The 243,793-nt window shown below is 39.4% G+C and overlaps 1 protein-coding gene and 1 long non-coding RNA gene across 2 annotated transcripts; both read left to right on the forward strand.

The window, feature by feature from the left end:
- The first annotated feature begins 23,928 nt into the window (after positions 1-23,928).
- LOC134217321 (uncharacterized) lies at positions 23,929-25,077 on the forward strand. Its single transcript, XR_009980993.1, has 3 exons — positions 23,929-24,188; positions 24,253-24,430; positions 24,494-25,077. It is a non-coding gene; the product is annotated as an uncharacterized LOC134217321 (long non-coding RNA).
- Positions 25,078-83,655: 58,578 nt separating this feature from the next.
- LOC134217322 (paired box pox-neuro protein-like) lies at positions 83,656-240,152 on the forward strand. Its single transcript, XM_062696071.1, has 7 exons — positions 83,656-84,145; positions 138,938-139,015; positions 197,671-197,811; positions 197,905-197,984; positions 236,690-236,882; positions 238,805-239,427; positions 239,491-240,152. The coding sequence occupies exons 2-7, from the start codon at positions 139,003-139,005 to the stop codon at positions 239,791-239,793; spliced, it is 1,353 nt and encodes a 450-aa protein (XP_062552055.1). The 5' UTR covers positions 83,656-84,145; positions 138,938-139,002; the 3' UTR covers positions 239,794-240,152.
- Positions 240,153-243,793: the final 3,641 nt, after the last annotated feature.

Genomic DNA, 243,793 nt, shown 5'->3' on the forward strand with positions numbered 1-243,793 from the left:
GTCATTGCAACATAAATTACCATAGATCTTATTTCTCTTTTTAGGACGACGAATACAACCAAAAGACAGACACACTGACGAACGCAGGTCATCAAATTTCTTTTCAGGTGTTAACAATAACAAAAAAAAAAAAACAACCAGATATAAAATCAACTCAAATAGATATCTAAACATAGTCGCAAGAAAAGACGAACCCTCTCAAACCATTCAAATCATGTTATCTTCATTATCATTAACATTTTTTATGGTCATGTATGTCAAGACACAGGATTTACAGATTTTACATTTGAATGACCAACCGATTTTAACACTAAACACAAACCCTTGTAGAATTCAAGTAGGAAATTTCAGAATAATTCATGAAATAGACCTAAAAGATTTAGAGAAAACAGTTCATTTATTGACAGATGTTGTTTACAACAAAATTAATAATCCCTTTCTAACATAGTTAAAAAATAAAATAAAATCATTACATTCTAACTACAATCAGATTAGGCCAGGCAATCATCGTTACGCTAGGAGCATCGACATCATAGGATCTGTATGGAAATGGATTGGCGGAAGTCCAGATGCGCAAGACCTCCACATTATAAATAACACTATGAACACGCTAATAGAGAACAACAACATCCAATACCGAGTAAATCAACAGCTAGGACAAAGAATCAAAACCCTTACAAACGAGGTGAGAAAACTTATAGAAGACAAGCAAACCAATGAACTCATAATAGATGAAATCGATACCCTCACGACAATCATCAATATTGAAACTATCAATAAAATTCTGGAAGAGATTCAAGAGGCAATAACATTATCCAAAGTTTCGGTTACCAGCAATAAAATGCTCTCCACTAGAGAAATCTACATGATCAAGAGAATACTAGAAGACCAAGGAGTAGTCATCAACCTGCCAGACGAAGCTATTACATACGTCACACCTAAAATAGCAGCCAACGACGAAACACTGTTATACATTCTTCTTGTGCCAGAACTACAAAAAGAAGAGGCAAAGGTTATTCAACTCTTCTCCTGAATAACAACAATTCAACTATAAACAATTATCCAAAATACCTCGTGAAAAACAAGGACGTACTATACACAACAACACAGCCAAATGAATACGTACAAAAGGACTCGTTTATAACCAGGTTTACCGATGAATGCATCCTTCCGATCATAATGGGGACATCTAGCCACTGTACAACCCGGCCGGAATACTCAACCGCAGCTGATTTCATAGCAGACAATTTACTGCTCATAAACAACGCAAGAGGACAAGAAATGGCATCGAGTTGCGGCCCAGACAACAGATCGTTGCATGGCAACTTCCTCATAACTTTTCAAACTGCAGCGTAACGTTCATCAACGAAACATTCACTGCAAACGAAACCACAACGAAAGCATCCCTTATGTACGGTGCTACATACAACATAAAAATAAATCGATCACTACTGGAAAACGACCTCGAATCTCTAGACACGAGGACTCTGATCAACAGGAAACATATTCAACATGTTTACTTACAACAAGCACAGCACGATATCTGGAATTGGAGCATTCTGGGTGGAATAACAATCTCCACCCTAATAACCATAACCCTAGTTCTGTTTGCTCTTATATATTTTAGCCACATCGTTCAAGGACTTGCTTCCAAATTTTCACGGAGAAAGAAGCCTAAGAATCCCACAAAGGAAACGGAAGCACCAGTCCCGAAGGTTTTGGACGCGTGAGGACACGCTTTTTACCCCGGAGGAGTTACACATGAGCCAGCCTGCAGTACCGCACCATCAGCACTTTGGGTGGCATCGACCCAATCATGCCACCGCCAACGTCAGCAGAACTGATCCATTGGACTTCGACCCATAGCGATGCGCCGAGTCAGCAGTTAACATTATTAAATATCACCGATCGACCAGCGATACGGTTCAATTAGTTAGTGCAAGTAGTAGAGAGTGGTTCGTTCTAGAATAATAATCATTTAGTATATTTATGTTAAAATAATAATTAGTGAATAAAAGTTTTTTTTAAGAGACCCCGAGGTCTAAACACTTTATTATATATGCTCTTTCCGTCTACCGTTCTCGGAAAAGGGGGTTTTCCTCGTGTAATCTAGCCTTTCACATTTTTTTTCCAAATGGAACTCGTTTTCGTACCACTGCTCGAGCCGAACTGGATGATGGTTGCATAACTGACAACAAATGACATTGTTGTTTAAATGTTGGTTACTAGTCTTACTAACTATACAGTACCCATGAAAGACAAAATTATTTCAGCGCGGTATTCTATGTTACCAACTATTATCATATTTAAAAAAGCAGAATCATCATACAGAGTGTAGTTACTTGCCTGTCATAGACAATATTCACACTTTGGTATGATTAGCAGATTGAAGTGCAATAATTCTGTAATTTGAATACTGTATTGTGGTTGTATTGTCCTTTTTGTCATTGATATAAGAACAATACTATCTCTAACATCCTTTGTTATTTTTTTAAATATTATTTATAGAATAGGTTTTAGGTTATAGTTGATTGAGGTTGCAAATTGCATATTTGATGATAATTTATTTGGATGTAATCAGGAGGAAATTCACGGTATATATGTAAGCATATTAGTGAAATATTGAACGTAAAAATCAATAAATTTGAAACTGCTATAACTTTCGATTCCCTAGATGAAGTATTTTGAAATTTTCATAACAGACGCCTGGATATTGTATCTTTCGATAGGCGAGCTCAGAATGGATGGACATTTTTTTTCGTTAATAACCGTCACAGGCACGCCGTGGTAAGCTTACAGTATGAGGTCATTAACCGTATCATAATTGATCTTAGAAATTGCCAGAGAACAAATGATCAATATGCGAGAGGATCATATAGAAAGCTATTAGATTCCATAAATTTCGAAGGGTATTTAACCCTAGTCCGTAGCTAAGAAAGGGGATAGTCCGTCATGATAGTCCGTCGTAATAGTCCGTCGAGATACCGTCATAGTTAAGGAGTCATAATGTCCAAATCAAACGTTATTAGTCAGTCACTACAGTCTGTAGTAAAGTCATCCAGTGCAAATCAAAAACCTTGTCCGTCATCCCTGAAGTTAAGTGATCAGTAAAACGAACGTAAAACAAGATAAGTCGTGTACAACTTATTCCGTCCAATAAACGTTAATTGTTGTGTTAAGTTAATCCGCGTATACAGTCCACAACCATTGCAATGAAGAAAGAACAATGCCCGACAGAATCCGACCAGCAGAAACGCTCTTATGTGCGATAACATAAAATGGTCCTACGGAGCCGGATTCGATCGTGTCGGTATGTCGTTCGTCGCCGTTGGTACAATTTCCGTAGTATTCGTTTGCTAATTTTGTGACCATAAAATGGACCTCCTTACAAGAAGAAGGATCGTCGGTTTCGAGCCACAGAAAAGTCGTCGTCGCGTGTGAAATTGCAAAAAATTGTTATCAGACATGAACAATAGTGTTGAGTTAGCGTCGTTTTCGCTAGATTTAGCCGTTTTCATCAGTTGTGTTGCGATGAACGATTCGTACATCACATACCATCGAGTTTCGCCATTGCACCAATAATCAACTATTAGTGTGTGTGAAGAAAAATGCGGCGAAATTATACACGCGCAAAAAACATCAGCGTCATGAACTGATGGTGTACGCTGGAATGCGGTCCGAAAATGAGAAGAATGCAGATGCAGATCTAAATTATCCGTTGTGAAATTTGTGTTAGACAATTTGTGCAGTTGTTTAGATGTTTGGATCCCCTCCAAACGTTCCGATTACCATGTGCAAAGAAAAATCACTTCATGTTCCGTACGACTCTGTATCTACATACCCTATGTGATAAACCATCCGTCATTGGTAACCGCGACAACCTCCAAGCGAGTTGAACCATGCCCCATTGGTAACCGGGCGAAAAAGACTATCAAACAGAGTGGTGTGCGTGCGAAAGAGAAATTTGCGGATTGTTGTTTGTTCCCGCATCAGTCAAGTACGTCCAAACAATCACAGCAATCATTTTTTTGCCTTTTTGCTTTCGGAATTGCTGACCAACAAGTAAAATGGAGAGTTTCGCCATCCCGTTCGATAAAGTGGCCGGCGGTAAGTTTGATATTGTGACAGCCGTCGTGAAAATGTGCAGGAGGTGAAGTTATCAGAAGCTCCATCAGCAAAAGAACACCAGCTGCTGGAGGCGTTTCTGGAACCATTGGTCGAATAGAAACGGCGCATACAGGTAGACTGCAAAAAGAAAACCAAAATCCATTCGAAATAGCCCATGCACTCGAGCAAGTACAGCAAGGAATCAACTTGTGCTTGTTGAAACTCCATACAATCAACCAATTGTTGCCATCGAATACTGCCATCAACTGGCCAGAAAAAGCACCCGAATCCGGAAAAGTACAGACAGTTAAGCAGCTACTGTACATCGCAGAAATCCGTCAAGATAATCCAGGAACAGCACCATCGAAAGGAAAGGTGATTCCCCCAGAATGCTACTATTGTGGAGACAGGCATTTCATCTACCACTGCAGACAGTACCAGTATTTGCCACCGATGAAGCGTTTGGAGTTTGCAGAAGAGCAGCAGTTATGTTTCAACTGTTTTCATCACCGTCATGACACGGAATACTGTCCGAAATCGCCAAGATGTTTGTACTGTAACGGAAAACATCATTCGGAGCTACATTCCGCGTTGACTGCATAGAAAGTTATTTTGTTTGAAGACTGTCGGCAATGAAGAGCCGTGAATTTTCTGTGTTTTATTATTGAACTTGAAATAAACATTATCATTTTGTTGTTTGATTTCGAACTACCTGTAGAGTTCAAAAGCATAGTTCATGAATACATCCCTGGTTTAAGTAAGAGAGTAGAATATGAGAGAGGGAGAGAGCCTAACATTGGAGACGAGGAGAGCGAAAGCATAGGGGGCAGAAGGTTGTGAGTTGTAACCGCGTGCGGATGTCGAATAAAGTCGGTGTGTTATAAATCTAGTAAAAGTGAGTTTTATTCATACATAATCCGGAACGTTGTACTCGTCCCTGTGAATCCTACAAATTGGCGCAGTCGGTAGGATCAGCGAAGGTGAGTTCTACTTAGAATTTTGTTTCCGCTTAGAGTTGTGAGGTGATCGTGGAAAAAATATGGCGGTTTGTGCAACAAAATGATGTTGAAGAAAATGGAATAAGAAGTACGGATTTGAAAATGAGGTTTCAATCATTGGTTGGGAAAATGGTGGAAAACTGAAAAGCAAGCAAGATATTACGAAGAATAAGTACAGTACTGTGTGTGATAACCATAACAATCGATTATTGCCGTGCAAAGAATGAGAGAAAATGTCAGTATTTAGAATACATTTGTTGCTGATTTCTGCGACACAAAAGAAAAAACGCAGTCAGAAAGGAAGGCCTAGAAGACAAGTGAAACTCTATTTGATGCGCTTAAGTGTGAAGGTGATAGCTAGTCCAGTATGATGATTGCTAAAGAGTTATATGGGCAAATGAAAACAACTATAGTGTGGTGGTATCCAGTGCTACGAAGAACGCTGAAGAAAAGAATAATGAAATATCTACACGCGAGACTATTCGAAGCGCACTACTGGTTCAATGATGATCATTTCACAAGCGAAAAAGGTTAAAAAAATAATAAAAGAAACTGCCAGACCAGCTACGAATGCTGCAGGGTAGAAGTTAAAAAAGAAGAAGAGCTGATTCGAATTGTGAGTGCTTCAAAAGCGTGAAGTTGAGTGCTAGGCCATTGATGATGATAGTCAGTGAAGAGCATGTGAATGATTGCAGGAAGTTTTGCTAGTGCTTAAGAACAACAATGCAAGGTTGAATGAAGGCAAATGTGTCATAGGAGTCGAACAGTTAGAGATTCTGGGTTTCAAAGTTAGCGCGGCTGGGATCAGTCCTTCAGATGACAAAATCAGTGCGATTAAAAATTTCCGTCAACCTGAGACTAGAGAAGAAGTGAGGAGTTTTTTGGGGCTCGTGAACTTCGTTGCCCATTTTATTCCAAACATGTCAACAAGGTCCGAGCCATTGCGGGAATTCGTACGTGGGGATGTACTAGAGTTCGGTCAAAATCAACAGGACGCTTTCGATGATCTGAGGACGGAACTTTCTTCCAATGTTCGAAAGCTAGGATTCTATGACCCGAAGGATGTCACGGAGCTCTACGTTGATGCGTCATCAGTTGGACTTGGATCTGTATTGGTCCAAAGAGACAAGTCGAATGTTCCGAGGATCATCTCGTTTGCTTCAAAAGGATTAACCGCAACAGAGAGAGTTTATCCTCAAACCCAGAGAGAAGCGTTGGCAGTTGTCTGGGCGGTGGAGAAATTTTACCTTTATTTGTTTGGCCTACAGTTCACCATCTTCACAGATCACAAGACTTTGGAGTATATCTACGGTGGAAAGTACAGAGATGGCAGAAGAGCTTGCTCTAGAGCAGAAGGATGGGCCTTGCGGCTACAGCCGTACAATTTCAAAATGAAACACATTCCTGGATTCGACAACATCTCGGACGTTTTGTCTAGACTGTGTACCCAAACAGACGCAGCTTTCGACGAAGAATCGGAACACTTCTTATTAACAGTTGGAGACGGACCTATTGCGATTACCCTGGAAGAAATAAAGAAAGAGACAGAAAACGATAAAATACTGCAGTCTGTGATAAAATCTCTGGATTCTGGAGACTGGCCTCTCGACTTAGTTCGATACCAAGCATTCAGCAAAGAGCTGGGTCTACGAGAAGGTATTGTTGTTCGCGACGAAAGAATTGTTCTACCGGTTACATTGAGACGAAGAGCTTTAGAAATCGAACACAGAGGACATCCTGGAGTAGTTTCGATGCGAAGGCGCCTACGGGAACGAGTCTGGTGGCCGTGCATGGATAACGATGTCGGCAGCATGGTTCAAGAGTGCGCAGGATGTGCAGCCGTTAGCAAGCAACATCCGCCGGAACCCATGTTGCGAAAAGAGATTCCGGACAGGGCGTGGCAAGAGGTCGCTATTGACTTTTCTCAGCCAAAGATTGCGCAACATTTCTGGTCCTTGTGGATTACTACAGTCGGTACCTCAAAGTAGTAGAAATGAAGACAACAACAGCAGGAAAAACTATCGAAGCTTTGGAAGCGATCTTCAATGAACAGACGTATCCCGAAACAATCAGAAGTGACAATGGACCACCATTTGCAGGGGAAGAGTTTGCTAGTTATTGTCGGAATAAAAACATTCGGTTGGTTCGAACGATCCCATACTGGCCTCAGATGAATGGCTTGGTCGAGAGACAAAACCAGGGCATACTTAGAGCTCTAAGGATAGCAAAGGCAACTAATAGCGATTGGCGTAAGGCGATAAAGGATTATGTGTACATGTACAACACAAGTCCTCACTCGATTACCGATAAAGCCCCTATGGAACTGATGACTGGACGACCGGTAAAGATTTGTTGCCAAGCTTCAGAACCAATGCGCACTGGAGCCGAGATGAAAACCTTCGAGAAAAGGATGCCATCAAGAAGCTGCAAGGGAAAATTTATGCTGATGGAAGACGACATGCAAAGCAGTCAGACATCAATGTTGGTGATCACGTGATGTTAAGGAACTATGAGACAAGTAAATTGGAACCAAAATTTCGACTGGAAAAATTTACAGTCATAAAGAAAAATGGAGCCGATGTTGTTGTTGGTAATGAGGATGGAGTGATGTATCGACGATCCGTTACTCATTTGCGGAAATGGCCTTCAACAACCAACGATGCTGCAGAGTCGGACTTATCCGCTGCGGCTAAATCACCAGGAGACGTGGAGGAAACGAGCTTGGAACTCAATGGTGAAAAGTTTTCGGACAAGGATAATGGGGAAACATCCAAGCGACCAGCCCGTACCAAAAAACTTCCAGAAAGGTTCAGATGATTGACTTGTTGCTTCAACTTTTTTTTTTTGGACGCGGTAAGGGATGTAGAGTTCAAAAGCATAGTTCATGAATACATCCCTGGTTTAAGTAAGAGAGTAGAATATGAGAGAGGGAGAGAGCCTAACATTGGAGACGAGGAGAGCGAAAGCATAGAGGGCAGAAGGTTGTGAGTTGTAACCGCGTGCGGATGTCGAATAAAGTCGGTGTGTTATAAATCTAATAGAAGTGAGTTTTATTCATACATAATCCGGAACGTTGTACTCGTCCCTGTGAATCCTACACTACCTATATTGTGTGTGTTCCTAGGAAATAATTCTGCCATCAATCCAATCCAATTTGAACATTTGTGTGGGATGAACAATTCGGACGCCATCCAAACAAGGGCAAGTTCTACAAGTTCAACTGCAGCAGTACAAGTCATGAATCCCGCCCGTGAAGTATTTGTCCAGATTTGCATAATGCCCCAGTTCTTGTGCGATTGGGCAATTTGGATTTGCCCATCAAGAGAAAACACTTCATAGTCGTGAATCATCAGTAATGGAAAGATCTAGAGGTTTGGCGGTTCCAGCAACAAGGCTACGTCACGTCCTCCCGGAGCATCGGCTCCGGGACACAGTTAAGTATTCATGTTTCAATTATCCGTTTTGTTTACCGCCACAATCTCATACACTGCATACCGTCTTTTTGCAGTGCTCGCTGTGTAAAAGGACTTTGACGGAGCTGGAATTGTCGTGTTGCATCGGTTTACAATCGTCATCAGTGTCCAACCGTATACATCGGATAGCACTTTACCGATCCATTCGGTTCGTGCGGTCAGTCCAATTGTCGTATTCAACTAGCCAGCGGAGATCCAGTGCAGCTTCAATTCAGTGAATCCAGAAGATTGAGCAGGAATCTTGAATGCGTCCAGTACATTCAAGTTCAGTGAGCTTCAAGTGTGTTGGCCGCCCATGGGTCATCATATCTTTGTCCATCGCCAGCGGTTAAAGGTCCGTTGGTGCCTCATGAGCATCTGCCATCAGTCCAGCGAACAGAGTCGCTGGAGCATGAGGATAAACGTCTGAAGCACGATACACGTCATCAGTGGTTCACTCGACTAGAGTGGACATAGCACATTACAGCCGATTGTAATTGTGCATCCAGCCAGCTTGCTAACGTAGTAAGCTCCCCATTTTTGTGCGCTCGCATTGATGGGGTTTGGATCTGCCCGACAAGGGAGATCATTGCACAACGGTGAAGATTCTGTCGATTCAGCTAGTGCCTCGAGGAGGTCGTCAAAGACTAGCTGAACATTCCGAAGAAGCACATTTGCAGTATCGTGCGACCAGTTAATAGGGTTACTGAATTGTACAGTCAGAAGTCAAGCATCAAAGGATCAAGCAAGTCATCGGCTCATTTAGCACCCGCTCCGGGACACAGATAAGTATCGCTGTTCCAATCTACAACCTGTGATATTTTGAAAGTTAACCTCGTTGATATTGTCAGATATATATTCACTCGGTGACGTTGACGCAACTGGAACAGCTACCAGGAAACTGCAAACCGCAGCTAGGAGATACTCGGTTCAGCAAATAGGAGTTTGTTGGAGATTATCATTCAAAGCATTCAAGGGAGCTGTTTTGTCATCAGGAGTTGTCAGTTCAAAGTAAACGAAACAGAATCAGCATCATCTGCAGCAGCAATACCAAGTGATAGGCACCAGCAACGCCAGGAGCGTCGAGATACCGCAATAGTTAAGGAGTCATAATGTCCAAATCAAACGTTATTAGTCAGTCACTACAGTCTGTAGTAAAGTAATAGAGTGCAAATCAAGAACCTTGTCCGTCATCTGTGAAGTTAAGTGATCAGTAAAACGAACGTTAAACAAGATAAGTCGTGTACAAGTTATTCCGTCCAATAAACATTAATTGTTCCGTTAAGTTAATCCGTGTATACAGTCCACAACCATTGCGATGAAGAAAGAACAATGCCCGACAGAATCCGACCAGCAGAAACGCTCTTATGTGCGACAGCAAAGAATATACAGAAGATGGGCGTAACCGTTTAAGTTATCCGGATTTTTGAAGTGAGTGAATAATTCGTAGCTTACTTTTTTTTTTAAGATCCGGTTCACCAGATCAGCAATTTATCTAATTGTTTGTAAGAAAATGATAAAATAAAAGTTTGTTGTAGGTTCTCTACACATAATATATATGCTTGTGAGTGAGAGAAGGGTGAAATTATTGAAAGTTTAGATCAACAGTGTAGTCCTGAACGAGCATTGTAGTTTTTCTTACGTTTCTTTTGTCAGATCCGTATGAAAGATCCGGATCATTAGACTGAATGACCCGGATCTGATCAGTTCAACGATGTGATCCGTTTTGCCCATCTCTTATTTGAAGTGCACATAGATTTACGATTTTGGATTACATGAGTATGATGAGTATGACAGGTATCTGAAATTATTCTTAAACATTATTTTACCGTGTCTAGCCTTCAATTTTTCGTAGACCTCTAGTTTTTATTTCTGCTAGCCAATAGCGTAAATATGTGTGATCATGACATATTGGTACGTTTTGTCCGTTTGGTCTTTTGTTGCACAGCTCTTCATATACTGTGCTGGCATTGAAATGTAATATTCGATAGGCATTGATTGAATATTGATTAACCGCAATGCATATTATGTACAAGAAAAAGTTTTGAAATCAAAAAAATACACAATTATCAAAAGTTGATCAATCAGTTTTGATTGCAATTGTAATACATCCGCCATAACGCATTCTTGTCCGAAGTACCCCCTGGGGTCAGCGAAGGTACCCTCCGGGGGGGTACATGTACCCCTGGTTGAGAACCGCTGTTTTAGAACAATGCTTGTTTGTTTTAATATTTTAGTACAATAATTTTTTTTCCTAAAATGTGATGGTACCCTATTGCAAAAAACTAAAAATAAAGCTTAAATAATAAGCTTAGACTTTGCTGAATACACTTTGTAAGATGCTGGGTCATTAGGCCGAATGGTATTAGGCCCAACGGTCATTAGGCCGAATGGCCATTAGGCTGAATCAGCTGTGGGGAGTGAGAAGTGCAGAAGTAAAAAGGAAGGAAGAAGAAGGAATAAAGAAGAAGGAAGAGGAAGAAGGAAGAAGAAAAGAGAAAAAAGAAAGAAGAAAGAAGAAAGAAGAAAAAAGAAAGAAGAAAGAAGAAAGAAGAAAGAAGAAAGAAGAAAGAAGAAAGAAGAAAGAAGAAAGAAGAAAGAAGAAAGAAGAAAGAAGAAGAAGAAAGAAGAAAGAAGAAAGAAGAAGAAGAAAGAAGAAAGAAGAAAGAAGAAAGAAGAAAGAAGAAAGAAGAAAGAAGAAAGAAGAAAGAAGAAAGAAGAAAGAAGAAAGAAGAAAGAAGAAAGAAGAAAGAAGAAAGAAGAAAGAAGAAAGAAGAAAGAAGAAAGAAGAAAGAAGAAAGAAGAAAGAAGAAAGAAGAAAGAAGAAAGAAGAAAGAAGAAAGAAGAAAGAAGAAAGAAGAAAGAAGAGAGAAGAAAAAGGATAAAAAAGATAAAGCAAGAAGGAAGAAGGAAAAAGGAAGAAGAGAGATTGAAGCAAGAGAAGGAATAAGGAAAAAGAAAGAAAGAAGAAAGTGGGAGAAAGAAGGGAGAAGGAAGATGAAATAAGGGAGAAGGAAAAAGAAAAAGTAAGATGGAAGAAGGGATAAGAAAGAAGGAAGAAGAAATAAAGAAGAAGAAAGAAGGAAAAAAGAATAATTAAGAAGGAAGAAGGAAAAATAAATGAAAACAGTAAGAAGAAGGGAGACGAAAGAAAAAAGAAGACAGAAGGGAGAAGAATAATATAGAAGAAAAAGTAAGAAGAATGAAGAAGAAATACTTAGTATACGAGAGAGGAAAAAAGAAAGAAATTAGAACGAAGAAGAAAGAAGAAACAGCGAAGAACAAAGATGGGAGAAGAATTAAGGAAGAAGTAAGAACAAAGAAGAAAGAAAAAAGATGGAAAAACTTCTCATTTCTCACGTTTTGCTTCTTACTTCTCATTCGGCCTAATGGCTATTTGGCCTAATGACCGTTCGGCCTAATGACCATTCGGCCTAATGACCTTCGGCCTTCGTCCTTATGGCCTGACAACGTTCCTAAAATATCATCTTCAAGGTGAAATAATTTTTTCCTCCTAATTTCCCGGCGTGACCCACCGTGCATTGGTGTAGGTGCTTCGAGAGGAGTACATAGTTGAAAAGTCGACGTCTGGAACAGTTTTCATTGGAGATCCTATTAACCTTCCTAGTGGATTGGGTTCCATTTCGACCCAAGCACACCTAAAACAACGCTGTAACCATGTAACGCTATGAAATGAATATCTGAAAAATTCTAACTTTTCCTTATTTTCGAAAACTAAGATTCCCTGAGAAAATCAGCTTCCAGCGACATCTAAGAAGGGTGCTACCAAAAAAGTGACACATTGTGCATTGGGGTCCATTTTGACGATCACAAAAACACAAAATTTAAACGGATTTTCGACCTTGGCACCAAACGAAAGCTTTAGGTTCCCAGAATAAGACTATGATTCATCCAAATTTACCTCTCTAGTCCCCGGGGAACCAGTATTGAGCTTCCCAATATGGCATCTAATTTTCGATTTTCGTGTTTGAAACATAAAATTGCTTGCGAATATGTGCTCTGCCTCTGATGATCCCAACTGTATTTACTATCTTGTATACGCCATTTCTTGGCAATTTTATCCCTTAAGCGGTCATCGAAAAGCCCTCTGGAAGATCCGGAACATCCGTAAAATTGCCCAATTTTTTCGTAACCATCCATTCTGGCAGTTTGTCCCAGAGCTTCGCGATTGTTCCGTAATAATCTAGTCAAAATTTTCTGTGACCTACAAATTAGAGTTTCCATTTCCCGGCCATTTTCGTTGTCCCGGAATTCGGGATAAACTTGTTCGAAAATCCCGGGACTTTTTGATGTTTCCTTAGAAAACTTATTTTTTGGTTTGAAAACGATTTTATGCAATGTTCAGGAGTAAAATTCATATTTTAGAGAGGCCAGATACAGATTTCAAATTGGAGCTCAATTCAATTCTAATTTGAATCGACTCTTTCGAAAAAAAAACTACTTCAAGAAGCAAATAATATTCGCGTTTTTATCGGAAGGCAGAGTACGCTTTTGGAATATATGATCGCCGAGTCCGAGAAGAAGAGAACGCTGGCGGTTGAAGTCGGCTTGACTGTTTGCATTGTTTTGAATATGCATTGGGTTTAGACATTTGCTGGGATTGCGTTCAATACGCTAGTTGATGAAAGATCCACAGTAGAATCGTACTGGGCCCATAACCTATTGGAGATATGGGAACCGCCTCACAAAGAAAACACAATACTAGAGTATCCTCCAACCCATGGCAGGCTACTAATTGATACTTTTGCCAAGTGCTGCAACTTTTCCTAATCTTGAACAGATCGTCGGAGATGGGTAGGAAGCAGGCGCCAAATAGATGTAACTGATCTTGTACTGTAGATACTCGTCGTTTAATTAATAGAGAGCTGTTGCTACTGCTAATATAGGTGGTATAGGTAACTATCTCCGATATTTTCATGTCTGTTCCTCTCTTACTAATTTAATAATAAGATGATATCGATTGTGCATCACAAAGAACCTTGGCTCCGTATACATGCCTGAGCCTACCAAATAAACGAACTTGGAAAAAAATCATGTCTGATGGGAGGTTTTTATGATATGAGTTTATCACCTAAGTTGGGTTTCGCGTTCAAAACAAATAACTTTTGTAAGAAGAAAAATTACACTGTTTGCGAACCGGAAATGAAATAGTATTTTTTTGTCCCGGGTATCCCGGGATTTTCGGGATTTCAAAAACAATATCCCGGGAATCAGGAAATCCCAAATTTTCCTAAATCCCGGGATTTTTTGTCCCGGGATGGAAACTCTACTACAAATGCTTCAGAAACGGTCTTTCAGAAGATCCGGAACATCCGTAAAAGTGGCCAATTCCAAAACTTCATCACAGAGCTTCGCGATTGTTTCGTAATAATTTATCCTGGCAAATTATGGATGCAATCAATAGTAAAAATCTTTTGTTACCTCCAAATCCCACAGAAACGGTCCTCCAGAAGACCCGGAGCATCCGTAAAAGCGGCCAATTCCAAAAGTTCGCCCCAGAGCTTCGCGATTTATTCGTAACCACACATCCTGGTTACGAACTGTGGGTGCAATCAATAGTGAAACTGTAACCTCTAAATGCTTCAGAAACGGTTCTCCGGGAGATACGGTACATCCGTAAAAGTGGCCAATTCCAAATTTTTATCTCAAAGCTTCGCGATTCTTTTGTAACCATCCATTCTGGCAAATTCTGGGTGAAATCAATATTGAAAGTCTTCTGTGACCTCCAAATGTCCAGAAACGGTCCTTCGGAACATCCGGAACATCCGTAAAAATGGCCAATTTCAAAAGTTCGCCCCAGAGCTTCGCGATTTATTCGTAACCACACATCCTGGCAAACTGTGGGTGCAATCAATAGTGAAAAGTCTTCTGTGACCTCCAAATGCTTCAGAAACGGTCTTACGGAAGATCCGGTATATCCGTAAAAGTGGCCAATTCCAAAACTTTATCTGAAAGCATCGCTATTTTTTAGTAATCACCCATATTGGCGAATTGTGGATGCAATCAATAGTGACCCCTAATACTCCCGTAATGGTCCTCCGGAAGATTCTGAACTTCCGTAAAAGTGGCCATTTCCAAAAGGGAATCACGGAGAAACTTCCGGATGAATTCCCAGAAGAACTTCCGCGGAATTTTCGGAGAAACTTCCTTACGAACTTCTGGATAAATTCCCGGTGGAACTTCCGGATGAACTTTTGGAGGAATTCACGGAGGAACTACCAGAAGAATTATCGGAGGAATACCTTGAGAAACTTCCCGAGGAATTACTTGATGAACTTTTGGAGGAATTTGCGTAGGAACTTAGACATCTTGAACATATCGAAGAAGACTTCGGCTTCAAGGATTAGATCAACTTTATTATTTCGATAGAATGACGGATCTGGCAGTTGAATTCCTGGTTAAATGTTTCACAATGCGGTGTGGAAGGAGGTAGAAGGCAAGACAATGGCGACCATTGGCAAAACGAAAAGTTCAACTTTCATTAAGTACTCGAAGATACGACAACTGATTTCCGAAACAAATTTGTGTTGTGAGACTCAGCAGATGCTTGTCTGACACCAGCGATTGGAAGCTGAATTCGCTTGCGTTGAGCTTTAACAAGCTAGGAGAACGATTCAGTCGAGAAACAACATTTGCTGCCGAAGTTCAGGAGTGCTCTGGCTGCATTCTTGGTTCCGTTGACGTCGACTACGATGATGATGGCTGTGGCAAGTAAGACGCGCTGATTTCCATGACCACGAAGCTGGTGTGATTTTCAAGCATTGCTGACATTGATGCGAATAGATGTTCAATGTGTAATTGATAAGTGTCTTCTTCAGGATGAAGCGTAAGGGTAGATTTGGCATTGGCCGGAATAGAACTATAAGGCAGAGTTGAATGTGAAGATCACCCCTTCATTTGCGACAGATGCTTGAAGATGAACACACTAAGTCTAGAGAATACTGCGCGTTGATAAAGAGTGTTATTTCGAGTATGCTATATAATTTCTTCGATAAACAGGACTTACTCCGTGACTGCTTTTTGTTGGTTGAATTGATTTCTTCACTGAGTAGGATGACGGATGCAATTCTGAGGTTTTGCTGATGGTTTGTAGTACGTGAGTATCCGATGTATGAAACCTGCAAGTTCCTTGAACGAGATGCTGTTGAATGTTGACGAGTGTTTCTCCCAACCGCTTCTGGAGGTGGGATCAAGTCGGTTCCTCCATCCGAATAAGCAGTACATCCCAGAACTCAGTTCTTTCCTCAAGTCCTTATCTTCACTTGTTTTTTATTCTTGTTTCGAATTTTGAATGTAGATTAGATGCGGATTCACGTTTAACTGAAAGAAATTCGAACAGAGTGAACAATTTTGGACACATTTTGTTTATAAACACCCATTGTGCATTGAGGAAACTTTATCCACGTGCCCTTTACTTATATTACTAAGCCACTTTGAGGCGTCAGCCATGCGTTCACACTCGAGTGGCTACAATGTCCTTATCGATTATCTTGAGTCAACTCCTGTTTTGTTTTCAAATTTACCTGAAGCAGAGGTAAATTATCCTTTTCCAACCGAAAGGTATAGTAAAGCAGAAGAAAAGAAAACATCCTGAATGAATGATCCGACCTCAATCTACTTATTTTTTTTTTGCTTGAAGGCAGGTGCTTTTTTGCTTTAATTACTTTGGTGTTAAAAATGTTCCCACACAAAATAAATGGATCAGCCCATTTTCCAAAATTGAAATAATCCTTTCTGTTATCAAGATCACTCTCACCACAGGAAAAGCGACAAAAATGAAAATCTCATTATGAGCGGTGTACGCACAACCTCCCCGGAAAAATCCCCGCTCCCTGGATCCCATTCCAAAACTCGTTACAATAATTTTTTCGACCAACTTTTCACTTTTCATCGCTTCATTGTGTCCGCGTTTCAATTTGCGCTATCAGTTTCCCATGGCAGCATCATTCTGCGCATTGACACCTTCCAACACAAACGACCGACGCCTGCCGTCGTCGCCGCCGCCGAAATCCTTCATCCCAGCCAGCCAGTCAGTCATTCAGTTATTCAGGGCACAGAATAGGCGAACCGGAATTGAATGCTTGCCTCGCCTCGGTGGTTCCGTCGAGGATTAATACCGACCCCGTCCCAGCTCGTGTAGCTTCCAGCATGAATCGTCTATATCTGGGTTCAGCATGGAGTGACGGTGCTGCCGCAATCACAGTGAAAATGTGCACGAAGAAGAGGTCCACGGAAGGTTTTCATTTCCAACCATAATAGAATTCAATTATATTTCCACATTCAATTCATTTCGGTTGCGTGTTATCTCGTGGCGAGCAGGATTTCCAATTAAACCGACTCCGATGAATGACTTCGGATGCTTGCCAAGGGGTGATTCAATGGAATAGCACGCATTGCCAAGCTATTTTAGTAATTAACAAACGCTATTCATGGGGCTGTGTTTGGAAGGACCATCTGATAATATAGTCAGCAAGGTTATTTGGATTTTTGGTGAAGGAAAATTTTGATTCCCGAGATTACAGTAATTGCAGTCGAGTTCTGGAGAAACAATCAGTTTGACCGCGGTGAGTTCAAACAATGATGGAGCTTTGCTAAAAAACAACAAACAATTCCATAAATAATTTCTGGATAATTTGAACGCAAAAAATTCAAATTTTCTGAGATTGTACACATCAAGTGTTTTAAATGTCGCATCGATCATCCCCTCGTCCATAAATGTGTGAAAAAGATTCTGCGCTCATTTCCAGCTTTACGGGATTTCCCTTTTCTGAAATGGGTTTCCCTCTCATCGGCTGTGCTTTCGCATGAAATGCCGCCTGGCATGTTACTCCCACTTGCCATGCGATGTCGACTGTCACCCACCGGCCTATATTATCGGAAGTTGGTACCCATGGTTATAGGCGTTGTTAACGAAACTGAAACACAAACGGTTGTAATCGCATTTGACGTCACCGGTACCCCATGTCCCAGTCGGTAGTTGGTAGAGTGGCGGGTAAGTGTTCTGCTCGGAGCGGAAGAAGCGATTACACTCTATTAATTCAATGTAACACCACTTTACCAATATGCTCTTATAGCAAGTCGGAACTAGGGATTTATCATTCCCCCTCTATTGTGGATGACTGCTGTTCTTACTGATTTGAACGCTGCATTTCAAGAGGGTGATCAAAGTTACACCACAAAGCTGTTAATTTGGATTTCATATTTAGGGTAACAATTGCTTGTTGATATTGAAAGTTTATCTACCGCCTTTTGAGATGGAATCTCGGTTCGACGAGAGGGCGCTTTTGTAGGTTGTTTGTAGGTGTTGAAATTACCATGGGATGGAGAAATTCGCTTGTTGCAAAGGGACGATGTCTAGAAGTCAAAAAGGCATGTTTCAGAAGGATGTGTTGGATTCAGAGGATGAGGGGGACGAATTGACCATAATGCTTGAACGGTTCAGGATATGCTTGGCATAGCACAAATTGGTAATTGCTTCCTCTTGGAACGTTTCCATGGGATAGTGACTTTTGGAATGGGATTATCTCGTCAACGTGAATGACATGGGAATGTAATGATGTAATCTTCAAATCATTGGGACATTGAGATATTTAGTCGTTGCTAGTCTGAATAAAACACATCGCTATCCGTTTACATTTTAGCCTTTCCTCAGAGTCTAATCAACGAATAACGTCAGAGGTATCAAAAGTATATTTTCTATGTCGTGTGTAACAGAGGCGTGGATACATTAAAACATGTGAAAAATTCAGCATAAAACCCGGAAATAACATACACCTATTTAAATTTTTGGAAGTATGGTGGCTTTCTTTAGCCTAACAAAGTTAAATCACGCTGAAGGTGGCAGAGTTCAGTTACAGGTCTAGGAAATGTTTGTGTAGAACTTCTCTGGGCATACATTTGTGCTAGCCTTATTATATTTTTTAAATTTATTACCAGACTAAAGTGGCCTGTGCAGTACACAAAAGTCTTCTCCATTCTATTCGATCGGAGCGTTTTGCGGAGTCCAAAGTACGTACGATTTCCTGCCATGATGCGTCTCCGGATTTTTCTGCTGTTTTGAGTTTTTTGAGTGCTCATGGAATACTAATCAACAATATTAGCATTATTCAAAATAATGTTTGAAATGAGTAAAAAATTAGTACCTAATTATAATTTTTTTAATGGAAATTTTCAAATCTTGTTGTTGATTATTAACAAATGGATGTGGTTGGTAACGGGGACATTAACGTTTGCTTGGATGGAAATTGCAGTTCAGTGTCGAGAAGCAGTTATTACGGAGAAAAAGAAAAATTTGGATGGCTCCGCGGAAATAACGCGCAGAGGTAAATCCCCGCATAGAACAAATCATACATAGTGTGCGATGACTTGATTTCAAATATCAACATTATTCAACTGTCATAGCGCATAAAAATTGAATCTGCAATGGCTTAGCGTTTATGGCAGCTAACCATCAATGAAACCTATCAATGTCATGCCAGATTTTAAAGAACGTTAGCGTATAGTTTCATGTCATCAAACTTTCATGTGTCCGTGATTATTGGTTTTACATAGATCTGCGCAAACCTTCTATCTCGCAGGGGGCGTTGAGTCAGGTCTATTGTGTCACCCACCTAACCCCAGGATTTGAGATAGTGCGATTTGAGCACGCTCGCTTGGTAGGGTATATTTGATTAAATATGCAGATTTTCATGGACGTTCAACAGGCCTCATTGTCAAACCCCATCACATTCTAAAGGCAATCCCCACAACTCGCAGTGGCCAGGGTACGGGTTGTCAATCCCTTGGACATAATCCCTATATTATACATATTATTTAGATCAACATTTGAAAAGGGTGTGATAGCCAAAATTTATTCCTTCCGATTCTTCGTCTGCATTATATATGTAACTATATATGTAGACGAGGATTCAGAAGGAATAAGTGTTGGCTTTTACGCCCTTTTCAAATGTTGGTCTAGATTTATCATAGACTAAGTGTTTTCCAATTGTTCATTCTCCACCGAATGATTAGGGACGATTTAGATATAGAAATGTCATAAATATTAATATAAACAAAACAATTTAGCGTTAGCTTCCTTTGATCATTAACCAGGAAAATATTCATTGCAAGCGCTTTGAATTTTCCAGGTTTCCAAATTTTTCTTGCAATGCGTAATATTGCTAAACCATCCATATACTTGTTTCTGGAGGAATCAACTAGAGTCATTTTAATGCATTGATTAAAACCAAATAAACTTACTCAAACTGATTAAATAAATTGACTCAAACAAATATATTATGCTTTGAGCGGTTTGCAGCCGAGATTTGATACAAAACGCTTAATTCAAAGCATGTCTTAACATTATGTTTTGAATGTAGGATTTAAAATATAAAATAATATAATTTATTCTTGAACAATTTGATTATATATATATATATATTAGGGTGGTTCAAAAATCGATTTTGCTCCACAGTGCTCATCTGATTCTTCACCATGTTCTGAGTGTCCTCTGAAAATTTGAGCTCATTTGGATTAAAACTGATTTAGCACAAGCCGTTTCAAGTTTGCATGCAAATTAATCAATTAATCGTTCAAATAATTAGTAATCGAATTTAATCTATACCGTGGTTTTCTGGCGCTAATTGCATAATTCATCAACAGGCAACATTGCTGCTCGTGGCGCGAAAGATAGCACACACAAATTCAGGCTACTATGTTGTACTGCACATTTCAGTGATGCCCTCAAAGAAGTTCAACGATCATGACTCAAGATTCGCAACCTGTCTTAAAATCGATTACTAATTATTGGGACGATTAATCAACATGCGGTTTTCGTTGGGTGAAAGCTGTTGAGTATCCCTTTTAGCTATGTAGGTTTTCTTTTAACATGCGCTTGATGGGGAAGCGTCATTAACAGTATAATGAAAAAATAAATTTCCCCATACTAATTTGCATGCAAACTTGAAACGGCTTGTGCTAAATCAGTTTTAATCCAAATGAGCTCAAATTTTCAGAGGACACTCAGAACATGGTAAAGAATCAGATGAGCACTGTGGAGCAAAATCGAATTTTTGAACCACCCTAATATATATATATATATATATATATATATATATATATATATATATATATATATATATATATATATATATATATATATATATATATATATATTCTGATACCTTGACGGTTCGTTCACGCAAACCAACGTCACTAGCTGAAAGATGAAGATGATTCCGATAGATGATTGTCATGGTAGTTAGCCTGAACGGAGAAAAAAGGCTTAGAATCTGTGAGAAAAGGCTATGGCTTATAAGCCGGAATCACGGTTTACGCGAGAATAATTCCATTGCACAATACTAAATTTAATTTCTAGAAATATCTTCAAACCTTTGAAAACAGCTACTTGTGTTGTGACCTTTGCAGAATACTTACCCCCAATTGCTAACAGATATACTGCATGCTAATCTGCGGACGGTTTCACTCGGACTTTGTGGATGTGAGGTCCTTCCGACGGCCGAATATTGGCTCAGATCACTATATTGTAGTTGTAAAATTTGAGTGTAACTATACAGCGTCAGTAATTAATTGAGTAGGGGAAGAGGTGGTAAAATGAACAGTTGGCTATATTTAGATTAAAACACTATTTAGACGTATGATAACCATGCACAAGTTTTCCTCGAAATAAAACAAGGTACTTACTTGATACTTGGTGGGCTACAGCTCTTCGATGAACCTACGCCGAATGGAGTATCCTTCTCCCCTGGACTCGATCCTGGGCCAATCGCTTCCAGTCGCCCTGAACATTGAGCGCCCTCAGGTCCTCTTCAACTGCAGAAAGCCATCGTGTACGCGGCCTTCCACGAAGCCTGCGGCCTCTTTCGGGTTCTCTACTAAATATTATCTTCGCTTGACGTTCTTCCGGCATACGAACAACGTGACCAGCCCATCGTAGTCTGCCATGTTGTATAAGCTTAATAATATCCAGCCCTTTATACACCTGGTACAATTCGTGATTCATGCGACGCCGCCAGATGCCGTTCTCCTGTTTACCGCCGAGTATTGTCCGCAGCACCTTACGCTCAAACACCTGAGAGCTCTCCGATCAGCCTCTTTTAACGTCCATGTCTCATGGCCGTATAAAGCCACCGGAAGAATCAGAGTAGTAGACAGCGCGAGTTTTGTTTTGGTTTGCAGACTACGGGACTTAAGCTGGTTACGAAGTCCGTAATAAGCCCCATTTGCAGCTGCAATACGCCTTTTCGCCTCGCGGGTAACATCATTATCGCACGTCACTAATGTTCCAAGATACACAAATTCTTCTACCACTTCAAACTTTTCACCATCCAGCACTATTTCGCTATCACCCCCACTAATGAACCCACGTTGATTGCCAGCGACCATATACTTCGTTTTTCTGGAATTGATCGTAAGTCCAATCCTCGCTGTCTCTCTCTTAAAAGGCACAAAAGCGTCTTCCACAGCACGGCGATCAATCCCGATAATATCGATATCGTCCGCAAATCCCAGGAGCATATGCGATTTTATGATAATGGTACCGCTTCTTTGTACACCAGTTTCCTAATCGCTCCCTCGAGCGCTATATTGAACAGTAGATTCGAAAGTGCATCACCCTGCTTTAATCCATCTAAGGTAACAAATGACGTCGATATTTCATCCGCAACCCTTACACTTGATCTCGATCCATCCAACGTTATACGAATCAGCCGTATCAGTTTCGCCGGAAAACCATGTTCAAGCATAATTTGCCATAATTCATTCCGTTTCACTGGATCGTACGCCGCCTTGAAAACAATAAACAGATGATGTGTCTGCAAGTTGTACTCCCGGAATTTTTCAAAGATTTGTCTCAGGGTAAACATTTGATCCGTCGTTGATCGGCCCTCACGAAAACCTGCTTGGTATTCGCCGACGAAGGACTCTTCAAGCGGTCTCAATCTGTTGAACAGAATACGGGACATAATTTTGTATGTCGAATTAAGGAGGGTTATTCCTCGGTAATTGGCGCACTCCAGTCTGTGCCCTTTTTTAAAGAGAGGGCAAAAGAGGCCGTAGACGAGCTCGGTGGTCTAGTGGATACCGCTTCTGCCTTATGAGCAGAAGGTCGTGGGTTCAATTCCAGGCTCGCCCCTTTCCTACTTTGTATTTCTATCTTAGCTCTTTCCGTGTTTCACGTTCTACCAAAACGATTCCTACTGTTATAACCTTCTACACAATCCCAAAAGAGGCACCTATGAGAGGTCGTAGAGTTCTTTGCATCTTACTCAAGTAGGTGTCCAACAAACTATTCTTCCCCTTTCTCAGCATTCGCGAGGACGTGGCCAGGACAGATCTCGACTATTGGAAGATGCATTGCTCCCATCTTAGAGATATTGATTAGTCCCAAATCAATATCTGTGGTAACGGATGAAAGTGATGCAACTCTCATACAATAGTCTTGCCTTGTACCACCTACGAATTTGTGCGAAATGCTCAATGCTAATGCTAAAGGGCAAATGAGGCCGTCCAACCAGCTAGCAGGCATTTCCTCGTCTTCCCATATTTTCGACATAACATGGTGCAGAACTTCATAAAGCTGCTCACTGCCATGTTTGAGAAGTTCAGCCGGGAGCTGGTCCTTCCCCGCAGCCTTATTGTTTTTCAGCTCTTTAACAGCTTTTTTAGCCTCATCTAGTGTAGGTGACTCCACAGCTTGTCCATCGTCGCTAATATTTATTCTGCTCTGCTGCTAAAACAAGGTACCTGAGCTAATATTTTGGTTTTAGGACTTATAGCTTTTACTATCCAAAGCATCAAACGTGTCCTTAAAAACTGGGTCTGATGTAATTTTGAACCATTTTCCCGTAAGCTTTAATTCTTAATAAATTAATCATAACATTGATTCAAACTACTGCGGCAAATAGGTCAACCTTCACAGAAATGTTGCAGGAGTAAAAAGTAAATATTTTGGTTTGCATCGTTATAGAAGAGTTATTTATCACATGGCATGTATGCAGGTAAAATGAACACTTGAATCAAAATCATAAATAAATTTATGATAAAAGTCTTACAATGTGAAGCAGAAGTTCAAGAAACAAACCATATCAAATAATCAAGATAAAACTTTGAATATCTAAACTTAAATTCAAAATAAGTGATATTTCAAAAAAATTCTTCTTTTTATTATTATTTTGATAATTAAGAGTTTTCAAAAGATATACCAGAATTTTTTAAAGGCTGTCGTAGCACATGAATATTAAATGTTTTAAAAGCATTTTAGAAGCGATGTTCATTCTACCCGCACTATACTTGTACATACACAGAGAAAAATAAAGTTGGGATTCCAACATTTTCTAGCTTTTATTTTAAAAATATGCGAAAATTGGTATTTTTAAGAGCTGAAACTTTTAAGTTAAATGATTTATTAATTGATTTGAAAGTTTTTCTTCAGTGTAAAATTTTTATTTTCACAGTCGAAGCACTCAGAATAAAATTTGTAAAATAATCAAACAAAGCACAACATTTCACATTTTTGGCAGCACTGCCAGAAAGAAACAATGTTATTGGCAGCCCACGGCTTTCTGTCAGTGGCAGTTTAAAAAAAGAGAAAAGCTCCAGCATTACCACCATGGTAATTGATTTTTTTTTCATAATTTATTGCTAATATTTTAGCGAAAACTTTGTTTCATACCCAGGAAGGAATTAATACATTATTGCTCTTGTCGGTGGGCACGTAAAAAATATTCGACAGCCGTGAATACGGTCACCAGACGCGCGTTTCAGATCTGCGTGTGTTGTGCGGAACCTGGCCCTTTAGTGCTTTACCGCCATATAAACGTATCATCAGTCTTCTTCGTACCAACCTATTCACAAGTAAGTAATAGAAGATCTTTTTGGGGTTTTTCTATTCTCAATAAATTCATCATTTATATACAGTGATTCCGAAGTCGGTGAGATTGGGGAATCTGTATCCTGCTGCTGATTCGTTACGCCCCAGACAGACGGCGACAGAGCCTTGTGTCACTGGAAGGAAAGTCCAAATCATTCCCGCTTGCCTACGATACGATACGATGATGAACAGCAAGTATCTGGAACCGCGATTCTTGCGCAATCAGATGACACCGAGAACCAGGTTGAGGATGTTCAAGCTTCAAGGCCCACAACATGAGCAATAAGCTATGAGCTGACACTTTCGTGGCACCCTCATCGTAGTCCAGCAAAGAAAATCAAATCATATATGCTGTATATATAAATAAAAGGAAATAAAATGAAAAGTTGATGAATTTTGGTTACATAAAATTTCATTTTGACGTGTTTGGTTTAAATTAAAGGGAAAAACTACTTGTTGTATTGAGAGCGCACACCACTTGTTGTATTGAAAGCTCACTAGTTAACTCAAATGTAAAACACACATTTAATTTTGAGAGGAAAATGTTGTTTTGAAAAGTTTGGTTTAGTTGAAGTTATTACCGAAGTGACAATTTTTGCATTGGTAGATTTAACAATCTTATACTTTCTACTGAAAATAATCAACTGGTTTTCTTAATTTAACCGACGTTTCTTTTAATTTCACCAACGATTTTTTGTGTGTACGGAATTTCGATGTTTTTTATTTCGCAGATAAACTTTATAAAACAAGGTATATTACAATCAATTGTTCAGTGCAATAAGGATATGAGTTATATTGTTGGACTAAGTGGTAAAACTAGCAAATTATCCTCGTTCTATGATAGAACTCAACGCAATGTGATCCTTAACGTGTTCATTTCACCACTTAAGGCCTGTCCACGTTAGCTCTCGTCCAAACTCATGAAATGGCGACAAATCACATGCACATTATCCAAGTGTCCGAAATTTAACGTGGACAGGCTTTATTCCCCTAAATAAATAATCAAAACAACGAAACAACGGACACGAATAGGAACATCTTACGTGATGAACTTATTGTAAATATAAAAAATCACGATAATAAAGATTAAAAAAAATATATAGGAACATCTTCTTCTTCTTCTTCATTGGCCTTACATCATCCACTGGGACATTGCCGCCTCGCAGCTTAGTGTTCATTAAGCACTTCCACAGTTATTAACTTCGAGGTTTCTAAGCCAAGTTACCATTTCTGCATTCGTATATCATGAGGCTAACACGATGATACTTTTATGCCCAAGGAAGTCGAGATTATTTCCAACCCGAAAAAGGTTTAGACCGGCACTGGGTATCGAACCCAGCCACCCTCAGCATGGTCTTGCTTTGTAGCCGTGCCTCTTACCACAGGGCTAAGGAGGGCCCCTACGAATAGGATCATGGAACGTTTTAACCCTAGCCCAGCAGGGTAAATAGGCACAACTTGCCAATGAGGTACGCCGCATGAAGCTTGAGATCCTGGGACTGAGTGAAGTCCGTTGGCCAAACTTTGGAGAACACAGAACGCTGTCGGGACAAGTTCTGCTAGACTCTGGTTTACGAGGTGAACAAGCTCCCCTGCATCGCGGAGTTGGCTTCCTACTAAGTGCTCAGGCACACTTTGCGCTTATGAAGTGGGATCCTATAAGTGAAAGGATAATCGTTGCCAGATGTAGAACACGGGTCCGAAACCTTACTATAATCCAATGTTATGTGCCAACTGATTGCTGCCGATCTGCAAGACAAAGATAACTTCTACAGTCAACTCAATGCCGTCGTAGATAGAATTCCGAAGAGTGATATCAAGATCTGTTTGCGCGACTTCAATGCGAAGATCGGATCCGGCAACTCGAACCATGAGCGTATTATGGGATGCCATGGTCTGGGAGAATGAGCGAAAACGGAGAGTTGTTCGCAGAGTTTTTGTGGTTATAACGACATGGTAATCGGGGGATCGCTCTTCTCTCATCGATTGGTTCACAAGGTCACGTGGGTCAAATCGACCACATCTGCATCAGCCGAAAATGGAAAAGGAGCCTTCTTGATGTACGGAATAAACGCAGTGTCGTTATCGCGTCTGATCATCACCTCCTCATCGACGAAATATGCCTACGCATTGTGCGGATTCGTCGGCAAGAGGAGAGAGTCGGACGACGGTTCAACACACCCTACTGGAAGATGCCACGGTGAAACGGTCCTTCGTTCCGGAAGGTGGCAGCGTGGAAGACCAATAGACCGCCTTCAAGAATGCCCTCATCGCCACCAGCGAGAACAATCTGGGCGAACTGCGCACCCAGAGAAAACAATGGATCACCGATGAGAACTGGAGGAAGATAGAGGAGCGAAGAGAAGCCAAAGCCACGATAGAGCGATCAAAAACCAGAGGAGCCAAAGTCTTAGCCCGTCAACTATACGCGGCTCTTGAGAAGGAAGTAAAACGCTCATGTCGACGGGACAAGTGAGCGTGGGCAGACTCTCTGGCCGGCGAAGGAGAGAGAGCCGCAGCAACCGGGGGCATTAGCCACCTCTACGATATCTCACGACGAAGCGGGGCAAAAATGAATGCAATGATGCCTGTGAAAGACGCGAATGATCAGTTATTGACCGACCCAACTGACCAGCAGAAACGTTGGTTCGAGCACTTCGAACAATTTTTTCAAGTGCCAGCCAGGCCACCACCATCTCGGCATGATCCTAGGATTCGACATATGACACGCGTCAATACCGAAGCTCCATCACTGCTAGAGATTCAAACAGCCATCCAAAGCATGAAATCGAATAATGCATCCAATAAATTTCCATGACATCCGCTCAACTACTGCATCTTTTATTTCGTAATATCTGGGACACCGCAACTTTCCCGGTCGACTGGATGCAAGGTATCTTAGTGAAGGTACCCAAAAGGGTGACCTGACTGTATGCGATAACTGGCGAGGCATTATTTTGCTGTGTACCGTTCTCAAAGTTCTATGCAAAGTTATCCTAGCCCGGATTCAGGAGAAGATCGATGCGACTCTCCAGCGGCAGCAGGCCGGATTCCGTGCCGGAAGATCCTGTATGGACCATATTGTCGCGCTCCGTATCATCATTCTGGAGCAGGTCAACAAATTCCAAGAGTCCCTTTACTTGGTATTCATTGACTACAAAAAAGCTTTCAACGGTCTCAATCACGAGAATTTGTGAGGTGCCCTGAGACGCATAGGGGTTCATCGGCCTCATCGAGGCACAGTACGAGGCCTTTTCGTGTAGAGTGCTGCACAATGGGGTCTTATCCGACCCTATCCGGGTCGTAGCTAGTGTGAGGCAAGGATGTATTCTATCACCGTTACTGTTCCTCATCGCAATCAACGAGATTCTGGTGGATGCAATTGACCGTGAACTAAAACGCGGGCTGTTATGGCAGCCTATAACCATGGAGCCTAAACGACTTCGAGGCAGACCCAGAGGCTCATGGCGGCGAAGCCTCAATAAAGAAATAAAAGAAGTCGACCGAAATCTAACTTGGCAACAGGTTAAAGCGATAGCTGGACATCGCTCAGGATGGAGATCTTTCAAGTCGACCCTTTGCAACACCGGAGGTGTACAGGACCCATAAGTAAGTAGGTATAACCGACCAAATGTCTGAAACGAAAGAAGGGATCATATCCTCTCTTGCCTTCTGCCGATCAAAAATATCCTTTGAAAGAAGGTATGATATCTTCTCTTGCCGTAAATGTCTGAATTAAAGGCGGACAATGTATTCTATAATTTTGTGATTGAGTGAAGGGAAGTTGTGAAATTTTGACGCTTAAATGCTTCAACATTCGTTGGACACTTTTGCTTCGTGCGCACTTCGTATTATAACCTGTTCATCATATTTTATTCGTATTTTATTCTATATTATACCTATAATATTTCAAGAAAAATATATGAACTACTATTATTATCGACATTTAACTATCTACACCATCTTCAAACGATTTGAATGCACCTTCAGATTTTCAATGATGGAGTTAAGAGACTAGTCATTATAAGCACATTAAATTCGATTTACATGCAAAACCAACCCATTTAATAAAAAAAATACCATCATACAGAGCCCCCATTCGTGTATTCGAGAAATTGATTTAATTACAGTTGAAACCAGCCGCAGTAAAAGAAATAGTCAATTATGCTCGAAGTTATCTATTACTCGGATTAGGGGTATGCGATCGACATATGTTGATAAAGTAATGTAAATTGCAAATGATAAATCATCACCCAAATAGCGTAAGACAGATTTTGATCCAGCTCAGTATGAGAACATTGTAAAATCTGTACAAGACTTTGGCATTCACAAATTTGGAATTTTTAATACAATCGTTGTATTAAAAGCTTACAATTATTAATACCTATATAACAAGTTTTTTTTGCATAAGAATCTTGCAGAATCTGTATATGCCAAGATTTCATATAGTATTGAAAGATTTGTTTTTTTTTGTGTAAACATTTTGAACATGATCTCATTTTAATTTGCTATATTGTGGTCTATCTCAAGCACAAATAATTTTGATCAAAAATAGATCCCGTATTGAATCCCGGTTCAGCGTATTGAAGAATATACAGCGTTTGTTATGGGGAAAACATTTCACGCAGCATGATTGCAATTTTCAATGAAGGCTGTGTATCGTTTTATAGTTTTTTTATATAGTTTTTTTTAATTGATAGTAAAAACGTAGTGAAAGAAACTCATCAAATTGATCCATTATTGTGTTATCAATCTGAGCCAGATAAAAGCACTTTTCGAAGACAGATATGGTGGGCTGAAGTACGGGAAATCTCGAGCACCTCATTTGTGAATGCCAGACTTTTGCGGTGGGGAAAGATTTGCTTTTCACCATTTCAACCCATTTTTTTGTCACGAAAACACGTATAAACTCAAGAACAATCGGGAACAAGAAGGCGAGCAAGGTGAATCGATCAGGTGTTGGACGATTTGCGGACCCTTCGCAGACTGCGTGGTTGGCGACGTGCAGCAATGGACCGAACTGAATGGAGAAGACTTTTATGCACTGCACAGGCCACTCCGGCCTTGGTCTGATAATAAATAAATAAATAAAATCAAGAACAATCTCGGAATTATTGAAAATATTTCGCCAATTATTTTCATTCCAGAAAACTTTATTTATCACTGGCTGTCTGGTTACCACGGTAGAAAAGCTTCTACGAATATATTACAATCGCAGTTTCATAGTCGATTTTTTTTTAGTTTCGGGACATCTGAAACGAAAATGTTTAAATTACCCATACCCTTAATTCGAATACCTCAACCGTTCACTGGATTTCGCTTCCAACTACAAAGTGTAGTCTGACAGCACGCACAGCTCTTGTCTGGGGTACCCTCGTCTTTCAATGCCCTTCTCGGGTCTAAATGGCATAAACTCACTTATAATTTGCTTCAGCATCGTTTTGCACTCGAAGATGTTCAATTATATGCTAATTATCATCCCACGAAAACAGACGAGTTTTTGCTCAAATACTCGGTAGAAGGGATTTAGTCGGTGGACATCCATCCATGCAAAGGATTCGAGCGTAATTGGGATAGCCCGAAGCAATCGTTTGTTTTAACGCTCTTCATATATGTTACCCTTTGCCAATGTTTTTGCGGATGCAATTTTTGTCCGGGCTTAGAAAATCGCTCGCAGGCACAGGTTCTTTTCTGATGCCTGATGCGCTTCCTTTTAGACGCGATTAAGCGTAATCAGAGCCGAGTTCTACGCGCAAACTGGCAGACGACGACGTCAACGATGATCATCAAGCGATCGAAGACGTTGAGGGAGGCGAACGACACACAGCTCCCAGCAATCAAATGCGGCGACCCTTAGACGTGCCTTGCACAGACCCTTCAATTTCAAGCCTGTGCGTTTCAAATTATGCTTGAATGTTCTCCTGGCAGTCAGTGGCCGGCGAACGAGTGCGGAGTGAAGCAAATATAATCAAGGTCTTCCGTGGCAGGCTATGGGCGGTTTTGTTGGCACGTAGGTTTGCAAAATTCCATTTAATTTTCATGCAGCAAATTGTTGGATTGAAGGATTTGTCGGGGATCTAAAATGCGAAGCATTAGGTAGTTTATGACCGGAGGGCTTGGAAGAATTAGAATAAGTGCATTAGAAATAAAATCTCTATTGCATTGAAAAAAGCCGTGAAAGATGTTGGTCTTTTAAATAAGTTTCATATCAATGTTAATAAACATTATGAATTGTTGTTAATTCGGATTTTGGTATACACTCCTGGAAATTGTAACACCATTGCTAATTTTCATACAAAATGGTCATGTTTAAGGATCAAAATCTCAATTTCTAGCAATTAGATTAAGGACGTATTTTATATCCCAGCCTAAAGTGTATTTATATGCATGTTTACCGAAAAGGCACGTTTCAGTTGGAAATAATTATAAAGTCACCATCAATATTGGGTTTCATACACGTGGAGTGGCTTCAAAATTATTTCCAACTAAAACGTGGCTTTTCATTAAACATGCATACAAATAACAATCATTATTTGAAAATTCAGGTCATTTTAGGCTGGGATGCAAAATATGTCCTTAGCTAGAAATTTAGATTTTGATCTTCAAACATGACCATTTTGTATGAAAATCAAAGATAATGCTAAGATTTTATACCAAATCGAATTTTGGGATCTGTAGTTATAACCAAAATACTAATTTCCTGCTCAACCCTTTTGAACGAACGAGAAAGGCATCATTTCCGCTGTTTATTAATTAGTTTTTTTTAAATTCCAAACATTGAACGGTGTTTTTTAACTGTCTAAGACGAATTAAGTACTCTCCATTTAATTCCACCAGTTAATTTTCGTTATCTTTGCAGATACGTATTTCGACCACAACTGTGTGGTCGAAATACGTATCTGCAAAGATAACGAAAATTAACTGGTGGAATTAAATGGAGAGTACTTAATTCGTCTTAGACGGTTGAATACATTCCACTAAAAGAGCTAATATATTTTTCTGGGTGTTTTTTTTTTGTTTTGCGATAATATTTTTCAAATTGAGCTTCTCCTGTTCAAGATATTCCCATGTTCTAGCCATATCGATGAAGTTGCATTCCAATTGTGGAAATAGATGGAATAATACTAATCCATAGACACGTATTTTTAATATTAATGTTTGTTTACCAATTTAAAAAAAATTAGGTTGTTTTTTTTTCTAAATCCCTTAGACAAGGATCTCCCACTTAGAAAACATTAGCATAAAAGTAATCGCGAGTAATCATCCTGCATGGAATCACCTCTTAAAACGACCGCATGTTTAGAAAACGCAATGCTTTGGTCCTTGATTTAAGGGAGTCTATAGCAGAAAAGAAGTGGCGTGCATGAAATCTGACAATCAAGTCGTTGGGGAGTATACAATAAAATGCAACTACAGGCTGGATAAAATAAATGAAAGCATATGTTCAATCATAATACATAATACAAAGGGTAGAGGCTTATCGATTTTTATAAAATAAATTCATTTAATAAAATCATTCTCAAATCTCAATTATCAAGCGCCCAGTATGCAATTCGTAAGAAAAACATCGTGCTTGAGTTTTTCATGTAATACTTACCTGATACTTGATGTTTTTGTATTTTTTCTCTGAAATTTAGCATATACATGCTTTGTGATTAAAAAACAGAATTTGCATCAATGGTTTGCCATTTTTCCTCTAGCCTAACTTTTAGCAAGGGCCTAAGCAAAAACACCTTGAACACATAATGCTAATATCGAACATAAGTCTTCCGCTAAATGATCCTACCAAAAAATAGTAAGGTTGAAAGAATTGGATTTGATTTTTTTCTAAGTAAAGTATTTTTCAGAACCTCATACCATGAAAATGGCCAACCACTACTCCATTACTAGCATTTGTCAATAAATATCAATTACTCCGTAAAATATGATTCTAAGTTGAATGGAATCGAAAAACATTTGAAAACGAATGAAAATTTTAAAAATTGGTATATTTCAGTTTATAACCGCTGTATGGCATTTTGGAAAAATAAATAACTGTACACCTTTTCCATTGGAAGTTTTGCGTACTTTCATAAAATCGAGTCGATAAATACTTAAAAAATTATTTCGACCATTTTTGAAAAACCAACATGTTTTAAAATATATAACTTTTTTGTCTATCATTTTTCCATTATAGCCCTAGTGCAAAAAAAAACATATAATATTATTATCTGCTACAACATATAAAAAAAAACCCAGATTAATCCACCTAGCGGTGATGGTGCCTTTCTCGACCTTCGTAAAATGTGTTTGCTGGAAAGTAGATGAGCTAGTAGCTAGGAGTAAAAAGAAAAACTTCTTTGTCCGTTATATGAAAATTGGATTATTTTAAGCAAAGATATTGTAGATCCAGTTGAAATCGCGAGATCTCGTTTCGGTTTTCAACTTGATCTACAATATGCTAATAAGAATTTCTACAATTTTTTTCCTTTTCCAATCTTTTGATGTACATACCCTGTTTTATTTTACCCAGTTATATATTTTAAGGATATCACATTTGGATGTTTTTATAACATAAAGCATTTTGGCCATATTTTTGTGCCCATAGTCCGATCTTCCAAATTTTCAATAGAAAACAATACGACAGGATCCCGCGTCGAATGGAATTTGTTGCAAGTAAATCCGTAGGGTAAGTACCAAAAATGAGCTAAACTTTTCGCACTTTTGGTGCGCACTGCACACACATACATACATCCACAGAGACATCCTCTCAGTTCGTCGAGCTGAGTCGATTGGTATATAACAGTATGGGTCTCCAGGCCTTCTGTAAAGTTTGGTTTTGGAGCGAACATACCGTGCAAATTCATATTTCGGACGCACACAAACTTCGGACATCCAAATTTTATGGAAGATTTTTTGAAATATTCCACAGAAATGTTTCAACTTTCTCGTCCGGAAGGCTACATGTTTGGAAGTAATTTTGTAATATTTGAGGCACAGTTAGCCATGTTGTTTTGACGCAACTGTTTATTTGAAAGGCAAACAGAATAAATTAACGAGAAAAATAAACATTTGCATTTAATATTCTGTGGAAATTAGCTGTCCAACGTGTTCGAAATATGAAACGTTGCGTGAGTGTGTCCGAGGTTTGGTTTTAAAAGTAGTCGAAGAATTCTAGTTTTAGTGCATTTTATAGACTGCGACGAACGAATATTAACTTGAGAATCGAATGCTTCGGATTAAACTGTACTTGGATGGACATGGTTAGTAGCTTGTGATTAAATTCTTAATTTGTCTAGAAAAGTTCTTAAGTGTCCGAATTATGAATTTGCACGGTATAGCCTTTTCGTATACTTGTAGACAAAAGGCAAAAATGGTGTTTCGGCCATAACTTCCGATCCCATATTTCGATCTGGCCAATGTTCAATAAGACACATTGGGACAGGATTATGCGTCGAATGCAACTTGTTGCGAGCAAATACTCTGAAGATAAATGCCTAAAAATGAGTGACATTCTTTACGCGATTTTTTCGTAAAAGTTTGCATTTTAGCCATAGCTGGCCAATTTTCAATAGGAAACAATGGGGCAGGAATCTGCGTCGAATGCAACTTGTTGCGTGTAAATTGATCAAGGTTAGGTGTCCGAAAAATAGGTGACATTTTTTTTGTGATTTTTCCATTAAATACTTAGTATACGAGAAAGGCAAAAAAAGTAGTTTGACAGTAATTTCCGAGCCCATAGTGCGACCTGGCCAATTTTCAATAGGAAACAATAGGACAGGATTCTGCAGCGAATGCAACTTGTTGCGAGCAAATCGGTTGAGGATAAGTGCCCGAAAAATGAGTGACATTTTTACTCGATTTGTTTGTATGAATTTGTATTTTGGCCATAACTTCCGATCCCATAGTCCGACCTGGCCAATTTCAAATAAGAAATAATGGGACAGGATTCTGCGTCGAATGCAACTTGTTGCGAGTAAATCGGTTGAGGAAAAGTGCCCGAAAAATGAGTGACATATTTTACTCGATTTTTTCGTATGAATTTGTATTTTGGCCATAACTTTCGATCCCATAGTCCGATCTGGCCAATTTCAAATAGGAAACAATGGGACAGGATTCTGCAGCGAATGCAACTTGTTGCGAGCAAATCGGTTGAAGATAAGTGCCTGAAAAATGAGTGACTTTTTCTACGCGATTTTTTCGTATGAATTTGTATTTTGGCCATAACTTTCGATCCCATAGTCCGATCTGGCCAATTCCAAATAGGAAACAATGGGACAGGATTCTGCGTCGAATGCAACTTGTTGCGAGCAAATCGGTTAAGGATAAGTGCCCGAAAAATGAGTGACATTTTTTGAGTAGTTTTGCGCACACACACACACATACACACACACACACACACACACACACACACACACACACACACACACACACACACACACACACACACACACACACACACACAGACATCACCTCGATTCGTCGAACTGAGTCGATTGGTATATAGCACTATGGGTCTCCGGGCCTTCTATAAAAAGTTTGTTTTTGGAGCGATCATATAGCCTTTACCGTATACTTAGTATACGAGAAAGGCAAAAAAAGTAGTTTGACCATAACTTCCGATCCCATAGTCCGACCTGGCCAATTTTCAAAAGGAAACAATGGGACAGGATTCTGCAGCGAATGCAACTTGTTGCGAGCAAATCGGTTAAGGATAAGTGCCCGAAAAATGAGTGACATATTTTACTCTATTTTTTTGTATGAATTTGTATTTTGGCCATAACTCCCGATCCCATCATCCGATCTGGCCAATTTCAAATAGGAAACAATGGGACAGGATTCTGCGTCGAATGCAACTTGTTGCGAGTGAATCGGTTGAGGATAATTGCCCGAAAAATGAGTGACATTTTTTACGCGATTTTTTCGTATGAATTTGTATTTTGGCCATAACTTCCGATCCCATAGTCCGATCTGGCCAATTTCAAATAGGAAATAATAGTACAAGATTCTGCGTCGAATGCAATTTGTTGCGAGCGAATCAGTTGATGATAAGTGCCCGAAAAATGAGTGACTTTTTTTACGCGATTTTTTCGTATGAATTTGTATTTTGGCCATAACTTTCGATCCCATAGTCCGATCTGGCCAATTTCAAATAGGAAACAATGGGACAGGATTCTGCAGCGAATGCAACTTGTTGCGAGCAAATCGGTTGAAGATAAGTGCCTGAAAAATGAGTGACTTTTTCTACGCGATTTTTTTGTATGAATTTGTATTTTGGCCATAACTTTCGATCCCATAGTCCGATCTGGCCAATTCCAAATAGGAAACAATGGGACAGGATTCTGCGTCGAATGCAACTTGTTGCGAGCAAATCGGTTAAGGATAAGTGCCCGAAAAATGAGTGACATTTTTTTGAGTAGTTTTGCGCACACACACACACACATACACACACACATACACACACACACACACACACACACACACAGACATCACCTCAATTCGTCGAACTGAGTCGATTGGTATATAACACTATGGGTCTCCGGGCCTTCTATAAAAAGTTTCTTTTGGAGCGATCATATAGCCTTTACCGTATACTTAGTATACGAGAAAGGCAAAAATGAGAAAATCGTCTTTGAGCATCGATTTTTATGTTTCATTTTCAATGATTGAAATTTTTTTCCACAGTGTGTATTTTTTCCACCTAGCCCCCCAATGATTATATTGTTGAAGACACCAGAACGATCCAAAAAGCCGTTTTCAAGTTATATTTTTTTTTGAAAGTGTTCAAGGTGTTAGGCCTAGCTTGTCAAAAGTTAGACTAGAGTCAAAATGGTAAACCAATTACGCAATTTTTTTTTGTTAAATATCTTGGCTGTGTATATGCACCGCACATGTTTCGAAATGGACAAATTGATATGAAATTTGCCAAAAAGAATCCACGTGTCTTGGAGGGGCTCGAACCCTCAACCTCCTACTCTCTAGATAGGCGTGATAACTCCTACACATCAACATGTGTGCTGCTCATGAATATAATGGGGAGTTTTTTGTGAGTGTGTGAAGATTGTACAAATCAAGCATCCGAAAGATATTCAATTTGCAAAAAAAAGAGCTAATCGCGGTGAAGGTTGGTACTCGGATTCTGATGGCTTTTCCGCAAACGTGACCTTTAAGTGGCGTTGTTGTGTAGGGGTTATCACGCCTATCTAGAGAGTAGGAGGTTGAGGGTTCGAGCCCCTCCAAGACACGTGGATGGTTTTCGTACGGCCGAGTTGCCGAATAATATGCAATTAATTATGCAAATTATGTTTTTTGATCACAAAGCATGTATATGCGAAATTTCAGGGATATCAAAAAATGCAAAATTAAAATCACGAAAGAAATCATGATTTCACAGAGAATTGTTCATTCCTTCTCCACTGGACTCGATCCTGGGCCAACCGCTTCCAATCACCCTGAACATTGAGCGCTCTCAGGCTTCATCTGCAAAAAGTCATCGTGTACGCGGCTTTCCATGAAGCCTATGGCCTATTTATATTCCAGGTTCTCTTCTGAATATTATCTTCATTCGATGCCTCCGGCATACGAACAACGGGTCCAGCCCACAGTAGTCTGCCGTGTGTATAAGCTTAACAATATACAGCACTTAATACACCTGCTATATCTCGTGATTCATGCGACACCGCCAGATACCGTTCTCCTGTTTACAACTGAGTATTTCCCGGAGCACCTTACACTCAAACTTCTCGACAACTCTCCGCCCGAGCAGCACACATGTTGCGCATAAGTTTCTGTGACCCATATGCAACCAAATTTAATCACATTTGAGTTGCTGCAACCAAATTGGTTTGGAGTGTTTTGCTAGGGCGATCAGTCTCCTTTAACGTCCATGTTTCATGGTCGTATAAAGCCACCGGAAGAATCAGAGTAGTATACAGCGCGTATTTTGTCTACGTTTGCAGACTATGGGACTAAAGCTGGTTTTCGAAGTCCATAATAAGCCTAATTCGCAGCTGCAATACGTCTTTTCACCTAGCGGGAACATCATTATCATCACTAATGTTCTAAGATACACAAATTCTGCTACCACTTCAAATTTTTCACAATCCATCGCCATTTCACTACCATCACTAATGAACCCACGTTGATTGCCAGCAACCATGTACTTAGTTTTGCTGGTATTGATCGTGAGTCCAATCCTTGCTGTTTCACCGTAATCAATTCGATAATACTAATAAAGAACTAAGCACTAATACTAATAAAGTTTTGAACTGAATTCAATATTTTGGGGCTATTTACGGACTTACCCTCCATCATAATATATTCATGGTATTTCCATATTAATTTTTCACTTATCAAAACTAGCAATTACTAAGGAATTGCTGGAAAAACGCAGTAAACTGCGTTTTTCATAGGCCAATATTTGTATGTTCATCGAGCGCATATTAACGTTCGAATGTTCGGATCAAACACATACACACTCACTTGATTTTTCACTTGATCTTTCCCCACAGTTTCCTTGATTTTATCACTCCTACAACATATTCACTAACTGAGTTTCACATTTTTCTTCAATCTTGACTACCAATTAATTCACTTCACGTCCAAAAACTGTCGAAAACTGCTTTCCAAAAATTGAAGTGAGAGACAAATTTGACGACCGTATTGTGAATGCAATAAAATGCGGAAGACTCAATTTCACTAGCGCAATAAGTGAAATGGTGAGTACAAAATCTACGCGATGCAACTTCATTCAATCCAACAAATAGGGGAACTGCTCCGATCTCAATCTCACTGTACATATATCCATCTCATCGCTAAACAAAGAAATACGGCACGAAATTCGTCGCTTCTTTTTGTCAACATGCGTGCTCATTGCTGAGAAAAATCACAAAAATAATAAACAAACCAAATTCATTTCCATTTCTCTGTTTTTGATGGGATGGAAATAGGAGCTATGAGATGAAGTGGCGAACGGCTCCCCTACAACGTAGCCAGCCAACACGGAAACAAAGATGTGCATATACATGAAAATAATCCTCTCTTTACCGTTGCCAGATTTATTTAATGCAAAACAATCATTGCTGTTTGTCGGATTGAACAAAAAACCAAAAATAAATATTTAAACATGTTTTGTAAGCTTCTATTACATTCTAAGTGGCGTATAAAAAATTTAAACCGGTAAATACCCATATATTTGATACACCGTGAACATGTGTTATGATATAAAATAAACAATTCGTCAAGTCTGGCAACATTATGCATCACCTGGCATATTTTTAACACCCAATTCCACCCACCCCAGTTGTAAACAAAATTTATTTATCGCTGCTGCACTTTTCCGTACTAATTGCAACACTATTAAACAAGTGATACAGTCATTAATTTTCAAAACATTGTAATGGAGTCTTGAGCCTTAAAAGGCATAAACCCATAATCATGTATTAAAAATCATGAAAATCATGAACTGACAAGTTCATGAAATCATGATTATAATTCATGATTCCAGGAATATTATTCATGATACTGTGCAATCCCCACCAGTCGGCAAAATGCATAACCGGTTATGCTTTTAACACTCTGTTCCTAAGAAGCAACAACGTATGAGAAGTAGCACGCCGGACTCTCGATCAATGAACACGAGTTCGAGCTCTGTTATATTTTTTTTTAATATTTCGATTTCAACAACCGAATCGTAACGCATTGGATTCATTTCATTTATTTAGTCTACATCTAAACAGATAACACTGAATCAACAATTTGACGCCACAATACACGGTTCGAGGCTGCATCTCTCCATCCTCGAATACGCCCCACGCTCGCCAAGTCGTTTTGCACCTGGTCTGCCCATCTCGCTCGCTGCGCTCCACGTCGTCTCGTCCCTGCCGGATCGGAAGCGAACACCATCTTTGCAGGGTTGCTGTCCGGCATTCTTGCAACATGTGCTGCCCATCGTAGCCTTCCGGCTTTAGCTACCTTCTGTATACTGGGTTCGCCGTAGAGCTGGGCACCGTCTTCTTTCACACCACCAAAGATGGTCCTAAGCACTTGTCTCTCGAATACTCGAATACACGAATACTGGGGTGACATTGCGCATCTCGAATCGAATCACTCGATTCGTAAGTTTTTGGATTCGTTTCGAAAAAATTGCGGCATTATCTATTTCGTTCGACTTCATTCAATCGCAGTACAAGATTTTGAATGGTGCTGTACTAGTTCAATCGAGTATGTTCTGTCAAACGAAATGTAAACAGAGAGAATAAGAGATAGCTGTCTCCGTGTTTAGTATGTCGCCCGCTGGAGAGACAACCATCAGCGCATGGCGAATGTGAGTAAACAGAGAGAATAAGAGTAATTTCATCTGCGTGTAGCATGTTGCCTGTTGGAAAGGCATCCTTCAGGACATAAATTGGTAGTTAATTTAAAAACAAGCAAATTGTGCTCAATGACTTTAAAAAGCAATATTATTTATTGATTAAATTATTATTGATTAAAACATTATGCCGATACGACATATTTTGTAAATTGAGATATTGTTACGACATAAATTATAAGTTTTATGTTTATTCGAGTGTATGCCTCAGATCCAATTTTGAGCTAAATAATTTAAAGCTAGAGAAGGATTCGATAATAAATTACTTTGATGTTTCCATGTATTTTAGTTAATGCGCGTTTTTTTATTTAACTCATCTACTTTTACGCAGATTTTCCTCATAGATTTTTCACGCGATTTATCGAAATCGTCAAAAAATACGTGAAAACTTCAAAAACCCGATTTTAGTTGAAGTCGTTTTTACGCGGATTTCGGGATAATTAGAGATTGCATAATGTCTGGAAACTATAAAAGTAGGTATACTAATGACATTCTTTTCCTCAAGAGACAAAAATAAAACATTTATTCTCTTCCCGTAGAGAAATAATAACAAATATAATTAAAAACTTTCAGCAAGAAATAACTCTCGAACAACATTCGAAAGCTATAAAGGTGACGAGTGTTTTTCATTCGACTTGAGTCGTTTTTCAGTGTGCTAACGAGTTTCCATAATGCCAAAACATCTCGTTATTCTTGTACCTCCTCGAGCATACTCGAACGATGAGTCGTTTTCGAGATCGAATCGAAACCCGTAATGCCAAACATGTTCGGCTCGATAGAATTACGTTCGAATCGAGATGCACAATGCCACCCCTGCTTGCAAGTCCTCCTCGAGCATTGTCCATGTTTCATGTCCGTAGAGGACTACCGGTCTTATTAACGTCTTGTACATGACACATTTGGTGCGGTGGCGAATCTTTTTTGACCGCGGTTTCTTCTGGAGCCCGTAGTAGGCCCGACTTCCACAGATGATGCGCCTTCGTATTTCACGACTGACATTGTTATCAGCCGTTAGCAAGGATCCGAGGTAGACGAATTCCTCGACCACCTCGAAGGTATCCCCGTCTATCGTAACACTGCTTCCCAGGCGGGCCATGTCGCGCTCGGTTCCGCCCACAAGCATGTACTTTGTCTTTGACGCATTCACCACCAGTCCAACTTTTGTTGCTTCACGTTTCAGGCGGGTGTACAGTTCTGCCACCTTTGCAAATGCTCGGCCGACAATGTCTATGTCATCTGCGAAACAAATAAATTGAATGGATCTGTTGAAAATCGTACCCCGGCTCTCCGCATGACACCTTCTAGCGCAATGTTGAACAACAGGCACGAAAGACCATCACCTTGTCTTAGTCCCCGACGCGATTCGAACGAACTGGAGTGTTCGCCCGAAATCTTCACATAGTTTTACACACCATCCACCGTTGCTTTGATCAGTCTGGTAAGCTTCCCAGGGAAGCTGTTCTCGTCCATAATTTTCCATAGCTCTAGCGGTCTATACTGTCGTATGTCGCCTTGAAATCAACGAACAGATTATGCGTTGGGACCTGATATTCACGACATTTTTGAAGGATTTGCCGTACAGTAAAGATCTGGTCCGTTGTCGAGCGGCCGTCAACGAAGCTGGCTTGATAACTTCCCACGAACTCATTCACTAATGGTGACAGACGACGGAAGATGATCTGGGATATCACCTTGTAGGCGGCATTAAGGATGGTGATCGCTCGAAAGTTCTCACACTCCAGCTTGTCGCCTTTCTTGTAGATGGGGCATATAACCCCTTCCTTCTACTCCTCCCGTAGCTGTTCAGTTTCCCAGATTCTGACTATCAACTTGTGCTGGCAAGCGGCTAGCTTTTCTGGCCCATCTTGATGAGCTCAGCTCCGATACCATCTTTACCAGCTGATTTATTGGTCTTTAGCTGTTGGATGGCATCCTTAACTTCCCTCAAGGTGGGGGCTGGTTGGCTTCCATCGTCCGCTGAACTGACGTAGTCATCTCCTCCGCTGCCTTGACTTTCACTGCCTGTACTCTCGGCGCCATTCAAATGTTCCTCGTAGTGCTGCTTCCACCTTTTGATCACCACACGTTCGTCCGTCAAGATGCTCCCATCCTTATCCCTGCACATTTCGGCTCGCGGCACGAAGCCTTTGCGGGATGCGTTGAGCTTCTAGTAGAACTTGCGTGTTTCTTGAGAACGGCACAGCTGTTCCATCTCCTCGCACTCCGCTTCTTCCAGGCAGCGTTTCTTCTCCTGAAAAAGGCGAATCTGCTGTCTCCGCTTCCGTCTATAACGTTCCGCGTTCAGCCGGGTACCTTGCTGTAGCGCGACCGCCCGCGCTGCGTCCTTCTCCTCCAGAATCTGTCTGCACTCTTCGTCGAACCAATCGCATTGGATGCGTTAGGCGAAAAAATCATGAAATTATGTATTACTAGCAGACCTGACGAACTTCATTTCGCCTAAAATTGATTAGTTCTCAAGTTAAGCAGAAATTTCATGGGAGCCCCCATTTCCAAAGCGGGGAGGGGTCTCGAACCATCTTAAGAACCTTCCCCGGCCCCAAAAACCTCTGCATACAAATTTTCACGCCGATCGGTTCAGTAGTTTCCGAGTCTATAAGGTTCAGACAGAAATTCATTTTTATGTATATAGAAGAAGAAGATATTCAGACACGTAAAAAAATTAATGTTGTTTATTATTAATACTTCTAATACTTTTTTGCCAAAGCATGCGCTTAATGACATGTATAAGAAAAAACTTATAGGTACATCGCATTAGTCACATACATTCGGAAACTTATACTTTTCATTAACTTATGAATGTTATTAGCTTTTTGATATGGGATTATTCATTAGGTGGCATAATGAAGAGTATAAGTATTTTCGAATTGTTTTTTACATGTTATGGCCAAGGTTTATTTTTTACGTGTAGTGTTTTTTCATAACATGAAATCGCAATGGATTCCCGAAATCATGAATTATCTTCTCGTTTCGGTGAACGGAACTCTGCTTCAATCCATCTAAGATAACAAATGATGTGGATATTTCATCCGCAACCCTTACACTTGATTTTGATGCGAAAGTTATACGAATCAGCCGTATCAGTTTTGCCGGAAAACCATGGTCTAGCATAAATTACCATAATTCATTTCGTGTCACTGAATCGTGCGCCGCTTTGAAATCAATAAACAAATCTAGGAACTTTTTTCAAATGGGCCTAATGGATTCTTACCTTGATTTTCGAAATGGCGATTGTGCTCTGAATTCAAACTTTTTTGCACAACTTTTGTACCCAACAGAAAGATCAGTCTAAGCTAAGCAACTTATGTACCCAACAGAAAGAATAGATTGCCATCTATCATGTAGTAATGTTAATTGAACGAAATATGGATAATAGAGAGAGCATGCGTCGTTTCCAATTTGAAGGTCAAATATAGTTACATACGCTTATTTGAAAGTTCCTAGAAATGATGTTTCTGCAAGTTGTACTCCCGGAATTCATCAAAAATTTGTCAAGAACAGTAGGTAGGTATAATTAGGGTATGTCGCTTCGACCGCTTCGTCGTCGTCTCGTGGGTAATAATCTAAACAGCCAGATATAACCGTTTCCTTGATCTTTGTTAAGTAAATTTAATTGTTTTTGTTTGTAAATCTCTAAGCTTTCCTTACGGTTCTACCCACACACCATATTTAAAGTTAGCGAGCAATGTTTTTCTTCAGTCGATAACAAAAACACTGCGTATCTGTATGATACACAAAATTTAATTAGTGGAAGTAAAAGGAAGAAAATAGTCGTTTAACCGTGTAATAATTTCCCCTAAGACGCTCGCAAATAATTAATCAGGAAATTTCTCGTTTTCCCATATTTTCGACATAATATGCCGCAGAACTGCATGAAGCTGCTAACCACCATGATTGAGAAGTTCAGCCGGGAGCTGGTTTTTCCCCTGCTTCGGTTTTATCTGTCAGCAAATTCCCTTCTTGGTCGTTGCACGTGACGAGAGATGGCGCTGTCTCTTCCGCATGCCATCGACAGTCTCATAAAACCTACGCATATCATTCTGCTCCATTCTTTCCTGCATCGGCGAGCTTCCGGCGGTACTCAACCGATACTACTGCAATACGTATAGCATAATTTCACAATTAGAATGCCGGAAAAACATTCTAAAGCAATTGGGAGGCAAATTATTGTTTATACTTGAAAGAATGGGTAGTAGCCTTGCGAGCAAAGGCGTAGGATTGCCAATCCGAAGATGGCGAGTTTGATTCTCGGTCCGGTCTGGGATATTTTCGGGTTAAAAAGATTCTCGACCCCTTGGGCATGGGGGCCATGCACAAAGTACGGCACGCTCTGATGATTTGCGTGACGTACTTTGTGGATCATCCCATAGTGTATCCATTGTACTTGCCACACAAGATACATACACATGCAACGGCGGGCATAGAAAAGCTTTCAATTGATAACTGAGGAAATGCTAATAGAATAGCAAGTTGAAAAGCATGCCAAGTTCCAGTTGGAATGTGAAGCCATTGAAGAAGAAAAAAACATGATGGAATATCCATTCCCCTGTACGAGAAACTCCACTTCGTTGTTTTTAACAATGGAAAATCCCGCAAAAATGAGGATTTAATGATTATGAATCAAACGGATTAGACGAATCATGTACACTGTAGGGTGTCAATGGAATGTATGAAAAAAAAAATTGTCATCGAATTTCAAAAAACGAAATTGCTCACAAGTTTCATTACCCTAAAATATGACCCATGTAAAGTTTAAAAATTTTTACCCATGAGAACAAGTTACATAAAATCAAAATTTAGTTAGCAAGATTTTGAGCACCCCTAAATCATGTCCGATGGAGCTCAAATTTTGCATAAGAGCATGTTTTAGGGCTTAGGAAATGTTTGCGTAACGTCCGCAAGATTTTTTTTCAAAGTCCCAAAACAGTCGATTTTTTTCAAAAAAATTATTCTCAAAGTTTCATTCATTTTGAGTCCTTTGCCATCAAAAAACAAAAAAATAATTTCTCCCTTGTGAGAAAAAAAAGTTTCGATTAATTTTGAGCACCCCTAAATTATGTCCGATTTAGCTCAAATTTTTCATAGGGGGATATTTTTGGCTGCAAATACGTTTGCGGATCGTCCGGTGTTAAAATTCGATGAAAAGTCCCAAAATTGTTCTAAGAAAAAAATTGTTTTTCTATTTTTTTTTGAAATAACAGCAGATCTCGCCGTTTCATGCGTTTTTAAGTCATTTAGCATCGAAAACAAAAATTGATTTTCGTCTTTTCCTTTGGTCCCCCCTTGGGAAAATGTTCATGGGTAAAAATTTCAAAACTTTGATAAATCATGTCCGATTGATCAAATTTTGGGGTAATGAAACTTGTGAGCAATGGCGTTTTTTTAAAAATCGAAAATGTCTCGCTTAACTTTTGAAAAGGACCTAAGTAACATTTTTTTCATGAACTAATTTGAGTACTGCAATCAAAAGCTTTCATATTGCGCTACTTAAATTAATTCACGAAAAAAATGTTACTTAGGTCCTTTTGAAAAGTTAAGCGAGATATCTCGCTTAATATCTCGCTTATCTTACCAGCGAGATATCTCGCTTAACTTTTCAAAAGGACCTAAGTAACATTTTTTCATGAATTAATTTGAATAGCGCAATCAACAGAACAACATGAAAGCTTTTGATTGCAGTACTCAAATTAATTCATGAAAAAAATGTTACTTAGGTCCTTTTGAAAAGTTAAGCGAGATATGCCCTTTGCATTGATTTAAACGCTTAGGTCGAATTAAATTTACAGAAAATGTTTACAACTATGCGATTTAGCATGATAAACTAAAGCGCAATGCTTTCCTTTCAAATCGCAAACAAGTTTTCTCGTCTGTGATATTTCGATGATTCATATTTGAGAATGCATTTTACCTGTTTTACCTGTGTTACCTGTGTTACCAAGCATGTTGTGTGATTTTACTGAAATATGTTATTTTGTCTTATGTCACCATGCTCTTTTTGAGATTTAGATTTTGTTTCCCACCACGTGATAGCTCGAAGAAATCTATATAGGACATAATTTTTATTAACTATTTATGCGAATCATATCAGATGAACGAAATAGCTTCTACATACCGAGAAATTGTACGTCCACAAATGTAAGATCGAAACCACTATCGATCGAATCAACCTTTTGACAAAAGTGCATAGATTTACGATGTGCATATCAGATGCATATCCCCCTCGCATATTGGCATGCTGATCCAATTTCGTATTTGAGTGCTGCTCCTCTGGCTGCCGGCGTTGTTGGCGACTTGTGGTGCGTGTCAAGCGATGTTTGATGTTGTTATTTTGTTGTGGCTAAACGCAAAAGTGGTAATCACGACTGCCGCCCGTAGGGAAGATCCCGGGTACCTACTGAAGATGCAGGAAACAGGTTGAAATGAATGCATTTGGAAACATTTGGATAAAAACGTTTTTCAATTGCACTTGCTTACGGGAGGCCTGTGCCATATCCGGGTGTAACGGGCGCGAGTAGACTTCATGTCGCGCGTTGGCGTTTGAACGATCGCGATAAACGCTTGCGATCGCCTAAAGCTATGCTGGAGCGCAGTCACGCATCGAGCTTTTTAAGCACGTGTGGTTCAACCGGTTCTCTCGTTTGCGGTTAAGAAGAGTGTTGTGTGTGTTTAAGTACAAATAATTTACTGTGACGTGTGGGACCGTTCAAGTTTACCTGCATAAAGTTCAAAGGAAAACGAACTCAGGTGACGGTTGAAGTGCCAGGTGAAATTCATTACCCGGTCCTAATGACAGGACATTAGGAAAATTGTCCGCTGGAGACAAAAGCCGAAACATATAGCAAATATACCATGAAGCAAGATTAAGTTGATTTGCCATTGAGAGGGAACGAGGGAAGAAAACGAGCAGATGAAAATATGAAAGCCTATATGCGCAATCGACGAGACTGAAAAAGTCAAGCATTAGGGGCTCGAAGGTAGAAACAAGTCACTTCTTTTTGGGTTAGGGGTCGTACACATATTACGTAAGCACTTATGGGGGAGGGGGGTCAGTTGATATCTTACGCGCCATTTAAATACAAAATCTTTTGTATGGAAAAAAATCTTACATGGGGAGGGGGTCGAAAAACCCAGAAAAATTGCTTACGTAATAAGTGTACGGCCCCGTACATTAAGATAATTGCTACGTTGTAATATTAACCTGTGTGCTTCCACGGCCAGAGGCTGCTTGATGGGTTTGATCCTGAATCGAGCCAACACTTGCACTTTTTCTCAGCATTAAGGCTTCAGTGAGGCAACACCACCGCACCGGTCGCATCAATCCGTCACGAGAAAAAATGATGTGTCAGTCCGTTTCGGCTTCCTTCTGATTGAGCGCTCATCATTGCTACCTTCTCCATCCGTTTCGGCTTCTTTTACCATGCAGGCTGTTGGGTGGCTTAGAAGGAAGACACTCCTAAAATGACGGCAAAACATGTCAAAATAGTCGAATTATAAATTTATCGCGGCGAATAATCGTGGCAGAAAACTGTGTCTAATTGGAATATATATTCCGGGTGTTTTTTTAGCCTTTGCGATTTGGTATATCCAAACTTCCTAATGGTGAACGGAAGTGGGTAGGTAAGACTATCAAAGCGCTGCGTTAGGAAAGCTGCGTTGCAAGCAGGTGTAAATGGATTGTAGGATTCGATAGATTTTTGTTGTTGAAAAATTTTCGCTGCGGTACTGATGTGATTAAATCAAATGGAATGAATATGATTTTTTATTGTGGGAGATTTTAGGTAAATCGAAAACAAAATAAAAAGTCGTTTGCAAGGAAAAAGGAAAAGTAAACTTGAGCTTAAGTGGTCGTAGCTTAAGGGGGCTTCTATTTTTAAATTTCTAATATTCAACAATTTGTTTTTTTTCATTGAAAATGTTTTAATCGAGTTCTAAAAACCGATATTATGTAAAGTGTAAGCATCCCAAAATATGCCACTTTTTCAAATTTAAACCCAATACGGGTACCTCTAGTTCGTCCATGTTTCGACATTATCTGAAGATAAAAAAATCCAAATCACAAAGTATCGGACATTTTTAAAGAGTTTTTTTTACAAATGGTATTTAAATTTTTGTACTTAATTTGGATACCTACCTGGATACCTGGTTGGCTACAGCGTCGATACACCTATGCCTGGCGTATTGTAGAGCTCCATAATCGTCGGTCTTGGACGATGTTCCTCCAGTTTCCCCGAACGTTTAGGGTCCCGTTCGTGGCCTTCCACGAAGTCGCCGGCCTCTATCTGGTTCTCTGTTGAATATTGTTTTCGCTTTTCTTTCTTCCGACATTCGCACTAAGTGACCAGTCCACTGAAGTCTGCCGTAGTTCATACGATTCACAATATTTTCTTCTTTGTATACTTGATACAGCTCATGATTCATGCGACTGCGGCACACACCATTTTCTAGTTTCCCTCCGAGTATTTTACGCAGCACTTTTCGCTCGAAAAAGCTCTGCGGTCCGCCTATTTTAACGTCCATAAAGGGCTTCATGTCCATAGAGGGCCGCTAGTAGAATCAGAGTTTTGTATAGAGCAAATTTCGTTTCCGTATGCATGTTGTGGGACCTAAGCTGGTAATCCGTAAAAGGGCAGCAATACGTCTTTTCACTTTACGGGAAACGTCATCGTCACATGTCACAAGCGTTCCAAGGTAAAAAAATCTTCAAAAACTTCAAACACATCCCCATCAAGCACTACCTCAGCTCCAACATCACTAGGTCTTCCTCTATCTCTATCTGCCACCATGTACTTTGTCTTGGTAGAGTTAATGGTTAAGCCTATCCTCGCCGTCTCCCTCTTAAGTGGGACAAAGGCTCCACTACTGCTCTGCGAACGATTCCAATGAGGTCAATGTCGTCCGCAAAGCCGCAAAGTGTGATGATAGTGCCGTTTCTCTGCACGCCAGATCTCCTAATAGCGCATCACCCTGCTTCAATCCGTCTAAGGTCACAAACGAGGTTGACACTTCATCTGTAATCCGAATACTTGATTTCGAGCCATCCAGCGTTGCACATATCAGTTTAATCAGTTTCGCCGGAAAACCATGTTCAAACATTATCTGCCACAGTTCATTTCTTTTCACTGAATCGAACGCTGCTTTGAAATCAATGAACAGATGGTGAGTCTGCAAGTTGTAATCCCAGAATTTATCAAGGATCATCCTCAAGTGGTCCCATTCTGGTAAACAGGATACGCGACAGGATTTTGTACGCCGATTTCAGAAGGGTGATTCCTCTGTAATTGGCACAAGAAGTCTGTGCCCTTTCTTATAGATTGGGCATACGAGGCCATCCAACCAGCCGGCAGGCAGTTCTTCATCTTCCCATATTTTCTGGATAATGTGGTGGATTGATTGATGCAGCTGCTCATTTCCGTGTTTGAGAAGCTCGACCGGGATCTCCTCTTCCCAGCAGCTTTACTGTTTTTCAGCTCATTTAGAGCCTTCTTCACTTCGTCCAGCGTTGGTGGTTCCACAGCTTGACCGTCGCCGACTATGTCCATCCTGCTTCTTAATACACCTTCATTTTCACCGTTCAACAATTCTTCGAAGTGTTCCTTTCCATTTTTCGTTGTTTGTTTTAATAATATTCCTTGATTGGATTGAGGCTAAGATAACCTATAATAATTTTCTTTCTAAATGAGCGCTTGAAAATTATTTCAGTAAACACTCCAGGAGATCTCAAATAATTCTTCAGGGATCCTACATTATTCTTCTTTTTCTTATTAGCATTATATCCCACACTGGGACATTGCCGCCTCGCTGCTTAGTGTGCATAATTGCATTCTTCATAGTTCATGAAGAGGTAACTCCTCAGAATCCTAGGGGAGGGGTACTGCATTTAGTTTTTTATCAAAGTATAAAATGCCGTACACATTTATCAACGTGCGAAAACAAATGCTCACACGTCCAATTGCATGGAAATTAGCAAAAGCGCAATTCAAAACATCATTCTTTGTTACAACTCTAGAAGAATTTTTTTTGCAGTTGAGGCTTAATTGGCAATATGGATTTTCTAGAATTCATAGATTAAGATTTTTTCGGAATTTGGGAATTGGTTCTCCCAGTAGATACAGAATTCGTAAAATTATCGATACCCCTAAAAAGAAATCGAGAAAAAAGAATATCTAGAGGGGGACGTAATTCCTTAAAATCTTTGTAGGTGGAATCTTCTTCTTCATGTAAATATAAAAGAAAGTTATCATTTGTACGACCGCGCATCACTCAAAAAAAGACAATTTAATTTCAATTTTTGCTAATTTATATTTGTATTTGTTTTGTATGTATCCAAACCTTGTATTGAAATCTTACAATTGCCCTTATGACCTTATCTCGAATCCTAAGATCCATCCTTCCTTGAATATTGTAAATCTAACCTCGAGTCACGTGAGGAAAAAACCGTGGTTCCGAACCATAAAGGAAAAAGATAAAATACTCGCCAGGCCCATGAAATTTTGGAAAATTCCTTCTCCAAGAAATCTGTTTTGTTTCATCCACAGGAGTTCCTATGTCAAATTGAGTTCAACATATTTTTTTGGCGTTCTATGTCCCAATAAGTGTAAACAAAGTAACTTCCGATTTCGACGATTCATGTCTTAAACATTCCCCGGTTCTCCGCATTTATCCAAATTTTCGTTATGAACGATGAATAATTTCTGTGAAGATATCGATTCCTTTTGTGAGTATACACTCTCGTGCTTTTTCGAAGACACACTTCAATCTGGTGCAGGTGAATTTGTGTCTGGATGGTCTTATAAAACCTCCAAGTTCTAAAAAACATGTTTATGAATCACTAGCAGAAACAACAAACTTCGTTTCGCTCAAAATCAATTTGTTCTCTATTTTTTTACATTTACAATAATGCATTTACAAGACGATTAATAAAACGATGCTCCAGAAGGGGAAACGAGCACAACCGCATTAGTTTATTGCCTGATTTTCTCAAAATTGCACGCGGCGTATCCTTCAGGAAAGGTACCGCCGCGCCGCGCTTCCTGCACCCCGTTTACTTGATTCTTATGGGTTAATAGCATTGCGGCGTAAGTATCGCTTAGCGCTTATTTCAGTCACAGCGATTGCTTTTCCGGCATACTTCAATTCTATTGCCGGCATAAGCAAATTTCCACTCAATTATTCAGCATCATATGACACAATCCACGCACTTCTACGCCAAGGGAACAAAATTTCAAACTGAAAATTAGGATCGAATATCACGAAAACATACATATTGAATAACAGGACAAACATTTTTTCACCTGGAAAATAATTTGGGAACATTGTTTAATAGCCAATCAAAGTATCAGACTTTTAGTATGAAAAAAAAAAATGACTCCCTAATAAATTGTTTACAAATGTGCCCCATGGCACCTATTTGGGTGCAAATGTATTGATGAATACGTAATTAAATAAAGTTTCTAATGACCTTTTTGTGTGCACATTGCATTGCTTTTTTTTTTTTTTTTTTTTGCTTTCTGCTTCACAACTGCTCGGCTGAGACACATTGCATTGCTTCAAAAATATTAGATTTCATGAGATATTTGAACTTTAAAAACAGTGACATTGAAATGGTGTCGCGTTACGAAAATAGTCGTATAATTGATACTATACAAAAAGTACAAACATTGGAAAAGTAATATTTCGGATTCTCTTAGTACTCGTCAAAAGCTTTCTTTTCGTGTATTAAGATCCAAAATCGATTCAATGTGCTTTTGAAATAAGGGATTAAAAGCTTTCGGTTTATTGCTACAGTATCACAATGGCTTAGAAATTGAGAAAAAGTTTCTTTTAAGTATATTAGGGCTTGTATATGAATAGCGTAACAAAATTGGGGTTGTAACGGGGTGTGTTATGTGGTTGGTAACTGGTCCAGTCCATACTACAAAAATTGAGTTTCCATACAAAATTTTGGTGTTGCGTAGTACTCGTTCGGGTTGTCCATTAATAAGTCACGTGAAACTTGATTATTTTTTTTATTCGAATAGATTGTGAGGCTTTTTCAAACCTATCTCTCAGCGCTCGATGCACTCATTTGAGTAAACGTAACGAACAGTACCTTCTACCATGTCACGGACCGTCAAACTTGTTTTTTTTTCAATCGTTCGTTTATTTGATAGGCTCGTTTACGTAAAGCGTTACGGAGCCGCAATTATGTTTCTCAATACAAATTTTATCTTGATTCTTAAACATATTTTTAGCTTCGAGGAGCCAAAAGACTCGTGTTTTGCCTTTCTCGTATACAAAGTATACGTAAAGGCTATAGGAACACTAAAAAACCGAACTTTTGATAGAAGGCCCGGGGACCCATAGTGTTATATACCAATCGACTCAGTTCGACGAATTGAGGTGATGTCTGTATGTGTGTATGTATGTGTGTGTGTGTGTGTACAAAAATGTGAGACACACTTTTTGGTACTTAGCATTATCCAATTTGGTCGCAACAAGTTCCATTCGACGTAGAATTCAATCCCATTGTTTGCTATTGAAAATTAGATCCATCGGACATTGCGTTCCGAAGTTACGGCGAAAAAGCTGTTTTCACGTGCTTAAAAAAAGCAAAACGCCCTACCTCGGATTCGAACTCGTGATCTCTGGGGTGGGAAGCGCATACTATACCACAGCACCATCAATACTCTTAACTTGTGAGAAGATACATGCAAATATAAATCATCGAATTGGCGATATGTTTATTGCCTCTATATAGCATTAGAGTTTATCCTGCTAGGGTAAATGTTCCTATACTGGAAATATTAATGAATTGAGAAAAGAAAATATTTGTTTTTATCGTTTGTTGATTGAAACTATACAGTTTCAGCTTAGCTTAGACTGACTGTACATATCAATGGTTGCTACTCCGTGATTGATCAGAACTGGTGCAAATTGCACTACGATCCAAGTGAATAGTGGTTTGGATTTACCAACTATTCTCGAAGTGCACGTTTCGTGATTGAAAATAAACAGTTTCATTACATTAACTAATAGATAAAATATTGATTTTAAAATAAGATTTATTTCACCTAACCAATTTTTCAAAATAGCTTCGTAAAAGTTGCTTCACCATTGATGTGAGGAAGTCAATTTTGTTATGAAAAATTATATTGGTGTGATGGCATAATTACGGTATACCGCAACGAAAGGAAACATATGTGTATAATAATGGGAAATATATAATAAGAACCCACTACCTACACTCAAGGTACGGGTGCCCTATGGAAATTACAAATATCCGTTATCCGATATCCGTTCAGTAATTGAAAACCCTCTCCTATGTTAAACGTCATACATAACTTTTCTCATGTCTTATTGCTAATGCGCTAAGTCATGCGCTAAGAAAAACACAAATACCCTATATCACATACTCATGTATAGAAATTTCAAAATGCATCGTGCTTTGTTCAACGCTCTCCCGTACGAATGCGGGTGAAAAAAGGAATGGCAATGTGCCGTCGCACAGTGGCGGGCCACCATATAAATGTCAGACTAAAAGAATTTTTCGAATTTAATTTGCCCATACACATTTGTTTAGGAGATGCTTTACAGCATCAACTTTTTAACACCAAGTTACCAAAAATTAAATTAACAAGCTACAATCAACAAATTAAGGAATTAGCTCATTCACAATATGTGTGAGCTTCGCGAAAAAAACGAATCTTTCTTTGTACGGGTTTCCGCCACTGCGCATCGGTCGGCATCGCATCGTAGCCTCAGCAACACAAGCTTTGTTTTCAGCTTGCATCAGGCATCGCATTGTACACAGCCCGTACAGCGCGTACAGCAAGCCGTGCTTCTGTTCTATTTATAGCACTGATAGAAGTAAATACCTATAGGAGGCAAGAAAGCACATAGGTAGTAGACCAATGAGAATACATAGAAGGTGAGGAAGAAGACCAAATACAAGTGTATTAGTGGATGATGGAAAATGTAAACAGCAAATGGTGACGTACATATTTGCACGGCTTCTTATGAGAGCTCGTTCGAATGTAGTAGTGAAATCTTTTTCGCCATACACGAAAGGCACGCACACATTATATGGACTTCCATACCTTAGTATTTATTTTCATTGGTAGTAGACCATTTTGACGTCTGGCGGTCGTCACAAGAACCACGAAAAAAGTGCTGTTGGCGCCGAAGTGCTTGAGCAGCATAGGGGGGTGTATGTTTCTAGCGTTGTCTGCTTGTGAATTGAATGAATAATTTCAGGAAACATTCGCAAAGTGATAGAAAATGTTATGATGGAATAAAATTTGATTTTAAATTTTTTAAATGATTTCGAATTGAAACAATCGATTTAACAACTATATAATATAATAACATAATTATTATGATTTGCTTTTTGCAGATTCCAAAAAAAGAATTCGAGAACGTTTTTGTGATAGAGTATGCTGTGGGAGATTTGGAGAAAAACTCCCACAGCTTCTACCATACCACAAAAACGTTCTCGAATTCGTCTTTTGGAATTAGCAAAAAAGCACATCATAATAATTATGATATTATATGATATTGAAAATTGCTTTATTGTCTTTGTACATAATTGCATATTTGTACCATCTTCATTTTTAATTAATTTTCCAGTCCATGAATTGTCATTAAAAGCTTTTAAATATATCATTGATTACACAATGGATTATTTTTATTCATACGGCGTAAGGCAGGGCGAATATTTTTCTGAATTTTGTCTACCCCTTGAATGTATCAATTTATCAATTTGAAAGAAATACAGTAAAAAGTATTGGTAATTCAACGACATGTGGTCGGGGCTTAGCCAAATCGCACCAAGCGGCTTTTTGACTGACTTGTGGTACTTCGTTCGCAAAAATAAAACGAACATCATACAATATCAATTTTTATGTATATTTGTTGTAGGATATCCATACGATTTGTTATCAATTAAATCTGCTAATCGAAAATTTGAGTAGAAAAATGGGTTACCCCGGCCATGTGAAAACACAAATATTCCCAACAAGTGAATATTCATTATTATCGATTAAATTAGATAAATTCTACAAGCGACAAATTTATTCGCATTATAAATAACAGTTAGTTTGATTGAATATTGCACTTTTTCGCATGTCCCAAATATGTGCATGAAAATTCATTTAAAATTACAAAACACCTTTATCTGAGGAATTATTTACGAAAACTTATTTCTCGTAGGGCTTGTAGACCAAAAGTGTCATAATACAAACGATTAAGTTCGAACAGAGCTGCAAGTCTTTATAATAAACGCACAAAATGAAAATATGCACATTCCAATACTCGATCCAATTGTATGATCTTATTGATTGGGTGACAGAAGCCTAAGCTGGATTCTGACTTCAAACTGGGAAGCACTCGAATGTTTGCCAACTGGAAACATTTTTTGTTCTATATCCCGGGATTTTTTTGTAATACTAAAATAAAACGTCACTGCATTCGCTTCAGTCGCTTGCCGTTGGATGAATATTGCAGAAGGACGCAACACGCAACACGCCCCATTGGCCCATCTCCCCGGCAAGGGCGAAGGGCGTCAATTTTAAAATGATTGTTAAAATGTTAAAATACATTTAAGCCGAAAATAGATTTTTCGGATTTGAAATTTAATTTTCTTTTAGATTGGCAACATGAAAGTCTAATTACTTCGATTAAAAGACATGTGTAGATATGTAGTCTAACATATAGGTAAATACTTCGGCTACCTGTTAGTGGTGCTGGATTGCGTGGGAGTGCTCTCACCTCTCAGATTTGACGAATCGATGTTTTTAACTTTGTTTACAATCGCAGAGAAGTCGTTTCAAAAATTTGGTATTGAGTTTTAGAAAATAAAAATTGTTTATAAATATGTTTTTGAAAAAAAATGAGAACCGAATGAGCGTCGAACACAAACTCTCTGAGTGAGAGCCTAGAATGCTACCCCTCAGCTATCCTTACTTCTTGGATGAGTGGTGATCGAAGTATAACAGGTTATATGCAATTTGCACTTATCATCGGCTTGTGCATTCGTGCGGCAACGCACCTGGAGCTGTGTTTTTAGGTTCCGTGGCATATTTAAATCATCTGACGTTGAAAAACATATACGATTGAGTTTACGTCATGTGCTTTTGTGTCAATTCATTCAAATATGTCGCCTAATATTCATAATGTTTTGGTGTGCAGGGAAGCAACTTCAGAATCAATTTCAACATTTATTTTGAATCCTCTGTAATGCATTCTTCCTGGCGTTTCAGCAAATAATTCATATTGGCACAGTATATGTAAACATGGCTGGTCTAACAATTAGTTTGTAAATAAAACAATTTATTTTAGTAAATGGTTTTGATTTTCTAAAACTACTTACTATATTCGTACCTTTTCGCTTGTATACCTTCGGTGTGGTTTTTGATAGTTAATTAATTCATGCTATACATAAGTCCTAAATCTTGGACTTCGCTAGTCTAATTGGAACCCCATTCATAGTATCAACACATCTGTTTGAAGATTTCAAATAGCACTCGGATTATGTGGGAGAAGCTGAGTTTCGGAAGGATTTGAAGAAAAAAATTTTTTTTGGCAGGTCAATGGAAAATGTGTCCAAACTTTTCTACAATCCAAGCATGTTTTGGATCATGTAGTAATCTAAGTTCGATCATTTAGTTTGTCGATTACTCATACCAGAAGTTAAATTTTAAAACGTGTTTTATGGTGGACTTCTGGTGCGGATATTTTTCGACATTTAACCTCTGGAATGAGTTATTGACAAACTACTAAATTATCGAACCTATATTACTAAATGATCGAAAACATCCTTGCTATAATCCATAACAAATTACTCTAAGGCAATCAACGATTTTTGATTTCCTGATAGAATAATATCAGGTATGCAATCAGTATGATATAAAGTATTAGACCAGCTCTGTCACGAGTAATCTATCAGATTTTGTACAGGGATAGTTTACCTGTACAGAGTGATCTGATAAATAATTTCATTATAATATATACAAAATCAAATTAATATGAATCAATTTTAATAAAACCTTCGGTTAATCACTCCGAAATGCTCTCCATATAAAGAAAAGCAACCGTAGTAGAATTCTCTTTAGATTTTATTAAGTCGGATCAAATTCGTAAATCTTAGTTGAAAAGTGGTTGAATGTCAATGACAAAAACGGAACTGCTCATCAGCAAAAAATGAATTCTTATCTATATGAAGAATCATACTATTCAAAACAATAATTTTAAAAAGGCTATCTTATTGATTGGCTGCCAGAAGCCTAAACTGGATTCTGACTTCAAAACAAGAAACACTCGGAAGTTTGTCAAATGACCAATATTATGGATCATATGTCCAAAACTATGGATCATATTACCGAAGTTATGGATCATAATCACGATAAAAATTGTACAAAATTGTATTTTTATGGATTAAAATGTAGCAGGAATGATATTGTTTTTCTTGATCATATTTGAAGGTACATACTTATTTTCCAATTATTTGGTTTATTTTTTTGCTTAGTTATGGATCTTAAAATTAATCTTTATGGATACGCCCAGGGAATAAATTTTTTTGGAATGCACACCAAATTTATTTATAGTCGTCCAGCAAACTGAATTGCTGGAATTGCTTCAGTAAATTTCCTGTTACTGAAACTTCAGCTAAGTTGGTTTTGTTAGCTGAAAATCCAGCAATTCTTCGACATTTCTGAACATCCAGCAATGTATATGTCAAATACTTATTCGTTCATTTCAGTTGCCATGTTGCGACAGCGGAACCGAGGAATGAAGTGGTAATTTGCGGTTTGGAGATGATAACAGCAGTTTGCAGCTTATACATATTTATTCAAAGCTTATTGAATGTGGGGAGCTTATGTTTTACCATATTTTCAATAAAAACTATTGGCAAACACAAACATAAGATTTTGCTGAAAAACCAGTAAAATTTTAGCCGCGATAAAATTGCTGGAAACCAGCAATAGTTCTGTCAAAACGCATTGCTGTCTTGATTGCTGTAAATACAGCAAAACATTTTGCTGAATTTATTGCTGGTTGAACAGCACAAAAAAAATCAGCAAAATATTGCTGGTTTCCAGCGAAAAAAAATTAGTGTGTGCGCCTGCGAAACAAGCGACAAAAGAGAACCAACGACAAAGCTTTGTTTTTGTCGGAGATAATAATGACAAAGATTCGAAAAAAATTGTCAGCAACAAAAAAGAAAACAATCTTGTTGCTAACTTTTCATCCCGTTATTTTGCATCATTTCTAGTGAAAATTTCGGTTTGATGCTATCATAGTTTCTGCTTTTTTGGAAATATTCGAGAATCGAACAATAATTACAAAATTAGCAGCGTATTTTCGGAGATATCAGAGCATGCAAGGCAAATGATTCTTGTCATATTGTGTTCGGGTTCTGATAAAGGTTTGTCGCTAGGTGCGTTTGTCAGTGACAAACTCTGTTGATGACAAAGAGTATATTGTTAGGCGTTGCTCGAATATTGATTCCCTGGATACGCCTGAATTATTTTTTGGATTTAAGGTAGCGTTTTATGGAACATTCAGATGTTTATGGATCGTTTTTCATTTTTTTTTGTGGATCGTTTTTCATTTTTTTTATGGATCGTTTTTGTGCATTTAACGGTACAAAGTAAAGCTGCCATACACAAATGTGAAAAATAAGCCCTTTTTAGTGTTATATAAGACTTTTTTAATATGTTTGTCAACCCTTTTGAACGAGCGAGAAAGGCATCATCACCGGTAGGTGGATTAATCAGGGGTTTATGGATCGTTTTGTGCATTTAACGGTACAAAGTAAAGCTGCCATACACAAATGTGAAAAATAAGCCCTTTTTAGTGTTATATAAGACTTTTTTAATATGTTTCTCAACCCTTTTGAACGAGCGAGAAAGGCATCATCACCGCTAGATGGATTAATCAGGGTTTTTTTCTGCATTTTATTTGATGATTTTCACTATTTTTAGTTAATTTTCCTTTTGTTCGCACTCACAAGCTCGGCAATTTGTTTTTCTTTGACCGAGATCATCACAGTCGAGTACTCGGTCCGTAAAATTTTGCTAATATCAAAGCTGAAAAAAATGTTTGTTTATGACAGCACTCAAACAAGCTGCCGTAAACAGACCTGAATGACCTGACCTGAATGAATACGAGACAATTATTTTACACCAGGATATAAAAATTATTTCATAATTGAGTAATATTTCCCTGAGTAGTGTTCATAAGAACGTAAAGATTTAAAATACATATAAGTAGAGCACTCCGGGCACGACGCATACGCTCTTGTAATCAACATTGGTTGAGGCATGAGATGTAAACCAATCTCTTCGGAAATAAGTAAAAAAATGAAAACCGACCACGTTCATGCCATTATCACCTATTAAAATGGTTAACGTAGAAAAAAGGCAATATAGAACTTTTCAGGGTAAAAAACTCACTTCTAGGGGGATCGATCGTCTAACCACGTACTCAAAACCGATTCGAATCATACTTGGGTGTGACTAATATAAAAATAGGAAAACCCATTACCATTTATTTCGTTTTAAAAACTAGATATGTGATATGAATGGAATTGGTTCAATTCTAAATTTGTGCCGGTTAGTCCCTCAAACCTTAATAACCGAAACTCCAGATCGTGACCACCAACTCGAACTACATTCAACGTTAGATAATGTGACTATATCCTGCGTCGAATACAACATGTCGCAGCGAAATCTGCTGAAATTATGTATTCTATCAACGATAAACACGTTTGCGTTACGCGACGCCATTTGGAGAACACTGTTTGTCGATCAGCGTAACGCAGCGGTGTTGAGATCAATTCAGTAATTTTCTTTATAATTTCCGTTTTGTTCCACGATTTTAATTCACAGCCTCATTTCTGTTGATGTATACGAGATATGCTTGGAATAAATCGAGACTCCAAACCGTATACCAAAGCTAAAAACGCACTTGCATTTCAAAATGCGAAAAGTGCAATTTAGCGATGGTGTCGCGTAACGAAATGCCACGCGTTATATTTATCATATTCATGATGATGATGATGATACTACCATCTATTGTAGCAAGGCACCTGCCGATAGCACTGGCCATATCTGACAAACGATTTAATCATGATTATACTACTGTTCGTATTTCATCAGACTCCTGTATGAAGGGCCAAAAATGGGTGGGGTGGTTCCATAAGCAGAGACACTTATGCGAATCCACGGGATGAATAGAGAATCTCCTTCCAGAAGAAAGTTCGTACATACAATAATATAATCTAGCCCTCGTTTCCCAGATTGACCCAATAGATGGGGAGAAGAGCCCGCCCTTTATCCACGAGATGTTAACAATAGGAAGTTGGCGATTCCACTCTTCCTATCCAAATCGCTTCAATCGGGTGCCCTGATGGTTTTTTTTATATAATCATATAGTTTCAAATAGATGTAATGTAAATTGATAATATATGCAATGGAATTTTCTCACCAAAAATCGAAATCTTTTCTTCATCACCAGTATGTTTTGAAATCAATTGTTGCTCGGAGATGGAAAACCGTCCGTCGAAGAATATTCTGGTTAAAATCAGGGAAACGAACCCATTTAATTTGATTAATTGGTTGAATAACATAATTTTTGAATCCTGAAAAGATGATATGAGAAGATGGAAGGCAGTATCAAATATAATAACATGAGTGTTTTTGTTTAAAATCAAATATGTAAATATTATACACAATGAGGCTTAAAATGAATAATAGGAATAAGCATTTCAGTGATTGTGATAGATATAGGTAGAAATGATATGAAATAAATTCTCCATTATAAGATGCTCAAACTGCGGCCCATGTAATTTGATGTGGTGTAGATTATTGTCATTGTTTAAATTTTACTGAATATAATGTTTATGTATCATATCAAACCATTATGCATCATGCACACTTAGTGTTGTATCTCGAATTCTGAAAATCTTTGATCGAATTGAAATCTTTTTTTTTTTCAAGTTCGTTTATTTGGTAGGCTCAGGCGTGTATAACACTTTACGGAGCCATGGTTCTTTGTGATATATACAATCAATATCATTTAATTTTTCAGTTAGTAAGAGAGGGGTAGAAGCCAGCGTACACGTGGTGACTCGAGGAAATCGTATTATGATTGGGTGACAACTGTTTATGATAGAGTAACGGTACTAAAAGTGGAGGTATTAGCAGACCCACATTTTTTTGTTTTTATTTTAAATCGATAATTATGAGAAATTCAAAGTTTTAATACCTTAGCCAATGGATATACTAATAAATTTGTTAACAAAAATGAGATTGGTGTAATTTAACATCAACAACTACCAAATATCGCTTGCACCACTAATGGGTACACTGTTCTCTTAGTAGTAGTAAAAATTAATTTTGGTTCCCATAGTGATGCTATCCATTGATTTCCTATGAGACTCGCCACTATTGGTACAGTTGCACCACTATATGTGCAAGGGAGTCAATTTTGTTAAGGGAAATCATTGTTTCCAATAGTTTTTCAGGCAAAATCTTGGAATAAGTTGTATTTGACAGGATATTTAAAGCACGACGCATCAACTGAAACCATCGTGAAGTGTAATTCTGGAAAATCTCATTAAAACCCCACTACCTCCACTATTGGTGCTACCTCCACTAAGGGTACGGCTTCCCTATTTGTTATTCATATTTTAATGTTTATGACATTTGTTATTCATATTTTTGACCTGACTAATTCAGAAGAAATTCAGCAACAAAAGTATAAATATTCTCACCTTAGTCAGTTACCATCCACTATTAAGATCTTACCATGGCCGGAGCTCAACTTATCTTTTACGGTAAATCCGAAACATCTCGGCGAGCATCTCTTCTCCTCTTTTGCGTTTGTTTCTCGCCAGCCCAAGATTAGGATCCAAACATTCGAGCGCATGTGTAATACTGTCTTTGGTGATGCTGGCACTACTGATTAATCTCGGAGAACCCTGGTTTCCTGCTCCGAACGCCGTTGTAACTTCCGCCTTGCCACGGAGGTGTCCCTTAACATGCTAGCCCGACTTCAGACCGTGGCGAAAACTCTCTACATAGATTTCAGATCTTCTCGCCCACGACCATCCAGATCACTGTGGCAATCGGAATTTGATCGAAGGCATGCCGTAGTACCAAATGCTTCCAACCATCCTGTTACCGTAACATTCTTCATAATGTTTTGGCAAGCGGAATTCATCCATCGCTAAACAACCAATTTTGAGCGAATCCAAAAAAAAACAGGAACGCGAAAAAAAAAATGATGCGGAAATAATGTCAAAACCGGTCTCCCGCGCGTTATATTTATCATATTCAAGGCGAAAAATCTTAAAATGAAATTATATCAGAAAGGAAATTTAGTGAGCCTAATTTTACACCTGTTTAATCATGTGTCTCCCAAGCTAATTTTCGAATGCAGACCTAATTTCTCGCTGAAAGTCGGCTCCTCATGGTGTCGCGTTACGCTGGAATGTGTCATATTCTCTTATTCTTTCTCGGAACGGTAGAAAATGCAACGTAAACAAAAATATGAACGTGCCAAGACAACGTGATGCCAATGATGATTGTTTCTTCAAGTCGAGTCAAGTACGAGACACTGAAGACAACCTGTTGAGGTCGAAATACGTATCTGTCAAGGTACAATTAAGTGGTGGAATTAAATGAGATTGTACAAACTCGTCTTATGACAAGTGACAAGAGAAAAGATTGTTGTTTTTAAAAAATGAATAAATCTTTAATTGTTTAGTTCTTTTCGAACTTTTGTCCTTTTCGACCCTTTGTCCCGTTCGACGTTTTGTCTTTCGACCTTTTGTCCTTTCGACTTTTTGTTTTTTTTCCTTTTGTTCTTAACCCAGATTATTTTGCTTTTTTCTGCTGAGAAACTTACAATGATGAACCGTTTTCTACCATCATCGAAATAACTCTTGGCAACTGTGAAAAACTTATTTAAAAATCAAGTCGTTTTCGGCCGTTGCAGTCTTGTAAAGCAGCAAAAACAGTAAATTAATGATTTTGTGTGTGTTACTTCTACGTGAAGTTAAACGATTTACAATGATATGGAAATGCTAATATCATCTTCCAAACTTAGACGTACATGTTCATGATAGAATTAGAGGCGAAAGTATAGAATTGATAGTTCTCCACTGGCCAGTGGAGAAATATCAGCTTCCACACTGATATTCTTCCCTCCCACTTCATACGGGAGCTTGGCAGAAGGAAGGTCGTGCGATATGTGCCATCACAAATATTGCCCTCCGCTCGCTTTCAAATCGACTTCTATAAAAACATTCTTCATGCCTGCCGTATCCTAACGGAACTATCAATTCTATACTTTCGCCTCTAATGCTATCATGAACATGTACGTCCAAGTTTGGAAGACGATATTAGCATTTCCATATCATAGCAAAAACAGGTTTACTTCTGCATCCGACGGTTTCGGTAATTTATTTTACCTTTTTCAAGGATTCTAAAAATGTTTGCAATTAGTTTTAATTTAACAGTTTGTTTTTAGCCCATCCCTAGTTTTACTCACTGAAGCTTGTTTCGTTGTTAGAATGGTAGTGTTACACACTAATGTAGTCCATTCAATAGAAAAATGGCGCCCGCTTCGGCTACAAACAGTTGAAAATTTTAAATAATGTTAACAAATATTAACCATTCTACTCACTACATAGGTTACAGTTATTTTGCGCGGCACTGTATCGTGGGTGGCTTTTTTTTGCTATAAACCCTAAAGCCTAAATTACCGAAACCGTCGGATGCAGAAGTAAACCTGTTTTTGCTGCTTTACAAGACTGCAACGGCCGAAAACGACTTGATTTTCAAATCTACCATCATCGTTCGGTTTTATGATCAAACCAATGCGTCATTGAATAATACCGAAACAAATTATTATCCTAGCCTTTCGTGAAATCCACAATGTGCAATTCAAAAGTGCTAGTCCTTGACTTCCAAGATCGCGATCTCCAACCTTTGTCCAAAGAGACGCTGCGTAGTGATGTAGTGATATCAATCATATGTAAAGCAAACAGGATAGGATTTTCCAGAAAGGATCTCGGCAAAAGTACTTACAAAAGTAATTGACCAGTAAAACACGTTAGTTTGGTACACAATAGGGGGATTCACTTAACGGCGTAGTTTGCTGTGTATCTGTTTATAGAAATGTTTCATAGGCGATTTGAAATATGTCCCTTGTGATTGATTGTGAAACATTTCTATAATCAGATACGCAGCAACCTACGCCGTCAAGTGAATCCCCTTAATATTTTGTAAGGCCGTGCCTTTATCCTTCGTATCTTAGTAGAGAAAGCACCTGTCTAATGGAAGTGGTAACTTCCAATATATTTTTCGATTTTCACTATTTGTTGTGCATATGCATTTTCACAGATTATTAAACAACGCTGCACAGTAGGCCTGGCCGCTTTTATGTTTGAACTACATTTCAAGACAAAATTTCCAAAACGACTTATCTGCTTTTGTAAACAAAGATTCAAACGACGATTTGACGAATCTGATAGCTCTCCACCTCAAATCAAAACCACCAATAGGGGGCTGAAGGTTTCCGCTACCTGCTGATGGTGTTGATTTGCGAGAGCTATCAGATTCGTCAAATCGTCGTTTGAATCTTTGTTTACAAAAGCAGATAAGTCGTTTTGAAAATTTTGTCTTGATTTACGATGTGCTTCAAACGTAAATAAAGACAAGAAAAGTGATAGACGTAGTCGAGTCTATCACTTTCCAGAATTCTTTCACACACCGGCTGTGTATGTTATGCATATGCACGTCGAGTTTTCATACAAGAAACACCTTGTTTTTTTCTTGATTTATACTGCGAGGGTCTTCAACGACTCCTTGGGCTTATTTTTTTATTGAAAGAGTTTTCTTTCAATTTTGTACAATATACCTATAAGAAAATAGAGATGACAATCTGGAGATACATTTTTAGTAAATAAAAATTCATTGAGTCACACGCCATAGTGTGCAACCATGCGTCTCCACTCCAGGCTCATGTGATTAGATGGTATTTGTATGGAGAATCAATGACTTTTTAGAAAATTGTGTTTTCAGAACGGCCTGAGTCCGGCATCTCCAATATTTTTATACGTTTCAGAATTAATTAATAATAGTAAACCTAAAGTAGATAGTAAACCTAAAATCTTGCCTTAAAAAATAGTGATAATTTGATTGTACCCATTATAAAAATATAAACATGGACAGAAAATAGTTTCGAATATTCAACGACATGTAAAATTGCAACTAATCCCAACAAACGAATCAACATCCAGTATTCAATTAAATTTGACTGAATTTCCCTAACAAGCATCGGTTAAATTTATTTCGGTTTAACAGAACAGTAAGATCGATTGAATAATGCGTTTATTTGCATGCTACAAATATGTGCATGAAAATATATTTAAAATCACAACATATTTTTATCGGTGTGGGTAAGTTCCTGCGTGTTCTTCTCACTCCCAAGGATAGTACAAAGTAAAAGTCTTAATTTATGCGGCACACACAGATTTATTGCTGCGCACCTCACTTTAAGAATAAAACAGATGATTTTGACATCTTCGATTCCCACATCCTCATACACCGCACAGTGCATTCACATGAAAGCAATGGTAAACATTTAGCGAATACGCCTAGGTAAAAATACCACCTTACATGAATACCCCAATTATCATTTTCACTACAATATTCACATTTACTCGCTTATTACATTTAATGCTTAGGTTGAAAAACGTTTTTGTAAAGTTACAATCAAGTGGTGGAATTGAATGGAATATTCTTATGACAGTGATTTTATAAATTCAATTTTTTTTAATTTAAAGCATGGAGAGCTTTCGAATAATGGATAACTTCGGGATGCTGATATCAATTCATATGCACGATCTGATTATTTGGAGGCTTAGATGGTGCCGAATCCATTTGAAATGATTCTGTTGTAAGAGAGAATCACATTTTGTTCAACTAATTCATCGTCTCACACTAGGATGGAAGAAATTGCATAAAAAATAAGATAAAGAAGGAGGAGAAGTAAAAGAATGAGGTAAACAAAAAGACAGCCGTCTTTGACCAGATGTTGCACAGATTGAACACTTATAACATCCAGCATTAGACAACGGACAGGGCATTCACAACAAAATACCAGTACTAGGACAGGAATCGAACCCATACTCCACAGCACGCAAATGCGCCTAGACGAATGACGCTGCTCACCGCACGATTGTAAAGCCCATTAGAAAAAAAAATGAAAAAAAGAAGTAGAAGAAGAAGCGAAGGCCATAGAAAACCTGAGAAAATAATGAGCTTCTAGTACAACTTTGTACGAGAAAAGCAAAACAGAAAAAAATTACCTAGATAGTTTTAAATCGATATTTAGGTACATATAGATAGAAGTGTTATTTTTGTCTACGTATGACCATTTCAACATAAGTTTGAGTTTAAAATTGTGAATCAATTACGCTTTAAATAAAAGAGATCAAAATCGGTGTGACAAGCGGACCACCAACAGTTTCACACTTGATCAGTCATTTGTTTGTTTGCTTTCGATTATACAGCTAACCTGAAAGAAAGGGAAAAAGATAGAACTGCTTACCATGCAGACTGGGACAGCTATCGTTACGGATGAAGCGAAACGGCACCACTGTACGGTTCCGATGCTCGAGGGCGGAGCATGGAAGCAGTCTCACACCAATAATGCTGTGCCTATGCCGAGCCATAACATAGTAAAGTGAGAAATACCTCCGATGCGGACCAACCTCAGAGAGCGAGAGCGAAGGATGCATGTTTTTGGTGACGCGGACACGGACAACGCCGCGGCGAAGGATGAGCAGCAGGAATGCATAACCAGCACGCGACACGGCTTAGCTATTTTCTCCTTCTGCCCTTGGTCTACGAGGCGTTTGAAAGCGTTGCGTTTTCCGGAAGTGAGTCACGGGGCACATGGTTAGTAGGTTTACCGTGGAAAACTGTAGAAGGGGCATGGATGAGTGAAGATAATGAAATAGGTTCTTGTCTTCATAAATGTTCTAACTTGTTGCAATAAATTAATCTATGTACAACGTGTGCCAGATCAGTTGTAATGAATTAAAAATAAAACCTCATGCGAAGAAACAAATATAACATGAAATAAAGACAGCTTTTGAGTGTAAGATATATTACTTTCAGTCAGGGGTTTTTGGATATAAAAAGTATCGTGTTGTCCAATTCTATCAAAATCCAATAAAATGTACTGTTTGAATTAGATTAAATTAATGTTCTATCGAAAATCATCATCTTTTTCTCGCAATAATTTCCTAAAATCTCTTGACAAATTTTGAACCTTTCTGCCTTCTCGTACACATAAACATAAAACCTTGTAAGCTTAACTGTAGCCACACGACCTTTTCCGTTGATGATAGGTACTTGATAGGGCTACCCTACTGGTTAAGAAGACCAAGATGGAGAGACCCGTGGCCCAACGTTTGCCATTGTCCCTTGTAGAATCGTTAAATTAATGAGGAAGGGGCTTCGGATCCGTAGCTCCAGGGAGAAAAAGACGACTGCGCGTCGTTTGCTCCGTTTCCACGTCGGACGGGTGGCGTACAGAAGAACATAGGAAATTGATTGTTCGGATGTCAGGAAGAGATAAGGGCAGTTTCCTATGGCATATATAGCTACAACAAGTTCGAAAAGAATTATTCGTGAAAGGTGATGCATATCGCCGGAGGAGGGTGGGCTATAAATGGCAGGAAGACGTATATAATAGCTTCATTTGCGATGGCATGACACTGTGGAAAAGCGTACCGATAAAACCATTCTGCGACAAGTGGTGTAAGGGTGGAGGAAGGGCTGGTCTATGAGCAGTGGTATGGGTGACTATATTTTCTAACATATTAGTTCATTGGATTATTTTCTATTGAAAATCAATAACGTTTTATTCGATTGCAATTCTTCCTTTTCTACTTAAAGTGTAGTAGGTCAACAGCTTCATATTACCAGATGCTAGATTATTGAAGTTCCAATTAAAATTTTGTCACTATCAAGCTGGATAATTTCTTTATCAAGCTAGGAACTCGCCACTTGGAATGTTAGGGTCTCGTTATTACATTATTATTACATCTTCTCAGAAAGTCCAATGTGAACAAGAACCCGTGCGATTTATTCGATAGAACGCACTTTTCAAGTATCAAAACTGAATCATATCACATCTGAATTGACCTTTCTTTTCCGTCAGCCGTCGTTTTTTGTCTCATTCACTTCTTTGACATATTTAGAATTAATTTTCACAAAGAACCCATATTTTTGAAGGCTCTAACCATTTAAAAATCGAAAACTAAAACTGAAAAATGTGCTGCACGTGTAAACTGGCCTGAAGAATTGGCTTGGTGTTGGTCAACATTGGGAGAATGTTGGAACAAACTTGAGAAACAGCACCTTCCGTTTTATATATTTTCAATTTTAAATAGGGTTAGAGGCGTCAAAAAATATGGATTCTTGGAAAAAGTTGACCTTTAATAAATAAAAGAATAGATTGATTGAAAAAAAAACTTTGAACAAAAACACCGGCCCATATTGAAAATTTTGTGAAATACTCAAGTGGCTACTTGAATAACTTCAAACTTTTGAACTTTTGCATATTCTTTTCCGCTTCTAGCTGCACAAAGTCATGCAACGGTAGCAGATTTAGAATTTGATCTAACGATTTAACTCCGCTAGCAATGATGGTTCTCCGTAGTTGCATGTCCGAAAGATTGTGAAACTATTGAGAACTTGAGCTACAGGTCCTAAGCCCTGGTAAAGGAGGAAGGTTGCGATGGCTGTTATTCATGGCCATCGTGTAAAGCAAAAATGGATAAACCCCAATGCCAAGGTGTCATGCGACCCGTGCCGAGGGCTGAATGGTTGAGGGGGTTCTAAACATGCTCAACCGCGAACGGAGCCTGGGGTGCACCAGGGCGAACACCCCAGTAAGCAGCCCTTACTGCACTACGGCGGGGCACTGGTGCAGCGGACATTTATTTCCCTAGCTACTCGTGGGACCAAAAATGAGTACAAATTCTACAAACAACCCTCAAGGTGACGACTGCCTCTCTCAGTCGTGTGAGAGCTCTGAGTCTGAGTCAGCTTGGCCTTACCGAAGACCAGCTACTCAGTAGTTCGCAGGAGAAGATGGAAATATCCTGCCCCTCAACGCCTATCTCCCGGAGCAGCACATGTTTCGACAAAGCTGATCCAGATCTACAACCCCCCTCATCGACCGACTCCAACCTGCTGGACATGGAAGATAACGAAGATGATGGTATAAGGATCGTCATCAACCCCCAAAATTCTTTAGCAAGTAGCAAAGGATCCGAAGATAACAAGGGTTCTACGGAAGCCAAGGGTGCTCCGAGAAAGAAAATCCCCACACTCACACGCTCGCAGAGGAAGCAGCTTAGAACTCTCCGGGAGAAGGGAAAAGACCGGAATGAGGCCTTGTCCATAATCCTGAATAAGGAGAGCGAGCCCACTTCCTCAAAACGCTCGAGAAACGACCTAGACAAATCCGCCACAGAGGACCCCAAACAAAAAGGGTAAAGCACCATCTGGATCCGAGAGAGCGCGCCCAACAGTCCTCAAACCGCGCGCCTCAGAAAAACGTGTCTGGACAACAAAACCCACCCATGAGGAAAACAGCTGGTATCAGCTACAGTGATATGGCCAAAAGCGTGAAGGTCGGGATAATACCCAAAGACTTTCCCACCGTCCAACTCACTACAGCCCAGCTAGACCTTCTACAAGAAACACTCCTGCTCAGAGTAGTTCAACAGCGAAACGAGCCAATAAAACCCAAATTCAACAACCTCATCTACAAGTCCGGTTACATGGTTCTAATCTGTAAGGATCAAGAGACTGCTGAGTGGTTAAAGAGAATATCCCCATCCATGAAACCCTGGGAAGGTGCAGAGCTGATGGCAATGGACGAAGTGGCGATTCCACGTCCAGAGATGATCCGAGCATTCTTCCCACAAAGCTCCAGCTATGATGACGACCGAATAAAGGCTCTCATAGAAAGCCAAAATGACATCACAACAACTAATTGGCGTATTGTGAAACGATCCATTCTGAAAGATATTCATGTTGAATGGATCTTCACAGTAGAGGGTGCGTCGATGGAAAAGTTGAAGAAGTCCAAATACACCCTCAACTACCGATTTGGTGAAATCCAACTAAGGAAGATTACAGATCAACCGACTGCCGCTACCGCCAATCCGACTGGAAGGCCGACCCAAGAGCAATCTGAGGAGGCCTCTTGTTCGAGCGAGGTTCGGCTAACTGGAAGGCCGACCCAAGAGAAATCTGAGGAAGCCTCCGGTTCGGGCGAGGTTAGTAAATCTCACCCCAAAAGCACCATAAAGGCTAGTCTGTCCGCCTCTAAAGGAAAAGCTCGAAGCTTACATGCGACCCCTGCTCTTGTGGTACCAAACCAAAGGTATCTAAACAGGGCAAAGGGGTGCAAAAAGCGACAGTTTGACCACAGAGGCGAAACTGGCGGGCCAGGTTGCTACAGGGAAGAGAGAAAACCTAAACTGTAATATCAAACGACATCCTGATGATCCGCAACATCCAAAGCCGGACAGTCGTCGTCTGGAAAAAAGCGGGAACCCAGGAAATGGCGACTAAAGTTCTGCAAGTGAACTTCCACCATGCTGAGAGCGCCACGGGTGTGCTCTGTCGGAGGTTCACCAAAGAGAATTTAACCGTGGCCCTCATTCAAGAGCCATGGGTCAATAAATCCAGAATACAAGGTATTTCACAACACTCATGTAAGTTGGTATATGATGACAGCCAGCTTTCTCCTAGAGCGGCTATTTTATTACATAACAACTGTAAATACTTTCCTATTTCAGAATTCATAAAAAGGGACATCGTAGCGGTCAGGATGGAGGTACCTTCCGCCAGAGGGAGTAGAGAGATCTTGGTGGTCTCGGCATACTTCCCAGGTGACGTGGACGAAATCCCTCCTCCAGAAATAGCTGCGCTCGTAGCCTACAGCCACCGACACAACATCCCTCCGTCATAGGGTGTGACGCAAATGCACATCACACCGTATGGTGAAGTACAAATATAAACACCAGAGGTGATTACCTGTTACGGTTTCTCTCTTTCAAAGACATTGGGATTTGTTATGGTGGTGACAAGTCCACGTTTGAATGCTCCATTCGTCAGGAAGTTTTGGACTTGACTCTATGTAGTCGGTCTATCTCTGATAAAATAAAAACTGGCATGTTTCTGAAGAAATATCAATGTCAGACCATAAACACATCATCTTCGAATGGGAAGGGGTCTAACGATGGAAAAAACGTTTAAAGATCCTAAGAAAACTGATTGGGAATCCTACTCAGCTATCCTACGATCCGAAGAGTACATCATAGAAAGTCACATCAAGTCCATAACACAATTGGAAGATGCGTCCAAATCCATTAAAAACAAAATCCTTAACGCCTACCAAGAGAGCTGTCCAACTAAATCAACTAGTTCGAGTAGAGACGTTCCATGGTGGAATAAAACTCTTGAGAAGCTTAGGAAAACTGCGCGTAGGAAGTTCAACCGTGCTAAGCGAACCGGCGATTGGAGCCTATACAGAAAGGCCCTGACGAACTACAACAAAGAAATAAGGTCAGCCAAACGGAAATCGTGGATTCTAATGTGTGAAAGCATAGAGAATACACCCGTAGTGGCCAGACTCAAAAACTCTTTCAAAAGACCACTCCAATGGTGTGGGTAGCCTCCGAAAGACGGATGGTTCGCTCACTGTAGAGCCTAGCAATACACTGAGCGAATTGTTAAAGATCCACTTCCTGATTCAATCCCTGAGTCGAGCATCGGCGACCAAGGCACTGGAATTGTTGTCTCAGATCCACAAGAGATCCAATCATTGGTTTCTGGATCTAAAAAGACGCAATAAAGGTTGCAAAGGAAGCTTTCACTCGGGCCAGGGGTTGAGAGGGCTGTGAGATCTTTCGAGCCATTTAAGTCTCCTGGCATGGATGGAATTTTTCCAGCGTTGATCCAAAAGAGGAGAAACCACTGGTTCCACCCTTTGGTTGAGATTTTTAAGGCGAGTCTGATTTTGGGGCACATACCTAACGATTGGCGTCAAATCCGGGCTGTCTTCATTCCGAAGGCAGGCAAGAGAGATAAAACCAACCCCAAAGCATTCAGGCCGATAAGTTTATCCTCTGTAATGCTCAAAATTATGGAAAAGGTACTATGCGAGTACATAAATTACAAATTTATGAAAGCAATGCCTTTGTCAAAAAACCAATTCGCTTATCAAAGTGGAAAATCTACGATCTCGGCACTACATACGGTAGTTCAAAAAATCGAAAAGACACTTAATGCAAAAGAAATAGCTCTTGTAGCATTTCTTGATATTGAGGGCGCATTCGATAACGCTTCTTATTCGTCTATAGGGTCAGCAATGTTGAGGAGAAAATTCGACCCATGCATTGTTACCTGGGTACATGCTATGCTAGCTAATCGGAAAATCTCCTCTGAGCTTAGCAGTTCATACATCACTGTTAAAGCAACAAGGGGGTGTCCGCAAGGCGGAGTGCTTTCTCCTTTGTTGTGGTCACTGGTGGTGGATGAGCTTCTAGACAGCTTAGAGAGAAGAGGCTTCGAAGTGGTTGGATATGCTGATGACGTTGTCATTATTGTACGAGGCAAATTCGAAAGTGTTATAGTGGAAAGAATGCAATCTGCCCTAAATCACACTTTTTCCTGGTGTCAAAAGTATCAACTAGGCATAAATCCTACAGATTCTTCCATTATCCCTTTCACCAAACGGAGAAAGGTACAACTGAAACCCTTTTCTTGAATCAAACACAATTAGTTTATTCAAGTGAAGTAAAATATCTAGGTGTCATACTCGACGCAAAGCTTAATTGGAACTCTCATCTCCAATCAGTTGTGCAGAAAGGTCTCAATACACTTTGGGTTTGTTCAAAAACCCTTGGTAAAAATGGGGCCTAAAACCAAGTATGATCATGTGGATATATAAAACCATTGTCCGTCCCAGGACAACTTACGCTTCCCTTGTCTGGTGGCCTAAAACTAATGAGGCTGCTGCAAGGGCTAAGCTCAACAAAATCCAACGCACCGCTTGCATAGCCATCACTGGTGCAGTTCGTAGTACACCCACTTTGGCCCTAGACGCAATGCTTCACCTGCCCCGGTTAGATCAATTCATAAAGCTGGAAGCGGAAAAAAGTGCTCTAAGGTTAAAGAGAACAAAAACACTGCTGTCAGGGAGACCTTACGGGTCACCTCAGCATATTAAATGAATTTGCCATAAATCCCGCAATAGGAATTTGTAGTGACTGGATGGAAACGGTAGCCAATTATGACTTATCTTACGATGTGTTCATTCCTTCCCGCCAGGAGTGGGAAGGAGATGGACCCAGCGTTCCAACAGGCTCTATAAATTTCTTCACAGATGGTTCGAAAATGAATAATCTTACAGGATCCGGAATCTATGGCCCCACAACAAAAATTTCTGTCCACTTAGGACAGTGGCCCACAGTATTTCAGGCGGAAATATATGCAATATTAGAATGCGTGTTATTATGCCTGAGGAGAAAGTATAGATTTGCAAAAATATGTATTTTCTCTGACAGCCAAGCGGCACTTAAGTCGCTTAATAACTACACTTGTAACTCAAAGCTAGTGTGGGAATGCATTCTGGCTTTGAAAAACTTATCCATACGCAATCGAGTCTACCTATATTGGATCCCAGGACATACGGGTCTAGAGGGAAACGAGATTGCTGATGAGCTAGCCAGGAATGGATCTAATGAAAGGTTCATTGGCCCTGAGCCCTTCTGCGGGATCTCAGACTGCTCTGTAAAAATGGAACTGAACAAATATATGGTCAGTCAAATCACATCAAACTGAATGCACTTCCCCATACGAGCCAATCCAAAAGGCTCGTAACGATTAACCCAAGAAAACCCAACAACTATTAGGTCTCAACAAAGGGATCTCAACATCTACACCGGTCTAATAACTGGACACTGCCCCTGCAGATACCATCTACAAAAGATCGGAGCAATCCAAACCTCAAATTGCCGCTTCTGTGACGAGGAGAGAGAAACATCAGAACACATCCTCTGCTATTGCAGTGCACTCACCCAACGTAGGTTCAAAGTTCTCAGCAAGCCCTTTTAGGGCCTGCTGACATATGGATCTTATCCCCCAAGGACGTGGTTGGCTTCATAAAGCTAGTCTCGCCAGAATAGGGGAGTCACATACTGTAACTCAGGATCTCTATTCATCAATAATAGATGGTCTTGAGTTCAGTCGATACCAAGGTATCTCAGTGACAAACATGTTACTGAGATAACTTGCGTATTTCACAGTAAAAGGGTATATCACAATAGTCCTAAAATCTGGACGCAGTGATCTTCACCCGACAAAAAAAAAAAAAAAAAACGGTTTTGAAGGAGTGTTACGCATTGCTCCCGTTATAGCAATGGACACTAACCTTTGCAGTTTTGTCAGCTTCTTCTGTGCAGTAGCCTCTTTTGTTTTTGGCCACCATACAAGAGCAGCATATGTCAGTATAGGTCGAATAATGGAAGTATAGATCCAATTAACTATTTTTGGTCTTAAGTTCCATTTTCTTCCAATTTTGGAGCATATCCTGAAGGCACTGGTTGCCTTTCCGATCGTACACTCAATATGAGCATTCCATTTCAGTTTGGAATCCAGAATGACTCCCAGGTATTTGGGTAAATTTTAGAGCCCATTGCATTCTCTCTGAAATAATATTGTCAAATTTCCCCCCTCACTAATAAAATGGAACCCTGGCTAATAAAATGGAACCCTACTTCTTCTTCACTGGCATTACATCCCCCACTGGGACATTGCCGCCTCGCAGCTTAGTGTTCAATTAGCACTTCCACAGTTATTAACTGCGAGGTTTCTAAGCCAAGGTACCATTTCTGCATTCGTATATCATGAGGCTAACACGATGATACTTTTATGCCCAAGGAAGTCGAGACAATTTTCAATCCGAAAATTGTCTAGACCGGCACCGGGAATCGAACCCAGCCACCCTCAGCATGGTCTTGAACCCTAATAAACTTCAAATACATCATGCAAATTGTGCAAAACGACATTTTCGGTCAAATGACCCCTTTCTGCCAAAAAACTAAATCGGCTAAACTGCATTTTCGGTTATATGTTTCTTTCAACCGTTTGTCACTTTCGTCCAAATGACATTTTCGGTCTAATAACCGTTTCGGCCAAACGTCCAATTTGGCCAAATGGAATTCGGCTGAACGACTTTCCGCCTAACGTAGGGGAAAAGTGGGTAAAACCGACACCTTCATATATCATATCACCCATATCATACAACCATACTTTGGCTCTTCATGCATCAGTCCATGAGGTCTCACGACAATATTTCTTGATAGAATTTGATTTATGATGAAAACACGAACAGTCCATCTTCCAGACCAAACAACTGGGGTGCGAGTAAGATCGACACCACATAAGGGTAAAACCGACACATCAAGTCGTTATGGAATCGAACATTAGAACAATTCTAAATGATGTTACAACATGATTGAAAATGTTTAACAACACTCATTTTGATATTTGTGTATGAAATTCATGGTTAGGGGTCACTCATAAACGATGGTTGAACTAAATTTTATATATTCAAAATCATCACCACATATAATATTCTATTTAGTTTCTTTAGTGGGTCAGGTGAAAAATATATAGAGTATAAGAATGTTAGTAATAAATTTACTAACTACTGTAAATATTGACCTACATTTAAATTTAACTTATTTTAAAAAGTTGTTTATAACGGCGATTTAAAATAAATACGTATGGTGCAGTTATGACAAGAAATGAAAATTACTAGTTCCGTAGGTGACAAGCTACATGTTTACAGGGGGAAAATGGATCACGAAAGAACATCACTTGAGAACGGATTGAACATATCTAAGAGCAGAATAAGCCTAAAAATACGGTTCTTCTTTGAGCGCTATTGTTATCCGACCTGTAGGTTTTCCTTGATGACTTAATATTACCCCCTAGACCTATTGTCACGTTCAATGATGATATGGTATGTAATCAGTCTATGATTAAGTTATATTCCCCGGCGCCTCGTTTTCCAATACTTGAATTATATTATGCGAATGATGAGTCTAATAAAACAGAGGTATTTCGTGATTCGATGGCAGGTGTCGAATTTACCCCAACTGATAACATAATAATGATGAGATACATGTGGATGTTTATAATTAAAAAAGTTAACTATTTTTCCACAACATACACAAAATGATGTTCAATTATGGATCAGAGATGGATTAAATACTGAAAATAATTATCGCAAAAGCTTATACACCGATGCCAAAATTTTACATAACTCATCTCCTCAATGGTGATCAATGCTAATTAAATGTTTATTATGACTCTTACACGTCTCCACCAGTTACAAAATGACAAGAAATACAAGAAATTAAACGTTTATTCAAAGTGTGTCGAAATTCTGTCCGATAATCACTTGAAATCAGAGATTTGAAGTGGTGTCAGTTTTACCCGCAGTGTCGGTTTTACCCATAATTCCCCTATTTCATATTCGGCCATGCGGAATTTGGCCAAATGGCATTTGGCAGGATGAGTTTCCGTGAAACAACCCTTCCCGGGAAGAAGTCACGAACAAAATAACAAAACAAGACAAAATTTTCAAAACGACTTATCTGCTTTTGTAAACAAAGATTCAAAAGACGATTTGACGAATCTGATAGCTCTCCCACGCAAGCCAACACCACCAATAGGTGACGGGAAATGTCATTTCGATGTCATGAGACTAATTTGCTAATAACTTTTTTCACAAGTCATTTATATTTTTGTTCTACATGTAAACATGTAGCCCTCAAAGGACCCGAAAACTTTTTCTAACAGGTAATTTCTCTAAACATGATATTGGCGACGTGAGAGCCGAATTAGTGTTAAATGACATTAATGTCATGACATTCCGTGACATTTTTTTAATCTCGCTCTGATGGCTCACACTTTGTATTTAGAACAATGATCTGTTCGACAAAGTTCTAGGACTCTTTAAATACTCCATGTCAATCAAAAAATCCGAACTGTAAATGACTTTTAGGAAAAGTTATTAGAAAATTAGTACTAGAATTGCCATGACATTTTTTTGACATTTCCCATCACTGGGTAGGCGAAGGTTTCCGCTACCTGTTGATGGTGCTGGTTTGCGTGGGAGAGCTATCAGATTCGTCAAATCATCGTTTGAATCTTTGTTTACAAAGCAGATAAGTCGTTTTGAAAATTTTGTCTTGAAAACATGATATAAGGGATAAAAGAACAGGCAACAATATCAAAAATTTGCACTGAAATATTAACTGTCTAAGACATCTTCAGTGTCTCGTACTTGATTCGACGAGCCACTGAAGACGGCCTCACGGTTGAGGTCGAAACACGCATTTGCAAAGATAACAAAACGAAGTGGAATTTAATGGAAAGTACTAAACTCGTCTTAGACAGTTGAAGACATTCCACCAAAAGAGCTTAAATAATTTTCCACTGAAATATTATTTAAAAATCAAGATATGATATGGATATAAGAACAAACTAATGGCACATGATGTTGATCACTTCTTACAAATCTTGATCTCCTTATGATATTTTAGTGCTTAATATATTATCGTCATATTATCGTCTTATCTTTTATCTTTTATCTCTTTTATAAATTGTGCTAACTATGCAACATTTTATGTTATTCTGCTTTATCTTAAAATCCGGTAAAATGTGAGTGGTCATAATAGATCATTGTTTTTGGACGAGGAATCAGAATATGTATATATCAAAATCTCATTTTGGTCAAAAACGTAACATATGCAGTTTCTCAAACAAATGGTTCATTTTCTATTCATATATTTACCTAAATGTGTTTTTTTTCTTGTGTACTACTGGCGGTATACACTAACAATGATAATATGAAATTTGTGATGATCAAATAGGAAATGCGACAAAATCGAAAAAAAAAAATATAAAAAATAATTTCAATTTTTGAATTCGTTTCACAAATGATCAATTTATGCCTTGGAAAGGCAAAACGCGTGAACGGTACCCGTTACTTCATGTCGAAAAGACTTACAAAATCCGTGACAGGCACTCAGAAATGATTCATAATAAACTATAGGTGTCGGAATTATGTTCATAAAAATCATTGTTGTTTGCGGTATTGTTTACGACTCATTACGAGAATAAATAGAATTACTTAAAATTTCAACAATTTTCGTGGTGACAAAATCGGATAAAAAAACATGATACAATCGGGTTTAGACAAGATCGGGTGAAGACAAAATCGGAAAGCGATAAAATCGGATCAACACTATTTTCAGTTTTATTCGGATTTCAGAATTTTATTTAGAACATAATTAGGAGTTCTGCAAATTTCGGAGAATTCCTCTTGGACTTCCAAATAGTTCTTCGAGGAATTCTACAGAATAATTTTGGGAATCCATCCTTCAATTTCCCTGAGAATTACTCGTAAGTTCCACAAGAATGTTTTTTCATGATGCGCTTAAAAATATTTATCTTTTAGTCCATCATAGAAAACCTTTCCTTTCCTGTTGCATTTGGGTGCTAAAATGAAAAACCAGCATTAGAACAGTAGTTACATGACCATATTTAGCTCAATTAGCTTGGGTGAGTGTTCAAATAGTGTATTCTCCGTGTCACACAATAAATGAAATAATTTGATGGCCATGACATCAAATTTTCCAAAGGCGGGTTTATCTATCGCTTTATGGTCTGTCGAGCATACAATGAGGCATAATAACATGGAATATGTTTGTTTCCTGCAGCAGCATGATCTTTTGGCAAGATTTATTATGTGAAGTAAATAAAATTGTACCATTTCGGTACGGATTTATCATATCAAAACCCATTTTTCGTCATTGCAAAAAATAGTGTTTGCAACTGGTTGCAAAACACGATTTTTTCAGCACTCGTAGTATTTATCCAACTCGGCAAGCCTCGTTGAATAAACGTACAACTCGTGCTGAAAAAATCATCTTTTTGCAACTAGTTGCACAAACTACTATTTTGCAATTCCTGATCATAATATCTGGTTTACAGTTCGTCTTTGAGTGATAAAACGGCCTACTTTTCCATACCAACGAAATGGGTGCTTTAATGAACATTATGCAACTCAAATGGGTTGCATAATATTCATTACAGCACTCATTTGGGTGCTATAATGAAAAACCAACATCAGAACAGTAGTTATATGACTATATTTTGCTGAATGAGCTTGGGTAAGTGTTCAAATAGTGTATTCTCTGCGTCGCGCAATAATTGAAATAGTTTGATGGACATGACATCAAAAATTTCCAAAGGCAAGCACATCTATCGCTTCACGGCTTATCAAACTATGCAATGTGGCACGGTAACATGGAATCTGATTGTTCTCTGCAGCAATATAATTTATTGGCAAGAATGATCATGTGTAGAAAACCAGACTGTAAATTTTTAATACAAATTTATCAAATTAAACTCCATTTTCGTCATTGCAAAAAATAGCGTAGTGCAACTCGTTGCAAAACTCGATTTTTTCAGCACTCGTAGTATTTATCCAACTCGGCAAGCCTCGTTGAATAAACGTACAACTCGTGCTGAAAAAATCATCTTTTTGCAACTAGTTGCACAAACTTCTATTAAAAACCCGCAGGCCTGTCGGACACAAGATTTATATGTAACATAGCTTGACGTAAGTGCCGTATGGATGTCTTTTACTTCTTATTATTATATATAAAAATAAATTGATCTGTGTTCCGCATAACTAAGAAACGGCTGGATAGATTTTCATCAAAATTGAAAAAAAAATGAAAAATTAAAATAGGAATTTGTATGTGAATTTTAAAAAGGTGGATCATAACACACGTTCTCGCCTACTGTGACTACGTCTGCCAGGTCATCTAGCTCATGATTATCATAACACTTATGCCAGACCTATGATTTATCCAAATACGAAAATTTCAAAATGATTATTGAATCGACTAAGTCGAGTCAAGTATGAGATATTGAAGACGGCCTCACAGTTGAGGTCGAAATACGTTTCTGCGAAGATTGTATAACAATTCCCCGAAAATCAATTCCCTGAATGCAATTTCCCCGAATGTAACAATTTCCCGAATGTAACATTTCCCCGAATGGAACAATTCCCCGAAAATAAAATACCTCTTGCAAACACATCTTTGCAATCGACTGTATGCGTCCGAAAAAAGCAGCGTTCAAAGATACGTTCAAGAGTGTCTTATTGGAAATTATCAGCTGAATAGCCTTTGGTAGTATTTGATCCTCCAAGATATGTTGTTGAATTATAAATATATCAGAGTACAGTGTTTTCTAAGGTTGTTTTTTTCCCTAAAATAGTATCAAACTGCAATTCCATAAATATTTTTCCTTTCTTCGGAATCAAACTCCTGTCCTGTATATACCTTCTTTAAAGATATAAGGCAATGGTGGATGTGAATCCTTGTAAGCAAAAATAACACGTTTGCCCAGAATGAGGCAATGGTGAATGTGATTCCTTTTTTAAAAAGAATGCATCTGCATGAAATAATCCAATGGTAAATGTGTCCCTTCTTGAGTAAATATTTCACCAGATAATGAATGTTATCATTGGTTCTTTAATAATATGTATCTGCCCTGAATATAATAATGGGGGATGTGATCCATTCTTTAAAAGAAGGCATTTTTACGAAGTAAGGAAATGGTAGATGTGGTCCTTCAAAAATAGGCTCGAAATAATGCAAAGATAAATAAATTGAGATTGATAATAAGGACTAATCTTATCTCTTATTTTGAGGCAGGCAAATTTGACAAGAATAAGGAAAACATATATGCGCAATATGTATTGAATGTATTATATTTCCCCGAAAAACATTTTTCTGAATTTATTTTCTCAATACAGCATTAGGTGGTCTGTAACTTTCGCGGTATGACTGTTGATGGATTATATCTTTTTCAGAATAACCTTCGGCAGACTGCCGTTTTTCAGAATGTTATATTAAACAAATTGCCATTTTCTTAGATAGATGTGATATATAATTGCTTCATATCAATCATTTATTATACCTGGCAAGCGTGCTACTTGCTTAGTAAACGAATTATCTCCTCTCTTTGCTTTATTGCGGACACAATTTCTGTCTCGAGAGGCCTTATACCGGATAGACGAGTTTATTTAGAGAAGGCACTATCTCCTCTATTCTCATTACACCAGACAGACAAGATCATTTGAAGAAGGCGTTGTCTTATTCTTTCACTTTGTTCCAGACAAACGAGTTTATTTAAAGAAGGGGCTATCTATTCTCTTTGCTTTATACCGGGCAAATGTGTTCATTTGAGGAAGATATTATCACTTCATTTTCCCTAATACCGGGCGATGCTATCTTCTAGAGAAGGCATTATCTCCTACCGTCATCTTATACCGGACAGACGAGTTCATTTTAAGATGCGTTCATCATACCGAGCAAACTTATTAATTTAAAGAAAGCATAATCTGCTCACTTCGACTTATACAGACCAAATGCGTTCATTCAAAGAAAGCATTGCCTTCTTTCAGCGCATTGTCTTCATCTTCAATGGCTCTACAGCTACATTTATATCTGAAAAAATGGGCTGTTTTTCAACTTAGTGTTCTATTATTATTTCCACAGTTATTGAAAGCTTTCCCGTACCTGCCAGTTGCATGAATGTCTTGTGTAGCAAGTACAATGGATACACTGTGCACAAGTAGCCGAAAATGCTTCCCACCCTGAAGCATCTTAGGCCGAACCGAGAATCGAACTCGCAACCTCCGGATCAACAATCATACGTCTTTGATCGCATGGCTTACTCAATACCCATCTCCTTATACCGCATTAAAAAAGAAGGGAGATGCATTCGGGGGAATGTTACATACGGGGAATTGTTATTCGAGGAATTGTCGTACAATCATTTGCGAAGATTACAAAACGTTGAAGACATTCCACTAAAAAAACCTAAATAATGTTTATCAACAAAAAAATTATAATGTAATATTTACTCATTATGCAGACTGGTATGGTAGCACAACTCGGAGGAACCAATGCACAATGGGAACAAAATTGTTCAAAACACGAATAAATTCAATATCTCGGTTCGGTAGGTAGGGGCGGGATACAAATCGTAAAACTCTCTATTAAACTATTAAAATTATTATTATTAATTAAATATTTAAATAAATATTTGAAATAAAATAAGCTTTTAAGATACATCGCAAACTTGACTGGAAGTGAAGATGTATAAATTTATGGAGTAATATTCGACTCCACATTGAACAAAAATGTCGTTGGTTATATCCCTTCTTCGGTAAGTGTTCTCAGGCTCAAAAAGCTCTTCCCTTCCTTTTCGGAATGGAAGCTTAGCAGTAGAAAAGTCGTTCGATTTAATTTTAACCAAAAAATGCCCTTCGCACGTATCAACATCTTCTTCTATAAATATGCCTATCTATCCTAACGGAACCATCTATTATTATTGATCAGTAATTTCGGTAATAATTCTATCATGAAAATGTAGATTGAAAATTGATATTAGCATATCCAGATTATTGTCAATTTCGTTAATTTCGCGCAGAAGCAATACACTCATTTAATTAATTAAAGTATTTTTATTGTAATTAATAGATACTGCCTTACAATACCTTTCTCAGTTAGAACTCACTAAGAGTAATGAACATTTTTTACTACCTCAAATTTCACCAAAATAAGACTTGTCTGCATTGACTCTAATACCTTAAAATTTGAATTCACATAAGAATTAAAATTTACGAAAATGAAATCCAAAATTTGAAAATCCATTGAGTGAATGGAACGTCCACGCCTAGGAAAACATGTAGATCTAGAATCAAGATGTGTGGCCTGAAATACTGTCATTATGAAAAATCTGTATTGCGTAATAAGGTCAGTAAGGATTTGCTCATTCCGCTTAACTTTTGGATTTCACTGTGAAGTGGAATCCGAAAAAGGATCAGTATTTAATCTAAAGTTATTACGCAGGTTTTAGCATTCCAACTCACAACTACTCCATACAGTTCTCAAGCGATCGTTTTTACGTAGCCACAAAGGATTTGAACATTTTAGGTAGCTGAAGATGTCTAACTCTATAATATCTATCAATACCACACATTTATTAGCCTAGGTTTGTCCTTCTCACGAGCAAACTCACACCCAAGAAAACTACGTGGACAACTCCCATGAAGCGAAACGAGAAGCAAGCAGAAAAAGAAGCATAGCATATCTACTGCCACCGGAGTATGTAACTACGGTATGTACTCAACGGACACCATAGCGCAGCATAAACTTTGTCACACATCTTCCTGCATGCAACCCATCCACCACCCCCCATGCAAGCTCTCATCGTCATCATCCACCGATCACCGCCGCTCCGCATCGCCATGAACCGTAGCGTGGCAGAACCACGTGCGTGCGACCAGCCCAGCCGGGTGCTACTCTATTTGTTATGCTACACGCCTCGCGCACTCGCACAACCATCGTCATCTCGCTTCAGCGTTCGGTCCCGCTTATGCTTATTTCAGTCGCACTGGCTGCGCCACGTTCCACCATCCGAGGGCATAGAGCGTTGCGATGGATGTTTGGATCGAAGGGGATGGTCGCGCTCTGCCTTCTCTCCGCTGCTTTTTTTTCTCACTGTCCTTATGTCATGGATGTTTCGCCTGCCTACTGACTGCCTACTGTGACTGTGGCAGCAGCCAGCAGCGTGTGTTGTTTACCGTCCTTGCCATGTGCCATGTGCTTGGTTCGCTCTAGGTTCGGTTTCCAGTCGAGATTGTGAAACGGAACGTTTCGTTCGTTTTCCGCCGCTCGTCCGTGTCAATGCGTCAATACTGTTTGTAACGTGGGCAAAATACGGGCAATCGGAGCCTGCCGTGTGAGGGCTTGTGGAGTTGCCGTGTAAAGTGCATTCTACGATAGGATCATCTTCGGTGCATCTCGGTGTGATTGAGAGGATTTATGATCCTTGCTTGAATGATTGCAGTTAAGTGTCGGTGAGATTGAAAGAAAATCAGAAACGAAACTGTGATTGTGAAGTGTTTCGTAAAGGATAATGATTCAACATTTTTTTACTGAAGAATGAAGCTGTTTAAAATCTATGATGAGGATCACAGTTAAACTGAAAGTTCTATAAAGGAGTTCATCATAAAACGGTGCATTGGTGATAGTTTTAAACATCAGTTTTACGATTACAAAATTAGCTGAAAGGGCATCCAGCAGAAGCAAGTAAGTTGAGTTTTGGTTTTGATTCTAACTACCTATGTTTTATAATTTTGGGAGTTTGTTTTTTTTAGTTAGTTGTTTTTTGTGTTTACATTAATCTATCGGCGATAGCTTATATTTGCCTGCAATAATAATTTTTTGATGAATAAATTAATATACATATGAGATGGATCTCAAGTAGCCTTGCTAGCAAAAGCGTAGGATTGCCAATTCGGAGATGGCTAGTTCGATTCTCGGTCTGGTCTAGGATGTTTTCGGATTGGAAACTTTCTCGACACCTTGGGCATAGTGTATCCATTGTACTTGTCACACAAGATACATACTCATGCAATGGCGGGCATAGACAAGCTTTAAATTAATATATGAGGAAATGCTGTAATATCTATTCAGTCTGTACGACCAATGGTCGAAGACGGTGTCCCTATCTTTTTAAACAACGATCTGTTAGGCAGAGTAGTAGAAAGAATATCGGTGGATTTTTATCATACAATAAATTACGAACACTTTGAAACGTGTTATCAACAAACCACTAAATGATCGAAGTCAAATGACTAAATGATTGAAGTCATACTTGGTTAATCAAATCAACTTTTAACAACGAAAATAATATCTAAAGAGAACTCTCTCTTACATAATTTTCTATATCTCCATGCTTTCTCTAACTATAAATTCGGCTTAGAATCATCATACCTATTTTTTTTTAATGTTGAATATTTAAAAATTATCAAAATGCTTTTTTAAACGTTTTCAAAAACAACACAATTAAGTAAATTTTCAATGTAAAGGCATTTGTGAAATTTTGGTTTTCAAAATGGTTATTCCTATTTTCTTTAAGATAGTAAAAAGTTTATGCCTAGTTTGAAAATTGCCTAACTTCTATTTTATGTATACAAACTGCGGAATCAAATAATGGTAAGGTTACGGATGGTGTTATCGGCAGGATCCAATTCCCGGCACAGTCTCAAAAAGCTTGTTTGGAAACAATATTTTGAGGATACCATAGTTTGTTTTTTTTTTCGCTCTATTACTATTCGCTCTAAATACTATTTTGGCCATAAATTTTGATCCCATAGTCCGTGAGTGACCAATTTTCACTAGGAAACAATGGGAAAGCATTCCCCGTCGAATGCAACTTGTTGCAAGTAAATCGGTCAACGCTTTGTTCCAAAAAGTGTGTGTATAATGACTAGACATGCCCAAAGAACAAAAATATTAAATAAACTCATTATTTCGAACAATTATGTCAAACTAATTATAAAAACTGCCTTAAAACGTTATTAAAATAAGTTAAGGGACAAGTAAAACGATATTGAATGATTTATCAATAAAATGAGGGTGCCCATAACCGAACCAATAAAGGTGCCCACAACCGAATTTCGCAGCCTTTTTGGAACGAGAAGAAAAAAAAATTCGCGCTGAAATTTTGATGGCAATCGACATTGATGATGATGATGATGATACTACCATCTATTGTAGCAAGGCACCTGCCGATAGCACTGGCCATATCTGGAAAACGATTTGATCATGATTATACTACTGTTTGTATTTCATCAAACTCCTGTATGAAGGGCCAAAATGGGTGGGGTGGTTCCATAAGCAAAGACACTTATGCGAATCCACGGGATGAATAGAGAATCTCCTTCCAGAAGTAAGTTCGTACACACAATAATATAATTTAGCCCTCGTTTCCCAGATTGACCCAATAGATGGGGAGAAGAGCCCGCCCTTTATCCACGAGATGTTAACAATAGGAAGTTGGCGATTCCACTCTTCCTATCCAAGTCGCTTCAATCGGGTGCCCTGATGGTTTTTTTTGTATGGTATTCAATCATATAGTTTCAATATAATTACGTAAGTATATAATGGAATTCTCTCACCAAGTTCTAATTCGTATGTCCTGGATGAGGGAGGACCTTTCCTCAACACCAGCTAGTTTTAGATTTATGCTGTCTTCCGAGTTGGAAAACCAATAGTTCGTCAAAAAATGTCCTGGCTTAAATCAGGGAATATTCTTGTTCAAAGATCGAAAAATAGGGTTCTTTGATTTCTGAACTGATCAGTGCAATGATTGGTGGGGTATTTTCCTTACAGTCCGACCCTACGTCGCACTGGCTCCGGCAATGTGATTCCACCTAGCGCCCGAACCTTGCCGGACGTATCTCGACCTCCGGATGGTGTTTACATCAAATGACAGCATACAGAAACATACATCCAAAAAACAGAGGGGGCGACGATTTCTTCGCCGTTGACGTCGTTTCGTTGTCAAGGAAATTATTTTCGACTGCTTATTTAAACGCCACAAATTTTCCCCTAAATTCGCAACCGGGTGATTTCGTCAAACCTGCGTAGACATTGGAACTTCACATAGCACAATGCAGAAAATAGCACTTGAGATCGAGATTCATCTGTCGCAAATCAGATAACAATCGCACTTTTCTACGGAACCGCTTCTTCCTTCACTGAAAACTGAAATTTTCACTCCCTTTTCTTTCAGTTCAAAGAATCACTCTTCTTTGTCGTTGCCTACTAGGATCAAATAAATTTTTTTTTTTTGATGGCACTCGACATTGGGCCTCAAAATAGATTAAATTTACTGTGTAAATACGCATTAGAACTCACTTTTTGAATTGAATCCTTTAATTTATGACACTTTGAAAAGGCCAAAAAAACTTTCGTGTTGTTTTTTTTGTACGAAAAATTTATTTGTTTCTAGTTCAAAGTAGAGATGTCCATCCGGTTTGATATTGAGCTCAAAACATCATGCTATTATAGCAAACAAATGACGGTTGTCATAATGATAGCATCTCTTATCTGTCAAAAGATACATAGGGGTGCCCATAACCGAACGGTGCCTACAACCGAACCTCCTCAACTACGAATGCAAAAATGGTACCTTGGCTTAGAAACCTCGCAGTTAATAACTGTTGAAGTGTTAAATGAACACTAAACTGCGAGGCGGCAATGTCCCAGTGGAGAATATAATGCCAAAAAGAAGAAGAAGAAGAAGAAGAAGAAGATAACTATCAGATAGTGGGACATGGACTAACGCACTCGTGGTAACTCGAGGTTAAAGGGTTTACCTAATTCTAGGATGGACAGGGTGAGGAATTGGATCTTGAGGTTTTCAGCAGCTCATCCGAGACTTTGACGTCTTGCAGAGCTCGAGTTATGGTACGGCAGGAAGCATCTTCCGGATGGTCAGATCTTCATGGTGCATATAAGGTGCATGATAGAGACAAAAAAAAGCTCAGAGAGAAAAAATACAAAAGTATTAGAGTTTGATGTCGGATGAGCTAAGAACAGTCCAAAAGAAAGGCTCTTTTTATTTACTTTCTCCTTCGTTTTTAACAAAGCTATACTAACATTTACATAGGATTCTTCAGCACCAGATCAACATCACTTTTGTGTCTTTAAATAAAAGGTATCATGTATAAAAGAGCTCGAGTGGAAACAGGGAAACGTATAGGATTCTTCAGCCAATGAATAAATTAAGCGTCCGTTGTGTTGTAAGTTTCAAAGTCGACTGATGTCTTTTTATTCGTTCTCTCATCGTGACCCTATCGGTTTGGAACGCATGTGAACCCGTCACATGTGATCATGTATGGAAGACAACACAAAGTGTTTGAAGAGTACAGGTACATGACAGTCCTTACCCCTTTAGGAGTTGAAATTATACATAAAAATCAGAGCTGACATTTGTCAGATGCTCTTAACACAAAGCATAGTTTGAAAAATTCCGACAATCGGTTGCACTTCTGTTTGGGAAATACGTGAGTTATTCATTCACTTAATACATCTTTTCGGGAGAAACGTAAAACTTTCACAATTAGATCAACAACATGAATTTGTATTGTTTAAATGGCTTTCATTATTCAAAAACTAAAAGATGCTTTTTTCGCAGTCTTGATGACGTAGAGTAAAGTAACAAAATTCAAATAACCACCAGCAGCACCAGGTTCCAACATAATTGTCGGGTTACTTTACGTTCTGCAGATTTAATTTACTTCGATTGCAAAATGTTCGAAATCCATCGAATATTAACGTCAAAGCTTATCTAAACAAAGTTATGTCTGATGAAAAATTGATGCTTCCTTTGCTGTTGCTGCATTCTTAACAAAGCTGTAGTTCGTCGGATCGATGACCCAGCTCCTGTAGTTCTGCCGTGGGGAGTACGCTTTTTCTCACTGGTAGAATTTAGAGTTCGACGCAAATATGCTGTGTGGGTTCGATTCCCCAACAAAACTGAGAGCTGGATGTCTCCGTGTAACGCACTGTCCGTTGTATAATGCTAAATGTCAAGCACAATCCCGCAGATGGCTATTCTCTTACAGCTGTGCAACCGATTGTCGGAATTTTTCAAAGTCGACTGATGTCTTTTTATTCGTTCTCTTATCGTGACCCTATCGGTTTGGAACGCATGTGAACCCGTCACATGTGATCATGTATGGAAGACAACACAAAGTGTTTGAAGAGTACAGGTACATGACAATCACGATCTCCCAAAACACCGCGTACTTCCCTGGAGGGTTTACCTCGAGCCACAAGAGTATCCTGATGCAGAATTATGGCGCAAATCTATGTCGTTTTGTTTGAAATAGTTTAACAACTCTTTTTTTAATTGAATGATAGGGTACAAATTTTGCTAATGTACCTACATAAGTTTTGATTCAGAGGGAAATAGAAAAATCTGTCATTATGTCTGTTTACATTTAGGATATGTAGACAGACATTTTTCGCAAATTTATTCAAGAATGATTGGAGAAGATCAGATCATCTGAAAAAGCACCAAATGTAGAAGGCACCATTGCAAGTGTTGGATTTCAGCTTGTTTTACTCACCCCTGCAAAAAAGAACCATTGTGTTCGATGGTAAATAAGTGAGAAAGGCGTTTCTTGTCGATGGGGGCTGATTTTTCGATTCTGTTTTTCGCACTTGTACCAGATTACAATCAGCTTGTTTTCTTGGCTTGTTATAGTTGTGAGAGATTTATGGTTCTCTTTTATCGTTTATCATTAACAATAAAGAGTGAATTCTGCAAACTATGATAATTTCTAAATAGAATAGGAAATGCCTTCGGTTTGGTGAACGTTTCTAAAAGCACATCTGTCCGTTGTGTCAGGGCTTTTTTCAGGGATTTTTTTTAGTAAATCTATGTTGGCCTAAAATGAAAATCTGTATTGTCTGTATTTGAGGAAAAACTTTATTTTTATTTAAAAAATGAAAATTGTTCTGATGCTAGTCATAAGAAGACGAGTTCGTACAATTTCACTTAAATTACACCACTTGATTGTACTTTTGACAGATACGTATTTCGACCTCAATAGTAAGGCCGTCTTAAGTGTCTCATACTTGACTCGACTTACAAGACACTTAAAATGATCTTACTGTTGAGGTCGAAATAATTATCTGTCAGAGGTAAAATCAAGTGGTGGAATTGTACGACAAGTAAAGAAAGTACGACCATTAGAATCACCGTAGGTTTTCTTTTGTTCTCTTTCGTAAATTAACAGTAAATTAACGTTCAATACATACAGCAATGGACACTCCTGCGTGTGTAAACAATGAATTCCCTCCAAATTGATTTTAAACACTTTTTGGAGCTATCGGAGGGGAGGGGGTCCGTAGAGTAGTTGTCTACACGTCCGACTCTAAATCAGATGGTCATGGGTTCGATTCCCACCCCCTCCACACCCTTTAATATAAAGGGATTATAGTTATTATGACTGTAAACGAGTGGAAAAGTTTACGGACGTAAAATCAAACAAATACTCACCATTGTAAGACTCATTTAAGAAACATCAAAACATGTCGATAAAGAAGAGTGCAAACAATGATTGTAAACTCCACCTATAAAGTAGAGATAGGTGGACATATGGCCTGCGATGCCGGTCCAATTAGGTGGGTGTGTGCACAAAAGAAAGCACCACCCAAAACAAAAATAAGAAGAAGAAGAAGGAGCTATCTGATACGAGCCAGTCTAGGGCTGGAAGTCTCCTTAATAAAGATACAAAAAAAAACTTTTTAGAGGGAAATGATATTTTGGGAAATGATTCGTTCTAGCATGAAAAACTCAGACGTGATGCATTCCTTTAAACTCGCAAAAGAGTTAGTTCGCGAGGGAGCGCTCAATGATTGAGATTTATGAATGACTAGCAGACCCGACAAACTTCGTTTCGCCTAAAATTGATTTATTCTCTGATTAATTCTCGAGTTATGATGAAATTGATATTTCATTTGTATGGGAACCTCCCTATCCAAAGGAGGTGCATACAAATTTTCACACCAATCGGTTCAGTAGTTTCGGAGTCTATGAGGTTCAGACAGACAGAAATTCATTTTTATGTATATAGATTTTACCAACAATGCTTAACCTTCTGTTTGTGCTAAAAAAACTTACATTGTGTGTGCTTTGGAGTCACAATATCGGCCAATTTCAGACTTTTTGGGCTGTTTCGAAAGATAATTCTATCATCTTCTCAATTATAACTGCTAACAAGCGTCGCTTCTTGGAAGAAGTACTTAACTACTCAGTATTGTAGTCGTTTTGTAGTCTTAGACATCCTGAACAATTTTGCCGAATACAACTTGGGTTTAGGTACGAAGGATCTCAAGCCAGAGCGATATTTCACAAAAGCAAAAATATTACAAGCGCACTAGCGCCGGCTATATGTAAAATTCCGAATTATTTTTTCAATCACAAGACAGTTCAATCCCACCAGACGACCTTTGCTAAAGACATCATCTTTACAAATTACAATAAGAATATTTACATTGTAGAAAATTCCATATATCGGAATATCTTGAGTAGCATAAAATAATGTTTTATATATTCCACAACTTAGCGGCGAAGCTCTAAACCAATCAATGACTCATGTCTAAGCAAAAACCTTCCTGCATAACCTTTTGGAAAAGATGCATTCCAAAATGGGTAGGATCTCAGATAGTGTAAGTAAAATAAGCATGAAAATCACTGTTTTTGTACCCTTTTTTTACGGAAACTTCTCCCCGCTAGGTAAAAATTATTAACAAAATTAGACAGACAAAAGGTTCAAAGTAAATTAAAAAAAAAATCATAAACCGAATATTAACGACGTCAATCGTCTAGACGCATATGCTATTGAGTGTGGGTTCGATTCCCGCCACGGTAAGGAGGAAACTTTTTGTGATCGGAAAATTCCCTACTGATCCTGGGTGTATGTGTCCTGTCCGTTGTCTCATGCTTGGTGTTAAGTGTTCAGTCTGTACAGCCTCTGGTCGAAGACAGTGTATTTGTCTTTTTTAGTCGGAAGGACATTTATTCGAATGGACATTTAGTCAAATGGACATTTAGTAGAATGGAAATTTTGTTGTGTGTATAAACAATCTCGAATAGTTTTCAGTTAAGCTAAAGATTCGCCGGGCCCCAAACACTTACAACAATTGAATGCGCGCTTGATTGAACACTTGCACAAGTAAGCATCATAGACGACGTTCACGCTACCGCAAAAATTGATCATCATTGTATTGGCAGCTGACACCAAGTTTCAGGGGGCCGTTCATGAAACTTTGATCGATTTGAAGCTGCAATCCAAACTTATCTTCTGTGGTTATGATTTTTATTTCCGGTAGGTGAAATAATTCAAGCCCTCGAGTCTGTTCAAGCTGCTGTAGAACTACTATGTCGACGTGGCAATTTTCAAGTAAAGCCACCGAAATTGCCGCCGTTGCGATGCTCTCAAAGCACGAATTCAAGAGACGATCAGATTACGCTGATTTGTTTGCTTTTCTGAATCTTCTTGCCGAAAAATAATTGATCAGACATGATTTTGGCATTTTCATCAAGACATCCATTTTTGATTGCAAGTGGACGAGATCTTGAAGCGTCTAATCATTTGTGCATCAGAGCAGAATGCGTAGGCAATGACCACATCTGACGACCGGTGCATAGAAGATATTTCTATGGACGTTGATGCCTGCGGTATATAATTCGGGCCTGGTGGCCTCACAACTGGATCTCAAACAACGAGCTCCATCGTCGTTGTCACCAGAGGCCGATAGCAACAGAAATTCGGGATCGGAAATGGGGCTGGGTCGGTCACACTCTACGTAGTGGCGGAAACGAAATCTGTAAACAAGCATTAGACTGGAACCCAGCGGGACATCGCAGTAGAGGCAGACCCAGAGGCTCATGGCGGCGAAACCTCAATAAAGAAATAAAAGAAGTCGACCGAAATCTAACCTGGCAACAGGTTAAAGCGATAGCCGGGCAACGCTCAGGATGGAGATCTTTCAAGTCGGCCCTTTGCACCACCGGAAGTGTACAGGATCCATAAGTAAAGTTGAAGCCAGGATCTTTGCAAGCAATTCGTAAAGAATTCTCCTACTATGAATCTAAAGGGATTAAGGCCAAGTACTTGAGACTGATTTCGACGCTCTTGCATTTATTCGTCCAACTTCGATTGAACCAGAGAGGGCATTCTCAGCAGCTGGCAAAATTGTCAACAAAATCCGATGCGGATGATGAATTGTTCAGTATATTATGTTTACTTAAATTTGACTTTGCCCAGCTCAACAAGCAATGGTTTTTACACTTGAAGTTTATCCATAAATATTGGTTTTCACCCAAAAGTTCAAACCAAAGTTTTTTTTATTTCTGAAATTTTCACAAATACCGGTTTTTTACCGGTATTACGGGTATTGACTCCACCAAATACCGAATACCGGTATTTGTCAAAAATGGCCAATACCGACCACCCTAGTTGGGTGCGGTAAGATGTGCGGCTATAAAGCAAGTCCATGCAAATGGCTGGATTCAAAATGCAAAAATGGTAACTTGGCTTAGAAACCTCGCAGTTAACAAATGCGGATGTGCTTAATGAATACTGCTAGGCGCAACTTTTCGAGTTTGGAATGTAATGCCAATAAGAAAAAGAAGAAGATTATGTTAAATCAGCAGGGGAAGAAAGGAATACAAAAGCAAAAAAGGTTTTTCGCCTCAACAAATGGACACTTCGGGTAACCCTGGACGACTACAGAAAAGTTGAAAACATACACTGCCCATAACTGCATAACTGTCCTATGTATTATACTCGCATCCAAATATACATTCGACAAAATGTACCATTCGAACAAATGTCTATTCGATGTAATGTCCTTTCGACCAAACGTCATACGACCAAGTGCACGAAGGTTCTTCATTCTCAAATCTGCTTTCGACTAAATGTTAATTCGACCAAATGTCCATTCGACGTAATGTCCTTTCGACCAAATGTCATTCGACTAAGTGCCATTGGACGAAATGTTGTTCAAAGAAATTGTAGAGATTCGTGAATATATCGTGAATGTGTTAACGAAATGTTTCTACAAAACACAAAACTTTTAGGCGATTTGTGCAACTCTTCTTAGTATGCCTTATCGTACGGAAAGGCAGCACTTACAAATTGAGCATGTAGTGCCTACACTTTCTCATCCCACTCTGATTGTTTCAGAATGCATAAAACATTCTTACCGAGTCGAGAGATAATGAAAATATTGATTGTCTTAAAGTTCAACATATCCCTGCACAGTAGCCTTTCTAAAGCACTGTCTACCTATCAAGAGGTGGATTTGACTTATATTTGTTTTCCAAGCGACGCACCATTCAGCAATCCTTTCCGATCTTCGAACCCAGATAACCAAGTGTCTTTACGACGACCTGTTACTAAAGCTAGGTCTAAGTGTCATCATCAAGCCCGTTCAGTTTTCATCGCTGGATCCCGTTTTACTCTATTCAGCTTTTTTCCCCTCTTCTGGTCTTTAATGGTCGAACATTGAGATCCACTTACACCGCTCCGGTGTATGTTGCTCCCGGTCATCACCGCGCCACCGCCGACCTCAGAGTCGTTCTCGTCGGTGCTTGAGATGACGTTGTTTTCTGTGTTTAATTTGACGAAAGAAAGATTTTTGTATCGCGATAAGAGCAAACTAACAAACCAAATGAGGTGCAGAACATAAAGGGGACGACCAGAATGGCCGTAGGATGCGACGGAGAGAAAGGAAACGCTTCTGAAGCGCCCCTGGAGATCGAGATCGCAGCTTCACCGAGAAGGAAGAAATGACTGATCGCTACCTTTCTGCAAAATGTTCTAATAAAAAGAATGTGTTCTAATATAAAATTTGAGTATGGGTCACATATTTTAAGAAGTGGTCAATTCAATCAAGAGGTTTTAAAGAGAAAATGGAAACACTTTAGTAGCTTAATTATTTTTTGTAATTAAAATCGATTTGAATGTCAGGTTACAGCTCCTTAAATTTATAACGTACGTACACAGTACCCATATCAATAACAATCTAAAACTAAAAATTAGAGCCCAAATGGCTTTGTTCCTCATGTTGTGTTTTTTTTTCAGCGATAACCATGCATGATTGCAATTGAAAGTTGAAATAATTCCTTTTGGGAATATTATTGAAATTGGAGCATGCAACAAATACCCTTTTATCTTTATAATAATTTGAAGCTGGATTTGAAATTATAATTAATGTATTACAATCAGTATCATTTCCTTCTGCTCGGGCAGAACTGATTTGCCTACCCCAATACTGTGACGCGACGCAGCGAGGGCATTTGTCGACGACTGCCAACCCAAGCTTCCGCAAAGCGGTCAGTCTCCGTCCGCCTGTAGTCAATTTTAATTTATAAAATTTCCTGCTAAGCTATAATCTTTTACGGACTGACATGTTGATTCCCTAAATCAATAAATTTCGAGTGAATAAAATTTTATCTAATCTTTATTGTTCATCCTGTATGCTCATCATTCTGGCAAACACTTGGGCACTGTTCAACCCTTGGTTCCCGCTGACAAATTTGGCGGTGGTTGCCTGTCTTGGGAGTCGGAGGAGAAAACAACTGATATATCAAGATTTGACGGCTTCTGATCTTGTCTGCTTCTCTTTGTGGTTTATATCCCGCGCTTAGCATGGAGAGCAGCATAGGAGGAGACTAACACGACTCACTCACCAACTGGCTTTCTTATCGGCTCATTAATAGACAATAATTGTTTGTTTAAATTTCCATAAAGGCATTTATCATATTATGATGGGGAACCGTGCTGGGCGCTAATCAGGTGACTTGTCAACGCAGATGAATTAATAGAAAGCTAATGTGGGGAAGTTGTTGGACACACACGACGTTACAACCAGCGCCAGCGGATGCGATGGCGCTACTGGTTGAAATAGGTTGAAGTTGACTTCCTTTAAGTTATTAGAGAACAAGAAATATGAATGAGATAGTAATAGTGCTGCTGGCGATGATTGACAATTAGAAATATGATTAATCCACCTAGTGATGATAATGCCTTCGACAGCCATAGAAAAACGAAATTTGTGGGCGATAAAATACAGACACATATCGTTAAGCGGTTGGCTCATTTAGACGAATTAAGCAATTAAGGTGATATTTGCAGTGCATTCTTTTTATTGGCGTTTATATTGCATTGCTTTTTTATTCTATTAATTACGGATATCATCTAAATGTTTATTTGATTAAACATTAGAAACCAAGGTCATAGAATTGTGTCATGCAATTCTGTGACCGTTGTTCGACAAAGAATGAGTTCTAAATACTCATACAGTTATTATACTCTGATTCACTGTTGCAAGCTGATCAGCGACCAAAACGAAGCTTCAACTTAAAAGTTTGACCAGATCACAAACCATCGTAACGACCAGTCAACCTCAACCAAACCAGACTACAGCGCGGGCTACCGAGGGCAATTTGCATAATTATGTACGTGTAAACTGCCCTTGTATTATGCTAATCCAGACGTTATACTTTTCGGGTGGCGTTTGCTCTCTACCGCGCCGTCACTTACCCTGTGACGTTGTTAGTTTCGGGGTATGTGGTTAAAAGTTGCATTTTTGAGAGTGGAGTATAGGACGGCCGCGCCGCCAGCATGGTGGTTTCACTTTCGGTTTCATCACGGATTATCCTTAGGCGATGAACATGAACGAAAAATTCATCTTCGTGCTTGGAAGGATTGCTGGGGCGGTAAGGACGAAGTATGTAAATCGCATATTATCTCCGCTTGCTGTCGGTAGGTAATCCTCGTTGTTGGTAGTTAGTTAGCATGGGTTTGTGTAGTCTGAACGGTGTGAAAAAGGAGTCGATTTGTGGATACGGTTCGGTTTAGTTCAGCATACAATCTTACAACACGTATGTTACAAGTTCGAAATGTTTTATGATTGACGAGTACGCATAACCAAGAAAATCCCATTTTCGTAAGCGATAGAAGTACAGGCATGTCAGTGGAATGCTGCTGACGATTTAAGCCTCAGAAGCTCAACGAAAAAGAGGTGAAACAAATTCCTACACCAAATCGATTCAAATATGCTTCCAATATTTATGGTTTCGCTTCACGCGTTTGAGCGTTCTAGCTTTTCGAGTTCACCAGAGCTACGTTGTATAACGTGGAAGGGCTATTCGGCCCACATCACGCCCCAACGAAATAAATCGTTTATGCGGGAATTCAGCGCACCAATCTGTGCATTTTAAGTGATTTATCGGCGAGAATGTTGGCGTTTTGGTCGCGTTAAGGGTTGTGATCTAACACGAAAGGAGGAGGAATGTCACTTCTGAGTTATAATCTTGATCCGTTAGGTGTAAAAGAATGGAGTGCTACGTGCATTCGAACAGTTTTCGTACCGTTCGGAATGGGAACATGTTTTGATCTTCCAAAGCGTTTAGAATAAAACGGCCTTTTTGCACGCTACTTGAAATTATGAATGATTTTCGACAGGTGCGGTGTTGCTTTCTTGTGGACTGCATTTTAAGTGCCGAATTAGAACGATTGAATATGTGGATAGCAGGGGAGGGCAGTTTTACAGGAATGTATTTTAGTTATGATAATTTCTTATTTAATTCATGGTGTTGATTTGAATGCTTGACTGAATGCTTAACAAACGTTATGTTTTTACATAATAATTCGTGAGGTAAAACATAAACATTTACTATAAATGTATATGTGTCATCACGTTTTTAGTTTCCTAGAAATAACGTTTTCTGGGAATTGTCATTTTCTCGTGAAAATGAAATTCCAGAAAAATACTGTTTTTTTTTAAAAATGTCATTCTAAGGGGTGAATGTAATTTTCGGGAAAATGTCACTTTCGAGGAAATGTTGTTTTCACCCGAAGAATTCGGAGAAGATTCTGTTCGCCCTGAAACACCAAACGCCCGAAATGACCATTTGTTCGAATGGACGATTGACTCAAATGCACAATCCGTCCATAATAAGATTTGAAGAAGAATCACCTTATATGAAAAAAAAAGTTAAGCACAAAGTTGTTTGACATGATAAAAAAGGATTAATGTCTTTTTTTTTTTTTTTTTTTTTTTTTTTTAAATTTTTAATATGCACGCATTAAAGCACAAAAGTTTATGAATTCTTCTATTGAAGCACTAATTATTCCCAAAAGTACGAAGAGTGATATAAATCCTTCTTACCGTTCTTACCATTATAATAAGTAGCTTGGCATAACCTCATCTTTGTGAATGGGACCCCAACCGGTTCTACCGAGTGACACTATGCCTCTTATAACAGATGGATGTCAAATGTTCCACGGATCCGGGGAATGGAACCGAGGGCGCATTTTCTTGCCTAGTAGAGTTCCTTCCAATGATATGATAACTATTCAATGATACATAATTGATGTTTTTAGTTTAGTAAGTGCGTCTGATACCACTCCTCTTCATGTCAATCAGCTGTTGCGAATCCCCTCGAAGCTTTCACGTGATGCAGCTTCCCGAGTAAAACAACTAATAACAGATGGCCGTCCCTCGGTAGGACCGGTCGGGATTCTGTTTAGAAAGCTCAGGTCATGTGCAAGCTACTTTCCAGCTGAAGTCAGATTTGGTGTCCACCACTCATTCGCTGTCCGAAATCATGAATCCCCGAGAAAACCGCATATCTACTAACGTCCATCATGGCCAAAATGAAAACTAATTTGTTTGTATTGTAAAATTTTTAATTGTTTTTAAAGCCTATTCTAAAATAATCATGGGAGAAATATTTGAACAAGAAGGCATTCACTCTTATCTTATTTTACTGGTATTATTTATTATTTAATCAGACGGTATATAAGAGTCTTCTCCATTCGGCTCGGTCCATGGCTACACGTCGCCAACCACGCAGTCTACGGAGGGTCCGCACATCATCTTCCACCTGATCTATCCACCTTGCCCGCTGCGCACCTCGCCTTCTTGTGCCCGTCGGATCGTTGTCGAGAACCATTTCAACCGGGTTAATGTCCGAGATTCTGGCTACGTGCCCGGCCCGGTCCTATTTTCGCGGTGTGAACGATGGATGGTTCTCCCAGCAGCTGATGCAACTCATGGTTCATTCGCCTCCTCCACGTACCATCCGTCATCTGCACCCCACCATAGATGGTACGCAGCACTTCCCTTTCGAAAACTCCAAGTGCGCGTTGGTCCTCCACGAGCATCGTCCAGGTCTCGTGTATGTAGAGGACTACCGGTCTAATGAGCGTTTTGTAGATAGTCAGTTTGGTACGGCGGCCATCTCTATTCGATCGAAGTGTCTTGCGGAGTCCAAAGTACGTATGATTTCCAGCCGCTATGCGTCTCCGAATTTCTCTGCTGGTATCATTTTCGGCAGTCACCAGTGAGCCCAAGTACACAAATTCTTCTACCACCTCGATTTTGTCACCATCGATGCAAACTCGCGGTGGGTGGCTCACATGCATTGTCTTCTCTTGAATCCCTTGCTATCATGTACTTCGTCTTCGACGTGTTGATGATTAGTCCGATCCGCTTAGCTTCCCTCTTCAGTATGATGTAGGCTTCCTCCATCTTCTCAAAGTTACGTGCCATAATATCTATGTCACCGGCAAAGCCAAATAGCTGGACGGACGTATTGAAAATTGTACCACTCGTGTTAATCCCTGCTCTTCGTATTACTCCTTCCAAAGCGATGTTGAATAGCAGACACCATCACCTTGCCGTAACCCTCTGCGCGTTTCGAAGGTACTCGAGAATGCCCCTGAAACTCGAACTACGCACAACACCCGATCCATCGTCGCTTTGATCAACCATGTCAGTTTATCCGGAAACCCGTGTTCGTGCATTGGCTGCCATAGCTGGTCCCGATCGATTGTATCAATGCGGTTTTGTATTCGTTGTATTCGCGGCATTCCTGCAGTACTTGGCGAATGGTGAACACCTGGTCCGTGGTGGAGCGTTCGCTTATAAAACCCGCCTGTTACTGCCCCACGAACTCCCTTGCAATTGGTGCTAGTCGATGCCATAAAATTTGAGTACCTTGTAGGGGCGTTCATCAATGTGATTGCGCCGTAGTTGCTACAATCCAGCTTGTCGCCCTTTTTGTAGATGGGACACACGACACCTTCCATCCACTCCTGCGGCAAAACTTCCTCCTCCCAAATCTTGGTAATGACCCAGTGCAGCGCTCTAGCTAGTGCCTCAGTGCTAGTGTTTGAATAGCTCTCCTGGTAGTTGGTCAACCCCAGGGGCTTTGTTGCTCCTCAGCCGGCCAATCTCCTCCTGGATTTCCTGGAGATCCGGAGCCGGTAGAATTATATCCTGCCCGCGTTCTCCCAGGACCATCACCATACCGCCATCTTCGTCTGCCACATTGCCATTCAGGTGTTCTTCGTAGTGCTGCCGCCACCTTTGGATCACCTCACGCTCGTTCGTAATAAGGTTCCCGTTTATGTCCTTACACATATGAGGCTGTGGCACGTGGCCCTTAAGTGAACGGTTCAACTTCTCATAGAAGTTTCGTGTGTTATTAGCGCGGTACAGTTGCTCCGTCTCTTCACGGTCTCGATCTTCCTGCAGGCATTTTTTCCTCCGGGAAATCGAGTTTTGTGTGTTCTGCGCCCGTTTTTATCGTGCCTCGTTCGCCCTCGTGCGGTTTTGCAGCAATCTTGTCCATGCTGCATTCTTCTCTTCCACTAACTGCTTACTTGTGCCGTCATACAAGTCGTTTCTCTGATCCGGGGGCACGGTGCCGCTGCTACTAAGATGAAATAAATCAATATCAAATTTTCAAAAAGACTTCTGCTTTTGTAAACAAATGAATCATTTGTTTGAGATACTGCATATATCCATTTTACACACGCTTAAAGTCATTCACACAATTTTGTGTTTCGTTCACACAAAACAGGCCTAACCTGGAACAACACATATTATGTGTAACTGCCATGTTACTCATTTTAGTGTAATTGACGGTTAACGATTTTTGATGAGTTCATTTCACACAGTGAGAGAGCGGTCGGAAAACGGACCTAACCTCAATTATATTTTTTCATGTAAATTGAAAATTATCGCAACATTTTTATACTATTTCAGAGGAGTCCCCATTTGTTTCGATATGACCAAACTAAAGTGCGATATTTACAAACATATATATTCGCACATTTTAGTTGTATCGTATCGAAACATAACGAAAATCCACAGAAAAAGTCATTTTCGTTGCGGTGCATGCCGGACGCGACCGCCATCATGGCGTTCAAAATGGACTTGACGGTTCGAAGCAAAGTTTCTTACACATATTAACCCTCTCCCGCCCATGGTGTCTGTGGTGCACCATCAAATTTTGCACCTTTTAACCTTCATCGAATTGTTACAACAACAAAAGGAATATTTGACACATATTTATGGTTCCATTAGACTGCAAATATAATCAATTACAAATAGTGAAACTTTTGAAAACAAACAATTAACTATTGATTTACAATCAAAATTTTTTTTTCGTTGTCCACTAATTTTGGCTATGCCAAATAACTTTTTGATGATTCCTTCCTATATTGAAATCTTTGGAAAAATTTGTGGGCGGGAAAGGGTTAAAGGAATAAAAGACATTACACAACGACTGTGCATGTCTTACACATAATTTTCACACAGATTGCTATTCTCTCGTGTCATCGTCGTCATGTGTGAAAATTATTCATGCGATGTGTAATTTACTTTAAGCGTGCACAATTTCAAAAAAAATATTAGTAAACTGTTTTTGAACAAATTGGCAAATTGGCTCTCATAAATTTAACATTCAAGAGGTAGAAAGCATTGGAACTCATACAGTATGCCGTGTACTAATTATGTTTTTTTTATCAACAATCAAATGCCAATTCAATTTTACTGTGTTCTCGGAAAATGTTTAAGTTGCTTTTGTCTTTTTGATGTTTAATAAGAGATTATAATTTTTTTTTAAAGTGGATCTCGACTTAACTTATTTTACGATGCCCCAGAAGGTGGAAGACATTTATTTATTTGCTGCAAAAATAATCATTGAATCGAGGCATACTTGATGAATTCCAATGTTTTCTACCTCTTGAACTCTTGAATGTGAAAAAACTCACGCCGCCACAACCGAGCTCAAAAGTCTGGATAGTTTTTGGCAAAACTCAACACTCTGGGGCACTTTCAATGCGAAAACTGGAAGCAGTACTCCATAATTGCTCTTCAAAGTACGTACAATACAGCCCTAGCAGCACACATATTCCACACAGGTTACTGTAACTCATTTGTGACCAGATTTAGTCGTAATCAAGTTGCTGCAACTAGATTTGCCTGACTTGTGCTGCTCGGGACATAACTCGAAATATGAAAATGTTTAGGGACGACGTTTTAAAATTATCACTCAAAAAATAAAACTTTCATATTTTTGCGATTTGTTTTTTTCAAATTCCATGGATATTATTCGGGCATGTGTTGTGGATATGGTTGGGAGGACTCACGACCATACTTCTTTTTACAACAATATGCCAGATTTTCAAGGGTTTTTCTAATTTCTTTTTCTTTATATACATAAAAATGAATTTCTGTCTGTCTGAACCTTATAGACTCGGAATCTATTGAACCGATCGGTGTGAAAATTTGTATGCAGAGGTTTGTGGGGCCAGGAAAGGTTCTTAAGATGGTTTGAGACCCCTCCCTGCTTTGGAAAGTGGGGCTTCAATACAAATGAAACTGAAACTCAAGAACAAATCAGAGAATAAATCAATTTTAGGCGAAACGAAGTTCGTCGGGTCTGCTAGTACAAGCTGTGTACAAGTGGCGACATGTGCCGCATTTGACAGGTCTCCTGCTCGTTTGGATCGCGATTTTGTATGGGAATGACAGAAGAATCTTGTTTCAATTCTGACAGTGTCGCCACTTTTTATTACATACACTCTGGCTGGCAGGTGGGAGTCTTTGAGTTCAAGGTCGACCATCTCGGTGCATGGAATCTGTCTCGACGTTCCCGTGCTCGCTCACGGGGCGGAGACGCATCGGATATAGGGTATAGCAAGCGGGGCAAGCCCAAGGGCCTGGCTATACCCGTACCTGCACCTCTTCCTTTTCTCACCCTCCCTCCTTATCACCTTTCTCTCCCGTTTTCATTATCCCCAAGTAGACGAAAATAGCTCAATAATATCAAATGTTGATAAGATAGCAAAATGAGATATGGACATGATTGATATAAGAGATAAAAATCAGGCGACAATATCAATATTTTGCACTAAAATATCATGAGGATGTCAAGATATGTTAATTGTAATAAGTGATCGATATCAAGTGCCATTAGTTTGCTCTTATCCATAGCATATCTTGATATGTAAATGATATTTCGGTGCAAATTTTTGATATTGTGGCCTGTTCTTTTATCTCTTATATCAATCAAGTCCATATCATGTTTTGTTATTCTGTTCATAGCTTCTGCCCGGGTCCCTTTTCCAGTTTGGCAACTTCTACGGAGTATGATTGTCAGTGATACGCATGTTGAAATGTTTGTAATTTGTAAAGACTTTTTTTCAAAATGACAGTTTTTTCCAGTGTTTGTATTAATTAGTTTTAATTACATTTACAATTGAAATATATTTTTATTGAGAATGGATACAATGCTTTTTTTCTTCTTGTGTAAATTTGACTGAGTCATAAAAACACTTTAATTTTTTCTAAGAAATCCTAGCATGCTATTATTTTAATTTGTTGGTAACAGTTGATACAAAAAGTTTTATGAGTTGCAGTAAAAAACATTGAAAAATCGATAAATTCGAGTTTTTTTAAATAATTCTTTGATATTTTTAAAATAAGCATTACTTTTGATATATTGTGAATTTCGACCTGGGTCTTTGTCAGGTGAAACTTCATACTTTTTACCTTTGCTTTGTGCTTTGCAATCAAAATGTCAAAAACGAAATTTTTTGACTTGTGCCAGTATTGCACGAAACCGTCGATATGTAGTTTCTCAAACAAACGAACAAATTTTCATACATCGCTTATCCAGCTAATTTTTACAAGCAAATTCACAAAAATTCAGAACCACGACGGGATTCGAACCCAAAACGTTTTGGAATTTTTAGAGCGTCCACTATAACCATTAGACCGGTTCACCATTTTCAAAAGTACTCCAGATTCAAATTGCCACCCTCCAATTCAATGGGTATTTTTCTGGTTTTTAGGCATTTTTTCAGCTATATCTACTAAAAAGTCATAGAATAAGCCCTCTAAACATCCTAGTATCAATGGCACAGTGGTAGATAATAATCTAAAGAAGCTATTCACGACTAATGCTTCTAATATGTGGAGTTAAATCGATGCATTCAGACGACATTTCTATGAAAAAGTCTAAAAAATCTCGTTTGATGCACCTCTTAATCTCCATGGATTTGGCTGAAAATTGATCAATTTCGTTTGAATCTGAGATGATTGTATAGCTTTGGTATTTGCCGAGAAGTTGTCCACACCACCATGAATTTCCGCTTATAATCGGTTGTCATGCCCTCCAATCCTTCGAGTTTGCTTTGAAGAATTGCTTTGCTGCAAGAAATTTGACATTTTTTTATAACAGCGTGGACTTCGACTTTTCCCGCAGTTTATTATTATGTTATCAAACACAAAAACAACTGCAAGTATTTGCTGAAAATACTGTCTTTCAGGACAAGATTCAGACTTAAACTTGTATGTCTTACCCGACAGACGTTTTTAAATCGTTCCAGCTTGTTCTGCGTTCATTTGTTCGTGTTTTTTTTAAGTCTCAGTTCACAACCATGGTCAAATCGACGAGAGTGCTTTCGTCGTATATACTTTCAAAGCATATCTGCTTCCGATTATACAAATTGGATAAGTAACCACTCCAACCCTTGGAATTGGTAATGTCAAGCCATTTTGCCAATTGTAATTAATGTAATTTGTCAAAATGTCGGAATCTTTTGTTTCACAAGACGGAATAACACTGCATATGCACAACACCATAACAAATAGTATATTTGAGTGCCAACTATTGGTTGGGCTGCCAGTTGTAGTGTTGCGTAATATGCAAATGACCTATGAACGTCGATGATCGAACCTTCGCCCAGTGACATTCAATTTAATCAATTAAACCGTTTCACTATAATTGTCACGATCTTGGTCGGGGCGCACCAGCTAGATTAAATCGAAATAACGAACCTCTTTTAGTAAACCCTGCCCGCACATGAAAACCGTACAGTCTAACACTCTTTGTCAATAAAACTCAATAATCTCAAGCTTTACATCCAGATCTCGATTGGTTTACCCATGCCTACCAAATGGCCCCATCATGCTAAAACGTTCACTGAGCATATGTGTCGTTTATATTAATAAGGTGCTAAACCGGCTCGGCGTGCATTTCTCCCCTGTTTGATTTCCACTCTGCTACCAATCAACGGTGGGACCCAGCAGCGTGTCCCCCGGTGTGAGTTTCTAAACAAACAACCAATCACGTACGGGCGTTCGTCGACTGGTTCTACGCGCGTGAGACTCACTCGCGTGTAAAGCTTTTGTGTCAAACCATGGACGATCGGTTTGTTCGGTGCGCTGCATTTTCACCGATTGCCCACGTTGCTGCTGGCTCGCATAGAATCTATACTTGTGAGTAAGTTCCCAAGAGAGGGTTCTCTTATAGCATGCACGCAGTCAGTGGCAGCCTCAATCAATCTACGAAAAGGTCGGCAAAAACTAGTCCTTTCCAAACGGCGCTGTTAATAAATATTAATGTATTCAAAGAGTGATTTGTAATAAACACTTGTTTAGGCGCGTTTCGATATGCGCGACTTTTCGCCCGGCTAGTCCCGGGCTGGGACTGGTGGTCGTGGTCATCGCTGACGTCGCCGTCATGAACATCGCAATGGTGATGAGAAGACCACGACTTTGGCTGCTGATGAGATGTCGTGATGGCGTTCGCGATTCGCGCTGAGAAGCGCATACACATTATGGTCAGCTACCACGGTGTACAGTGGCGGGTTTCACCCGAGAAGGTAGGAAACAATCTAATGAACTTTCAAGGGCATGAATGAATATAAATCAATGAATGAATAAATAGAAAAATAGGCAAATTAATAAATGAATACATAAATAAAAATATTTATAAAAATAAAAATGTTGAACTCTAATAACCAAACGTTTATTTTGACTACTATTGATCAATCGTAGGCTCGAATACTAAAAAAGCAACATTTTTTTCAATATACTTAAATGAACCGTTGTAATGCGTAAGTTAAGATCCGTCCGAAGAAGATACAGCAACGGGGATTGCTGGCAGGAAATATCCGCCCTCTCCTAGTGGTTCTCAGAAAAGCAGATCGATTGTAGAGGTGGTACAGTCTTTATTCAACAACAAATAACTTTTTTTTTTCAAAAATTAGTTTATGATTTCAAACTATAATTCTTCCATGCAGCTGTGCTTTTCGAGAAGAGTGAGCGGCTTTCGGCCACTGTAAAAGATGTGGCGTCAAAGGTGGACGCTGGAAATGGTGTCGCTGGTTCGCAGTGATGCTGATTATGATTCGTTATTAGGTTCAGTACTTGGCAATGGTGGAGCTCAACTTTACCAAACAAATCTGGCAACCGAGAAACTCTGTACAGCGGATCCACTATAACCGCGAGAAAATTGCATTGCTGACGAGGTGTGAAAATTACTTGAATCACCATTAGATACTCCGCATGTCCATGTCTACTTGTAGAGCAGAGCGTGTCCGGCATCACCTCCATTGAAGTTAGGTTGCAATCTGTTGCTCTGATCGATGCTTTTCAGAGGCATAGCTGTAGCTTCAATATATGGAGTTCGAGCGCTAGAGGTCGCGAATTAGCTTCTTTTGGCTACCGAACCCAATTTGTTGTTTGCTAATCAGTGCCTTGTCTTCAAATTGCTCACCATCGCTAGTCAAATGTTGCCAAGAGAAAACAATCACACCGAACTGGTCGTTAAATTTTCCACTATCGCGCCACCCTGAAGATCGTGATGGGCAGCAAAAACACACTCAGCGATGATGCTTCATCCGGTGATGGTACAGCGCGTATGAGCAGCAATGATGGAAGTCACCATTAGGTATGTAAGCAAATCATTCGCTCAGGTCGCCCATTTGTGGATCGGAAAGGAAAAACATGCCATTTTTCACTTAATTAATTGAAATCGCCCGCCGTTTGTATGGCTGTTGAGTTGTTGGTTTTTTGAACAACGGGCACTGGCTGCTACCCAGGTCGTAAAAACATTGCTGTGCTGTTGGCGACGGCCGAATCTTATTGCGGTGCTGAAACGGAGGCTACTGTACCACGGAAGCCAAAGAGTTCGGAACTTGTGCTGGGGCTGCTCCAAAATGTGTACTCCGAAAATGAATAAAGTCGTAAAACTGAAGTTGTGTATTAATTTCAAGCGGCGAGGTAAACGGCGACGGTATACATAAGCAGTTTCAGAAAGGAAACCTTTAGCGACATCAGTTACGTGCTGTAGCGATTTCGTTGTAAAACAAAGAACACTGAAAACATGGCGAGGATTGTTGCCATTCTCAATCGCGTTGGTTCAAGAACAAGATGGGTTGTTGCTTTTGCTTTACGTTGCACAGCGTCAAATAAGTAAATGGTGTGTATTAGTCGAACAAACCAAAAATAACAAAATTGAATATTGTGTACAGCCAAACCGTTCACTAAATCGTGTAGCACAGATGAAGGTACGTCTGTCATCGTTGCATTTGAGGAAAAGGCTTTTTTTATTTTTTGGCTGGAAATTTCTTTCGACTTCTCAGTCGAAACGGTAAAATTTTGCGTTGCGTCAATAATGCTTATAGGTAATAACTGCGGAATTGAATAATGAATTTCGGTTTGATTCATAAATAGAGCATTTTAATTTTAAATATGTTCTTAGTTAGAACTGTTCACAACGACAACTTGTCGAATTTGTTAATATTTAGCATTTGTAAGCTGTTCAAAATTCAAAAAAAATGTTGACAAGGTGTGCTTAATTGCATCGCAGATAAACAAATTAATCGCGCCTTCCAAGTAGCAAGGCAGGATCGTCAGTAGAAGCATAGGTACTAGAATGCTAATGACGTTATTAGCATTAAATATGTTTTCCCAATATATGCTTCAATATGCAATGACCTTTAATTGTGTGTCATATTGTAGAGAATGTTTTTTTGCCAACTACAGTAACATCCCGATTTTATCACCACCCTGGTGAATTTTGGGGTGGAAAAATAGGAAATGTGACAACATCGGAAAAATTTGAATCTTCATTTTTTAAATTTGTTTCTCAAATATGAATCAGTTTATGCCTTGGGAAGGCAAAATACGTAACCGAAGGAGAGTTAGAGGCATTTGAAATTCACAGGATGTTAAAAAATGTTAAATAAATGTTTAGCCCTCGTTTTCACTTATTTAACATGAATTTTGTTTTATTTGATCAGTTTTAGCTAATTTTTTTAAAGTCTCTATTGGTGTAAAAAACACTCATAACTCAGGCTCAGTTTTGGCTCATGACAAGGGTTCCCGACCAGTCCAGTCCCGATGACTGGAAGACCAGTCATAACAAAATTTTATCACAATTAGGTATATCAATATGTGTTACAAATAACAAAACTTGTAATAATTTTGTTATAAATTCCCTGTCAAAGTTGGAGGAAAGAAAATTTCATGATCGTCATAACATGATTATAACATAATGTGTTAGGTTTTTTTTTTCCGAAAAAAGAATTGCCTACATTTTTGGTTGATAGGAATTTGAAAAACGAAGGTACCACGTACCACCTTCAGTATAACTTGAACCTACATTCAAAGTTGAAGCAGCAGGACAAAGTTAATTGCCTACATTATGGATAATCATAATCTTTTCAATAACATAATTTGTTATAGTATAAGATATTTTCACCGTTTTTTATGTAACACATCGAGTTATATTTTTGTTCGAATCATAACATATTTAGTAATATTTTTGTTAGAACTAGAAGAGATTTTGTTACAATTTTTGTTATTTTAACTACTAATGGTACATGCTTTATAACAACCGCTGTTATGAAAAACGGCTGTAACAGAATAACAAGTTCTGATATAAATCTGTTACTATCTACTGGTCGGGTTTCTAATGAACTCCAACACCAAACGCCAAAGTAATTTGGTTTAATCATGAAATATTTGAACAATCTCAAACTGTTGAACAGCTTAGACAGAAAATCTACATCTAATATGTCTTGTTCAGGACTTACTAAGCCTCTTCGGAAGCCTCCTTTGAAGAGGCTCGGAAACCTCCTTTCAAGAGGCTCGGAAAGCTCCTTTCAAGAGGCTCGGAAGCCTCCTTTCAAGAGGCTCGGAAGCCTCCTTTCAAGAGGCTCGGAAGCCTCCTTTCAAGAGGCTCGGAAGCCTCCTTTCAAGAGGCTCGGAAGCCTCCTTTCAAGAGGCTCGGAAGCCTCCTTTCAAGAGGCTCAGGAAGCCTCCTTTCAAGAGGCTCAGGCCTCCTTTCAAGAGGCTCGGAAGCCTCCTTTCAAGAGGCTCAGAAGCCTCCCTTTCAAGAGGCTCAGAGCCTCCTTTCAAGAGGCTCGGATGCCTCCTTTCAAGAGGCTCGGATGCCTCCTTTCAAGAGGCTCAGGAAGCCTCCTTTCAAGAGGCTCAGGAAGCCTCCTTTCAAGAGCTCAGGAAGCCTCCTTTCAAGAGGCCTCGGAAGCCTCCTTTCAAGAGGCTCAGGAAGCCTCCTTTCAAGAGGCTCGGAAGCCTCCTTTCAAGAGGCCCGGAAGCCTCCTTTCAAGAGGCTCAGAAGCCTCCTTTCAAGAGGCTCAGGCTTCCTTTCAAGAGGCTCAGGAAGCCTCCTTTCAAGAGGCTCAGCAGCCTCCTTTCAAGAGGCTCGGCAGCCTCCTTTCAAGAGGCTCAGGCCTCCTTTCAAGAGGCCCGGAAGCCTCCTTTCAAGAGGCCTGGAAGCCTCCTTTCAAGAGGCTCTGGAAGCCTCCTTTCAAGAGGCTCAGGAAGCCTCCTTTCAAGAGGCTCAGAGCCTCCTTTCAAGAGGCTCGGAAGCCTCCTTTCAAGAGGCTCAGGCCTCCTTTCAAGAGGCCTGGAAGCGTCCTTTCAAGAGGCTCGGAAGCCTCCTTTCAAGAGGCTCGGAAGCCTCCTTTCAAGAGGCTCGGAAGCCTCCTTTCAAGAGGCTCGGAGGCCTCCTTTCAAGAGGCTCGGAAGCCTCCTTCAAGAGGCTCGGAAGCCCCCTTTCAAGAGGCTCGGAAGCCTCCTTTCAAGAGGCTCGGAAGCCTCCTTTCAAGAGGCTCGGAAGCCTCCTTCAAGAGGCTCGGAAGCCTCCCTTTCAAGAGGCTCGGAAGCCTCCTTTCAAGAGGCTCGGAAGCCTCCTTTCAAGAGGCTCGGAAGCCTCCTTTCAAGAGGCTCGGAAGCCTCCTTTCAAGAGGCTCGGAAGCCTCCTTTCAAGAGGCTCGGAAGCCTCCTTTCGAGAGGCTCAAGCCTCCTTTCTAGAGGCTCGGAAGCCTCCTTTCAAGAGGCTCAGTAGCCTCCTTTCAAGAGGCTCAGAAGCCTCCTTTCAAGAGGCTCCAGGAAGCCTCCTTTCAAGAGGCTGAAGCCTCCTTTCAAGAGGCCTCAAGCCTCCTTTCAAGAGGCTCTGGAAGCCTCCCTTTCAAGAGGCCTGGAAGCCTCCTTTCAAGAGGCTCAGGCCTCCTTTCAAGAGGCTGGAAGCCTCCTTTCAAGAGGCTCAGAAGCCTCCTTTCAAGAGGCCTCGGAAGCCTCCTTTCAAGAGGCTCGGAAGCCCCCTTTCAAGATGCCCGGAAGCCTCCTTTCAAGAGGCTCAGAGCCTCCTTTCAAGAGGCTCAGAAGCCTCCTTTCAAGAGGCTCAGAAGCCTCCTTTCAAGAGGCTCAGGAAGCCTCCTTTCAAGAGGCTCAGAAGCCTCCTTTCAAGAGGCTCAGAAGCCTCTTTTCAAGAGGCTCGAAAGCCTCCTTTCAAGAGGCACGGAAGCCTCCTTTCAAGAGGTTTGGGAGCTTTTTTTCAAGAGGCTCAGAAGCCTCCTTCAAGAGGCTCGGAAGCCTCCTTCAAGAGGCTCGAAAGCCTCCTTTCAAGAGGCTCGGAAGCCTCCTTTCAAGAGGCTCGGAAGCCTCCTTTCAAGAGGCTCGGAAGCCTCCTTTCAAGAGGCTCGGAAGCCTCCTTTCAAGAGGCTCAGAAGCCTCCTTTCAAGAGACTCGGAAGCCTCCTTTCAAGAGGCTCGGAAGCCTCCTTTCAAGAGGCTCGGAAGCCTCCTTTCAAGGGGCACGGAAGCCTGCTTTCAAGAGGCTCCAGAAGCCTCCTTTCAAGAGGCTCAGGCCTCCTTTCAAGAGGCCTGGAAGCCTCCTTTCAAGAGGCTCAGGCCTCCTTTCAAGAGGCTGGAAGCCTCCTTTCAAGAGGCTCAGGCCTCCTTCCAAGAGGCTAGGAGGCCTCCTTTCAAGAGGCTCGGAGGCCTCCTTCCAAGAGGCTCGGAAGCCTCCTTTCAAGAGGCTGGGAAGCCTCCTTTCAAGAGGCTCGGAAGCCTCCTTTCAAGAGGCTCGGAAGCCTCCTTTCAAGAGGCTCGGAAGCCTCCTTCAAGAGGCTCAAAGCCTCCTTTCAAGAGGCTCTGGAAGCCTCCTTTCAAGAGGCTCAGGAAGCCTTCTTTCAAGAGGCTCGGAAGCCTCCTTTCAAGAGGCTCGAAGCCTCCCTTTCAAGAGGCTCCAGAAGCCTCCTTTCAAGAGGCCTGGAAGCCTCCTTTCAAGAGGCTCGGAAGCCTCCTTTCAAGAGGCTCGGAAGCCTCCTTTCAAGAGGCTCGGAAGCCTCCTTTCAAGAGGCTCGGAAGCCTCCTTTCAAGAGGCTCGGAAGCCTCCTTTCAAGAGGCTCGGAAGCCTCCTTTCAAGAGGCTCGGAAGCCTCCTTTCAAGAGGCTCGGAAGCCTCCTTTCAAGGGTGTTGGTCATGTTGCAGAACGGGATATTTGGCCGAAAATATTGTTTGGCTGAACAGGTAATGTGGCCGAAAATGTCGTTTGGTCGAGGAAATCATTTGCCTGAAAAAATCGTTTAGCCGTAAATGCTGTTTAAAAAAATGGTCGTTTAGCAGAAAGGGCCATGCGGGTCATGCATACGAAAATGTGGTTTGGCCAAACGGATCCTACGACAGTGATTGTCGTTTGACCGAACGATTGTGATAGTGTAAAGTGTGAAGAGATCATTGATAATTGAGTCAACAGGAGGTGGAACGAAAGCCTCTCGTCGAAAACCATGACCAAGAAAAGGAGAAATCTTTTTCTGCCGACATCGATTCATCATGAAATATTTGATCAATTTGAAAATGAGAAGTAAGAAATCAGAAGCGAAAAGTAGAAAGTGATAAGAGGCGTCTCGCTTCTCACACCTCATTTCATATGTTCTGCTTCACACATCCGGATGTCTCACCTCTCACTTCTGACTTCTTATTTCTCACTTTGAAATGTGATAAGTGCGACGTGGTAAGTGAGAAATAAGGCGTCTCACTCATCACTCTTCCTTGTCCTCATTGAGAAATGCTTTTTATTTCTCGCTTTTTACAATGAGAAGTAAAAAGTGAGGAATAAGGAGTGAGAACTGAGAAAAGAGACGTCTCATTTCTCGCTCTTAAATTCTCACTTCTTTATTTGAAAATTTCTCACTTCCATTTCTTATTTCTTCCTTTTCAATTATAACTTGTCATTTCTCACATTCAGTATTATTCTATTGTTAGCACACTGATATTTCGGTTGTATGATTTGTTCTGCCAAATGACATTTCAGCTAAACGGAATTTTCATCCATTTTTTTTCGGCTGAATCACATTTTGGCCCTTCCACTAAAAGACCATTTCGGCTAAATGACCTATTATGCCAAAAAAAATCTTTTTCGGCCAAAAGACCTGTTCGGCCACATTACCTTTTTAGCCAAACGACTCTTTCGGCCGTATGTCTCGTTCGGCCAAACAGGTCTTTCTGCCATATGACCATTTCGGCCTAACGACTTTTTTAGCCACATTACCGGTTCGATCAAACAACCTTTTTGACCATATGGCCTTTTCGACCAGGTGACATTTCCGGCCAAATGATCCGTCCGGCAAACTGAAATTTTCACCCAAATGACCATTTCGGCTAAATGTCGTTTTCGGTGAAATGTTCCAGTTCGGCCGAGTGTTCCTTGAGGTCTAGGCTTTACCACAGGTTGAGGCTTTTGACCACACAGTTTTGGTCAAACATCCAATTTGACCCCATGGAATACGGCCAGATAAGTTTTAGCTTAACGTTCGACGACTTTAATCCAAACCACCCTTCTCTTGAATATTGGACCAATTTTCAAAAAATTGGCTAGAATGATATTATCCATAAAAGTGACGGAGATTGCCTAGAGTTAATAGAAAATCATGGAGTCGTCACCAGGATCAGTAAATAATCATAAAACAACAATCAATGCAATGACGACTACATCTTCGCTGACAGTAGCAGCCAAGCGGAAATTTAAGCATATTGCGTCTTTAATTTTTTTTAAGCAATCAGTTCTCTCAAGGCTAGTACTAAACTTAATCAAAGTGTTTAATGACATTTTTTTAAATCTTTATTGGAGAGATTTTCAGCCCACGGCTGGCTCATCTCAGTGTCAAAGTTTGCACCTGGGTGCCAAACCCAATATTCTAAAGATAAAATGTCGTACTTGAATAGCATAGTTTTAAGATTTTTGCATGAATAATATAAAAACAAATTTTTCGCTATTAAAAACAGCTCTTTAATTTAACAAATATTTGTGCCAATTTAGAGCTAATTATTCAATTCTTGCACTTAGGATCATAGGGGCGTAACTGCCATGAACGATTTCTCTTTAATGGATTGGGATGATAAAGGATGGTTGCACCTTGCACCAGTAGCAACAATCATGGTTGTACTTTTGAAAAAAATTAGTTATTAACGAAATATACAATTGATGAAGATAAATCGATCAATAAAATTATGCCTCTATGATCCTTAGCGCGAAAAATAGACTTAATTGTATTTTCTATGCCAAAACGAGTTTTTCGAGAATTTTGGATGTGGCGGCCCAAGTGTATTGTTTTTCGCCAACAGTATTAAAATTATATTTGAGCACGTTCTGTTTAAAACAACTCTTTAGATATTCAACCAGTTCCTCTGAGAAGAATCAGTTGCTTATAAAGTATACATTTTTTTGTTTTTCATAACAATTCAACCTCAAATATTACATAATACGTAGCCAAATGATACAAAAATACACATTTTCAACTAGATTTGTAATTCAACGATCCAGCTAATATAATAAACGCAAATGACTTACGAGCAGGCGAACCAGCATCAACCGCGCCGACAGCAGAAGTAGGCTAAGACAGGCTTCACAGACGCTGTATACCAACATCGGCGGTATGCTAATTTAATTCGCAACTTTATTGACCGAAAGCCCGACCATTTTATCGCCTCTAAACGATCTTGAAAATTGTGAGAAATTGCGGATCCGTTCGGAATCAAGCTCACTCGACGAGTTTCGTTCGTTAATTAGTCAGCTAAGTTCGTGTAGCCGCAGCACCTACCTACTTGTTTGCGCACCTTATTTTTGTTCCGAAAATCCTAGACCAATTGACGCAAAAAATAAAATAAATAACCGGTAGGATCTTATGAGCTACCGTAGGTCATTGGTAGCAAACATACATATGGCGGTTAGCCCCCTTCGGATGCTGGGTGCAGTTGAATTTTACGATTCTACAGCACTTATAATTTGTAACACTTTTGGAGCAATTAAAATAAATTAGATGCCCAAAGCAGTGTTTTTCCACTGCCTGTGCATGAATGAAGTCCTCCAGTAGTGAGGTGTATATGTTGCTATCGAGCGGATCAATCTTTTCGTATTCCTCGTGACTTGTAGTGCCCATTTCTACGAACTAGCGGAAATATGAACTTTCATTCAACTGTTCGGACTTTTCGGCCAATCTTGCCTCGATGCCGTGGGGTCGTAAAACTGCCGAATCATTTCATTCGTTACCCTTGTTCGGACCTAGGGGCTTCTGCCATTTAACCCATCAATGTTCTTTTTGTTGCTGGTGTTGGCCGTTGAAACAGCGGAGCATTGGCGTAGTCAGGGTTATTTTTCTGGAGGTTTGCCAGGAAATTGCGTTAAACAGCATGTTTTAAAAATATTCTAGGAAAAGCTTTCTGAAAGAGGTGTGCATAGTTAGAAAGTCCCTTTGAGTTCCTCTCTAGACACGTCCACTTGACTGACAGGAACGTGACGACATGACGACGATGTAGTGATTGACGACAGAGTCCAGCATTAATTTTATGAATGAAAATAAACTGAAACACTTCGCGTAGGATACAGACAACGACAACAAAACCAGGAGACGGAAAAACAATTAAAAGTGAACCGCACCGAGCGCGAAGTTGTCTCTGTACGATCTCGAATTTAGAGGACCACGGGAGCAACTAGTATTGCGGTAGCACCAGGAGCCGATCCGAGGATGATCATCGCCGTCGTCGGTTAGTCGTCACTGCCATCCCACGTCTTGTCCAGATCGGATGACGAATAAGAACACATCAGATTCAGTGTATAAAATGATTAAATGCGTAAGAAATCGTAAATGTTTATCGCTTTTTCGTATCGGGATGCTGACCAAGGAGAGGAGTCCCAAATCCACACTTGATGATGAGACTCTTTGTTTACGGGTCCAGCTGAATCTCTGTTATGGTTCATAACATCTTATGCTGGGCCGCAGCAGCACCATTTAAGGGGTTGATCATTGTCCACCGTGTTGAGTGATGAGAATATCTATCAAATAGCCGTAGAGGAGAAGCTGGGCTGTGGGTAATGAAATAAAATGTGACTGGAAAATGTTTTGAATGGAGTTGGCTTGTTAGTGCTGGAGTTAATTAGCCTTTAATGGTAGCAACAATAAACATGCATTAATAAACACGGTCTAATGAGATGATGGTTCGTAGAATCCTCGTAGAACTTATTTAAATGATTCGAATCCTATTGGGTCTACCAATCATCCGGAAGTTTAAAAAAGAAAAAAGCTTAACTAGTTACGCTTTGAAAAAACTCATTATAGGCCTGAAATAAAACTGGGCCAGATTATGATAAAACATATTGTACCTGGGACCCAATCATTCCAAGGCTGTCGTTTCTGTATGGTAATCTAGCAGTATATTAAAAAGATGTTTTACAGGTTTCGTGAAGTTCTTATACAGAATTCTAAGCAAATCTGTTTATTCGCTGTTGAGAGGTAATAACAAGTTTATCGTAGCGTTGTGGTAGAGCACCCACCCAGCACACGGGAGGTGTTGGTTCAATTCACACTAGCGGGCAATGAATTTGCTCTTGCGTAAAATAAAAATAAGACGAAAGTCGATATACTTAATGTGTGAAAGAGTACTGTACACGTCGATAGTTCACCGCATCTTGCCCTTTGAGTGTGTGGGATAAAGCACAGTGTTGCTGCATTTAATTTTGGAATACGGCCCTTCCACCATCTTATGTAGTACAAAAGAAAGCCATTGAAAAGTCATTAACCTGCATGGGATATCAGATTCTTATGTTGTAAAATTTAAAAAAAAATGAGATTAAACAAAAAAGCCAAAAGTTTTGGTGTTTCGCCTTACTTAAGGTATGAATCAACAATATCGAAATCATTCGAAAACATTCTGATTATGTGGAGATGGTGAATATAAGCCATATTTCAAACAACGATGATGATTTGTTAGATATATAATGTAACTGTGATGCGAACTTAATTTCTGTATCCGGTACATGTGATTAAATAGTCATTGAGATTTTTCATGTGATTAAATAGCCATTCTTTAAACCTGTTTTGTAAAACTTTCTTCAATTCAATTGTTTCTTTTTGGTAAGATATAAGAAAACCGCAGAAATAAGCAAAAATTAAATTGAAGATGTCATTGAAAAAAGTAAGAATTCGGAGGATAAAATAAATTTAACTGGAGAGTCAAATAAGCTCAACTAACATATTTTGATAACTACAATTTAAAGAGAGTGAAAAGTAGTACTATTCTAAATGATGTCTGGGGCACACATTTCTGAACCGTGAAATTTTTCATCAAAATTCATCATCAAAATACATCGTCAAAAAACGTGTTCAAATGATCATATGAATCATCAATGATCATATTTTGTGTATTTAGTCCGGATAGTTAGAGAGTTTGTCTGTAAATGGCTTATGTGGCCTACCCTGGGGGATCTCCCCCTACGCGACTATCATTAGACTTACCGTAAAGTAGCGGTAGAACACATCTAGCGTACTGGGATGTGTGAGTACAATTTTCACCGGAAGAAAGTTAAATATTCTTGGAACCAGAGCGTGTGCTTTATTTCACTTTCGAACTATTTCGTTCAATAGTGCCATATGGTGTGAGGAAGCATTATTTACTTTCTTTACTTACTCATGTTGCTACTACTTAAAAATATATTAAATAGATGCTGATAAATCTTTTCTCATCTTTGTTCCTTCATTCATCTCAACCCTGTCCCATTCTTAATATTAATGTGGATGCTGCATTTCGTTGAATTTAACGCTGAAATCGTGCAATTAAGAGGTCTATATAAAATTGATTATTCGATGAGCAGAGGTTCAAAACGATGTTTCATATTTCTACTAAAAAATTTTTTTCCGACTTTATCGCTTCTCACTTTACATTTATAGCTTCTTATTTTTCAATTTCCACATTCCATTCTCAGTTATCGTTTCCCTCTTCATACTCGCCACCACTTCTCTTTTCTCACATGTCAATTCCATTTCTTACTCTTTAATTCTAAATTCAAATTTGCGCCTTTTCTCGCAGGGCAACTGGAGACCCCTGATGAAAGCTCAATAATAACAAATCGTAATTTGATAGCAAAATGAGATATCATGTCGATTAATATGAGAGATAAAAGATCAGACAATAATATCAATATTTTGCACTGAACCAAACAACTTTTCTCATTGGTTAATATTATATAAAATTGCTTCTATCTTCAAAAATGTGACGTTTTTCAAAACAGGTTTCACTGGTCAAAACGCTCCAGTGAGTAGGCAGGACAATATGCTCTTAGCAAATGAACACAAGCGCGGCGAGCTTGCAGCAGTTGCTACCAAATTATATGGAAACTATTGAAATGTAATTCTAACCTGCTTAAATGGGCTTATGTTGGTTTTTTAATGTCAACCACATAAGGTTTGTAACCTTTTATTATGGGGTGGATAAAATACTAATGAAGGGCTATGAAGCGTCTTAGGTTAAGGTATTAAGGGCGTATTGGCCAGGCACTTTTTGAAATCCATTTTTTCACTTCTTCTTATTGGCATTACATCCCCACACTGGGATAGAGCCGCCTCGCAGCTTAGTGTTCATTAAGCACTTCCACAGTTATTAACTGCGAGGTTTCTAAGCCAAGTTACCATTTTTGCATTCGTATATCATGAGGCTAACATGATGATACTTTTATGCCCAGGGAAGTCGAGGCAATTTCCAATCCGAAAATCGATCGAAAATAGACCGGTACCGGGAATCGAACCCAGCCACCCTCAGCATGGTCTTGCTTTGTAGCCGCGCGTCTTACCGCACGGCTAAGGAGGGCCCATATTTTTTCACGACTTTTCTAAAAAGTTTTATTACGTGTTATCTGTAACATTTTTATATGACTACTCACGGACAATGCATTTGCGACTTCTTGGACTACCAATTACCCAAAGTTTGGATAAATTGCGTTGAAAAGTAAAAAGTTATCAAGGAGTTGCCTTAGGGGGGGCATATTATACCGTCTTACCCTATTGATATTGAAATGATGTTTTTGACATTGTTATCTTATCTCTTATATCAATCAAGTCCACATCATGTTTTGTCTTTCAGTTTTTTGTGTGGATCAGTGAATTAGTTTGAAATTCAACGAATTTCATGCCAACTCGAACAAATGCTGGCAGCACCCTCTTAGATTCCAATGAAACTTTCTAGACATGAAGACTTTTTCATAGAAAGTCACTTTGTATACTTGTCAAGTCCTACAAAAAAAACTGTTGTATGGGTGATAATTGGAAAATCAGTCAAATTTTCGAATAATTTTTTTTTAAATTTTGTAAATTTAGTTCAACACTGAAAAAAAACGAGTTTCAAAATTTTAAGTCGATTTGCATAAAAACACCACTTTCGATTTGGACAAAATTTTGTCTGGAGATAGGCAATATTGTTCTCTACCAACCGTTGATACATCGCAAGCTGGGCACTTTGAAGGAAAAAAAGTTTTTCTAACCAAAACTTTTTCTTGCCCATTTTTTTTCCTGTGTCTTTTTCTCCTCCCCAGGCCATCTGCGAGTTGTGGTGGGATTTGACAATGGGCCCTGTTAAATTCCTATAAAAAGCTGCATGTATCCGCAAGTAGGCCCCACCAAAGCGACCGTGTGCCGCTCAAAGCGCACAAGCCCAAGCCCTGGTGTCAGGTGGGACACAAAACAGACCTGACACGACGGTCCTCCGACGAGACAGGAGGTTTGCGCAGGCCCAATAAGCCGCCTGGAAAATCAATAATTACGAGCAATATAAGAGATAATACGACTCGATATAATCGGCAAAGACCTAGGCGACGAATAAAGGATCCCGATTGGAATATTTGAACATGTAGCTGCTAGTCGCTAGGTTTCGCAGGTTGCGACAGGATGATCTACGATGAATTACATCCCCGCAACTTCGACGTCGTGGCGCTGCAGGAGATTTGCTGGACAGGACAGAAAGTGTGGAAAAGCGGGCATCGAGCGGCTACCTTCTACCAAAGCTGTGGCACCACCAACGAGCTTGAAACCGGCTTCATAGTGCTGGGTAAGATGCGCCAACGTGTGATTGGGTGGCAGCCAATCAACGCAAGGATGTGCAAGCTAAGGATAGAAGGCCGTTTCTTCAACTATAGCATCATCAACGTGCACTGCCCACACGAAGGGAGACCCGACGACGAGAAAGTAGCGTTCTATGCACAGCTGGAGCAGACATACGATGGATGCCCACTGCGAGACGTTAAAATCGGCATCGGTGACATGAACGCTCAGGTAGGAAGGGAGGAAATGTATAGACCGGTCATCGGACCGGATAGTCTGTACACCGTATCGAATGATAACGGCCAACGATGCATAAACTTCGGAGCCTCCCGCGGAATGGTAGTCCGAAGCACCTTCTTTCCCCGCAAAAATATCCACAAGGCCACATGGAGATCACCTAACCAAGAAACGGAAAACCAAATCGACCACGTTCTAATCGACGGTAAATTCTTCTCCGACATCCGACCACTACCTCGTTGCAGTATGCTTGCGCTCAAAACTCTCGACGGTATACAACACGTGTCAAAGTCGAACGCCGGGCGGGTACAAGACGGTAGACTAGCCCAAGAATACGCGCAGCAGTTGGAAGAGGCAATTCCAACGGAAGAGCAGCTAGGCGTAGCGTCTTTGAAGATGGCTGGATAGATATTCGATTCGCCATTGATAGCACCGCAACCGCTGCACTTGGCACGGTGTCCCAGGATCAGAGAAACGACTGATATGACGGCGAATGTGAGCAGTTAGTGTAAGAGATAAATGCAGCATGGGCGAGATTGCTGCAACACCGCACGAGGACGAACGAGGCACGAGGCAACGAGTACTCTCCCAAATTTTATGCCGCCGACTAACACCAATTGCAAGAGCGTTCGTGGGGCAGTAACGGATTTCCGGATAAACTGACATGGTTGATCAAAGCGACGATGGATCGGGTGATGTGCGTAGTTCGAGTTCCAGCGGCATTCTCGAGTCCTTTCGATACGCGCAGAGGGTTATGGCAAGGTGATGGTCTTTCGTGTCTGCTATTCAACATCGTTTTGGAAGGGGTAATACGAAGGGCAGGGATTGACACGAGTGGTACGATTTTCAAGAAGTCCGTCCAGTTATTTTGTTTCGCCGACGACATAGATATCACCTACATCAGACTGAAAAGCGAAGCTAAACGGATTGGACTAGTCATCATCACGTCGAAGACGAAGTACATGATAGGAAGCAGTGATTCGTATAGTACATTTTTGCTGCTATTATCAATATTCTCTTGTGACAATTACAGTATTGTAGACACATGCCATTCATAGCAATGAATGTATTACTCGCGAGTCGTTCATATCATATGACAATATTCGTGCCGCCTGTTAATGGATCGTTGTCTATTATGATGGTAGTGCAAAATGAATGTTCTGAGCAGTCACAAAAGGTCTTCTTCTTCTTCTTCTTCTTCTTCACAAAAGCTATGATGCTTATAGAAAAAAGTAAATTATTAAACAATTTGTTTCGTTTGGCTGCACACTTATTACGTAAAGGCTTATGGCGGGAGGGTATGAACAAAAAATAATTTATAATGAAACAATTTTTCATAGGGGAGGGGGTTCAAACCCCGGAGAATTCACTTTCGTACTGAGTATATCGTCATTTTATACCCCGAGTAAGATTTCTCAAAACAATAAATCGTCAAACGATGAGACACTTCTTATATATTTAAAAGCTATTGCTGCTCTGAAAAAAAACGTTTTTACAGGCTTAAAAACCATTTAAATAATTTAATATTTCAACTATTCGAACCAGATTTATTTTCAACCTGTTTTTGATTATCTAAGTAAAAAATTATATTTCTAGATATTTTTCAAAAAAAGCACTAAAAACCAATATAATAACAAAAAAAAATAGGCTCGTACGTATAATTGTGTGATAAGTAATCTTATTTTCTTGGTTGAACCACATTATTTATTTCAAAATTTTGATTTTTATTGTTGAAAACCCAGGTTGGGGAAACTGGGGTAATATGCATCCCCGGGGCAAAACGACCCATTTGCTATTTTGAATACATTTTCAGCAGTTTTTCCAGAGTATTTACTACAGCGCATGTAGTTCGGATCTCGAAATAGCGATCCAGTAGTAAACATTAATGAAAATATTCCTTGAACATCGCCGAATATGCCAAAAGTCGTTTTGCCCCAGGGTCCATAGGGTAAAATTCCCAATAGTGGACCCCCAACCAATTGTGGACCCTCTAGCCATTTTTGCACTATTACAGCACAATGTAAACATTTTGTGATGAAATTCCATCGGGAGAATCTACCTTACAGTCCTATGATTTGATTACATGCATTGGAAACGCTATGGAAAGTAAAACTAGATGATTTTTTACAATTCTATAAAAAATAAACACGAGAGTGTCCACTACAGGAATATTTTGGGGGGTCCATAATAGGGAAGACGAACGTCCCGAAACGAAACATGAAAATCAAATGAAGTGTCGCCTATAAGGAAGCAATTTCCTATTACGGACCCACATGGGGTCTACTATAGGGCAAATTCAGTCAGACTTTGAAATATTAATTTCAACGAATAACGTCTTAGTCTAATTGGTCTTGAAAAAGATGCACGCCGAAAAAAGCTAATAAATCAATATCGATAATCAATGAACGTGAATTTTAAAATAAACGTAAGAAACGGCTCCACGAAATTGATTTCTAGTGGTTTTCACTCGCGTGAAAGAAAAAAAAAACATTTTTTATAAATTTTGCCTAAACCGTTCATCTTTCCTAAATTTTTCACTTGCTGTGTATATGCAAATCGAGTTTTTATAACCTTGTAATTATTGTTAATTTCGGGTGGCCAATACCCGAAAAATAGGAAATCTCAAAATCCGCGTAAAGAAAGCACAAAAAGCGAGCTCAGCTATATTAATTGTATTATTTTCAAATATTTAGCTCCATTGGTAATGCATTCATCACCTTCAACATCATATTCCATTCGTTTCTTTTGTGACACATATTATGTCGCATAGAAAAATGTCACTGTAGCTCATGACTTTTTTTTCTGTCATGCTACAATAATTTGTGTTACATGACCGTCACACATGCAACACGTGACCATCAACAGATTTACAGTTCAAGACAGTACATTTTAATCCACTGATAGGAAGAGACTCAAGAGAGGTCAATGTAAGCCACCCACCACGAATTTCCATCGGTGGTAACGAAATCGAGGTGGTTGAAGAATTCATGTACTTGGGCTCACTAGTGACCGCCGATATCGATACCAGCAGAGAAATTCCGAGACGCATCATGGCAGGAATCGTACGTACTTTGGACTCCGCGAGACGCTCCGATCGAATAGAGTTCGCCGCCGTACCAAACTAACAATCTACAAAACGCTTGTTAGACCGGTAGTTCTCTACGGACACGTTCTCTACTGGACGATGCTCGTGCAGGACCAACGCGCACCGGGAATTTTTGAAAGAAAAGTGCTGCGTACCATCTATGGTGGGGTGCAGATGGCGGACGGTACGTGGAGGAGGCGAATGAATCACGAGTTGCATCAGCTTGGGAGAACCATCCATCGCTCACACCGCGAAAATAGGAAGACTGCGGTAAGCTGGGCACGTAGCCAAAATGTCGGACAATAACCCAGTGAAAATGGTTCTCGATAAAGATCCGACGGGAACAAGAAGGCGAGGTGCACAACGGGCAAGGTGGATAGATCAGGTGGAGGACGATTTGTAGACCCTCCGTAGACTGCGTGGTTGGCGAAGTGCAGCCAGGGACCGAGCTGAATGGAGAAGACTTTTATATATTGCACAAGCCACTCTTGCCTTAGTCTGGTAATAAATAAATAAATAATCTGATGCATATCGAATCAAATTGGTGCCAACTGTAGTCGAAATTACTTCTCTACACTTTGCGATCTTCTCGATTGGACTGTCGTTACAAGTGCATTGAAGCATACACTACTAATCAAGAGTTAAAACAGCAAAAGACCAAAGGTCGAAGGCTAAAAGATCGAAAGGATGGAATGTCGATGAGTCAAAGGATCGAAGGGACAACACATTTCTACAGGATATTTAATAAGTAAAGCCAAATCTAGTCAATTTCCCAGAGATTTCTCATTCTTCAACCTATTTGCAGTAAGTATGAAGTAGCCATCGGTCAAGCTTTGTGTGTTTTTTTGGTTTCGAGGAAGTGATGTGAATAATTAATGCTTGAAGAAACGTGCTGTGGTCGGCATCGTTTTCGGTTTTAATTAAAAGAAACTTGGGAGACTTGATCCCCTTTTCTCATTTCCAATGTATCACTTCCAAAAATAACTATACCTACGCGGTTTTCGCAGACTTTCTAAGAAACATATAATTTCACTTTACTGATGGGTGACAGTTTTAAATTGTGGTTGTTATTGATACATAATAAATTTTTGGTGTGCTGTCAATGTTTAAAATTTTCGGGGAATTGATCCCTCTTCAAGAATGATAAAAGTAAAAACATGTTTTCAGATTTTTTTTTAAAATAATTTTTCTTCCAAAGTACGCAGATTTTTCGACTTGCTGTTGCTGTGCATACTCATGAACGATTTTAGTTATGGAAATCAGCGCATGATCCCCTTTCTATAATAGCTACTCGATAAATATTTTTTCGTGCCAACCCTTCATCAAATCTGTCAAATCCACGATAAATTAGCTGCCTGAGAACAATTTTACATTTTTTTTAAATTTTTTAGTTAAATTTTTGTATGGGTGGATAATATGGGTTTAAGTGGCATATTAAGGCAACAATTTAAGATTCGAATAACCTAACCTTGTGTTCTTTTCAGTACAGTTCATTTAGTATATTTATGGCCTTGTGCTGTGAAAAAATGATAGCATTTGGTCTTCATTTTGAAGTTGCGTTTCGATTTTATGTACATTTACGTTACTGACAACCATCCCTACTCACTTTGTAGAATAAATATGGTTGCCAATTCAAACAATAACTCACCACATAATGATCATTTGTCTGAAGGATCAATTTTAAAAAATATGCAACAAAATTATTTCAGATCTCGATAAAACAGGGGGGGATCAAGTCTCCCAAGGGATCAAGTCTCCCCACATTCTCCTACAGTGTACAGTGTACACTGGTAATAATGGTTTTCTAATCCTAAAAGACTATTTAATTGGTGAGCAGTGGACGTCTGATGTGTTTGGACCATTTACGAATATCAACTTCGAACCTTATCCTTACTTCACGATCCTCTCGATTGATCATCGTAGGTACCCAGAAATCCATAGCACCCATTTTTATAAGTTTAATTAAAATTTTATAATAAATATTCTCAGAAAATTGAGAGCCATTTGAATATAGGCAGGTAGATTTCTTGAATGATATTTTGTTTAGCTTCAACTGTAGGAAATACAACTTTAAATATAACTTGAATAACAATTATTTGTTGCGAATTGAATCATATTTCAAGTATCGAAGACTCTGATCTTGTGCAACGCACAATTTGGTCAACGGTTTAAATAAACAATGCGAGGTTCGTTGATTTTATGATGATTCGTATAAGGCTTCCAACTCAAAAAAAAATATATATCCTGCATAATTAGCTAGGGACAAAAGCCATCAATTTGGGAGTCAACAGTGTAAACAAAATTTGTTAATGAAAATAAAGTTCATTGAATGTCTCCAAACAGTTGACCATTAATTTCTCACGGAAGCGCACCTGGCCAGCAACGCTAATCAAGGCAGTGATTACCATTCGTTCCTGAACGGTTTTCGGACAAAACGACTGTTAAATCTTAATGCTCTGCCAATACACCAATATGTCCCATTTGCTCGTCAAACACAAACACATTCACCCCGGCTAACTAGAGCCATAATCGTAAATCGGTCCCGCTGCTGCCGTTTGTGTGGTCATTGTGAAATATAACGACAAATTTTTCGTCGTTCCATCGCGTCGTCATCATCACTAACAAGAGAACGATCTCCCACTGATCGGAAAGCTTGATTCTTCGGACGAAACTGATCCCACAGAAGCTCTCCTGCGGCGTTGGAAATTTTATGTGCATGTGCTTCCCAGTCGGTGGTGGCCTCTGTGACGACAGGCTTCAAGTGGCAACACAATGGACGCCTTATTAAAACATATATTTTTTTGGATACGATTTTCAAAGGTTTTCTTAAAGAAGGAAAGTTTAGTTCACCAAATAAATTCGAATTATCGCTTGAATGATAATTTTTGACTATTGAACTTCAAAGACTCAACAATTACAAAGATCATCTACGCTGCAATAACATCTTTACAAAAATGAAAGAAAAACAAAGAATATTTAAAGTAGATTTTTGTCAATTCGGGGCTTATATTTACTTCTGGGGATTATATATTTTTGGCATTTTAGTTGTTTATTTTTCCAGTATAAAACTCATTTTTGTTTCGTGATTTTTGACATATGTTATTCACATATGTCACGCTTCTAAGAGGGCTCGAATATTTCAGGAACCATGGCGATCAATACAAATTTTTTAAAGTTTTTTACCTACATGAAATTTTTTTGCGGTAGCAGGATCTTTCCAAACACATATTTATATCACTTTATTTTTGATAATTTTTAACGTTTAATGAAATTTCTCATGTTTCATATTCTCATCCTTCTCATTTGTTGCTTTACTGCGACTAAACCTATTGAATGTTTTGTATATTTGATAAGAAATTCTCTCTTATTCATATCCGACAGTCGTTCCCAAACAAGTTCATTCAGGAAGCTTGGGTCGATTATTAGCGGAGAAAACCCGAACCCAGCAGCAAAGTCTCACTCCCATCGACGTGTTGTCATCGTCATATGGTCGAGCAACGTTGATGCTCCAACAAGCATTTAGAAAGACGAAGGATGGATGTATAAATAATGAAATTAATGCGATGAAATCAGATAACGATTGATTCCCCCTGATGATGGTGGTGAGGGCTAGCGAATGAGCTTCTGATCAACTGGAGGTCAATCTAACCCGTTGGTTTGCGATCATGGGGAGGCCGTCATCAGCGAAGTACGATCTGGATGCGTAAAGCAAGACCCTTTTCAATTTATTTATAATCATCGTTCTAGAGCTTATTGATGGGGGTAGAGGACGACGACGGTGTATCTTGCCTAATAAAGGGCTACTGTTTTGGCGGCTTTGGAGGTCGAAACGTCGTTTGAAATATGATCCGTTTGATTGAGATGAAAGCATAATTTGATTTGATTCGGTTTTGGAAGCTGCGTGCTGATTTAATGTGATTTTGAATGGGTAATTTAATGAAGATAATTTGTAGTTTACTATGAATGGTCAAGCTGGGTGAGTTAATTTTGGAAACATGCTGCTCAAATAATTCGCTTCATTGTCAATATAGAGCTCATAAATAACATTTATAAAAAATCCTGCTGTTATTGCTAAGGAACCATTAAAACGTATATAAATTTCAAATTCATTTAAAATTTGTTTTTCGAGTGCAGCAAAAATATGGTTTCTGATTCTAGAGATGGGCCAGTTTTGCTTGAAAAATGGTTTCTCATTTTAAGGATAATCGCCTGGGTTTCAAACCTGATATTTGCGTTTTTGATAGCACAAATAATCGATACGTTAGAACTGAAGCAGTTGTCAAGAATGACTATACCTATATTATAAATGAGTACACAACTATTCTTGTGCCACTACCTTAACCGTGAAAATACTTTCTTTTTTTCAAATCGCACCCTCACGGTTTCGTTGCTTCGAATCATCTACTGGTCAACCATAGCACTCTGATAAATATTTATGAAGACCTGAAGGCTCAACAGTCATCTTTTCTAAAAACTGGTGACCAGTGGGTGCCTATAAATACAATTTGCACCCTGGTCGTCAACCTCGAATGTATCAGCGAGTCCTTGCACGGGGCATTTGTTCCGTGAAAGGGTACACCGATTTGCATAACCATGTCCTAATCTACATACGCAGAGCCCGAGCTCAATACCTCTCCATGCTTGGATTGACCGAGTGCGCCTATGATTAATTAATGTAAATAAATCATAAAAAAGATCTTGAAACTTTTATGCGCTGGATTTACTCTTTTTGCCTAGGATTTGGTTTTACTGCTTTTCTGTATATTAATGTAATTTACTTTATTTCCATTCGGCGTAACAAAGGCAGAAACCACCTTCGAATAAGACGGATTAGGAAGGCAAACTTTGAGTACCTCAATCCATCCGAACTCAAAATGAATAGTTAAATTTTAATGTCACGATGCTTAATTAGATGTACATTTCATACAGAAGTATCCACAACGTAACGAGTTGAATGGCATTGATTGCGTTCTCCACAATCTAGACTTGTTATTTATGTTTCAACCGAAACGAGAACCACTTCTAACGAGCGTGCGATTCGTGCTAAATTGCGAATTTGTAAACCAAATCTGCGTACGTATACACAAAGCTGCGTGTCGCGCAAAATGCCCATAGAGAACATTGCGGAAAACTAGCACTTGTGTTAACGAGTCACTAAAAACACCATTTCGGAATTGACTTGCGGTTATGCGTGAGCGGAACGTCGGCCGTCGCAGCAGAGCCACACTAATATTGCTCCGCATGACGCCAATAATAAAACAATTTCCTCGCAACGGGGGTGGACCGAGCGACCCTCATACATAAAGTCCAAAAATCTAACAAGCACGGCAATTACTTCCTCCACGGGGCGGAAAGTTTTTGTGTTCACTTCACGGTCACCTTTTTTTGCGACCAAGATACAAAATCCAACCGGTCATGGTATTTTCTTTTGCAGAAATCACTTTGTATGGTGAGTGCTCACTGACTGACTGCTCACCTTTAACGAAGGTTGATCAAATATTCAAATGATATGAGCTGGAAAAGCAAACACGCACTCTAACTAAGGGACCAAAGGATGTGCGATATTTTTTTGAGGTGTTTGATGCAACAAAACATGTTTAAGGAAAAAAAATCAAGCTCTGGTTCTAAAAATTCAATTTTTCAATGTAAAATATTGTTCATTCAAATACCGTATTTTATGGTTTATGCTCACCACCTTTTTCGTACAATACAGTCTTACCCAGAGCCGGATTAAGACTTGTGGGCACCTGGGGCCGATTGACTTGTAAGGACCGTGAGTGCACCCAAACGGGAAAGCAATAAATAATCGAGATACGCTTAACAATACATCCTTCGTCTTCAACGTCAACTGAGATTGTGACCGACAACCGAACAACGCAACAATTCTTTATTACGAGACAATCATAATATAATAAGTATCTTTTGCTTTGTTCCGATATTTCCGGGAAAACTATGCTGTTTTTGCAATCATGATAAGATTTCTCAATATTTCCAGAAATGCAGAAACTACGACAACATAGAAGCTAAACTTACTATCAAAAATCCACGGAAAAAAGCCTTGTCGTATACGATTTTCTTTTGTCGCTTAGTAAGTTAAAAAAATTATTTTGACCTTTTTAGTGGAATGTCTTCACTTCGCTTACCACTTAATTGTATCTTGACAGATACGTATTTCGACCTCAACAGTAACGCCGTCTTCAGTGTCTCGTACTTGACTCGACTTAAGTGGTGGAATTCAATGGGATTGTACAAACTCGTCTTATGACAAGGGCTTAGTAAGTGATTGTGTTACTGCGAGCGGAATTGCTCCAACGAAAATCTTTGCGTTGTCACATTCAATCACTGCTGGACGGCCCCGGCGGCCTACGAAACACATCAACACCACGGAGGCTTCATAACACTTAACTGGGTTGGATTTCCTCATTGGGTACCAGTCGAGTAGAGAGCCGAACGAAATGACACCGGTATTTGGGGCTGGGGAGGCTTGCAGCGAAAGCGCTTAAGAAAGCTATGTACAACTTTTCAAGATGATGGGATTCGTCGTACGATGTTGTATTGGCAAGGCAATCGGTCGTTATTCTAGGTCTCAGGCGATAAAGTTATTGTCGGAGGTGCGTATTTGTGAAGGCCAAAACTAAGGCTCTGCTGTAGACAGGTTGGACCTTAGCTCCAAAGATTCCTTTAGCAGCGTTGATAGAAATTATGTCGGCGGGGTTGTCCAACTCAGTCACGTGTTTCCAAGCACATTTCCGGGTCAGGGGCTGTATTTGGAGACTCTATTGACTACGAATATCTTCCAACGAGATGGAGTTCCTGATAGCAAATGCGAATTTCGAATTTAATCTTTGCTTACCATTCTGAAGCAGAATAATGTACCATACATTTCCAGGCGTAGAAGGCCTTCTGTTTCTTGCTGATTACGAGAGAAGCTACCTTTACTTTGGAGTGATGAATAGAAATATCCCCACTTTACACATCGCTCTAAGCTTGATGCAAACGCCATTTACTCGCAATGAAGCGTCGCTAAAGCCATGCGCCTCAAACGGCGATGGAACCAACTACAGCCAGTACCCAAGTAACCAAAAGTTCCTTTAAGAGTATGTTTTGCGCTTAAGCAGCTCTGTGAAGCTGATTAAGCGAAAAACGTACTCTTAAAGGAACTTTGAATTACCAGTACGCTCCTGAACTACAGCTAACGATGGAGGAGATTTTCTTCTAAAGGCTCATCCCAAGTCTGTTAATGTTCGCAAAGCTCCTGCATGAAACACTTCCTGAGGACGATTACAGGTTTCACGAGCCTTATGAGATCGGAAGGGCGAGAGCAATCTGAAAGTATTATGTTTTTCATAAGAATTTAAGGTCGAAAGGTCAGAAGGTCAAACGGACAAAAGGTCGAAAGGACGAAAGGTCGAAGATCAAAAGGTCGAAGGACGAAAGGACAAACGGTCGAAAGGGCAAAAGTTCGAAGAAAAGAAGGTTGAAAATAAAAACAACTGGGTCATAAGGTCGGAAGGGCGAAAAATTGAAAACACAAATGGTCGACAGAGAAAAATGGCGTATATACAGAGATTGGAGCTTTCACTCTATTGATCGGAGAAGGGCCGTTTGGCCGAATATACCATTTGACCGAACAGACCATTGGGCCAAAAGGGTCATTTGCGCAAAAGGGTCATTTGGTCCAAAGGGTAATTTGGCCAGAATGGAAATTTGGCCGAATAGGACATTTGACCGAATAAGAACATTTGGCTGAATAGGGCATTTGGCCGAATAGGACATTTGGCCGGATAGGACATTTGTCCGAATAGGACATTTGGTTGAATAGGGCATTTGGCCGAATAGGACATTTGGTCGAATAGGACATTTGGCCGAATGTGACATTTGCCCGGATAGGACATTTGTCCAAAAAGGACATTTGGCCGAATAGGACATTTGACCGAATAGGACATTTGACCGAATATGACATTTGACCGAATATGACATTTGGCCGAATAGGACAATTGGCCGATTAGGACATTTGGCCGAATAGGTCAAACGTGAGGAATAGGGTGTGAAAAGTGAGACGTTTTCCCAATTCTCACTGTGAAAAGTGAGAAGTGAGACGTCTCACCACTCACTTCTCACTTCTTATTTTTCACAGTGTGAAGTGAGAAATTAGGAGTGAGAAGTGAGACGCCTTAATTTTCACTCCTCATATCTCACTTCTCACTGTAAGAAGTGAGGAGCGCGAACTGAGTAGTTAGATGTCTCACTACCCACCTCGCACTACTCACTTTTCACAGTGAGAAGTGAGAAATGAGGACGTCTCACTTCTCATTTCGCATTACTCACTTTTTACAGTAAGAAGTGAGAAATGAGGAGTAAGAAGTGAGAAGTCTCATTGCTCACTTCTTATTTCTCACTGCTTATTGTAAAAAGTGAGAAGTGCGAATTGAGAAGTGAAACGTGTCCCTACTCACTCTTCAGAGTGAGAAATGAGGCGTGATAAGTGAGACGTCTCACTGTTCACTTCGCGCTTCTAACTTTTCACAACGAGAAGTGAGAAATGAGGAGGGGGAAGCGAGACGTCTCTCTCCTATTCGACCAATTGTCCTGTCGCCAAATGTCCAATTCGGCCAAATGTCCTATTTGGCCAGATATCTTAATCAGCCAAATGTCCTATTCGGCCAAATGTCTTTTTTTTATAGTTATTTATTTAAAAGGCTCAATCGCCTGAGGGCTTCACGGAGCCGATATCCATTATTTTTCAAGGTCTAAGTTGATATTATCCCGTGTCGAAACGTCGGGTAAATAATAAACTCGTTGTGAAAATTGTAAGACTGAGTAGCCGTTCAATAAATAGGATATTATTACAATAATATTTCCTAGAGAAAGCTATTTATTTCTATCTGCTAATCTATTTCCACTTGAATTCCTATTCTTCCTATAAATGCTTGGTTGACAGGAGTTCTGGGAGCCCTGTTTAGATGCGCATAATTTTTTCCTCTCATTTGAGTGCCTTGTTGACATCCGTCTCTTGTTATTGTCGTCGTTTGCCTCGTGTGATGAGCTGCTACCGTTTTCGTCCATGCCTTCGTCATTGTTGTTGTCGATTGTGGTTATTGTTTGTGCTGTGTCTTTAACTGCCGCCGTAGGTACGGGTAACGGAATGGTTTGCGAATGCGATGATGTGTTCATGGGGGGAAAGTGGTTCAAATCGCCCAAAGGAATATTTGTGTCAGTTTTTGTAGAAGATGATGTGGCGATTGGTGAATCCAAATCATCGAGTTGGGGCTTTGGGTGAGCTGGTTTTTGGCATTTTTTATAAACTTTAGGTTGCCCGGGGTAGGTAATGAGGATCGAATGACTTGCAATTGTCACGATTGACGAGATGGGTTGTTTTACCTTCAAGTGTAAGATGGTGTAATACACACCCGAAAACAAAACTTTTTCCATCTTTCTATGGTCACCGATTACACTTCGCCATACTGTTCCAATAGAGTGGCCCAAGCTTATATGGAAAAAGTGAAAGGTCTGGAATTTCAAACCTTGCACCCTTAAATGACAGTTTGGGGTCCCAAAGAGCTCCCCTGAAAATTTCAGCTCATTCGGTCCAGTGGTTGGCGTGCGCAAATGGCTCAAAGTTTGTATGGGAAAAGTCATCCAAATGTATGAGGAAACGCAACCGTTTCAGTTTTTTGCTTCTAGATGGCGCTGTAGTCGACGGATTCCTGTTGTGGACAAAATGTAGAACCTTTTTTATATAAGGAAGCGACTGGTGAAGACCGGATGTAAATCCCTTTGAAATTGGCCAAGTTATAAGCATCCAAAGTCGAGGGTGTCGAGCGTCTCCCCCAGAGTGTTTAAAATGAGAGCAACGTACCACCGACCATTGCGGCGGAGGTGCAGGCGTATTCGGTGCCGTGCGAAATTAAATGCATGATTATCACTCAATCTCGCGAATTTTTATCCGAATGGTAAATACTTTCCGTACTCTGTGCAGTAGTGTAGCTAGAGAGGGAGGGGGTGACTTACCACTGAAGCCAACGAGCTGAGACAAAGTTCATGTAATATCTGTAACGGGTGGCGTTCGGACATCGTGATGCCCGTTGCATCAATTTTAGAACGATATGATATAATCGTTACAGACAGAGGGACAGAAGGACAGAAAGACAGAGACCTGGGATATTATATAAGTTATATATTTTTCAAACAACAGTTTTAATGTTTATAGCATAATTTATTAACTGTATAAAATTACAAAGGTATCAACAAACAACACTTATACCTATATTAATTATTTATTTCAACTGCTAGGCCTTCCTTTATAACAGAGCGAGTGCAACCTGGAAAATTTTGTCTATGCTGTTGAGCAACTATGAGAAGATATTGAAGCTGTTCTTCATTTTTGTCAGTTTTCCACAAAATCTTGAACTAGTTTAACTCCTCTTTCAGCACAGTCATTCACTACCAAAATGAATTAATTTTATTTCTACTTTCAACAAATTCCAATTCCAATTCATCCCATATACTAGGATCTTCTTTGAGAAAATTTGCAGATATTCCGGAAATTAAAAAAAAAAAAACATCGTTTGTTGAGAAACAAAATCCGAAAGCGTACAAGAAGTCAACTTATCGATCGTAGATACTTTCAATTTTATTTTTCTTACTTCATCTCATCACCCTTACAAGATTTTAAATTGTGTTCTATTTCTTTTCTCTCATCAGTAGATATTTCTGGGTCGAAAAAAGCCAGAGCGACTAGTTTTTCACTCAAGTAACATAGATGATTTGCAAATCTTGAAGTCGCAGCCATATACACATTTCTTGATTGATCAGGAAATCATCTCGTAAAGTTATAAATTTTTTTGCCAGGTTTAGATCATTTCGTGCTGCTGATGAGGTAAAGGAGCTTTATACCATGACCAAATGTAAACTCGTAAAATAAAAGCACACATTACTGGAATTTTTCGCCTTTCATCATCGGTCATGTCAAATTGGCCTCCAAACAGCCATATTTTAAAACAATATATTGCTTTCGCCATCCATCTGGCATTGCTATGTGCTCCTGGTGGCGAAAATTTAATTCTTTTTACACCAAGAAATGCTAAAGATAAATTTAGCAACTCTTTATAGTCTTGTCGTTGCTGTTGAATATTGAGTTGGTTTTTCAAAAAAATCAATCAAAGTTGTATTTCATCACCAAGGATCTCAATAATGTTTTCGTCTACCATATTTTCATCAAAGGATTGATCCATAGTAGGCCATGCCGATTTAAATTTTATAAAAATACTTGAAGAAGGGCCTTTTTCATCAAAACTTAGTAAAGACGCTGGTAGCTGATTGAGATTCCAAGGAAGGCTCTGGTTCCGTTGTTGGTTCTTCTTCGATTTTGCCTTTTTTAACTCTCGCAAAGGCAGATCCAGGCCTTCCAACTTCCCTTTGCAGAATAAGGAACTGTTTATCCTTATCGTATTTAATCAAATTTAATGCATTTCGTCGAGCAATGTCAAACAATCGATCCAAATTATTAATGAAACTAGACTCTTGCTCCTTCTGTTTATCTCCCGCGTGAGAAGATTTTTTGATAAGTGTTGATTTTTCATTATAAAACGCATCCGACCAAGAACATCACCGTTTGAAGGCAATTTTACACTTTTAAAACTTTCAATTGGAAAAAACAATTTCCATGCTTAATTCTTCCTTAGATTTTGAATCCATTTTATGTATTCCGCTTGCACGATCAAATATCACTTCACAAAAGCAAGAAGCATATTTTTCTTGCAGGACCAGTGGTTTTGGAGATGCAACTCTTCAAATAATTTTGAAAAATTTGTGTACGTTATATCGAGGTATACCTGTAGAAGTAAAGAGCTTTCATTTGAATTGTTAATACAACAAATAGGCCTAATGATTTGGAAGTTACAATTTTATGAAAAATTAAAATTCCTGATATGATCGATTTTTCTGAATACCCTATATTGAAAATGGTCACCATAAAGGGGAAATAATAAAATGGGTCCAATATTGTGTATTAACATTCACGCTTCGAAAATTGAACTCTAAACTATAGCATAAACCAAACTTGATCAAATTTTGAGTTCTTCAATTTATGTCAATTTTGAGTAAATTTTTTAGCGTTTTACCCCGAAGATAAAACGACGCCAGAAAATTGCGACATTAAACCTCGACCAATATCCCAGGCGAATCTTTCTACTAAAAAAAAGATCTCCCCCCTTGCCCCCCTTATTCACCCCTTCCCTCTCTAGCTACACTACTGTACAGAGTACGGAAAGTATTTACCAATCGGATAATTCGCGAGATTGCGTGATAATCATGCATTTAATTTCGCACGGCACCGAATACGCCTCCATCGCCGGTGGTACGTTGCTCTCATTTTAAACACCCCTGGGGGACACGCTCGACACCCTCGACTTTGGATGCTTATAACTTGGCCAATTTCAAAGGGATTCACATCCGGTCTTCACCAGTCGCATCCTTATATAAAAAAGGTTCTACATTTTGTCCACAACAGGAATCCGTCGACTACAGCGCCACCTAGAAGCAAAAAACCGAAACGGTTACGTTTCCCCATACATTTGGATCACTTTTCCCATACAAACTTTGAGCCATTTGCGCACGCCAACCACTGGACCGAATGAGCTGAAATTTTCAGGGGAGCTTCTGGGACCCCCAAACTGTCATTTAAGGGTGCAAGGTTTGAAATTCAGGATTTCATGCATTTTGGGCCAGTCTACTGTTCCCAGTATTTTATAACAGTGATATGCTTTATTTTCAGAGGAAGGTCGTGTACCCGGACTGGAATGGCTTCGTTTTCCACGTATACCGGTATTTTAAAGCCTTTGTCACCGAGGAATATGATGTGTCTATTGTTGCGAAGTCTTTGATAGCGAGCGGCTGTCTCGCTATCTTTTACTTCTATGTATACACAATTGCGTATGTTGGATATTCTCCGTATTCTCCAATTGCAGCTGTAATTCCTTCTCCAGGAACTGGTGCACTTGCGCCGCATTTGGTCGAACAGGGAGAATATTAAAATCAACTACGAGAGTATTCTTGCGTACAATACTCATTTCAAACTACAATTCAAAAATAACTGAGGAAGAGGAATATGACACACGTCCGACGTTTGAAAGTACTGAATGCACACGTCCAAATGTCTTATTCGGCCAGATGTTCTATTCGGTCAAATGTCCTATTCGGCCGAATGTCCTTTTCGGCCAAATGTCCTATTCGGCCAAATGACTAATTCGTCTAAATGACCTATTCGGCCGGATGACCTTTTTGGCCTAATGGTTTGTTCGGCCTAGTGGTATTCGCCCAAATGGCCGGACGGGTCTCGGCCAAATGACCCTTCTCCAGTTATTGAGGATATACACACTTAATGTTGTTTACTGGGATCTCAGCAATTTGTTCAACTTTTACCGAGATTTGCACAACCGTGCGCCAGCAAACATGTTTTTCGCTGAGATATCTGTCAAAATTGCTGACAATCAGCAAATAATTTGCCGAAACCCAGTTAACAAACCTAATTTATGACGGGATATCAGTTTTTATTTTTCTGGGTATACGGCTGTGCGGATTTTGCCGAGCTGCAAAAATAAAAACTGAGTGTGCACACTTCCTCTTTCCAACGATATGCTGATCTCTAAGGGCCGATGTCCACGTAGCGGTTTTTTACGCTGCGTGCACGCCGCGTTCACGCAAGTTACCTAGCATCAAATGTAGTCGTGCACAAACGCAGCGTAAAAAAACGCTACGTGGACATCGGCCCTAAGATCGCTTGAGAAATGTTGGAGTTATGACAGTTTTGATGAGTCAAGAATTGACAAAAACCGAGGGAATTTTTAAGAACCTCGTGCAAATAGTGGCCCGGTCCCATCTCACTTTTTGACCCTTCGACTTTTTGTCCTTCGATCTTTATACCTTCGACCTTTTGATCTTCGACCTTTTGTCCTACATCCGTAATTTCTTTCTTTTGTCCTTCGACTCTTTGTCCTTTGGCCTTTTTACTCAATTTTTTTGTTTCGACCTTTTGTCCCTTCGACCTTTTGTCTTTTCGACCTTTTTACTCAGATTTTTTGTTTTGACCTTTTGTTCCTTCGACCTTTTGACCTTCGACCTTTTATCCTACAACCCTTTTAGGACGACGCACTCTTCATTCCACTTATGTACGTGGAGACCTAGTTCGTCCATTGTTTGTGGCCATTTTAGGCCTAGGGTTTTGACAGACAGAGGCGAAAGAATCAAGATCAGGTACGGTGCGTACGTCTCGGAGCCCGGTTGGAATATTTTCTAGTCTTTCTGGAGAATTCAGCGACTATTTACAAAGACTGAGCCCGGAGAAATGCAGCAGCACAAGTAGTTCAGTTCATAAAACCTTTCCCTCGTTTGGATAGCTCCTGGAGTAACGTCGTTAGGGTTTAGAAGATGTGCCGTTTGCCACTATCTCGTGTAGTAATATCTTAATCGGATTACCAGTGAGTCTAGCGACAGGATCTGTTGGAGAGGGCGGTCGTCTGTAACCATCCAAAATTGCCGGTATTTTTTTTTTAATTTCGGAAATAATGGCAAACTTCGGCATTTGAAAACGAATAGGGATGCCAACTAGGTCGTACTCAACCACAAATTCACCATGAAGGCGTCATTTAAGACGCATCTAAAACGACTCGGAGGTCCTAATGATATCTGGACGAAATACGCAATGATGAGGAAGGAAGTATGCTGCTAATGCCCTTGACATATCGAGAGGAACTGCCTCCATTGGCGAGATCCCAATCAGGGTTCACTCACTTCTACAGTAGATGGGAGAGACTAGCGCGGGGGTGAAATATTCATTTTCAGTGCAAAACATAAACATACTCGGTGGCTGCCTCATATAAAAATCCAAGATGACTGAATCATGAAATTGGCATACTGCTACACCTGTTTGTATTCATCTTGATCCCAATACTCCCCGATGAACTCCAAGTAGGCTGACTTTAGAGCTGGATTTGCATCAAGACGGCGACTCAACGGTAGCAGACGATTCTTGACTAGCTCGTAAGTCTTTTCAAGCTGACTCAAGACTTCTTCGGCAATGCTTTAACGAAAGGATCAGTTTCTCTGGGGGCAGTTTCAATCATTTATATTTTGGTGTGATTAATATGGGTCTTCAGCTGCCACAAGTTAATTTTTTCTCTCAAATTGAATGACTTGAACACACAAAGAAAAACGTATCACATACCCTCCCGATAAGCGAAGGTGTTGGATCTGTGCGACGCGTGAAAGCGTACCAAATCGTGAAAGGAACATTAGTATGGCTAGAAAGCCCCGGCGATCAGAATGACGAAATTCACTCACCTTTTATGTGCGGTACGCATATTTTCTAGAACATTAAACGAAGCACCTTCCGCGCGCGGGTGCTTTTCCGGGCACAACCAACTTGGCAATACGGCGTAATCCGGCCTCGCCGGTAGTGTTTTGACGGTTCGCCGCCGTCGTCGCCGCCCGGTTCGTTATGCTAATTTATGCGTCTTAAAAGGCGTTAATTAATGGAATTATAATATTTTCACAGTGTGGACAGTGGGTTGTGGTGCGGCTCGGTTGCATAATCCGGTGTGCCTAATACGACCACCAGTGCGCTTTCGACGCCAGGATTAGGATCAAGTGTTGGGCCATTATTGAAAGGACGACGGTTGTTTAGAGAATAATATTCAAAGGAGAACGATTTTTTCGGCAATCTAAAATAGAAGGAAAGGGGATACGTTGTTTCGTGTCACAAAGTTTGTGTTTTGACACTCTGCTGACAGAATGAGTGACATATGTACTGGTAACTGGAATCCTATGGAAAACGTCCAGAAAAATGGAAACAGTGCCCGCAAGAATGTTATTTTCACAAAATGATTATAATCTGAGTTCAACTCAGCTGGTTGATTCCGCATTGCATTTAGCTAGGCTTAGAACTAGATTGGATTCGGATTGAATTTATGCTGGATTTGTGTTAGTATCTAAATGGATTTCAATTGAATTTAGTTGCAGGTTATTGTTTATTCATCACGTCCACAGTTATTACCTGTGAGGTTTCAATTCCAACTCTATTTTTTCGCATGTGTATAAGGCTAACAAGAAAGTTTTACTGCTCAAAGGAGTCGCAAAAATTTACAACTCCAATATTTTCTGGACCAAACCATGAACATTTGAATTAGATATGATTCCCATCGACGTTTGACATGAATCCAGTTTAGATCGTCCTATATGAAATGATCAAAACTCCAATACCACTGATTACGCATTTCCATCCTAGCGTTGAAAACCTAATGACACACCATCAAATAACCATTCGAATAAATTAAAACAATTTACCACGTGCCCCCACATCGAGGGCTTATGCACTCCAGTAATAACACTTTCCCCTTTTTTCCGTTCTCCTCTGTTTCTTTTTCAGATATTGCTAACCCACCGGCTATCGCTTACAATCAGTACTTGCTGAGCTCCCTCAGTGTGGAAGAAATGCCCCATACCGGTAAGTGGAAACGGCTATTAGATTATCATCATAATCATGATCATGCTGGGTTAGATCACGCATCAATAGTGACCGGCACTCGGCAACTTCATGCCACGGCATCAATCGAGTCTCTAGCGTACGTTGCACCTCTTGGTACTCTGGTGCCGACTGTTTCACGGTGTTTATTTGGTTGCAAAACTGTTTTCAAAATTATTTTACTGATTAATATTTGATACTAGACGCTTGCACCAGATTTGGGAGAAGTCTTATGGAAATTACTTTGATGATTAATTTTCAGGGTTTAAATATTTTCCATCAATAAATATAGACAAAACGTAACGAGCCGTTGAAACTCGCGATGATATGCAGCATCTTTATTTCTCCCCCAGAGTAGAAAGCAGTTTTCTCGGCAGCTTTGGCCATGCGAACGAACCGATGCAATAAGAAACGCTTTTCTATGCCTTTTTAATATGATTTTAATATTGGTTTAGTGCAGAAGATGTGGTTGCGATTTTGCAACTTCAAGTGATCGCACCGGCAAACCTGCGCGGTCTCGCGTCATCATCTTTCGCATGGCTTATGATTACCGAGCAGTTGAAATAAGTACGTAGGAGATGGTGACGGAAAAGTGATCTTGATCTCCCGGCTCCTCAGTAATCAAAGTTGATAACACTCATTGGCTGATGGTGATCGTAATCGGAAAGGGATTTCTCGAGGCGAAGGCCCGTGAAGAAATAGGCTAGTGATGTGCACAGCACACCGTACGCACTTGATTATAGCTGAAAAAACTAACCATAAAGTTTTACATATTCTATGTGTCTTGTAAATATGCTACAATAGATTTTTTTTTTAAATTGTGACTTGAGTTAAGTCATTTTTGAGGATGTAATTTAAAAGTATTAGAAATATACGAGAAAGGCAAAAACGATGTTGTGAAAAAAAATCATCAATTTTGATCAATCTATGTTCTCATCTACCCGTATTATGACCAAATCATTACACGGGCAAACCTATAGTACCAAATCGAAATGCCACCATCGAGTCATCCGATACTGGGTGGCAAACTGTTCCCTCTGCTACGTACTTAGCAGCTTATTGCCAAAGCACGATATTCAATTTGCTGATAGCCGATCATCATAATCGGTACGATCATTGCACGGTAGGTGCTGTGAACTGCGGCCTCCGTTTACGTGCCGCCGCACGGTTTCCAGCAGTATCGGATCCCCAACCGATCGATGGTAGCTTGATCAAGTGGCAATTTTTTCGCTACCTCAGGTGGTTCTACGGGAGTGCGCTGTATTAAAATGCAATTGAATTGAACTTCTCCTTTGAGATGTGTGCGCGGAGGTACCGTACGATGAAGTGCCGCCGTATTCATCGAACGATAACTTGTAATTGAATTGAAAAATAATACGCTTAACGCGATCGGGGATATGGTACTACTGTAATAAAATAATCACCGTTCAGGGTGGTTGAGGTCAGCCGAGCACTTTGCTCCTAAGCATCAGTACTCTGCTAAAGTATTAAACAAACTGGGTTACTGGATTAATAGTGCCAGTCAAGAAATAACCAGGAATAATTTAATAAAGTTCATGTTCATGTATAAATTGTTTTTGTTTTCCAAATATCTTTACGATTTTTGCGAACAGGTAGAGTATGATTGATATAGTTTATGGGCCGACTGGTTCCACAAATAGAACAATACAATAAATTTAGGACGGTACAAATAGTAATAATTGATTTTTTTGATCAAAAATTAATGTGAGGGTCAATAAATAAACTTCGCATAAAAATCATGAAATTTCAGACCAATTCCTTAAAAAATCCGATGAGTTTTTGATTTTCTGTATTTTTATTTTCTTTCGAAAACAATAAATTGCGTCGGATGGTTTTTCAATTTTTTTTATAGCGGTATGGGAGAATATTTCACATATGAGTGAAACTATGCGGTTTTACTTGAGACGAATTTATGTGCGTGTGAGTCCTTGATGATTAAGTTTTGCATATCATTTAACCATCACTAAATTGTATGAACATGTGACGACCTAATTCACTAGCAGGAACTGATTCTTTGGAATTATAAAGCAATCCGTAGGATCGTTTTCTTCTCTTAAATTCTTACATAAATTCTGACATGTTTGGTCAATAGTCACATTTTTTAGCGGTATCCGCATAAAATACTAAAAAAACAACCTACTTTCTTAAGCCATTAATTTCGACTGTAGTTTAGTGATTCGGAGATGGCTTTTCAGTCTTGACAAAATCAAAACACTGTTATTTAATCTTGTCCAACGTTTCGGTCTGTTTGGGACCTTCCTCAGGGACTCAATTCTTACAGGACAAGATCGATCACCAGGTGCCAGGCACTGAATTCCAACGAACGATAAACGGAAAGGGTTTTACCATAAACGCGGTGCTCGAACCGTTCTCGTTTATGTGGGAAAATCCTGACCTCATGACAATCAATGGTTCAGCAGAACCACAGTTGAGGATAAACCTGTAAGAATTGAATCCCTGAGGAAGGTCCCAAACGGATCGAAACGTTGGGCAAGATTAAATAACAGTGTTTTGATTTTGTTAATACTTTTTTAAGGACAATCAAGACAGAGTCCCAAAACAGCGTTTTTAACGGCTCATATAATAATTAATAGGTGATTAGCACATCTCAAAAATTTTTACTGTGCGTTCTCCAGCTGAGGATTTATGGCTCTCCAAAAAATATATAGATTAAGCTTTCAACAGGACTTTCATGACTATTGGAGCCTTCCGAGCCTCTTGAATGGAGACTTCCGAGCTTATTGTAAGAAGTCTTCCGATCCTCTTAAATGGCGGCTTTCGAGCCACTTAAAATTAGGCCTCTGAGCATCTTGATAGATCGCTTCAAAGCCTCTTGTAAGATGCATTCCGAGCCTCTTGAATGGAGGCTTCGGAGCCTCTTGAAAGAAATCTTTCGAGTCTCTTGAAAGGAGACTTTTGAATGATTTGAGTCGCATGAAATGAGGATTCCGAGCCTTTTGAAAAAAGCTTTTCGAGCATCTTGAAAGGAGCCATCCAAGCCTTTTGAAAGAAGGCTTCCAAGCCTCTTAAAAGCATGTTTTCGAGCCTCTTAAAAGGAGGCTTTAGAGCCTTTTGAAAGTAGGCTTACAGGCGTTTTGTAAGAAGGCCTTCGGGCCTCTTGAACGGATCATTTCGTTCCTTTTGAGTGGAGGTTTCCGGGCCTCTTGGGAGGAGGTTTCTGGGCAATTTGAAAGAAGACTTCCGAGCTTTTTTAAAGGAGACTTTCGAGCTTTTGGAAAGGAGGCTTCCGAGCGTTTTGAAAGGAGGCTTCCGGGCCACTTGAAAGGAGGCTTCCGGGACTCTCGGAAGGAAGCTTCCGGGCCTCTTGAAAGGAGGCTTCCGGGCCTATTGTAAGGAAGCTTCCGGGCCTCTTGAAGGGAGGCTTCCGGGACTCTTGAAAGGAGGCTGCCGGGCCTCTTGAAAGGAGGCTTCCGGGTCTCTCGAAAGGAGGCTTCTGAGCCTCTTAAAAGAAAGATTTCTAGTCTCTTGAAAGGAGGTTTTCAAAACTCTAGAAAGTAGGCTTCCGAATCTTTTAAAAGGTGCCCTCCAAGCCTCTTGAAAGCAGGCTTCTAAACTGCCTGGAAAGAGGTCTCGAAAAGCGTAGAAAGATGCTTCCAATCCTCTTGAAAAGAAGCAACTGAGCTTTTCAAAAAAAAAAACTTCATGCCTCTTAAATTGTGGCTTCCGGAACTTTAGATTCGAGATTTTTGTTTGGAAGCATATTTTTAACATATTATTCAACATTTTGTAGAGGTGAGGCAGCCTAGGGCTAAACACCTCTCAAATAAGGACAAAGAAAACATTTTGTTTCAATCAGGTAGATCGCATTGAAATTTTTAAAATTTGTCCATTCGACGTTTTGTGCTTTTAATCTGTTGTCCACAGTCCTTCATACACTGAGCGAGTTGTGGAGGGCAGTATTCAATAGGCTTTGATTTACTGATAGTTATGCATATTAAATACAAGACAATATTTTGAAATTAAAAACATTACACTTTATCAATAAATTTTGATTGGAGTTGTAATACATCCGCCATTACGCATTTTTGTCCGAGGTACCCCCAGGGCTACATGTACCGCAGGTTGAGAACCGCTGCACTAGAGACGCACATTTGGTCGAAAGGACACTACGTCGAATGGACATTTGGTCGAATGAAAACTTAGTTGAAATCAGATTTTAGAATGAAGAATCTTTGCACATTTGGTCGGATGACGTTTGTTCAAAAGCGGATTTTCGAATTAAAAATCTTGGTACATGTAGTCTAATGACGTACCGTCGAATGGCTTTAAAAAAAAAAGAACTTTAGTCAATAACAATTAAAAAATAAATGATTTATTGTGGTGTTCATAAAAGTCACATAATTATTGCTTCAATATTGTGCAAAGAATGATAGATTCATAAAAAGAATAAATAATACGAAAACGGTCAATATTCCGAGAATATTTCTCACTGGATATTGTCTTTGGCGAACCCCTTTAACCGACTACGATGAATCGATTCCACCTGGTGAAAAGAAGTTTAGTCGAATGATGTTTCGTCAATAGATATGATGTCGAATAGATTAGGTCATATGACCATTTGGTCGGAATTAAATTTTCGGCCAATCATTAACGAATTATGGTTGGAATTTTATTCTGAACTGATTTTTGTATAAATATTGAGTGAAAGAAAGAGTTTCAATGTAAAGAATAAGAAAACCATTTCCATTCGACTAAACGTCCTTTCGACGAAATGTCATTTGACCAAATGTCATTAGACTAAATGTTCCGAAGCCGACTACGATGAAGTATTGGCAAAATAACATTGATATCATTGGTTTTTGACATGTGCCGAAAAATAGATTAAAGGGTATTTCACCATCAGTACCTAATATTTTGCTATTTCACTTTTTCTTCAATCCACCAGGGTCTCCAGAAGCTTCTGCTAGCTAAGGTGAAAAATCCTCATTGGCATCCGTATTCGTTTCTTCCGCTGCTGATTGTACTTCTTCACGACCACTGAATTCCTCTAATCAGTTTATCCATGTCCATCTTGTGGATTATTTATTTAAATTCAACCGAAAAGCTATTGACGAATTATCCATTTAACTAATTACTTATTACCGACTAAATACTTTCAACACTCGACTAAATGTCCTTTCGACTTCATGTCCTCTCGACTAAATGTCCATCGACCAAATGTTCATTCGACTAAATATCCATTCGACTAAATGTCCATTCGACTAAATGTCCCTTCGAACAAATGTACTTTCGACTAAATGTCATTTGACTAAACGGAATTCGACGAACTGTCCCAAAGCCATAATAATTGGCTATGAATGAGATTTTAGAAAACCGTTGTTTAAGCTTTTGTATTTGTACTTAATTCCGTACTGACCTAATCACTAAAATAAAAACTCCCCCTGAAAAATTAGTAATTTTCCATGAAATATTAGGAAATTGCCAATAAAGAAATCAGGGTATGAGCAATAAATAAATATAAAATTTCCACAAATATTGCAAAATTTCCACAATTATTTATTATTTATTTATTCAGACCAAGGACGAAGTGGCCTGTGCAGTATATAAGAGTCTTCTCCATTCGGCTCGGTCCATGGATACACATCGCCAACCACGCAGTCTACGGAGGGTCCGCAAGTCATCTTCCATCTGATCGATCCACCTGATCGATCCCCAGCAGGCAACGCACCTCGCCTTCTTGTGCCCGTCGGATCGTTGTCGAGAACCATTTTAACCGGGTTACTGTCCGACCTTCTGGCTATGTGCCCGGCCCTTCGCAGTCGTCCGATTTTCGCAGTGTGCTCATGCAACTCGTAGTTCATTCGCCTCCTCCACGTACCGTCCGCCATCTGCACCCCACCATAGATGGTACGCAGCATTTTCCTTTCGAAAACTCCAAGTGCGCGTTGGTCCTCCAAGAGCATCGTCCAGGTCTCGTGTCCGTAGAGGACTACCGGTCTAATGAGCGTTTTGTGGATTGTCAGTTTGATACGGCGGCGAACTCTATTCGATCGGAGCGTCTTGCGGAGTCCAAAGTACTTACGATTTCCAGCAACTATACGTCTCCTAATTTCTCTGCTGGTATCATTTTCGGCAGTCACCAGTAAGCCCAAGTACAAAAATTCTTCTACCACGTCGATTTCGTCACCACCGATGCAAACTGAAGGTGGGTGGCTCACAGTGTCCTCTCTTGAACCTCTCCCTATCATGTACTTCGTCTTCGACGTGTTGATGACTAGTCTGATCCGCTTAGCTTCCCTCTTCATTCGGTGATGTAGTGGTGACCGGAGTGGTTTGTTTTTGCCGTGCAGTGATTAAAAAAAACGATTAATTACGTGTGAAATTGCGACAGTGCCGCGAAAAAGTGCTTTTATTCGCGTGCCCTAAAGTGCTAAGTGACGAAATAACCAAAAGACAAATTGTGTCTGCTGGTTATTCTCGTTCAATTTTGGATTTTTCAGCCCCAGCAGCAGCTGGCGGCCGGTAAATTTTTGTGCTTTGTTTTGTCTCTTTGTGTTCTGTGTCGTCTGCATGGTACCGTTTGCTAGCTGTGTAGGGCATAAGCGAGATGGTTGAGTGCAGTGAGTGTGGCATGGGGATCCTGCCCAGTGATTTGCCAATGAGTTGTTCTGGTTGTGGTTGCGCTAAAGTGTACCACTACAAGTGCACATCCATGACCAAACCATTGGCAAAGCTGGTCACGGAGAATGATAATGTTGTGTTTAAGTGTGATAATTGTTTATCAAGCCAGTGTTGTGGCGAGCAGAATGTATTGCTCTCGAACGTCCAAAAGATCGAAGAGGAAATGAAGAAGATTTCTTCTATGTCTGATTCGATCGAGGGCATTCGAGATGACATTGCTGCTCAGATAAACATCGCGCTAAAAGACGGGATTGAACAATTGGGGAAAAGGGTGCAAAATGCCCTAAATGATGCAGTTAATGGTTTTCGGGACTTAATTGGAAATGAATTGAAAAATATGAAAGGATCATTTTTACAATTTGATGCGACCAATAAAGTAGCTGCAATGAATGTGTCACAAGGTACATCAAGATCGTCTTCGGAATCGAATTTGAATCCAGAGGTAAAAAACGTAAAGTTCAAGAAGACGTTGATGATGTTTTCAATGAGAATATTAGCTTCGCGGATATCGTTAAAAAAAGCACTGGGAGTAAAATTAGTAGTAATAAAGAAAGCAAGAAAAGTGTTGCCATTAATGATGTAAAAGTGGCTCGTAAGACTCGTCCGGTTATTGTGATAAAACCGAAAGAGTCCAATCAAAGTAGCGATGATACTCGCAAGTTTTTGAACAAAAAGTTAGATCCAAAAACACACAAGATCAGTAACTTTAGAAACGGGAAAGACGGCTCTATTATTGCTGAGTGTGCAACAGGGTATAATGTTAACGCTGTCAAAGAAGGCATTCAAAGCGAATTGGGTGAGAGTTATAACGCTGTTGTCCCATCATCGGTGCCAAGATTGAAAGTGATGGGCATGTCTGATAAATTTTCCTCCGATGACTTCATTCAGATCTTGAAAGATCAGAATGAAGACATCGCTATAAATGATGTTAAAGTCGTTAGGATGTATGAAAATCCACGTTTTAAGTACAACAAGTACAACGTGGTAATTGAAGTCGATAAAGAGACTCATAGTTGTTTGTTAACCGCGAAAAAGGTAAACATAAGGTTTGATCGGTGCCTTGTAGTTCCAGAGATTAGCGTTTTGAGGTGTTTCCAGTGTGGAGAATTTGGGCACATGAGTACGGAGTGTAAGAATGACATTGCGTGCTCAAAGTGCAGTGAACGTCACAAGACCTCTGATTGCACGTCAACTGTATTGAAATGTGTTAATTGTTTAAAATGAATAAGGAACGTAAAATTAATCTGGACGTTAACCACGGGGCATTTAGCACCGAATGTAAAGTTTACAAAAGATTATTTGATCGGAAAAAGAGCAGCTTACGTTTCAATGAATAGCAACCAAGTTCCAGTAGTAATGTGAATCAGTTAAATATTTTGTATTTCAATATTGCTGGGTTATCCACAAACTACGTTGCCTTACGTAAGATTGTGGAAGATACACGTCCGTTTTTAGTCTTTCTATCTGAAACACATATTATCGACATTGATGCTTTTGATCAATATAGTATTCCGGGTTACAGTGTGGCTGCTTGTTTATCACATTCGAGACACACTGGCGGTGTTGCTATTTATGTCAAAGAATCGGTTCAGTTCAAGCTTCAATTGAACGAAGTTTGTGATGGAAACTGGTTCTTAGGCATTACAGTTGTACGTGGCATGAAGATGGGTAACTATGGTGTTTTGTATCACTCTCCCAGTTCTAATGACCAGCGATTTGTTGAAATTTTTGAAAACTGGTTGGAGAGGTTTCTAGATCATAGCAAATTAAATGTACTCGCTGGCGATTTCAATATCAATTGGTGTGACGTTCATAATTCGAAGCATTTGAAAAATTTGGCAGATTTTTCAACTTAAAACAGAAAGTTTTTGATTATACGCGTATTTCCCGGCACAGTAGAACTTTAATTGATCATGTTTATTCTAATTTTGATTCAGTTAATACTGTTATTAATTGCGATTTAAAAATAACCGATCATGAAACAATAGTAATCAATGTTGATGATAATAAAGGTAATAATAGTAATGTAAAATAAATTGAAGTGCTGGAGGAAATATTCGAAACAAGCAGTTTCGAATCTTGTCGAAAGAAACGCGGATTGTCACAGAAAAGGCGGAGCTTTGGATCACAAATCAGCTGTTCTCACGAATGTCATAAAAACCTGTACCACTCAGTTAGTTGAACAAAAGTTTGTATCTCAAAATAATTCGAACAGCTGGTACAATTTAGACCTCTTGCGCCTTAAACGTAAAAAGGGATAAGTTGTACAGAAAATTTTGTAGACTTAACAGTGATTATCGTTGGAATAGGTACCAGGTTGCGCGTAATAAATATTCGCAACGTTTGAAACGTACGCGATGCGAATATATTCAGATGAAAATTGATCAACATCAAAACAACAGCAAAGAGTTATGGAAAATATTGAAATCACTTTTGAAACCTAGTACTAGTAAACCGCGGTCCATAACTTTTGATGGCACACTAGAACTATCAGAACAATTAATTGCAGATAAGTTTAACGAATATTTTGTCAGCAGTGTTTCATCTATTAATGCATCTATTGAATTAGTTGATGAACCCGACGAAATACGACAGCCGATCGATGTTAACTGTAGATTTGAAGGCTTTCACCCAATAACATTGGAAGAATTAAGGAATATTTGCTTCTCGATGGGAAAAACGGCTGGTGTAGATAACGTAAATGCAAAAGTGATACAAGACTGCTTTGATGTCATCGGAGACAGCTTGCTGGACCTAATTAATGAATCTATACAAACTGGGCACGTGCCACAAGTTTGGAAGGAATCCTGTGATTCCTATACAAAAAGTTGCTGGAACGATTAAATCCGAAGAGTTTCGTCCCATCAACATGTTGCACACATTAGAGAAAATTTTAGAACTTGTTATAAAAGGCCAGCTGCTAGAGTATTTAAATAATAATAACTTGCTCATACCGGAACAATCGGGATATCGAGAAGGTCATTCTTGTGAAACCGCATTGAACTTGGTATTGGCTAAATGGAAAGAAAAAGTAGAGCAAAAAGATACGATTGTTGCGGTGTTCTTGGATCTAAAACGCGCTTTTGAAACAATTTCTCGGCCCTTATTGTTGAAAACAATTCAGCGCTTTGGAATTTCGGGTTCTGCTTACAAATGGTTTGAAAGCTATTTGAGTGACAGAACTCAACGGACTGCTTTTAACGATTGTGTATCAAGTCCCGTGGAGAACACGCTCGGCGTGCCACAGGGAAGTGTATTAGGGCCTATTTTATTCATTATGTACATAAATGACATGCGACGAGTCTTACGATTTTGTGATATAAATCTTTTGCTGATGACACCGTGCTGTTCATTGCAGCTAAAAACCTAGAAGAGGCCGTTGCACACTTAAACGAAGATTTGCATTCTCTAAGTAGATGGTTGAAATATAAACAGTTAAAATTGAACATAAGTAAAACTAAGTTCATGATAATTTCGCGGAACCGAATAAGTGAAAATGTCTCTGTTATGATGGATGATGAGGCAATTGATCGCGTACGGGAGATTAAATATCTTGGCGTGATTATTGATGACAAGCTAATATTTGACAAACATATTGACAATGTTATCAAGAAAATTGCCAAGAAGTATGGAATTCTTTGCCGATTAAAACACGATTTAACCATTGCTAGTAAAATATTGTTGTATAAATCAATCATCTCTCCTCATCTGGATTTCTGCCCGTCCATCCTATTCTTGGCTAACGGTACACAAATATCGAGATTACAGCGTTTGCAAAATAAAATAATGCGCTTGATTTTGAGATGCAATAGGTTCACTTCCTCAACTTTTTTGTTAGACGCCTTGCAGTGGCTGTCAGTGAAGCAACGCATTGTTTATTTGACTATGGTGTTCATTTTAAAGTAATTAATGGTTTGCTGCCTCGATATTTGTGTGATCGAATTGAAAGAGGAAGTGACATTCATAGATATAATACGAGAAACGCGGTTGATGTAAGAACACCTTTCTTTATGCATGGTGCTTCACAAAATTCATTGTTCTACAAGGGTATAAATGTTTTCAATTCGATGCCTACACACATCAAACGTGCAGCGACACTAGCACAGTTCAAGAGACAATGTATTTCACACGTCAAAGCTGCATTTTAGACAGCTACTCGACAATTTTTTAGCATTAACTAATTTAAGTTTTGACGAAGTTTTACCCAACGGATACTTTTGTGTGTTTTATTTTTATTTTATTTATTGTTTTTGGGGCATTAACGACTACAACGATCGCCTCGATGATGATGATGGATTTTTTACTTTCTTGACGTAATTATTAATTTAACTTTTCTTTGTGTAGTCTACAAGAGTTTGAGCCTCGCGCGCGAAATACAGGTATAAATTATTTCAAATTTAATTTTCATGTGCCACATTTTGATCTGTTTGAATGATTAGGAGTGAATGACTTTTGTATGGTTACTGCTGAAAGAGTTTTGAATGTTCGATATAGCTATCCAGTAGATTGTTTCGCGGTTAAACTGAAACTTTTGATATCGACGGAGCGGTATCACAAGTGTTGGTGCCTGTATTGTCGAGAATCATGAATACTATAGATACATATAAGTTGTTGAGCGAAAATTGACTTGATACGCGATTCCTGGTGAAACTTTTGAAATCTGTGCGAGAGGTATCACAAGTTTTGCATTTTCATAGAGCTGTATGTATCACTACTGATGTTTTAGCAAGATTGCAGTTTTGGAAAGATCAGTTTTTTAAATATATATTTTTTGCTGTATAGTGATGTAAAATATTCAAATTTATATCTGTGATAAGAAATCGGATCGTTTTTCTTTTTGGAAATCCGATTAAATGCATATCAATTAATTATCTTAGAGATAACTCGTCTAGCTCAAACCCTTGTAGGGGTATGTGGCGGGACCATCATCATCATCTTCAGTCTGACGTAGGCTTCCTCCATCTTCTCAATGTTACGTGCCATGATATCTTTGTCGTCGGCGAAGCCAAATAGCTGGACGGACTTATTGAAAATTGTACACTCGTGTTAATCCCTGCTCTTCGTATTACCCCTTCCAAAGAGATGTTGAATAGCAGACACGAAAGATCATCACCTTGCCGTTACCCTCTGCGCGTTTCGAAGGGACTCGAGAATGCCCCAGAAACTCGAAATACGCACATCACCGGATCCATCGTCGCTTTGATCAACCGCGTTAGTTTATCCGGAAACCCGTGTTCGTGCATTAGCTATGCCATAGCTGGTCCTGATCGATTATATCACCTGGCGAACACCTGGTCCGTGGTGGAGCGTTCGCCCATAAAACCCGCCTGGTACTGCCCCACGAACTCTCTTGCAATTGGTGCTAGTCCATCCAAATCCAAATATTCTACGTTTCCGTAGAAAACAAAATTTCTACATATAAATCAATATTAGCAGTAAGGAATCACAAAATTTTTCAAAAAATGTTTTCAATAAAAAATTAAAAATATTCCACAAAATAATCAATAAAGAGCAAATTTTCATAAAGAAATTTAAAAAAAGCAATAAAACATTTTTCCATAGCACTTTTTAAAAAGCGTTTATGGAAAATTTCATCAGTTTTATTGCTTTTTGGCATGTATTTAACCGTCTAAGACGAGTTTAGTACTTTCCATTTAATTCCACTACGTTTTGTTATCTTTGCAGATACGTATTTCGACCTCAACTGTGAGGCTGTCTTCAGTGACTCATACTTTTTTTTTTGTTTTTTCTTTGTATGGATTTTTTGTGGATTTTTTAAAAGTTTTTGATGGAAAAAAATTGTGGAAAATTTTGTAATTGCTTATTGCTAATATTGATTTATTTATGATTTTATTAAAGATTTTCTGTTTGTATTTTGATTTTTTTATGGAAGATTCTTCTTTTATAATTGCAATTTTTGCTTTCAAAAGTGCTAATTTATTTTTGTTTTGTGGAAAATTCTCAATTATTCATGGAAATTTAGCATTATTTGTGGAAATTTTATATTTATTTATTGCTCATATCCTGATTCTTATTGACAATTTCCAAATTTTTTATGAAAATTTCTAATTCTCCATGGAAATTTTATTTTGCTGCCTTATGGAATGATACCGCGACAATGTTTGTTCAATTGAGTCGTTCGAATCGTACCGTAGCTACATTTTCCGTATGGAGACAACAGCGAAGAAAAATCCTTCCTTTTTCATAGTCGTTTATGCGTAATTTAAAACGATCTAGTCGATTTCAAGCTGAAATTTTGACGATAGGACGACTGATTCTCCGGAAAATGTGTACTCACCAGTTTTCTCTCCTGATAGGCTCATAGACTGTCAAGCTTTATTTTTGTAGCCATTCTAGGACTGCAAGCCTCCTTAATAAAGACAATGATAATAACTTTCAACTTGTTTCCAAGGGTCCGAGAAGTGACAATCTTTCACCATTGTTCTTGAGAGTGATAATAAATCGCGCAACTACTCTTTTCCGAATCAGCGGTGTTGAACTTAATTTAGAATTAAAAAAAAACACCTAAATAACGAATTAAAAAAAATCCGAATCTGTAGAAGACCAAATCGGTAGCCTCTCTCTATCCGATTAAAAAAATATGGGCCAAACCACGGCGTTGAGAACTATGTTTTATCAAAAAGCGCTCAACAAAAGCGAATCTCACGGTGTTCATAAGTTTTCATCATCATAATTTTATATTTGGCCATGGAAATTTCTGATGGATCTATTGCTTTCATCCTGATTGAATTACTCACTAATAATATTTGAACATTCTATGAACAATTTCCGACTTCCATAACGCCTCCAATATACTGAAGCAATTGTTCATCTCGAAACAACCGTAGCATTATTGCATGTCACAACATTCAGCATTCCTGCGCCAAGGAGCATCCTACTGTTCGTGGAGCCAGTGCAGAATGACAATCGCCGCATTCCTATGAACAGCGAACCATCTGTGGCACATTTATGCCATCGAAACCATGACCGTTGACGGCAACTGGGGAGATGACGATTACTTTCGTACCCTTATTAAAAAGCATAAACATATTTCAGAGCTTGTGCAGCACCATTTACAAACCGTTTCAGATTTGGCCCTGAACGAGCGGGAGCCACCGCGAAACGCCCAGGAACTTGCGCTTGTTCCAGCGCAGAAGCGTTAAGCAAGACATCATAATTATACGTTCCATCAATCAATTCTCGCACGGAAAATATTTTTATGATGAACGGAACCGGGTATCTGGTTTCCCACCACACCCCTTCAGTTGCACCGATCCAAGTGAGATCGCTACACAGCATCTTCGATTATGACAAACATTCTGCGGAGCATACTTACCGGTCTTATCGTGCACGAAATCGAAAATGTGTCGTTAAATTGATTTAAAACCAGATCTGGGTCTTTGTTTGCTAATTTTTTGACAGTTTTTTGCGCCACGCGGCCGCCGATATCATCGATCGCTCGAGCTTGAGCAGAATTGGAAGATGGGTCAACCAACTGCGCGGCCCCGACTGGGTCTGGAACTGGGTGATTTATAGTGGCAGCCCCGGAACGAACGACGCGTCAGCAGCATCACTTTCTTGATTGCTCGAGCGAAACGAATTAATGAGGTGCAGAAACTGTGATGATGTGTCTTATTTTTTATTATCAAGGAGAGAGCCCATCGGGCGGCCCAACAACGTCCAGTTCATCGAATCGAATCGAGGCGATGACGGGTTTCGAAAGGATCTGGCACGCCAGCAGCTTTATCAGCACTGGACAATCTGGCTTTGGCGTGTTCTGCGGGGTTTCAAGTCATCGTTTTTTGGTGATTGTGAAAACATAGGTATGAATGTGTTTTTAAAGCTACGCAATTGCTGTAATTATAGTTTATAATAGTACAAAATCCTACATTTCCAACATCCGAAGGTAATGGTTTTACCCAATTTAATTATGAAAATTATTGCTATATTGATTTTGGTTCAAGCTATCGACAGAATTTTCAATTGCCTACCAACTGCCCTGACGCTAGACCACCAAACTCCATTCGGTAACTCAGTTTCAAAATTCTTGCATAGTTCGCTTCATTTGCTCAAAATTTAGGGTAAAAATGGGCATCCGTTCATGTTTACTTTGTTAATTTCTGGGGAGTACCTAGTTTTATAATGAAATGCAGTGGATTTCTATTAAAATCTCATGGTCCATATAGAAGCAGGTGGTGATTATTGTATCTCATCACCGTTTGACAACCGGAAAGCTGTCCACCAGGATACTTCTTCAGGTTAGTAAAATTAAACCATCCAATAATGTTAATAAATCAAAATAATCGCTTCAACCTGCATTCGCCCGGCGTCATTATAATGTAATATGTTCGATCTCGAAGATGATAGCTAAACTATTATCAATCATCTGTTTATTATAATGCTGGCACACATTTTCGAAACGATCAATTCGTCTGTGCTCGGTGAATCTTTATGTATGACTGCCCTCAGCGACAAACCTCGAAATTCTAAGCCACGCGAATCAACTGACGATCGGACAGCAGCCGCCGCATCTGCCGAACAAAGGATAATTATTGCCATCCTGCTAGATGGAATACTGAATCGATCAACCGGGGCAAGGCGACATGATTAAATTCTCCGGGGCTACTTGCTGTCATCGGCGGCGCAGGATTCGTCCTTAGTGAGATGAGTTAGTGCTTTCCCGCTGTGGTCAGGAACGGCGCGTGCGAGGCGTAAATTCAAATATTGACGCGACAAATTATAAGGCGTGGATGAGGGTATTTGCCAGTGCTGCGCCCCAGGGTACGGATCCGAACATTCGCAATAATGAGCGTTCATCATTGGTCGTACTTATAAAACGCTGTTTACTTTTGCTTTAAATTTAAGAGGCTAAGAATGAAAATTGATGCAGGGAGAAAATCAAACATGTGCAATCTGCATTGATTGGAAATTCTTATAGAGGCCAGCAATTTTCCCAGTCTAATCAGGGGTATGATAAGAACGATCGAAAATATTTGCACATTAGAATCTACTATAGGACGCGGCGAGAAGAAAATTAAAGCCTTCCTGGTGGCAGTCAGTGGAACCAGGCTGACACCATCAGTGTCCTCATTTATATTCCGATAGAAAAGAGAATACTTCAAAAACTTCAAGCAATGATTTGTGGTTGTAGCGAAGGCGACAACTAAAAAATATTGAGTTGTAAACTGCAGTTTAAACAGAATTTGAAATTCAAATTAGATCACTGCATAATGTGGTTCAAATTTGCGTCACACAATCAGCTGGTTGAAAATGCGGTCAATGGAGATGGGATGCATGCGGGGTAGGAAAACATGGAATTTGCGCTGCTGCTATTCCGCAAAAATCGCATGATGCAGCATTCATGGATTGGAGGAACATGAATTTCGCCTCACCCGTAAAACAAAGTTGTATCGCAAAGCTATAATTTTACTCCAAAAACATGTTTTAAAAATATCAACTTAACAACCAACCGTTTATCCGAATAGACTAAAATAAAATGAAGTCGGTCAGTTTTTATCAGTTAATCAAAACTTCGTTCTTGGGCTTGCAAAATAAATCACATGAAAATGCTTTTGGTAACGATATGTAATTTTTGTCAACATCGATCCTCTGTTGTTCCTAATCTATATCAATGATATAGCCAACCTTCGAGTTTTAGGCAATCCAAGATTTTTTTCCGATGATTCTGCTATTCTTTACAAAGAAAAATCTGTATCTGATCTGTACCTAGATACGCAGATAGACATGCAACTGCTGACGGCATATCTCGGAAAAAAAACTTGTTGTCACTGAAACCGAAAAAAAGCTAATGGTTTTTGGCGTCAGATCAGATCATGGTTCATCCAATTCTACACTTATTGTCAATGGTGAAACAATTGAAGAAGTGGCAAGTTTGAAATATCTAGGCTTGCATATTGATTGTTTACTACGGTGGGACGTGCACATGCGGGAAATCATTACAAGCTGTTCATCGTTATGTGGAATATTAAGAAAGCTATCAAATTATGTACTGCGACACGTGCTGCTATTACTATTCGTTTATCCATAGTCGGTATCAATATGGTATTGCTGTTTGGGGAATATCGTATAACACGTACCTTATGGACATCCAGGTCCAGCAAAATCGATGTATCGAAACAATATTCAAATTTTCATTCCTATATTCCACAAATGTACTACACCCAGGTTTTTTTTTACACGGTTTGGTTTTGGTCGTTTAAGACCTTCAGCGTCAATGAAGCAATAAGTTAATCCCACCAAAAAATTCACAAAAAATCAAAGAAAATTCAGGGGGCATTTAAAAAGATGTGAAAGTTTAGGTTAACCGAGAAATTAATGAATTCCAACCGTGTAAAAAAAAACCTGGGTGTATACATTACCACGGAACATAAGATTTTTCCAATAAAAGGTCGGCTCAATCTTTGAATATTCCTTATCTATATATATAAAAATGAAATGGTCTGTGTTCGTATCCGCATAACTCGAAAACGGCTGGATGGATTTTCTCAATTCCTTCGGCAAATATGTTCGTTATCGTTTCCGACGGGTTTATAGGGTATTCTCTCATGTGAAAACCAAGAGTGAAGCTAAGAAAATTGTGAAAACCTTAAACTTGATTTTGTATCGGAATCTTTGCATGGGAAGTTGAAAACGCACATTTCCGCCTACTATGCAGGACAACGTCTGCCGGGTCGACTAGTTATGTATAAAATCATGAATGATTTGAACCTGCATCATGACTGGTCATTTGCTTCAGCTATACATCAATACCGTACTCGAAACGCTCATCTGCTGCAATTGAGTGGGTTTAGAACTTAAATAGGAAGGAAACGATTTCAGAACATAGAACCGTGTATATATAACCAAATCCCTGGACCCTGATGACATCAAAAACGCAGAGCCAATCAGCCAATTAGAAGAACATGTGAAAAACAATATTGATAGATTTATTGCACGTTAGCTTGATTTCAATGTTCATATTGTATAACCATTTTACAATTATATTAGCTAGTTGCATTGCTTACCATTCTCATCTGCCCTTTCAAAGAACAATCGTTCATTAGGGATCGTGACTGAAAATCTATTGTATAACAAAATGTATAAATTAATTTGCACGGCAAATGCTGGGTAAAGCGTACCATTGTTACTTCGCGTACCTGAAGGAATAAAATAGACCCCATTTTGTGGTCCTTCTCCTCCTATCTCTAACTCCTATCCTCCTATCCCTAACTAATCCCTAACTCCTATCCCTACCTCCTCATGGCGCTGGCCGGGATACGAGCAACTTTAGGGAAGATCGGGTAACCAACCCCGGTGGGAACTATGGTCGTATGCTGACAAGGAAGGGGGGATTTGCTCATCTCCGGAGGTGCATATCTGATCGAGCGTCTATTCTCCATGTTAGGAGTGGCTGTCAACAGTGTCTGTTACCCATGTTAGGGGCGGCTGAACATCGTCCGAGTTCCAGCGAGGGACTATAAACTAAACTGTGCACACCATGTTGCATCGTGTCAGCATCGAGAAGGCAGCCCCTTCAACGCGATGTAGGTAGCTCAACCCTGATAAGGTAGACTACCGAAGATTCTACAGTTACCAAGAAAGGCAAAAGTAGAGCAAATGGATTGATTCAACGGCAACAAACCCGGCATTGAACAAAGGACAACGATTGGAAAGTCGGATCTTGGAACGTGAGAACTTTGAATGAACCCGCTCGTGTTGGGCTCCTGGCTCATGAGCTGCAGAAGATCGGCGTGAGTGTGGCAGCCATCCAGGAAATACGGTGATCCAGAACTGAAGAACTTGAATTCCGGGCGGTGGACCATAGCGAACACATCATTCAAATACCACATTTACTATAGCGGCGGTGACAGAGCAGAACGAAGAGTTGGCTTCATGGTGATCGGGAAGCAGATGAAGCGTGTTATTCGGTGGAAGCCGATAAGCGACCGCATTTGCGTGTTGAGAATGAAGGGCAAATTCATCTATTGCCTGATCAGCATCTATGCCCCAACGAACGATAAACCTGATGAGTTCTATTAGAGCCTTGATAAGGCGTACGGAGAGTGCCCAACACACGACGTAAAGATTGTCATCGGGGATGCAAATGCGCAGATCGGAAGAGAAAGTTTCTTTCGCCCTGTCATTGGTACGGATAGCTTTCATTCCGCTACCAACGGTAATAGTCTGCGGCTTGTAACCTTTGCTGCTGCTAGAGGGATGGCAATAAGCAGTACCTACTTCGCACGTATGAATATCCGCAAACACACCTGGCAACATCCGAGTGGAGATACTTGCTCACAGATAGACCACGTACTGTAAGGTCCTTCAGAGGTCCGAACATCGACTCGGATCACTATCTTGTAGCTGCAAAAATTCGGACGCGACTCTCCAGCGTCACGAATTCACGAAACAACAGAACGATGCGTTTCAATATCCAACGCTTGTCAGTTGAAGGAGTTGCTGAACAGTACCACCAGAAGCTGGACGAGCGGATAGGAGATGCCACCGGATCTGGCGACGTCAACAGATTGTGGGAAAATATCCACGAAACTGTGACTACAACAGCGCAGGAAGTGTTAGGCACTGCACAGCGACGCCAACGAAATGGTTGGTTTGATGAGGAGTGCCAGCGAGTGACGGACGAGAAAAATGTTGCTAGGAGTCGAATGCTAGTGGCTCGTACCCGTTCCAATAGCGGTACAGTGTAGCAAGGGCAGAAGAGAAACGAATCCTCCGCAGAAAAAAAGGCAACACGGAGAGAGTGTGCTAGCTGAAGTGCAGGAGAACATGGATAGAAGCGATATGCGGAGGTTTTACGCAACTGTCAATGGCGCGCGACATAAGACTGCGCCTGTGCCCGCCAGGTGGAAGGAGCACTTCGAAGATTTGTTGAACGGTGAAAATATTAATTATTAAGGAGCAGAATGGACATAGTCGGCGACGGTCAAGCTGTGGAACCACCAACGCTGGACGAGGTTAAGAAGGCTCTAAACGAGCTTAAAACAGTAAAGTTGCTGGGCAGGATGAGATCCCGGTCGAGCTTCTCAAACACGGTGAGCAACAGCACCACCTTATCCAGAAAATATGGGAGGATGAAGAACTGCTTGCCGGCTGGTTGGATGGCCTCATATGCCCAATCTATAAGAAAGGGTACAGACTAGAGTGTACCAATTACAGAGGGATCACCCTTCTGAACTCGGCGTACAAAATTCTGTTGCGTATCTCGTTTAACAGACTGTGTAACAAGTACGTTTTCTTATTTAATTGAATCCCATGGAAAATCTAAAATAGAATTTCATAAGTTAGAAACTATTGCATGAATGTTCGTTTTGCTGAATAAGATCCCTAAAGTTAGTCTCCACACAATCGCACACCTCACGCCTTCGAAATGGTTGCATCTGGCATACAAGCTAATCAAGTGAGTTCCCATTACCAGTTACACACGCTAAACATGAGACCCAAGCCAACCGCGCGTCATTTCGCTATGCAAATTAGCTTGAATAGAGGGACAACGACCCGCAAATGCGCCATTCAAAATACATTGACCTTCCTTATTCGACTTTGGACTCTACTTCCAAGATCGGAGAGGATTTGACTGGATGTTTGAAAGCCGTCAGAAAGAGATGTCGCGATGCCCGCTAAATCTTTTATGTCCAATTGCGAGAATTAGCGTTCGTGATATTATCTTCGGGTAATATCACGGCAACCGGGGATTATTTTACAGATTCGCAGTTAATCTGAGGCAATTTCCAACTCTAATCGATCACTTCGATTCGATCAGTGGAAGAGGCAAAAGTTCTATTTGTATTTGTTTCGCGTCGTGGTGTAATTTAAAATGTTAGTTTGTGACATGGTAGCTTTTTGTATGATGTGTTAACTTTTCCCCCTTTGTTCCCCTAGTTGATCGTCAATCAGTAATTTGTTCGATCTAAGTTACGGCAGTGCGTGTTACTAGTTTAGAAAAGGTAAAAGTGCGATATAATTGCAACCTAGTTAGGTCCCCAACCAAAAGTGCGTGTGCGTTTCTTTTAATTAGGTGCGAGGCAGCGAAGCCATTTGCCGTTACACAACCATCCCATTAGAGACCGCTTTTGACCCCACTCGTCGGCGTCGAGGTAATCCCGGGGCACACGTGGCCGGAAGAGGGCCGCGTCACGTTCCTTTTACGCGCCCTAGACAGGCAGGCTCATCCAACCCATCAGCGTCCAACCGACAGCAGCGAGAACTATTGTTCGACGAACGGACGCATGTGCCGCGTTCAAGCGTAAGACCACGCGCCAGGTGAGAGAGTCATCAACGATCGACACGTAAAGCCGTCGACATCGGGCCGGAGTAGTGCGCAAGCAGCTCTGTGTGCTCAGCCGCCGACTCATCACCATCCAACCATCCACGTAAAACCTAGGTAGTGAGTATTTGCATGCATTTTGTACTATGAACGTCCATGCACATGAGGCAATAAATTTCAAGTACATAATTGCCTCCGTTAAATGATTTGTATATGATCAGCGAGTGAATGAACGGGTAACGCACAAACAACACGCACGATACACTGTAGGTTGATGGGGATTAGATAGTATGCGATAGTGTAGCTAGATGTTAAAAGGGGGAAGAAGAAAGGCCTAGGCAAAGGAATAAACGAGATGTAATAAAGCTCTTTGTTTGACTGTATTAAAGCTTCGTGTTATACTTGATGTATGTGAATGTAGAAATTATAGCGTACAGCATACTGCTATTCGTCTCGAACTTGATGAAGTAGATTCCCGTAAATGTAGTCAAACAGTTAGTCATCTGAGAGGGGTTCCCATGTCTATTCGCGGACGAATCATCAATTTCAATTTGTAGTCGTGATAACTTTTCATTCTAAAGCGTGATTAATTCGTTTGATTTTGAGGAGCTGGGCGGCTTTGAAGCGGTTCTGATAGTTGCACGTACGTGATTCTGAGTCTTGCGGCGTCGATGCTCACGCTAAGTACGACGGGTTTGAGACAACCAGTCACTTCCCTCCGCGATTTCGGGAAACATTGACCCTATCCTCTGGATAGTCTCAGGCCGGACAAACCTTAAACTGGTGGGTGGTCTCCTTCACGGAGTGGCGCTTAAGCCATCCATTTAACCGGGAAAATGCGGATGATCCTTGATAAACATCTTGTACAACTTGCACACTCATCATCTGTTCATTGATTTCAAAGCAGCGTACGATTTAGTGAAGAGAAATGAGCTGTGGCAGCTAATGTCCGAACATGGTTTTCCGGCGAAACTGATTATACTGATACGTGCAACGCTGGATGGCTCGAAATCAAGTATTCGGGTTGCAGACGAAGTGTCAACTTCGTTTGTGACCTTAGATGAATTGAAGCATGGTGATGCACTTTCTAATTTATTGTTCAACATTGCACTCGAGGAGATTTGGCGTGCAGAGGAACGGCACTATTATTATACGATCGCATATGCTCCTGGGCCTTACGGACGACATCGATCTTATTGGAATAGATCGCAAAACAGTAGTGGAGGCTTTTGTCCCACTGAAGAGGGAGACGGCGAGGATAGGCTTAACCATTAACTCTACCAAGACAAAGTACATGGTGGCAGGTAGAGATAAGGGAAGACCTAGTGGTGTTGGTGCAGAGATGGTGCTTGATGAGGATATGTTTGAAGTTGTTGAAGAATTTGTTTACCTTGGAACGCTTGTGACACGTGACAATGACGTTTCCCGTGAAATGAAAAGACGTATTGCTGCTGCGAATAGGGCCTTTTACGGATTACGTAACGCCCAATAATTTTTCTTGTCAATATTGAGGCTCACAGTATACCAGTGGTATGACATAAACTTCAAAGCGGCCAGGCCCACTGCGTTGTGTTTGCCGCAGAAATGATTCTTCGAGATGTATCGTGTTCAAGTAGTCACTTCAACATGATACATATCACGAATCTACAGTAGACCTCTTCATGTTTTCAAAAAGTATCAAATATTCAACCGGTCAGCCCAGAATCACAATTCTGATGCTCAAATAAGCCTTCTGTAAAATTTTCAGCTAATTCGGATAAAATTTCGAGGTGGCTCAAGTCGATTTAGTGTGTTTCGGCTATTTTCAATTTTGAAAAAAATCTAGCGAAAGATATAAACGTCGGAAATCATCGCAACAACCTCTAAATGGAAGCTTTTGGTGTGCTCTACAAGTCTTGTGAACATTGCGATTCGTTCCGTTCACGTTTTGTCCATGTTAAAGTGATTTTCAAGCTTTTAAGTGCATAAAAATACTGTTTCCCCCAAAAGTCGTTGTTCTACAAAATTCTTGAGTTTATGACAAATGATTGTTAATTTATTATATTATTATTCCTCTTTTTTCCCTGGAAATTTGAGTAATATAATTGCCTATGTGCGATTTACCGTTAAATTCTTAAAAATCAGAAGCTGAACATTTGTAATAAATTTGCACGTAAGGATTTCTTCAAGCAGGTTGTTCGAACAAAACATAAATTAAATCATATGATATTTGATGCTTACAACAAACGACTTCCAAATGTTGTTAAATTCATCATATGTCTGCATGCTTTTAACATTGAGTGCATTGTAGTAACAAGTGAAATCGAAGCTTTTTTGTTTGAACAACTTGTTTAAATAAATCTCAGCGTGCAAATTTATGACAAATGTTCAGCTTCTGATTTTTAAGAATTTAACGGTAAATCGCACATGGGCAATTATATTACTCAAATTTCCAGGAAAAAGAGGAACTATAATATAATAAATTGACAATCATCTGTCATAAAATCAAGAATTTTGTAGAACAACGACTGTTAGGGGAACAGTATTTTATGGACTTAAAAGCTTGAAAATCACTTTAACATGGACAAAACGTGAACGGAACGAATCGCAATGTTCACAAGACTTGTAGAGCACACCAAAAGCTTCCGTATAAAGGTTGTTGCGATAGTTTTCGACGTTTATATCTCTTGTTAGATTTTTTCCAAAATTGAAAATAGCCCAAAAACACTAAATTGACTTGAGCCACCTCGAAATTTTATCCGAATTAGCTGAAAATTTGACAGGAGACTTATTTTAGCATAAGAATTGTGATTCTTGGCTGACCGGTTGAATTTTTGATACTTTTTGAAAACATGAAGAGGTCTAATCTCCAGGGGTTGAAGGATGCGTGGACATACCGTACCATACGCACCGCGTTCTCTTTAAGTTCTTATTTTGGTAGTGTTATATAAATATGTAATGAAATGAATAACAGTATTATAAGAAATTATATCAAATTATATATATTTGTAGAACATAACATCAACTAGAAGCCGAAGTAAACTCGGGATGTACATCTCTTGTAGAAGAAGCTGGAGATTGTAAAGAATTTAATTATTATTTAGAATGTTATGAGTATCAGATAGCAGGTTATGTGCCAGGACGTCGTCTGTATAAAGGTTACATGACAGGTTGTGAAGCTTTTCTTCCTGGGATGTTTTGTAGTGGGCTATAAAAATGTTAAATCATGAAAATATAAGGATACATAATACAATAATATAAATATATAAAAGCATGAAAATATGAAAATTTTATGATATGAAAATAAGAAACATAAAAATATAAAGTTACTAGTCGACCCGGCAGACGTTGTCCTGCATAGTAGGCGAGAATGTGCGTTCTGAACTGCCCATGCAAAGTTCGCATAGAAATCTCAATTTTAGTTTTTCACGGTTTGCTCAAATTTACTCGTGATTTTCGCTTTAGGAAATATCATATAAACCCGTCGGAAACTGTAACGAATGTTTCTGCTGAAGAAATGAAAAAAATCCATCCAGCCGTTTTCGAGTTATGCGGATACGAACACAGACCATTTCATTTTTATATATAAGATAAAAAAAAATGCTATTTGAAAATAACAAAAAATATGAAAACATGAAATTAAAAAATGAAGATACAATAATATGAGTACATAAAAACATAAAAGCATAAGAATATGAAAATATTGAAAATTTAAAAATATAAAAAGTGATATTAAAGTATGATATTTTGAAAATATGACAATATGAAGATCTGAAAATAAGAAAATATAAAAATATTGAAACACAAAAATATATAACATGGAAATATAAAAGTATAAAAAATTAAATAATAGAAATATAAAAATACAAAAATATGAAAATGAAAACATGAAAATATAGAAATATGTAAATATGCAAATTAAATTATAACAACATGAAAGTATAAAAATATAAGAAAGACAAAAAAATTAAAATTAAATATTATAAATTATAACAATATGAAAATATGATAGCATGAGAAAAGAAAATACAAATATATGAAAATACAAAAGATTGAAGTATGGAATTTGAAATTTAAAAATACAAAAGTATAAAAATTAGAACATATGTATACAGGTATGAAAAATGTGAAAGCATGAAAATATAAAAGCATTATAATGTGAGCATATAAAAATAGGAAAAATATAAGAATATGGAAAATATGATAATATAAAAATATTATCATATGAAAGTGTAATAACATGAAATTATATAAATATGAAAATACAAAAATATGAAATATAATATATTTAAAATATTAAAACATAAAATATCAAATATGAAAGTGTAATGTTAAATTTAAAGAAATATGAAAACATGTAATATAAAAACATAATAATATGAAAATTTTAAGACACAAAAATAATAAAACTTCAAAGTGTAAAATTCGGAAATTATAAAATACGTAATTTAAAAAAATATTAAAATGTAAGAATATGAAATAATAAAATATGGAAATTTAAAAAAAATGTAAAAATATTAAAAATAAATATAATAAAATATGAAAAAATAAGTATAATGAAATATGGAAAATAAATAAATTACTATAAATTATTTCGTGGACAGGAAACTAGTGATAGTGTTTCCTTGGAAATCTCTGTCCAGATTGCTATCAGAAATCAAGGTGGGGGTAGTCCTTAATTTCAATCTATAACAAAAATGGCAAAAGCATTAAAATTACTATTTCTGGCCACGCTTATCTGTACCGTTACTAGGGAGAGAAGGAATAAGTACCACGGAGTTGGATATTGGGAAGGTATTTGTTGGGTCAGGATGTGCCTGTAGCTGGCAATGTGACCATGATAGAACTAACCCCGTATCACACCACGAAGAGGTATCTACCCAGCGTTACGGGTACAATAATACATTGGCACCTTTAAAAGCAAAAATTGCAATTATAAAAGAATAATTTTCCATAAAGAAATCAAAATGTTCCACGGAAAAAATACAAAATTTCCAAAAATAAATTAATATTAGCAATAAATAATTACAAAATTTTCCACAAAATAAATATATTTTTCCATAATGAATTAAAAATGTTCCACACAATAATCAATAAAGAACAATAATAAAAAAAGAAAATTTCGATAAAAAGTTAAAAAAAAATCAATAAAACTGATGAAATTTTCCATGAATTTTTCACGTTTTCAAAGAAGGGGTCGCCTATGGAAAGAATTTCAGGTTTATTGATTTTTTTACATTTCTTCACGTAAATTATCATATTTTTTGCTTGGTTTTGGATTTTTATTTATCAATATTTTTTCGTAGATAGTTTAGAATTTTTTATGGAAAAAAATTTATTTTGTGGAAAATAGATATTTATTGCTAATATTGATTTATTCACGGGAAATTTGTATTCTTTCCGAGGAACATTTTGATTTTTTTATGGAAACTTCTTCTTTTATAATTGAAATTTTTGCTTTTACAAGTGCTAATTTATTTTTGTTTTGTGGATTGATTCTCAATTGTTTATCGAAATTATACATTATATGAGGAAATTTTAAATATTTTTTTTTACTCATACCCAATTTTCTTTATTGGCAATTGCCAAATCTTCATAGATTTCGGTCTGTTTTCTTGCTTCTTATATTTTAAGCGATGAATAAGAAACGATGCGGAGCGATTTTCCTCAAAGATACTGTTTTCATAGTAAATTTGATACAATCTTATAACTGCGCGTGCTCACCCAAATTACAACAACCTTTGCCAAAATTTTATAGGATAAGTCTTAAAATAGCAAATATCACTGTTTGAGCAGCGAAAAAGTCAAAATGTGAATCACCCTAGAAACACATTCCACGGTAAAGATGGTTTAAAGGTATAGTATAGAACAGTGACAGTGTTTTATTTCGTCATTTTCATGATCGAAAAAAACTCTAAAATAGTTGATTTCGGATAAAGGGTTTGTCCACAGAAGTTTAAAAATATTTAGGAGCGCATATTTCGATTAAAACAGTTTGAATCCCCCTAAAAGTAGGTTGAGAAAATTATTTTTCCACCAGAATGAGATAGACACATATTGTCTTCCGCAAAGTTATAGCAAATGTTGATACGAGAAACTTTGCTGAAAATGCCGAGTCTCTATCTCTTATACATAACAAACTTAAGACGTTTTATGTAAAACCCCTTTAAAATCCTATTTTTCATTCTAACTCTTCCCAATGATTTTTTCCATTTTCCGTCTCTTCTACAAAGTTGTTCAACAAGCAAAATAACACGTTTTTCCTGAACATTGTAACATCTCATCTCACATACAACAAAAGTTATATTAAAATAAGACATATTTTTGGAGGTATTTCCACTTGCAATTACTTCCCTAATTGCAAAAAGTCGCAAATTTCTTCAGGATATGGTGAAAGTCGCCCATTTCATCTTCTACTGACATTAAAAAATTGTCGACAAGGGTCTTCTCGATTGCTGTGTTAAAAACTTAAAAATCATAATATTTGAACAACTTTGATTTTATAAGAGATAGAAAGCTATAATGTTCAGCAAAAACATGTATTTTTGCTAGTTTGACAACTTTGTAGAAAAGACAGAAAATGTGAAAAATCGTTAATCGTTAAAATTAATTAAGAGATAGAGAATGCCGAGTCTCTTCAGCAAAGTTGCTCGTAATAACATTTGCTACAACCTGGCGGAAGACACCACGTGTTCACCTGGTTTACAGTTCGTCTTTGAGTGATAAAACGGCCTACTTTTCCATATCAACGAAATGGATGATTTAATGAACATTATGCAACTCAAATGGGTTGCATAATATTCATTATAACACTCATTTGAGTGCTATAATGAAAAACCAACATCAGAACAGTAGTTACATGACTATATTTTGCTGAATTTGCTTGGGTAAGTGTTCAAATAGTGTATATTCTGCGTCGCGTAAATGACATGACATCAACAATTTCCAAAGGCAAGTACATCTATCGCTTCACGGCTTATCGAACTATGCATTGTGGCACGGTAACATGGAATCTGATTGTTCGCTGCAGCAACATAATTTATTGGGAACAAAGGTCATGTGGAGTAAATTAGACTGTTAAATTTTGCTACAGATTTATCAAATTAAAGTCCATTTTTCGTCATTGCCAAAAATAGCGTGTACAACTCGTGCTGAAAAAATCTTCTTTTTGCAACTTGTTGCACAAACTACTATTCTCAACTCACTATTAAGGGGAATCATCATCAACCTGTTTTTATCAAAAGATGCGGTCCTAAATACCTTGAAGCTTCTGTGAACAATCCCTATATCCAAAATCAACACTTTTCGAGTTTTTGTATTTCGATCATGAAAATGGCGAAATAAAACACTGTGCACTGGTATGGAATGTGGGAACGGCATGGACTCCATTTCCATTTCTAGCGATTGTTAGGACAAAAAACGGGCCTGGGATTGAACCCACGATCTTCTGCGCATGAAGCAGAAACAAATCAAATCAAAACCAAGCCAGTTTAACACTCATAAGTAAAATAAAAATTACCATTGATTTGCTAATCGTCAGTAATATGAATATTTTGCATATTCATCAATACTGGCATGGTTCTAAAATAGGCGGAACGGACGAGTGCTAGTATTAGGTTAAAACACTGATCATATTGGTATTCATATATGGAAAGGCAGCACAGATAAAAAAAAGTTGTTGAAATCAATACAAAAAATTATGCACATAATAGGGAATGCCAAAAACAACTTAAATTTAAACAATTTGTTGTCTAAATGTTTGCGATTTTTATTGTTTTCTGATATTAGATCGTTTAACCCTTCTCTTCCCACGACTTTTTTTTAAAAAATGTTAATGGGAGGGTATCAGCTTTGTGAAAAATGGCATAGTTGCAATCAAAGGAAACGGAAAACAGTTTTTGATTTTAAATCAATAATTACTTGGTTGTTTTCAATAGTTCCACAATTTTAAGTCAAAATTGTTTATATAAGAAATTTTATAAAACTAGAAAGATGTGCCAAATATTGATTTTGTTTTGTTGAAACCATTTGTTTAGGATTAGCAATAAATGTAAAACTAGCTTTACGTTAGGTCAACTGGGAGATTGGGGGAGAAAAATATCGTTTGATATATGTACTCATATTGCTCACCAACACACGAACCTACTTCTACTCTGCTGTTAAAATTAAAATAAAGTCAGTTGATAATCGTTGCCCAAATAAAACAGTCGCTTTAAGATTAAAATTCTAGTAGTGCCAATAAAGTGGACTTGTTATTTGCTCGCCGTATTTGATTGGAATTTTATTGGGTGAAACTTGGTGTCCGGAAGTGCTAGTGAGTCAGTGCCGTTCGAGTAGGGTCCTCTGAGGCCACATCCTGCCACTCCCGAGCCGTTGGTGCAACATAAACTGGTGCCGTGACCAGGATTGTGGCAATAACTTCCGCGAAGGCATCGCCGATCGTCTTTGCATCCGTCCGCCGGACAACGAAGCCGGACTGACTCGCCATTTTCGACGCCGATCCAAGGACAATACCAGCTATTCAGTCCTTTGTCCTGGAACCGATCCGACGCCATCCCAGTAGTCCTGGTATTCAATCTACTGCCATTGACCTGCATGCTTCAATAGCCTATTGTTGCCGAGTGACGCCAACTGATATTTGGCTACCGTGTTATCTGGTGCTTCGACTTTCTGCAACAGTTCCTGGGATTTTTATGAAATACAAGGCCTGTTGAGATCAGGCAGAAGGTAATTGCCTGTCCAACTAATGTATTTCGTTTTTGTTGGTGCTTTTGAGTTTTTTATGCTTTGCATGTGCATGCCGAATCGTCGCTGAGTGATCGAAGCAGTGAAGTGAATCACCGACCCGCCGAGCTGCGAACGACTTTAGTGCCCGAACGTGCTTCTTGTGATCGCTACCACGCCGTGGTAGGTGCATCGTCCCGTTCCTGTTGAGAAGCTACGAACTGTGTACCAGCAGTGAGGCCTGTGATTGTTCGTGCTTGAGGAATATCGCTCGTGACGTCCGATAAATTGGCAACTACCTTGCTGTAACCACGCCGTAGTCCGCATCGTGATCCATCCATACTCCTTCTGCTGTGTTGCTGCTCAAAATAAATTTACAAGGCATTGAATTTGCCTTGGTCAGGTGAGAACCTTTCCAAGTGAGTAGTCCTGTTTGCGCCAGTGCTTCTTGGTCTTTTTCGTTCGCCAGGTTCTATTCTTCGGTGCATCGTTCCTTCAAGATGGCCGACGAACGTCGGAAGCAGGTGCTGATATCCCGTCGCACCACGTTGCTCGCCTCGCTAGGTCGTGCGGAGCAATTCATGACGCAATACCAGGAGGAACGGGACAAGCTCGAGGTGGATTTGCGGTTGGAAAACCTGGACGTGCTCTGGCAGGGGTTGGAAGAAGCTCAAACCGAATTAGAGGACACAGAGGAGGAAAATGAAGGCATGGTGAGAAATTTGACGTACCGCTCTAACTTCGAGTCATCGAATCGCAACTTTTCAGAATAAAAGCCTTTCTAAACTCTAAACATCCGGCACCTATTTTTTATGCAAGCTAATCTCCCTTAAATTACCGCTACTGGGGTTTCTTCCTCCCTAAAGGGTCAACAACTTTCTACTATCTCATTGCCTGCATTCTTCGGGGACTGTAAAGACTGGCTAGCTTCTCACGATACATTTTTGGCGCTAATTCATACCAATCTGGAGGTGTCAGATAACCAGAAATTGTATTAGTTACGAGCTGCTGTTAAGGGTGAAGCCACTCAGCTCATCAAGTCGATTGGAATCAGTGCGGCCAATTATCAGTTGGCGTGGGATGCTCTCGTCAACCGTTATGTGAACGAATACCTGCTTAGGAAACGTCATGTACAAGCTTTGTTGGACTGTCCGACGATGAAGCGAGAGTCTGCATCCGCCCTGCATGCAATAGTTGACGATTTTGAAAGGCATGTGAAAATTCTTGGTCAACTAGGTGAACCGGTGGAGGCATGGAGCACCATGCTGGAGCACATCTTGTGTACACGGTTGCATGATGACACTTTGAAAGCGTGGGAAGACTATGCGTCCACTTTGGATACTGTTACCTACAAGCACCTTGTCGAATTCCTACAGCGTCGTATGCGGGTCCTCGAATCGATTTCCGTCAATCAGCACCATCAACCAGAGCCAGCGCAGCCCCCAGCCTCTTTCTCCAAAAGGTCATTCCCGATGAAAGTTTCTTCCCATGCTGCCGTCGAAAGTCCTTCCCTGAAATGCTATGCTTGCGATCAACGTCATCTGTTAATCAAGTGCTACAAATTCGAAAAGTTGCCGATCTCCGAGAAAATGAGTCTCATTAATTCCAAACGCCTTTGCCTCAATTGCTTCCGCAACGATCACCTCGCGCGAAACTGCAATTCCAAGTACAGTTGTAAAGTTTGTCAGAAACGTCATCATTCGCTCATCCACGCCGCCTATGTAGACCATTCCAACAGATCCAATGCTGCTACTCTGTCTTCGTCGAGCGCTTCCACATCTTCTGTGCAAACCAACGTAGCTACCACCGAATCAGTTCCTCTAGTATCAGCTTCCCACGATAGCAGAACCCGAAAATCAAGTGTGCAGTGTGCCGATGCAAGGTTGTGGAAGAAACGTCTTCATGCTGACAGTAGTTCTGAAAGTCGTCGATTGTTATGGTCAGGAACATCTGGCGAGAGCATTGTTGGATTGTGCATCGCAACCGAACATCATCTCCGAAAACATGGCGCAGATATTACGTTTGCCAAGAAGTAAGGTGAATGTTTTGATCCATGGGGTGGGTGAAAAACCGCAACAAGCTCGGAATTCGGTTCGAACTCAGATTCGCTCCCGAAAAGAAGAATTCGCTATCAACATCGATTTTCTGGTCCTCAAAAGTGTCATTCCAAAACTTCCCACACACGATGTATCAGTTGACGATTGGAATTTGCCTCAAGATTTGTTTTATGCCGATCCAAACTTCAACAAAAGCGCCGGAATCGATATGATAATAGGCAACGAACATTTCTTCTCTTGCTTCAAGTCGGCTGCTAGGATCCATTTGTCTGATTCATTACCATTGCTAGTAGATAGCGCCTTCGGTTGGATAGTCTCTGGTGCCGCCAACAATCCCAAAAACTCCCGTGAAGCCACAGCCTGTTCCATTACAGTGATGTCCTTGGTATCCCTCGAAGTAAGTCTGGAACGTAAGAAGAGCTTCCAACTAGGTCCTCCTACTCTTTGGACGAGAAGAAATGTGAGGAAATATACGCATCTACGGTCCACCGGAACTCCGAAGGGCGTTATGTCGTTCGCCTTCCAAGGAAAACCAACTTCCACGAGCTTGTAGGAGAATCAAAAACAGCCGCACTACGGCGATTTGAGCTGCTCGAGCGTAGGCTCGACCGCGATTCCCACCTGAAAGAAGAGTACCATAAGTTCATGCAAGAATACTTGGACTTGAACCATATGCGGTTGGTCTCCGATGAAGAAGAAAGTTCGAGACAATGTTTCCTACCTCATCACCCTGTGCTGAAAGAGTCCAGTTCGACGACAAAAGTACGTGTCGTCTTCGACGCATCCGCCAAAACTTCTACTGGCTACTCCCTAAATGAGGCACTTCTTGTAGGACCTGTTGTGCAGGATGATATCCACACCATATGCCTCCGGTTCCGTACATTTCCAGTGGCTTTGGTAGCTGATGTGGCGAAAATGTATCGCCAGGTTTTACATCATTCCGACGACACACCATTCCAGCAAATCCTTTTTCGCTTCAATAGATCTGATCCTGTGCAAACGTATCGTCTTCTTACTGTAACCTACGGCATGGGGCCGTCTTCATTCCTAGCAACTCGTACCCTCTTGCAACTGGCCGATGATGAAGGAAAAGCATACCCGCTAGGAGAACCAGCACTCCGAAAAGGATTTTACGTTGATGACTTCATCGGCGGAGCTCATTCCGTAGAAGAAGCAATCCAGCTGAGGACCGAATTGGGAGAATTGATGGCAAAGGGCGGATTCTGTTTACGAAAATGGACCTCGAACAAGCTAGAAGTGCTAAAAGGACTAGAAGCTGACCAGATCGGGACTCAGTCTACAATCAAGTTCGATAAGGATGAAACGATTAAGGCCTTGGGGATAAGCTGGGAGCCCGAAGCCGATGTGTTCCGTTTTGAGACAACGTTACGACCAACGCAAAGACCGATCACGAAGAGAGTCATCTTATCCGGAATTTCGCAGCTGTTTGATCCGCTAGGAATAGTGTCACCAGTAGTGGTTCGAGCAAAATGCTAATGCAGCTCCTGTGGTTGCAACCTTGCGGCTGGGACGATGAAGTATCCAGCACAATCGCCGACAAATGGGAAAACTACATCCAACAACTGCCAATGCTGAACGACTTCCGTGTGCCACGATACGCTTTACTACCACATGCTGTGATTCAACTGCACACATTCTCCGATGCATCCGAGTCGGCTTACGGTGCATGCACGTACGCTCGGTCCACCGATTCCTATGGGCACATTGTTGTTAATCTCTTGGCATCGAAATCCCGCGTTGCGCCGTTGAAACGCATTACACTTCCACGACTGGAACTTTGTGCTGCTGATCTCGCAACGAAACTCCACACCAAGATCGTCGACGCACTCCAAATCGAAATATCTGCTTCCTATTTTTGGTGCGATTCCACCGTAACTCTCCAATGGATTTGTGCGCCACCCAACACCTGGAAGACATTTGTTGCCAATCGTGTCTCCTCAATTCAATCTGCTTCCCAAGGAGCACTCTGGAACCATGTTGCTGGCAAGCAGAATCCGGCCGACCTAGTCTCCCGCGGCATGGACGTCAACGATTTCATCAATTGCGAGGAATGGAAACACGGACCGAATTGGCTTTCCCTACCAGAACGAAACTGGCCTAGCGGAAAAGTAGCAGAGTATCCAAATGATGGGAAAGAACGCCGAAAACTCATTGTAGCTGCAACAAGAAGTGAATCAATCGTCAACCCCTACTTCGCCAGATTTTCGTCGTACACTGGAATGATCCGCATCACCGCATATTGTCTGCGGTTTTTTCGCAACTGTCGTGAAAAAGCTCGCACACAATCCTCCAACGTAAACCTGCAGCCCAACCGAATGCTTTCATCAGCCGAACTCAACGCTACGCAAGCTGTACTCATCAAGCTAGCTCAGGCGGATGGATTCAAGGACGAACTAAAAGAGCTTCACAGTGGTAACGCAATTTCGAAAAAGTCGCCGCTTCGTCGTCTAAGCCCCATACTTGACCCTGAAGGCATAATTAGAGTGGGAGGGAGATTGAATTTGTTAGAGCAACCGTATATAATGAAACATCCTATCCTCCTTCCAAATCCTCACCCCTATACACGCCTTCTCGCTACGTTACATCACCTACGGTTAATCCACGGTGGCGGCCGAGTCACATTGGCCTCCATGCGCGAATATTTCTGGCCCATCCGAGGACGACGATTAGTGCGCAGCATCATACATGCCTGTTTCCGCTGCACCCGAGCAAGTCCCGTTCCCGCAACGCAGCAGCTAGGACAACTTCCGATTCATCGCATACGACCCAGCCGTCCCTTCTGCATCACCGGCATGGACTTTGCCGGCCCAGTGTACCTGAAAGCAATCCACAAACGAGCATCTCCAGCGAAGGCCTATATTTGCATCTTCGTGTGTTTTAGCACCAAAGCCGTCCATATCGAGCTGGTCGGAGACCTCTCCACATCAGCATTCCTGGCAGCATTCCGCAGATTTGTGTCTCGTCGGGGACGACCTACCGATGTCTACTCCGATAACGGGAAAAATTTCGAGGGGCAAAAACGAGTTGGAGCACATTCAACGTTTCTTCTTGGATAGCAACCAAAATATTCACTCCTTCTGCGCGAATGAATCCATCACCTGGCATCTGTGTCCACCAAAAGCGCCGCACTTTGGTGGACTATGGGAAGCGGCCGTAAAAGTCGCCAAAACGCACCTGTACCGACAGCTGGGAAATTCTCGGCTGACGTTCGAAGAGATGACGACACTGCTAACCCAAATCGAAGCGGCAATGAACAGTCGACCACTGGTGCCTCTATCTGAAGACCCGAACGATTTATCGTGCCTCACTCCTGCTCACTTCCTAATCGGATCAACGATGCAAGCAATTCCAGAGCAAGATCTCACCAGAGTTTCCATCTGCCTGCTCGACCGCCTTCAAGCTACCCAGCGAACGTACCAACAATTTTGGCATCAATGGCGGCGCGAATATTTGCAAGAGCTGCAGCTGTGTGTGAAAAATCACAAGCCGAATGACGCCTTTCTGCCTGGTCGAATGGTGATCCATGTCGATGAACAGCAACATCCAGTGAAATGGCCACTAGCTCGCATCGTAAGTATCCATCCTGGCCACGATCAGCTGACGCGAGTGGTGACCTTGAAGACTTCCCGTGGTATCATCAAGCGGCCAATTACAAAAATTTGTCTGCTTCCTTCCTATAACGATGGCGACGACGAAACTGTTCCGGGAGACAACAGCGATGCTGATGCCGAACGAGATGACAGCGACACCAACAACGGAAAGCAGTAGAAAAACGTCAAGAAGAAAGGGAAATTAGTTGACAGATTGTTTTAAGCACCGTACACACTTTGTTTTTTTCCGTTTTTCCTGTTGTAATTTTCAGTAGCGGGTATGCACATTTAAAATTAAATTATTTCAAGGTGGCGGCGATGTTTAGGATTAGCAATAAATGTAAAACTAGCTTTACGTTAGGTCAACTGGGAGATTGGGGGAGAAAAATATCGTTTGATATATGTACTCATATTGCTCACCAACACACGAACCTACTTCTACTCTGCTGTTAAAATTAAAATAAAGTCAGTTGATAATCGTTGCCCAAATAAAACAGTCGCTTTAAGATTAAAATTCTAGTAGTGCCAATAAAGTGGACTTGTTATTTGCTCGCCGTATTTGATTGGAATTTTATTGGGTGAAACTTGGTGTCCGGAAGTGCTAGTGAGTCAGTGCCGTTCGAGTAGGGTCCTCTGAGGCCACATCCTGCCACTCCCGAGCCGTTGGTGCAACACCATTCGATAAAAGTTGGTCGATAAAGATACTAAATTTCAGAAGTTTTCATTTTTTCCTGTGTTGATAGCAAATGCAAATGAAATACTGATGTGCTTTTGGACCTCCCAGAATATTCTTGAGCTCGATCAATTATGACACCCCTTACTCTTCGATGACGGTGTTTATTTAATCATGCATTCGAAGAAAATCAGTTTAGTCTACCAATCGATGACGACAGTGAGAAAATGTATTATTGTGACAGCTGATTGTTTTGCCGAAAGTTCTAGTCAAATTCAGTTTTCAACCCATGATTTTTAGAAAAAATATTAAGCTTTTTTTAGTGGAATGTTTTCAGCTGTCATAAGTCGAAATTAGTACTATTCCATTTGATTCCACCGTGCGGTGGAAACTAAAAGATGATATAAATTAAGATGAAGATGATATTAATAAAGATGAGCTTGATATAAATTATCAAAATGGCTCAAGGTAAAGTAACGTTATGTGATTCAATGTAAATGTCACAGAGTCATTGCTTTTATTTTTTTAAATCGTATTTTTTTATTTACGAAAATAGTAAAGCGGTGATATTAATGACTACTGCCTTTGTCGGCTTTCTTGATAATAAATCAAATCATTTGGTCAACTTATTGATGTATACCCACCTTTATAGTATATACTGTGGTATTCAATGTATCTACGAAACTGAGAAATATAAATTTGAGTCGAACTGAACGAGCAAAACAGTTTTAGATCAGACTGCCTAGAGTAAAGAAGTGTCTTCATCTCTAATATACCGAACCTCCTAAACTTCCAAACTGATACTTAATAGTGGCGACGAGACAAAGGCATTTTACCATTGTTCGCGTGTGAAGTTCAGTTTCGTCATTGTACTAAGTACAAGTGGTCATCACATTGTCTTTAATTGAATTAGCAGCCATACTACGAGTGCAGTATCCATAGGCCGAGAAACAATAGAAGCGGCTGCTGAAACACGTGCTACGTGGCTATCGTTCGTTTCGCGCCAACGGATTGATTGGATCAAGGCTAATACTGCAGAGTGCGGATAAAAAAAGTTGAGCAGTGTAAGCTTAAAAGTTAACTTTTCAATATAAATAAAAAAAATACCAACTAGTACTAATGCGATGTTAACAGACATACATTTATACACCCTCACGTAACACCATTTTGGAAAAAGTGTGATATATAGGTATATTCAATAGAGAGCGAGTGTAAAGAGCAAAGTGATCAAGCTAAACCAAAAGTTGATTTAGCTGTTGAAAGAAAATTGCTAGTTTCTATTATTAACGGTTTCTTCTCTAATTCATCTAAGTACTGAAATCAAATTCAGGAGTATTGTTGGTGGTCCGTAAATCATCACGTTTAACTTCCAATCCAATCCAAGTGCTCACACCAATGAACCATCTCTGCCAGAAGGTAGATTGTCCTGCTGTTTGCGGCGAAGGTCGACAGCTTCTTCAACTCCGGTAAGCTCATTCCACTTTTTCCCTTTATTGGCCCTACCGTTGTAGAGAAATCAGATTGAAATCAATATGGCACAATCCAATGTTTCTTTAACAATAGAGCCATTTCGTAAAGGTAATTCCTTCGCTGATTGGATTGAACGCCTAGGATATTTTTTTGTGGTAAACAATGTGGCAGAAGATATGAAAAAAGCACATCTTATTACAATGAGTGGCCCAACCGTATTCTCCGAACTAAAACTTTTGTTTCCCAATGGTGAATTAAACAATGCGTCTTTTGAAGAATTAGTGAATAGATTGAAGTCGAGATTTGATAAAACAGAAACAGATTTAATTCAACGATATAAATTTAATAACCGTTTTCAGCAGCCTGATGAATCGATTGAAGATTTTATTCTATCTATCAAATTGCAGGCTGAATTTTGCAATTTTGCCGACTTCAAAAATTCAGCCATTAGAGACAGAATAGTAGCGGGGTAAGGGACAAACTACTCCAACAACGTTTATTCAATGAAGAAAATTTAACTTTAGCGTCAGCTGAAAAATTTGTACAACGTGGGAAATGGCTGGGACTAATGCACGAAGGCTACAAGATGGTGTAAATTTCGCTCAAATTGCTCGATAAGATCTCCTAACGGCTCCGCTCTAGAAAAGCTGGCGGCAGTTTATCGCTATAATAATTCTGGACAATCTGGTTCAAATAGAGGACCCGTGAAAAGTAGGTTGGGTTTTAATAGATCTTTTCGTGGAGCACAAACAGGAAGAGGTTTTTGGGCAGAAATGAACAAAGGCATATCAGGAGTTACAATAGTGTGAAGCCTATGGAGTGGAAGAGGAACATTAGTCGGCCTCATGCAGATCTAGTGTGTGATTTCTGCGGTGTGAGAGGTCACATTAAACGAAAATGTTTTAGGCTGAAGAATATGAAGCGTGATGCAGTTAATTTTACGGGGACAGTTGATGAAGACGATTACCAGCAATCTAATCAGGATCTTTGCGAACGGATGCAGTGTATGAGGACGGATGACGACGATAATGACAATTCAGGTGAATTACAGTGTATGATGATGTCTTGTGTTAACAAACTTACTGACGCCTGTTTTGTACAGGTTGAAATTGACGGGAAATTATTTAAAATGGAGATTGATAGTGGGTCATCCGTTACTGTAATGAGTGAAGATCAATATTATGCAAATTTCAGAATACCTTTGAAGACTAGTGATAAAAATTAATTGTTGTGAATGGTTCAAATCTAAGTGTTGAAGGAGAAGTAGAGGTCATTGTCAAACTAAGGGATAAATTGGCCAAATTACAGTTATTGGTGTTGAAAGGCAACTATGCTTTTGTGCCATTGTTGGGAAGAACTTGGTTAAATATTTTCTTTCCAAATTGGAAACAATATTTTAATGGTTCAAGTAATATCAATTGCATGATTGATCTTCAAGGCGGTGACTTAGTGGCACAAGTTAAGAGGAAATTTACAAAAGTTTTTGCGAAAGATTTTTCGACACCTATTAAAAATTTTGAGGCGGATTTGGTCATGAAGGAGGGTTCTCCTATTTTCAAAAAGCATACGATGTCCCATATAGATTGAGGGAAAAAGTTTTAGAATATTTGACTAAATTGGAAGAGCAGAAAGTTATCACCCTATTAAAACTAGTGAATGGGCTTCACCAGTGGTAATAGTTATAAAAAAATGCAGATATTCGTCTTGTAATTGATTGTAAGGCATCGATAAATAAAATGATTGTCCCAAATACGTATCCTCTACCAGTACCCCAAGACATTTTTGCTAAATTGGCGGGATGCCGGGTATTTTGTGCATTGGATTTAGAGGGGGCGTACACACAGTTGGCATTGACTGATAGATCGAAGAAATTTATGGTGATTAATACCATTAAGGGTCTATATATATATAATCGTTTACCACAAGGCGCATCCGCGAGTGCATCCATTTTCAACAGGTAATGGATCAAGTGTTAGATGGAATTGAGCTTGTTTCGTGTTATTTAGACGATGTTCTCATCGCAGGTGTGGACCTGGAAGATTGTAAAAAAAAATTACATATGGTTCTGCAAAGGCTAGAAAAATTCAACATTAAGGTGAATCTGGAGAAATGTAGTTTTTTCGTTTCGGAATTACCTTATTTGGGACACATACTGAGCGAGAGAGGGCTAATGCCGAGTCCGGATAAAATATTGACTGTGAAGAGTGCAAAAGTGCCTACTAACGTAACTGAACTAAAATCATTCCTTGGTTTAATAAATTTCTATAATAAGTTCATTCCTCATTTATCCACAAAATTGCATCCTTTATATAATCTTTTAAAAAATAACGTTAAATTTAATTGGGATGAAACATGTGATAAAGCTTTTAAAGTTAGTAAGAAATCATTGTTGGAAGCCAAACTTTTAGAGTATTATGATCCAAAAAAACCCATAGCTGTTGTTACAGATGCTTCTGGATATGGACTGGGGGGAGTGATAGCTCATACTATAGCCGGTGTAGAGAAACCAATTTCGTTTACTTCGTTTTCGTTGAATGACGCACAAAAAAATACCCTATCCTTCATTTGGAAGCATTGGCACTCGTTTGCACTATCAAGAAATTTCATAAATACTTATACGGTAAAAAGTTTGATGTTTTTACGGATCATAAGCCACTAGTTGGTATTTTTGGAAAATGGGCAAGCACTCTATTTATGTCACAAGGCTTCAACGTTACATATTGGAATTATCAATATATGATTTTGAAATTGAATATCGACATTCGGATAAAATGGGTAACGCGGATTTCTGTGCGCGTGTTCCTTTAGAACAAAGTATTCCGGAAAGTTTAGATGTAGAACAGATTGGTAGTATCAATTTTTCGAAGGATTTTCCGATAGATTTGAATGTGGTGGCCAAGGCAACGGAAGCGGATGAGTTTTTACAAAATATTATTTCATACACATTACAAGGTTGGCCAGAGAAAGTTGATAAGAAATTAGCAGATATATATGCAAATCAACATGATTTAGAATTTATTGATGGCTGTTTATTATATAGGAACCGAGTTGTCATTCCATATACATTGCAAAAAGCTGTGCTTAAACTTTTGCACGCAAATCATTCGGGCATCGTAAAAATGAAAAGACTGGCTCGTTTTTCCGTATTTTGGTTTGGAATTAACTTGGATGTAGAAAACTTTGTAGCTAAATGTGACATATGCAATAGCATGAGAATAGTGCCGAAGCAGAAAATTGAATCTAAATGGATACCCACCACAAGGCCTTTCAGTAGGATTCATATTGACTTCTTTTATTTTCAAAGACATACATTTTTACTAATTGTTGATAGTTATTCAAAATGGATTGATGTGGAATGGATGCGTAACGGTACAGATTATGAGAAAGTATTGAGGAAGCTAATTGGTTTTTGCACGATTTGGATTGCCTGACGTGTTGGTATCTGACGGAGGCCCACCATTCAATTCCTATTCATTTGTAGACTTTTTGGAAAGACAAGGCATTAAAGTGTTTAAAAGCCCTCCTTATAATCCGTCAAGCAACGGACAGGCGGAAAGGTCCGTAAAAACAGTTAAGGAAGTTTTGAAGAAATTCTTATTAGAACTGGAAATTTCAGAATTAAATTTAGAGGACCAAATCAATCTTTTTCTTATCAATTATAGGAACTACAACTTGACAGATGATGGAAAATTTCCATCAGCAAAGATATTCTCGTACAAACCAAAGACCTTAATTGATCTATTACACCCTAAAAGTAATTATAAAAATCAGCTCTCTTTATTACCCGACAATGACGAATCAAATTTAAGGAACGATACTTTGGCAAATTCCAAAGTTGATCCTTTTGACAAACTGATGGCCGGAGATGAGTTATGGTATAAAACCATAACCCGCACCATCAAGTTAGATGGCTAAAGGCAGTTTTATAAGAAAATTTTCTCTGAACACCTTCCAGGTACAGCTTGGAAGCGCGGTCACTATGGCTCACAGGAGCCAACTGAGGATTGCGAAAGACTCTGAGACGAACGACAGACCCAACGTAACAATTTCTACACGACGACAATTGCAAACGATAACGAGGCAAAGGCCGGGAATCGAAAACGGATCGAATGGGTCGGGGAACGCGATGGCCAGGAGTTTGAAGAAATGGTGGTGGACTCGGAGCTTCGCCGTTGCCAGTCAGACGGAACAGAAAGCGAAAGCAAGTTGCAAGCGACCGGAGCGATTTGAATTTGAGACGTTCCAAACGTCTACGCAAATCGACTAGGCAGGAAGAATTTTGGTACCCAAGGCCATTGGACAAGGACAAGTAATGTTTAAATAAGTGAACTATTATGGTGATTAATGTCACCTTCGAATTATAAGATGTTTGATGTTTTCTATTATTTTGAGTTTCATGCTTTCGAGCATAATATTAAGTATAGATCCTAGGTAAAAAAAATGAAATGAATGAAGTTTAACTTGAATGAAGTTCTCTGCTTTCCAAAGGGGAAGATCTGATGTATACCCACCTTTATAGTATATACTGTGGTATTCAATGTATCTACGAAACTGAGGAATATAGATTTGGGTCGATCTGAACGAGCGAATCAGTTTTAGATCAGACTGCCTAGAGTAAAGAAGTGTCTTCATCTCTAATATACCGAACCTCCTAAACTTCCAAACTGATACTTAATACTTATTTACTAAGTTGATCTTTGGTTTTAAATTAGTAACTTTTTGACATTTTATTGCATTTTCATCCATTCAACTATAGAAGTTAGTGGTTCTTGCAAATGATAAAATCGTTTGACATCACTTAAATAATATAAGGATTGCTACCGCTACTTTTTCATTTTATCCATTCCACTATGCCTAGCACCACGTAGAAGTTCCCTGGCATCATTCATGTATTACGAAACATGTTTTTTTCTTTCCCTCATACCATTTCATATTGTATGCCCAATTCATCAGCAAGGAATTCGTATTCCGCTTGTGAAATGCCGTGTGCTTCATGGATGGCCCCTTGCTTCAGAATCAAATTTCAGCAACCTATGATTATCCTCCGTTCCCTTTTGGGCTAAGCTGGTGCGTAGATTCCCTATAATTTCAACCTGTTCCCAGACTAATTTTGCGGTTCTAAGTTAGAAGCGCGCTTATTTCGTCCCATGAAATGCCGGGGACAAAAACTATCCAGGACTGAAGGCGTAGAAAATTTGAAACATGAACGTTCCATCCAAACGCGTGCACGTCCTCGTCCTCTTGCCGGTGGCATCAATCCGTCTGCCAATTCGAGGACCGTCAACCGTTCATCACCATCGTCGTCGTCAAAGTCGGGCGATCAGTTTTTTTTTTGGTTGATTATGTTCCCAAGCGCGCATATTTCCGTCTGCTTCAATCTGGATGTACTCGGAGGATGATGTCTCCCTGGGTCTTTGCGTTGGCAGGCACAATCAAATATGATTAGACGTGTGGCATTCTAGGACCTCATGCATCTGCCTACCCGAGGATGGTTCTGCAGAATGCGCACAGAACGGATCCGTGCCCAATCGGTGGTGGTCATTCGGGGCCGTGGGCCTTCCCGTCTAGATATTCTGCTGGATGGTATTGCTTGGCCCGGACAGAATTGCACCGTTGTTGGGTTGCCGCTGTTATGCTGCCGGTAGTGCCATAAAATGGGCCTATAAATTAGTGTATAGATGAACGACGTAAAAATGACGGAAAATTAAGCTTTTCTCCTTTTCGGGATGACGATGGTAGAAAGACAGCTTTGTGCTCTCTAATGATATCGATGTTTATTGATATGGCCCTCAATTAGGCGATGAGCAATTGATGAAGCTCCAATGCGAATCGATGGCACCCGCGAGCGAAGAGCAAGCACTTGCTTTGGGATTTTGCACGGTTATAAAAGTATAAACCGGTAGATAAGTTGTATAGATGGTGCTGAAATAAGAAACAATGTTGCTGTATGACAATGTTGCTGGTTGCTCGATCAAATTATGATCAAATTATTTGTAACAAAGTGTTTTCTTCTATGGATCTACTTTCGTCAGTGGCATTTTACCCTCCCCCATTTTACTGAGATTTGCACAGTTAATATAATTGATGTCTTTGCTTATGTGCATGCCATTGAATGAATAAGTATTTTGGGTATCCAGCGAGTCAAGATTTTTTTTTCACACCCAACCCAATGCAGTATGAAATCAGACCAGAATCAATCTCACTATATCTGCATTAGAAATCATCCTCCTTTAATCACAAGGCTGATAGTAAATTACAAAAAGCACTTCTGATGCGAATTTCAATAACATAGAGGCGATTCTACTGAAAACTGTTTGGTGCAACGGGGATTTGTGCTTTCTTGTAGATTTAAAGTTCAAGAATATCATGCTTGATACATTCCATTATTTTAGACATTTTTTTGAAATATGTTAGATGGGCGCAAATATCTGTTAAATTGACCAGAAAAAATTACAAATAAATGTCAGTAATATCGATGTTCAATCAATATGGTTCGCATACGATTTTCAGCTTCTGAATATCAAAACTACCTACCATTGACTTTTTATTATCTTCTTATATCTCATTCGAATTAACCGAAAAGGTTTGTTGTTTGATGTAATTTTTAGGATTCCTCGTTAATGACCCCGACCGAGGCCCGCTTGTCTGCCAGCATAATTGTTAACTTTCCTGGCACTAATTAAACCGCTAAATTCGGTCTTTTTGCATGACAACCTACCTTTTTTCCAGAAGCCATTGGAAACGCCACGTGAATCTGCGCAGTGGTTCATAAAAAATCTCTTAGCTATCAGCAGCGTAGTGCCAACCAATCAGGAGGCACTTCTGGTCTCTATGAGATCGTTAAACATCAGTCGCCGCACACAGCTCCCAACGAGTCTGACATAAATTTATAATGGCAAGCGTAAAACTTGCTTTTGCACAGAGCTGTTAACAGAAACAACCGAAGGCAAACGGCACCCAGTGTTTAAATGTAGACCGTATAAACACACTGTAACTCGGTTTCTCGATTTTCGCGAATTCCTTACCCAGGACCTACAGGCCGCACCTCTTTTTTTTTGCTTGTGTTTGGTTTTCTCTCTCATTCCAAACACCCACCATGTGCGATGAGGCGAGGTCCCGCTGACATCGTAAACCAGTACACAGAGGGCTTTATATAAATGAATTTTAATTTCTTGCCATTTTGAAAGAAAATTCGCGCGCAAACAGATTCGAATCGCTTCTTTTCAAGTGTACCTCCACTTCACGTTATAGCGATCATATTAATTAATTGTATGTTTCGTTTTAATTTCACTCCGCTGGCTCGTTTCTCTGCTGAAGCCACTCGGAAATGGAAAACTGACGCGTATTTAAGGATTGATTACCGCTCGGCTTCTATAATCAGATGCGGTTTAACTACCCTGGCAAACGATCCGCCAAAGCTCGAAAAATAATTGGCTCAAAGTGTACGTGCCAAGTCAACCGGGAGTTACGCTTCGGATTTGAGAACAAAAACGTTAAATGTTTCTGTACTAATTTTATGCAAACTAATGCTAAACGGCCATGGGAACTTTTTGCTTTGGTTTAAATAGCGTGACCGCGTTTTCTCCAACTTGCCATGTCTACATTGTTGGTGTGAGAAGGTAGTTGATACAGTAGATAGGTGCTTCTGCATTTTTAATACCTCTATATGATTACTCTCAATTGGGTACATTGCCATATCATAACGCATGCTTTAAGGATATTCCCCTTATTATTAAGATAAGAGCTCAAAACAACATTAATTCCACTGAATGAAACAAACTTTACAGATATTTGGTTGAGGTCAAACAACAATAAGGCCGTCTTCAATGTATCGTACTTGAAGTCCATCTGCTTTTCATTCATAGGATTTTATTTGAAGGGCAAATTTTAATTTTTAAGTTTACGTTCCAGTCGAGGCAGAAAATACTCTAAAACAATAACAAGAATTATCTTCCATCATGGTTAAAGTCATCCTCAACTACCAAAAATTTGTTTTTTTGGAACCTTCGGAAAAAGAATAACCCCCTTAAATGTGCATTTTGAAATTTGTCATTCATTGTTTTCGTCACTTTTTCGACTGCATGACCATCACGGTTCATTGATTTCCTTGTCTTTTATTGGTTTATTATTCTTGGTGCGTATGAGTATATGCTATTTTGTTAATTCCATGGTGAATATCGATTTCACCATAATTCACAATTTTCAAAAAACCCCAATCTGAAATAATAACTTTTGTATTGTGCTGAAATTAAAGTCGATTGTACAGAATCAGTAAGCATTTGATATACCATTGTTTCATTCTAAGGTGTGTTATGGTTTTTTCAGCTAGTGCTTTTGAAAATTTACTGGATAAAGCATGTGGTTAGTTACTTTATTTGTACTTATATTCAACCGTTTTTTTTACTACCGTCGTCGGGGGTGACAATGGGTATTGGGGTGAGAATGGTTCAGCGCCTTCACCGACAGTCTGGAGGTTGGATGACAAAATAGTTCAAAAAGGTCGCTTATAATTAAGTTTTCTTGTCCTCAGATATATTAAATCTATTCTACAAGCATTCTATGTAGTTGAAACAGTGACCCTTTGTCACCCCATTTGACCCATTGTCACCCCCGACGACGGTACACAATTATTTTAAATATTTTTTTTCCCTTTTATTCACTTGAATTGAGTAAGACAACATCACCAACAGGTGGATTATTGTCGTTTTTGTTTTATTTCATTAAACCATTCATATGCGATTCATTAGCTTATCTTACCCAGTTATGATCAGAACACATTGAAAGGCAACAGGCGAACGACTCACCATCCGCCTCGGGGCAACACGCAATTCAGTTTAAATGAAGCACTTGGGCGGTACTCAATTACTGTCAACCAATCGTGCCCAGCCAACCACTTGCACTTTCATTTCAAGTACGATGATGGACCTGTTTTGGCAGCACGTTAGATGCTCCGTCAAATCAATTTACTTTAATACAAGAGCAGTCTCATTTTTCAGATCCAAGGGAACGTCTTTCCACGCCCTTCAATGGCGCGAGGCAATCAGCGGGCAGAATATGTGCCTTGTAATGCAATGCAACCAGCACCACCACCGCCGGGCATGTGGAAAGCAAACTCGGTGATCGAGATTAATGCTCACCGATACCGGGGTGGGTAATTTTGTCATTATTTCGACAGGTGCTGTCACTGTGGGGAAGAAAAATTGTGTGGTGGATTCTTATTGTTGTTGGAAATGGAAGCCGACATGATCTGGCGGGTTCTTTAGCATATTAGCTCGATAACAGGTGAAGCAATATTTTCGGATTAATCATTTATTAATCTCGGGATTTTAATTTATAAAAAATTTTCTCGTTTAATTGTCAAAGTATGTAAGAATCACCACCTGAATGTGCTATAGATTTATGAGGAAAACGAGAGGCTACCCATACACCGTACCGTGGGGCATCGAAATCCGTATACTTAAGCACCTTAGTATATGAAAAGTCATTAGAAAATAGGAATCGAATGTAAATAAAACGTTTGTCATTGACACAGACGCATGAAGGCTTCTATTTTGAAGTGTTTCACATTTAATCATTAAAATTACGAAAAACATGATAAAATAATGATTTAAATCAACAACTCCTGACTCGAAATCCGTCCATCGTGGACGGATTTCGAATCAAAGGATCAAAATCCATACAGCTATTTTTTAACTAAATATTTAAATTGAAACAGTCTGATTGACTAAACTACCATTGTAAATAGTTCGATACGCACCTTGAGAAGCGATCCCTTCGATTTTTATTCTGCTTTTCTTATGTAATGATTTGCAATTAGCAATTAAAACACAGTTATTTTTGGTGCAATTATGCTCTACCCGAAAACAAAATGGCGGCACAAACTCCGCGTTTGGTGGGTGGAGATTTGTTTTTGATTTTTGTTGTTTTAATTTCAAAGCCTTCTTTCCAATTCTATGCATTAAAAGCTTACTGTCAAGTATTTGATCAGGATAAGATAAATTATTCCTACATTAATTACCTTTAACCTCCTTTAATTTATTGATATCTCATGAGGTGGACGGATTTCGGTGCTGTACGGATTTCGGTACCGCACGGTACTAGTTGCGTGCCCTGAAATGGAAATTAATTAAAAATATCATGTGGACATATAGTCTATTAATTAAAGTAGGGGAAGAGGTTGGGTTGTGAGCACCATTCTATTATGGGCACTCCTACGTATCTTTTGACAGATAACAGGTACTGTCACTTTGACAACCGTCATTTGTTATAGTAACATGATGTTTTGTGCTCAATATCAAACCAAATAGACAGCTCCACTTGAAGTAAGAACAAATCGTTTTTCTACGAGAAAAACAACACGAAAGCTTTTTTTTACCTTTTTCAAGGCGTCATAAATTAAAATGATTTAATTAAAAAAGGGAGTCCTAATGCGTATTCATACAGTAAATTTTTTTGAGGTTCAATAACGACTGCCATCAAATATTCAGCGCGATTTTTTTTTTCACGTTTCAAAAAAGCTGCAAAATTCGGTTGTGGACACCCTTATTGGTCTGCAGTTTTCATAATTCTTTAGTCAAAATTGATAGGAATAATATTTTTTTTTTAGTTCTTTATTAAAGTGATTTTTTATGCGTACAGTAAAGTTCATCATAGAAATAATAAGTTTAATTTATATTTTTGTTTGGGCATGTCTAGTCCCTAGTAGCGCAGTTCGGGCTGATTTAGTTGCAACAACCCATATGCGACCCAATTCGGTCGCATAGGAGTTACAGAAACTGATTTACAACATGTGTGCTACTCGGGGTTATTGTACAGACACTTTTTAATCGTTGCACAATGGAAAAAAAAAACTGTCCATAACGCGAATAACTTCAATATCTTAGTTCGGTACTGGCGGATTGCGCTGAAATTTTGACACAAATCGTAGAGTTTTCTGGAGAATCGTGTAAAGGTGGTTAACTTCACTGCACGACTCTGCTAGATCTCATTTTACCCTAATGCCCCTTATTTGTTATGCTTTCCGGAAGACCGAAGAAAATAATATAACGTGGGGTAAAATGAGCAATATTTAAGCTTCTTTAGTCGTCCGGTGAACAAAAATAACTTCACTCCATTCCTTGGAAAATTCTAAATTAGAATAGTAATGTGAGTTTATTAGTAAGCAATTTGAGGAATATGAGAACATGGGGTAAATTCAGCAATATCTCAATTCCCAACATCGTGCAGTAGACAAAGCTCACATAACACGATTTTAGGCTAAATTTGGGGTCAAATGTGTTATGTTTTGTAGATTATGTGTATCTCCTAGTTTGAATAATTGCAAAACAAATAAGGAACATTGAAGTAAAACGCACCTCACGATTCTACAGAAAGTTCTACGATTTGTGTCAAAATTTCAACGCAATCCAACCATACCGAACCGAGATATTGAGTTTATTCGTGTTATGGACATTTTATTTCCCATCGTGTGTTGGTTGATTTGCTTACAATACAACAAGTTGCATTCGACAGGGAATCCTGTCCTATTGTTTTCTATTGAAAATTGGTTAGATCGAACTATGAGATCAAATCTGATGGCCAAATTATTTTTTTTATAATGAACGAGCAAGGCACCTTTACTAGGGTGATTAATCAGGTTTATTACTGAGATGCATATAAATGAATGCAATAAACGTAAATCAATGGAAAAGTAAAATCCATTTACCTACAATACAATTTGAGATCTTTTCTGTATGTGATTGTTTTCAATAACCTCCCTAATGCACGAGTAAGGCATCATAACTGCTAGGTAGATTGATCTGAGTTTTTTTTAGTGCACCCTGGCTATAAGAATAGATAAATTATTCCAAAAGAGTTACGACTGGAAGATTTGATGCTATATTGTATGGCTTTCTCAGTCTGATTGAGTCAAAACAATTAGTTTTGTTTTGCCCGACGTTTCGACCTATATATTGGACCTTTTTAAAGGATTTGATAGAAAGTTTCACCATTTGAAAAAGGCCATATCTTCTTCTTCTTCATTGGCACTACATCTCTCACATTGCCGCCTTGCAGCTTAGTGTTCATTAAGCACTTTCAAAAATTGCCTAGATCGGCACCGGGAATCGAGCCCAGCCACCCTCAGCATGGTCTTGCTTTGTAGCCGCGCATCTTACCGCACGGCTAAGGAGGGCCCCAATGAAAAAGGCCAAAACGTCGGGCAAAACAAAACTAATCGTTTTGATTCAATCAGACTGAGAAAGCCGTATAATATAGCATACATTATTCCTTTTCATTAAATTTAGGTGGTTTTCATTCTTTCTTCTTTATTTCTAGCCGAGTTTTCAAGGGTGCCCACAACCGAACCACAAAATTGCATATCCAAACCGAATATTTTCCCCTATTATTTATGAAATCGTGAATTATTTCAACGTAATTTTGAATGATTAGATTTGTCATGATTGAAATATTCAACTCTGTGATTAAAGATTATGATGCATTATTTTTTTTTTGACTTTAATTAATAATTGTGATTAGCGATTGAAATAATTTTTGACAATGATTTACGATTATGATTAATGAATAAAACGTTTGGAGTATGATTAACGATTACCGATCGTGATTAAATATTGACAAAATATGTGTATGGTTAATGATTAACGAATAATTAGATTGAATGATTCTCATAGTGATCAATAATCAAGTATTTTTTCTCTAAGGCTTTCAAATTCGGTTAGTACAAGGTATAAAAGCAATATGGTTATGATTAAAGAATAATGAATAAAAGCGATGCATACAATAATTAAAATCGATGAATAATGAATAAACTCAAAATATTTATAAATGACGGGCTTAAGACCGAAATATTCGTTTGGCAGCAAGCGCCATTTGATCGAAAATGTCGTATGGCCGAACTGGTCATTTGGCCGAAAAGGATGTTTGGCTGAACAGGTCATTTGGCTGAAAACGCCGATGTGCCGTAATGGTCGATTGACAGAAAAGCCATTTGACCGACAATGTCGTTTAGCCAAAAATGTCATTTTTCCGAAAAAGTTGTTTGGCCGAATACAGCGCCCACAGTTATTGGACGCACACAGATATGGGACACTTTGGTATTTCAAGCTGGATAGCTAACCGAAAAAATGGTTTTTGTAATATTATTTCATCATCTCTTGAAGTCAGTTTAGTTTTTTTTGACGGAAATCAAATGCTATTTTTAATCAAATGATAATTTTTCAGTTTGCAGCTGTTTTTAAAATCACTTAAATAAATATTAAAAAAAATTGTGCAGCTGTCAAAATGTTATCGTTGTTTGGCAGAAGCGTGAGAAGCGCTTCCGATGATCATAAGCTAAAAAGTGATAAAATTATTTACTTGGTATTACTTACTATTCTGTCGAGATTCACTCAAGTTTTGTGATAAATTACTGAAAACTAATAATTTTACTGTCCCAATACTGTGCCGGGTTCCCACAATTATGGGACACTCTCTTTTAAAGTATTTTTTTTCGCAAAAAGTAAAGTCCATGGAAATTGCAACCATACTACACAGTACAAAATGAAAAGCGATGGCAGTACAGTACTGAATCAAAGAATTTCCAAAGCATCAAAAACGTTTTTTATACATATAGCATATAGGAAGAAATCCAGCAGTGCCAGACACCTAAGCCATTTAACGTAAAATTCTTATACTATCCATAACGTAAATTGTCTGCTTATGATTCAAACAAATCCGATTCAGGTTTCCATTTCTTGAGTAAAACATAAAACATTTGGAGTAGTAATATGTTTCACTAGCATAGAGTTGTAGACGCTAAAACGTATATAGCAATTAAAATTTCCATCAATACCATGTCACCTTCAATTTCTCTTTCTGCTTATTTTTGTGGCTACAGTGATCGTTCGCTAATTGGGGCACGACCACACTTCAACTAGCGGATGCCGTTCGCTAATTGGGGCGTTTTGACAAGCGTCAATGTTGTTTACTTTTTGCATTGAACAAAGGAAATTTTTTCGCGCCAGTAAATATGGATCCCGCCAAACACGAAAACAAAACGTCAACGCGTTTTTGACATCACATCCTGACGTTTAACTGCTTTTTAATTGGGTTTCGCCCCAATTAGCGGACCCCCACTAAAAAGCGCCCCAACTAGAAAATAGAAAAAAAAAACCAATAAGCGGACGTTCACTGTATCTGAGACCACAGCAAGAAGGAACAGTTTAAATAGAGCATGTTGAACAATACTGGTGCAAAAAATGGCTGTCTGTGGTTGCAAATCACAATTACATACTCTATTTATCAAATCATGATCGGTATTTAAATCATATTTAAAAAAAATTATCGAACATAATCAGAAAGGGTTTGAACCCTTTAAATATTGTTTGAAAAAAAGGTTAAGTATCAAAATTTTGAGCATTTTTTTTTTCCAAATTTCAATTTCCAATATTAAATAAAAGTCTACAACATGAGATCTTGATTTTTCGCACAATTGAAGGACTTTTAATTAGCTTTCTTTTGTATTACATAAGATACTTGATGAACTTTTAGCTGTGTCATCTTTAGTTTTGTCTGGTATGTTTTATGCTTAGTTATGTCTAGCGCTGGGGGATCATCTGGTAAATATTTATAATACCCAGTTTTCCACGAGCGGCAATGGCCTCCAGCTTACCTTTGGGTTAGTCTCTGATATGACGTTTGTAGAGGTCAACTACACCCACCGTTCCGAGCATTCTGACCAATGTGGTAAATAAGCAAATACTGATACAGTGGATTTACGCCTTTTATTTACCACATTGGTCAAAATGCTCAGAACGGTGGGTGCAGTTGACCTCCACAAACGTTAAATCAGAGACTAACCCACAGGCAGGCTGGGGGCATTACCCAAGTAACAATTTCAATGCTTGTTGGATTTATTTAATTCTTATAGCGGATTTATGACAGCAATCACCAAGGCTAGAGGTTAAGTTTTATTGGCGTTCTTATTGCTATCAATAAAGCTCTCATGAATCTGCTGAAAAAGCTTCAAACGTCAAGTACTGATTGATCTTATGGGCAGCTCTACGGTTGTGACGGAGAGCGTATTAAGTCATATTCTCAAAACTCGATCAAAGCCATAATTTTTGGCCGTAATGTGGTCGAATAAATAACCCCAATAAGAATATTTGCATTGCAACGAGTTTATTACGGTGTTCGATGAGAGCAACGTTTTTCTGTTCAATATGCATGATGGCCATATTGAAAATAGAAAAGCATTTCCAAGTCAGTGAAATTCTTTACTGAAATTCACTTTTAGACAATATTTACATCTCGTAAAGGACCTTTCAAGCAATTGGTTATAATTACAAATATATTAACGAGGAAAATCAATAGATTAAGTAGATATTTAGGATATCGATGTTATAATTATGTCCAATTTTATGGCCCAGAACTACAGAATTTTGTCGGCGCATAGTACCCAATCTCATTTTTTTACTAGGTTTCACAATAAAACTGAACGCGCAGTTCGTTTAAATGAATATACTTCATGAAAAAGGCAAAAACCTTCATAAATATATTCTGTTGTTGTCATTTCTATCTACAATCCATTTTGTTATTATTTTTCTGTGATGTTTTTTTTTCTCTTTTTTAAAGCAACCTTTTTGACAGCTGCCGCAGCCAATTTCCCTTTTTTGCGGGTGGCTTAAAAAGGGTTTCCAAATACTCTTATAATAAGTTTATAGTGGTTATCAAAAGTGGGCCACTTGGTCATATCTTACTCTTATAGTGGTCATCACAAGGTCGTCGTGTGGTAGCGGGTTTTATTGTGAGTTCTTATAATTTGATCTTGAAAACCATTCAAAGAGAGGAATAAAGCTTAAAATGTTACTTGGGTACCGCTCGCGGAAAACTGGATTACACTATTCCCAAGTAACATTTTATAACGGTCATGAAAACCATTATTCGCTCTTCATGACTTCTATAAAACCAGCATAAAACCAAAATGTTACTAGGGTTATTTTGTACAACCTATTTAAGACTTCATTCATAGTGATATAGACTTTTACGATATTCAATCTCTTATCACACTTCAAGCTTTGGGTCATATATTTATAAACACAGATAAACGTGCATAAAACTTAAAGTCATCTCCAAGATTCATTTATAGGATAGTAGAATCAATAGTAGAAGATCACCAACCATCTTTAATTTCATCTCTAATTTGATATGTTTTTGATTTCTGATGAGTGTGTAACTACAATTTTCCATTGTGTAGCAACAAATTATATTAAATAATCAATCATAGTGTTAGGTATGCTTGTCTATGCTATAAGTATTTATTGTAGTCCCTCGTGCTCGTAAATATGGCCTTTGGCTAACATTGCACTCATATTTTACGCAAACGTTTAGAATTCCTCCAATAGTGTCCCATAATATGGTTTTCTGCAACATTTAAGATAAGGGGTCATCCACAAAGTACGTCATGTCTCTAGGGGGAAGGGGGGCTCAAAGCAGCGTGACGATCCATACAAAATTTCTAGAGGATTGTTACAAAAAGCGTGACGAAAAGGGTAGGAGGTTTTAATCGCCAATTTTTGCGTGACGTACTTTTCCCTAATCCACTTTTCATTGCATTTTTACTTGGATTTTTATGGAATAATACGCATAAAGTACTTCATTGATCAAAAATACTGACTCAGGCAAAGCCAATCGAGGTTTTACATTATCATTAATTTAGTAAATTCTGTGAATGAATATTTAACAATGAACTCAGCGTTAACTGTCCCATATCTATGGGGACGCTGTAGTTCATTTCGCCGATAAGGCTGTTGCGCCGAAATAGTCGTTTGACATAAAGGGCCATTTGACCGAAAATATCAATCGGGCGATAGGGTCAAACGGCCTTTAATTTAATGTTGTCCAAAGGTCCATAAAGTCGTTTAGCCAAGAATGTCATTTGGCAAAAAATGTTGTTAAGTCTAAGAATAAGTCATTTGTCCGAAAATGCCGTTCGGCCGAAATGGTCGTTCAGTCCTTATCTTAGAAACCAGACGGACTTTATGGACGATCCTTTCGTCGTATTCTTACTGTTAACGTTGCTTAAAATATATTTGAATGCTTTATTCAATGGTTATAATTTGTTTTTATTACTTTCTTTATTTGTTCAGGCACTCTGTGTTACTTAACCGCTACTGTGCCGAGATCTACTGTGATATTCTGCTGTACAGAATCCACACAGAGTCTATTTTTAGATCCATTTTCCACTACTCACTATTGTTGTCGTTGCCAGTCCATCTCATCATGTGTCCATTGTGTACGTTTGTCCATGTCGTGTATCCAATGATCGTTGTATTGTTCGATTGCCATTTATCCGGGTAACGTTGGAGGAATGCCTCCGAGAAGAACAAGTTGTCAGTCGTCATCAGGCAGCCGTGGCGGTAAGGCGCGTCTCCCAAACGCCACCGTATGGGCTGCGGATCCGGCGACTGACGAGGGTTTGGTGGAGGGGCTGGGAATCGAACCCATGACCATCCGCTTGTAAGGCGAACGTGTAGCCAACTACGCTACGGGACCCCCCTAATGGTTATAAATATTGAGACGAATCTTCTTTGGACTGAAAGTTTCAATAATAATCTTCTATGTACATAAACATGATTTTTTGTCTGTGTGATCCTTTTAGACTCGGAAACCACTAAACCGATCGGCGTGAAAATTTGTATGCAGATGTTTTTGGGGCTGGGGAAGGATCTTAAGACTCCTCCCCGGTTTGGAAAGGGGAGCTCTCATACAAATGAAACAGAAATGTTTATCATAACTGGAGAACTAATCACAGAATAAATCATTTTTATGCGAAGTGAAGTTCGTAGTGAATAATAAATATAATTGTAAAAATCAAAATGGGGAACATTATTCATGTTTATTTATATTACCACTCGTGAGATCTTTAAAAATTCGTTCCTTTCTATATCTTTTTCCGGCTACGACTCTGTTCCCAAACAACATTGAAGCATTAATTACAATCACTATTTTATTATACTGCCCTTTTACAACAATTGAAGAACTCATAAGCCGGTGCAACATCTGTATTTATCCTTGTTCAAACCAAGTTGCAGAGCAATAAAGCAACTTCTCTTCCCCAGAAGTAATTATCAAACAATTTTTATTGATTACTGGGTAAACCAACCATCGTATGTAAAACAGTGCAACCATATTCACTGCATCAAGGGTAGCTCATTTTGATCTTTGAATGCCTACATTTTAGGTCCAGCTCACTAGTTTGTTTTTTAACGCCCGTCCCGCTTCATCACCTTCGTTGGAAGTGCCGAGATTGCTTTTTGTTCATGAATCTGGTTTGTTTCTATCTTAATTAGGAGAATTAAATGTGGTTGAACACCTTGCAGCACAGACGATGCTTTGTTGTCGAGTTTTTGATGATGATGATTCAAGATCAGGTAGCGCTGCTGTCCGATTACTGCGCCTAAGTCTGGGTAAAGAATATCCAGATCTACCTCTCCGAGGTTATTGTTACTCAGTTGGTTTTAATGAATAATTTAATTTAATTACCGAGAGGTTCTGAGCAAGATAACGATTTAAAGCCAATTACGCTACGCTCACGTTTGGGGTTTCGAATTTCGTGAGTTTGAAGTCAAGTGAAATGATTGCATCTTAACACCTTCTGCTAGCAACGGTTCAATGCTTCATTAGTTTGCTCAAAGATACCTAATAACAAATTCTTCGTAACTGCATTATCTATGGATCCAGGTTATGACGCGCAAGAGCGCTATGGAATTCAACTAGACTCCACAAAAGGCATGACGGCCGCGAATGTGTAGCCAGGGGGACCAGCCTTAGCAAAAAGTTCACGATGAATTAATTCCAAGCTTCAATCATGCTGCTGGACATAAACTGACAAAACCACACCAGCACCATATCATTTGATTGGCATTTTTTGCCTCTAATTGTGCAGCTTTTACACGAACCAACCGGCGCAGAGCAGGGAAAAATCCGTGAAGACGAATTCCTTCGAGTTGTTGAAGCATACCACACCATTCCGTGCAACTCCTTGACGACCGATTCGGATTGCTCGCCTTCGCACACGGACACCGGAGGTAGGACGTATGACGGTCCCAACATACATTCGTCATTTTCTCACCCAACCCTCCCGATGAATGTGTGAGCTGCTAACGGTCAGAGATGCCAAACGATTTGTTTTCTCTTACAAACGGTCCAAATTCACAATTGAATTGTTTGGATCTGCGCATCTTTGCCCTGAATTTATCAAACAAATTGTTTCTAAATGAGAAAACTCTTGCTTTTGTTCGATATTGGTCACATCCTTTTAGGTATTCAGGAAACAAGGATTTGTAGACAGCTAATTGATCGATATTGCTTTTAAAACTGGCACCCTGGCAAAGTCCCTTGTCGCTCGGTAGCAGTCTGGGCGGAGGTGCTGTGTTGCATAAATCTATTTCTCAGTCAATTAATTGTCCAAGGTGGAAAAACGCACCTCTGCAAGTCGAACGGGAAATGGCCACGGAGAGACGGCATCGACGACGACGACGATGATGATGATGATGATCACGATGACAACAATGCTGCAAAGTTCCCGCAAAGCTTCCAGAGCTAGTGGGGTAGGAACCTAACCGACCAGAACAGACAAAAAGCAACACGCCTCGGTTCGAGATTTATATCGGGTGCAGGAATGAATAATGTTCCGTTTATAGTTTTTCGCTTCCACGCATTTTATCACTGCTAATGTGGATGTGTGGCGCAACCGATGCTACACCAAGGTCCAGAAACATCAGCATCAAGGCAAAGGCAAAAGGGTTGCCTTTCCGTGACAAAAGTAGTCGCAGATTGGATAGTAGGAAAAACCGTCCAATTTAAAGTGATTTCTCATCACCTTCGAGGCAGCTCCAGTCGGCGGTATCGGCGGCAACAGCAACCGCATCGACGAGGAAAAGCCTGGAGACTTTTTTCGAGCATTTCGATTTCTTTTTGTTCGCGCGCATAAAATTCTTCAAATTATTACAACGTGTATTATGAGACAGATAAAAAATTAACTAATCTGTAAATATAATTCCGGATATTTTCGTCCCGATCGAATGGTGTTGCTGAGAGAAGTGGAGGCAGGGATGGGTTGACGAGCAGCAGTAGCCTGTCTGGAGTTAACGGAGCAGTATCGCTCGATGGTTGATCAGTGCCGGTAGCTACGACAAGTCGTTGTCTTCGTCGGCATGCAGGAAAAAAGGTGACGAACTCGGAGAGCATAAAGAAGATGGACTTGGAGCGAGATTGTGCTGACAGATTCAGTTAGGTTTATTGTAGGGTGGTGCTTTGCTTTGGGAATAAGGCAAAGAGAAAATTTGTTTAGAAGTGCACTTGATTTTGCACTAATGACATGCAGACAACAATCTTCAAATGAAATGATTTTATGATACATAATTATAAATATTTTAACTATAATTTTGCAGCAAAGTTCTAGCTAGTATTATTCCAAAGCGATTATTTGCTTTTAAATTAATTCAACCAGGTTTCGCGCGGAAGGTTTTGCTTTTTTCATTTTTATTTACAAATGTTTTTGAAATTAGAATGATTGGTCATGCAGTGAATTAGTGTTGAAAATTTAGTATATTTACATACTTGAGAACCTGCCTACTGACACCTGTAGTCAACGGAGTGAAGGTTGAAATCAATATGATAGAATATTTTCCTAAGACTTACCAATAAATAATTACTATAACAATAAAGCCCGAGTTTTGTCTCCTGTTTCTAAGCGATTCACGTCTTCTTGTCAAAATTGAGAATTGCAAACCATTATCTTCAGGTCATTCGTCTAAAAATGAGCTGATAATTTTCAATCTTCATTATTACCAAGTGTGTAAACTCTTCATTTGCCACCAGTAGCTAATTATTGTCCAAACAGATTAAAATTTCTCGCTTGTCGCGCATTTTCGCGATCAATAAATGCCGCCATAATTGAGGCACACCAACATCGTCAACGGCAATTGACGAGCGTTGAAATTCCATATCGATAATAAACGTGTTTTTGCCTTCTTTTCTCAATTCAGGAGCTGGCAGGTTGTGTAGACAATTCCATTAAAATAATTTTCTCTGCTCTGCAGGCAGAATCCAATCAAGCACAATTAGCATTCTCTAGCAGCACTTTAACTGGCTCCCTACAACTCACGGTCGTCTGTGTTTTTCTGGTACCGTTTCAGGTCAAGCAGGTGTCAACCAGCTCGGCGGTGTTTTCGTCAACGGTAGGCCCCTGCCAGACATCGTCCGACGGCGGATAGTTGAGCTGGCGCTGATGGGCGTGCGCCCTTGTGACATTTCCCGCCAGCTACTGGTATCCCATGGTGGGTTTCTGTGCCGATCATAAAACTCGGTTGCATATTTCTAATTGTAATTTATTTCGATTGCTCCACCCCCTCACCCTTATGTTACCGCAGGCTGTGTATCGAAAATTCTCACCCGATTCTACGAAACCGGTTCGATAAGGCCCGGATCAATCGGCGGCAGCAAAACTAAGGTAAGTGCACTATGAGAAGCTTTCTGATGGTCTATGTTTGAATCCTAGGGTGCGGCATTGCTTCTGAACCTCTTGTATTCATTCATGTCATATAATCTGGTGCTATTCAAACAATATTTGAATATATTTTATTTGTAACTGTGTAACTTTTTGAATTAAAAAAAAATCAATTTAATGTTAAATTTCTATGTACTTATTTTTTGCTGAAAAAACTAAAATCACAATAAATTGGACCGCTATAAACATCATCCCATCTTCTAATACACCCGATTTTGTTTTTACCGCTCGCTTTAAACTGTTGCCAGGTTAGATTTCAGTCGACTTATTTTATTTCTTTATTCCGTGAAGAATGTAGCTGTGTGATTATTGTTGACAAGCTTTAAAATGCTTGGCACTGTGGAGTATGGGCTTGTTTTTTCTGACAATGCCAATGTTTGAAAATTCATAAGCTTTTCCCAAAATTTGAAAGTTTTCCGCAACTTTTATACGGAACATTTAGAAACGTCGCACTCTATTGAACACCGAATGTCCAGTAGCGGTGGTGGCAATTTCAAAATAGAACCGTTTTGTCGGCTTATCGAGCCAAATGAATCTTAATTACCTCCCCCGTCGCTGCCGGTGGGTGAAAACAGTAACAGTAGCATCAGTGGTGGCAGCAAAAATATCGTTTAATAAAATGTATGAGTTTCCACTACGCACCGCATTAATGAACTGTGAACAAAGCGCAAATGGAACGATGAGACGCGTCATGCAAATGGGTTGCCCATTTAGCTCCCGCTGTGGTACTGGAAAAATGGTTCGACCCGGGTGGTCCGGTGGGTGGGAACGATAGTTTCGATCGTCGATAGCCTGGAATCGTTTGAGGGAAGGATTGTTGCGTGCAGCAAATAATTTGTGCCGAAGGTATACGGTGACAGTAGCAAAGACAATCCAGTGTGGGTAGTTTGATTCGATGGTCAGACCAGGATATGGAAAATTTAAAAGGGGACACTACTCAATGAGTGACAAACTGCGGAAAGTGTGAATAGTGAGATGTGTCCAGGATGATAAGGAATATTGTTCATAATTAGTTTTTACGCGATTCAATACATCACTGTCATGTTGTAATTATCGTTCGAAGAATTGTTTTTTTCTACGTTTATATGTATTAGTCAGGTTACTATTCTGCTGGTACTTTCGTATCAGTACCACATTGGATTTTTGCATACTGAGATCATGCCAAAAATGTTTCAAATAACAATTGGAATCACAATAACAAAACATTTTGAAATCTGAAACCATTTTGCGATCTAGTTGAAATTTTGCTGATTGGTTACTAATTCAATGAATTACCATTGACCGATTGTCTCGAGATGTAGAAGATTTGATAATATGATGCGAATCGGCGGAAGCTTCTACTCAGTTATGGGAGGAGACGGACTTGATTGACATCCAGGTTGATCCTTGTTAGTAACCTTTATGTGAATTTCAATGAATATTGCTCGCTTATGGCAAGTACTGTCTACCCCTGGCATTGGTATCGAAATTGGCACACTTAAGATCGACGTTCTGGGACAAATAGAGACTCTTGTGTACCTGTATCAACCATGAACGATTTATTTGCATTGGATTTGTATTTTATTGAGACTTGTACTGATTTCGATGTCCCACGGTACCAAGCCATTTACGAATCGCATCACTTTTTTCTTCGTTTGACGGGTCCGCGCCCATTCTCAAGAAGGTCTAACTTGCATACGCATTGAAATAAGAACTTTTCTGGATACATTAGGAACGAAACATTTGCCATTTTTTTGAACCGTCGAAACGTTGAGCCTCTTCATTCCGGCTACTATTGAGCTGTGTCGCTCCAAAATTTTGGTTGATATCAGTTTCTGATGGCATCTTCGATGGAGCTCAGCATTCGATATTCAGTTGTGAGCAGTGTTGGAAAAACTTAAATTCTCAAAATTTATGAACGATGCAAATCAATCGTGAGTTGAAACGCACCCAACTCACCACCATCTTTCATCATCCATGTATGTTCACTTACTTGATGGGCTACTGCTCTTCGATGAGGTGAACGTGCCCCTGGAGCCGACGTTCTGATCATTTTCCACTGGAATCGATCCTAGGCCAATTGCTTCCAGTCGCTATGAACGTTGAGCGTCCTCAGGTCCTCTTCAACTGCAAAAAGCCATCGTGTACACAGCCTTCCACGAAGCCTATTTTCTCTTTCGGGTTCTCTACTAAATATTATCTTCTCTTGACGCTTTAAGTTCCCATTCGGATCAAAAAGCTCAATTGGTATTGAGATTCCATGGCACTGGTGTAAACAATCAATAAATTGACGCTTAATTGATTTTATTCGGTCTTTGGAGTGAAATGACTTTATTTTGCAAATGAGTGAACGATGCGTTTTCGTATAAAAAAATAGAAGGGTTATATACAAGATACGACCGCCCGACGTAAACTACGTAAAACAGATCATAAGATAATTATTTTGGTTAGAGCCTAGAGGGATTGAAATTTTGACTTTTGCGCTCATCTATACTTGAACGATAACATTTGCTGTTTTGATGAACCTCCTAAATTTTCAACTGATTTGGTTATAATTTAACTGAGTACGAGCCGTTTGGTGTTTGTATGGAAATTACTATAGAAATCGCCCTGTCTGTGAAAGATCGTTTCGTGAGGCGGATCATTAACTATTTAGGGGAGAGCGCCCCAGCGCCGGACACCTCCCAATATCGGACACTTCTTAAAACGATACTACTTGCAGAGGTCCTCCTTCATCTTATTAAGTACAAAGGAAGCTATTGAAAGGCTTCTTACGGCAAGGAATATCAGATCTTCATGTGATAAACTTTGTACAAAATTTGAAGTTGAATAAAAATTCTTCACACCTGTTTCGTTACACTTACTTCAATTCAATTGTTTCTTCTTGCAGAGAAAGCCACAGAAATTACTTACTTGATACTTGATGGGCTACAGCTCTTCGATGAACCTACGCCGAATGGAGTATCCTTCTCCACTGGACTCGATCCTGGGCCAATCGCTTCCAGTCGCCCTGAACATTGAGCGCCATCAGGTCCTCTTCAACTGCAAAAAGCCATCGTGTACGCGGCCTTCCACGAAGCCTGCGGCCTCTTCCGGGTTCTCTACTAAATATTATCTTCGCTTGACGAATACACCTGGTACAATTCGTGATTCATGCGACGCCGCCAGATACCGTTCTCCTGTTTACCGCCGAGTATTGTCCGCAGCACCTTACGCTCAAACACTCCGAGAGCTCTCCGATCAGCCTCCTTTAACGTCCATGTCTCATGGCCGTATAAAGCCACCGGAAGAATCAGAGTAGTATACAGCGCGAGTTTTGTTTTCGTTTGCAGACTACGGGACTTAAGCTAATTACGAAGTCCGTAATAAGCCCTATTTGCAGCTGCAATACGCCTTTTCACCTCGCGGGTAACATCATTATCGCACGTCACTAATGTTCCAAGATACACAAATTCTTCTACCACTTCAAATTTTTCACCATCCAGTACTATTTCGCTACCACCACCACTAATGAACCCACGTTGTTTTCCAGCGACCATGTACTTCGTTTTGCTGGTATTGATCGTGAGTCCAATCCTCGCTGACTCCCTCTTAAAAGGCGCAAAAGCCTCTTCCACGGCACGGCGATCAATTCCGATAATATCGATATCGTCCGCAAATCTCAGGAGCATATGCGATTTTGTGATAATGGTACCGCTTCTTTGCACACCAGCTCTCCTAATCGCTCCCTCGAGCGCTATATTGAACAGTAGGTTCGAGAGTGCATCACCCTGCTTTAATCCATCTAAGGTAACAAATGACGTCGATATTTCATCCGCAACCCTTACACTTGATTTCGATCCGTCCAACGTTATACGAATCAGCCGTATCAGTTTCGCCGGAAAACCATGTTCAAGCATAATTTGCCATAATTCATTCCGTTTCACTGAATCGTACGCCGCCTTGAAATCAATAAACAGATGATGTGTCTGCAAGTTGTACTCCCGGAATTTATCAAGGATTTGTCTCAGGGTAAACATTTGATCCGTCGTTGATCGGCCCTCACGAAACCCTGCTTGGTATTCGCCGACGAAGGACTCTTCAAGCGGTCTCAATCTGTTGAACAGAATACGGGACATAATTTTGTACGCCGAATTAAGCAGGTTTATTCCTCGGTAATTGGCGCACTCCAGTCTGTGCCCTTTCTTAAAGAGAGGTCAAATGAGGCCGTCCAACCAGCTAGCAGGCATTTCCTCGTCTTCCCATATTTTCGACATAATATGGTGCAGAACTTCCCCGCAGCCTTATTGTCTCTATTCGATCGGGTACCTGACACCAACATCCGGCTTCTGGCAACGTTCTTCTCGTCTGTCACTCTCTGGCACTCCACATCGAACCAACCCGTCCTGGGTCGCCTCTGTGCAGTGCCTACAACTTCTCGTGCTGTTGTGCTCACCGCTCCATGGATCGACTCCCATAGATCGTTGATGTTGTCGCTAACGTTGATTGCACTTATCCGTTCGTCGAGCTTTTGGCGTACTCAGCCGATACTCCTTCCGCCGACAATCGCTGGATATTGTAACGCATCGTTCGCTGTGATCTTTCGTTCGATACAGTTGACAACCGTGATCGAATTTTACTGACAACGAGGTAGTGATCAGAGTCAATGTTCGGACCTCTGAATGTCCGCACATCGATAACATCCGAGAAATGGCGCCCATCCACCAGAACATGGTCTATCTGGTTGCAAGTTTCACCATTTGGGTGTCTCCAGGTGTGCTTTCGGATGTTCTTTCGTGCAAAGTAGGTGCTACTGATGGCCATCCCTCTGGCAGCAGCAAAATTTACTAGCCGTAGGCCGTTGTCATTGGTAGCGGAGTGAAGGCTCTCCCTACCGATGATGGGACGGAAAAAGTCCTCTCTACCGACCTGAGCGTTAGCGTCTCCGATAACAATTTTCACGTCATGCTTTGGGCATTCTCCATAGGCTTTATCAAGACATTCATAAAACGTGTCCTCAGTGTTGTGCTTAATCATTATCAGACGATCATGATTGCAATTTTCATGTGAAAACTTTTCACGTGAAAACAGTAGGCGAGTTGTCGCCGGCGACAACTTCTCAAATGTTGTACTCAAACGATAATAAACACAGAATTTTCATTCAATCATTAATCTTCACTAATAATAGCTAATTGTCAACAGTCCCGTTATATCTTCTATTTGGCGTTATAGTTTTATGCTAGTAAGGAAAAATAGTTAAAAAGGTAACGGTAAATGCTTCAAATCAAGATACGATTTTCAAACGATTCTTAATCGCTGGCGAGTTTTAATCACTTGATAATTTAAAAGTAAAATCGCGGGTGAGTTTGATCTTTCTCGATTTTTCGAAAATTTGATTTTTCCCAACCCTGCGTGTCCTTCACGTCGTCGGATTTATCGTTTGTCGGTGCGTACACGTTGATTAGGCTGTAATTGAAGCATTTGCCCCGTATCCTCAACACACAGATTCGTTCGCTGCTGGGTTTCCACCGCATCACTCGCTTCATCTGCTTGTCCATCACTACGAAACCAACTCCATGCTCTGCTTTTTCACCGCCGCTGTGATAGATGTTGTATTTCAATGCAGTGTTGGTCGTGGGGTCGACTGCTCTGAATTCACGTTCTCCGGATCTAGGTCATCGGATTTCTTGAACAGCAGACACATTCACTCCTACCTTCTGCAGTTCACGAGCCACAGAAATTAGCAGAAACAAAAACTGAAGAGGACATTGAAAAAGGTGGGAATTTGGATTAGGATGTAAAAAATTTAGCTGAAGAGTCGAATAAGCTGCACTAACAATTTTTAGTATTTACAACTTAAAGCACGTGAAAAATATTACTATTCTGAATGATGTCTTTACTCATGTAACAGGAACTTAGTCACATTTGAACATGATGCAATAGTGTCCAGTACTAGGAGACATTTTTCTGAACCGTGAAATTTTTCACCAAAACTCATCGTCGCAAAACGTGTTCAAATGACCAAATATAGTTTGTATGAATCATCAATGGTCAATGGTCATATTTTGTGTATCTTTCTTCTATCTTTTTTTCCTTTGAGACAATATAACTCACGAATAGGATGACCGATTTGCGAGATTTCCTCACTAATCGATTCGTATTGGGATGAGCTGTGTTTCTATATGTAAAAGGTTAGTAAATTTTAAAAGAAAAGTTGGAAACATTGTCATAATACAATATTAGGGCGAGTTTGGATAAAACCTAATGCGATCGCTCGAAAAATTATCTAGAGTACGGCGTCGCAATCAACGCAGAAAATAACATTAAACGCAAAACCCGAGCAACGCAGGGTACGTTCTGCTGGTAAGGTATAAAAAGAAACATAATCCGGATAGTTTTTTGTTTTTTGTTGTTAAATTGCTTATGTGTCCGGAACTTGAGGATCTCCCCCTAAATATAATCAACCCGAAGACTTCGTAGAATATTTCTAAACTGTAAGACGGTTGTTGTTGCGAACCGATCCGATTTTTGTAAGCAAAGTTGTAAAGAAAATAAAAATACTCATGCTGAAGGGCCCTCCTTAGCCGTGCGGTAAGACGCGCGGCTACAAAACAAGGTCATGCTGAGGGTGGGTGGCTGGGTTCGATTCCCGGTGCCGGTCTAGGCAATTTTCGGATTGGAAATTGTCTCGACTTCCCTGGGCATAAAAGTATCATCGTGCTAGCCTCCCCAGACAGCATTTTGGTACCTATATCTCTTGATATAGGTTATTATATAAGAACCAACTTAATCGTATATAATGCACAGATTGGCTATATACGTACCAAAGTGGAGGCGATATAGGTACATACGAGTTTTATTATACGATTTTTTCCGACATCTTGAGAACAGTATTACGATTTTACATAAAAATATGAAAAATAAAAAAAAAATCTTACCAGCACCAAGTCTCGAACATTCGATCTTTGGATTTGCAGGTGGATACTCTACCACTGCACCATACCGCACATCTTGTACTGACTCGGATTTTTGTCTAACATAAACTACACAATTTATATCTTTACAACTGCTTGAAACTTCAACAAGCCGTTTGGACTGAAGTGGTTTCGACTGTATTACGATTCACATAGGCATTCATTCGCACTCATATACGATATTGCAAGAAGTATAAGTAATTACGAGTTTTTATTCACACAATTACGATTGATTTTCACTACGGTAAAAAATATTGTATACGATGCATTCAATACAACATCCTTTGACAATAATCTGACAAAGTTTGATATACAATGCGATTCAGATTTTTGATGGACGCAAATGCGACATTATTTGCTGTTTGTTATACGATATGTGGTTTACTGGGTCATGATATACGAATGCAAAAATGGTAACCTGGCTTAGAAACCTCGCAGTTAATAACTGAGGAAGTGCTTAATGAACACTAAACTGCGAGGCGGCTCTGTCCCAGTGTGGGGATGTAATGCCAATAAGAAGAAGAAAAAGAAGAAAAATGCTCATTATTGATATGGTATTCTTTTACGTGCTCAATTAAATTTTCCACGATTTAGTATTTCCTTAATAATTTTTCTTGCAAGCAGCAAATTGTTTCGCAAAGACGATTCATTCACTTGCTAAATTTTCTATGTTGTCAACGTTCTCATATATTTTTAGATATTAATGAGCAACGTTGCAAAACGGTTTTCCAAAAAAATTACTGTTTGCATAGTAATTCTCATACAAATTTCAAACCGCGCGTGCGTGCTTAGTCAAATTACAACCAATGGGATGTTGGATATATGGGGTCGGAAGGTAGCGAGGTTCGTTTTCGATCGCACACCAATCCATTTATGTTTCGATCAAAATTGACGTAACTCACTATATGAAAATGGTTGGATATGACAATTTAAAATTTTCATTTAAAAACCCCAAATTTATTATTCCGCAGTGGAGATGATGCCTTTCTCCGAATGTTATTCGACTTAGAGTGATTGATACATCACATAGTTAATTGCCTATGAAATGGCGATTAAATGCTTTTGAAGTGTTATTTTAAGGGGTGCTGCCTAAATAGTAAAATAATTTGTATAAAATTGTATAAATTTTAATAATCACCTCTTGCTTACATGAACATGTCCAGCATCTGTAGCACTTTTTCATAAACACTACTTTTTGCTCCGACCGTGGTCATTGCTCTGGTTCTATTGTAGCCTACTTTTTGTGCGAATCACCGCACAAAAGTAGAGCGCAAGAACCAACCGCAGCCGGCGGTCGTAACGAAACTCTGAAATTTTACTGGGTTGGTAAAGAATTAGAATTTTCAATGTTTTTACGTTCATAATCAATAGATCCAATGGGCTTAAAAATTGCTGGAGAGTTTCCGATTCGATTGATAATAAAATTCGAAAATCCATTGGAAGATAAAGGAGCTATTATCGTTCAAAATCTTACATGATTTCGTGACGGTCTCGAATTTGAAAATTTTAATTTGTCACCCTGTATCCGAGTCTTCCCCTTAGACGTAGTTTACGTCAAAATTCATTCGTGATGCATTTCTACAATCTCGCAAATGAGTTTGCTCAGAGAGTCGTGTCTATCTTTTGTATCCGTTTAACTTTGCACAGAATTTATGATTTGCCACATTTAATGAGCAAGGATAAGTTGGGCAGAATGACCTACAAACCTGGCTGACATGTTAGGTATACTCCTACCTAACTGAACTTAAAGCCTACGTGCGAATTAATGGGCGTGCCTTAAAGAAGCCACTTTGGTCCCCTTATAGTTGTACTTTGTGTAAATGACCTTTGCACCACAATTAAATTACTGAAACCGATATTCGCGAATGGCTTGAAATTCTTTCGATTTGTGTCTTCTTTGGTAAAATGCGGTGCTCTCCAAGCTGACACCGATGCATTGGTAAACTGGAATAGAAATCAACGTCCAAAAATGAAACGTAATATCGTTTAGTAGATCAAGAAGTCCGTCTGCCATCGATTATAGTATGCCAGTATCTCAAGAGTATGAGCCATCAAGGACAATGGAGTCCAGCTGGATTCCAGGTAGACTTTAATCTGCACTTAACTATAACAATCGCCAAACCGTATATATGGTACGATTTATAAAACGAGACGACCGGAGTTTGAAGATATATACTGCTTGAAAATTCTCTACTGTGCGTTGATCCGTAGTACACTGGAGAACGCTGTCCTTATGTGGGCGCAATATCATGCAGAGCAGAGTAATAGGATCGAGCAAATTCAACAACATTTCATTCGATTTGCGCTTCGTCGATTACCGTGGGTTTATGCCCCAATATGGCTAGCAGGAGTATCCTTTTTTCAATTATGTGTTTTCCGATGTTGCTGAGTAATGTCAATTAGAGTTTCCATTTCCGGGCCATTTTCGTTGTCCCGGGATTCTGGATTGAATTTTTAGTATATTCTGGGAAATTTCGGGATCCCGGGATTAATCGATATTCGTACATTAAACTGGTTATATGTTTTGAAATCAATGTTATCCAATGTTCAGAGGTAAATTTTATATTTTAAAAAGGCATTGGATTCCCTTTCAAAGCAACGTATTTTCTACTAGATACTGTGCATAAATGGACAATGCACAACCTCTCTATAAAAGGAAAATGCACGGTAGAAGCGTACTGGGCCCATAACCTATTGCACATAAGGAAACACCCTCACGCTATGGCAGGGTACTGAATGATACTTCTGCCAGCCGCTGCAGATCTCCTTTATCTTAAACAGGTTATGGGCCTGAGGAATCTATGACAAAAGGTCGTAAGACAAAAGGTCGAAAGGACAAAATGTCGAAAGACAAAAGGTCGAAAAGACAAAAGGTCGAAAGGACAAAAGGTCGAAAAGACAAAACGTCGAAAGGGACAGAAGGTCGAAAGGACAAAAGGTCGAAAGGCACAGAAGGTCGAATGAGACAAAAGGTCGAAAAGGACAAAAGGTCGAAAGGGACAAAAGGTCGAAAAGGACAAAAGGTCGAAAGTGATAAAAGGTCGATCAAGAAAAAGTTGATAACAAGTTTTGTGTATTCCAAAGGAATTTGTGAAATGCATTTAACTTCAAGCAGAAATACCATTCTTATCTAATTAATCAAAGTTGAAGAATGAGCAATTTTCAAAGAAGGATTAATTACTATGAAACAATATTATGAATATCTAGATAGTTCTGTTAGAGATAAAATAGATTGTTGAATTTGGAAATGAATAAAACTTGAATAGATCGAGACAGAGTTGTTCTATACAGTTGGCAATAAATTGTATTTTTATTTTTCACTGTTTTCAACAAATGAATAAAATTCATTCAATGAGTGCAATAATAGATGGATATCTAGGTTTTCTAAATGTCATTTTAATCTGTTAAAACAGTGCACGGCTCAGCCACGCAGACGCGTGTATTTAAAATGTGTAATACGCCGGTGTATTTGATGTGCGCCGTGCGCCATTTTGACAAATCGAAGTGATATTTAGAAAACTAAAACATCCATCTATTAGTTGTACTCACTGAATGAATTTTATTTAATGGTTCTTCTTCTTCTTCTTATTGGAATTACATCCCCACATTGGGACAGAGCCGCCTCGCAGCTTAGTGTTCATTAAGCACTTCCACAGTTATTAACTGCGAGGTTTCTAAGCCAGGTTACAATTTTTGCATTCGTATATCATGAGGCTAACACGATGATACTTTTTATGCCCAGGGAAGTCGAGATAATTTCCAATCCGAAAATTGCCTAGACCGGCACCGGGAATCGAACCCAGCCACCCTCAGCATGGTCTTGCTTTGTAGCCACGCGTCTTACCGCACGGCTAAGGAGGGCCCCTTATTTAATGGTTAAACATTGTGAAAAATAAGCAGAGTTTTTGCCAACTGTGTAGGCCAACTCTGATGCGAGATTGATTCTCTCCGTTTCAGTTTCTTGTCTATTTCGACCTTTTGTCCCTTTCGCCTTCTTGTTTTTTGTTTCTTTCGACCTTTTGTCCCATTCGACGTTTTGTCCCGTTCGACGTTTTGTCCTTTCGACCTTTTGTCCCTTTCGACCTTTTGTTCTTTTTGACGTTTTGTTCCTTCGACCTTTTGTCTTTCGATGTTTTGTCTTTCGACCTTTTGTCCTTTCGACCTTTTGTCCCTAACCCACAGAATTGTCCTATACAGTTGGCAAAAAAATTGCTTTTTTATTTTCCACTATTTTTAACAATTGAATATAAAATCATTGAATGAGTGCAAATAATATAATATGGAGATCTAGATTTTCTAAATGTCACTTCAATCTGTCTAAATAGTGCACGCCGCAGCCACGCAAGTGCGCGCATTAAAAATACAAAGGTGTGGCCTAAACAATTTTATTGCCGGGACGGTGACAGCTTGTTGCCACGATTCTATCGTTGAATGGATGCTCGCAATGCTCCATTTACGCTTCCATACCAACGGCGACAGAATCGCAGTCGCCAGGCAATAGAATCGCGTCAAGATTGTCTCGTCGCGTGTGTTTGGGGGAACCTTAATACATGCCGGTGTATTTAATGTGCGGCGTGCGCCATTGTGAGAGAACGAAGTGACATTTTGAAAACTCAAACATCCATCTGTACTCATTGAATGAGTTTTATTTAATTGTTAAAAAATGTAAAAAATAAAAAAGCAGAGTTTTGCCAATTGTGTAAGGCAACTATGGTGCGGGATTGATTCTCCCCGTTTCAGTTTCTTGTCTATTTCGACTCTTTGTGCCTTTTGATCTTATTGATCTTTTATTTATTCCGGCCTTTTGTCCCATGCGACGTTTTGTCCCTTTCGACCTTTTGTCCCATTCGACGTTTTGTCCTTTCGACCTTTTGTCCCTTTCGACCTTTTGTCCTTTTCGACCATTTGTCCCTTCGACCTTTTGTCTTTCGACGTTTTGTCTTTCGACCTTTTGTCCTTTCGACCTTTTGTCTTTCGACCTTTCGTCCCTAACCCTTTTTCTAAATCCCGGGATGTCCCGGGATGGAAACTCTAATGGAAATATCAACGATCTTGCAAGATCAATCCGTCATACAGATTTTGTACGTCTTCCAGTACACAAGTAAATAAATAACTAAAACTTAGAACAAAAAGGATAAATAACAAGGGAAGTGACGGCTTCTGCAGGATTTGTTCTATCATTGTCAGGGGGGTTTTCTATAACTAATTATGCTCAAATTATGCCTAAACATTCTTTGCATATCAAATAATAGGGAGGAGGTTCGGTTGTGGGCACCGTTCAGTTATGGGCACCCCTGTGTATCTTTTGACAGATAAAAGATGCTGTCATTCTGACTACCGTCATTTGTTTGCTATAATAGCATGATGTTTTGTGCTCAATATCAAACCGGATGGGCATCTTTACTTTGAACTAGAAACAAATCAATTTTTTGTACAAGAAAAACAAGACGAAAGTTTTTTTTTGCCTTTTTCAAAGTGTCATAATTTGAAGTAATTTAATTCAAAAAGTGAGTTCTAATGCGTATTCATACAGTAAATTTAATCTATTTTGAGGCTCAATGTTTTAGCGTGAAATTTTTTTTCTTCACATTCCAAAAGGCTGCGAAATTCGTTTGTGGGCACCCTTATTGGTTCAGTTATGGGCACCCTTATTTTATTGATAGATCATTCAATATCATTTTAGTTGTCGCTTAACTTATTTTTAGTAACGTTTGTATGCAGTTTTTATAATTATTTAGACATAATTAATTGAAATAATGAGTTTATTTAATATTGTTGCTCTTTGGGCAGGTCTAGTTATTATACACACACTTTTTGGAACAAAGCGTTGATCGATTTGCTTGCAACAAGTTACATTCGACGAGAAATGTTTTCTCATTGTTTCCTATTGAAAATTAGTCAGATCGGACTATTGGATCAAAATTTATGGCCAAAATATTATTTTTTGTAATGAACGAGAAAGGTATTATTAGCGCTGGGGTGATTAATCAAGATTTTTTTTGACTGTGGTGCATACCAATATAACGTAAATCAATGAAGAATTGAAACCCCTATACCTAAAGTGCTATTTTAGACCTTTCTTATGTGATTTTTTTTAAACATCCTCCTTAATGCACCGAGGGAGGCATCATCACTGCTAGGTGGATTGATTTAAGTTTTTTAGTGTCTCCTGGATATTAGAATGAATAATCTATTCTTTGTCCTTAAATCTGGGTGGTTTTTATTCAAGCTTTTTTATTTTTAGCTATTTTTTCAAGGGTGCCCACACCAAACCATACTAATTTCTTTGCTAGTAGTAAGGTTATACGTCTAGCTTTCCATTGCTATACAAATGTCGGCATACAAACCATACAAACCAGGGCCAAAGTTATGGACCAAACACAAAAGGGTGCCCACAACCGAACCTGTTCCCCTATTGTGGCCAAATTTCATAAAATTGTAATAGAACAAAAGCAGCCAAAGCCGTCATTTACCCTACCTAAAAAAGCTTAATAAATATACACACTTAAAATAAATCGCAGATTTCTGTGAAATTTCACCGAAATCTCAACAGCAGAACTGTTCGGTAAAAATTTTAAAGATTTTTTGGTGGTTTTGACAGTGGGAAAATAACGCAGAAAATCGGTGAAACAATTATCGAACAAATCTGCTGTTGAGATTTCGGTGAATTGAAGCAAAATTCACCGAAATCTGTGAAATGATTTAAGTGTGTAAGTGGGGGAAAATTTGCGGATAAGATTAACAAGAATATCTACAAGGAAAGAACATTAATAAAATGTAATTTAAATTGTTTCCATAAATCTGGTTGGCGTGGGACTCATACAATAAAATAAACCCTTGCTAATTTGTAGGCCGGTTTACAGCTCGGACTGTTGAAGATTTCCACCGGATTTTATTTTAAATCAGGCTGAAATTCTATTTTCTACAACGGAATCAAATAGATAGAAGCTCCTGATGTAGCCTTACAGTATGAGAGGAGGGAAATCCGAACAAATTTTCCCTCGGTTTGCATTAAACTCGATGTTGGTCAGCTGATTATTAAACTATTTTTTAATGTCGTCGTTTTTTTTACAGTGAATGATTTCGAAATATTCAAAATTATTCAGAAATATTTTGAATGATTCTCAATGTTTCGATTCTTTTCGAACGATTGAAACGATTAAAAAATATGTGGTAAAACAAATTTAAAAAAATAGAATTTCCTACTTCGAAAGAAAAAAAAAATAGAAAATGAACTGTAAATTAGAATGTCTGTCCCTGCGCTTCATTTTATTGACGTTGAGGCGCGAGCTGATTTTCCGAATATACTTGCCTACCAAGTTACCGGTTCCATTCACTCTGATGAAATTTTCCACTGATGAAATTGGCCAAAGTTTAATGCCACCGGAATAAGCAGAAAAAAGTTATTGAAATGAAAATGTATAAAAAAAATCTACGGTTGTCTTTAACTGTTGAAAACCTTAAGTAAAGTCGATCCACGCAAAATCCAAAACAGCATAGATAGCATTAAAAGCAACACTAATAACATAACACCTCAAACTTTTTTGATAGGTTTCGTGCTTTTTCCTTATATTTGGTTTTAGATACCTGCCTAAAATATTGAATTTGTTTGAATAACATATTTGAGCTCGATGAGCAAATCGATGAAAAAACGGGACAAATTGATGATTTTTTGGATTACGACGGGACAGCCCAATAAGGTCTAAAAAACGGGACTGTCTCGTTGAATACGGTACGTATGGTCAGCCTACAAATAATGTTATGCTATTACTATATACTATTATAGTCCTTAAATATAAATGAGTGCGTGTCATACTAAATCTTTTCCTTCCACGAAGTCGTCGGCCTCTATCCGGTTCTCTGTTGAATATTGTTTTCGCTATTCATTCTTCCAACATTCGCACAAAGTGACCAGCCCACTAAAGTCTGCCGTATTTTATACAATTCACTTAAACTTCTTCTTTGTATACTTGGTACAGCTCATGATTCATTAGCAGTAATACGTCTTTTCACTTCACGGGAAACACCACTAGGTCTTACTCTATTCCACCTGCCACCATGTACTTTGACTTGGTAGAGTTAATTGTTAAGCCTATCCTCGCCGTCTCCCTCTTCAGTGGGACAAAATCCTCCACTACTGTGAGCGATCGATTCCAATGAGGTCGATGTCGTCCGCAAAGCCCAGGAGCATATGCGATCGTGTGATGATAATGCCGTTCCTCTGCACGCCAGATCTCCTAAATCCGTCTAGGGTCACAAACGAGGTTGACACTTCGTCTGCAAATCGAATACTGGATTTCGAGCCATCCAGCGTTGCACGTATCAGTCTAATCAGCTTCGCCGGAAAACCATGCTCGGACATTATCTGCCACAGCTCATTTTCAATCCTAATGAAAACCTGACTGGTATTCGCCGACGAAGGACTCCTCAAGCGGCCTCAGGCTGTTAAGCAGGATACGCGACAGAATTCAGTACGCCGAACTCAGAAGGGTGATCCCTCTGTAATCGGCACACTTTTGTCTGTGCAATTTCTTATAGATTAGCCATTTGAGGCCATCCAATCTTCCATATTTTCTGGATAATGTGGTGGATCGATTGATGCAGCTGCTAACTTCCATGTTTGAGAAGCTCGACCGAGATCTCGTCCTTGCCAGCAGCTGTACTGTTTTCTGCTCGATTAGAGCCTTCTTTACCACTTCCTGTGTTGCTGGTTCCACAGCTTGACCGTCGATGACTATGTCCATCCTGCTCCTTAATATCCCAGCATTTTCACCGTTCAACAAATCTTCGAAGTGCTCCTTCCACCTGGCTGCCACCATAGTCTTGTCTGGCAGCAAATTTCGCTCTCGGTCATTGCATACGGTGGGAATTTTTTTTCGGAATTTCTTCATCTCAGGAGATTGTTCTGGATATTGTCGGGAATTCTTTGGAATTTTCTCGTGATATTTTTTTCCTTATTTTCACGGGAATCCACCTTAGTAATATTACGCCATTGGAGGCTATTGAATAATGTAAACTTCTTCGATTTCGAACCGGGCGGCGTGAGAAAATATAAGTCAGCGGTATGTCTGATTTTGAACAACGGCGCACAGATGCAGATGAACCAGACAGAGAATCGAACTCACCATCTCCGCATTGGTAATGCTACATTTTTGCTCGCAAGGCAAACTGGAGTCCCATAGGTAAACGATTTTATTATGGACGAAAACATTGCGATTAAAGTAACCTCGGAACCAAGAAAATGTAGTTATAAATCATGGGGTCAAAAAAAAGAGGTGTGTAATTGACTTTTCGGTCAAAGTTGAGTTGACAGTAGTGGAAAATGTTTTGGTTTTAGAGCTTTGTGCCAAAATTTTGATTTTGTTTGTACGTTACTAATAAAAAACGTGAAAATTCGCAGAAAGTTGGTAATTTTTCGAACTTTCATACAATTTGTGAGAGACTAAAAAATATTGAAATAACTTGCATCCATTTTCTAAGTTCTTGTCACACATACCCTTTTGCGTTTGAATATTGAAAACTAATTATAAAATTATAATAATTATAGAACTACCAGTAATGTTTAGGTACTAATAGCACCGTCAGTTTATCGGTGAGGTTAAGTCACATTATAAAAGCCTATAAAAACAAATGACAAAATTTATAAAGAATTTTTTATCATGTGAGAAGTCCCGGTGCCGGTCGAGTTAATTTTCGGTTTGGAAATTGTTTCGACTTCCCTGGGCATAAAGAATCATCGTGTTAGTCTTATGATATACGAATGCAAAAACACTAATTTTCTTAGAAACCTCGCAGTCAATTATTGTGGAAGTTCTTAATAAACACTAAGCTGCGAAGCCGCAATGTCCTAGCAGGGGGATGTAATGCCAACAAAGAAGAAGATCTTTGGACTAGCGGTGGATGGATTCATTTCCATTCAAGCCATAAGACCCTGATTTATGTTCCTGATTTACTGAGCAAAATGTTAGAGCTTTTCTGCTTCTTGTTTTGCCGTAGACGTGTTGGCTGGGCTGGGAGGAGTTATAGCTTCATGATGTATACGCGCGCGTGTCTCGCGAGCCGATGATTATGGCTGTAGTCTGGTTTCCCTCTCACATATGGTCGTATGAAGCATGTATGTACTACGAACACAACGGGTAAGTGAGATGAAGCTAGTTTCGACAGCGTTTGGATGCTGAACGTGGCAGACACTACCGCAACGCCATAAATCATAGTTTGCGCCAAGACACCTTCCAGCTGGTAGCAAATGGGTCAAGTAGAGGAAGTTGATGATCTCTGCTTGTCTCTGTTTGTCGTATCGCGATGCGTTCTACGGGCTGTCGGATGAACATGGGAAAAGCTTTGCCGCGAACGGTTGATAAATTCAAATTGAATTTTACGATCATTATCTGTCCACCGGATCAGAGGAAGCAGATTTGCGGTTTTCGCTACATCCTTCGTGGTTAAACAAGCGAGCAACACTCCCGCCGCCTCGGAGGAAATGTAGTGTGAACATCTCTACGACCAGGGTGGTAAATGCAAATGAAGCGATGGACGAGCCCGATTAGCTGTTGAAACATTTGCATAAATTAGCGCTGTCCGGCTTTAGGAGGAATGATTCCGTGGATCGTTGCTCGTGCCAACAACAGTAGTGCACTTGGTTAGTTCACCTGCTATGCTTGCGGGTAACACGACGAATATTTGTTGTTATAAAGCATGTTAACATAATGTTGGGCGCCATGCGCTGAAAACGGGTTGCAAAGATTTAGGGCATTTAACAAAAATCAAAAACTTGTTCAAAATCCAACTTATTTAAGGTGCCATTGATGTCATCTGGAACAGCGCCATACAATAGCAGTGCTATTTCGATATGGATTTGGAAAGGTGCTAATGTTCCCACACTATGTCACGAATATTGTCACAGTTCAGGCTTTGCCGTCGGTCGATAGCTCTGGCATATGACGTGCCAAACTGTCTACCAAGGCACACTGTTTGTACCTTCTATGAGCTTCGCCACGAGGAGCATGTGGATATTATCACACCCCCGAAAAAAATCAAATCTCTTTTGATAAAAGTCCAACTGGTAGATGATGCATGAACGTTATGAGTTGCGATAGGAATCTCCACTGGCTTCACCTCACCTTCAATGTAAATAAATCACGCCATTCACCTGAACTGACTTTATCGCGTTGATACACATGCTGGCTGCTACCCAAACGCGCGGGTGTAATGTAATGAATAATTTTCGTATTAGTTTAATGTCGGCACTATATTACGCTGATCATCAATCATTTGGGCTACCCAGCTGAACTCGGATATGGCTGTGCAATAGCATGGTGATAATAACCACAGACGTGTATGTCGAGCGAACCGAGCGCATCGCACCCACCGATGACGACATGACCGTATCGTGTCGTGCAAACGAGCCTTCGCCTTCCACACTTGCCCTTTTCTGTTGCTACCTCACTGGGCTGCACCGCGGCAGAGGTGATAAGTGATAATTATTAACCCTTGTTGTGGAAGTGATTTACTGCTACTAGTGCTGATTACCAGTAGCATGAAGAGTAAATATTTGTCGTACGCCAACTGTAGCAGCCGACTGAATATATTTTTCAATGGAATATGGAAGGACCGCTTCAGTACTAATGGAACTCAAATTATGTTGTTAACGATTAATATGCATTGATATTAAATTCTGTATTATGGTAAATGAAAAGTATGAATTACTTCAGGCTAAAAAAATAATAATAAAATTTCAAATGTTCATTTACTTATTGACAGGTAGCGCTGTAGTGTGCGATTGACCGGATTGCCAGCGCCAGCCTTTAGGGAGGCATCGAAATCAAGAAACACCGTATCAGAAATGGAGCAATTGTACTAGTTAAGGGGCCGAAAAAATAAAAATCGACTTCAAAGTCCAAAGAAATACAGGAGAGATTTTTTTTAAAGTTTTAAAATCTAGGGTAAATCACTACTTGGGCCTATTAACCCCATTCCCAGCTCACTGCACAGAAAACTAATAATTTATACTATTTGGAGGCCGTAGGTTTATGATTGCTAATTTTAAAAAAGTCTCCTATTTATCCCGCACAATATGTAATATTTTTTAACCATTTCTTTTACATCTAATAAAAAACATTTAAAACTGTCCCAAAAATTTCTAGCCGAAGCGTGCTCCCAGAAGGCCATGAGCCATGAGGAAAATTGTCTAATACATTGACGCTATCATGTTGATTATAATTCTCTCGACTTCAAAAAGTGAATAAAAATATTGATTTTAAGTGTTTGGAAGGAATTTGGATGAGTGAAAATACCTTCTCAACCAAATAAAAATTATTATGAATAATACCGTCTGGCATCACTTTGTCGTGGAACGTGTATATTTTTGTTTACGTCGCATTTTCTACCGTCCCGAGAGAGAATGAGAGATTAAGATATTGAGAAATTGAGCGAAAATCTCTTATGCCGGGAATTGAATTGAAGTATGCCGGAAAAGCAATCGCTGTGACTGAAAAACGAGCTACACATCGTTAATTTAAATCAAGCAGAACTGAATTCCATTGCAGTATTATGCGGCCCTCTCATAAATATCAATTAAATAATGCAGTCGTACGCATGTTAGGCCGGGAATAGGTAAGACACCCTATTCTGTTTTCTTGGGGACTTCCGGAAGCGGCTATAAGGGGCCAGTTTGATAAAAAAAATCCAAAAGTATCACCTTCAAATTGTTATTTGAGTGTAATACCTACACTGCGTAATCGAATGAGTTACATTTTGCCACTATCACTCAGGGATCTCCGGAACCCTAATGTAATGCAGTAGTGAGGATATTTTACTTTCAATTTAAATTATTCTACTTCAGAGTAGATTTTTTCTTGATCTTAGTCTCAACAAAAAAAAATAGCTGAATTTGCTAGTTTCTTGGCTGAAGAAGTCTATTTTACACTAAATATTTTAACTTTTTACCAGCTTCCAATGTTAAGGTAGGTCCGATGGCGATTTGGGGCATTAACAAATCCATTCCAGAGACGGGTGGCAAACAGGGTTATGGTGATTCCTATCATCGGTCTACTAACGTCAGAGTTGTTTAAGTAACTAAGTCCGGTAATTTTCGTTGAAATCATCGACCGGCTTTGAATTTTTCTTGATTTGAATGGGGCCGATGGTGACTTCAGCCATAGGGCTTCTCGTGACCCAACTAAAACCAACCCAAAAATACCACGGAATAAGCAACATTCTTTGAAGGATTTCTTGCAATCTACAATTCCTGAAATTTAAATTGTTATCCAAATGTAAAATATTGTACTTTTTTTCCATAGTAGAAAAGGGGCGCCCAATGAATGTTGGCTCCCACCGAGGGTGTTTGATAAAACGCTTTGTACTCGTTCATTTTATTTTTGGGACCATATTTTTTTCGCACAGCTGTGTAAAACAAGTTGAAATGCATCATCAGAACCGGTGCCCCCGCAATTGGGTATTTTAAAATAAATTTATCATGGGGTATAGTCCCCCGAATTCATTATCATAACAGCTTCCGAAAAACGTCTCTCATGGTATGCTACATATTGAGAGTAAACATGATAAGTGAGAGATTTTTTCATTCTCCTTTGGATTCAAACCCTGCTTATCTATTAACGGATCTGCAAGATTTTCTTCTGAACCGATTGTTTGTATGTATAAAAAGTTGGAGAGTTCAACGTGCAAAGGTTAAAATCATTAGAAAATAATTTTTGGTCAGCTGTTTAGGAAAAAAAAAAACAATCGCTCGGAAATTAATCTAGATTGCGGTACTGTGACAGTGTGTGACATTTGTAACACCCGGGCAAAGTTGGGTATCTATTTGCGGCTAGTTGATAATAAGGATTTGATTATTATCGATAACCGGCATGGTTAAGGTGATTATAGAATGAAGCCAAAAATCGGCCATTTTGTAAACCACGTGCTTTTCCAATATTTTTTTCAAGAGCACGAGATGAAAGAACCATAACGCGAATGGGGCTGAAATAATGGTAGATCGTTTGCTTAGTTATGCTGAACAATCATAATTTGAGTTTCGGCACTGTACGAAAACTATTACGCCAGATTTAGGCTTTTGGAAATGTATGTAGATAAACGTGTGGTGAATTTGAAATTCACCACGGGATTCATTCTATAATCACCTTAAAGGAGGAAAAAATTAATCTCCTCCCGATTAATTCTACCTCCGGTGTTTTTGGCAATCGATCACGAAATTCGTGTAGTTTTTGGGACATTAGTCATCCTTTTAAAATTGACCATGGTTCCGAAGATATTTAAGGATGTCTTGGAAAAATGACCATTTCATAATAGAAATACGAATTCGACGTGTCAAATTTAATGATTCTGTAAAACAAGTTCATTGAAACGTTTTATGAGGGTATCTAGTCCGCCTGGTCACATTCCGGGACGACCTGGGAAAGTGTCCACTTTTTGATCATACCTGGCTTGCGATGTTTCAAGCTTCATGATTGTGCAAAACAAGTTCATAGGAATGTGTTCTGAGAGTGTTTGGTAGATTTGGTCACATTTTGGGATACCCTGGAATGTTGGTTTCCTGGAAGAGGTAGTTAAATATATATTTTTTTTCTGAAAACTGACTTGCGACGTATCAAACTCCATGATTTTGCAAAACAAGTTCAAAGAAATGTGTTCAAAGGGTGTGTTCCAAAAATGATATAAATTTTGTAATTTACTTACTTATGGATCCTGTACACCTCCGGTGGTGCAAAGGGCCGACTTGAAAGATCTCCATCCTGAGCGTTGCCCGGCTATCGCTTTAACCGGTTGCCAGGTTAGATTTCGGTCGACTTATTTTATTTCTTTATTGAGGCTTCGCCGCCATGAGCCTCTAGGTCTGCCTCTGCTGCGATGTCCCGCTGGGTTCCAGTCTAATGCTTGTTTACAGATTTCGTTTCCGCCCCTACGTAGAGTGTGGCCGACCCAGCCCCACTTCCGATTCCAAATTTCCGTTGCTATCGCGGCCTCTGGTGACAACGACAATGGAGCTGGTTGTTTGAGATCCAGTTGTGAGGCCACCAGGTCCGAAATATATATCGCAGGGATCTGTTGATGAACACTTGCAGCCGTTAAGTGTGCTCCACTGATACACACCATGTTTCGCTAGCGTATAACAGCACAGATTTCACGTTAGAGTTGAGAATTCGTATTTTGGTGCGTTCACTTATCTGCCTGTTTTTCCAGATATTTCTTAAACTCGCAAAGGCAGCCCTTGCTTTCTTGATCCGTGCGCCTATGTCGATCTTGGTGCCGCCGTCTGACGCCATTTGGCTACCAAGATATTGGAAGCTTTCAACATTCTCCACTGGTTGCCCGCCTACTGTGAAACTGGAAGGAGTCACCGTGTTTACATCCAACGATTTGGTTTTGTTGACGTTGCACTATGGTCCAGGATACAGATTTACGCGGAAAGATGAATTTTACGCCAAAACTATATTTTTTAGAAAAAACTGTTGTTCTACAAAATTGTTTGAAATAGTAAGGCCATCAAGTCGTCTTCAGGTGACTTTTAGAGCTCAAAAAAATGCAACTTTTGATGGGTAAATATCAGTAAATATCATATCATATCATTTGATGTCAAAATTACATTTTTTTCATAAGTTGATATCTCCGGTTAGGGCAGACCAAAAAAATATGTTTACACGGCATCTAAAAGAGAAATTAATATTCTTCATTATGTCAAAAAATTGGGGATATGTTATTTTTTTATCTCAAGTTTCACCAATTTTACTAAAATCATGTTTTTTCAAATAAATTGATATAACTCGACAACGGAAGAAGATACAGACGATATTCTTATAGCAAAACACGCGTTTTGAAAAGCCCCAAAAGTCTTCAGAAGGTGACATCCGTGAAAAATAAAAAATGAAATGAGCAGATTGAGGTTTTTTGAGGGACACCCTAATCTTGGTAAGTAAAATTACTCTAAACAAATGAGCTTAAGAGCAACAGAAAAAGTTCATACAGCAAAGTTGTTTGGAACAAGCTGCGCTACAGTTGTGTGAAACATTTTATGTCAAAAATCCGCAAAATAAAAAAAATGAAAAGTTTACATTTTTATAAAATGGCCCACCCTATTTTTCGGTAACTCTATAATAAGGGCCCAAGTATCCAGAACAACTTTGTAGAACAAATTTTGTTTCTTAAAAGTATGCTTCAGACCGAAAATGCATCTTTTCTCGTAAATCTTGCAATACGATGATAATGATAAAACTTATAAAAAGTGTAAGAGCTGTAGATTTTTTTATTTTTCATTTCTCACGAATGTCATCTTCTGAAGAAGCTTTTAAAAACGCGTGTTTTGCTATAAGAATATCGTCTGTATCTTTTTCCGTTGTTGAGTTATATTAATTTATTTGAAAAAACATGATTTTAGTAAAATTGGTAAAACTTGAGATAAAAAAATAACATACCGTCAACTGGGGGGGAGATGATCATTGAGGTGAAGATGATCATTTGATGTGTCAGTCAAAAGTGCCATTTTTTTTTATGAAACGGTAGTCAAATATATTCTCCGTTCAAGTAATGTTACCGCTAGGTAGAAATCCGAGTTTTTCGATTATAATTATGAAAATGTATTTTGTGGAAGAAAGAGAGAGATAGTCATAAATGACGCTATTTTCGTTTCAAATATTGACTTCGTAAACTTCTTTACGTAGTAAATTCAACATTCATACAAATAACCTAGTGTATTTTGACTACTAGGTCATAATGATTTTAGTAGGGCTGTCTTGATCAACTTCACCCCAAAACAGATTACTCAAAAAATGTGTGATATTTTAATTTATTTTAATAAATGCGAACGCATCTCAGAAAACTAAAGTTGTTGATTATTGCAACGTATAGCAGTACATGTTTTGAAAATATTTGTTTCGATTTAAAATGTAAACATACATTGTTATTGCATGTTTTGTCTTAAAAATGATCATCTTCCTCCCAGTTGACGGTATCCCAATTTTTTGACATAATAAGGAATATTAATTTCTCTTTCAAATGCCGTGTAAACATATTTTTTTGGTCTGCCCTAACCAGAGATATCAACTTATGAAAAAAATGTAATTTTGACAGAAAAACGATTTTAACTTTTGATCGGAAAAAGATATTAAGCATATTCACCCATCAGAAGTTGCATTTTTTTGAGATCTAAAAGTCACCTGAAGACGACTTTTTCGAGAAATCTAAAACAAAAAAATTAGATCAAAAATACTGTTTTTTTGAGGTACACCCTAATTCAATTAGGTAAAATTGCTCTAAATCAGCCAACTTAAGAGCTACAGAAAAAGTTTTTTAGCAAAATTGATTGGAATAAGCTACGCTACAACTTTGTAGAACATAACATGTCAATATTCCAAGAAATAAAAAAAATATTTTCTATTTTTTTTTATATGATGGGCCACCCTATTTTTTGGTAGAACCATAATGATGGCCTTACTATTTCGAACAATTTTGTAGAACAACAGTTTTTGTCTGAAAAATATAGTTTTGGCGTAAAATTCATCTTTCCGCGTAAATCTGTATCCTGGACCATACTGCCGCTAACCGCAAGTCGAGCACATCTGTATATGGAGGCCCATATACAGATGTGCTCGACTTGCGGTTAGCGGTAGCATAGTGCAGTGATGACTAAACCTGCCGAGGAGGAGCGCTCGGCAAGGTCATTGAGCTTACTCTGCATATCAGAGCGCCGTTGCGCGAGGAGTGCAACATCATCCGCCAATTCGAAGTCGTTTAGGTGCTCCATGGTTTGGTTCACGGTCAATCGCATCTACCAGAATCTCGTCGATTACGATGAGGAACAGTAACGGTGATAGAATACATCCTTGCCTCACACCAGCTACGACCCGGATAGGGTCGGACATTGTGCAGCACTCTACACGAAAAGGCCTCGTACTGTGCTTCGATGGGGCCGATGATTTTCTCAGGAACCCCTTGCGTCTCAGGGTGCCCCACATATTCTGGTGATTGAGACGGTCGAAAGCTTTTTCGTAGTCAATGAATACCAAGTAAAGGGACTCTTGGAATTCGTTGTCCTGCTCCAGAATGATGCGGAGCGTGACAATATGGTCCACACAGGATCTTCCAGCACGGAATCCGGCTTGCTGCCGCCGGAGAGTCGCATCGATTTTTCCTGAATCCGGGCTAGGATAATTTTGCACAGCACTTTGAGAACGGTACACAGCAACATAATGCCTCGCCAGTTATCGCATACAGTCAGGTCACCCTTTTTGGGCACCTTCACTAAGATACCTTGCGTCCAATCGATCGGGAAAGTTGCGGTGTCCCAGATATTACGAAATAAACGAGGCAGTAGTTGAACAGATGTCATGCGGTCAGCTTTGAGCATCTCGGCTGATATGCGGTCGTGATCGATTGCAGAAAAAAGAACCCAATCTCGATGAGGGGCTGCTGAGAACCTTCATTTTAAAAATTTTGTTTTCCATGAAATTGGGGATCAGGCTCATAAGTGTTAAAAAATCGTACTGTGCTTTTTACCCGATAGGAGTATTGCAATTTTAATCGCTGCCAGGACATGGAGTCTACCCCACGGAACGGTGAACAGTGCTTCGAACGTATGGAGCTACGGGACAAAAATCATAACTTTCATTCTACACGTTTTAACTCAATGGTGTCTTTGGAAAAATGGTTGTAAACAAGTTTTTCTACTATTTGCATTATTGACCTATGCTAAATTGATAATTACATAAGTGGCGTAAACGTCAAATGTCACAACATATAATATGCTTTGTATAATCGAGATCCATTTGGAAAATTGACACTTATGATAAAAACAACAATTTGCGTAATTGACCTAATTTGAACACATAATCGCCTCAAAGAATCAAGATCTTTTTACGAAAAATATGAGGTATGATAACAGTTTTTTTTAACTATCGTTTATTTGGTAGGCTCATTTGCCGTAAAGCGTTACGGAGCCGGAATCATTTTTTGAATACAGTTTTTCATGATTCTTATACTCTAATGTTAGTTTTGGGGAACCGAAAGACTCGCGATTTGGTCGAGGTAAGGGAATACAATTATACAATAGGAAAGGAAGCGAATTTAGGATTCTTAATTAATTATAATGCTGATGGTCAAACAGTTGAAATCCTTGGCAATGTTTCACATCTGTAATGAGACAAACATTTTTTGGGAGACAGCAACGAGGGGAAGACATACGAATGGGGTTTAACAACAATTTAATAACAACAGCAAAAGGGATGGATGGACGACGATTACAGTCTAACGTCAGCAACTTTCAAAAATTGGTGGACAAGGGACATGTATTCGAGATCAATGATAACAGTTTCTATTACAACAATTGACCAATTTCCAATTGACCATCTCATAAGTGACGTAAACGCCAGCTTTCATGTTTTATATTATAGAATCAGGATATCCTTACAAATGATGTGTAGGATTGTTTTTTAACCACGGTATAAGAAATCATTGGAATTTCGCTTATTTGGTAGGCTCAGGCCTGTATAACACTTTACGGAGCCATGGTTCTACAACTTGTTCACATTAAGCAGGGGTGTGTTATTAGAATTATTATCAGGTTTATTATTGGATTCAATGGTTTGTAGTTGTAGTTGAATGAAAAGTGATGTGGGTTTCACACTACTTATGAAACGACAAACCGATAAAAAGTTTTCTCATTTTCGAGTACCTGATTTCGTGTTTTGGTTCTATATAAAAGGTACATCATTCTGAATATTAATTTCGTTAATCCTTTCAAATGGTAGTTTACCACTGCCATAACATTCTAACAGTCCTGTCACTCATCACCCGTCCGAATCGATTTCTGTTTCACTTGCATGGGGTTCCATGCCCTATGATTACCCCCATCCAGCACCGAGAGGCAACAATGAATGACCATAATGGCATAAAATCAAATCACATCGCCATCATCGCGCCACGACGACGATGATTTCGAGAGGTGTTAATCTCACCATAAATAATAGAATTACACGAAGGAGAGCGCGCACCAGCACCAATTTTACTCCCCATTCCACAGGTTCACCAGCTGTGGGTCGTAATTGCATCGGTCTTTCCCGGTGCGATTATTGTTGAAGCGCAGTGGTCGCGTCGATGCTTGCTAGAACCTCCGCATAAACCCTTAATTATAATAATAAAATAATTTCCAGTGTTTTCCCCGATAGGGAGTCAAAAGCTCAATAGACTCTAGGCTGGTTCACAACACTTAGAACTTAATTGTAAACAATTTCATCTCAAATTGTTTTTTTTTCCTTAAATGTTATTGAACTCTCGAACAAGTACTAGTATATTTTTTTTGGAAATAAACACTCCGATATCCTATCATTATGGACTATTCCATCCTTAAGAATCTTGAACATTCTGCTCTATTCGAAATAAGTATTCAAGTAGCACCCATGTCGACAAAAAGGCTCCTGGTCGATGTTGATCAGCGTTGTTTACAACACAATTCCCATACCGAACCGAGCCGAGATGATGGTTTATGATTATTTTCTTTTGCAATACTTTTTCTCTAACAAACTTTGTGGCTTATTGTATGCACTGGCGAGGAATGGTTTGCGTTTAGTCCAATGGTAAATGATCGATTGTCGATCGTAAAGTTTTATGGCTGGGGGATACAGCGTGGCGGAAAATATTCCTTTCCTCCGATGAATGGGGGGTTATACTGAGGGGTATTAAAAAGTAGAAACAAAAAGGTTACAATTAAAGTAATTTGTACTTTCAATTTGCATACACTGTTTGTTGCTTCGATGTACATATGTAATATTGTGGGGAGTTGAATGCAACGGTGCAGATGTCAGGGACATTAGTTATAATTTCGGTCATGTGAATGTTTTCTATTTGGATCGATTATATTAGTTATACTGTTCAAAACAAAAAGGTAACTGAACTATTAGTTTCAATAATAAAGCATGTTTTGAAAGTCAAACAACATGTAATTAGAAAATTTTAAATTTACATTAAGGTTTTCGCTCAATTTTATTGAGTGACTTTTGATGGGTAATGGAAGGTTCCACATCTGCTTTTATGCTGAGAGGTTCACTATTTGGAGCGTGTTATCAAGTCCGAAACGCTTATCGCGACCGTTTTAGTGCCACCATCAGGCACTGGTTTTCCCGACTGTTCGGCACATTCCAATCCTTTTCGGTCCGGAACTTCCATTTCATTGTGATAACATTAAAAGCTTTCCACAATTAAATGTACCCGTGAACGGTTTGTTACCCTTCGAGAAAACACAAAAAATATAGAAACAGGCAATTATACGCCAACCCCCTCGAGAGAGAGAGAAAAAAATGCGAACGAACCTCTTTGAATCTAAGCACTAATTTTCAACTCCAGAATTGCCTCATTTTCCAGTCTTTGATATGCCGAAGTCGATTTATTGGGCTTCTGGAGGCACGCAATTTTTTCGTTGGAATGCTAAACATGGGCGTGAGTTAGCTACGCTTTTGCTTGATGGTTGCTGAAGTTAGGGTAAGCAAAAAAAGGTTCATAAAATATATGTAGGTCTCGTGTTCGTACTGATAAGCAATAGGACGGCAATAGGAGGCATAGTTTACACGGTGTTCAAATAAAACGCGCATAAACTAATTCCACTGCTTACATTTATAGTTTTTTAGAGTGATGATTCGCACGTTTTTCATGGTTTGAATACTTATCCCTACTTTTCTTCATCTGCGATCCTTTAAGTTCATGAATCTAGATGATTTTTGGATTTTAATTTATTTAATGTGCGCCATGTAGACTAAATGTTCGGTGGACACTGAAAGAATGAGATTCAAGCCGTTGAAGTTTAGAATACTTTGCAGGAAAATCCAGAATAAATCTCGAAAATTTTATTAAATTTATCGCAAAAATCTACAAGAGTTTCCAAGGATTTTCCCGGGAAAATTCAGATGACTTTCTAACGACAATTCAGAAGTATTTTTTCATAAGTTAGATATTTGATTTAGATGTTCAAAAATTTAAATATTGTGTACAATACGCATTAGATCTATTATCGCTTATCAGGTGAAGCTCAGTGGTTACTAGAGTCGGATTGATTTGAAATACAAGTCGAGTCAAGTACGAGACACTGAAGACGGCCTCACAGTTAAGGTTGAAATACTTATCTGAAAAAATAACAAAACGCAGTGGAATTAAATGGAAAGTACAAAACTTGTCTTAGACAGTTGAAGACATTCCACTAAAAGAGCTTGAATATTTTTTCAATAATAAATACTTTAAATAATTAATATAGTATTAAGTCGCTTTCCAAGGTGACGTTCTCTTTTAATAAATCATTCGTTTCCCGTTGCGTTCACGGAGGTGCAGATAATTCTTCGGTCTCTTGGAGCGTTTTTTCCTCTCCTTTTCCTAAATTGACTGTGACGACGTGGCTGGCATCGTTATCGGTTTTGAACTATGAAATCCGAAAGCTGAACACAGGTCAATGTAAATAACACCTGACCTGTCAGATTGTTTGAGACGTAAGACGTCAGGCACAGTAAATAGGTGAAAGTAGAGCAACCGACGGAGGGGCCCTCCTTAGCCGTGCGGTAAGACGCGCGGCTACAAAGCAGGACCATGCTGAGGGTGGCTGGGTTCGATTCCCGGTGCCGGTCTAGGCAATTTTCGGATTGGAAATTGTCTCGACTTCCCTGGGCATAAAAGTATCATCGTGTTAGCCTCATGATATACGAGAATGCACAAATGGTAACTTGGCTTAGAAACCTCGCAGTTAATAACTGTGGAAGTGCTTAATGAACACTAAGCTGCGAGGCGGCTCTGTCCCAGTGCACAGTGGCTAAAACCGTGTTTTAAGCGCGTTTAATTAATAGTATCTTTATTATGCAATTTAGCGTAATGGTGTCTTCGAGACATTTTATCAGTAAGTTTATGCGATTCTTTAGAGGTATTCAGTTTACTGATCAATCCCCCTAAAAGTGAGATGAAAAATTTATTTTTTCACTTCACAACATATAAGGTTTGATTCTTCATAAAAGTTGTAGCAAAAGTTCTCCTGAAAAACTTTGCCGAAGACACCAAGTTCGTAATTCCGTTACTTTTGGAGACTTTTTACGTTTTATGCGGACAAACCCTTAAAATGTGTTTTTTCATCATATCTTTTTCACTTTAATTTATACATTTTGTGCATGTTCTAGAAAGTTTTAGATAATATTAAAATACGCCGTTTGGTGACTATTGTGACTTAAAAACTTTAAAAATAAAAAAGCTATAACAGTTTTATTGGATTTTTTAGTCATATTTAATATAACTGCAATTTGACAAGGGGCAAATTGTGGCAGTCAATCTCATACGCATAACAAAGTACAAGTAATGAACTTTAAATTATTACCTGAACTGTAGAGTTGTAAGCGAATGTAAGGAATGTTTCATCAAAAACCATTTCCTACTATGCAAGGTAGAAATCAATCACCCTTCAAGGAGTTGATGAACTAATGCACCATGCGTCTCCATGTGCTTGGTTGCTTATACATCGAACATGCTCAAAACTTGTTGGCATGAAATCAATAAATCTCCAAAAGTAAAGAAATTACGAACTCGGTGTTTTCGACAAAATTTTCAGAAGAACTTTTGCTACAAATTTTATGAATAATCAAACTTTATTTGTTGTAAAGTGGAAAGAGTAAATTTTTCATCTCACTCTTTAGGGGATTGTTCATAAGGATGAATAGCTCCAAAGAAGCGCGTTAACTTACTGATAAAATGTCTCGAATACGCCATCACGCTAAATAACATTATGAAGATACTATTAAATAAACGCGCTAAAAACTCGATTTTAGCCACTTTGCAGTGTGGGGATGTAATGCCAATAAGAAGAAGAAGAAGAGGAGCAACCGACGATAGATCCGTGTTATCCGTGTAAAATCACGAAGAAGTTGTCTACAGTGCGCAAGCAGTCAGTGGTTTCATGAAGAGGTCAAACAGTTTCAAAACGGCTCACAATACTGTAGTCCCTCAATATCTGTTCACAATGCGTTTGTCTCCCTTTGTGTGGACTATGTTCAGGATTATACGACGATTTTAGCTGCTTTGAAGCCTTCTGGATCATGTCTTCATCATTCAGCGAAGAGGCGACAATGTTCCTGGGAAATTGAGGTGATTTCTCCATTCTACTCCATTGGCGATGGAAGTCCGGATTCCTTGCGTTGATGGTTGACCATACAGTACAAAGGTATAAAGATACATAAAAGGGATGCATTGAAATTAATTATGAATTTTTTTAAGCCGAGAAATTCAACTGTGGAGTGGGTTTGGTGACTGGATATACATCGGGCCTAGTTGAGATTAAAATTGGATATATCGGTGACTGGATGTGCCATCGGGTCTTGTTCAGTCAAGAAATCCAAATCTAAAATGGGTTGATCCAAGCTCAGACAACACACAGTCGTAAATGCTAGAGAATAAGTATACATGCTGGAGGTGATATAGGCGCATGCCTCCATTTGACTGCATGTAAAATGTTTGTATTTGGCCTCCACTTTGTACACTTATTCGTTATGATATACGATCTTGTGTTGACTGGGAGGTTTTGCTGGATACGAAACCTGTCCTAGTTGACCCAAAAAATCCAACTGTGGAATGGGCTTGTTGGTGGCTGGATAAGCCATCGGGCCTGGTTGAGCCAAGAAGATCAACTCTGCCCGAGCAGGAGAAATTACCTCAATAATACCTTACTTTGTTATTGATATCATACTCTGCAGATTATTATTATTATTTAATCAGACTAAGGCCGAAGTGGCCTGTGCGGTATATAAGAGTCTTCTCCATTCGGCTCGGTCCATGGCTACACGTCGCCAACCACGCAGTCTACGGAGGGTCCGCAAGTCATCTTCCACCTGATCGATCCACCTTGCCCGCTGCGCACCTCGCCTTCTTGTGCCCGTCGGATCGTTGTCGAGAACCATTTTCACCGGGTTACTGTCCGACATTCTGGCTACGTGCCCGGCCCATCGCAGTCGTCCGATTTTCGCGGTGTGAACGATGGATGGTTCTCCCAACAGCTGATGCAATTCGTGGTTCATTCGCCTCCTCCACGTACCGTCCTCCACGTACCATCCGCCTCCACGTACCGCCCACCATAGATGGTACGCAGCACTTTCCTTTCGAAAACTCCAAGTGCGCGTTGGTCCTCCACGAGCATCGTCCAGGTCTCGTGTCCGTAGAGGACTACCGGTCTAATTAGCGTTTTGTAGATTGTCAGTTTGGTACGTCGGCGAACTCTATTCGATCGGAGCGTCTTGCGAAGTCCAAAGTACGTACGATTTCCAGCCACTATGCGTCTCCGAATTTCTCTGCTGGTGTCATTTTCGGCAGTCACCAGTGAGCCCAAGTACACAAATTCTTCTACCACCTCGATTTCGTCACCACCGATGCAAACTCGCGGTGGGTGGCTCACATTGTCTTCTCTTGAACCTCTTCCTATCATGTACTTCGTCTTCGACGTGTTGATGACTAGTCCGATCCGCTTAGCTTCCCTCTTCAGTCTGATGTAGGCTTCCTCCATCTTCTCAAAGTTACGTGCCATAATATCTATGTCGTCGGCGAAACCAAATAGCTGGACGGACTTATTGAAAATTGTACCACCTGTGTTAATCCCTGCTCTTCGTATTACCCTTCCAAAGCGATGTTGAATAGCAAACACGAAAGACCATCACCTTGCCGTAACCCTCTGCGGGTTTCGAAGGGACTCGAGAATGCCCCTGAAACTCGAACTACGCACATCACCCGATCCATCGTCGCTTTGATCAACCGTGTCAGTTTATCCGGAAAACCGTGTTCGTGCATTAGCTGCCATAGCTGGTCCCGATCGATTGTATCATATGCGGCTTTGAAGTCGATGAATAGATGATGTGTGGGCACGTTGTATTCGCGGCATTTCTGCAGTACTTGGCGAATGGCGAACACCTGGTCCGTGGTGGAGCGTTCGCCCATAAAACCCGCCTGGTACTGCCCCACGAACTCCATTGCAGTTGGTGCTAGTCGACGGCATAAAATTTGGGAGAGTACCTTGTAGGCGGCGTTCAGCAATGTGATTGCGCGGTAGTTGCTACAATCTAGCTTATCGCCCTTTTTGTAGATGGGACACACGACACCTTCCATCCACTCCTGCGGCAAAACTTCCTCCTCCCAAATCTTGGTAATGACCCAGTGCATACTCTGCAGATAGCCTTGCATAAAAGGTAAAATACCAAAAAATAATACCAAAGATTTATATGCTCAATACTTCAGGCATAACATACTTAGTTTGTATTACAATAACAAACGCATCACAGATTATTATTCGTAGTATTTTGCATATTACTTTTTGGTATTTTACCTTTTATGCAATGCTATTTCATACCAATTTGTGTTATCGAGGTCGACCCTCCTGCTCGGGTGGTGGCTGGATATGGCGTCGGGCCTAGTTGGGTCAAGAAATCCAACTCTGGAATAATTGCTCGATGTTTGGATATGAAACAAGTCCTAGTTGAGCCTAGAAATTCAGTTTTGAAGTGGGTTGATCCGTGGCTGAATAAGCACTGGGCCCAGTTAGGCCACAAATCGAACACTGGAGTCGGTGGGTCCTTGGCAGGATATGAAATCTGGCTTAGTTGAGTCAAGAAATCCAACTGTGGAGTGCGTGGTTGCTGGCCGAGCCGGATATGCATCGGACCTTGTTGGGCCATAAAGTCCAACTCTGGATCCAACTGTGGGCTGGCTGGGTCAAGAAATCAAACTCTGAAGTAAGTTGATCCGTGACCGGGGTGTAGAAATTCAACTATGGAGTGGGTTGATTGGAGCTGAATACGCCATAGGGCCTAGTTGCGTTAAGAAATTCAATTCTGAATTATGTTGATCGGTGGTTGGACGTGAAACCGGGCCTAATGTGCCAAATTAATATTTGTAGAAGGTTGGATGGTGTTGTTTGAAGGTGTGCGCCATCGCGCCACACCGCATCCGCTCTGGTCCGCTGATCTATTGCTTTCCACGGCGAATCAAATTTATAGTCCGTAGAGTAGAAACAGTGGAATTTCCATGGAATTTCCCGACACAGGACAGGTAAGGAATCTTAGTAGGTGGTTTTTGCTATTTGAAAACCGTGTTTACCTCTGCGTATCCACAAAAACCACAGGAAGGATTATCAGAACACGAATCAAACGCATATCAATTGATATATTTCTCGACCGCACAAAGTACAACGATACCAGGTCGTTCGACGTGTCTATGAGTGTCCATTGCTCATCATGTATGCCCGGTGGCATATGCAAACTGCAGCATTATGAACATACTTGCCGGATAGCTTATGTGGCAAGCGGCACTTGTCTCGACTGGAGCAAAGCGCAATACAAGCGCATGATCCACCGAATATTCTAATACCGTGGATAATAACAAAATCGGACATACTCAAACTTCGGACGCTTCAATTCGTATGGGAAATTTCCTGAAATATGTCATCGAAATGTTTCGTCAAGCTGGATCGAAAGGTCTAATAGTTTTAGTTTGATTTAGTATAGTTACATTGTAGTAAGACATGTTGAACAATGTGACGAAATGATTTAAAGACAGTCTGAGCTGTGCAGTGAGAATTGTTTGCAATTAATTTTCCCGGTACTGTGTAATCAGGTGTCCGAAGTTTGAATCTTTGTGTCTGTTACGTTACAAGAAAAACCAACTTCCTTCATTCCTTCTGTAGAGAACCATCAACAAATCTGTTATGGCCGTTCCTTTTTCTCCCGCTTTTGCTTCAATTAGCTCGGTCATGTAGGGGAACTGTTCCGTTTTCCATCTCACTGAACATATATTCATTTCATCGCAAAACAGAGAAATACAGCACCAATGTTGTCGCTTCTTGTTGCTAACATGTGTGCTCACTGCTGGAAAAATAAACACATATAAACAACAAATCAAATACCTTTTCATTGCTTTATTTTTGATGGGATGGAAATGGGAGCTATGAGATGAAGTGCCAAACCGTTCCCCTATGTGTCAACGGATAGCAATAACAAAACGGAACGCGTTCGCTACATCGCTCATCATACAGGGGGGTAATATGCGGTGCATCGCGCCTCCTCTGCATGTAGGATGAAGCAAATGTAAATAAACAATCCCACAATTTTTTCGTTAGTCAGCAGTAGTGTAGGTTAACCAATATCCTACAAGATTCCAGTTCGAAAAATGTTACACTTGCCAAGCAGGGTGGCCCAGGGTGGCCCGCCTTTTCCAGGCGGCGAGGCCGGGATAATACATCTTAGGTGGGCTTGGTTTGTTCGTGGATGACAGTCTTACCCCCTGTCATCATACGCGTTCGCGCTGTTAACCCTTTCAGGCCCGTCGGAATTACCCACGGCCAAAATTTGAATCTAATGCCAGCTGCTGTACGAGGTTTGAATCAAACAGAAGTCGAACATTTTCATAAATTGCAAATATTCTTCGCAATATTACATATTGAATACGTAGTTCAAAGAAGAATACTATACTTAGTGATTGCAATGGTGTAATTTAAAATGTAAGTAAACAGGCTGATTATATATCAGAAAGTGCTTGAGCGTCTGATGTTTGAACTTTAATAAAACACTTGAAAGCAAATGGAGATGCATGGTACATTTGTGCGATGATTCATCTTGTAACTAAACTATTTATGCAAATTTCGTCACATCCGTTTTATTAAATAAATGTCTCCTAAATAAAGATAAAGAAGAAAATAAATGAACAAGTATGCAAGCAGTTGTAAGGAACTTGTATTAAGGGAAACTTAATCCTAATTGAGTGTTGAAAAGTTTTGGATCTTGGTAAACATATCAAATACGATAAAGAAATCATTTGAGTGAATATTTCGAACAGCACGTTCCCGGTCGTCTTAAAGGTGATTTTCAAAATTCTTTCACGGTTGTCTTATCCACCTCATCTAGTTTTCTGTAGTTTGCTAGTTTGTTATGTTTCAAGGGATCCTCATTTTTTGCAAGATCAGCGTACGGATGCTGTCATTGAGAATGTAGAGCATTTTGATTTACCAAATTCAATTTGAGTAAAATTTACCGGTTCAGATGAACTTCATAACGGAAATCAACCTAGCTTGTCCATGCAAGCCTCTAAAGCTCTTGCGTGTTACATTGGTTTGATGCAGATGTTCTAGGTTCTCCTAATTGTCCTACAATTCAGATCTCATCTGGTCGAAAGTCATTTGGCCGAAATGGACATACGACCGAAAATATCGTTCGGCCAAACTAGTCATTTCTCCGAAAAAAAAGTTTGGCTAAATAGTGTAATTGGTTGAAAACGTCATTTGACCGAAATGGGCATGTGCCCCCAAATATCATTCAGCCGAACTGGTTCCTTGACCGAGGAAGTCAATAGACCGAATTGATCGTTTGGCAGAAAAGGCCATTTGGCTGAACGGGTCTACAGTTTTGGGCATATTACTTGTTCGGAAAATAACCTTTTTTCGTCGTATGGCCTATCTGTCAAATGACCTGTTAGGGCAAACGGCTTTTTCGACCAAATAACCAATTCGGTTGTATGTCCCTTTCAGCCGTATGTCGCTTTCGGCCAAATGACATTTTCGACCAAACCGTTCTCAACCTCAACTCAAAAAAAGAAACTCCCGTGAAATTTCGGCATTTCTTCTTCATTCAGTTCGATCCATGGCTGCACGTCGCCAACCACGCAGTCTGCGGAGGGCCCGCAAATTGTATTCCTCCTGCGCACCTAGCCTTCCAATTCCGGATCGCTGTTGAGAGCCAGTTTTACCGGATTTCTCTCCGACATTCTGATTACGTGCCTGGCCCACCGCAGTCGTCCGATTTTCGCCTCATCTACGTACCGTCTTCCATCTGCACCTCACCATAGATGGTACCTTCCTTTCGGAAACTCCATGGCACGTTAGTCCTCCACGAGCAGCGTCCAGGTCTCGTGTCCGTAGAGAACTACCGATCTAATGAGCGTTTTGTAGATAGTCAGTTTGGTACGGCGGTGAACTTTATTCGATCGGAGCGTTTTGCGGAATCCAACGTACGCACGATTTCCTGCCACGATGCGTCTCCGAATTTCTCTGCTGGTATCGTTATCGGAGGTCACCAGTGAGTCCAAGTACACGAATTCTTCAACCACTTCGATTTCGTCACCACCAATACAAACTCATGGTGGATGGCGTGGCGATGCTCAACCTATTATGGCATAATGAAATCAGCTTTTGTTATAAGTGTTACATAGTTATTAGTTATAGAAGTGTAAATTGAACTATGAAGATCTTTACTTTGAGTAAAAGAGATGAAGAATCAAGTACACGATACTAATAAAAATGATATTTTCTTTTACATCAGTGAACTTCCACACTAAAATTTCTTAGACCTTGTAGGAATATGACATTGTCAGAGTTTAGGCTGAGTGTTTTCGTTTAGCTATGTAGCTGTCAGACAATTTTAAAACAAATATGTTGAAGAGCGGTACGCATTTAATGACGCGCTCAATTAAAACAAAGCTGAACTCACGTGACTGCATATTTATTGTTTCTCATCTATCACGACTAGCATCTACACGAAGTGTAGATTCAATTGAGCTAAACTTAGCCACAATACCACATCACAGTCACCCGCACTCTTTTGAATTGAGAATTTTCCAGCCTAATTTTCATTATTCAAAAAAGTATGGAACTTGATTATTTTACACTAGGTCGACTTCAAGTAATCGTAGTGATTGAGTACAAGATACATGTGAGTATTTTAAATCCCATGTAAAATTGGCGCGATTCATTAGGGTTTCTTTATTGCTTCCAGCCGCCATACCTGGGTCTAGGTACTTTAGATTTGCAGTTAGTTCGAAAGGGAAGAACACTTCAGTATGTCTTTATTGAGAATAGCTCCGCATGTCTCATTTTTGAAATGGAATTAAATTTTTTACTAGTGATCCTTCCAGAATAGATCTACATTCGTGTATGTGATCTATATGCAGCCATTTATTGACACATATTAACAAATTCTAGTGGTACTAAATCCAGTTTTAAATATGGAATACGAGTGGATACCGTATGGAGTACATCCATTTTGACTTCTAGAGCATGAAGAATTTATTTAAAGATTCAAAGTATGAGTAGGATAGGTCTGGGACTAAACACACAACCTTCTACCGAAAACTCACGAGTTGACAAAAGCTAACATCTTTACGGCACACTTCCAATCACCTGAAATTTCTATGAAAGAATTTGCTGCATAAAACTAGCATGAAACCTTATCACACGATCCATATTCGTTCTGGAATGAACGTTCCACGGCAGCCCACTATCAAACGGTGCGGAGGCAACCTATTATTGCAGTTGGAACGAGATTTATGACTGCAATTTCGCGATTAGCGTAGTCCCGATTTACATAAACAGAGTGTAAATTTGTCCAAAATTTGGCCCCGCGGAATTACCACCGTAGCACAAGAAGGGCCGATAAGGTTTATATTTATGATATGTCGTCGTTATGGTATAATTTGAACGGGTTATGACGATGTGGCCCTGCGCCCATTGGTGATTGTAATGGATGACGACTTGCACGGTCCGAACTTCGCTCCATACAGTGCCATATAATTGAAAAGTGTTGAAGTTATGATTAGCGTCTTTTGTACTGGTAAAACGGTCACGACACGACTGCCGGTTCTCGTTATAGGTCATTGCATGCATGTCGTAAATTTAATTCATTTATAACTCAAGCTGGTTCCTTGTTTCTTCTATTGTCGTTTCAGCAAGTGGCAACGCCGACCGTGGTGAAGAAAATCCTACGCTTCAAGCAGGAAAATCCCGGCATGTTTGCCTGGGAAATCCGCGACCAACTGCTAGCCCAACGGATTTGCGACCCCAACACGATACCCTCGGTGAGCTCTGTCAATCGGATACTACGGAACGGTGGGCTTTGGACGGACGATATGACGTCGAATGGTGAGTTTCGTCCAAGATCGACCTTGCGACAGATGGTAGTTGTTGTTTTGTTTGTTGCTATCTTTCGTTGTCATCGTCTTAAAAGCAGTGACTCTAATTATATTTGCATAATTTATCATCATCTCCCTTGGGGTGAAGGAAGCCCTCGTGCCACCAAAGTTCCTCAGAAAAAGTGCAGCAAAGTAATTTTCCTCCAAATTAACATTAACATTATCAGAGCTGTCGTGTTTATGTCTTCACCTTCGGTCAGCTGAGGTCTTCCGAAAACAAGGTGTCTCCGTTAGCGCACACGTACCCCACGGCACGATTCCGGCGTTGGACCCCAAGCAGCGTTCCCTAAGTAATGAGTAATTGCACTCATATTTCTTGCTTGCACGTGCTCATCGTTGATGATGCCTTACTGCGGTACCACTCTTCTTCACGATGCTCTTTCACTGCAACAACGTGGGACGATACAGGGAGAGATAATGATCATGTTTGTAAAAGCGTAATCGCTCATTGAGCTCGTACTCGCAGTATGTACACGCGATATTACGATACCGATCGTTGAGTTGGGTTCTCAAGAACTTATCATTAGTGAAGTTGAGTTCCGACCTTTCGAAACATCATCATCGGAAACCAGTACAATTGGATAATAATTGTCCCACTTGTGATCGGTTTGTACTTAATCAAGGGGTGTTAGCAAAGTATAAAGGCTTTCGGAGAAACCGGCAGGCTCATGTTGTTTAGCAAGTCGTTTCCTTCCGTTGATGAAAGCTGGAGTGCGTGATTGCTGTCCGTCGCCGGCCGGTTTCTTTGGGTGGTTGGGTTCGTAAAAAAAAACAGGCGATGATGGTGTGAAAAGAAGGCGCGAAATCGGCAGTTTGGAGTCTTTCATCAGCGCGGTATGATATGCAAATTTCTGGTTATTGCGCCAGACGGTTGGTTTTTGGGCCGGCTTGAAGATTTATCAGCCATCAGGTGATGATCGGGGCGGCCGTCTGGATTGAGTCAGGATGTAGACGGTGGTTTCTAGCTTAGTATCTCGATGATTGTTTTGGGAAGTAACATTTCCCGATTTTTCTGGAATATTTAGTGGTTGCTCGATGTTTTTGTTAAATTATTGACTTTGTTATGCACAATAGAGCTATTCACATTTCGAAAGCGATTGTGCTAAACTGTAAACGCAAAAAAAAGCGTTCATGAATTCGTGAACTAACGAGTTCACGGTGTATTTTTCATGAACAACAGTCACGGATTCGGGAATACAGTCACGTTTTTTGGAACGTTCCAAAAATCGTAACTGTATTCCCGAATCCGTGAATTAAATCACGGAGTATTTTTGCTGGTTCACGAATTTGGGAACGCCTTTTTTTGAGTTGGTCAGAATAGTCTGCCGCGCATCCAGAGTAGAGGCTGTTTTATCGAATGCTTTTAAGGGAATCGGTATTTTTTTTTCAAATATTCAAACTGTGAGGAAATTTCGCACCAAACATCTTATCTTATTTGTTGTAAATAAAAATGAACGCAATAATGTCTTTGTCGTCGATAGATAGGAACAATCAGAATATCGTTAACAACGACATACATCATTATTTATATGAAAATTTAATGCAGGTGTTATATATTTTTTCGATTAGTACATTAACATTTCCTAATAATCAGATTAAGTTTTCTAGATATTATTATTGGGTATTTAGGTTGTGCATTTAAATTCATCATGTGTTAAAGCTGATTGAAAAGTTTAAACATTTTGTCACATATTTTCTCGTAAAAACGTAAAAACATCAAAATCGTATTGCCTGATATATTGGTATAGGGCTTATCAATTGTTATTGACATTCTGAATAGGGATATAACTAAGTCATCTGCTAATCCGTTAAACATAAAATTTTGAATCAATAGCTTCATTACTGATATTTTTTTCTTATATACCCTTCCAGAACAAATGATGCGAGATCAATCGCACTCATCATCCTACATGACCGCCAAACCCATGACCCACCCACTGTACAGCCAAACACTCGAGCAGCATCACGCTCTGCTGAATCAGTATCGCTACAGTATGGCATCGGCTGTGTCACCTGATGGAAAGCCCGTACATCCTCACCCCTACAGTTCTATCCCCGGAGCCGTACCCCCGGTTCAGAAAACGGCTGCCGTCAATATCATACAACACGAAGGCCATACACCAACCAAAGCAGATCCTAGCAAGCAGCTATCTTCGCCAGGATCCCCCAAAGCAGAATCCAAAAGTGAACCAACTTCATCGAATTCCACTCCGGCAACGCTTTCGCCGCAGATGGCGTACCTACCGAAACACTGGATCTGGAACACCAGTCTCTTCTATGCGGCTAACCGCAGCATTGCGGCTGGATCTGACCCTTCAGCCGCTTTCTCGCACGGATACCTAGCCTACGGAAATCCGTTTGCGACTTCCGGAGGATTCGCTGTGCAACGCGATAGCTACAGAAACGATGGGACCAGCTCCAATACCAGTTCGTCGCCCGTTCAGATCACCGATGTCAACTCGGACGACTCTTCGGATAACCACGACGACCTGAGGGTAAATTCAAACCTTTTCGAATCCACAAGCCCCCTTAATAATGCTCATTCATTATATTTTCAGACGAGTATTTGCAAAAAGCGCAATCCTTACTCTATTGAAGAGCTGCTCAAAAAACCCGAAAAGCGACAAAAACTAGACTCGGTAACCATTACCTGCGTGCCGCGGACCTCCCGCGATGGGTACCAATCGTCTCCATCGGCATCGCCATCGAAATCGGCCAGCCCACCTCTGCTGTCGTCGACCCATTACCCACCGTCACAAAGTTCAGCGGGTTCTATCGATCAGCACGAAGGCATGAGTCTGATCAAATCCAAACCGGAAACTCTCAATGAAAACAGTGTGAATATTGAAATTTGTGATTAAACTACTGTAGAAGTAGTCATTGCCATAAAAGCGCATTTGTTGATCTAGTTTTGTACGTACTGTTATCTGTAGAGGGAAACCCCATTCTTTTGTAAATAGTTATTATATTAGTTATGATGGGCTTACCATTCTCCTCAAGCTAGAATCTGTGGATCAAACAACTACAAGACAAGTAGAATAAGTTTAATTTATTGACAAGTAAAGACCCGTACTATGGGAATAGATCCGTTCTCAAAGAAGACTCATGTATAAATAGAATCGAAAACATTCAAGAGTGAATCCAGAGTCTCACGAAAATTCACTGCTCAAAACACCCACTGTAAAATAATATAGACTAATTGTTTTAATGAACAGCCGGAGCGAAGTACTGTAATAAATAAAAATAAAAATAATTTGTTCTCTTCTCCATCCATCCGATACGGTACCCACGATCATCAAACGGCGACATAGTGTGATAATGGGTGTAGCAAGGGATAATCCTTATTTTCAATATTTCTAAGTTAATCTTTTCATTTCCTCATTAAGGTATCTACTCAAATACAATCTGAAAACAATGGACGATGATTTACCCTTGAACAGGATTCGAAATATGGCACTTAAATTCAGTTAATTTAACGAATTTGTAAACGTACACGTAGTTTCTAAAAACTTTAAATTGCATTGCAAGCCAAAAAACACAGAGGACAGCCTGGTTGCTACACTGAACTTCATTAGGTTCACTCTCAGAACTTATAGTTACGTCAATCCGTTGTTGTTGTGGAATTTAGCCCCGCATCACCGTATCTGCCTAACACCTCCCACCTAAAACCCTACACAAGCCTATGGTTTCAATCTCAACGATGACGACCGGAGAGTTGCAAACGACACGGTCATATTGTATCAATTCCTCGCGTTGTTGGTTCGGTCACAAAACGGCAGCCACCACATCAACATCAGCAGCGTGTAATAATTGCGACCGGTTTTTGATCCGCTTGATGAGTCCCTGCGGTTATCTCGGTGGTGGGATCTTCGGTTACCTCTGGCAAGATCGATCAGATTGGAGCAAATCGCATTCCTACGGTACGACACGATACGGCAGCCTGCCGGGCGAATTGATGGTCTTCGCCGTTTAATTAACTGGTTGAGCTTTACGAGTTTTGCTCCGGATTGCGAAATTGGGACGCGAATGATGTTTTTGTTTGATAATTGATAATCAATCAATCTCACGGATGTGATTCAACGGATGCATGCTGTGAGTTATGGGAAATACTATAACGGATGAGACATTCTTACTCGTAGTCTTAATTCCCAAAAATTACTTAAATGAAACTTTCATATGTTCGGGGATCTGCTGTACTGTGAATGGAACATGGACAATGGAACTTTATGCATAGGTATCTCTTCAAGCATTTTTGAATTTAGGAATTAATTTCATATATTTAGCTTACATATAAACAGATATCACTGAATCAATAATTTGACGTCATAATACACATCTCTCCATCCTCCAAGTCTTTCTGTGGTTACCTGGTCAGCCCACCTTGCTCGCTGCGCTCCATGCTTTCTTGTATCTGCTGGATCCGAAGCAAACACCATCTTCGTATGGTTGTTGTCCGGCATTCTTGGAACATGCCCTGCCCATCGTACCCTTCCGGATTTAGCTATCTTCTGGATGCTGGGTTCTCCATAATGTTGGTCGATCTCGTGGTTCATCCTTTACCTCATTATTTCAAGGATTTATCGTATTTAATCCTCGCAACCAATTACAGTCTTTGAATTATAACAAAATTAACTTTACCCACTGCCCCCACTCGCATATCAGTCCCATACCATTTTTCGCATACTGAGATAAAAGCCATTAAAGTTCCAAATTGCATCTTCCATATGAAACTTCAAAAAAAAAATAATAAATTGAAACATCATCGTATCTTGCTGAAATTTGGCTGAGTTTTTTATAATTCAAAAGATTACCCTGAAGCGATTTAGTTAGTCATTACATTGCTTAGTTTTGTGCAATCGAGTCATTTAAAATCTTAGTGGGACTGTTATGCGGGTTCTTTCAGTATGGGACGCACATGACTATTTTTTTCACTCATGGGCATACAAAATCACATTTTGTATTATGATATATAGAAGTATATTAGAAATGAACCCTATTCTTTGGTTTAACTCAAATGTGACGAAAAGTCAAATGGGACTGCTATGCGAGTAACAGTCCCATTTGACTTTTTGTCACTTTTTAGTTAATCCAATGAATAGGGTTTATTTGTAATGTACATGGTTTAAAGACTCAAATTCCTCTTGTTTGAGGCTAAATTGTATGCAGCTGAAACAGCTTTTCTATCAATTAGTTATAAAACCAGGGGTTATCGACCTAGGCTGAACTAACTGCAGGAAAAAGTTCGAGTTAGGGTTCTATGGAGTTACGGTTCATGAAATGATAAACAATGGTAGTTCGAGGAACACACGAAAATTCTTTTTACTGAACAAATTCTTTAACTAGAAATGGTTTTGTAGATAGATTTAAATCCCGGGTTTGTAGCTTTACTGTTGATACTCTAGAAGCAAAACAAGGATGTGGCTGGGGCTCCGATGCATGGTCAAATAACAGCATTATTGTTCTGTTTCCTGAAGGAAGGATTGATAAGGGGCGCGCCTTCAATGAGATTGTACTCTATGAAGGGTCTAAATAGCAGGACCGTGTTATGTACTCTTGGGAAAACAAAACAAAAACTGTATCGAAACCGATACTTCATTGCTTCCAACAGTAATGGAGTAATTCGACATGCACTTAAACACTAAGGATACGGGGAATGCTACAATAGATCTAATAACTGGTCGTAGTGGTACACCTGAACAGGAAAAAAAATACTCCGAGTGCTTGCAAGACCTCGAGCATGGACTACCGGTCTTATGAGCGTTTTCCTAGTCAACACAAAGTTTCATATGATAGCGAATAAGTATTCAAGGTGGAGGCGATATAGGCACATGCCTCCATTTGACTACATGCAAAGTGTACGTGTACTGCCGCTAACCGCAAGTCGAGCACATCTGTATATGGAGCCCCATATACAGATGTGCTCGACTTGTGGTTAGCGGCAGTATATGGCCTCCACTTTGTACACTTATTATATGTACACTTACACGATCTTGTGTTTGCTGGGTTGTACATGACACATTTAGTGTGGGTGGGAATCTTTTTGGACCGCAGTTTTTTTTCTGGAGCCCGTAGTGGGCCTGACTTCCACAGATGATGCACCTTTGTATTTCACGACTAACATTATTATCAGCAGTTAGCAAGGATCTAATCTAGACGAGTTCATTGACCACCTCGAAAATATCCCCATCTTTCGTAATACTGTCACCTTTGCAAATGCTCGGCCGACAATGTCCATGTCATCCATCGTACTCCGGCTGTTACACCCAGCTCTCCGCATAACACCTTATAGCGCAATGTTGACCAACAGGCTCGAAAGTCCTTGTCTTAAGGTGATTATAGAATGAAGCCCGTGGTGAATTTCAAATTCACCACACGTTTATCTACATACATTTCCAAAAGCCCAAATCTAGCGTAATAATTTTCGTACAGTGCCGAAACTCAAAATATTATCACCGAAAAAAAGCCAATAAATTAATTTCGATCAAATTATGATTGTTCAGCATAACTAATCAAACGATCTACCATTATTTCAGCCCCATACGCGTTATGGTTCTTTTATCTCGTGCTCTTGAAAAAAATATTGGGAAAGCACGTGGTTTACAAAATGACCAATTTCTGGCTTCATTCTATAATCACCTTAATCCCCGGCGCGATACGCACGGAGAAGAGAGCTCGCCCGAAAGCTACACACATTTTGCACAGTATACATCGTTGCATCGATCAGTCTGATAAGCTTTGTCTATGACGCACTCACCACCAGCCCAACTTTTGTTGTTTCACATTTCAGGCGGGTGTATAGTTCTGCCACCTTTGCAAATGTTCGGCCGACAATGTCCATGGCATCCGCGAAACAAATAAATT

Source organism: Armigeres subalbatus, chromosome 2 (assembly GCF_024139115.2).
Source record: "Armigeres subalbatus isolate Guangzhou_Male chromosome 2, GZ_Asu_2, whole genome shotgun sequence".
Taxonomy (NCBI): Eukaryota; Metazoa; Arthropoda; class Insecta; order Diptera; family Culicidae; genus Armigeres; species Armigeres subalbatus.

Excerpts from the sequence above, each read along its gene's own strand:
- LOC134217322 (XM_062696071.1), top strand. Across the intron at positions 197,812-197,904 it reads CCAGCTACTGGTATCCCATG|GCTGTGTATCGAAAATTCTC; the intron begins GTGGGTTTCTGT and ends ATGTTACCGCAG. Across the intron at positions 197,985-236,689 it reads TCGGCGGCAGCAAAACTAAG|CAAGTGGCAACGCCGACCGT; the intron begins GTAAGTGCACTA and ends TTGTCGTTTCAG.